Below are 288,358 nucleotides of genomic sequence, written 5' to 3'. Positions count from 1 at the left end.
CATTACCCCCACCACCTCATCCCCTTCCCATGGCACCTTCCCATGCAATCGCAGGAGGTGTAATACCTGCCCATTTACCTCCTCTCTCCTCACTATCCCAGGCCCTAAACACTCCTTTCAGGTGAAGCAGCGATTTAGTTGTACTTCTTTCAATTTAGTATACTGTATTCGCTGCTCACAATGTGGTCTCCTCTACACTGCGGGGACCAAACGCAGACTGGGTGACAGCTTTGCAGAACACCTCCGCTCAGTCCAAAAGCATGACTCCGAGCTTCCGGTTGCTGGCCATTTCAACACCGCCACCCACCCACCACCCCCCCACCCCGCTCTTATGCCCACATCTCTGTCCTGGGATTGCTGCAGGATTCCAGTGAACATCAACGCAAGCTCGAGGAACAGCATCTCATTTACCGATTAGGCAAGCTACAGCCTGCCAGACTGAACATTGAGTTCAATAATTTCAGAGCATGATGGGCCCCTTTATAATTTTACATTATTTTCTCTTTTTTCTTTTTTCTTTGTTTATTTTATTTTAGTTTGTTTAGTTTGTTTCTACTGTGCCTACCCACTATTTTTTCATGTTTGTGCTTTGGGCCAGGGCTGGTCATTGTTCTGTCAATTAACACCCTCTCTGTACTAACGCTTTGACTTTCAGCACACCATTAACATACCATTTGCCTTTGCTCCATGACCTTCTTGTCAGTTATTCACTGTGACCTTGTCCTATCAACACTTTCTCTTTTGTTATCTCTTGCCCCACCTCTGCATTATTTGCTTAAAACCTATTACATTTCTAATATTTGCCAGTTCTGATGAAGGGTCGCTGACCTGAAACGTTAACTCTGCTTTTCCCTCCACAGATGCTGCCAGACCTGCTGAGTATTTCCAGCATTTTTTGTTTTTATTTCAGATTTCCAGCATCTGCAGTATTTTGTTCAATGTCTCTGCCATTTCCCCACGATAATTTCTCCTGTCTCTGCTTCTAAGAGACCAATGTTTACTTTAGCTATTTTCTTTTTTATATATTTGTAAAAGCTCTTACTATCTGTTTTAATATTCCTGGCTAGTTTAGTCTTATATTCTATTTTTTCACTTTTCATCAACTTTTGTATGGCCATTTGTTGGTTTCTAAAACATTCCCAATCCTCAGACTTACTACTATTGTTTGCAATATTATAAGCCTCTTATTTTAATCTAATACTATCATTAACCTCCTTATTAAACCGTGGCTGGATTTTTCTCACTGAGTTTTTGTTTTTCAATGGAGTGTATTTTTGTTGAACATTTTGAATTGTTTCCCACCTTTTATTTACCACCGTACCTTTTAGTCTATTTACCCAATCGACTTTAGCCAGCTCTCCCCCCCATACTCACATAATTGGCTTTGTTTAAGTTTAAGATTCTTGTTTGTAATTGGGGTATGTCATTTTCAAATTTAGTGTGGAATTCAATTGTATTATGATCACTATTTGCCAGTGGACCTTTTACTATGACATTACTAATTAATCCTGTCTCATTGCACAATACCAGATCTAAAATAGCTTTATCCCTAGTTGCTTCCACAACATATTGTTCCAGAAAACTGGCACAAATGCATTATAAAAACAGACACCACCGGCAGGACTGACCCACCAGAGGTGGTGGCACAGTGGTGTACTGTAGGGAGGGAGTTGCCCTGGGAGTCCTCAACATCGACTCCGGACCCCATGAAGTCTCATGGCATTAGGTCAAACATGGGCAAATTAACCTCCTACTGATTACCACCTACCGCCCTCCCTCAGCTGATGACTCAGTACTCCACCATGTTGAACATCACTTGGAGGAAGCACTGAGGGTGGCAAGGGCACAAAATGTACTCTGGGTGGGGGACTTCAATGTCCATCACCAAGAGTGGCTCGGTAGCACCACTACTGACTGAGCTGGCCGAGTCCTAAAGGACATGGCTGCTAGACTGGGTCTGCGGCAGGTGGTGGGGGAACCATCACGAGGGAAAAACACACTTGACCTCGTCATCACCAATCTGCCTGCCGCAGATGCTTCTGTCCATGACAGTATTGGTAGGAGTGACCACCGCACAGTCCTTGTGGAGACGAAGTCCTGCCTTCACATTGAGGATACCATCCATTGTGTTCTGTGGCACTATCACCGTGCTGAATGGGATAGATTTCGAACAGATCTAGCAATGCAAAACTGGGCATCCATGAGGCGCTGTGGGCCATCAGCAGCAGCAGAATTGTACTCAACCACAATCTGTAACTTCATGGCCTGACATATCCCCCACTCTACCATTACCATCAAGCCAGAAGACCAACCCTGGTTCAATGAAGAGTGCAGGAGGGCATGCCAGGAGCAGCACCAGGCATACCTCAAAATGAGGTGCCATCCTGGTGAAACTACAACATAGTACTATTTGCGTGCCAAACTGTGTAAGCAGCATGCAATAGACAGAGTTTTTTGAGGAAGTGACGAAGATGATTTATGAGGGAAGGGCGGTGGATGTTGTCTATATGGACTTTAGTAAAGCCTTTGACAAGGTCCCGCATGGCAGACTGGTGCAAAAGGTGAAGTCACACGGGATCAGGGGTGAGCTGGCAAGATGGACACAGAACTGGCTCAGTCACAGAAGACAGAGGGTATTTTTCTGAATGGAGGGATGTGACTAGTGGTGTTCCGCAGAGATCAGTGCTGGGACCTTTGCTGTTTGTAGTATATATAAATGATTTGGAGGAAAATGTCTGATTAGTAAGTTTGCGGACAACACAAAGGTTGGTGGAGTTGCGGATAATGATGAGGATTGTCAGACGATACAGCAGGATAAAGATCGGTTGGAAACTTGGGCGGAGAAATGGCAGATGGAGTTTAATCCGGACAAATGTGAGGTAATGCATTTTGGAAGGTCTAATCCAGGTGGGAGGTATACAGTAAATGGCAGAACCCTTAGGAGTATTGACAGGCAGAGAGATCTGGGTGTACAGGTCCACAGGTCACTGAAAGTGGCAACGCAGGTGGATAAGGTAGTCAAGAAGGCATAGGGCATGCTTGCCTTCATCGGTCAGGGCATAGAGTATAAAAATTGGCAAGTCATGTTGCAGCTGTACAGAACCTTAGTTAGGCCACACTTAGAATATTGCGTGCAATTCTGGTCGCCACACTACCAGAAAGACGTGGAGGCTTTGGAGCGGGTACAGAGGAGGTTTACCAGGATGTTGCCTGGTCTGAAGGGCATTAGCTATGAGGAGAGGTTGGAAAAACTCGGATTGTTTTCTGGAATGACGGAGGTGGAGGGGCAACATGATAGAGGTTTACAAAGTTATGAGCGGCATGGACAGAGTGGATAATCAGAAGCATTTTCCCAGGGTGGAAGAGTCAGTTACTAGGGGACATAGGTTTAAGGTGCGAGAGGAAAAGTTTAGAGGGGATGTGCGAGGCAAGTTTTTTACACAGAGGATGGTGAGTGCCTGGAACTTGCTGCCAGGGGAGGTGGTGGAAGCAGATACGATAGCGATGTTTAAGAGACATCTTGACAAATATATGAATAGGAAGGGAATAGAGGGATATGGGCCCCGGAAGTGCAGAAGGTGTTAGTTTAGGCAGGCATCAAGATCGGCGCAGGCTTGGAGGGCCGAATGGCTTGTTCCTGTGCTGTACTGTTCTTTGTTCTTTGTTCAAAGCGATCCCATAACCAACGGATCAGATCTAAGCTCTGCAGTCCTGCCACATCCAGCTGTGAATGGTGGTGGACAATTAAACAACTAACTGGAGGAGGTGGCTCCACAAATATCCCCATCCTCAATGATGGTGGAGCCCAGCACATCAGTGCGAAAGATAATGCTGAAGCATTTGCAACAATCTTCAGCCAGAAGTTGATGATCCATCTCGGCCTCCTCCTGAAGTCCCCAGCATCACAGATGCCAAACTTCAGCCAATTCGATTCACTCCACGTGATATCAAGAAATGACTGAAGGCACTGGATACTGCAAAAGCTATGGGCCCTGGCAATATTCCGGCAACAGTACTGAAGACCTGTGATCCAGAACTTGCCGCGCCCCTAGCCAAGCTGTTCCAGTACAGCTACAACACTGGCATCTACCCTGCAATGTGGAAAATTGCCCAGGTATGACCTGTACACAAAAAGCAGGACAAATCCAGTCTGGCCAACTACCGCCCCATTAGCCTACTCTCGATCATCAGTAAAGTGATGGAAGGTGTCATCAACAGTGCCATCAAGCGGCACTTGCTTCTGAGCAACAACCTGCTCAGTGATGCTCAGTTTGGGTTCCGCCAGGGCCACTCAGCTCCTGACCTCATTTGAGCCTTGGTTCAAACATGGACAAAAGAGCTGAACTCAAGAGGTGAGGTGAGAGTGACTGCCCTTGACATCAAGGCAGCATTTGACCGAGTATGGCATCAAGGAGCCCTAGCAAAACTGAGGTCAATGTGAATCAGGGGGAAAACCCTCCGCTGGCTGGAGTCATACCTAGCGCAAAGGAAGATGGTTGTGGTTGTTGGAGGTCAATCATCTGAGCTCCAGGACATCACTGCAGGAGTACCTCAGGGTAGTGTCCTCGGCCCAACCATCTTCAGCTGCTTCATCAATGACCTTCCTTCAATCATAAGGTCAGAAGTGGGGATGTTCGCTGATGATTGCACAATGTTCAGCACCATTCGCAACTCCTCAGATACTGAAGCAGTCTGTGTAGAAATGCAGCAAGACCTGATAAAATAAAGCCCATTGTGTGGTGAATTTAAAAACAGCTGTCGGTGGAAAGGGTTCACTTCTTTGTATCTTTGTAAGATTTTGTCAGACACTATTGTGTAATTTTTTTGTAAATTTAAAATAACTTTCCCAATCAATAAAGAACCAAATGCTATTTTTACTTCTCTTCCAAGTCTTGGTACCTTTTTAAACTTGCACAATTTTTTTTATCCTGAAGAATTGAAAATCCGTTAAAACAGCAGAAATCAGTCGTAACATCATTATTAACTATAAAAAAAAGTTCCCATCACGAAAGACAGCATTTTGTTTTTAATCTTTTAGCATTTTTTTAAAGGAGGCTTACAACCCTAGATTTTCTAGTGCAACCAAAATAATGAAACATGCTGAATCACTTCAAATGTCCCAAAATCCCAATTCAAACCATTTAAAAATTCAAAACTGCCGATTTTAACAGATGAAATGTATCAAAATAGCAAGTACTTACAAAAAGATCTGTAAATTATGTCATTTTATTGTTTTCTTCAAGTGACCTTCCAAGTGACTGTAAAAATACTAAATATAACTGAAGGAAAAAATTGGATTTCACATTGAAACAAAACCTTCAACATTCTTACATAAAGGGAAAGAAAGGTAAAGCTTCCCACAGCTTGTCGGCTCCGAAACAGTCATACAGGCATTTTAAGAAGACATAAGTTGATAACAGAAGAGCTCCTGCAACCTGTGACGGAATCTTTCCCTTTTCTCCTTCTTTATTTGATTATACATTAATTTAGTGCCTTTTCTCTCAAATCAATTGAGAGAATTTATAATTTCTGATTATTTCTTGGTTGCTAAAACCTTAGGGGGTGAGAGAGGAGTCAATCTCATTAGCAGGTCTCAGATTTGCATTCAAATTGATTTTTTAAAAAACATGCATTTTTAATTTAAGCTGCAAAAGCAACAGCAATTTTTAGTTGTAATCCAATTAAAACAAAGTGCTTTGAAAAGTTCAAGTTGCTCTGACACACTGTTTTTCACAGTTGCACAAGTAAGCTTTAGTCGAAATAAATCCACAGCAGTTTCTCTAACTTAAAATGAAATTCAAAATTTTTCCCAATCCTGGGTGTACAATCTTAAATTGTAATTCTTAACAACCATATTTGCATTTTCATGCAACTTAGAAATATTGAGGGAAAAATTCACTAAGGCCCATTATTGGGCACGTCATGCTGCCTGCTCATTTCCATGATTGTGGCATGAAGCCCAGCGCTAAAGGCACTGCTGATTGGCTGTGTGCTCAGCAAGGGGCCCAACTTGGCTAGCACCAATTAAATCTAGCCTGCATTTCTTAAAGGAGAGGTGCATTCTGGCTGCAGCAAGTGTTGGAAGTGGCTCGGAAAGACATTCTGAGAATAAACCAGAGTAATGGAACAGTAGGCTAAAGAGAGAGCTTCTACATTCTCAGATGCAGCGCTGGAGGTCTTAGTGCAGGAGCTGGAAAGGAGAGAGGTCATCTTTCTTCAGGGGCCCAGGGGACCCTCCAGACAGACACTGCAAAGACAGTGGGAGTGGATAGCCACAGAGGTCAATGACTGGAGTCTGGCCCAAGGACCTGGATACAGTGCCAGAAAAAGTTCAATGACCTCACATGAGTGGTCAAGGTCAGTGACTATATCTCCAAATGCCATCTCCTACAAATTGCACCACCAACCTCACACACTGGTCAATGCACCACACCCCCATCACTCACCCATCAGCAAATCTCGAGCAATCAAGACTCATGCCGAACATTCATATGTTCTATCTCACCATCACACACTTACCACTTCTGCAAGCCTTATACCCACATCTCACAGCTTTCAAATACTTCCAGCTATTCAGCTTTAACAAGCACATCAACCAAACAGTTTGCAGCATTCTCAATGACACTCTTCCCTCTCAGTTACACAGCAAGGTGGCGCAAAACAGGAGGAAGCAGCAATGAACCGAAGGAGAACAGGTACTGCTCTATGTCCTCACCCCCTTGGAAGAGATAGTACTCAGCATTATTGCCACAGGCATCACTGACGTAATCCAGGATGAAGGAATATTCCAGCCTTATGCACCTTCTCAAATTCCACTTCACTTGCATCCCGCAATCTGGCATGATGTACAAGCTGCAAATACTTCTTGCTTTCCACCCACCATCGCCCCCTCTTCCCTCAGCCCAACCCTTCCCTTGTGCATTTATGCTTTCAGATGTCCTAGAACTGCCGCCTGGCCAGCCTGAGGTTGAAGGTCCAGAGGAATAGCAGACGCCTGAGGAAGAAGCACCATCATTTGATCTGACACTCAGAGCCACCAGCTCAGATACTGGCACTGTGCATACATTAGAGGGTAGTATAGGAGCATAGAAACATAGGAGCAGGAGAAGGCCATTCAGCCCATCAAGCCTGCCCCGCCATTCAATACGATCATGGTTGATCTTCCACTTCAATGCTTTTTTCCCACACTATCCTCATATCCCCTTATGTCATTTGCATTTAGAAATCTGTCAATCTCTGTTTTGAACTTACTCAATGACTCCACCGCGCTCTGGGGTAGAGAATTCCAAAGATTCACAACCCTCTAAGTAAAGAAATTTCTCCTCATCTCTCTCCTAAGTAGCTTCCCCCTTATTTTGAAATTGTGACCCTAGTTCTAGACTCCCCAACCAGGGCAAACATCACAAGAACACAAGAAGTAGGAGCAGGAGTAGGCCATTCAGCCCCTCGAGCCTACCCTGCCATTCAATAAGATCATGGCTGATCTGTCCCAGGCCTCAACTCCTCTTTTGGGCCTGCTCCACATAACCCTCGACTCCCCGAGATTTCAAAAATCTATCTACCTCCTCCTTAAATACAATTAGTGACCTAGCCTCCACAACTCTGAGGTAGAGAATTCCAGAGATTCACCACCCTCAGAGAAGAAATTCCTTCACACCTCAGTTTTAAATGTGTGCCCCTTTATTCTGAAACTTTGTCCCCTAGTTTGAGATTCCCCCACCAGTGGAAACATATTCTCAACATCTACCCTGTCAAGCCCACTTGGAATCTTATATGTTTCAGTAAGATCACCTCTTATTCTTCTAAACACCAATGAATAGAGGTCTAACCTGTTTATCCGTTCTTGATAAGACAACCCTTTCATCACAGGAATCAGCCGAATAAACCTTTTCTGAACTGCCTCCAATGCTAGTATATCCTTCCTTAAAGATGGGGACAAAAACTGTACGCAGTACTCCAGGTGTGATTTAACCAAGGTTCTATACAATTGAAGCAAGACTTCACTACCCCTGTACTCAAATCCTCTTGCAATAAAGGTTAACATACCATTAGCCTTCTTAATTGCTTGCTGCATCTGCATGTTAGCTTTCAGTGTCTTATTGACAAGGACAGCCAGATCCCTTTGTACATCGACACTTTCTAATCTTTTACCATTTAAGAAATATTCTGCACATCAATTCCTCCTACCAAAGTGGATAACCTCATATTTTTCCACATTATATTCCATCTGCCACATTCTTGCCCACTCACTAAGTCTGTCCAAATCCCCTTGAAGCCAGTTTGCATCTTCTTCACAACACACATTCCCACCTAGTTTTGTGTCATCCGCAAACTTGGAAATACTGCAATTGGTCCCCATGTCCAAATCATTGATTTATAATGTGAACAGCTGGGGCCCAAGCACTGATCCCTGTGGTACCCCACTAGTCACAGCCTGCCATGAGAATGACCCATTTATTCCTACTCTCTGCTTTCTGCCTGTTAACTAATCTTTAACCCATGCCAGTATATTACCTCCTATCCCATGTCCTTTAATTTTGCTAACCAACCTCCCGTGGGGGACTTTATCAAAAGCTTTCTCAAAATCCAAGTATACCATGTCTAACGACTCCCCTTAATCAATTTTCTTAGTAACATCCTCAAAAACTCCAACAGGTTCATCAAACATGATTTCCCATTCATAGATCCATGTGACTATGCCCAATCAGATCATTATTATCCAAATGTCCATTTATCACATCCTTTAGAATAGATTCTAGCATTTTCTCAATGACTGATGTAAGGCTAACAGGTCTGTAATTCCTTATTTTCTCCCTCCTTCCCTTCTTAAATAGTGTGGTGGCATTTGCAACCTTCCAATCTGCAGAAACCGCTCTAGAATCTGTAGAATTTTGGAAGATGATCACCAATGCATCCACTATCTCTGTTGCTACCTCTTTCAACACTCTGGGATGTAGAATATCAGGTCCTGGGAACTTATCAACCTTCAGCCCCATTAGTTTCTCCAATACAACCTTCTTACTAATACTAATTTCCTTCAATTCCTCATTCCCCCTAATCCCTCGGATCTCTAATTCTGGGAGATTTCTTATATCTTCCTCAGTGAAGACAGACACAAAGTAATCATTTAGTTTCTCTGCCATTTCTCTATCCCCCATAATAAATTCTCCTGACTCTGCCTGTAATGGACCCATATTTGTCTTAGCCAAACATTTCCTTTTTATGTACCTATAGAAGTTTTTACAGTCCATTTTTTAATATTTTTTGCTAGTTTACATTTGTATTCTATTCTCCCTTTCTTTATCAGTTTCTTCATCCTCCTTTGCTGTATTCTAAAATTCTTCCAATCCTCAGTTTTACTACTATTTCTGGCAACTTTAAAGGCCTTTTCTTTTAATCTTATACAATCCTTAACTTACTTTGTTATCCATGGTTGACTGCTTTTACTTTTGGGGCTTTTGTGCCTTGAAGGAATATATAGTTGCTACAAACTATGTAATAATTATTTGAAGACTATCCATTACCTATGTACTGTCATACCTTGAAATGTATTTTCCCAATCCACCTCAGCCAATTTGCCCCTCATACCTTCATAATTTCCTTTGTTCAAATTTAACACCCTGGCTTCAGATTGAACTACCTCACTTTCAAACATAATGTAAAATTCTATCATATTATGATCACTCATCCCGAAAGGTTCTTTTACAACAAAATTTTTAATTAGCCCTTTCTCATTAAATAATAATAGATCTAAAATAGCCTCACATCAGTTTCTCAACATACTGCTCTAGAAAACCATCCCTAACACACTCCAGAAACTCACCCTCCACAGCATTAGTGCTCATTAGATTCACCCAGTCTATATGCAGATTGAAGTCACCCATGATTACTGTATTACCCACGCTACATGCTTCTCTAATCTCCTGATTAATACCCATGCCTCACACTACCACTACTGTTTGGTGGCCTGTAAACAACTCCTACCAATGTTTGCTGCCCCTTGCTGTTTCTTAGCTCCACTCAAACAGTTTCCACATTTTGTTCTTCCCATCTGAGATCCCCCCTTACTCATGTATTGATCCTATCCCTTATTATCAGCGCAACACCACTTCCTTTTTCTTTTTACCTGTCCTTCCTAAATGTCGAATATCCTTGAATATTCAATTCCCAGTCTTGGTCACCCTGTAGCCACACTTGCGTTATGGTTATTAGATGATACCCATTTACCTCTATTTGGGCCTTTAAATCATCTACCTTGTTGTGAATGCTGCGTGCATTCAGGTGGAATGCCCTTAACCTTATCTTCTTCACATTCTGCATTCTAAGCCTAGTTGATACGTGCTTTTGTTTCGCCTGCCTTCTAACGTCACTTGCTACTATTCTACCTCCTGTTAACCAGCTTTATTTCCTTCCAATTTCAGCTACCCCTCAGGTCCCCATCCCCCTGACAAGATAGTTTAAACCTTCCCCAACAGCACTAGCAAATCTCCCTGCGAGGATGTTAGTTCTGGTCCTGTTAAGGTGTAGCCCGTCCATCTTGTACAGGTCCCACCTGCCCCAGAACAGGTCCCAATGCCTCAGAAATCTGATGCCCTCCCTCCTGCACCAATTCTCCAGCCACGTGTTCAATCAATCCTCCTATTCCTATGCTCACTAGCACGTGGCACTGGGAGTAATCCTGCGATTACTGCTTTGGAGGTCCTGCTTTTTAATTTCCTTCATAACTGCCTAAAATCTGCTTTCAGGACCTCATCCCTCTTCCTACCTATGTCATTGGCACCAATGTGGACCACGACCTCTGGCTGTTCACCCTCCCCCAGAAGGATGTCCTGCAGCTGTTCTGTGACATCCTTGACCCTGGCACCAGGGAGGCATCATCCTGGAGTCAAGCTTACTGCTGCAGAAACGCCTGTCTGATCCCCAGACTATCAAATCCCCTATCACATAGAAGCAGGATCTGCAAGTGGGGAGTCATCGGGCACGAGTGGGTTGCAGCCAGGCCAGGATAGCGCAGTTACCAGCTCACTGGAGAGTGAGGTCACAGATGAGTTTTGCTGCAGGGGACATAGATGAGAACTTCGATGGGGCAACGTACAGAAAAATGACTGATGGACACACGTACAGAAATGCTTGGTGCCATGGCTGGCCTGCCAGAGAGCCTGGTGTCTCTATCAAGGAGTATGGAGGAGTCCAGCTCCAACTTGGCACAGGGCTTTGTGCAGAGCTTGCAGACAAACCTTTCCAGTGAGGAAATGGTGGCCAAGTCCAAGAGGATATTTGCAGACCCAGCTGTGATTCAGCGTCTCATGGCCAATGTCTCAACTTCCAATACATCACAGGAAAAGCCACACAACGGCTGAGTGCTACAGTGAAAGGTCAGAGGTCACACGATCTCTGCTTGTTGCCATGCACACTCAGACTGCTGCCACCTTGGGTGTGGATCCCAGTGCTCAAAGGGGCTTGCAGGATCTCACAGCCGTCCAGCAATCTGTGCTGTAGCAGGTAACTAGGATTGTGAGGTGCCAGCCCAGTTAGATGGCAGTGGCTCCATGGTGCATGAACCTGCTGTCCTCTCTCAGCATGACAGGATTTATGCTCCCACCAGTGTGGTGAACGATGCCCTTTGGTCTGCCCGAAACTTGCTGGTCTTCCAGCGCAAAGAGTTGTCCACCAGCGAATGTTGCAGACTGGCACATTCCAAGGTCCAGGACTAGGTGCTGAGGGATGCACTAAAGCTTGGGGCAGCCGCAGCAGAGGCTCAATGGGGAAAGACCACAGTGTAAGGTCCCCCCACCAAGCTGAATGGAGGGGCTGGACCCATGGGAAACCCCTCGAACTGTATCGTGAAAATTCTGTGTGCTGTAAAATGTAAAAATGAATATGGCATGTCAAATGTGAAATGGAACGGTTGTGAGGCAACTCATGAATGTATTGAAGGAAACTGATCTCCCTTGCAATGTTTGAATTTTTTGGTGCTGTTTGGAACTGTTTTGGAATGTATTTTTTTACAGTTTTTTATGAATAAAGTATATTTTGGAAAAGAAAACCAGTGTACTCTGCCATTGCCCCTGTTGTTGCCTGTCAGTCAGCCAGTCCAGACTGCTGCCACCCATGATGAGATGGTGCAGTCTGAAACCTGGTCCTAAAGCCAAGAGATGCTCAAGGTCATCCTGCAAGACCATGTGCAGTCTCCCCCATTGAAAGTCAGCAGCCTTCCACCTGCCATGCTGCAGCCACTGGGGTCGCACTGCATAGGAGCACTAGGACAGGCAAAGACACATGCAAGACAGGCACTAAGGGAATGCACAAGGTTGAATAGTTGATTATTATATGGAGTATTGGATGTGTTTTTGGGTAAAGTTGTGATGAAATAGTTGGTTTGTGGTGTCTTTTATTTCAGGGTTGCGTCCAAGAGGATGCAGTGATGGTCTGTTACAGAGGGATGGTTCAGTAAGTTTTGGGCAACAGGGATCTGGGGATTCATCCAGAGGAACCAGAGTCTGATAAAATGCTCACGGACAGCCCATCAGGACTGCAAATGTGCTGGATGCCTCCTCCCTTCCTCCTCCTCCTCTTCCTCCTCCTTCTCCTCCTAAGGTGGTCGCTGAAGCCCTGGTGGTAAGGGCAGTGCCCTCATGATGGCCAGATTTTGGAGGAAGCATCAGACCACCAGGAATTGGGAGACAGCTCAGGTGAGTATGGGAGGGTTCCACCCAATCATTAAGGCTGTGGATCAGTTGCTTCAGGATGCTGATGGTCCGCTGCATGACATTCCTAGTTTCAGCATGCTTCTCATTGTAGGAGCGCTGGCCACAGGTGGTCGTATAGTGGAGGTGAGTTGGAGGTGAGTCATTAGCCACAGATATAGCGGGTAGGACTTGTTGCCAAGCAGCCACCCTCTGGTTCAACCTGGTGGCTGAAAGGTGGCTGGAACTTCAGACTGGCACAGAATGAAAACATCATGGCTACTGCCAGGATAGCGGGCATTCACCAACATCATGTTCTGACTCTGGTCATACACTATCTGCAGAATGAGTGAGTGGTACCCCTTGCAGTTATGGTACATCTCCCCAGTTAAATGCAGCATCTGCACGGGTACATGGGTGAGATCAATGACTTGCTGCACCGCTTTCCTTGCAAGGCCACATGCCCACTTCTGCTTCTCTCTTGGCCTCTGTGACCTCCCGGATGCAACGATAGATGGAGAACTGCAATATGTTGGCAATGTCTCCTACTCCAGCCTGAAAGGATCTGCTGGCGTAGAAATTGAGGCCCACAGTCACCTTGATGGCCAGTGGCCGCTGTCCTCACCCTACTCTGAAGTTGCAGGTCTGGCTCGAGAGGGTGACACAGTTCTGTGACCATTTCCTTGGTGAAATTCAAGCAGCGCAGACCACTGCTGCTGGCTGAGATGCAGGTAGAAGAACTGCTCTCTGAACACCCCTAGGTGGGTGCTGCCGTTTGCGGAGACCCCTCCTCCACCCACTACGAGATCTTGTTTTCTCTGCCTCTGATCCATTTCCCCATGATGCTGCAGCCCAAGGGGAACGCAACTATAGCCCCCATGACTGGGAGAAAGTGTTCCATTCAGACACCTTTCTTGTGTTCTTGTGTTGTGTTCTTTCAAAGCACGCAACTCTTTCCAGAGGTCCAGCACCACTCCCTCCTAACTTACAGAACTTCAGTCAACTCTTCCAACAGCACCGTACTTCCACCAACTCTGCAACAGCAAGTAGATAGCCAAAAGCACCTCAGCTGAAAATTGAATGGTGGTACCTTTAAACAATACTGGTTGGGGTCCCTTGTGCAGCTGAATGCATGTTGAGCTCTGTGTGTTAAATGTGCAGGCAATAACAGGAGTGGCAAGGTCCAAAATGGCGGATTGGGCGCTAAATCAGTGTTGGACACTGACTGATGCCACAATTTGGCCACTCTGCATATTTCCAGCACACACATGGAATGCCCATGCTCTCACTCTCCACAGCATGGTGATCAGAGTGGGCTGAACCAGACGCTTTTGGGGTGGACCTCCTGCCATTTTTTTCTTCTCCTGGCTCCTGTAGTGCCAAAACTAATGGCGCTACAGAACCAAATTGTGCAGCCACTGATCCTCGTAATGGATTATGACATCAAAGTGCCAAATTTTTAAGTGATATTCCCAGGTTACAAGCCCAAGAAATAGTCACACAGTTCAAAGCATTTCAAAAGCAAAACATGACACAAATATCTCTAAAAAAAAAGTCCACATGTGTATACATACCTAGAGGAAACAGTTAACACACTTAAAACAGCACAGATTTGCAGAAAAGACATTGATTAATGTGCTTAATACATCCAACATCAAACACAAGACGACAGAGTGTTCAACAACTTATTGTTCTGTGAACAAAACAGAGGGTTGCACTGACAATAAAAACAATCACACAGGCACTTCTTTTAAAGACGGACTTTCAAACAAAAGGAATGCTTTAATCTCTTAAACATTCAGAGTTAGGAAACTACCCCACATTCACAAATACTTTCACACAAATGGAAATTCCTGCTGCCCTTAAATTTCCTTTCACTCAGAAATTCATCCACTCATCCATTTTTCAATTCATTTTCCTCAGCAGAGAAGCAGGCGGTATATGCCTTCAGCTTGAATGTCAATTCCAACTTTAGTTCCTTTTCTGTCACTTTTTGATATGAGTCCCTTTCTGGACTGCTCAAAAACGACACTTTAAAAAGTCCGTCACACAAAACTTCTCAAATTTCTTATCTCGGGCCTGCTCAACATTGCTTGCACTGCTTACCATTATTGAATTGCCACAATATTGTTGGTAGGTCACAGTCCTACACATCTCACAGGCCACTGATGACGATTTGCCAGGGCTGGGCAGTTCATTCAATTCCAGACAGGCACGACCTCGCAGGCACAAAGAGCAGTGGGTTTCGCCTCCATCGCTCAATTGCCCCAGGAGCAGGGCATCATCAAGTTTCACCCGTGTGACCATCATGGCACCCAGTGACCACCCAATCAGATTCCTCAATAGGAAGGGCTTCCCTCCCTCAACGTTCAGCTGGTCTGTGACCACAACAAGAGCTTCCTCCATGTGTGCGCTCACATTCCTGGCAGCTGCCATGACTCTTTCATCCTCTGTCAGTCCAGGCTGCCTCAGATCTTCACTCCATCCCCCAAACTCTGTGGATGGATTCTAGGGGATAAAGGATATCCATCAAAGAGATGGCTACTTATCCCTTTGCAAGAACCCGAGATGGAGCCACAGAGGTGCTACAACTGAAGCCATCTGCTCAGCAGGGCCACCATTGAGCAGGCCATTGCGCTTCTAAAGATGCAATTCCATTGTCTTGACAAGTCAGGTGGTGCCCTCCAGTACACTCCAGAAAGGGTCTATCGCATTGTGATGGTCTGCTGCGTTCTACATAACATGGCCCTCCAGAGAGGTGTGGATCTGGACAAGTGTGGGGCCCTGGAACAGCACAGCTCATCAGAGGAAGATGAGGAGCAGAAAGTGGAAGAGGAAGAGGTGAAGGAAGATGTAGAGCACAGAGGTGCCCTGGCTGCACAGGGAGGTGGATGTGTCCCACCCAGGACTCGAGGCTCAGGATGCCCTCAAGGACTGGGATTATCTGATCTAGGCATGTTTCAGCGGAGCCCTTCTAACCCAGGAGGATGGCACAGTCTGGAACTCACTTTGAGCTGCCTGTGAGAGCCTGGAATCAATCCACTCTTACCGACAATGAACGATGCACATCTGTCCAGAGGTTTCACCATCCCCCCCCACTTCACCACCTTTTCCCCCTTTTCCAGTGTCACTATTAAAGAATGGAAGCACACAAGCCTGTTGTCATGTGTAAATATTTACATTGTGTTGAATAAGAGAAAAAGTGCACATTTACAGGTGAGGCAAACTCCAATGAACCGCTTAGTGCTCTACACGACGCAGTGGCCTCCACACTCGGCCACTTCTACACAGTGCTGCACTAATGAGATGGGGACAACCTGCTCGCTTGTCTCTGCCTGTGGCTCAGAGGCACATGGCGGCCATCCTCATTGTGGAGGTGCCAGTAAAGGCACCTCCAGAAACTGCTGCACCAGCTCAATGCAGGGCAGCCTCCATCACTGAGCCCTGCTGCATAGATGGTCCCTCAGTCAGAGGGGCAAGGAGGCTGATGATGATGACACCCCATGAGGGGTGGCACCTTCATCCTCCTCAGTGACATCCTCAGCCATTGGATGGTGCTTTAGATGGTTGGAGGGGAGCACCAGCTGGGGTAAAACTGCCATCCACTCCAAACATCTCTGCGCCACCAGCATTACTGACCAGGTCAATGCTACAGAGTGTGGCATGTCAGTGTGCTGCTCCTGCATCCATTCCGATTGCTGCCACATATGGCTCTCCACGAGGTTGGCCACTTGCTCAATGGAGGAGCTCATGCATTCAAAGCCATGAGCCAAGGTGGTGCACATGAGCTGTATGGACTCCTCCATTCTTAGCCCATGACCCTGCCCTGACTCTGACCTACGGGAATACATCTGTTGCTGCTGGTCTAAGTAGAACCTCCTTTCTTGTGACTCCCAAGGCCCTGCATCTGTGCCCAGCTGAGTACGGCTGTGTCTGTCCTCCATCCTCTGAGGGGGATTGCCCACAACTGCCTCTGCCTCTCTTACCTCCTCCTCCTTACTCATGACATGCTCTTCCTATCTAATCATGGATGGGGTCCCACCGAATTGAGTGTATCTGAGCTTCCGGAGGATGCGCTTGTAAGGTGTGACAGTGCTTGCTCTGTTGTCTCTGATGCCCCAGTTGCTCCAGTGCCATCACAGGACTGAGTCATTCCCCCACCATGTCAGAACCTGTGGGAGACACAAGAAGAGATCATAAGAACTAGCTTTTGAGAGCAGAAGTCTCTTCAGTGTAGACTTTCCAAGGCAGCTGAGCCTTTGGCATGCTGTTAGATGGTGAGGAGTGCACTCCATCCCCTTCATCTACAGATGGTAATATCTGTTCACCCTCTGCACCAGGAATGTCCATCTCTCCTTCCCTGACTTGCTCCTTGGGGGCCACCATGCAATCTCCATGGCTCCCTCCTTCATGGCAGTCACACGTAGAAACTGACAGTCCTCCTTCTGTCAGCGCCCTTTCCCTGGCATTGTGCACCCTTTACTCCTGCAAGGACAAAAATGTGAGAGATAAGGCACCTCTGGCCTCTGTGACAATGCCAGTGGCTCATTGAGATAGGAAGCTGCATGTATCAGTGCTAGCAAGTCCTCAACAGTGCTAGGGCTCTGAGTCTTGCTGAGAGATCAGTAAGTACCCTAGCAACAGATTGCTCCCATATTCAGAAGCAGCATGCACCCTCAGGCTCCTCTGCTGGAGTGTCTGCTGGAGGTTGAATACTCAGAGGCCTGTCATGATGGTCTGGCTTTACACTCACCTTGCCAGAGTGAAGAAGGCCATTGAACCTTTTCCGGCACTGGACCCAGTTCCTCCTGACCACACTTCTGATACTGACGGTCTCAGCAACCTGCAGCCTTGACTGTTTTGTTTGGGAGGGTGGTCTTATCCTGCTAGCCTCCGGAAAGTGAACCTCCTACCACTACTTCACTGCCTCCAAAAGGACTTCCAGCTTGGCATCAGAGAAGCTAGGGGTGGCCCTGCCCTGGGTGTCAGCCCTCTGCCTTTCTTCTTCCATCATTGGTGCATCCGTTCTTGCAGTCAAACAGCAGCCACAGTAATGGCTGCCATGTTGTGTTTAAATGGGGTCTGCACTTGCACAGTCCCACCTCCATTCCTGCCCCCAAGACTGCTAATTGGCTGCCCAAACCATCCTCCAGCCAATTAGCAGCCCGCCTCCATGAAAATTAGGGACTGTGACTACTACCAGCTCTCTCCCTCACCCGGAGCTGGGTTGGGACCTGAAAACGGCCCCAACGTCAGCTTCTCGACCCTGCAAGGAAAATCAAGCCCCATATTGGAAATAGTTATGATTTTTATTTAACCCTAAGTGAACCTTAATATATTACCGTATTCGAGCAGCAGTTTACAAAGAACAACCAAGAATTATATTACCCGTTATTGTCTTTTGGGTAGAAGGTGTGCCCATTCCTCATACCTTCTACTCACTTACACATTTGCACCTGTCTGGTGTCCTTCATGAACCCGCTACCCTGAGAATGACCCAAACCCACTAAGGTACACGCCAAAAACCAGAACTGCAGAGAAATGCATCCAATCATCGGCACAGCAAGTTCTGTGGTCAGGCACAGGCCTTGGGCCTCACATATCTCCTTTTTAGCTTTAACACAAGCTTTCTTCTTTTTATTGGTTCATGGGACGTGGGCATCTCTGGCAAGGCCAGCATTTATTGCCCATCCCTGGAGAAGGTAGCGGTGAGCTGATTTGCTCGTTTCCTGTTTCCATGATTGATGATGCAACCCAGAACCTTGAGGACAAGAGTCCTAATTATAAATAAAATCTAGATTTTAACATATTTTTCCCTATTTCTAAGAAATGAGAAATAAATCTGAAGCAAAAAAAACTTTTAAATTAGCAATCTTAACATTAAACTCCAATCTAGCCAAACTTAATGCTGAAAAATGGTTTTTGTTTGATTATATTTCAACAACTTACAAAAGTTTACGCATTCCCATATAGAAAGAAATAAAAGCTAAGGCTGCTGACAGCTCTCAGTCTCACTGTTCTTTTCCTCTCTTTTCCCACAATCATAATTAGTTTTTGCAATAACAAGGCAACTTGTGATACTGCACCTGCCAGAAGTCAGCGGACAGTCCAAAGCAGTTTATTTCTGCAGAACAGTAGCTTTAGAAAAAAGCTAAGTGTCATTTAATTCTTGCAATGCCTAATCCCTCAAAATACCCTCATGTGACTGGAAAGCTGTTTCCAGTGGAGTTCCGCCAGGCTGAGTATTATGCCCCTTGCTTTTCATGGTATATATCAATGATTTAGAATTAAATGTAGAGGGCATGACTAAGACGTTTTCAGATGATACAAAAACTAGCTGTGTGGTTAATAGTGAGGAAGAAAGCTGTAGACTGCAGGAAGATGTCAATGGACTGGTCAGGTGGGCAGAAAAGTGGCAAAAGGAATTCAATCTGGAGAGGTGTGAGGCAATGCATTTGAGGAGGACCAACAAGGTAAGGGAATACACAATAAATGGTAGGATACTGAAAAGTGTAGGAGAACAGAGGGATCTTGGTGTTCATGTCCACAGATCTCAGAAAGTGGCAGGACTCTTTATTCTCTCAGTAACTTAGGATGCAGCCCATCTGGACCTGGTGACTTTTCATCCCAATATCACTACTGCCTCCTTTACAGCTATATTGACAGCATTCTATTCCCTAGTGAAGACAGATGCAAAGTACTCATTCACTACCTCAGCCATGCCCTCTGCCTTCACAAATAGATTTTTTGGGTCCTTAATCAACCCCACCCTTTCTTTGACTACCCTTTTACTCTTCATGTATTTATAAAAGACTTTTGGGTTCCCTTTAATCTCAGCCATCAATCTATTCTCACACTCTCTCTTTATCCCACTTATTCTTTTTTTGAAATCCCCTCTGTACTTTCTATACTCAGCTTGGTATTATGAATCTTATATTTGTCACAAGCCTCAATCTTCTCTCTCATTTTAACCTTTATATCTTTAGTCGTCCAGGGAGCTTTAGCTTTGGATGCCCTTCCTTTCCCCCTCATGGGACCGTATCTATTCTGTACCTGAACCATCTCCTCTTTGAATGCCCCCCATTGTTCAATTACTGTTTTGCCTACCAATTTTTGATTCCAATCCATCCAGGCCAGATCCCTTTTCAGCTCAGTGAAGTTAGACATTGTCCAGTTAAGGATTTTCGTGCTTGTCCTTTTCTGTAACTAGTCTAAACCTACTGATATTATGATCACACTGTTCCCTAAATGCTCCCCACTAAAACAACCTCGACTTGCCACCCCTTTCTCAGAACTAAATCCAGCACTGGTTCCTTTCTTATTGGGCTGGATTTCATGCTTTCATTGCCTCTTCCAACGTACTCTTAGCTGGTCTCCCATATTCTAGGAACATAGGAACATAAGAGCAGGAGTAGGCCATTTTGCCCATCGAGCCTGCCCCACCATTCAGTATAATCATGGCTGATCATCCACTTCAATGCCTGTGGATTCTACTGTCTTTAAACTTAAGGTCATCCAAAACTCTGCTGCCCATGTCTAAATTTGCACCAAGTCCCGTTCCCCTATCACCCCTGTGCTCGCTGACCTAAATTGGCTCCCAGTCAAGCAACATCTTGATTTTCAAATTCTCATCCTTGTTTTCCAGTCCCTCCATGGCCTCACCCCTCCCTATCTGGGGAATCTCCTCCAGCCCCACAACCCTCCAAGATATCTGCATTCCTCTAATTCTGGCCTCTTATGCATCCCTGATTTTAATCGCTCCACTATTGGTGGCTACACCTACAGTCGCCTAGGCCCTAAGCTGTGGAATTCCCTCCAGCTCTCTGTCCCTATACCTCGTTTTCCTCCTTTAAGACATTCCTTTAAACCTACCTCTTTGACCAAGCTTTTGGTCATCTGACCTAATATCTCCTTACGTGGCTCAGTGTCACACTTTGTTTTATAATGCTTCTGTGAAGCACCTTGGGCCTACATTTACTACATTAAAGGTGCTATATTAATATAGGTTGTTGTCATTATTGTTGTTGGAAACATGATGATCAGAAAAGTTCTCTTGTACATATTCTTCACTTGCTTTGCCCTTTACACTGTTACTATCTCAATCTATATTAGGATAATTGAACCCCTCCCCCCACCCCCATTATTACTACCCCGTAGTTCTTACATCCTCCTGTAATTTGCCTGTAAATGTGCTGTTCTCTCTCCTTCCCACTATTTGGTGGCCTATAGTAAACACCCAGTTGCATAATAGCTCCTCTATTGTTCCTCAATTCTGAACAATTAGACTTTGTCTTTGGCCCCTCACGTACATCATCCCTCTCCAGTGTTATAATAATTTATTTGATCAATACTGCCACCACACCCCTTTCTTTCCTTACCTATCTTACATGAATAACTTATAGCCAGGAATATTAAGTTTCTAGTCCTCCTCCTCTTTGAGCCAGGTTTCTGTTATTGCCACTATATTATGGTCCCATGTGATGACTTGTGCCTGCAGCTTGCAAACCTTATTTAATACACTTTGTGCATTTACGCACATGGACTCCAAACCCATCTTAGACTGCTTCACATTTGCCACTGTCTGATCCCTCCTAATCACTAATCTGCTATTTATGAATCTGTTGTGAGCTACAAAACCTGAGGCTATATTATCAATTAGAATAAAATAGTTCACTCAATGTGTGATATTTTCTAACAATAATTAGATATACAGTAGGCATGATTTAAAATAACAATTTTAATGTAATTTGAAATTTATCATTATACGAAATGCCACAAGTTCATTTGCTCCAACAAGTCACAATCTGCATCAATACATTGAGACATTCAGTAACCAGTGGATAAAAGAACAGGACATTTCCCGGAATAATTCAGGAACCGAAATATTTTTTAAATTACGCTGAAGTGGTTAACCAGTTAGCACAATAAGGAAAAATAGACACAATGGTGACAAAAATGTTTTATGTAACAAATCATGAAAAAATAGCATACCAATATTTTTACACAGAAAAATAATTAACTGGTAGCTAATGTCACCACTATTTATATTTGAAAATACTGCAACTCTGTATTAGAAATAATGATGTTATCTGTTCTCTCTGTCTTTAAACAGTGTTACAACCAAGGTAGGAGGAGTGCACTGTTCATTCTAGTCCCACATCTCCACAGGTCACAAACATATATTTAAATTTTCCCACTTATCAATACAGTCAATCATATACTCTATTTTTCCTAGAATAAAACACATTAACCAGGTTTCTTTAATAAACAATAAAATTATCAGTTTATTATAAAACAAGCCTTAACCAATAGTGAAGTAAAGCATAAACACACAGATTAAAATATTGAAGCTCCCTTTTTACCTTAGCCCCTCACAATCACACTCACACACATATGCCAGTTAACTGGAAAAATAAAGGGATTTTTGTTTTTAGAGCTCTATTACAGACAAAAAAACACTTGGGCTGATAATTGCTCATTCTTAAAGAAACAGCAGCTGAGGTATGTTGTGTTCCAAAGCTGGCATACAGTCTGGCCTCTGAGTACACGTAGATGGGTCACTGGGATCTTTTAGAACAATTCTTTTCAGACGGCGTTGAGAATTAATTTACCAGGCTTTTCTTCAAGGACAGGAGATGAGATTAATTGATACAGTGGACTTCTCAAGGTCTTTTAGAGAGGTGCTGGAAAGCTGAGCTGGATTGTCATTTTCTCTCCTTCCTTGGGAATTCTCTTCTCTCCTTGGAAGTTCTCTTTCCTTTTATACAGTTCAAACCTAACTCAAAACAATTCAAAAGTGAAACCGACAACAGGAGGTCAACCTTTTGATGTCCATCAATCTTGACCTGTCACTTTTCTGTAAACAACTTCTCCAGATGTCCAAAGTTCTCTGTTGTTTATTGAGCTGGAAGTCAGGTGGTTTCCTGGAAAGACTTGTTGTTGTTGTTGCTGGAAGTCAAGTGGTTTCCTGGAAAGGCTTGTTTTCCTCAAGACCTTTCAGTGCCTCTTTTAAAAACATTTCCAGGGGCTGTTTTTTCAAAGTCAAGTGCCATTTACATGACCCCTTTTGAAAACCCCAAAGTTTAACATTTCTTCAATCTTTCAAAAATGAATCCTCAAAAAAATATATTTAACAAAATACAGAGGCACTTTCATAACAATAGGCAAATGATAGCTATTAATCATTAAATAAAAGGCTTGAACCTAGTTGCAGTTCAGTCAGAAAATAACTGGCTGACTGGTTCTACATCCATATAAAGCAAGGTAATCCGATTCAAAAGGGAGGTTGTAGAAATGATGGTGTCAGTGATGAGCTATCATCTAGGATAACAGATCTCAGATGGGAAAGGATCACACCTCAGGCACAATATGATAAATAGAATCGATTTTGTTTTACTGTTATAAAGTAAGTCAAATGAAAGGTTTCAAATGTTAAAAAAAATCTACTCCAGACTTCTTATAAACCCAGCTATAATCTTACTTCCAAATACTCTGTGCTTCCTCAGCAAAGGATTCCCTTTCATCTCTTGAACAATGATCTCTGTAACTGATATAGAAATGTGTGAATGATAGGAAATCTCAGGGAGAAACCTAGGTTTGCACCTGGGGGCTTGAAATGAAGGAGCCTTGCTACACTTAAAAGCAACCAGATTCTATTGAATATTCATAGACCAGTGAGCTACAATTGAGCAGCCAAAGCTAAGAGGCTGTTGGCATTTTGATTCCTTTCCATAGTTAGACATGTACGTGGTTCAAAAAAAGTGAACTTAAACCAAATGAGCAATAAACTAATGGGTAAAGAGGTGGAGAGAATAAAGGATGTACAAGATTGTACAAAGCTGTGTTATATTTTCTGCTATTGATGCCGAATTTTGCCGACCTTAGGTTATCATTGACAGCTTTCACATTTTAAGGTAGTATATACCCTTATTACTGCCAAAGCTTGTCACACATAGAATTACATAGCACAGAAACAGGCTATTTGGCCCAACATTTATGGGAACAGTAGCATAGTGGTTATGTTACTGGGCTAGTAATCCAGGGGCCTGGACTAATAATTGGGAGACATAGTTCAAATCCCACCACGTGCAACAAGGAAATTTAAATGCAGTTAATTAAATAAATCTGGAATAAAAAGCTAGGGCTGGATTTTATTTAGAGATACAGCACTGAGACAGGCCCTTCGGCCCACCGAGTCTGGGCCGACCATCAACCACCCATTTATACTAATGCTACATTAATCCCATATTCCTACCACATCCCCACAATTCCCCTACCTATACTAGGGGCAATTTATAATGGCCAATTTACCTATCCACCTGCAAGTCTTTGGCTGTGGGAGGAAACTGGAGCAGCACAGTGGCGCAGTGGTTAGCACCGCAGCCTCACAGCTCCAGTGACCCGGGTTTAATTCTGGGTACTGCCTGTGCGGAGTTTGCAAGTTCTCCCCGTGACTGCGTGGTTTTTCGCCGGGTGCTCCGGTTTCCTCCCACAGCCAAAGACCTATCAGGTTGATAGGTAAATTGGCCATTATAAATTGCCCCTAGTATAGGTAGGTGGTAGGGGAATTGTGGGGATGTGATAGGAATATGGGGTTAATGTAAGATTAGTATAAATGGGTGGTTGTTGGTCGGCACAGACTCGGTTGGCTGAAGGGCCTGTTTCAGTGCTGTATCTCTAAATATAAAATATAAATATAAAATATAAAACCCACGCGGTCACAGGGAGAACTTGCAAACTCCGCACAAGCAGTACCCAGAATTGAACCCGGCTCGCTGAAGCTGTGAGGCTGTGCTGCATGCCACTGTACTGGTTGGGAGCCAAATGCCTGGATCGTTACTGGCTCTTGACCCAGCGTCACTGATACGATGCTATTTTGATATGCAAAGGTTCTAATTGGGCCGGAAGTGACTCCGATGCCCAATTAGCGGTGCCGGGCGCTACCTGGAGACAGAAACTGCCTATGGAGGGCAATTGTCAAAGGCAGATGGCGGCAATGACTGGGCAATGGAATGGAGCAGGCAGGAGAGCAGAGGATCATCAGCTTCACGGTGCAAACAAGTGCCCAAAACGCTCACTCATTAGGTAATTAATCTGCTCTTCTCAAGCAATGGCAACTTTGTGCTGCTGCATTAGCACCTCAGTTTGACTTTCCCTTTTGTTTCAAGACTTTATATCAGCAGCAACAATAAATAATGACCCTCTGTTGTGCTCCCGGCAACTGTGCACTAACATGCCACCAACCGTTCTCTTTTCCCATTCTTATCTTTGAAAATTTCATTTTGTCCCCCTTCAGTTGTTAACAAGCTCTTCAACGCGTTTAACAGCCAGTTAATTGGAGGCATGAGGGCTGCCGGCTCCCGGCCACCCCACCCTCCCTTTGAAAATTGCAGCGTGTCCTGGAGGCATCGGAAGACCGACACGCCATCCGAGAGCGTTATTTTCAAAGCATGCCCACACCTGACCTCAGCTCTACAGGCAATTGAAAATCCAGCCTCTAGTCTCAGTAATGGTGACCATGAAACTACCAGATTGCCATAAAAACCCATCTAGTTCACTAACGTCCTTTAGGGAAGGAAATCTGCCAACCTTACTCGGTCTAGCCTACATGTGACTCCAGACCCCCAGCAATGTCGTTGACTCTTAACTGCCTTCTTAAATAGCCCAGTAAGCTACTCACATGTGTTACTCCATGACTGAATAGTATAATAAGAATAAAACTGGACAGACCACCCAGCATCGACCTACACATTGGCCATGACAAAAGCACGCTAAGCAAGTCAACCCTGATCACTAGCTGGAACTTGTGCCAAAATTCGTAAAGCTGTCACACAGACTAGTCAAACAATAGCTTGGCACAGTCATACTCACCAAATTAAACCTTATAGCCAATGTCCCAGACTCTTCTATCACCATCCCTGGGTATGTGTTTTCCCACCAGTAGGACAGACTCACCAGAGGTGGTGGCACAGTTGTATTTAGTCAGGAGGAAGTAGCCCTGGGTGTCCTCAATGTTAGCTTCAGACTCCCTGCAGTCTCGTGGCATCAGGTCAAGCATGGGCATGGAAATCTCCTGTTGATTACCACTTATCGCCCTCCACCAGCTGATGAATCAGTACGCCTCTATGTTGAACATCACTTAAAAGAAGCACTGATGGTAGCAAGGGCACAGAATGCACTCTGGGTGGAGGAACTTTAATGTCCATCACTAAGAGTGGCTCAGTAGTGCCACTACTGGCCGAGTCCTGAAGGGCATATCTCCCAGGCTGGGCCTGCAGCTGGTGGTGAGAGAACTAACAAGAGGGGAAAACCTATTTGATCACATCCTCACCAATCTACATATGACACATACATTTGTCCATGACAGTATTGGTAGTCGTGACCACCTCACAGTCCTTGTGCAGATGAAGTTCATCTTCACATTAAGGACACCCTCCATCGTGTTGTGTGGCACTACCACTGTGCTAAATGGGATAGATTCAGAACACATCCAGCAACTCAAAAGTGAGCATTCATGAGGCGCTGTGGGCCATCAGCAGCAGCAGAATTATATTCACCACAATCTGGAACCTCATGGCCCGGCATATCCCTCAATCTACTATTACCATCAAGGTACAACTCTGATTCAATGAAGAGTGCAGAAGAGCATGCCAGGAGCAGCAACAACTAACAAGAGGAGGAGGCTTCATGAACATGCCCATCCTCAATGGGGGTGCCCAGCTTGTGAGTGCAAAAGACAAGGCTGAAGCGTTTGCAAACATCTTCAGCCAGAAGTGCCAAGTGGATGATCCATCTTGGACTCTTCCTGAGGTCCCCATCATCATTGATGCCAATCTTCAATCAATTCGATTCTCTCCACGTAATATCAAAAAAATGGCTGAGTGCACTGGATACAGCAAAGGGCATGGGGCCTGACAACATTACATCTGTAGTGCTCTAGAACTAGTCGCACCTCTAACCAAGCTGTTTCAGTACAGCTACAACACTGACATCTACCCGACCAACTGGAAAATTACTCCAGTATGTCCCGTCCCCAAAAAGCAGGACAAATCCAATTTGGCTAATTACTGCACCATCAGTCTGCTCTCAATCATCAGCAAAATGATAGAAGCTGTCATCAACAGTACTATCAAGCAGCAGTTACTCAGCAATAACCTGCTCACCGATGCTCAGTTTGGGTTCCACCAGAGCCACTTGGCTCCAGACCTCATTACAGCCTTGGTCCAAAAATGGAATAAAAGAGCTGAACTCCAAAGGTGAGGTGAGAGTGACTGCCCTTGATATCAAGGCAGCAATTGAACGAGTATGGCATCAAGGAGCCCTAGCAACACTGGAGTCAATCTGAATAAGGGGAAAAACACTCCGCTGGTTGGAGTCATATCCAGCACAAAGAAAGATGGTTGTGATTGTTGGAGGCCAATTATCTCAGCTCCAGGACATCACTGCAGGAGATCCTCAGGTAAGACATTAGAACATAGAACGTAGAACAGTACAGCACAGTACAGGCCCTTCGGCCCACGATGTTGTGCCGACCCTTTAACCCACTCTAAGATCAAACTACCTACATACCCTTCATTCTACTATCATCCATGTACTTATCCAAGAGTCGCTTAAATGTCCCTAATGTATCTGCTTCTACTACCACTGCTGGCAGCGCATTCCACGCACCCACCACTCTCTGTGTAAAGAACCTACCTCTGACATCTCCCCTAAACCTTCCTCCAATCACCTTAAAATTATGCCCCCTGGTGATAGCCCTTTCCGCCCTGGGAAAAAGTCTCTGGCTATCCACTCTATCTATGCCTCTCATCATCTTGTACCCCTCTATCAAGTCACCTCTCATCCTTCTTCGCTCCAATGAGAAAAGCCCTAGCTCCCTCAAGCTTTCTTCATAAGACATGCCCTCCAGTCCAGGCAGCATCCTAGTAAATCTCCTCTGCACCCTTTCTAAAGCTTCCACATCCTTCCTATAATGAGGCGACCAGAACTGAACACAATATTCCAAGTGTGGTCTAACCAGGGCTTTATAGAGCTGCAGCATAACCTCACGGCTCTTAAACTCAATCCCCCTGTTAATGAAAGCCAACACCCCATACGCCTTCTTAACAACCCTATCAACTTGGGTGGCAACTTTGAGGGATCTATGGACGTGGACCCCAAGATCCCTCTGTTCCTCCACACTGCCAAGAATCCTGTCTTTAAGCCTGTATTCTGCATTCAAATTCGACCTTCCAAAATGAATCACTTCACACTTTTCCAGGTTGAACTCCATCTGCCACTTCTCAGCCCAGCTCTGCATCCTGTCAATGTCCCGTTGCAACCTACAACAGCCCTCCACACTATCCACAACTCCAGCAACCTTTGTGACATCGGCAAACTTACTAACCCAACCTTCCACTTCCTCATCCAAGTCATTTATAAAAATCACAAAGAGCAGAGGTCCCAGAACAGATCCCTGCGGAACACCACTGGTCACCGAGCTCCAGGCTGAATACTTTCCATCTACTACCACCCTCTGTCTTCTATGGGCCAGCCAATTCTGTATCCAGACAGCCAAATTTCCCTGTATCCCATGCCTCCTTACTTTCTGAATGAGCCTACCATGGGGAACCTTATCAAACGCCTTGCTAAAATCCATATACACCACATCCACTGCTCTTCCTTCATCAATGTGTTTTGTCACATCCTCAAAGAATTCAATAAGGCTTGTGAGGCATGACCTGCCCCTCACAAAGCCATGCTGACTATCTCTAATCAAACTATGCTTTTCCAAATAATCATAAATCCTGTCTCTCAGAATCCTTTCCAATAATTTGCCCACCACCGACGTAAGACTGACTGGTCTGTAATTCCCAGGGTTATCCCTATTCCCTTTCTTGAACAAGGGAATAACATTTGCCACCCTCCAATCATCTGGTACTACTCCAGTGGACAGTGAGGACGCAAAGATCATCGCCAAAGGCGCGGCAATCTCTTCCCTCGCTTCCCGTAATATCCTTGGGTATATCCCGTCTGGCCCCGGGGACTTATCTATCCTCATGTCTTTCAAAATTTCTAGCACATCCTCCTTCTTAACATCAACCTGTTCGAGCATATCAGCCTGTTTCACTCTGTCCTCACAAACGACAAGGTCCCTCTCACTAGTGAATACTGAAGCAAAGTATTCATTAAGGACCTCCCCTACCTCCTCCGACTCCAGGCACAAGTTCCTTCCACTATCCCTGATCGGCCCTACCCTCACTCTGGCCATCCTCTTGTTCCTCACATAAGTGTAGAACGCCTTGGGATTTTCCTTAATCCTACCCGCCAAGACTTTTTCATGTCCCCTTCTAGCTCTCCTCAGTCCATTCTTCAGTTCCTTACTGGCTACCTTGTAACCCTCTAGAGCCCTTTCTGATCCTTGCTTCCTTAACCTTAAGTAAGCTTCCTTCTTCCTCTTGACTAGCTGTTCCACATCTCTTGTCATCCAAGGTTCCTTCACCCTACCATCCCTTCCTTGCCTCATCGGGACAAACCTATCCAGCAGTCGCAGCAAGTGCTCCCTAAAACAACCTCCACATTTCTGTCGTGCATTTCCCTGAGAACATCTGTTCCCAATTTAAGCTCCCCGGTTCCTGCCTCATAGCATTGTAATTCCCCCTCCCCCAATTAAATATTTTCCCATCCCGTCTGCTCCTATCCCTCTCCATGACTATAGTAAAGGTCAGGGAGTTGTGATCACTATCACCGAAATGATCTCCCACCGAGAGATCTGCCACCTGGCCTGGTTCGTTGCCAAGCATCAAATCCAACATAGCCTCCCCTCTAGTCGGCCTATCTACATATTGAGTCAGGAAACCTTCCTGGACACACCTGACAAAATCTGTTCAATCCGAACTATTTGCACTAAGGAGGTTCCAATCAATATTAGGGAAGTTGAAGTCACCCATGACAACAACCCTGTTACTTCTGCACCTTTCCAAAATCTGCCTCCCAATCTGTTCCTCCGTGTCTCTGTTGCTACTGGGGGGTCTATAGAAAACTCCCAATAAAGTGACTGCTCCTTTCCTGTTTCTGACTTCCACCCATACTGACTCAGTAGACAAACCCTCCTCGAAGACCTCCCTTTCTGCAGCTGTGATACTATCCCTGATTAGCAATGCCACTCCTCCACCTCTTTTACCTCCCTCCCTATTCCTTTTGAAACAGTTAAACCCCGGAACATCCAACATCCATTCCTGCCCCTGTGATATCCAAGTCTCCGTAATGGCCACAACATCGTAGCTCCAAGTACTGATCCATGCTCTAAGTTCATCACCCTTATTCCTAACACTTCTTGCGTTAAAATAGACACACTTCAACCCATCATACTGGCTGCAACTTTGCCCTGTCAACTGTCTAACCTTCCTCACAGACTCTCTGCACTCTGTATCTGCCTGTTCAACAGCTACCCCATCCAACGATCCGTAGCTCCGGTTCCCATCCCCCTGCCAAACTAGTTTAAACCCTCCCAAAGAGCTCTAGCAAACCTCCCGCCCAGGATATTGGTGCCCCTCCAGTTCAGATGCAACCCGTCCTTGTACAGGTCCCACCTTCCCCAGAAGGTATCCCAATGATCCACATATCTGAAGCCCTCCCTCCTACACCAGCTCTGTAGCCACGTGTTCAGCTGCACTCGCTCTCTGTTTCTAGCCTCACTAGCACCTGGCACCGGTATCAATCCTGAGATTACTACTCTGCTCGTCCTGCCTTTTAGCTTCCAATCTAACTCCCTATATTCGCTTTTCAGGTCCTCATCCCTTTTCCTAGCTATGTCATTGGTACCGATGTGTACCACGACTTCTGGCTGCTCCCCCTCCCCCTTAAGAATCCTGTAGACTCGATTCGAGACATCCCTGACCCTGGCACCCGGGAGGCAACATACCATCCGGGAGTCTCGTTCGCGACCACAGAATCTCCTGTCTGTTCCTCTAACCATTGAATCTCCTATCACTATCGCTTTCCTATTCTCCCCCCTTCCCTTCTGAGCCACTGAGTCAGGCTCAATGCCAGAGACCTGGCCGCTGTGGCTTTCTTCTGGTAGGTCGTCCCCCGCAACCGTATCCAAAACGGTATACGTATTATTGAGGGGAACGGCCACAGGGGATCCCTGCACTGTGCACCTATTCCCTTTCCCTCCCCTGACGGTCACCCAGCTACCTTTATCCTGTAACTTAGGTGTCACTACTTCCCTATAACTGCTCTCTATCACCCCCTCAGCCTCCTGAATGATCCGAAGTTCATCCAGCTCCAGCTCCAGTTCCCTAACGCGGTCTGTGAGGAGCTGGAGTTGGGTGCACTTCTCACAGGTGAAGTCAGCAGGGACACAAGTGATGACCCTTACCTCCCACATCCTGCAAGAGGAGCATGCAACTGCCCTAGCTTCCATCCCCTCTGCTCTAAATTGACAAAAGAGATTTTTTTAAAAAATTAATAAAATAAAGGAAAACCTTACCTTACCAAACCCTCCACTCAAGAGTCCTTTTTTTTGGTTAGAGGAGGAGGATGGGTGGGAGACACTACACGTGTAGTGTTTCGGGTTTAGCCACTGCCCGAATATACAAGTTCACTTACCCAGCAGTCCCCGTGTCCGCGTCCGCCAAATCACGAGGTAAGTACTTTATAGTTCAACTTACCTTCCTGGCTGCCTCCTGGCTCGCGCTCTCACCGCTCCCGCTGCTCAAATGGAAGAAAGAAATACCCACCAATCACTTACCAGCTCTCCTGTGACGTCACCCTTCAATTTTTGCTGGTCAAGCAGGTCCACAGAACAGAACAGAACAGAGCGCTCTCACTGCTGCTTCTGGTCTCTGGCTTCGGCTCCTTTTATCTCCCAGCTCCTCTCGCCTGTTCCCACTCTCGCTGCTGCTATTGTTTTGTGTTGTTTTAAAATGGCCGTTGGAGAATGCTGCTCAGGTGCTCCAAGCACATTATGGGACATAGTTTAATTTGCCTTTAATTTGGGCCTACAATGAGCCTAGCACATGATTCTGAGGTCCACAAGGTGCCTTTTGGTGGTATTTTGACCTCAAAGCCTCAATGCCCCTTAATAGTGTGCCAGTGTAGGATTGCCAACCCTCCAGCATTGTCCTGGGGTCTCCAGGAAATAAAGGCACAGCCGTGAGCCACCCAGGAGAAAAATCCTAATGGCATTAAAAAGGATTGTAAGCTTTTTTTAATCTTCTTTGAACACATTTCTTTATGAGTGACAAAAAATAGTGGAGATGGGCAAAAAGGAAGACTGTCTGAGTTGGCAGGGTGGTTGGAAGTGGGAGTTGGTGATGATTTTTTTTTATTCGTTCATGGGCTGTGGGCATTGCTGGCTAGGCTAGCATTTATTTTCCATCCCTAATTGCCCACTGAAGGCATTTAAGAGTCAACCACAAGGCTGTGGGTCTGGAGTCACATGTAGGCCAGACCAGGTAAGGACAGCAGATTTCCTTCCCTAAAGGAACCAGATGGGTTTTACCACAATTGACAATGGTTTCATGGTGACCATTAGACATTCATCCAATCAGAGCTGCTATGCCAGTGCCCGATATGCAATTGCAGTGAAAATCACATTATCAGCTTCATGGTACTTTTTAAATTAGGCCACATTGGGGTGTGTTTCCATGGCACAGATGGTTCTCCAGCACCTTGTCCTGCTGGTCCTTTTTCATGTTTGAGTTTGGGCAATGTGTGTTGGACAGCTGGTTGACCACAAAACCTGACACTGCCCTCACCTAACATTCACATACACATACATTTTTAAGCAAGGGCCAATGGAAAGCAACCGAGAGTGAGACCTCTGCCCAGTGTCCTCTTCCCAGCACTGAGGCAAATCCTAGAACCCTAAATGCTGCTTGGCTGACGTCAGCACTGACTGGTGAAAGATCCTGGTATGTACTTAGTCTGTAAGGTTCAGTACTTTGAATCATTTATACTTGACCTTGTTTTTGCTGGTTCTATACAATAAAAATCTCATTACTTACACGTGGTTTCCCTGGAATATTTCACTCAGTGATTTTCCACTAATAAACTGGAAGGGAGGAGCAGAGGCAAAAAGTAAATGCTGGCCTGTCTGTGAATGGTCAATCTTCTTGTCAATCAAAAACATTTTGAGATGGTGTATGTACAAGTGCAAGCTGGGAATTGTAGCTTGAGGCTTTTCATCGAGCAGTTGTGGGTCTGGGAATCTGCATTTGTTCACGACTGAGGCTTCCCACATAAGCACAGGCCCTTAGCAGAAACATTGGGCTGGATTTTATTCCGGTGACAGGGGTCTCGCCTCAGCCTCCATTGGATCGCTGTTTCAATCTCCCAGTGGGAAGCCAATTAACTGCCAGCTGTTGGGGGATGCCATCTCTTTCAGGGATGAGCTCCTGCCTCCAGAGCTGCCAATCAGAGGGCCAGCAGCACCATTGGGAGCGGTGGCCACTGCCGGAACTGCAGGGGGTCCTGCACTCCCGAAGAGAGAAGACCCCAGGAGAGGTAAATGGGGTTGGGGTCGCTGGGGCCACTGAGACAGGCCCCGGTGATGGGCTGGGAGGTAGTTAGTGAGAGTGTGGGAGTCTTCCTGGGGGGGCAGCCATCACCATTGGGGGGCCCTCCAGCGGCTCATGGATTGCCCCCAGAGGAGGGATCCCCGAACCCACTAGGAGGCTGCCAGGCTTTACCTGGCGGGGTCTACCCATGGCGGCGGGCCTCTCTGCCTTCAATAAAATTGAGGTAGAGGCAGGAAGAGGCCATTAATTGGCCACATAAGGGCCTCTATTGGCCTGGGGCAGGAAGGCAATCCTCAGCCTTCCCCATCCAGACAAAATAGCAGGGGGCCCGGGTGACGTCAGGAACAGCGCTCCCTGCAATTTTGTTTCCCCCCTCATGTCCACCTCCAAGGGCAGAACAAAATCCTTCCCATTACTAGAGGCATTTCAAACTTAGAAAGTGCTCTCATATCTCTTTCTTGTAAATTCTCTTGGCTTTTTTGTCTTTATTGTGTTACAAATCATATTTCCAGTGGTAAGCCTTCAGCATAGTGCAGAAACTGAGATAGTGGCCAAAGAAAGGAGTTTTCAAAAAATATTTGGCAACATGTTATTAGCATTCCTTCTCTTTTTTTTTATTGGTACTGTTGCTGACTGTCCATTAACGTTCGCTCTAATTTTTTTTGTTATGTGCAGTCTGTTTGTTGCACTGTGTAGCACGTCCTGGATTGTCATATAATACATGTATCTGTCCAGTTTAGGGGGAATATTGCTGCCTATATTTGATTTTGTAGTTTGTTTGCACTTTTTGATTGGTGCTTTTCATTGCTAATTAGTACTCTGCTGCCTGTATCCTAACTTGCACTAATTCCCGTTCACCCATTACATCTGTGCACGCTGACCTACATTGGCTTCCAGTTAAGCAGCTCCTCAGTTTTTAAATTTTCATCTGTGTTTTCAAATCCATCCTTGGTCTAGCCCCTCCCTATCCCTGTAACCTCCTCCAGCCCTACAACCCTCTGAGACATTTGTACTTCAATTCTAGCCTCTTGAGCCTTCCCAATTTTAATCATTCCAACATCGACCACCATGCCTGTTGTATTATCGCTTTCTAGATTAATACAAACAAAGCTGAAGGGCAGGCATAAAGGTTGAACATAGAGCTTTAATGGGTGTTGTATGATCTCTTTAAGAGTGAGGTTCCTTTAAGAACTCAGTATGCTAATGAGCTAAGTACCAGGATGTAGTCATGTGATGAGAAGCTATGTTCTCACTACACTGTAACACTCTGGACAAAGGTTCTGGATATAGTTTGCTCTGTATTGTGTATGGTAGTTTAGCTGTGATCTTCAAGGAACTGTAATCCACATACCTCATTGCGTTGCTTAAGATAACACAAAGAATCTCATGATATAGAGTCATAGAGTTATACAGCGCAGAAACAAGCCCTTCGGCCCATCGTGTACGTACCGACCATCAAGCAGCTATCTATTCTAATCCCATTTTCCAGAACTTGACCTGTAGCCTTGTATGTTATGGCATTTCAAGTGCTAATCTGAATACTTGTTAAATGTTGTGAGGGTTTCTCCCTCTACCACCCCTTCAGGCAGTGTGTTCCAGATTCCAACCACCCTCTGGGTGAAAAGTCTTTTCCTCAAATCCCCTCTAAACCTCTTTCCCCTTACCTTAAATCTATGCCCCCTGGTTATTGACACCTCTGCTAAGGGAAAAAGTTTCTTCCTATCTACCCTATCTCTGCCCCTCATAATTTTGTATACCTCAATCATGTCCCTCCTCAGCCTTCTCTGTTCGAAGGAAAACAGTCCTAGCCTATCCAGTCTCTCTCCATAGCTGAAATACTCAGCCCAGGCAACATCCTGGTGAATCTCCTCTGCACCCTCTCCAGTGCAATCACATCCTTCCTACAGTGTGGCGACCAGAACTGCATACAGTACTCCAGCTGTGGCCTAACTAGTGTTTTATACAGCTCCATCACAACCTCACTGCTCTTATATTCTATGCCTCAGTGAATAAAGGCAAGAATCCCATATGCCTCCCTAACCACCTTATCTACCTGTGCTGCTGCCTTCAGTGATCTATGGACAAGTGCACCAAGGTCCCTCTTGACCCTCTGTACTTCCTAGGGTCCTACCATCCATTGTATATTCCCTTGCCTTGTTAGTCCTCCCAAAATGCATCACCTCACACATCTCAGAATTAAATTCCATTTGCCACTGCTCTGCCCATCTTACCAGCCCATCTATAATGTCCTGTAATCTAAGGCTTTCCTCCTCAGTATTTACGACGCCACCAATTTTCATGTCATCTGCGAACTTACTGATTATACCTCCTATAATCACGTCTAAATCATTAATGTACACTACAAACAACAAGGGTCCCAGCACCGATCCCTGTGCTACACCACTCATCACAGGCTTCCAATCGCAAAAACAACCCTAGACCATCACCCTCTGCCTCCTGCCACTAAACCAATTTTGGATCCAATTTGCCAAATTGCCCTTGATCCCATGGGCTCTTATCTTCTTAACCAATCTCCCATGTGGGACCTTATCAAAAGCCTTACTGATGTCCATGTAGACTACATCAACTGCTTTACCCTCATCTACACATCTAGTCACCTCTTCAAAAAATTCAATCAAGTTTGTTAGACATGATCTTCCCCTGACAAATCCATGCTGACTATCCTTGATTAATCCCTGCCTCTCCAAGTGGAGATTAATCCTGTCCCTCAGAATTTTTTCTGATAGTTTCCCTACCACTGATGTTAGACTCACCGGCCTGTAATTACCTGGTTTATCCCTGCTACCCTTTTTAAATAATGGTATCACATTTGCTTCTCTCCAGTCCTCTGGTACCTCTCCTGTGGCCAGAGAGGATTTGAAAATTTGTGCCAGAGCCCCTGCTATCTCCCCACTTGCCTCATATAACAGCCTGGTATACATCTCATTTGGCCCTGGGGATTTATCCACTTTTAAGCCCATTAAAACCGCAAATACCTCCTCCCTTTCAATGCTAATTTGTTCAAGGATATCACAATCCCCTTCCTTGATCTCTACACCTGCATCGCCCTTCTCCATAGTGAACACAGATGAAAATTAATCATTTAAAACCTCACCTACATCCTCCGGCTCCACACACAGATTGCCACTTTGGTCCCTCATGGGCCCTACTCTTTCCCTGGTTATCCTCTTGCCCTTAATATACTTATAAAATGCTATATTCCTCTACGGCATCCACTGTTTTCAGCACTCTGAATCTGCTACTGCCATAAGCCTCCTTTTTTTTCCTTATCCAATCCCCTATATCCCTTGACATCCAGGGTTCCTTGAACTTAATGGTCCTACCCTTCACCTTTACAGGAACATGTTGGCCCTGAACTCTCACAATTTCCTTTTTGAATGACTCCCACTGGTCTGAAGTAGACTTTCCTACAAGCTGCTCCCAGTCCACTTTGGTCAGATCCTGTTTTATCATATTGAAATCGGCCTTCCCACAATTCAGTACCTTTATTTCCAGTCCATCTTTGTCCTTTTGCATAACTACGTTAAATCTTACAGAGTTATGGTCACGATGCCAAAATGCTCCCCCGCTGACACTTCTATCACTTGTCTGGCTTCATTCCCTAGGATTAGGTCCAGTACTGCCCCTTCTCTTATGGGACTTTCTACGTGCTCTCTCAAAAAGCTCTCCTGCATGCACTTTAGGAATTCCGCCACCTTTAAGCACTAAGACTATCCCAGTTAATATTGGGGATGTTGAAATCCCCGACTATTATTACCCTATTATTTTTACACCTCTCTGAGATTTGCCTGCATAACTGCTCCTCTATCTCTCCCTGAATATTTGGAGGCCTGGAGGACACTTCCAGCCAAGTAATTGCCCCTTTTTGTTTTTAAGTTCTACCCATATGGCCTCATTTGAGGAACCTCCTAAGATATCATCCCTCCTTACTGCAGTAATTGACTCCTTGATCAATAATGCAATGCCACCTCCTCTTTTACACCCCCCCCCCCCCCCAAGTATGCCTGAAGATTCTATACCCTGGAATATTGAGCTGCCAGTCCTGCCCTTCCCTCAACCATGTCTCTGTGATAGCAATAATATCATATTCCCATGTGTTAATCAACGCCCTCAATTCGCCTTACTTGTAAGACTCCTTGCGTTAAAATAGATGCAATCCAGCCTTACATTATTCGCTTGTGCCTTAACAGGTCTATATTGGCTCTGCCTTCCTGACTGACTTAATTTCTCTTCTATATTTGGCTGTGCATCACCCCCTACTGTACCTCCACTCTGTATCCCATCCCCCTGCCAAATTAGTTTAAACCCCACACCACCACCACCCCCCAACAGCACTAGCAAACGTCCCAGCAAGGATGTTGGTCCCATTCCGGTTCAGATGCAATCCGTCAAACTTGTACAGCTCCCACCTTCGCCAGAAACAGACCCAGTGATCCAGGAAACTAAAGCCCTCCCTCCTGCACCATGTCTTCAGCCACGCATTTATCTGCTCTATCCTCCTATTCCTATACTCACTAGCACATGGCACCGGGAGTAATCCAGAGATTACAATCTTTGAGGTCCTGCTTTTTAATCTGCTACCGAGCTCCTTAAATTCTTGTTGCAGGACCTCATCCCTCTTTCTACCTATGTTGTTGATACAAATGTGAACCACGACCTCTGACTGTTCACCCTCCCCTTTCAGAATGTCCTGCAGCCGCTCCGTGACATCCTTGACCTGAGCACCAGGGAGGCAAAATACCATCCTGGAGTCACATTTGCGGCCACAGATATGGTGGCAGCAGTGGTGAAAAGGCAAGATATAAGCACGGCTAAAACAGCAAACAGGGTTGAAAAGCAATACAGAAAACAGAAGAGAAAATTTGAAGCAGCAAGTGAAGAAACTTTGAAACAATTACCTGAAAAGAGTGAAAGAAAGCTACCTACCTGAGAAGGATGAGAAAGCTCCATAGAACTTGCTGAAAGCATGTGACCGGGTGAGTCATTGTCCGAGCATCTGTTACACTCCATCAAAGCATCTAGCCTGAAAAAAAGAATTTCTTAAAGGGGGAACAGTACAGAGTTAGTAGAACAAGTTTGAAGCCACAAATGAAAAAGTCATAATAAGTACAGAGGTGAAGGTACACACAGAGCTGAACAAAGTTAAATATAGAGCAGAAAGCAAAAGAACAGCAGCAGGATAGATATCAAATTTCCCAGCATGAACTGGAAGGCCATTGATATTCTATCCGAGTTCAAACTTGTTAAACAAAGAATGCAGTTATGCTTCACAGACCAAGCTATTCCAGAACCAGAGAAGCAGGCTGTTAAAATACTGATATCAATTGGAAATGAGGGGTTATACAGAATCAATACCTCTGGTTTATCTGAAGAGGACCAGAAAAATCCCGCAAATTGGCTCGGTAGCACCAGTACTGACCAAGCTGGCCGAGTCCGTAAGGACGTAGCTGCTAGACTGGATATGCGGCAGGTGGTGGGGGAACCAACAAGAGGGAAAAACATACTTGACCTCATCCTCACCAATCTGCCTGCCACAGATGCATCTGTCCATGACAGTATTGGTAGGCGTAACCACCTCACAGTCCTTGAGGAGACGAAGTCCGGCCTTCAAATTGAGGATACTCTCGATCATGTTGTGTGGCACTAACACCGTGCTAAATGGGATAGATTTCAAACAGATCTAGCAATGCAAAACTGGGCATCCATGAGGGACTGTGGGCCATCAGCAGCAACAGAATTGTACTCAACCACAATCTGTAACTTCATGGCTCGGCATATCCCCCACTCTACAATTACCATCAAGCCAGGAGACCAACCCTGGTTCAATGAAGAGTGCCAGAGGGCATGCCAGGAGCAGCACCAGACATACCTCAAAATGAGGTGTCAGCCTGGTGAAGCTACAACATAGGACTATCTGCGTGCCAAACTGTGTAAGCAGCATGTGATAGACAGAGCTAAGTGATCCCATAACCAACGGATCAGATCTAAGCTCTGCAGTCCTGCCACATCCAGCCGTGAATGGTGGTGGACAATTAAATAACTAACTGGAGGAGGTGGCTCCAAAAATATCCCCATCCTCAATGATGGGGGAGGCCAGCATATCAGTGCGAAAGATAAGGCTGAAGCATTTGCAACAATCTTCAGCCAGAAGTTCCCAGTTGATGATCTATCTCAGCCTCCTCCTGAAGTCCCCAGCATCACAGATGTCAGACTTCAGCCAATTCAATTCACTCCACGTGATGTCAAGAAACAACTGAAGGCACTGGATACTGCAAAAGCTATGGGTTCTGACAATATTCCGACAATAGTACTGAAGACCTGTGCTCCAGAACTTTCCGCGCCCCTAGTCAAGCTGTTCCAGTACAGCTACAACATTGGCATCTACCCTGCAATGTGGAAAATTGCCCAGGTATGTCCTGTACACAAAAAGCAGGACAAGTCCAACCTGGCCAATTACCGCGCCATCAGCCTACTCTCAATCATCAGTAAAGTGATGGAAGGTGTCAGCAACAGTGCAATCAAATGGCACTTGCTTAGTAATAACCTGCTCAGTGACGCTCAGTTTGGGTTCTGCCAGGGCCACTCAGCTCCCGACCTCATTACAGCCTTGGTTCAAACATGGATAAAAGAGCTGAACTCAAGAGGTGAGGTGAGAGTGACTGCCGTTGACATCAAGGCAGCAATTGACCGAGTATGGCATCAAGGAGCCCTAGCAAAACTGAGGTCAATGTGAATCAGGGGGAAAATTCTCCACTGGTTGGAGTCATACCTAGCAAAAAGGAAGATGGTTGTGGTTGTTGGAGGTCAATCATCTGAGCTCCAGGACATCACTGCAGGAGTTCCTCAGGGTAGTGTCCTAGGCCCAACCATCTTCAGCTGCTTCATCAATGACCTTCCTTCAATCATAAGGTCAGAAGTGGGAATGTTCACTGATGATTGCAAAATGTTCAGCATCATTCGCGACTCCTCAGATGCTGAAGCAGTCCGTGTAGAAATGCAGCAAGACCTGGACAATATCCAGGCTTGGGCTGATAAGTGGCAAGTAACATTCACGCCACACAAGTGCCAGGCAATGACCATCTCCAACAAGAGAGAATCTAACCATCTCCCCTCGACATTCAATGGCATTACCATCACTGAATCCCCCACTATCAACATCCTAGGGGCTACCATTGACCAGAAACTGAACTGGAGTAGTGATATAAATACCATGGCTATAAGAGCAGGTCAGAGGCTAGGAATCCTGCGGCATGTATGGCATCAAGGAACCCTTACCTCCTGACTCCCTAAAGCCTGTCCATCATCTACAAGGCACAAGTCGGGAGTGTGATGGAATACTTTCCACTTGCCTGGATGGGTGCAGCTCCAACAACACTCAAAAAGCTCGACACCATCTAGGACAAAGCAGCCAGCTTGATTGGCACCCCATCCACAAACATTCACTCCCTCCATCACCGACGCACAGTGGCAGCAGTGTGTACCATCTACAAGATGTACTGCAGCAATGCACCAAGGCTCCTTAGACAGCACCTTCCAAACCCATGACCTCCTGCCAACTAGAAGGACAAGGGCAGCAAATGCATGGGAAGATCACCACCTGCAAGTTCCCTTCCAAGTCACACACCATCCTGACTTGGAACTTTATCGCCGTTCCTTCACTGTCACTGGGTCAAAATCCTGGAACTCCCTTCCTAACAGCACTGTGGGTGTACCTACCCCAAATGGACTGCAGCGGTTCAAGAAGGCAGCTCACCACCACCTTCTCAAGGGCAATTAGGGATGGGCAATAAATGCTGACCATAGCCAGCGACACCCACATCCCATGAATGAATTTTTAAAAATGGAAAGTGCTAGAAGATCAGCTTCTTATAAGAGTGAATTATGGAATTCATCACCTGGAATTGATGTCCTACAGGCAACAACTATGAGAATCAATTGAGCAATTCGTCAGTAGATGCCGTAGTAAGGACAACGAATGCAATTTTTCAGTAACTGAGCTGTCGTAGCGAATAATGGAACTGGTGATTGTCTCAACACCTATTGAATCATTTCAAAAAAACCTCTTGGGGAAAAAGAAAGGTCACGTCATTGATGTGCTGCTAGAAGATGGCAAAAATTTGAAGCCATTGTAGCCGGACAACAGCATCTGCAAGCATTAGGTGCAGCCAACAGTATCGGCACAGTAGCCAGGTCACAAAAAGCAAGCAAGCTGTGTGGTTTGTCCCACTCACCGCTAAGTTATCCCGCATTTCATGATCTGTGCAAGGTATGCAGTACAAAAGGACACTGGGCCCGCCTATGCAAAAAATCTGGCTCCAAAGACGCAGCCAGAAGTCACAATAGGACACAAAAAAGCAGAAGACAGGCACAGCAACATGGCAAGAGCAGCAAGGAGAGTGCCAGAGACCTGCATAAATGCAAGCTGATACACAAAGTCCACAGCGAAATAGACCTGAGACAAGACTCAGAGTGGAGCGATTCTCAGCCAGAATATGAGCAGGCATTTCACATTGTGAACCTGACACATTAGGCTAAATTTTGATAGCTTGCCGCCGATCTCTCTGGATCAGCGCAGCGCACGCGCGAGACATGAGCCACGGAGTCGCCGCAATATTTAGTGCGGTGGCTTATTAACATAGAGGGGGGCGGAACGCCCACCTCCTCTACGTCATCGGGGGTGGGCGCTTCGTCCCCAGCAACAGCATCTGGTGCCACCGCACAGGCGCAGGCGCCATTTTTAAAGGGCTTCATGCCCTGACAGGTCATTGTAATTTTTAAAGGGACAGGTATTGCAAAATATTAAAACAAAATAATACTCACATTTCAAAACCCCTCTCCCACCCCTCCCAATGAATAAACTATTTATTATTTGTACTATCACCCCCCAAAAAATAAGGTTTCACTCACAACCTTTCCTCTCTGAACTTTATTCCCTTTGACCCTCAACCCGTTCCCACCATCCCCGCAACCAATTGCATTGTTTTCTACATCTTACACCACCCCCCCCCCACCTCCCACCATGAAAGATTCACTCCTTCTGCTTCCCACCAGTGTCACGCCTCGGATCTCCGACTGGAGATCCGAAGGCGCGGGAGTTGCGGCAACTGGCTGGAATATCAGTGTGGGACAGTCGTCGCTACAAGGTATTCCATTAGTCTTTCATTTACATTGAATGAAGGTATTTAAGGAATTGAGGCATTTACTGGCCCCCCCACCACCTCCCCCCACCCCCCCAACCCCCTGCCACGACCTCTGATGTTAGGACTTTGTAAAATTCAGCCCAGTGTGTTGATGAAGTAAAACAACTGGAAGCTTTTGCTACTATTAATATCATGTGCCCAAAGAAAGGACTAAGATTGACAAAGGAGCTAGTGCAAATATCCTACCAGTCCTAATCCTGAAGGATCTGTACCGGGGTCATTGGAAATTAATGATACAACCGACAACTGCAAAGATAACTGCATACACTGGGTCATCCATCCCTTGCAGTGACACACGAACAATGCAATGAAGCTATGGTAAGTCGGCATGGAAACCATAAATATTTTACCTAGTATGCACGAGCAGACCAGCAGTGGCAGGACTACCAGTGTGTAAGGACCTCAACATCATGACTATCCAAGAGATCACCAAGGTACTCATTACAGCAGAAGAGACCAAGGGTACCCACATTGAGTCAGCCCATGACTTACAACAAATGTACCCAGACAGGTCCGACGCCATAGGAGATTTCAAAGGCAATGCCGTACTGCACCTCAGAGAGGATGCAATTCCGTCAATAGGCCCTCCCAAAAAGTGCAGTGTGCACGTACAAGAAAAGCTTAAAGGTGAGTTGGATGACATGGAACACAATGGCATCATCCGTCGTGTGCATCAGCACACAGACTGGTGCAGCTCAATTACATGTGCATTAAAGAAGAATGGAGCAATCAGGGTATGTCTAGATCTGAGGCGTCTAAATCTCTCCCTAAAGAGAAGCCCCCACAACATTACAACACTACAGGAATTGAATCCCAAGTTCACAAGAGCCAAATTCTTCTCCAAGTTGGATGCTAAACATGGATATTGGTCAGTACGCCTAGCTAAGGAATCTCAGGAAGTCACTATCTTCAGGACACCATTTGGAAGATATTGCTTCCAGAGACTACTCTTTGGCTTATCTGTCAGTCAAGATCTGTTTCATCAGCATATGGACAGAATTATAGAAAACGTGCCTGGCTGTATACATTAGCGATGATATTGCGGTAATGGGCAAAACCAAAGAAGAGCATGATCGAAAACTTCACTCACTGATGGCAGTAGCTCGTTGCGAAGGGCTCATTTTTAACAGAAAGATGTGCCAGGTGAATGTCAGTCAGATCAATTTCTTTGGCTCCATCTATTCAGGTTGCTGAATCCGTCCTTACCCAGGCAAAGACATATGCCTACCCCACAAGGCAAAGAAGATCTACAGAGATGTCTTGGATTTTTCAACCTCTTGGCACCATACATTCCAAATTTTTCTGACAAAGCATCATCACTGAGAGGCCTCTTAAAAAAAGACGTACCATTTGTATGGCAGGAGGACCATCAGCATATGTTTCAGTCTCTCAAACAAGCATTGTCAGCAGAAACCTGTACCCTGCAGTGCTATGATCCAAGGAAGAAGACAATCCTGGAAGTCGACGCCTCACAGAGAGGGATAGGAGCATGCATCCTGCAGGATGGCAAACCATAGAGCATGAAACACTTGCTCTGGTGTTTGGGATCACAAGGTTCCACACCTACCAGTTCAGTAAGCAGTTCACTGTGGAAACTGACTACTGGAGATGATCTGGCGCAAACCATTGACAAGCACACCACCCCGACTACAGTGACTCTTAGTGAAAGTACAGGGGTATGACTTTGACGTCTGCTACAAACCTGGTACCAAAATGGTCACCTCAGATGCGCTGAGCAGATTACCAAATCTGAACAAGAATGAAGAAGTTCCACTGGATCTACAAGTAAACAGCATGGACATCGAGGTGGAAGATGTGCTCAAAATCGATTTATTGGATTTTGGTCAGCACAAATGTGACCAACTACAATCAGAAACAGCCAATGACCCATAACTGAAGGCGCTGTTGAGAGTCATCATGGAAGGATGGCCTGACATGGTAAAAGAGGGGCCAGAAACCCTCACATGCTTTTGGCCTTATAGAGATGAACTCAGTATCTCGAGAGGCATCACCTTCAAAGCAAAGCAAGTGATCATGCCCAAAGCTATCCGACAGGACATCTTGTCACAACTTCACCAAGGCCATAAGGATATAGAGCGAACGAGACGACTGGCATGAGACACTGTTTATTGGCCAGGGATCAATGGTGACTTTGAAAGGTTAGTGAGGATGTGCGAGGCATGCCAGAGCCACCAGCCACAACAATGTAAGGAACCTCTACACCCTTACGAGATTCCATCAGTCCCTTGGTCCAAAATCACCACTGATCTATTTTCCATTAATGGAGACGACTTTATCTTAGTCACCGATTATTTCTCCAAATTTCCAGTTGTCAGACAGGTAAAAGACACTTCAAGCGCAGTTGTCACAGACACATATGCAGTGTGTCTCTTGCACCTTCACAATTATTTTGAGATACAGCACTGAAACAGGCCCTTCGGCCCACCGAGTCTGTGCCGACCATCAACCACCCATTTATACTAATCCTAACCACATCCCCTCAATTCCCCTACCTACACTAGGGGCAATTTACAATGGCCAATTTACTTATCAACCTGCAAGTTTTTGGCTGTGGGAGGAAACCAGAGCACCCGGCGGAAACCCACGTGGTCACAGGGAGAACTTGCAAACTCCGCACAGGCAGTACCCAGAATCGAACTCGGGTCGCTAGAGCTGTGAGGCTGCGGTGCTAACCATTGCGCCACTATGCCACCTGAAGAAATGATTTCTCACAATGGGCCATAGTATACGGGAAGACCTTTCAGGGATATGTGTGTAAACCATATGACATCCTCACCACGCTACCCTAGATCTAACGGTCTTGCTGAGCAAATGGTTCACACAGTCAAATCACTTATCTTGAAGTGTGGGACAACGAAACAAGATTTTCGTGTTGCCATGTTAGACCTCAGGGCTACACCTATGGATATGGGATTACCGTCACCGGCAGAGATCATGTTTTGCAGACAGGTCTGAACGATTCTGCCAAGCATCATCTGTCCAAATTCTCTGAGATGCAGGAGACACTGCTCGAAAAACAAGGGAGAATGAAGATGGCGCATGACCGACACGCAGGAGCAGAACTACCTCAGCTACATGTAGGACAAAAGGTCAGAGTCATACACCCCACAATGAGACCATGGTTACCCGCAGAGGTATCCAAAGTATGCAGTGAGCCAGGTCTTACGAGGTCACAACAGCTAATGCAGCAGTGTTAAGGAGGAACCAAAGCCAATTAAGAGAAGTGTGCCATACTCTAATTGTGCACAGCAGACTCAAAAGAACACACTCCAATGATGAGAGTGTGACAGAACAACAGGACAACAGCTAACACATTGACAACACGTCTGCAAGCCAAAAACAGCCAAGAGTGAAATCCACATCCCCAGAAGGTTATACCGTACCAAGATCTGGAAGAGTTGTCAAACCACCGAAACGATATTCCGCACTCATAAATTTCACAATTCATATCTTTATATTTGTAAATTTTATAATCTCTATCCCATATAACTAATTTTGATATTATCCCATTTTGTGTGTTTTTACTTGTAGCGTATGAGACTTATCTTTGCTTGTTGTATGATCACTTTAAGAGTGAGGTCCCTTTAAGAACTCAGTATGCTAATGAGCTAAGTACCAGGACGTAGTCATGTGACTAGAAGCCCTGTTCACTCTGCACTGTAACACTCTAGACAAAGGTTCTGTATATAGTTTGCAATGTGATGTGTAGGCTAGTTTAGCTGTTAATAAACTCTCCAGAGATCTTCAAGGAACTGCAATCCACGTATCTCATTGTGTTGCTTCAGATAACACAAAGAATCTCATGATAATGGGGACTTGTTGCTTCAGCTTACACATGCTAACTGACTGTGCAAGAGAACTAAATCATGCGATATTACATCACTTCCTGTGATGACATACATATTAGCATAAATTTGTTTAAATGATTATATTTAACATACTAACAAATACACTATCACAACATCCCCTTCCCTTGAATGACAGCCCCATGTAGTATAACATTAATATGTAATATGTATATGAATAAGCAACCCTTATGAGATATAAGAAATTTAACAACTATAATACTATTTACATAAAATATTCAACTGTAACAAGAACATTTGGAACACTCCTCTTCAAGGTGTTGTCTACATTTGGAACCGTACTTACCTTCCGGGAGCCGAGCAGAGTGGAACGGACCTGCAGGGAGAATCACGGACCGAGGAGAGGATAAACACAGACACAGTCCAGGCACGCCGGAGTGTTTGAAAAAAATAATCAACAGTGACATCACAGGAAAGCTGCAAGGTGATTGGTTGGTGAGTAACTGCTGATAGGGAATAGCTCTAAATAGCTGGCTTAGTAACTAAGGTAAGAAAGGTCTACAGTTTATTTTCATATATAGTAAGTAGTGTTTTTAGGGAGTTCTGTAGTAACAAGGACCAGGAAAGAAGGGCCCTAGAGTAATTGATATTATTTGATGTTAAGCATCTTCCAAAAGGTTTAATTTAAAGGGTTAAGTCATGGCAGGAGAGCTCAAAGCGATGGTGTGCTCCTCGTGCTCCATGTGGGAAGCCGGGAACAATTCCAGTTCCCAGGACCAGCATATGTGCAGGAAGATCTCCAGCTGCAGCTCTTGGAAGCCCGGGTTTCAGAACTGGAGTGGCAGCTGGGGACACTGTGGAGCATCCGCGACGTGGAGAATATCGTGGATAGCACATATAGAGAGGTGGTCACACTGCAGGCTCAGACTCCACAGGCAGGAAGGGAATGGATGACCACCAGGGAGAGCAAGAGGACGAGGCAGGCAGTTCAGGAAGCTCCTGTGGCTATTCCCCTGCAAAACAGATATACTGCTTTGATACTGTTGCGGGGAATGGTCTCTCAGGGGAAAGCAGCAACAGCCCAATTTGTTGCACCACATTTGGCTCTGCTGCACAGGGGAGGAGTAAAAAGTGTGGAAATGCAATAGTTATAGGGGATTCAATTGTAAGGGGAATAGATAGGAGTTTCTGTGGTGCAAAAGAGACTCCAGGATGGTATGTTGCCTCCCTGGTGCTAGGGTCAAGGATGTCTCAGAGTGGTTACAGGGCATTCTGAAGGGGGAGGGTGAACATCCAGTGGTTGTGGTACACATTGGTACAAATGACGTAGGTAAAGAAAAGGATGAGATCCTAAAAGCAGAATATAAGGAGTTAAGAAGTAAGTTGAAAAGTAGGACCTCAAAGGTCGTGATCTCAGGATTACTACCAGTGCCACGTGCTAGTCAGAGTAGAAATAGCAGGATATATTGGATGAATGCGTGGCTGAAGAGACGGTGTGAGGGGGAGGGTTTTAGATTCCTGGGACATTGGGACCGGTTCTGGGGGAGGTGGGACCAGTACAAACTGGACGGGTTACACCTGGGCAGGACTGGGACTGATGTCCTAGGGGGAGTATTTGCTCGAGTGGTTGGGGAGGGTTTAAACTAAAATGGCAGGGGGATGGGAACCTTTGCAAGGAGTCAGAGGAGGAGGGATCAAAGACAAGAACAAAAGACAGAAGGGGAATAAGAAAGGTGATGGGCAGAGAAATCAAGGGCCAGAATCAAACAGGACCACAGCGAAAAATAGTGGGAAGGGGACAAGTAATGTTAAAAAGACAAGCCTTAAGGCTTTGTGCCTTATTGCACGGAGCATTCACAATAAAGTGGATGAATTAATCACGCAAATAGATGTAAACGGATATGATATAGTCGGGATTACGGAGACATGGCTGCAAGGTGACCAGGGATGGGAAATGAACATCCAGGGGTATTCAGTATTCAGGAAGGACTGACAAAAAGTAAAAGGCGGTGGAGTTGCATTGCTAGTTAAAGAGGAAATTACGCAATAGTGAGAAAGGATATTAGCTCTGACAATGTGGAATCTGTATGGGTAGAGCTGAGAAACACTAAGGGGCAAAAAACGTTAGTGGGGGTTGTATATAGACCCCAAACTGTAGTAGTGACGTTGGGAATGGCATTAAACAGGAAATTAGAGATGCATGCGATAAAGGAATAGCTGTAATTATGGGTGGCTTTAATCTGCATATAGATAGGGCAAATCAAATTAGTCACAATACTGTAGAGGAGGGATTCATGGAGTGTATACGGGATGATTTTCTGGACCAATGCATTGAGGAACCAACTAGAGAAAAGGCTATCCTAGACTGGGTATTGTATAATGAGAGACAAATAATTGACAATCTAGTTGTGCGAGACCCCTTGGGTCATAATATGATAGAATTCTTCATCAAGACGGAGAGTGACGTAGCTGATTCTGAGACTAGGGTCCTGAATCTTAATAAAGGAAACTACGAAGGTATGAGGCGCGAGTTGGCTATGATGGATTGGGAAACGTTATTTAAAGGGATGATGGTGGATGGGCAATGGCAAACATTTAAAGAGCGCATGGATGAACTGCAACAATTGTTTATTCCTGTCTGGCGCATAAGTTAAACAGGAAAGGTAGCCAAACCATGGCTTACGAGGGAAATTAGAGATAGCATTAGATCCAAGGAAGAGGCATACAAATTCGCCAGAAAAACAACAGACCTGAGGATTGGGAGCAGTTTAGAATTCAGCAAAGGAGCACCAAGGGATTGATTAAGAAGGGGAAAATAGAGTACGAGAGTAAGCTTGCGGGGAACATAAAAACTGACTGTAAAAGTTTCTATAGGTATGTGAAGAGAAAAAGATTGGTGAAGACAAATGTAGGTCCCTTACAGTCAGAAACAGGGGAATTTGTTATGGGGAACAAAGAAATGGCTGACCAACTAAATGCATACTTTGGTTCTGTCTTCACAAAGGAGGACACAAATATCATACCAGAAATGTTGGGGAACACAGGGCTTAGTGAGCAAGAGGAACTGAAGGAAATCAGTAGTAGTAGAGAAATGGTGTTGGGGAAATTGATGGGATTGAAGGCCGAAAGATCCCCAAGGCCTGATGGGCTGCATCCCAGAGTACTTAAGGAAGTGGCCCTAGAAATAGTGGATGCATTGGTGGTCATCTTCCAAGATTCTATAGACTCTGGAACAGTTCCTACAGATTGGAGGGTAGCTAATGTAACCCCACTATTTAAAAAGGGATGTAGAGAGAAAGCAGGGAATTATAGACCAGACAGCCTGACGTCGGTAGTGGGGAAAATTCTAGAGTCCATTATCAAAGATTTTATAGCAGAGCACTTGGAGAACAGTGGTAAAATCGGACAGAGTCAGCATGTATTTACAACAGGGAAATCATGCTTGACAAATCTACTAGAATTCTGCGAGGATGTAACTAGTAGAATTGATGAGGGGGAGCCAGTGGATGTGGTTTATTTGGACTTTCAGAAGGCTTTCGACAAAGTCCCACATAAGAGATTAGGGTGTAAAATTAAAGTGCATGGGATTGGGGGTTGTATATTACGATGGATAGAAAATTGGTTGACAGACAGGAAACAAAGAGTAGGAATAAACGGGTCTTTTTCCGAATGGCAGGCAGTGACTAGTGGGGTACCGCAGGGATCGGTGCTAGGACCCCAGCTATTCACAATATATATTAATGATTTAGATGAGGGAACTAAATGGATTATCTCCAAATTTGCAGATGACACAAAACTGGGTGGGAGGGTGAGTTGTGAGAAGGATGCAGAGAGGCTTCAGGCTGATTTGGGCAAGTTGAGTGAGTGGGCAAATGCATGGCAGATGCAGTATAATGTGGATAAATGTGCGGTTATCCACTTTGGTAGCAAAAACAGGAAGGCAGATTAATATCTGAACGGCTATAAACTGAGAGAGGGGAATATGCAACGAGACCTGGGTGTTCTCGTACTCCAGTTGCTGAAGGTAAGCATAGAGGTGCAACAGGCGGTAAAAAAGGGAAATGGCATGTTGGCCTTCATAGCAAGAGGATTCGAGTACAGGAGCAGGGCTGTCTTGCTGCAATTATACAGGGCCTTGGTGAGGCCACACCTGGAATATTGTGTGCAGTTTTGGTCTCTTTATCTGAGGTAAGCTGTTCTTGCTATAGAGGGAGTGCAGCAAAGGTTTACCAGACAGATTCGTGGGATGGCGGGACTGACGTATGAGGAGAGATTGAGTTGGTTAGGATTATATTCGCTGGCTTTCGAGTGAGGGGGCTCTCATAGAAACCAATAAAATTCTAACAGGACTTGACAGGGTAGATACAGGAAGGATGTTCCCGATGGTGGGGGAGTCCAGAACCAGGGGTCAAAGTCTAAGGATACAGGGTAAATCTTTCAGGATTGAGATGAGGAGAAATTTCTTCACCCAAAGAGTGGTGAGCCTGTGGAATTCGCAACCACAGAAAGCAGTTGAGGGCAAAACATTAATGTTTTCAAGAAGGAGTTAGATATAGCTCTTGGAGCGAAAGGGATCAAAGCATATGGGGGGAAAGCGGGAACAGGTTACTGAGTTGGATGATCAGCCATGTTCATAATGAATGGTGGAGCAGGCTCGAAGGGCCTACTCTTGCTCCTAATTTCTATGTTTCTATGTTTCTGTGGTCATCGGCTAACTAAACCAGACCTTGTGACAATGACATGTGGGTGTGTTCTCCAACTGTCCATCCTCTCCTCCTGAAGATTGTGTTTGGGAAGATTGTCCTCAGTTGTTGGTGTGTTGCTTGTTTCCTCTTCTTCGGCAAAATATATACGGGTATGTGTAGGTGATGCTGGTTGATCGCCTTGTGCATAGCTACCAGAGAGTCCCCTGAGGTGAGATTGATTCCTTTGCAGTACTGCACCATTTGGTGTTGTCACCTCATATGAATGTGGTTCTTTGCCCACCTTAGACACCTCTGCTGGGATCCATGTCTGTTTTGCAGGTGTAGGACCCTCACCTTCTCGCCAATGTACAGTGGCGGTAATTCTGCACACGTTATGTGCATCTTTCATCTTGTTTCTGACGTAACCAGTTCAAGGATGACTTGGTGAGATAGTAACTTGGTAATGTGGTTCTCACCAGTCGACCAAACATAATCTCAGCAGGTGATGGCAATCCGGAGTCTAATACATTGCACAAAGATGCAATAATGCAACTTGGATATCTTGCCCAGTTTCCAAACACTTTTTGATTGGCCATTTGACTGTCCTGACCATACATTCAGCCATCCCATTCGAATGCGGATATCTGGGTGATGATATGACACGGTTGATGGACCATCGTTCACACATATCCTGGAACGGTTTTCCAGTGTATTGTAGGCCGTTGTCAGACACCACTTCAACCAGGGCACCAAAAAGACTAAAGATTTCACTAACAATGTTGGCCACTGCTGTACTCGATGTGTCTAGAAGCTTCTGCACAATAGGAAATTTGGAGTGATAAACAGTCACTAGCAGATAGTCTTCTCTGCCCACAGAGCATTGATCTGTTGCTATCTTTATTCATGGTGATGACGGTATGTCATGTGGTTGGAGAGACTGTTTTTGTTGACTAGCCTGGTATTCCTGACACGTATCACAAGATCTCCCAAATGGTCAATGTCCTTACTGATGCTGGGCCAGAACACTGACTCACAGGCGAGTCATCTCATTCTTTCTATTCCCATGTGTTCTTTGTGGAGCTGTCCAAGTATCTCAGACAGACATGTCGCTGGTATGAGTACTTGGCATCCTTTGAATAATACTCCATTGCATAGACTGATTTTGTCTCTGTATGGCCAATATGTTCTCAAATCAATAGGGATCCCCTGAATGGTCTCAGGTCAATCCTCTACAATGATCTGTCACAGAACTCGGAGTTTGTGATCTTGAGAAGTCTTCGCCTGGAGCTCCTCCTCTCTTGTTTTGACTGAAGCACATGAGATCTACATTGTAAACATCCTCCAAGCTTGCACAGACTTCGTCCACCTGGAAGTCAAGTGGTATGTCTCACACCTTCCCAGGGTTGCGCAGTCTACTTAGAGTGTCTGATCGAACCATCTGACTACCAGGTTTATATTTGACATCACAGTTGTAGCCCTGAATCTTGATGAGTTACCTCTGGAGTCAAGGAGGTGAACTCATGACTGGTTTTCTTCAGATCATCTTCAGCGGCTTATGATCTGTCTCGACCGTGAACTCTTTCCCAAATAATAATTTGTGGAACCTGGTGATTCGAAAGACAAGAGCGAGAGTTTATTGTTTGATATTGGAGTAATTTGCTTGTGGTGGTGGCAAACTTTTTGCACCAAATGCGACAGGCTTGCCTTTTTGAAGAAGACATGCATCGAAACTTTTCTGCAATGCGTCCACTTCTAATGTTGTTCCCTTCCGAGGGCCATAGTATTGAAGACATGACTTGGCTGACAGTGCTTGTTTCAGTGCATTGAATGCATGTTGGTGATCGTCCTGCCATAGGAATGGCGTATCTTTCTTCAGCAATTCTCTTAGTGACGATGCTTTCTCTGAGAAGCTCGTTATGTATTCAGCAAGAAAGCTGAATAGACCTAGACACCGTTGGAGGTCGTCCTTGTCCTGTGGTGTCAGCATTGATTGGATGTCTTCAATCATCCCAGGATCCAGGCGGATACCTGAACTTGAGTAAATGGCACAAAAAATTTTATGTGATCTGTCTTAATGGAGCATTCCTTGCTGTTGAAAACCAAACCTTCACATCTGGCGGTCTCCATTAATAAGTGTAGGTTTCTGTCATGCTCTTCTTCTGTGCATCCTACTGTGGCGATGTCATCCGCAATACATACACAACCCGGGACTCGGTCCTTTATACGGTCCATACGCTGTTGAAATATATCCTGACTGACGGACAGCCCAAATGATAAATAGAGGAAACAGTACCTGCCAAAAGGAGTTCTGAGCATTGTTAGTTCTTGCGACTTTCTCCATAAGTGTACGGACCAATATCTGTTTTTTGCATTTAATTTAGAAAAGTGTTTCGCTCCAGCAAACGTTGGGTTGAACTCTTATAGTGTTGGTATCTTATGAGGACATCCCTTTCAGGCTTTGTAAACATAGTCGAATTGAACCATCCTTCTTGATTGCGGTAGTGATGGAACTGCACCAGTCCGTGTGATGTTGCACTCGTCGAATGATTCCATCCAGTTCCACCTTCAACTTTTCTCGAATGTGCACACTGCATTTTCGCGGGGGGGTCAATTGACGGTGTTGCACCTTCTTTAAGGTGTAGGACTGCGTCCTCATGGAAATTCCCAACCTTGTCCAAATTGTCTGGGAGGTCTTTTATGATCCAATGGGTGTGCACCTGTTTTTACTGCTGTGGCCTTCTGACTGGATCAGCTCATAGATGGTGACCATGCTAAGTTTGTTGCACTGTGGTAACCCTGCTATTGCTGGTCCTGACACATTCACTATGTAGAATATCTATGTAGACCATGTTAGCTCTTTGTACCTGCACTCCAGGTCTAGGGATCCTAGATACATTATTGTCGAGCCATTGTATGCTATAAGCTTCATGCTTGTGGGTTGGAACACAGACTTCCATGCCTCATGGTACACGTCCTTGAGAATACGGAAAGGTAGAGTGTTGGTATTTGCACCTGTGTCAATCTTTATTCTCAGTCAATGCCATCCAGCCTTAGTGGGGCTGGTGATCTGGAGTGTTACAAAAGCTGCCGTTTTGTTAATGGAATGGACCTGTTCCACTAAAGTGATTGTGTGAAATAGCTGTTCACCTGTAATGTATCTACCTCGACTCGCCTCATCTATTTTGGTTAGACGTTTCCCCATTTTGTTGATGGGCGGTGCTTTTGGCGATGCCTGGAAATGTCTCACCTCCCTTCACCTCTGGGTGATGTACTTCTGCAGTTTGAATGCTGCCCTCTCTGGCTTCTCCCCGCGTTCCTGCTGCTGGACCTTCTGCAAAGTTTGGCCCAGTGCCCTCGAAACCCACATGCCTGGCACATGTCTGCCTATGCCAGGCAATTACACAGTTGGTGGGAAAGCCTGCAGTTACTGCCTTTTATAGTCCTGCCGCCAGGAGCGGCGGCGGGCGCAGAACATGGTGGCCATCCCCCATGGGACCCACGCCGCCTTGCCACCACGATTACGCGGCGGCCGGCCACTTGGCTTATACACTGCCCCTTGTTCTACCTGGGTGCCTTGGATATTGTACCAACAGGCGTTTCGGATCCTAAGGCTTGCAAACACTGTCTCCCTGCAATAATTGCCTCATATCTGCATCCGTCCTGTAGCATACTCTCCACGCCGTGTCCCGTTAGCTTTTCCAGGAGGTCTTTCTGGAACTCCTCAATAGGAATGGAAGTGGTAACCAACTCCATAATTAATTCCGAGAGTTCCGCATCAGAGCAGTCGCATTCTTTTGCTTCCTCTCTGCATCAGTTAACAAAGTTGTGCAAGGTCTTGTTGGTTTTCTGTCTATACTGCATGAGTTACTCTGAAACTGACTTTAAGCTTAAGCTGATTTTCTAAAGTTGCCCATAGCTTTGATGGATTCTTCTGGTCAGCATCAAATAAACCAGAGGTATTGATTTTGCACAGACCTTTGTTTCTTTTGGTGATCCTAATTTTTATCGCCTGCTTCTCTGCATCCACAACTTCATGGTCGAGGAAGCACAGCTCAATCCTCTGCTTAAACATTTTGAACATGTCTGGGACATCAGATGCTTTCCACTCCAGCTCTGGAAATCTGGCTGCCATTTGTCACGTTCATACAATATGAACTTATGAACTATAAATATTAACTTATGAAGTATAAACCCAAAATGGACACTTCCCTGTAAAACAAAATGGAGTTGAGAGGTCAGGTGACCTTATCTTTTCTGCAAATAAACATGGAACTGCAAGAACCCTGAGCTAATTTTCATATCTGGATGAGTCTTGGTGAAGTCATTAAAATGCAAACAACCTTTCCTGTGGTAATGGCTGCATTTCTCCAACTATTAAAATAAAATTGGGTTCACAATACTGCTGCAGACTCGTCGAATCCAAACTTGAAATCCAGAAAATGGGTGTTAAATGTTCTATTTTTATCAAGATGGTATGTAAATGAGTGATACCTGAACTCCATTGTTTGACAATGCTAACCATCATAAACTATTTATGAGGACAATGGAAAGAGATGCTCTGGTCACATGACAGAAACTAGGTTTCTGATAAGGCCTTTAATAAGGCCTATTCTGGGCAGACCCTGCTTAAAACCACCAGCTTTAAGCCACATGTAGGCAGAGACTCAAGCTGGCCCTGAACTCTCCACCTGAGGAGCCCTACCAGGGCTTAGCCATTGAACCTTGACTGGAGTATAACAAGAGAAATCTGCTCCAGTGAACATAAAACAACAATGAATCAGTCCTCCTAAACCTCCAGAGCTTTTCTTCAGTGGACAAAAAAGCATTTACATGCATTCATCATTTCAAGTCTTCACCTCAGGGAAAAGCAAGTGTAACAGGGAACCCTTGAAATTATAAGACCTAAGTGCAGGCTATCTTTATGAATTGCAATCTTTTTCTGAGTGTGTGTGTATCTGTATGAATGTGAGAGTGGGTTCAGTTGCTGTTAAGGCCATGTGATGAGCGGGTTGAGTGGTTCCCACTGTTCAACTCCTACCTGACTGCAGCAAAAGTTTTTGTTATTAGGAATTAACCCCTTTGTGTTTCATTTGTCAAATAAACAGACTGCAACAGGTTTTCTTGTAGGTTTAAAATGGATAATCAACTATTTATTGATCAATGCGCCTTAACCCGAAATTGTCACAACTGCATCCATGCAAGCATTCACTCACTCACGCGGCACACACATACATACACACACAAGAAGAGACAGATAGAGAGGAAAAGGGGTAAGTGGTTGTAAGTGGAGATAGGTTTTGGGAGTTATGGTAAACCTGTTGAATTCTCTCAGAAGTCAAGTTCTCATTGGTTGCAGGCCTGAGGTGTTTGTAGGCTTCTCTCTTGGTTGAAAGTTCAGTTGAAGATACTGGATCACTTCTAATTCACTGCTGCATAAGTAAAGATGTATAATTCTACAGCAGGGTGCTTTCCTACTTGCTTGCTTGATTTCTCCCAGCCCTTTAGCGGGAAGAAAACTTCCTGGATGCTTCTTTCTGAGTGTGTGTCTCTCTCTCTTTCTCTAGGGCTGCCTTTTTAAGGTACATCGCACCTCTGCTGGGAAACAAGGAGTTTCTTCCCTGTAGTGACTGACAATGGCCCAGGATAAGGCTACTTCACACCTTCTTTGCATCAGAGAACCCATTCAATTCAGGAATGTTTCAGGATAGGTTTAGGATGGGTGCAATTGACACCTCTTAGCTTTGAAGGTATTCTTTGCTCTAAACAGACAGTGTGGTGATATTCAAATACACATGCAGCCATCTTTTGCAGCACTGTCTATTTTTAAAAGAATGTAAAGTCAGATTTTATAAATCTTCAGTTTTAGTCCATCATTTTTCATCATTGCACTTCTCGTAAATGCGACATTGCATATATTTGGGTATTGAACAATAAACATTTATCTTTTTTCTTTAAACTTGGCATTTGACTGTTTCTAACAATTTAAGCACTCAGGAGTTAAAACACATTTTTTTAAATACACTGTCTTCGGTCAGTTAAGAGGTGAATAAGAGGCGTCATCCCCATCATCACTCTCCTGTCCGTAACACATTGCCTAAGCCTTCTACTCTTTTCTCCCCCCGAGGAGCAAATCTTGCTTCAAAAGTTTCATCAAACTGCAATGTCTGCAGAGCTGAGCAGGAGCTACACCCTGAGCTGTGCTGCTGCAGCGTGGGCTTGTGAGCTTCTAGGCGGGAGGGGCCCTGGCGTTGGGATCGGCTAATGGTGCGCGAGTGTGGTGACAGCAGGAAGGAATCCGCACCAAAACACAATTCTGCACTGATCTCTGTGGCTGAAATTACTGTTATTTTTTTGTCTTGCTGGCTCAGGGCAATACTGGGAGTGCACCCAAATCGCCTTCAATCTCTACTCACACCATTGCTCTCCCAATGTGAGAGCTGTGATCCAGTTGTCGTGCTTCAGGTAGGGCTTCTGACTTGAATTGTCATTTTCAGTTGCTGATCAATGCTTGCGACTCACTATTGCTGCCACCATATTATATTATCTCTTTCTAGATTAATACAAACAAAGCTGAAGGACAGGCATTAAAGTTGAACTCAGAGCTTTAATGGAGACTTGTTGCTTCAGTTTACATGTGTTAACTGTCTGTGCAAGAGAACTGAATCACGTGATATTACATCACTTCCTGTGATGACATACATATTAGCATAAATATATATATAAATGTTTATATTTAACATATTAACAAATGCACTATCACAACAGCGCCTTCAACTGCCGAGGCTCTAAACTCTGTAATTTCCTGTCTTATTCTCTCCACTTCTCTACCTCTCTCCTCTTTTAAGATGCTCCTTAAAACCTATTTCTTCAAACAAGCTTTTGGTCACCTGTCCTTATGGGGCTCAGTGTCAAATTTTGTTTGATAATATTCCTATGAAGTGTCTTGGACGTTGATGTTATAGGCACCATATAAATTCAAGTTGTTGTTTTTGCTGACTGGCATGTTCCCGATCTGTTGCCTTGTAATTTCTTACTGTTTTAAGATGTGGAATTTGACACGGTCCCATGGACGTGTGAGATGGAACTTTGCAAACAGATGGGCATACCCTCCCAAGTATGACAGTACAAGCATTTTATTATCTTTGTAGATTAGGCAGACTAGGTTCCATTTCTCTTGCCCTGAAGAGTCATGTGTCGGGAATTTACGTGGAAAAAGCGGATGGTGATGAAGACGGTGGGGGTGGTGGGGGGAGGCGCGGTTACAGGAATACAGTTTAGCATTGGCTTCGTGAATGTCCAGTCAGGGCCTCTGATCCTTAGTGATGTGTCTTTACTAATGTGGTGTCTCTTTCCAGCATTATTTTTGTTTAATTATTTGCCTATGACCCCTTAATTCATTAGCAAGCTTATAGTTCAATGAGAGTTGTATTTGCCAACCTCAGTAATTCGTTCCTTGAACTCTTTAAATAGCTGTGCAGACTTGAAATGATTTTTCTCTCCGATTCTTCTATTACTTCCCGCAGCTTCAACCCATTAATATTTGATATTCGCCAGCTGTCTTATTTCCGCGGGTGACTTTACACAAATTTACACAGAGATGATCAGCTAATCCAACTCTGCCTAAGTAAATTGAGAAGCAATGATGTTAAGGATTCACCATGTGTGCCAGGCACAGTTAATTTGCGCTGTAGATTTGGACTAGATTACAAATGTGTTCTGTTAAAATGCAGTCACCTGACATCGTGGCGTTCCTGACAAAGTCCACAAATGCGCTACAAAAAGTTGTAGCCATCAGAGACTTACATAAACTGGAACACAGACTACTGTCTTGAGATACCACAATGCTTAACAGTTATTTGGTTGTTATAAACAGAATCATAAAGGACAAGAGAGAAGATGTATCAATAAATCTATATGAAACACTAGTTAGGCCACTGTTAGAATTCTGTGTGCAGCTTTGGGACCCTCCCAGCACAGAAAAAATATTGAAACAATAGAGAATATTTAGCATAGTTTCATCAGAGTTATTCCAGAGATGGGAGACAATAGTTATAAACAGAGAGTCCCCTTAGAAAAGGCTTTGGGAAGATTTAATAGGTGTTTCTAAAATTCTGAAGGGTTTTGATGGAGCGAATAGGGAAATACTATTTCCTTTGGTTGGTGAGTCAATGATGAGAGGTCATCAATTTAAAATTATTACTAAGAAAGTAAAGGGAGAAATTTCTTCATGTGGAGCATGGAATACTTTGCCACAGGAAAGGGTTGAGCAGAAACCATTGCATCTTTTAAAGGAATACTGAATACATATTTGAAGCAATTGAAGATAAAAGGCAGTGGAGAGAAAGCAGAGAAGTTGAATTAATTCTAGATTGCTCCTGCAAGGAGCAGCCAGAGACACAATGAACTGAACGGCTTCATCAATTACTATGCTTCTGCTCATACCTACTTGGAGCAAAGGGGAATGATAATGTTCCATGAGGTGAATGATGACATCCATTTAACTGTTGTACCAGTTATGAGCAGAAAGTATCAAAATCCATAATTACGGGAAACACAAATATTCCTTTCCTCTATGTAATTTCCCTACTTCTTAATTAATGCACATTATATAGAAGCAACTAAATTTGCAATGTGAAAGGTTTGTATAATGTTATTTCCTTTCTTCACTAAGCACCATTCATCAGCTAGTAACCTACTGCCAGGCCTCCGTAAATGGTGATCTGTAACTGGCCTGCCCTGTTCCGTGGCCTTTGTGAAGGTTTAAGTGTCACTGGTAAATTGGCTAAGAGCAAACAAAAAGTCTGACCTATTTTTGCATAATGTTAAGGCCTAATAACAACTTACATGACTAACAGAAAGGAAGAACTGTGCATTGTAGAACATTCAGTATGAGGCCATGTGAACACTATCAATAATAATGGCAAAACTAGATTGACAAATAATAACTACAAAAGGGTTAAATTTGGATAACCTCTGGAAAACGGGCAGAGAGATCATACTGCATGATTAACTTGCGCTCATTGATTGCAATGCAGGCAGGATGCCAACTTCGTGCTGCCTGCTTATTTCCATGATTGCTGTTCATTGGCTGCATGCATCAGCAGGGAGCCCAATATTGCGAGGGTCTAGCACTAAAAGCTAGCCTGTACCTCTTAAAGGGGAGGTGCATTGTGGCTGCTGGTGGCACTGAAATCATTTTGTATATTGTATTGTGGAAGAATCAACAATGGCTGACCCTGGGCGAGAGCATGGTTTTCGAATGCTGCACAGGAGGTCTTGGTGGAAGAGATGGAAAGAAGAAGAGACATCCTGTATTCTCAGGGGCGGCCAGAGGCCCTCCTGATACATGTTCAGAAGGCAGTGGGAAGACATAGCAGTGGAGATCAAATCCAGGAGTGTAGCCCCAAGGAGCTGGCCATTATTGTGGCTGCTGTTTTCGTGCCGTAACTTCAGCTTGGAAGAAATTATATTGTGAGGAAATTGAAATGTTTCAAGACAGCCAGAGGCCTGGAACCCAGGGCAGGGCAACCCTTTGATTCACTGATGCAGACCTGGAGTTCCTCCTGGAGGTTGTAAGGGAGAGGAGGAAGGTCCTCTTCCCGGAGGGTGACAGGAGGAGTCTATTCACCCAGACTAGTCAGGCTCAGAGAGACATAGCTGACACAGTCAGCAGAAGGATCTAGTGCATTCCACTCTTTCTGTCAACATACTTAACACTGAGTTGCATTGGGAAGCCTCAGCACTGCAGAGGTTTCTGCTTTCCAAAGTTAGTTCTCTTGACTGCTTCTTGTGTCTCCCACGGGTGCAGGTGTCGAGCCAAGGAGACAAACTCCCTCACCACTCAACTGGTCCAGGCACCAGAACTGCAACTTCAGAAGCCTAATGGCCTGCTCGATGGTTGTCCTAGTGAGCAGATGGCCCCAGTTGTATCGCCTCTGTCTCAGGTTCTCGTAGAGGGGTCAGTAGCCATCTCTTCAAGGGATATCCCTTGTCCCCTAGAATCCATCCGCAGAGTTTGGGGGATAGAAAGAAGAGCTGCAGCACCCTGGACTGCTGCAGGATGAAGGAATCATGGCAGCTGCCAAGACAGCGAGCGCACACATGGAGGAAGCTCTTGTTGTGGTCGCGGGCCAAGTGAACATTGCGGGGGTAGAAGCCCTTCCAGTTGTTGAATTTCACTGGCCTGTCACTGTGCCTTGATGTCCGCTGGAAATTCAGCGATGCTGACAAAGTCCATTGCCCTTTGTACCTGGGAGGCCGCACCTGTCTGGAATTGAATGTACTGTCCAGTTCTGGCAAAAAGGACAGCAGTGACCTGAGAGATGCAGTAGAGTGCAGCCTCAATGCCATTAGGGTCCACAGCTGTTCCTTGGAAGGAGCCAGAAGCGAAGAAGTTCATGGTCACAGTGGCTTTGACAGCTACTGGCAGAGCATGATGACCAGTGCTGTGAAGTGTGAGATCTTCGGCGACAAGAGCACAGGTGTCTGTAATCATCTGCCTGGTTTAGTCACAGCCTCCTGTGAGACTGGTTCTCATTCATGTCAAAGTAGCTCTATCTCTATCGGTAGATCCTGTGCTGAGGGAATGGCCTCCGTGTCCTTCCTGCCTCTCAACCCTCTCCTGTGCCCTCCTGTTACCCAGGGCTGTGCCCTTCCTGCGCAGGGTGTTGCTTCTCATCACCACTTAGACCCAAAATCTGAGAGTCATGCCCCTTTTACCAGCTGTTGCCTTCCTTGTGCTCAGGTGGCCCCCCCAATTGTGTTTGTCAGCCTTGCCCCCTCCTTTTAGGTCCCCCTGATGGCAAGGGGGTGACAACCTCCTGCATTACCTGAGCACTTACTGCCCACTCTCGCTGCCACCTGCACCGAGCTGATGGCACCTGATTCCGATAGTTGAGTCCCACTTTGTGCTGTTTACCCTTTCATGGGGCCCAGCTAATTCCCTGGCTCTCCATTGTGTGTCCACCTCCATTCAGCTGGTCTGCCTCACACAGCGCATGCAACCCGTGCGCCCCCATGTTAATTGGCCTTCATAGTAATTGGATGGAATCTCAAGGCAGCCCTGCATCCATCCTGGTCAAACTCTCCAGCACTGGGAATGGCAGTGGGATACTAGCACTCTGGCTAGTGCGTTATTTTTGACCCCCTCCCAGCTCCGTGCTCGCCCCTGGTGGGACCCGAAAATTCAATCCTGAGTCTCAGACAGCATGTTTTGTGGCAGATGTTTCTTTATTCTCTTTATTATAGAATCAGTTTAGGAATAGCTTAACCTCTGAGGTTAGTGATAACCTCCACCTTCACAGATTCACAGAATCACAGAATTGTTACAGCCCAGAAGGAGGCCATTCGGCCCATCGTCTCTGCACCGGTTCTCCGAATGAGCAATTTACTAATGCCATTCCCCCACCTTCTCCTCGTAACCCTGCATATTAGAAACCTCTTTTTCGTGTTCCTTTCTTCAAATTCTATAGGATTGGAAAATACCATTGTGGTCCATTAAACTGTCCCCAAAATCCAGCAACTGGCTTTCCCACTTTCTGTTGGTAGATTGGAAGCTATATGTGTGTGTTTTGTGTTGTTTTCTTAGTTTTATATATTATTCTTTTGTTGGCAGATTTAATCAGTGATGCAGTGATCTATTCAGTTATATCATTGTGCTCTACACAGTTTCCTGATTTACAGATAAATTACCAGATTAAAGGAGCATTGTTGCTATTGTAAATTCACCAGCATTGGCTTCTAATGGTGATCATTAACAAAATATATATCTTGATGAGACACTGAGCGAGAAATTGGGATCATTAGCACTTGTTTTTTGGGTGCCACGAGTGCCCATCGAGCTCCAAAATGGCATCCGTGGCATGCGTGCACAATTATGGGATGAACCACATCAGACGCCATATTGGTGAGGGTGTTGGCACGTGAGCAGTGAATATCTGTGTAATACTGATTTGATGCTAGTGATGCCAGTTTGGAGCTCGATGCTCCAGCTCACACCTCTTAACCTCACACGGATGAACGTGTATTTAGCAGCTGGAAGGACCCCCCGCACCCCCCCACCCCCTCATCTTCGTCCCCACCAGCATTATTTAAAGGGATCATCGACTACTTATAGGTTAGTTGCTGGTTGATTTCTTCTGGCTGTTGCTTTGATTCTATTGTTTGGTGCTTTCTAAGGTTGTTTAAAATTGCAAATGTGTACATGGAGTGGTGTGGCAGGTACTGAAAAAGTATTTGCTGGCATGGGTACAATGGCAGGGTGCTGCACAGGAAAATCATTCCCATATATTGGGTCCTTTCTCTTAAAGGAGATGATCTTGTTGACGGTAGCTGCTATCATTGCACCTGTTTCAATGCTTCTTTTCTGTTTGGCTTTTTACTTGATGACCTGTTTCCCTGCCTCACAAAGGAACTTATTGAGAGCTTCGCATGAGAAATTCCTGCACTCAAAGGGTTGTGAATTTTTGGAATTCTCTACCCCAGAGCGTTGTAGGTGCTCAGTCATTGAGTCTATTCAAGACAGTGGTCGATAGATTTTTGGGTACAAAGGGAATGAAGGAATATGAGGATAGTGTGAGAAGGTGGAGTTGAAGTGGAAGATCAGCCATGACCTTGTTGAATAGCAGAGCAGGCTGATTGGGCCAAATGGCCTACTGCTACTCCTATTTATGTTCACTAACTGCCCAGATTTCAGGGGGATATTTCAATGTTCTTTCTATATATGGTATGGCCATCCTTTATATTTGCAGTTGTTGTGGAGGAGGATCAGAGGAAACATGCTCAGGGAATCACTTAAAACCCACCCTTACAGCACTACCTGTGGTTATAGGCCAGACAAGCAAACTTGGACACATCCAAAGAAACCTGGATGCAGAGACTACAGCTGACCAAGGAGCCTATCACAGAGTCCTGTACAGACCTGAATCCAAGCCTAGAAATAATTTCCATGGCAGGGTTGGATCTGCCATTGTTGTCAAGGGAACTGCTTGCTTGAGCCCTTCCAAACAACAGCAAGAGATCACATACCTAGAATCTCTAGTGCCCTCTTGTAAGAAATCAATGGGCTTTGATGAAGTGAACCTCTTTAGTCTGCAGGTGCTGTTGCCTGTGATATGCAGCCTTCATCTGTAAGCAGATTTTAAAAGAGACATCTGTGTTGGAATGAAGATAATGTGGGCCATGTTTCACCCAATTGGAAAGGGCAGCAGCCCCCTTAAGCAAGTCAGTGAACATGCAGAATGGAGGTAGCTGTATTGGCAGCATATTGGTTTGTTACTTTCTTCATGTAAATGTAACACAGCAAAGACTTTGTAAAGCCAACAAGGTACAGTGCCCTTTTAAAACCTGGGCATTCCAGAGCATGTGGGTCATGCTTGAACACTTGTTAGAATGATGAATATTTGTCTCTGATTCTGCACCAAGTTGGCAGTAAAATGCCATCAAGATGTATTGGAAAGCAACATTGTACGATTATGCAGAATGTGAGCATTACTTACCTTTCAGATGAGATGTTAAACTGAGGCCCTGTCTGCCCTCCCAGGAGGACATAAAAGATCCCTTGGCACTATATTAAAGAACAGAAGGAGAGCTCTCCCCAATATCCTGGCCAACATTTATCCTTCAACTAACACCACTAAAACTGATTACTTGATCATTATCAGGTATCTGTTGTGGGAGCTTTCTGTGCTCAAATTGGCTGCAGCATTTCTTACATTACAACAGCGACTACAGTTCAAAAGTGCATCATTATCTGGAAAGCGCTTTGGGACATCCTGAGGTCATAAAAGGCACTGAATAAATGCAAGTCTTTTATCTGGGATTTCCTGGGGGCAGCACATTTCTCACCTGGTCCCAGATTTGGTGTACAGGTGAAACAGCATTGAGTCTATCCCCCACTTCCATCCCCAGGGTACTCTAATGTTGCTCTCCATTGAACAATAGCACCTCAGCTTCAAGGGCTTCCCTCAGCAGCAACTCCAAAACCGCACCATTTTAAAGGAACAGTTCATGTTCTGCAAATTACTGTGCACATTTCCTCCCCAGGACAGCTTTAAGGGCAAGTAGCAGATCTCTTTGAAATCTCTGAACAACCCCTTCCCAACCTAGAGTGCTCCCAATGCATTGATATAAATGCAATTATAGAAATGAGCTAATTTCACATTATAGTACGAGGTGAGTTCAGTGCTTGGAATTTACACATGATGCCTAAAGAGCAGCAGGCCCATACAACAGATGCCATTGAAACACATTATCAGTCTATAAAACTGGTGTCTATTAGAAAGAAGTGAAAAGAGAAGGAAATTCAGAGGAAGGAGGGAAGGCAGGAATACATCTTTTATTAAAGTAAGCTTTGCAGCGGCATGAATAGACTGCCTCTGGAAGGTGCTCTCATTTGCACCAATATCAACATTACATTGCACATTCTCGCCGATATGGCAGCACTGAAAGGGTAGCATAACAGACTGGCAAGTATAAAGTAGCACGTTCAGTAAGCAAAACCAAAGGAACAAAAGACAGAAACATGACAGACTCTCATACAGTCTAAATCTTTACCACAAAGGAGAACATCCAAAAATAGTTACGTAACTGAATTTATTCTAAAAATGTAACAAATATCTTACGTATACAGAGTAAATGCCACATAAATACAAAAAATGCAATTAACAAGAGAATATTAACTAAAATTAATTATAATACAGCTTGCTACTCAATAATACAACAGTGTCATTGTCTTCCCATATAACACCAACACCTAGTTCCTTTATCAGTACTTTACACACTTCCAAAAAATTTGGTTTTGATTTATAATTTGTTCTGAGGTTTATTATTAATAGCAACTTATTACAAAGCAAATATATTTAACTGGAAAATATTTATTGTCACCCAAGTGTATCTGGGCATCATATAGGGTCTTTGTATATAGTCTAAAAATCCATTTATTTATATACAAAATGCTGGATTCTTAATACAAAATGCTTAACTTGACAGCACTGTATTTCATCATGTCAGGTTTTTACACTAGCCATTAGAATTTCTATTGTTTTGTTGATCTCTGAATCTTCCTGAGTGAATTTAAGGACACACACATAAAAGACATCATCATAGACACAGATTATTATAGTGTTCACATTTAACAACTGATAGATCTCATTCCCTCTCCATGATCCATGGATTCCCTCCCCTGTCTAAGAGGACATGTGAACCTCAGCAATGATTCTGGCCCAGGTCTAGAGTCACCCTCAGTGCTCATACTTCCTTCAATTACCCTGTCAGGACCAGACACTAGACATAAGTTGCACCTTGTCTTGAGTGGTCAGATTCAAAGTTGCCTTCCCATTAAAACTACACATATAGAAATGTAGCCATTTGAAATGTGTTTCCATTTTTCTTATGATGTGTGCAGTGTTCAGAAGATGGATAAATTCCCTCTCTATATTATCTGACTTGGGATCAATTAATTCCCACTGCAATGAACAATATAATTGATTCTTTTTATTTTAATTGTTCAAATTGATTGTCAATTTTTCTTCTGCCTTTCCCTTGGAGTTGGTGACATTATCATGAAGAATGAGCAAGATCCTGCTGACAGTATTTCCTGCTTTGGGACCAACCAGTCCCAGCTGTGCAGATTAAGAAGCCTTTTGATTCCTTTATCATGCCAGTGCAAATGATTTTCATTTTCATTGGCAGCTCTCTCCACATTAGCATTATAAAAAATACAGTAATAAAAGAGTACAGGATATCATCAGGTCTGAGTCGCATAGCAGGAACTTCCAGCCCACACATTAGCTTTAAATACTGGCATGGAGATGTAAAGGGCAATTCCACAATCTCACACTGCCAGCTGGGGGACTGCACTTGCAAGCAAAGCAACTGAGTGAACCCGGGCTAGGATGCTGGTGGCCCTGATGCACTCCCAGTGAATACAGCTTCCTAAAGAGACAGTGGGATCATAATATCACCCCTGTAGTTTCACCCATTGCATATAATCAAAAAACAAAAATTTGAAGGTAAATTATCCAGCTGTGTGGTTTGAATAAATTGCCCTCTCCTCTGGTAATGAGCTCTAAGCAGTGGTTATACTTTTTTTTCCCATTTTCATGCATTTAATACTTTTCAAAATGCATCCTGTCCTGAGCAGTGGGCATTTTCTGCTGCGCAGGCCATATTAGCTGGTTTCTTGCTGGTGCCAAGCTGCTTTGCTGCTGATTGATGTAATACAACTAAAATGGTTTAATGATTGGGAGAGTTTGTTGTTAGTCTTTACTTGTGTTTAAACCTAGATGAGTGTGTTTCAACATCCATTTGGTTAAAGGAAGGGCAGGGGGTGAGGTGAGAGGAACTTAAAGCCTATTGAATTTCTAGATTCCTGTGCAGTGTTGAACAGCAATTTGTGTAATGGATTTCACGAGGTTGTTTGTTTAAAAAACTCTCCACTGTAATCAGCTTGCAGTAAGAGGGAAACGTCTGCTTTGTAACTCATTTTATTGTTATATGAACCAAGAAAACAGAATTACAATAGGGCTCCAGCTCTTGATCAGTCTTTTACCAAAATATCCCTGTGCACCTTCAACACCTGTCAATGTACTGTCAGAAACATTGTAAATCTGGTACCATTTTGCTAATAAATAAATACTGTCTGTTTGTAACTTATTGTTCATAAGATATACTGAAAACCACCAGCCACATGGACTGTGTGAAGCCCATTTCTCACATATTGCAGTGTCTGCTGGAGCAAAGACCTGGAGGAACGCAGGATTGAGCTGTCACTGCACAGAGCACACAGGAATTCTGATAGTATCTGGGAACTCTGAATTGGGAGCTAGATTGGAGGAACGTTCTGTGCATTAAACAGAAGTCATTAGGAATGTGAACTGTACCTTTAATAACACCCACCTTTCACCCCAGCTGTGGGAACTGATCAAAATGTTTTAATGTTTCGTTTAGGACAGGGTCCTGACAGATGCTGTCTCCAATGCTCTACAGTCTCTGTTTTGCATGTGCATTCTAAATGCATGTGAAAACAGTCCCGTTTTAATGAAAACTCCCACTTCACTCTTCCACTGTAGGGTGCATGAAAACTTTCATTAATATTGTCAAAAGCAGAACTTGCAATGATACTCGTTACTCCATGATAAACCCAGAAGGGTCTGTTAATCTGCATAGGACATTATCTTCCACCACCCCACACCAACATCCAATAAAAAGAAGCAGCCATTAGCTGCCATCATAAATTCTGCTGTTCCCATTTGTTTTACATTATTCTGGTGTCTTACTAATGGTGTTAGGCCAGTTCAGTGCCCTGGATTTCATTTATCTTTTTACTATATGTGATCACATCACTTCCATGACATATTTTTCACATTGAATGTAAATGATACAGCAATTAAGAATGAAAAGCATTGTGGGAAGATAATATTTGCAGTGACATCTCCAGAACCACTCCACTTATTGATATAATTCATATTTAAGATTAATATTTAAATAGCTAATATCTATTATTTAAACCATCAACCTAACATGTGGTATTAACAGAAAATGTGATGAGGAGCTGTGGGATACCAATTATATAAATCCCACTTGTACACTCAGCAAGATCTCACTATAAAAGCTCTCGATATCTCACTTGCAAGGTCAGGTCAGACTGGTTATGAAATATGAATCATAGCACACAATTGCTCATCATGTATGTTCCATGTCTAATATTGCCTTGATCTTTGTTTTCCCGTTCTGTCAATATTCTTGCCTCCTTAGCCCCTCTCCAAAAGGTATTAACTCCTTGCCATGTTACAGTTCCACTGGTGCTCTCTAGTGCTTTGCTCCAGTAGTATTTATATATGTGAACACAGACAGTGAATGTTGACAAGCCTCCTCAGCACAAGGGGCATCATAGCCAAGCTTGTTCTTCCCTGATATCAACTAGGTTACCAACTAGGAGTAGAACTCCTGGCTGAATTATCATCTCTAACAGAAGTCAATTATATTGTCACTACTATTGCAAAAGTTGAGGTTGGCTAACTCATTACAGAATCTGGGCTGCCGGAGATGGGGGGGAAGGGGAGTGGGGGTGGGGGGGTGGTGGGGGGGGGGGGGGGGGGGTAGGGTCAAGCCTGACCAGAAGTGGGCCAGAGCATGGTTTGGGCCTGACCAACATCATGAGCTCTGACCCCACTGTAATTTCCATTACCAGCATCACAGACAATCTCCTGGCATCAGAAAGGGTGTTCACCCATTGGGCAGTAGTAAGCTGCTGCAGGATTCAAAGGCCTGTAACAGCTTCAATTGATGGGCACCCTAATTGTTTTCATTGTAGCAAAGATCAGAGAAATAAAATGTCTGGCCAGTCTGCAGGAGGGCTGAGATTCCCAGATTCCCAGATACAGCACTGGAACTATTGTTGGAGCAAGTGAGGCAGAGGAGAGAAACCATTATTGGTGCAGAGCGACTGTAGGGCTCCACAGTAGACTGTGCACAGCCAATGGAAGGAGATGATTAGGGCACTGAGTACCAAAGCAGCCCATGGTCAGTGTGCAACAACAAAAACAACAACAACTTATATTTACACGTATGCAGGAGGAAGTTTAAAGAGTTACCAGGTCAGGCAAAAGAGCCACAGATAGTTTCCGAGCACGCACTGCACCAAGCATGTCAGTCACTTACAATAACTTCCTGTTTTAATTGCTTACCACCAGTGCCCATGAAACAGCATGGTGCATTTAACACCCATGGCCTTCACTGAGGAGTGTTCCTTCAGTCGCATCCTTACATGCATTTCCTCTTTCATAAAATATAGCAACTCATTGAGTATATCTGTGATTTCCCAGTATGGGCTGCGTGCTGACAATTGGATTTTACTGCATGTCATGTTAACGAAAGGTCATTCTCACTTTTGACATTCTTTTCCAAGAACAAACAGCCCACAACACAGGAGAGATTTGCAAATCTCGAGTTGTCACCCTTCAAGCTCTACTAATCCCCTTTCTCCTTATCTCACTGCTGTGGTCTTCTCCCTTTCTCATTCCCTCCACCCACCTTCCTCCCATCCCTTCACTCTGGCTCTCCCTCACTTCCTTTTTCCCCTTTGTCATTCACCCTCTCCTACTCCCCTTTCACTCAGTCTCTGTTAATTTGTATCATAATCATCAATGGTACAAAAACCAGTAAATTCACAAACTAGGATTAGGTGCTGCTTTCACTTCACTGACACTTCATCGATGCTCAGGATTGTAATATTTTTGTCAGGTGGGGTAGAGGAATAAAATAAAATTATTTTTAAGGCAGTTCATCAAGAAAATTGGTAAACGATCCGAACTACTAAACCAAACGCTTATCCTCCCTGCTGAATAATCTTGGGCCTATTATTCATCTAGATGGAGGTTAAAATCTGTCATGACTCTATTGTTAAGATTTCAATCCAATTTGCTTTCGAATACTTCCATGAGACATTTTAATATTAATGTCCACAGTGCTGTGCTCTGTAGGGATTCCCAAAGCAGCAGATCACAACAGTATGATTAAAGCAATCTTTTCAGTTTGCAGCACGTTTCAAAATGTATACAAGATTGTTAGTTTACTCTGCAGTAACAAAACAGAATCATTCCCAATATTTAATTATGCAACTGAATTTCAAATATATTTAAATTCAGGACAAACTAAACCTGAAGCTATGGCATAAAGGCTGGAGCGAATCTTTTTGAATTCATTGTTTACCTGCCCCACCTGGGCATGCGGCCCTTTTAAGTCTGATCGTTCCCTTTGGTGATCGGGACCTGTCTCACATCAGGCCTGATTTTCTAGGTTAAAGCATTCAAAGAGCTGCATTTCAGTTTCAGAAGCATCAAGCGTGGCTTGAAGATACCAGTTTCCCCCTTGGTTAATGCAAAGTGCCAGACTCAAAAATTAAATTAACTACGTTCAGGTGCTGAGGTCAAAGTTTGAAACTTGACTAAACCAGGAATTTTTCAAAATAAATTCAATCAATAAGAGAATGAAAAAAAGCTTCAAGACAGATGGACTAAGTCACTGAATGACTAGAGTGCGTGTTGCAAGAAAGACCAGTGCAGGATGTTTCAAAACTTAATTCTGTAAAACATACATGAAGGGTCAAAAATTTAAATTTCCATGACGTGGAATAGCCCAAATTGCTGTAGAAAATAAATCTCAAGCTTTTAATGCTTGTGCTGTCTTTCAAAATTGTCTAAATTAACCACTACTGACCACTGTAACAACTACTTTGCATAGAATTACATCGAATGTACAGAACAGAAACAGGCCATTCAGCCCAACTGGTGCATGCTAGAGTTTATACTTCACACAAACCTCCTCCCACCCCTCTTCATTTACCCCTATCAGCACAACTTTCTATTGCTTTCTCCCTCATGTGTATATCTAGCTTCTCCTTAACTGTAACAAACTTGCATTTGTATAGCATTTTCAATGCAATAAAACGTCCTACGACACTTCACAGGGGCATCAGACCAAAAACTGACAACGAGCCAAAGAGGGAGACATTATGACATGTTAACAAAATCATGATCCAACAGATACATTTTAAGGAGTGTCTTATAGAATAAGCTAGAGGTGGAGAGGCTAATGGAGGAAATTCCAGACATTAGGGCCAAGATGATAGAATAGAAGAGCTACCAATATCTTAAGCAACTGAACCAATGTATTGTTATCTTCCCTTGGTTGATGTTCTGTTTCTCCAGAATATCCATCATGCCCCACTTCTGGGCAATAGAGTGCACCTGCGAGCTGTTATAGACTTCCACCTGCACCCATGCTGATGCCCTTCCTTAAGCCACTTCTCATCTAAAGCAAATTACCCGCCTTTCGATTCGACAGGGACACAAAAGTGCTGCACAATCTTTTTGTCCAGTTACGTGCTTAGCCAAAAAATAAGCATTCTCACTAATTGTTTTCAAATCTTCATCTTAATCCATTTTTGGAAGGGAAAGAATGGTCAGAGCAAAGCGAAACAGGGTCGAACAATCCATTAATGCTTTCTACCACATCCCAACGCTTTTTAACTTACATTTACTTTTTGCTAAAATTGCAATCAGGAATATTAGCCCCAGAAGTTTAAACTGCTGCTGCTAGCTATCTTGGATTCCAGCCAAATAAATCGAATTATAAAAAGAAGCAGCATATTGATCGCTGGAGATCTCATGCAGTGGGGATTAGATGAATGTATTAAATGGTTACTCGTTTATGGACACTCAAAGCAGCAGCATCCATAATGTTAAAAAGGATCTTAAAGCTATTTCGCAAGATAATTTTTCCTTCATTCTTTAAATCTATCTTTTATATTTAAATAATTCACCCAATCCCATCTCCTTGCTGGATAGCTGCAGAGATGAAGGTAATTGAGAGCCTATTGTGACTGTCTCGCTGTAGGTATTTGCAGATATTTAGGGTTGCTAGTCGGCTGGCAGCCTGTGAGTTACAGAAGTGCTGCTCAGTTGGTTATTAGTTGATAAATATTACCTGTTTCATCATATTTGTAAGTGGCAGGTTGTTGGTGACATTAGCGATTCTGATTTGAAAGGTGCTATATAAATGCAAGTCTTTTTCTTAATTAGGTGCACATAGAGTTTTTTTTTCCATTTTGTTGAGGCAGCCAGGATAAGGGCTACCTGACACATGCAGTCAGCTTATGTTACTAGAACAGGTAGCTCGACTCGTTTTATTTTATGAATGGTTCCACACACAGTCAGAGGTCCTCATTTAGTTAAAAACTCTTGTCTTCTAGTACATGTATTGGCATGAGTGACATTACAACAGTGACTACACTTCAAAAGTGCATTGGCTGTAAAGTACTTTGGGACATCCGATGGTCATGAACGCCGCTATATAAATGCAAGTCTTTCTTTTGTTATATTCATACCTGGTTGCATTTTGCTGCTCTGCCAGGATGTTCCTACCTAACAGCACCACATGAACTGCAGCCCACCACCAGCTTCTCAAGGGCAACAAGGGATAGGCAATAAATGCCAGCCTTGCCAGCAATGCTCACAATCTGCAAATGAATTTAAAAGAACATTCTACTTGACACAATGGACAAGGAAATGATCCCTCTGTCACCCCTCTGTTCCTGTCTCAGCATTTGCTGTGAGTCCTATCAAAGAGAAATAGCATTACTCTTACATAACACAAGAACGTGAAAGGATCAGACTGAGTTAATTTCCAGCTAGTTTGCTTGTTTCAAAAATATCATAAATAAGAAAGATAACAGTATGAAGATATCATTAAATAAAGTGGGTATGTTTTGAGAAAATTCAGACATGCCCACAGATGCCAGAAGTCACGTTCCCTTGGTAGTTGCAGGTTACCATATATTGCTCAGGCTGTTATAGCTCAAATGCCAGCAGTCCAGGGTGTACTTCTTTCAATCATGTGACCTCTGCTATTGTTACAGGGCCAGAAAGGTGAGGGGAGCCCCACCTCGGCTGTTCTGGGGGACTTCTGGCTGCTTAGGCAGTTAATTGCCTGACGCCAGGGTCCCAGTCCCTTTAAGAATGAGGGTCCCACCTCCAAGACTTGCCTGCCAATCAGAGGGCCAGTAGCTCAGCAGTCCGAGCAGCTACACTGGGAGCGAAGGCCACTGCTGGTACTACGGGAGGCCCAGGACCAGGAGTAGTCATGGCGCCTCGTCGAGGAGGTAAGTGGAGCTGGGCTCGCTGGGACTAGTCAGGCAGGACCTGATGAGGGGTGGGTGGGGGTAGGTTGTTGAGGGAAGGTGGGTGGATGTTGGCGCAGGGGCAGCCTTTGCCACCGAGGGCCCTCAGTGGGCCACAGATTGCCCAAGTAGGAGGCACCCCTGTCACCCCCAGCCCCCAGGGAGACTGTCTGGTTACTGAGCAGCCTCCCCACATGGCAGGGATCCAACCAGCTGCTGGTAAAATACCAGTGGCAGTGGAAAGAGACCCTTACGTAGCCACTTAAGGTCCTCAATTTGTCTCTGGGTGGGAAGACCATCCTTGACATTCCCTGCCCCTGACAAAATTGAATGGTGTTGGGAAGGTGATGGGCACTCCAACCACCTCCACCCGCACCCACCCCCCAGATTCCCTTGCTATATTATGGGCCCCCCCCCACCCGACCTCCCTGCCCATCCCTAGAGGACTGAAGAGGACTGATAAAATTCAGCCCCAGATGTGCAATGAGTTAAGAGACCAAGAAAGAGTCACTGCAATCATTTGTGAGTTTGTGCCTTGACCAAATGACTTTTATAGTTGGCCCCCAATTAAGATAAGTTGATGGCTTGATAGGGCTTCAGTTTGATGTTCTCTGTTGCTCAAATGCATTCAGTCAGTCCTGTACTGAAATGTCAGCCTAGATTATGTTCTCATGTCCTGAAACAGGGTTTGAACCCATAATTTTGGGTGACAGCACAGCCAACTGATCCATGATAACATAAGCTGGCATGCATGTGAGTGAAATGCCAGTTTTTAATCAGTGGGCATTATCTATTTCCAAACTACTGCAAGTGCTTTTGGTTTAATTAAATTCCTGTGCTACATAAAATTTTATTGGAAGGCACATATTCACAATAGCCACATTCTTCCAGGTTTGCCACACTGTTACTATTTTTGTATATTTTCATAGCATTATGCTGTATTTTGGTTTCATGCCGATCTTTGCTTTTCTTTCTCCCCACCTCCCCATGAGGTGCTGAAACTTGCTAACATGCTGTTCCACAGACACCAACAGTCCTCCAGTTCCTCCACTGACTGGCTGCTACTAATCACGTGAGAATCTCACAAATTATTCAACCTTGGGGAGCATCATAGCCAAGGAAAATCCTGTCCTTACCAAATGTTCAACACACATGCACATTCCAACAGGAGTAACTGAACATCAATCAGTAATGGGAATCCTGGTTAGTATTTCTTCCCCAGCCTAGAAGCATTGGGGTAACCCAACTACCTTTATCTGAGAGAAGTTAATTTACCCCAGAACAGGAGTTGAAACTGGGACCTCCTGGTCTGTATATCACAGTTTACCCACTAAGCCAAAAGGGCAGCTACTTTCATTTTTATGTATTGAATCAACTAAAGGTTCAAGCTGTGTGACATTCTTTGAATGAAAAGTACATTAAATTAATGTAATTTGAACACAATATAAAAACAACCATCCTTAACCGACAGAGAGAGGCAACATTCAAAGACAATCAAACAACAGCCAAACTTTGTGCCTGTATCAATCATATTCTTGTCTCTTCGGTGAAGGGATCAATGTTGGGGGCTGACTCGGACATCATGATAGGGTGAGTTTGCTACATGTTGACCACCAGCACAGCGATCGACAGGACAGGAGTGGTGAGTCTGCACCACAGCGAGCCAGCGGAACCTTTCAGGCTCTCTTTGCTCGATTCGCTTCTATCCGAGTTTTCCATGGTGCCAGATGGCCTGACCCTCGAACTGCACAGCTCGTGCAAGTTGCCTTGGAACTGTAACTTTTTAGACTCCTTCCTCAGCGACTCCCAGATGGAGGCAGCGTCTGCAGGGCAACCTTCCAGAACTGAGTCTGCACAGGCGTGAAAGTCATCCCAGGACCTGGGGACAAATACACAGGACAGAATAACTTGATCTGTGCAGAAGGTATAACAGGTACACGCTTAAGAAAAAACGCTCTATAGAAGCTAATTCCTCAAGTGTTTGAAAAGGTTAATAATAAATAGGCCTGTTACGACATTGCCATTGGGTACCATTGTGATTTGTTAACTGGTCCGAATGGTCCGCTATTTACTGGTGCTCCAAGCAAAGTCTCGTTGGCACCAATCTTCACTACGCAACCAGACCCAATGATGAGTACATTGCAAGTTGGAAGAGCGCAGCATAGAGTAGGAATGCAGTGCACCACCATAGGCCAAGTAACGTAAACACACCATGGCCCTTTCAGAAATCTCTCATACTTGATATCCCGTGGGGCTCAGGAAAGATTTTGCACAGTTGTATCTACACAGCTTTACCTGTGGGTGATTGTTTACTCCAGATGACTATGTTGGGTGGAATTCACCGCAGAAAAGAGGGTGGTTTGATGAGAGCAATGGCATTTCTTGTCTGTTTTTTAATGTTATTTTTCCTCCCTAATTTCAAGGTGGACAATCCTGAGATATGTTTAAACACTGTGATCATTTTATGTCAATGTTTATGTGCTTTTCCATGCTCACTGGGAAATGTCATTCTTGGGCTCTCCAAGTGCCTCAATGCAGACATGCTCTACATGTCCTTTTCCAAACCAGTATTCTATGTGAATGCTGCAGTCCACAACTGAAAGGAGATCAAGATAGTAACATACAAAAAAAAAGACAGGAAAAGACCTACTGGCCCATCCAACCTGCCCCATACAGTTGCGATGTCTTCTGCATCACAACACACAAATTCCCCACCTGGAGCTATGTAATCTCTTGGGAGAGGCAAGAAACCAGATAAGAACCCAGGCCATTTAGTGGGGAAGAAAATCTGGAAAATTCTTCTCTGATCTCCTCAGGCAAACAAAGCTAGTCAATGAGATCAATCTGGCCCAGATCAACGTTACCAGGTACCTACCTTAGAGTCCACGAAGTTCTGCATTGGTGAAACCTGTGAAGATTATTGACTTCATCCTAAAACTAATGTGAAACACTATTAAATGAATTGATACATTTCACAGGCTTCCCTTAACTTCAAGGATGCCAGGTCAGTTGTGCAGCCTAGGAACAACATTCAGCCCAGTCTATAGAGAATACTTAATTACCCAACAACAACAACTTGCATTTATATAGAATTTCTAATATAGTAAAACAATCCAAGGTGCTTCACAGGAGTGTTACCAGGCAAAATGTGACATTGAGTCACACAGGAAGACATTAGGATAGGTGGTCAAAGAGATAGATTTTAAGGAGTGTCTGAAAGGAGGGGAGAGAGATAGAGAGGCGTAAATGTTTAGGGAGAGAATTCCAGAGCTTAGGGCCTTGGCAGCTGAACGCACAGCAGCCAATGGTGGAGTGAAAATAATCGGGGATGTGCAAATGGCCAGAATTGAAGGAGCGCAGAGATCTCGGATGGTTGTAGGGCTACAGCAACATTTAAAACACATTGGAAATCTTGAATGTGGCATAGAAATACCAGTGCAGCACCCCCTCACGTCCCAAAGAGTAAAGCTGCATCCTCACTGTTGAAATTCAGACTCAGCACATTGTCATAGAGTCATACAGCCCAAAAACAGGCCCTTCAGCCCATCGTGTCTGTGCCGGCCATCAAGACCTAACTATTCTAGTCCCATTTTCCAGCACTTGGCCCGTAGCCTTGTATGCTATGGCATTTCAAGTGCTCATCTAAATACTTCTTAAATGTTGTGAGGGTTCCTGCCTCTACCACCTCTTCAGGCAGTGTGTTCCAGATTCCAACCACCCTCTGGGTGAAAATGTTTTTCCTCAAATCTCCTCTAAACCTCCTGCCCCTTACCTTAAATCTATGCCCCCTGGTTATTGACCCCTCCGCTAAGGGTAAAAGTCTCTTCCTATCTAACCTATCTATGCCCCTCATAATTTTGTATACCTCAATCATGTCCCCCCTCATCCTTCTCTGTTCTAAGGAAAACAACCCTAGCCTTTTCAGTCTCTCTTCATAGCTGAAATGCTCCAGCCCAGGCAACATCCTGGTGAATCTCCTTTGCACCCTCTCCAGTGTAATCACATCCTTCCTATAATGTGGTGCCCAGAACTGTACACAGTACTCCAGCTGTGGCCTAACTAGCGTCTTATACAGCTCCCTCATAACCTCCCTGCTCTTACATTCTATGCCTCGGCAAATGAAGGCAAGTATCCCATAAGCCTTCCTAACCACCTTATCAACCTGCGCTGATGCCTTCAGTGATCTATGTACAAGTACACCATGGTCCCTCTCTCCTGTACTTCCTAGGGTTCTACCATCCATTGTATATTTCCTTGCCCTGTTAGTCTTTCCAAATTGCATCATCTCACACTTCTCAGGATTAAATTCCATTTGCCACAGCTCCGCCCATCTTACCAGCCCATCTATATCATCCTGTAATCTAAGGCTTTCCTCCTCACTATTTTTGACACCACCAATTTTCGTGTCATCTGCGAACTTACTTATCATACCTCCTATAATCATGTCTAAATAATTGATGTACACTACAAACAGCAAGGGTCCCAGCATTGATCCCTGTGGTACACCACTGGTCACAGGCTTCCACTCGCAAAAACAACCCTCGATCATCACCCTCTGCCTCCTGCCACCAAGCCAATTTTGGATCCAATTTGCCAAATTGCCCTGGATCCAATGGGCTCTTACCTTCTTAACCTATCTCCCATGTGGGACCTTATCAAAAGTCTTACTGAAGTCCATGTAGACTACATCAACTCCTCTACCCTCATCTACACACCTAGTCAGCTCCTCGAAAAATTCAATCAAGTTAGTTAGACACGATCTCCTCCTGACAAAGCCGTGCTGACTATCCCTGATTATTCCCTGCCTTTCCAAGTGGAGATTAATCCTGTCCCTCAGAACTTTTTCCAATAGTTTCCCAACCACTGATGTTAGACTCACCGGCCTGTAATTACGTGGTCTATCCCTGCTACCCTTCTTGAATAATGGTACCACATTTGCTGTCCTCCTGGCACCTCTCCTGTGGCCAGAGTGGATCTGAAAATTTGTGTCTTCTACTCAAACTCATTCTTGCCCAGGGCCTGCTAACTGTGGAACTCTTCAACTCTTCCAGTACTCTCTGCCTCAAAGTAGAAACACAGGAGGTAGATTTGCAGCTTACTATTTGGGCTCTAAAACTGGTGTTGTGAGTCTGGTGACTCTTCTATAACAGGTGCCCAATTCACAAGGCCAGCTTTTTGCCCGGCTGGCAAGTTGAAAATCTGTCCCATAACTAGTTGTTAAAAGACTACAGGCAGGGTTCCCTGGATTTCTGGTGTCACACAGGGGCAGAACATTGAGCTGTGAGTCATACCATCATGATTCACTTCAGCATCTAGCAAAGAGTGTCATCACTTCCTCTGGGCACCAACAGTGCCTGCTTAAATATGGACGTGAGTATTCATCTGAGACAGTAGGGGTGACATATTTTCCATGGTCACCACTTTAGCAATGCTGAATGCTACTTGTGCCAGCATTTCATTGGTGTTCAGCAATGCCAGGGTGGAGGGAGTTTCAAATTTACATCAACTGGCTCTCCCTCAGTTTCTGCAGGGGAGTGAAGGCTTTCCTAACTTCTGCCAGTCCAGTAGGCCCTCTGAAGCACTGATTGCACTAGGATACGTCAGCACTGATGATTCTCTACTGCACCCTCATGTGACAGGCTCCCCTCACCATCCAAATCCCCGGGGAGAGCACTGGCAAAATAATTTGCAAAACAGGAAATTCACTGGGAGTCAACAACTGGACAGACAGGTGGAAGGAAAGCCCATCCTACCAACACTACGGGAACTATCCCAGCAACAAGGAAAAGCCTGACTCACGAGTCCTTCTAGTCTAGCTTCCTGTTGCCCAGACAGTGGTATAGTCTTCACTGTTTTTAACAGGTCTTGCTGTTAACACTAGATGCAGGACAGTAACATGAGTAGCAACAAGGCAGGAGGCAAGAGTCCAATTTTGTGGGACTGTGACACAGGCTTTTAATTCAACTAGACGGGAGAGTATCGAAGTGACATGGCAAGAAAGGACAAAAGAAACAGAAGAAACACAAGCTCAAGATGCTGCCAGAGGACGAGAAATGGATGGGGGGGGGGGTAAAACCTATGATTATTGAAACAGGAAAATCGGTTAAAAGACGGATTCCATCACAAGTCTGCCTGAAGTAACCGACACGTTTAATAAGTTCTAAACAAAGCCTTTGTAATTGATTCCATTTGCCTGATATAGGTACTGCTTGTGATAAGAGTGGATGGTGTAAGAGGTAGGTACTGACCTTGATAATGAGCTTCCCTTTGAGATATTTGTCCAATCTTCCCTTAAAACTACTTGTCCCTTCAGAATTATTAAATGAATCTAGAGTAGGTTAACGTTTCGCAAGTAATCAACTTAATTTTTAAATGCTGATGGTTAGCTAATTATCGAAAACAGCCAGAAAACGTAATTATTAAATCTATTGAAATATTAATTATGAAATCAGTCTGGTAATTACTTCAATGAGCTTTTTATTACTAAATGCTCAGAGTAAACTTTGTGAATTACAAGACTTGGGCAGTAATTTAGCGAGTAACTAAATTATAAAACTGAGTTTTGGATTAGAAGATGGGGAAAAAAAGTGGTGTGTGAAAACTGAACGTATTTTGGAAGTAACTTTAATCAGAAGATTAAATAAGTAACTTATTGGGTTAGCAAGTTAATTATAAAATGAAGGGCAAAAGTTCATTGGGCATCACTGGTTGCAGACTGTGAGAGATGTCTTGTAATTTAAGAACCTAGAATGATGAATTGCTGATTCATAGCTAAGAGTAGAAATAATCTGGAGTGCGGCAGGAGACAGGCTGCAGTGGACAGCACGCTCCTGCAGAATGAACTATCCAGGGCTAAAAATTTGATGGGGCCGCTTCACAGGCAAGGCGATCACAATGTACGATTACCCCACACCCGATCGAGGTGATGCAGGCAACATGCAAACGTCATGCTACCTGCTGATCTCAATGATTGCGGCGTGCAGCACAGTGCTAAATGTTCTGCTGACTGGCTGCACACTCAGCAGGGAGTGCAGGTGTGTGTAAGGCTAGCACGAGTTAAAGCCAGCCTGCACCTGTTAAAAGGGGGGTGCATTCTAGCAGCAGCAGGTGTTGGAACTCACTGAGAAAGTGTTTTTCAAAGAGTACCACTAGGGCAGCACGCCCGTGAGAGAGCTCCCAGGTTCTCTGATGCAGCATTGGAAGCCTTAGTGCAGGAGTTGGAAAGGAGGAGAGATGTCATGTTTCTGCAGGAGGCCAAGAGGATCTCCAGGCATACACTGCAACGCGAATGGGAGCAGGTAGCCATGGAGGTCAATGCAAGGATCTTAGCCCCCAGGTCCTGGCTACAGTGTCCCGCAAAAAGTTCAATGACCTCACACAAGTGGTCAAGGTCAGTAAATGCAATTTCATATGTCATTTCCAACCCTTCGCACCACCAATCTCATACACTGCAGGAGGCCAAGAGGATTTCCAGGCATACACTGCGACGCGAATGGGCGGCACAGTGATGCAGTGGTTAGCACCGCAGCCTCACAGCTCCAGGGACCCAGGTTCGATTCTGGGTACTGCCTGTACGGAGTTTGCAAGTTCTCCCTGTGACCACGTGGGTTTTCCCCGGATGCTCCGGTTTCCTCCCACAGCCAAAGACTTGCAGGTGATAGGTAAATTGGCCGTTGTAAATTGCCCCTAGTGTAGGGAGGTGATAGGGAATATGGGATTCCTGTAGGATTAGTATAAATGGGTGGTTGTTGGTCGGCACAGACTCGGTGGGCCGAAGGGCCTGTTTCAGTGCTGTATCTCTAAAATAAAAATTAAAAAACTGCTCAATGCACCACACCCCTATCATTCACCCATCAGCAATCTCTAGCAATCAGGAATCATTCCTAACATTCATATGCTCCACCTCACTCTCACACTCTTACCACTATTAAAACCCTCGCACCCACATCTCACAGTTTCCATAGACTTCCAGCTATTCAATATGACAGGTACATCGCCCAAACACGTTGCAAACACTCACACCCTTCCCTCTCTCTTGCAGGACAAGGTGGCACATGACAGGAGGAAGCAGCAGAGAATCAGTGGGGTTCAGGCACAGCTGCATGTCTTCATCCCTTTGCAGGCAACAGTGACTGAGGCCATGGCAAGCAGTGTTGCTGAAACCATCCAGGATGGCACTATGTTCCTGCTTTATGCACCTTCTCAAATCCCACTTCACCCCCACCCTGCAATCTGGTATGAAGTACAAGCTGCGGATGGTGTGACCGTGCATCTCTTGGTTTCCACCCAAACCCCTTCCATCACCACAACCTTCTACTTCTACATTTATAGAATAGAATCATAGAATTGTTACAGTACAGAAAGAGACCATTCGGACCTACATGTCTGTAACGGCTCTCTGCAAGAGCAATTTAGCTATTCCCACTCCCCTGCCCTATCCCCATAGTGCTGAAAAGGTTTTCTCTTCAGATAATTGTCCATAATAAAACAGAGGAGCTGGAGGCAATCATGTGTTGGGAGGAACCAGATATCGCAGGGATTACTGAGATAAAAGCAAAATACTGTGGATGCTAGAAATCTGAAATAAAAACAAGAAATGTTGGAAATACTCAGCTGGTCTGGCAGCATCTGTGGAGAGAGAAGCAGAGTTAATGTCTTCAGAACCAGTTCTGATGAATGGTCACTGACCTGAAACGTTAACGCTGCTTCTCTCTCCACAGATGCTGCCAGACCAGCTGAGTATTTCCAACATTTCTTGTTTTTATTTTATATTAGGGATTACTGAGACATGGCTACAGAAAAATCAGGACTGGGAATTAAACACTGCAGAGTATAAGATATTTAGAGAAGACACAGAGGGGAAAAGGGAAGGTGGAGTAGCTGTACTTATTAGGGATAACATAATGGTAGTAGAAAAATGGGACACAGCTATTAGCAAGACAAAAATAGAATCCATATGGATAGAAATAAAAGATAATTATGAATCAATCACACTAATAAGTGTAGTCTACAGACCACCTAATAGTGGAAGGGAGGTGGATGAAGAAAAATGCAGACAAATTAGGGAGTTGAGTAAAAAACAGAATAATAATTAATCATGGGGTATTTCAACTACCCTGATAATAACTGGACAGAAGATATAGGTAAAGGGGATAAGGGAATGGAATTCCTACAATGTGTACAGGACTCCCTTCTAACCCAATATGTAAAAAGCTCAACGAGGGAAGATTTGCTATTTGATCTAGTAATGGGGAATGAACCAGAGCAGATAAGAGAGTAAAAGTAGGGGAATATCTAGGCAATAGTGACTATAATACAATACGCTTCAAGATGATGATAGAGAAGGACATAAATATGATGAAAACCAGATTAATAGATTGGGGCTGAGGGGCTGAGAATAGAACTTGGAAAAATGAAATGGGCAACAATATTGGCAAACAACCATGTAGAACAATACTGGGAAACATTTAAAATGGAAAAATATATTCCATGCAAAGGGAACAACTAAACACTAATGAGACTTCGTGGATGAATAAAGACATAAGGGAACAATAGAGGGTTAGGAAAGTAGCCAGGGTTTGAGACATCTGCTCTGGGTTGGAGGGGAAGGATCCAGTGGTCGTAGTCCACGTAGGTACCAACGATATACGTAGAACTAGGAAAGAGGTTCTGCTGAGGGCATATGAGCAGCTAGGGTCTAAATTAATAAGCAGAACCTCAAAGGTAATAATCTCTGGATTATTACCTGAGCCACGAGCAAATTGGCATAGTGTAAATAAGATTAGAGAGTTAAACGCGCGGCTTAATGATTGGTGTGGAAGAAATGGGTTTCGATTCGTGGGGCACTGGCACCAGTACTGGGGAAAGTGGGAGCTGTACCGTTGGGACTGTCTTCACCTGAACCGTGCTGGGACCAGTGTTCTGTCAGGTTGTATAAGTAGGGTGGTAGAGAGGACTTTAAACTAAATAGTGGGGGTGGGGGATCAGGATTGAGCAGATGTGATAAATTAAGTAGCGAAGACAAGGCAAGAAAGCAAGGTAGAAATAAGAGAAATGATGGTCAGAGTGCGGCAGGAAGGGATAGAGTGTATAAACCCAAGAGTGCACCAGCAAATAAGACTAGAGGTTACAAAAATAATTTAAAAATGCAAAACTAAAGGCTCTGCATCTGATTGCACGTAGCATTCGTAACAAAGCACCCCCACTATTTAGTTTAAAGCGGCACAGTGGTTAGCACGGCAACCTCACAGCTTTAACGACCCGGGTTCAATTCTGGGTACTGCCTGTGCGGAGTTTGCAAGTTCTCCCTGTGACCGCGTGGGTTTTTGCCGGGTGCTCTGGTTTCCTCCCACAGCCAAAGACTTGCAGGTTGATAGGTAAATTGGCCATTATAAATCGCCCCTAGTATAGGTAGGTGGTCGGGGAATTGAGGAAAGGTGGGGATGAGATAGGAATATGGGATTAATGTAGGATTAGTATAAATGGGCGGTTGATGATCGGCACAGACTCGGTGGGCCGAAGGGCCTGTTTCAGTGCTGTATCTCTAAATAAATAAATAATAATCATGGGTGATTTTAATCCATATAGATTGGATGAATCAGATTGGCAAAAGTAGGCTGGATAATGAGTTCATAGAGTGTTTTTGGAACAGTTTCTTGGAGCAGTACATTCTAGAGCCAACCAGAGAGCAGACTATACTAGATCTGGTACTGTGCAATGAGGCAGGATTAATTAATGACCTCATAGTGAAGGCACCCCTAGGTAGCAGTGATCATAATATGATCAAATTTCACATTCAGTTTGAGGGAGAGAAGGGCGAATCTAAGACTAGTGTCTTAAACTTAAATAAGGGCAATTATTAGGGCATGAAGGCAGAGCTGGCTAAAGTAAACTGGAAAATTAGGTTAAGGGATAGGCCAGTAGAGATGCAGTGGCAGACATTTAAAGAGATATTTCAGAATATTCAGAAAAGATACATTCCAGGGAGAAAGAAAGACTCTAGGGGATGGACACTCCATCTGTAGTTAACTAAATCAAATTGAAAGAAAAAGCATATAATTCCACAAAGATGAGTGGCTGGTCAGAAGATTGAACAGAATATAAAGAACAGCAAAGAATGACTAAAAGGTTAATAAGGAGGGAGAAATTAGAGTAAGTGAAAGCCAGCTAGAAATACAAAAAATAGATAAGAATTTCTACAGGTATTTTTTTAAAAAAGGAAAAGAGTAAGTAAGGTGAGTGTTGGTCCTCTAGAGAATGTGTCTGCGGAATTAATAATGGAAAATAAGGATATGGTGTGTTATAGAACTTCCATACATGATTGTAAAGAAGACACTGAGGTGGAGACTGTTTATTGCTTGCCATAGAACTTACTTCTCCATCCTAACAACCCACAGCCAGTGCTGGTTGGCTCTTCTTTATATATATATATACATATTTGAATGCAATTAACTAATTAACACCCACCACCTGTTCACCCTATTATCTTGAACTACCAGGTATTTATCATCCATCAACAGAACTTCAGACCCTAACATGGCAGATGAATTGAACAGATATTTTGCATCTGTCTTCACTGTAGAGGATACAAATAACATCCCAGAAATAATTGTGAATCAGGAGGTGAAAGGGAGGGAGGAACTTAAAACAATTACAATCACCAGGGAAAGGGTACTGAAAGAAATATTAGAACTAAAAGCTGACAAGTCCCCAGGTCCTCATGGGCTTCAGCCTAGCATCTTAAACGAAGTGGCTGCTGAGATGGTAGATGCACTGGTTTTATTTTTCCAAAATTCCCTATATTCTGGAAAGGTCCCAGCAAATTGAAAAATAGTATATATCACTCCCCTATGCAAGGAGGGAGACAGAAAGCAGGAAACTACAGGCCAGTTAGCTTAACATCTGTCATAGGGAAATTTCTGGAATCTATTATTAAGGAGGTTATAGCCGGGCACTGAGAAAATCTCAATGTAATCAGGCAGAGTCAATATAGTTTATGAAAGGGAAATCATGTTTGACTAATTTGTTGGAGTTCTTTGAGGAAGTAACAAACAATGTAATTAAAGGGGAACCTATGAATTTGCTATACTTAGATTTCCAGAAGGCATTTGATAAGGTGCCACATCAAAGCTTACTGAGCAAAATAAGAGCTCATGGCTTTGGGGGTAACATATTAGCATGGATAGAGGATTGGTTAGCTAACAGGAAACAGAGAGTAGGCATAAATGGGGAGTGTAAGGAATGGTAATGCAGTAAATGTAATTTATCTGGATTTTCAAAAGGCCTTCAGTAAAGTGCTCCATAATAGATGAATAAATAAGGTCAGAGAATGTGGAGTCAGGGGACAAGTGGCAGAATGGATTCAAGACAGAAAGCAGAGAGTGGGAGTAGCGAAGGTGGGAAGTGGTGTTCCACAAGGATCAGTGCTGTGACCACTGCTGTTCACAGTTTACGCTAACGATTTGGACTTTGGAATCAAAAACACAATTTCTAAATTTGCAGATGATACCAAATTGGGAGGGAATAATCAATACTGAGGAGGACTGCAACAAATTACAGGAGGACAGTAAAAAATTTGCAGAATGGACAAATAATTCGCAAGTGAGGTTCAACACAGATAAATGTGAAATAGTACATTTTGGTAGGATGAATAAGGAGGTCACATTACTTGGAAGGTGCGAATCTATGTGGGGTAGAGGAACAAAGGGATCTCTGAGTACAAATGCACCAATCACTAAAAGTTGCGCCACAGGTCAGCAAGGCCATAAAAAGCAAACCAAGCACTAGGGTTTATTTCCAGAAGGATAGGATTGAAAAGTAAGAAGGTTATGCCAAACCTGTATAAAATCTTAGTTAGACCACACTGCATGCAGTCTGGTTGCCGTATCATAGAAAGGAAATAGAGGCAGTGGAGAGGCTGCAGAGAAGATTTACAAGGATGAAACCAGAAATGCATGGGTATATCAGGAAAGGATTGACAGGCTGTGTCTTTTTTCTCTTGAAAACAAAACGCTGAGGGGAGACCAAATGAAGGTCTTTAAAATTATGAAAGGCTTTGATAGGGTGGATACAGAGATAATGCGGGCATTTTATGTGGGCAACGGGGTCTCGGCCACCGGCTGAAGCGTCAGTGATATCTCCATGTTGTCTCCAATTAGGCACTTAAATAGACAGCGGCGGGCCTTCCCCAAGATTAAGAATGCCAGCGACAGAAGGACTGCCTGCTAAGAGCTGCTGGCCAGTAAGAGACCAGCAGTTCTTTTACTGAGCAGTGCCACTGCTAGTGGTAATGGACCCCGTAATAGCGAGGGACCCAGGCCACAAGTGAGTCAGGGTGGGAGGGGTTTCGCAGGGTGTGGGTCGCAAGGTGGGGGTAGTGGGGGAGGGGGTTGTATGAGGCTCAGTAGCAAGGGCACGGGGTGGCTCTCAGCGGGCCCCACCTTCCCGATGCTGGGACCCTCGATCAAGCAACCTGCATGAGTGTGCCTGCTGTGCTCCTTGTGTGGCGACAGTCCCACTGGCCGCTGGGCTAATACCAGCAGTGCCAGGATGAGGCCCTTAATTGGGCATTATTGCCCACTTAGAGCCTCAATTGGCAGTGGGGTGGGAAGGCCCGTGGACGGGCCTTCCCACCACGGACTTATTTGGGCTGGAGGCAGGAAGGTGGAGGGTTTCCCACCCACCTGATTAAATGCTCTCTCCACCTCCAAACTCGCCATGGGAGAGAGCATAAAATTCCCCCCAGTGTTCCCACTTGTTAGGAAAAGCATAACTTGAGGCCATCAATATAAGATTATCACCAAGAAATCCAATAGGGAATTCAAAAGAAACTTCCTTTTCTTTACTCAAAGAGTAGTGAGAATGTGGAACTCTCTACCACAGGGAGTGGTCAAAGCGAATAGTCTACATGCATTTAAGGGAAAGCTAGAGAAGCACATGAGGGAAAAGGGAATAGAGGGTTACGATGATAGATTTTGGTGAGGAAAGATGGGAGAGGACATAAATGGACTGGTGGGGCCGAATAGTCTGTTTCTGTGCCATATATCCTATATATTTAATCCTATGTATGTATGATTCTGCCTCCACCACACTCTCAGGCAGTGCATTCCAGATCCGAACCAGTCACTACATAAAAAAGCTTTTCATCATGTTGCCTTTGTTCTTTTGCCTTGCACTTCAAAGCAGTGTCCTCTGGTTCTCAACCCTTCCGCCAGTGGGAACAGTTTCTCCCTATTTACTCTGTCCAGACCCCTCATGATTTTCACTGAACCAGTGTTTTATAAAGGTTCATCATAACTTCCTCGCTTTTGTACTCTATGTCTATTTATAAAGAGCATATAGATCAAGAAAAGCAGTGGTCCTGACACCATCCCTGGGGAACACCACTGTATACTTTCCTCCAATCTGAAAAACCGTTCGCCACTAGACAAGCAACAGCCTGACATAGTCATACTCACGAATCATACCTTTCAGACAATGTCCCAGACACTGCCATCACCATCCCCGGTATGTTTGTCCCACCGGCAAGACAGACCCAGCAGAGATGGCGGGACAGTGGTATACAGTCAGGAGGGAGTTGCCCTGGGAGTCCTCAACATCGACTCCGGACTCCATGAAGTCTCACGGCATCAGGTCAAACATGGGCAAGGAAACCTCCTGCAGATTATCACCTACCGCCCTCCCTCAACTGATGAGTCAGTACTCCTCCATGCTAAACAGCACTTGGAAGAAGCAATGAGGGTAGCAAGGGCGCAGAATGTACTCTGGGTAGGCGACTTCAATGTCCATCACCAAGAGTGGCTCGGTAGCACCACACTGACCAAGCTGGCCGAGTCCTAAACGACATATGTGCTCGACTGGGTCTGCGGCAGGTTCTGAGGGAACCAATAAGAGGGAAAAATATACTTGACCTCATCCTCACCAATCTGCCTGCTGCAGATTCATCTGGCCATGACAGTACTGGCAGGAGTGACCACCGCACAGTCCTTGTGGAGACAAAGTCCCATCTTCACATTGAGGATACACACCATCGTGTTGTGTGGCACTACCGCCGTGTAAATGGGATAGATTTCCAACAGATCTAGCAACTCAAAACTGGGCATCCATGAGATGCTGTGGGCCATCATCAGCAGCAGAATTGTACTCAACCACAATCTGTAACCTCATGGCCTGGAATTTCCCCCACTCTGCCATTACCATCAAGACAGGAGACCAACCCTGGTTCAATGAAGAGTGCAGGAGAGCATGCCAGGAGCAGCACCAGGCATACCTCAAAATGAGGTGTCAACCTGGTGAAGCTACAACACAGGACTGCTTACATGCCAAACAGCATAAGCAGCATGCGATAGACAGAGCTAAGCGATTCCATAATAAAGGGATCAGATCTAAGCTCTGGAGTCCTGCCACATCCAGCCGTGAATGGCGGTGGACAATTAAAAAACTAACTGGAGGAGATGGCTCCACAAATATCCCTATCCTCAATGATGGTGGAGCCCAGCACACCAGTGCAAAAGACAAGGCTGAAGCACTGTCAATTTCATATCCATGCCGCCACTGTCCCAATGCAATACGCAGTACTTCCACTAACTATGCAACTGTCAAAAGAAAGTCCCATGTTAATTCTTTTAACTAGCACTAGTGGGGGGGAGTGATGGGGGGAGGGGGTCTCTCACACAGCTGAACACATGTTCAGCTGTACATGTTTAAGAAAGAGCATTAACGGAACCTGCAAGTCCCAAAAGGCAGGGTGAGTGCCAAATCAGCCTTTGATGCTGACTGACATCACTATCTGCCCACTCTGTATGCTCCTGACATGCGCACGGGACACCCGCGTTATTGCCCTTCCTAAGATGGTGATTGGGGGCACGTTCTGTACTGGACGTAGACGCAAGTGGATCCACCGTCATTTTTATAGCGCTGAAACCAGTGGCACTATGGAGCCTAATTTTGTGGCCTCAGAGTTTGCTGGACAACTGAAATGAGTTGCAAGATATCAATCCAAGTGCAATTTCTTATATTGCCATCAGGAGTTTGCAAGCTGCAAATCTCAACAATTTACTTATTTTTATGAGAACACATTAAAATAGATGAAAGGACAGGAGCTGTTACCAGCTTCCCATTGACTGACCTATCCCAGTAATTTGGTTTTGAAATATTATAAGGTTATTGACGTGACATATATATATAGCAAGAACACTGGAGTTGGAGGGTGGGGGTAGAGGAAGGGAGGAATTGCTTTGTCTTTCTGTTTACTGGCAGATGGAATGCGTAGCTGTCAATTTGGAGCCAGCCATAGCCTCAGGGGTGGGGGCAAAAGATCTGTGAGAACATTAATAATAATGAAAGCTAACTGGGGAAGCACATGGACGATCTCCGCTGAGTCACAGTGGTTGGTGCAGGAACAGCAGCTGTGAACTATCACTATGGGATCTCCTTGCTCTTTAGCCCTAGGGGCTGAGGCACTGAGGTAAAATGATGAAATAAAACAGCAACATTCACCTACGCAAAAGAACGACTTGCATTTTGTCGCACCTTTCACAGCCCCACGACGTCCTATAGCAGCTTACCGCTAATGAAGTACTTTCAGACTGATTCACTGTTGTAATGTCAGAAACGCGGCAAACAATTTGTGCATAGCATGGACCTACAAACGGCAATGAAATAAATGACCAGTTAATCTCTTCTAGTGATGTTGGCTGGGGCATAAATATTGGCAAAGACACTGGGGAAAACTCCCCTTCTCCGAAATAGTGTCATGAGATCTTTACAACAACAGCTTGCAGTTATATAGCACCTTTAATGTAGTAAAATGTTGCAAGGTGCTTCACAGCGGTGTTGAATTTGACACTGAGCCATGTAGAATCATAGAAAGTTTAAGGCACAGAAAGAGGCCACTTGGCCCATTGTGTCTGTGCCAGCCAAAAAATGATCCACCGATTCTAATCCCACCTTCCAGCATTTGGTCTGTAGCCCTGCAGCTTACGGCACTTGAGGTGCATTTCCAGACTCCTTTTGAATGAGTTGAGGGTCTCTGCCTCAACTAACCTTTCAGGCAGTGAGTTCCAGACTCCCACCACCCTCTGAGTGAAAAAGTCTTTCCTCCTCTCCCCTCTAATTTTTCTACAAATCACTTTAAATCTATGCCCCCTTGTCCCTGACCTCTCTGCTGAGGTGAATAGACCCTTCACCTCTACTCTATCCAGGCCCCGCAAAATGTTGCACATTTAAATCAGATCTCCCCTCAGCCTTCTCTGTTCCAAGGAGAACAACCCCAGTGTTTCCAATCTTTCGTCATAGCTGCATTTTTCCAGTCCTGGCAACATCCTCGTAAACCTTCCCTGTACCCTCTCTAGTGCAATTACATCCTCTCTGTAATGAGGTGACCAGAACTGCACACAGTACTCAAGTTGTGGCCTAACCAATGAGTTATACAGTTCCAGCATAACCTCCCTGCTCTTATATTCTATACCTCGGCTAATGAAGGAAAGGATTCCATATGCCTTCTTAACCATCTTATCAGTCTGTCCTGCTACCATTAGGGATCTGTGGACGTTCACTCCAGGGTCCCTCACTTCCTCTACACCTCTCAATATTTTCCCATTAACACACTAAAATAGATGAAAGGACAGGAGCTGTTGCCAGCTCCCCGTTGACTGACCTGCAGCCGAGACAATCATTTTAATATCAAGGAGATATTAAGACTGATGACCAAAATGTTGGTCAAAGAGATAGGTTTTAAGGAACATCTTAAAGGAGGAGAGGTAGAGAGGCCGAGAAGTTTAGGAATTCCAGAGATTGGGGCCGAGGCATCTGAAGGCACAACCACCAATGGTGGAGTGATTTAAATCAGGGAGATGCAAGAGGTCAGAATTAGAGGAACACAGAGATCTCAGAGAGCTGTAGGAGGTTATAGAGGTAGGAAGGGGAGAGGCCATGGAGCAATTTGAAAACTAAGGCATTGTTAGATTGTGCACCAATATAGGCCAGCAAGCACAGGGGTGATAGGTGAACAGGACTTGGTCTGAGTTTGTCTCCCAGTACTGCATTAGAGAGCCAACATAGATTTTGTACTCAAGTCTTCAGCATGGGCCTTGAACCCACAACCTTCTAGCTTAAAGGCAAGAAATACTGGTATTGAACCACAGCTGACAGCTAAGCTCGGTTATGGTAGTTGCTGAATGGTACCAGCCCTTTCCTCCTGCAGTCTTTGAGTTGTCACATTTCCTGAAGCCCCTGTGGTTGTCAACATTTAGGAGTAAACGGTATTGTGAAAGAATAGAGAAGTGGGGCTAATTAATAGCCCCGTTGGGCAGGAAACCCATGGGATTGGGTAGAAGGTCAGTTTTACACCAGGCCCAACATTAATCTCCATTGACATCAATCAGGTGGGGTGTAAAATCAGCATTACACCCGCCTCTCTGGGACCATTTCTATGATTCATGGCAGTTGAGAAATGGATGCTCAAGAGCATCCGGTGAGGGAGGGCATTAATGGGGGTGGCACGGGGGTGGGGGTGGAGGTGGTGCGGGTTCAGTCACTAGTTGCAGAGGTTGGTGGGGGGGGGGGGGGGGTGGGCGTGTGTGGAAGGGTCCAGTCATTGGTGAGTGAAAGGCACTGGACATGGGTGGGGCAGAGGGGTGGGGGGGGGGCACAGTGAGGGGGTTCTTCAGTTACTAGTGAGGGAGGCACTGGGGGAGGAGAGTTCCAGTCACTAGTGAGAAATACTCCAGGGCGGAGGTTGGAGGAGAGGTAAGGGGGAGGGGAATCCAGTCATATTGGGGGTGAGTGGCATTTCACTCACTAGTGAGGGAGGCAGGGGAGAGTTCAGTCACTAGTGAGGGAGGCGTGGGTGAAGAAGGTGGGTTTGTCTGTGATATTCCTGCATGGTAAATTATAGTGAGGAAATATTGTTCCATTGCTTGTTCAAACAGGCCAGCATTTGTATTCCATTTCGTGTTTAAGATTAGTTCACTTTTATTGATTGTCTCGTCTGCAGCTGACAACTTGCAAGCTGAATGTCTGCACTTTTAGATGTTTGAAAGACAGCTCAGTCACAGCAAAGCTTAGTTTAGGATCCCAGTTTTTGCCCATGATGGTATATGAGGAGCAATTTGCACTTGCATCTGTGTGTGTCAGATAGTCAATGCCACACTGTTGTAGCTCTAACTCTTCCTATTCTTCCTGCAGGTGTGACTCCTCTGGGAGCAATTGTGGGGGCACAGGCGCAAAATCACCCTCAAAAGCAGGCTCCAAATTCTAAATAATTCTTTGTACACTGAAGTCTGGTCACCATGAAGGTCAGTTTGCTGTGTGTGAAATGGGGGCTGTGCCAGTTAAGGATGATTGTTTACACTGTTGTCAAATTACAGTGATTTAACATGCATTTCAATCACAGATATGCTCAAATATTTAATTGATTGCATGCATAAATTTTTTTTGTAAAACACCTGACTTTTTTAATGGGTAATGGTACTAGCTAAGGTTTTCCAATTGGGCAAAGGATTGGCCATGCGAAAAGCACCCACCCAACATTTACTGTGTTGCCAAGTCGTGTACCTCTGGGTCATTCTCCATAATGTTGTGGGGTCTCCCAATGTAGAGAACACCTGTGATTGGTGGACAGTAAATCCGGTGATGCGGCAGCATTTCAAGGGCTGCAGCAGATTAATGGGGGAGTCTCAATGGCTCTACACATTGCAAGATGGCAACCTAATTAGGGCAACAATGTCAATACAGCATGCAGGAGGGCAGAGCTCGGCACACCTCTCTGATGGGGCCATTCAAATTCTCTTTCAGGAAGTCAAGCAGAGCCAATAAGTGCCATAGAGCCCTAAAAGAGTAAGCCGGGGGATATGAGAGGAGGGTAATGACCAGTGTTAATTCTACCTCCTCCACTCTACTGACATGGAAACAGTAACACAAGACATTTAATGATCTCACCAGATCAGCTAAGGTAGGAGAACATATCATTATCCTCCATTGAAGCAGTATCTGAAATAGAAATGGCACTCACAGTTCAGTACCCCCCTCTAACTGTGTTAAAGTACTTCCAGTATTTACCATCATGGCCATTCTACAGAATGCTGTACTTGAATCCCCACCTTGGCATGGAAGTGTTGGGTGAATTTTAACTTTTGCAGCTGATGGAAAATAGAATCCATGAAACAAATAAAAATAAAAATCGGGTGGGGGCTGTAAATCAGTCAGTGAGAAAATCGGGTGGTGTGTAAATCGGGCAGTGTGTAAATCGGGCAGTGTGTAAATTAGGCAGTGTATAAATCAGGCAGTGTATAGATCAGGCAGTGTGTAAATCAGGCAGTGTGTAAAAACAGGCAGTGTGTAAAAACAGGCAGTGTGTAAATCGGGCAGTGTGTAAATCAGGCAGTGTGTAAATCAGTCAGTGAGAAAATCGGGCGGTGTGTAAAAACAGGCAGTGTGTAAATCGGGCAGTGTGTAAATCAGGCAGTGTGTAAATCAGCAGTGTGTAAATCAGGCAGTGTGTAAATCGGGCAGTGTGTAAATCAGTCAGTGAGAAAATCGGGTGGTGTGTAAATCGGGCAGTGTGTAAATCAGTCTGTGAGAAAATCGGGTGGTGTGTAAAAACAGTAGGGTGTAAATCGGGCAGTGTGTAAATCGGGCAGTGTGTAAATCAGGCAGTGTGTAAATCGGGCAGTTTGTAAATCAGGCAGTGAGAAAATCATGTGGTATTTAAAAACAGGCAGTGTGTAAATCGGGCAGTGTGTAAATCAGGCAGTGTGTAAATTAGGCAGTGTATAAATCAGGCAGCGTATAAATCGGGCAGTGTGTAAATCGGGCAGTGTGTAAATCAGTCAGTGAGAAAATCGGGTGGTGTGTAAAAACAGGCAGTGTGTAAATCAGGCAGTGTGTAAATCGGGCAGTGTGTAAATCAGTCAGTGAGAAAATCGGGTGGTGTGTAAAAACAGGCAGTGTGTAAATTGGCAGTGTGTAAATCAGGCAGTGTGTAAATTAGGCAGTGTATAAATCGGGCAGTGTGTAAATCGGGCAGTGTGTAAATCAGGCAGTGTGTAAATCGGGCAGTGTGTAAATTGGGCAGTGAGAAAATCAGTCAGTGAGAAAATCGGGTGGTGTGTAAATCAGGCAGTGTGTAAATCGGGCAGTGTGTAGATCAGGCAGTGTGTAAATCGGGCAGTGTGTAAATCAGTCAGTGAGAAAATCGGGTGGTGTGTAAAAACAGGCAGTGTGTAAATCGGGTGGTGTGTAAAAACAGGCAGTGTGTAAATCAGGCAGTGTGTAAATCGGGCAGTGTGTAAATCAGTCAGTGAGAAAATCGGGTGGTGTGTAAAAACAGGCAGTGTGTAAATCAGGCAGTGTGTAAATCAGTCAGTGAGAAAATTGGGCGGTGTGTAAATCAGGCAGTGTGTAAATTAGGCAGTGTATAAATCAGGCAGTGTGTAAATCGGGTAGTGTGTAAATCAGGCAGTGTGTAAATCGGGCAGTGCGTAAATCGGGCAGTGTGTAAATCAGTCAGTGAGAAAATCGGGCGGTGTGTAAATCAGGCAGTGTGTAAATCGGGCAGTGTGTAAATCAGGCAGTGTGTAAATCGGGCAGTGTGTAAATCAGTCAGTGAGAAAATCGGGTGTTGTGTAAAAACAGGCAGTGTGTAAATCGGGCAGTGTGTAAATCAGGCAGTGTGTAAATCGGGCAGTGTGTAAATCGGGCAGTGAGAAAATCGGGTGGTGTGTAAAAACAGGCCATGTGTAAATCGGGCAGTGTGTAAATCAGGCAGTGTGTAAATCGGGCAGTGTGTAAATCAGGCAGTGTGTAAATCGGGCAGTGTGTAAATCGGGCAGTGAGAAAATCGGGTGGTGTGTAAAAACAGGCCATGTGTAAATCGGGCAGTGTGTAAATCAGGCAGTGTGTAAATCGGGCAGTGTGTAAATCTGGCAGTGTGTAAATCGGGTAGTGTGTAAATCAGGCAGTGTGTAAATCGGGCAGTGCGTAAATCGGGCAGTGTGTAAATCAGTCAGTGAGAAAATCGGGCGGTGTGTAAATCAGGCAGTGTGTAAATCGGGCAGTGTGTAAATCAGGCAGTGTGTAAATCGGGCAGTGTGTAAATCAGTCAGTGAGAAAATCGGGTGTTGTGTAAAAACAGGCAGTGTGTAAATCGGGCAGTGTGTAAATCAGGCAGTGTGTAAATCGGGCAGTGTGTAAATCGGGCAGTGAGAAAATCGGGTGGTGTGTAAAAACAGGCCATGTGTAAATCGGGCAGTGTGTAAATCAGGCAGTGTGTAAATCGGGCAGTGTGTAAATCTGGCAGTGAGAAAATCGGGTGGTGTGTATAAACAGGCAGTGTGTAAATCGGGCAGTGTGTAAATCAGGCAGTGTGTAAATCGGGCAGTGTGTAAATCAGTCAGTGAGAAAATCGGGTGGTGTGTAAATCAGGCAGTGTGTAAATCAGTCAGTGTGTAAATCAGTCAGTGAGAAAATCGGGTGGTGTGTAAATCAGGCAGTGTGTAAATCAGGCAGTGTGTAAATCAGTCAGTGAGAAAATCGGGTGGTGTGTAAAAACAGGCAGTGTGTAAATCAGGCAGTGTGTAAATCAGGCAGTGTGTAAATCAGCCAGTGTATAAATCAGTCAGTGAGAAAATCGGGTAGTGTGTAAAAACAGGCAGTGTGTAAATCAGGCAGTGTGTAAATCGGGCAGTGTGTAAATCAGTCAGTGAGAAAATCGGGTGGTGTGTAAAACAGGCAGTGTGTAAATCGGGCAGTGTGTAAATCGGGCAGTGTGTAAATCAGTCAGTGAGAAAATCGGGTGGTGTGTAAAAACAGGCAGTGTGTAAATCAGGCAGTGTGTAAATCGGGCAGTGTGTAAATCAGTCAGTGAGAAAATCGGGTGGTGTGTAAAAACAGGCAGTGTGAAAATCAGGCAGTGTGTAAATCAGTCAGTGAGAAAATCGGGTGGTGTGTGAAAACAGGCAGTGTGTAAATCGGGCAGTGTGTAAATCAGGCAGTGTGTAAATCAGTCAGCATGCAAATTGGGCGGTGTGTAAATTGGGCAGAGTAAGATTCAGTCAGTGTGTAAATAAGTCGGTGTGTAACTTGAGTGGTGTGTAAATCAGTCAGACTGTAAATCGGGTGGGATGTAGATCAGGTTTTGTGTAAATTTGACAGTGTGTAAATCAGGCAGTGTGTAAATTGGTTGGGGGTATTTTATGTTCTCCCCCCTTTGTCGGGTTTGGAGGCGGGAAGAGCATATAATCGGGGGGGATGGTGGTGGGGGTGAGGTGGACCTTGCCACCTTCTGGCCTCCACCCAAATTAAATCGAGCAAGAAGGCCCGTGAACGGTCTTCCCGCCCCGCCGCCAATTAGAGCCCTTAAGTGGGCAATTAATGTCCAATTAAGGGCCTTATCCTGCCACTGCCAGAATTAACCCAGCGGCGGGTGGGCCTGTTGCCGCACGGGGAGCACACCGAACAAACCCGTGCAGATTGCTTATCGGCTCAAGGGGGTGGGTGTGGGACATCCCTCCTTTAAAGGCACTTAGTGCCTAAACGAGCGACCCGGCTTTGGGAAGGGGGGGGCCCTCTGAGAGTCACCCCACTGGTGACCCCTTACAATCTCCTTCCCACGACCCCCACCCTGTGAAAACCCTCCCGCCATGATTCACCTGTGGCCTGGTTACCTCAACAATCCTTGGCCTCGAGTAGTAGCATTACCACCAGCAGTTAACGACTCCACAGTGGCGCTGCTGAGTAACAGAGCTGCTGGTCTCTGATTGGTCAGCAGCTCTCAGCAGGTGGAATTCCCTCACTGGGGTCCTTAATCCTGGGAAAGGTCTGCCGCTGTCCAATTAAGTGCTTAATTGGCACGTAATGCGGCGGGCCTTCCCCAAAGGAGGTGACACAGGGCTCTCACCGGCTCTGCAGCTGGTGGCCGAGATCCCCGTCACCTACAGAAAATCCCTCCTCCCATGGTGTGTAAATGAGTCAGTGCACAAATCAGGAAATGTGTAAATCAGTCGGTGTGTAAGTTGGGAAGTGTGTAAATCGTTCAGTGTGTAAATCGGTCAGCATGTAAATTAGGCAATGTGTAAATCCGTCAGTGTGTAAATCAGGCATTGTGTAAGCTGGGGTGTGTAAATCAGTCGGCGTGTAAATCAGACGGTGTGTAAATCAGTCTGCGTGCAAATCAGGCGGTGTGTAAATCAGTCGGTGTGTAAATCAGTCGGCATGTAATTTGGGCAATGTGTAAGTCAGTGTGTAAATCAGACAGTGTGTAAGTTGGGCAGTGTGTAAATTGTGGCAGTGTGAATCATTCGGTGTGTAAATTGGGCTGTGTGTAAATCATTGGTGTGTAAATTGGGCAATGTAAATCAGTCCGTGTGTAAATTATTTGGTCTGTAAATTGGGTGGGATGTAGATCAGTCAGTGTCTAAATCAGTCAGCTTGCTAATTGAGTGGTGTGTAAATTGATCAGTGTGCAAATCGTTCAGTGTGTAAATCGGTCAGCATGTAAATCAGTCAGTGTGTAAATCAGTCGGCGTACAAATCAGTCGGCATGTAATTCGGACAATGTGTAAACCAGTCAGTGTGTAAATCAGACAGTGTGTAAATTGGGCAGTGTGTAAGTCAGATGGTGTGTAAATCGGTCAGCATGTAAATCAGTCGGTGTGTAAATCAGTCGGCGTACAAATCAGTCGGCATGTAATTCGGACAATGTGTAAACCAGTCAGTGTGTAAATCAGACAGTGTGTAAATTGGGCAGTGTGTAAGTCAGATGGTGTGTAAATCGGGCAGTGTGTAAATTGTGCAGTGTGAATCATTCGGTGTGTAAATTGGGCAGTGTGTAAATCATTGGTGCGTAAATTGGGTGGGATGTAGATCGGACAGTGTGTAAATCAGTCAGCTTGCAAATTGGGTGGTGTGTAAATTGATCAGTGCGCAAATCAGTCAGTGTGTAAATTGGGTGGTGTGTAAATCAGTCAGTGTGTAAATCGAGCAGTCTGTAAATCGGGAAGTGTGTAAATCAGTCAGTGTGTTAATCAGTCAGTGTGAGAGGAGACATTTACCTGAGTGAGACATTGCCAGAGTGAAGCTGGAAATTTGGTGTACGTGATAATTCGGTGCAGAGGGGGAAAGAGGGGCTCCTTTCCCCATCTTTTTAAGCAGCTGGTGAATCTTCCCTTGACTCCAAGGTAGGTGATTGGTTGGTGCAGTTTTTATCGTTTATCTTTCAAAACACGGGTAATTTTACAAATTGTAAGGTTTTATTTACTAATACTATTTAAGCTTAGTAGATTGGGAAACAGTGAGAGAGTTAATTAATAAAGTAATTAAAGTAAATTAACTAATAGCATAAGTAACAATGGCAGGTTAGGTGTTATGTTGCAGCTGTGGTATTTGGGAGTTTTTGGATGCCAAGACAATCCAGGGCTGCAGAAAGTGTAAGCAACTAGAGGAATTCTGGATCTGAATTATTGATCTGGAAGCCAAACTGCAGACACTGCACAACATAAGGGAGGGGTGAAATACCTGGACACTTTGTTCTGGAAGACGGTCACATCTCTTAGAACAGGGTCATCTGTTTTGGTCAGCAGTAAGGGACAGGAGGATGAGACCATGAATGAGGCAGGTAAAGAGACTGAACAGACAGTAGTGGAGGAGCCTCAGACTTTGCAATTGTCAGGGTTCGGGACATCTGCTGGACAGGAACTTGGAGTGGGAGGGGGAGGATCCAGTGGTCGTGGTCTGTGTAGGTACCAATGACATAGGCAGGACTAGGAAAGAGGTTCTGCTTAGACAGTATGAGAAGCTAGGTACCAAATTAAAGTGCAGAACCTCAAGGGTAATAATCTCTGGATTATTACCTGAGCCACGAGCCAATTGGCAGAGGGCACATAAGATTAGTCAAGTGAATACATGGCTCAAAGACTGGTGTGGAAGAAATGGGTTCTGGTTCATGGGGCACTGGTACCAGTACTGGGGAAAGTGGGGATTGTACCGTTGGGACGGTCTGCACCTGTACCTTGCTGGGACCAGTGTTCTAGCAAACTGTATAACTAGGGAAGTAGAGAGGGCTTTAAACTAAACATGTGGGGATCAAGCTTGGGTAGATGTAGGAAATCAAGGGGTAGAGTCAAGTCAGGAGAGCAGACTTGTAATATGGTAAATGAAGGTCAGAGAATGACAGGAAGGGACCGAGAGAAAAAAACCTAAGAACACACCAACGGTCAAGACTAGATGTTACAAAGATAACAAAAAGACAAAACTAAAGGCTCTGTATCTGAATACATGTAGCATTCATAACAACGTAGATGAACTGATAGCACACATTGAAGTAAATAAATATGATTTGATAGCCATTATGGAGATGTGGCTGCAGGATGACAAGAATTGGGTCCTGAATATTGAGGGATATATGATATTCAAGAAGAATAGGAAGCTAGGTAAAGGTGGAGGGGTAGCACTCTTAATCAAGATGGCATTGGTGCAATAGTTAGAGATGACCTTGGTTCAGGAGATCAGGATGTAGAATCAGTTTGGGTGGAGATAAGGAATACTAGGGGAAAGAAATCACTAGTGGGAGTGGTTTACAGGCCTCCTAACAGTAACTACAATGTAGGACGAAGTATACAAGGAGGAATATTGGGTGCTTGTGATAAAGGGATGGCAATAATCATGGGTGATTTTAATCTACATATAAACTGGAAAAATCAGATTGGCAATGGTAGCCTGGATGAGAAGTTCATAGAATGCTTTTGAGATAGTTTCTTAGAGCAGCATGTTCTGGAACCAACCGGAGAGCAGGTTATATGAGACTTGGTATTGTGTAATGTGACAGGATTAATTAATGACCTCAGAGTAAAGGCACCTCTAGGTAGCAGCAACCACAATATGAATGAATTTTACATCCAGTTTGAAAGAGAGAAGAGTGGGTCTAAGGCTAGTATTTTAAACTTAAATAAGGACAACTATGTGGGCATTAAAGCTGAGTTAACTAAAGTGAACTGGGCTACTAGGCTAGGAGACAGATCAATAGAGAAGCAGTGGCAGACATTCAGAATACTCAGAATAAGTATATTCCTATCACAAAGAAAAATTCTAAGTGGAGGACCCACCATCCGTGGTTAACTAAAGAAGTTAAGGAAAGGATCGCAGTTAAGGAAAAAGCATATCATTGCGCAAAGATGAGAGGCAGGTCAGATGATTGTTCAGAATATAAAGAACGGCAGAGAATGACTAAAAGGTAAATCAGGAGAAAGAAATTAGAGTATGTGAGGAAAGCTAGCCAGAAATGTAAAAACGGATAGCAAGAGTTTCTACAGGTATTTATAAAGGAAAGAGTAAGTAAAGGGAGTGTTGGTCCTCTAGATAGTGAGAATGGGGAGTTAATAGTAATAATAAGGAAATGGTGGATGAAATGAACAAATATTTTTCTTCTGTCTTCACTATAGAGGATACAAAAATCATTCTGGCAATAGCTATAAATCAGGAGGTGGAAGGAAGAGAGGAACTTGGTGAAATTACAATCACCAGGAAAGCGATACTGGGCAAACTGATGGAGCTGTGGGCTAACAAGTCCCTGGATCATGATGGGCTTCATCCTAGGGTCTTAAAAGAGGTGGCTAATGAGGTAGTAGATGCGTTGGTTAATTTTTCAAAATTCACTAGATTCTGGAAAGATTCCATCAAAGTGGAAAGTAGCAAATATAACCCGTCTATTTAAGAAGCGGGGGAGGCAGAAAACAGGTAACTATAGGCCAGTTAGCTTGATGCCTGTCATGGGGAAGGTGTTAGAATCAATCATTAAGGAGGCTGTAGCTGGGCACTTCGAAAAACTCAAGGTAATTGGGAATAGTCAGAATGGTTTTGTGAAAGGGAAATCATGTTTAACCAAATTATTGGAGTTCTTTGAAGGAGTAACATGTGGATAAAGGGGAGCCCATTGACATACTATACTTGACTTCCAGAAGGCATTTGACAAGGTGCCACATAAAAGATTATTGCGCAAAGTAGGAGCTCATGGTGTAGGGGATAACATATTAGCATGAATAGAAGATTGGCTGGCTGGTATAAAACAGAGAGTATGCATAAATGGGTCCTTTTCTGATCGGCAGGATCTGACGAGTGGAGTCCCGCAGGGGTCTGTGGTCGGGCCTCAACTTTTTACAATGTATATCAATGATTTAGATGAAGGGAGCGATGGCATGGTAGCTAAGTTTGCAGATGACACAAAGATAGGTAGCAAAGTATGTTGTGAAGAGGATATAAGGAGGTTGCAAACCGATATGGATAGGTTGTGAGTGTGCAAAAATCTGGCAGATGGAGTCTAATGTGGGAAATTGTGAAGTTGTTCACTTTGGCAGGAAGAATAAAAAAGCATTCTATTACTTAAATGGAGAATGACTGCAGAATTCCGAGGTGCAGAGGGATCTAGGTGTTCTAGTGCATGAGTCACAAAAAGTTAGTATGCAGGTACAGCAAGCAATAAGGAAGGCTAATGGAATGCTATCCTTTATTATGAGAGGAATTGAAAATAAAAGTAAGGATGTTATGCTTCATTTATACAGGGAATTGGTGATGCCACATCTCGGATACTGTGTGCAGTTTTGGTCTCCTTATTTAAGGAAGGATGTAAATGCGTTGGAGGCGGTTCAGAGGAAGTTTACTAGTTTGATACCTGGAATGAGCAGGCTGTCTTATGAGGAAAGGTTGAACAAACTGGGTTTGTTTTCACTGGAGTTTAGAAGAGTGAGGGGAGATTCGATTGAAGTTTATAAGATCCTGAATGGTCTTGGCAAGGTGGATGTGGAAAGGATGTTTCCTCTTGTGAGTGAGTTCAGAACTAGGGGGCACTGTTTTAAAATTAGTGGTTGCCCTTTTAGGACAGAGATGTGGAGAATTTTTTTCTCTCAGAGGGTTGTGCAACTTTGGAACTCTCTGCCTCAGAAGATGGTGGAGGCGGGGTCATTGAATATTTTTAAGGCAGAAGTAGATATATTCTTGTTAAGCAAGTGAATCAACGGTTATTAGGGCTAGATGGGAGTGTGGAATTCGAGACACAAACAGATCAGCCATAATCTTACATGTGCTGTGGATAACATAGGGTAGAGGGGCCAAATAGCCTACTTCTGCTCCTAATTCATTTGTTTGTGTAAATCAGTCAGTGTGTAAATTGGGTGGTGTGTAAATTGGGCTGTGTGTAAATCTGGCAATGTGAAATCAGGCAGTGTATAAATCAGGCGATGTGTAAATCAGGTGCTGTGTAAATCAGGCAGTGTGTAAATCAGGTGGTGTGTAAATCGGGCAGTGTGTAAATCAGGTGGTGTGTAAATCGGGCAGTTTGTAAATTGGGAAGCATGTAAATCAGGGAGTGTATAAATTGGATGGTGTGTAAATCGGGCGGTGTGTAAATCAGTCAGTTTGTGAATCCAGCAGTGTGTAAATCAGGCAGTGTGTAAATCAGTCAGTTTGTGAATCAGGCAGTGTGTAAATTAGGCACTGTATAAATCAGGTTTTGTGAAAATTGGATGATGTGTAAATCAGGCAGCGTGTACATTGGTCGGTGTGTAAATTAGTCAGTGTGTAAATCAGCCAGTGTGTAAAGTTCTGTCGTCGATCCACTCCTATCTGGCATTAAAAGTGAAAATTCACATCGTTTATTCAATAACATCCTTGGAGTTAATGTGGCTGTGTGCTGCATGACAGCTATGCTGGCCTACATCCTGACAATGGGTATTGCAAGATGTCAAAGTGACAATAGGAAACTCCCACTTACTGTACTCTGGTTGCAGAAGATAGCCCATTAAAAAAGTGAAAAAGCAAGAACAATATTTAGCCTTATTGGGCACAGCAGTGCAAGAGCTAACCCTGGAATCAGATTGACAATGGCTGCTGCTACTTACAAATGACTTCAGTCACAAAAGCGTTTCAATCAACGTATGCAGCGGACCTGTCCTATAGCACTAACTTGTCTCGCTGTCAAGTTTTTGGTGTCTTTCTCAATCTTTTTATCTGGGATCGTTTTGATCCTCATGTTTTGAACCACTCTCACTGACAGGTCCCACCTCCACAAGCCTTTGAGAGTGTTTGTCTTTGCCTGGATCACCAGGAATGATTTAGGTAGCATGCCTGAGTTAGACTACAGCAAACCCTGTTTGGTTGTGTCACAATAAGATTCTTATTCATTGTTCAAAAGCAGATGAAGACTCACAATCGGCCTTACTGAAAGAATAAAATGTGAAGCAAATTTTAAAAAGAACAAACAGGTGAATAATCTAACAGTGATACATTAACCTACATCTAAGCTCCTCAGAATGCAAAACAGTAAATGGACCACTATTTTAAGAACTCTAATCCCCTGTACTTAAGATCTATACCAGTTTCCTTGTCCACTGCAATTCTTAACTACTGCAAATGCTTTCAGCTGAAATCACTCAAGGTAAGATGCGAAATCTAAGAGAATTGTTTAACTTTCTGGACCCCAAAGTTGGGAATGGAGGTGGGGAGTACCTGAAAATACCAACGCCAGCCAGTGTGTCAGTCTTGGGACGCCATTCCCAGCGCCAGCCATTTTGGGAGAGAGACTCGAGGCCTGGGAAGGCCGCCCGGGCCCATGAGGCAGGCAAGCAATTAAGCTTGTTAAGTACCATGTTAAAGGTACGTTTAGGAGGCCGACTAGGAGTTTCCAGTCAGCCTCCAGTTTCCCGATGTGACAGGGAGCAGATCAACAGACTGAAGGTTCCTGGCAGGCCTACAGGTGGGGGTGCAGTCAAAGACCACCCTGTAGAAGGATTCCCCATCCCCACCACCCACACAGTGATGGCTTGGCTGCTTTTTCTGTTATTTTTTGATAAAATTTTTTAAAAGTGGCTGAGAGGGCACCTTCTTGTTGAGGAGTCCTCCCAGTTACTTACCTTGAACTGCAGCAGGGTGCTTCTCTGAAGCTGAAAGGCCCCCACCATCCTTTATTGGACAGGAAACCCAACTCCATGCCAATTAAGGACTCACCCATTGAAAATCTTAATTCTAATCAGTTTCCCCCCCGAAGGCGGGTTTCTGACCGAAAACAAACCCAGCCCGTTTCCCACCTCCATGGTGAAATTTCAGCCCTAACATTACCCTCCAGTGTGGCAGATCGATATAATGCTATGGAGATGTGTCCCTTAGTTTGGTATTTTCACACATACCATTGACTGTGGGACATGCACAGTAGAAAACATAACCCCAGAAACTCAACTGAACGCACATCACTAAAGTGTGATGTATATTGCTACTTTAAAGTTGATGCAGTGGTTTGTGTATAATGTAAATCCAGGCTAAAAAGAAGTCTGTTGATATATCTGCAATCTGAAAATGATGCATTAGTTAAAATCAAATAGAAAGTTTAACTCAGTAATAAAATTACACAGCAATTATTATTTATTGTGTATACAATTTGCTGCCATGCAGAACTATTATCTCTTACCCTCACAATTACCATCCCTGTTATCCATTTGCTCATCTCAAATATGACATGTGGTATATGAGTCACTGATTATAAACAGCCTCTCTGTAACACAGTGCACAGTACGTCTTTGGACGGTATTTAATGGAGGTGACCAGGGTCTCGCCCGCTGGTTGAAGAGCCGATGAGAGCCCCGCGCCATCTCTTTATGGGAAGGCCCATCACACTAAGTGCCAATCAGAGGCCAGCAGCACTTTTATTCAACAGTGCCGCTGGGAAGGTGGTGGCTCGTAATGTACCCACCTAAGGCCCAGGATCATTGATGGACCCAGGCCATCAATGGGTCAGGTGAGGTGATGCCAGGAGGAGTTTTGCTGGTGGGGTTCATGGGGGAGGTGGGTGTAGAGGGGTTGGCAGCAAGGGCTGGGGTCCCCCCTATCTGAATGCCAGGTCCCTCCATCAGGCACTGAGTGCCTTTGAACGAGGGACCCCACACTCACCGCAACCCCCCCTCGCCCCGAAGCCGGCAAGCAACCTCCCCCCCACCCGCCTACACTCGCCACCATTCCACCCGATTAAATGCTCTCCCTGCCTCCAAACTCACCATGGGGGAGAGCATAAAATCCAGCCCATGTATGTGATTCCCAAATTCACGAGTTTAACTGTGAGTCCTTAGGACAAATACAATTAAAGTGGCATTTCATCATTTACTGTGTCATCAAATGTAAAACCATCATCTTAAAAAGTTAAATTTAAATGTTATCAAATCAAAATATCAGATTTACTTAATATAAATCTGCATTAATATGCTGCCTACATGTGATTGCCAGTAAAGGCCTGCTCGGGTCTGCAAAATAAAACCCGACCTGACCCCGACAGGACCACATCCGACCCTGAGCCCGAACTGGCCCGAGTCCTTCCATTTCTTCCCGCGCCTGACCCGACTCAACCCGACCATCAGTTAATTTACTTTCCTTTTTCACTTTGTTGGTGATCTGCACAAGCTTAAAATCTTTTTTTTTTTTTTTAAAAAGATTTTAAGCTTGTGCAGATCACCAACAAAGTGAAAAAGGAAAGTAAATTAACTGATGGTCGGGTTGAGTCGGGTCAGGCGCGGGAAGAAATGGAAGCTTAAAATAACTGCAACAAAACCACCTTTCTAGTCCAAGAATTGAATTAACATTGGAGCCACTTACCTGTGATAGAGCGTGTCCGACCCGGCCCCGACACATGTCGTCAGGTCCTGTCGGGTTCGGATCAGGTAGCAGGCCTTTAATTGCCATCGTGAGGCCACTTTGAGAACCAGGCCTTATCCACATGCAATTGGTGAGCTGGATGAACCAAACCAGCGCTTTGAGGCCTCTTAGCCATTGGGGTTGATGGAGCTGGATGACAATCAGAGCCTGTCTTGGGGGGTACTGATCTGGATCCTGCAGTCCTGCTCCAACTGCCCCCACTAATATACAAGTTTAAATATTTGAACCATATTGATAGAGACCTCCAGTGGTCAGGCCACTCAACATTGTTACAAACGGGCGAAGCTTCGGTGGGGCACTTTTTAAAAAATTTGTTCATGGGATGTAGGCATCGCTGGCCAGGGCAGCATTTATTACCCATCCCTAAATACCCTCAAGAAGGTAGAGGTGAGCTGCCTTCTTGAGCCGCTGCAGTCCATGTGGGGTAGGTACACCCAAAGTGCTGTTAGGAAGGGAGTTCCAGGATTTTGATCCAGCGACAGTGAAGGAACGGCGTAAAGTTCCAAGTCAGGATGGGATGTGACTTGGAGGGAAACTTGCAGGTGGTGGTGTTCCCATGTATTTGCTGCCCATGTCCTTCTAGTTGGAAGAGGTCATGGGTTTGGAAGGTGCTATCGAAGGAGCCTTGGTGCGTTGCTGCAGTGCATCTTGTAGATGGTACACACTGCTGCCACTGTGCGTCGGTGGTGGAGGGAGTGAATGTTTGTGAATGGGGTGCCAATCAAGTGGGCTGCTTTGTCCTGGATGGTGTCAAGCTTCTTGAGTGTTGTTGAAGCTGCACCCAGCCAGGCAAGTGGAGAGTATTCCATCACACTCCTAACTTGTGCCTTGTAGATGGTGGACAGGCTTTGGGGAGTCTGGAGGTGAGTTATTCACCACAGGATTCCTAGCCTCTGACCTGCTCTTAGAGTCATAGAGAGATACAGCACTGAAACAGGCCCTTTTGGCCCAATGAGTCTGTGCCAACCAACAACCACCCATTTATACTAACCATACATTAATCCCATATTCCCTACCACATCCCCACCATTCTCCTACTACCTACCTACACTACAGGCAATTTACAATGGCCAATTTACCTAGCAACCTGCAAGTCTTTGGCTGTGGGAGGAAACCAGAGCACCCGGCGGAAACCCACACGGTCACAGGGAGAACTTGCAAACTCCACACAGGCAGTACCCAGAACTGAACCTGGGTCACGAGAGCTGTGAGGCTGCAGTGCTAACCACTGCGCCACTGTGTCACTCTTGTAGCCATGGTATTTATATGGCTACTCCAGTTCAGTTTCTGGTCAATGGTAGCCCCTAGGATGTCGATAGTGGGGGATTCAGTGATGGCAATGCCATTGAATGTCAAGGGGAGATGGTTAGATTCTCTCTTGTTGGAGATGGTCATTGCCTGGCACTTGTGTGGTGCAAATGTTACTTGCCACTTATTAGCCCAAGCCTGGATATTGTCCAGGTCTTGCTGCATTTCTACACAGACTGCTTCAGTATCTGAGGGGTTGCGAATGGTGCTGAACATTGTGCAATCATTAACGAAGATCCCCACTTCTGACTTTATGATTGAAGGAAGGTCATTGATGAAGCAGCTGAAAATGGTTGTGCCTAGGACACTACCCTGAGGAACTCCTGCAGCGATGTCCTGGAGCTCAGATGATTGACCTCCAACAAGCACAACCATCTTCCTTTGCACTAGGTATGACTCCAACCAGCGGAGAGTATTCCCCCTGATTCCCATTGACTTCAGTTTTGCTACGGCTCCTTGATGCCATACTCGGTCAAATGCTGCCTTGATGTCAAGGGCAGTCACTCTCGCCTCACCTCTTGAGTTCAGCTCTTTTGTCCATGTTTGAACCAAGGCTATAATGAGGTCAGGAGCTGAGTGGCCCTGGTAGAACCCAAATTGAGCATCACTGAGCAGGTTATTGCTAAGCAAGTGCCACTTGGTGGCACTGTTGATGACACCTTCCATCACTTTACTGATGATCGAGAGTAGGCTGATGGGGCGGTAATTGACCGGGTTGGACTTGTCCTGCTTTTTGTGTACAGGACATACCTGGGCAATTTTCCACATTGCCGGGTAGATGCCAGTGTTGTAGCTGTACGGGAACAGCTTTGCTAGGGGCGCAGCAAGTTCTGGAGCACAGGCCTTCAGTACTATTGCCGGAATGTTGTCAGGACCCATAGCCTTTGCAGTATCCAGTGCCTTCAGTCGTTTCTTGATATCACGCGGAGTGAATCGAATTGGCTGAAGTCTGGCATCTGTGATGCTGGGGACTTCAGTAGGAGGTCAAGTTGGATCATCAACTCGGCACTGCTGGCTGATGATTGTTGCAAATGCTTCAGCCATTTGTACCTCAGAATTGGAATTGGGGTCCCATGTACTTCAGGTGACCTCCTACCTGAAAATGGCAGCAACTCCAGCTACACTTCTGAAGACTCTATCCAATGTGACAACAGCGGAGCACCACAGCAAACAGGGAAGTAAGTGACCTGACCCCATTTTCAGGCCATTATTTACACCAGATAGAGATACCCAAAGTCGACCCTGTGGTGTCTGGGACCTGCCCACACTGTATCAAAGTGTTTACAACCACAGTAGATGCCTGTACAAAAGAAATTCCGTCCATATTGACAAGGCACTGACAAATTTTGTCAAAATGGAGGCGCACAGGATGAATTTTCCTGGCCCACTGGTACAGGCTTAGAGGCGGTGGACCGGGGAAAATAGGGGCTCCCCAACACATTCCCGCCATGGGGGAAGTTACCCGGAGGGCAGCCTGGGAAGTGGATCACCTGCCCGCTGCACAGAGACAGGCAGGCAATTTACATATTTAAGGATCCTATGAGGGGGGATCTTATGGCAAGCTCATGGAGACAGCCTCCCTACAACAGGCCGGGGGGGACCAATTGGAGCCAGAGACTCCATCCCACAAAGTGGGGGCCACCGTCATGAAAGGCCACACCCACGGTCCAAACGTTGCCGCTGGAGGGGCTTCACCTCTACTTCAAGGGGCCTAATGGCTTGGCTCTTCTGAAATCTTCATTTAGGTTTACGCCACCAAGGGTGCCTCCATGTTGACATGCCCTCGTGTTGTCCAACCTGCCTCAGCAGTGCCCACCTCTCCTGGTGGGGTTGCCAAGACCCGAGAGCTGCTGGCCCTCTGATTGGGCCAGCAGCTTCAGGACCCTGTTCACCATTCTTAAAAGGATGGCGAGCATGGAGGCGGCTAATTAGGAGGCCGTCTCTGGGAAGATTGCTCGGCCAGTCTCCCACCAGACAAATGCAGGCTCAGGACCCCCATTTGGTCGTGACATCGGGGTCCCAAAGCCTGCAGGAAAATGCTGCCCACAGTGTTTGTTTACAGCAGCTTGAGTTATATTGCATAGAGATTAAAGGTTGAAGGGTGATCTCACTGAAGTGTTTGAAGGGGACTGACCACACTGACTGACCTAATAGATAGGGAACACCTCTTGCTCTAATAGGAGGCTCTGGAACAAGAGGACATCTGGCTGGATTTTACAGCCCCCCCACCCCGATGTCAGGGATCGTGGTGGTAGTGGGGGGGGAGGCCGGAAAGTGCCTCTGGGAGAGGCCTGCCATAGGCCTCAACACCGGGAAGGCCCAGTCCGATATTGCCAACGGTGGCGAGGCCTCGTGGCGGCCTTCCCCGCCGCTCGGCAGCGAGAGCCTAATCTAAATATGTTAATTTATTAAAATAAATGAATTAAATACTTACCCACTCCCGCTGTCCATTCCGCAGTAATATTGCTGCCAGTGGCCGGCACTCCCGCGCCTTCGGATACCCGTTTAGAGATCCAACGCGGGACACTGGTGGGAAGGGGGGAGCAGGTTCAGTATTTCAGAGCGGGGTCAAACTAATATGACTGGTGTAGGGGATGATGGGAAGGGGTGAAGTTAAAAGTTTATGAACTTTGTGGGGGAAGGTCAGGTACCCAAGGTAAGTATTTTGGGGGGCGGGGAGAGGGCAAGGAATGAATTGTATGGTTATTGGGAGGGTGTGGTTGGGAGAGGGGCTAGAAACATTTATTTAATTTTTTAAAATAAATTTTAATTCAATATCACTTTAAAAATTTAAATTGTAATGTAGGGCTCGAAGCAATTTAAAGATGGCGTCAACGCCTGTGCAGTGGCACTTGACGCCGTTGCCAGGGATGGACCGCCCGTCCCTTCCACGTCATTGGGGGGGGGGTCCACCTCAGCCACTTAAATGAGCCGCCGTGCTGAATATCGCGGCACACGGGTTGACCTCCATTTTTGAAGCTCGCTGCATAAAATCCAGCCCGTCATCTCAACATTAGAACCAAGTCAGCTAAAAGTGAACCCAGGAAAGATTTCTTCACATAAAGCCTTGTGAAAATGTAGAATATCATTGCCCAAGGACAAGATCAGATTAAGGTGATTAAAAGAGAGATAGATACTTGCTTTAGAATTAAAGGTATTAAGGGATATGGAGACAGGCCAGGGGTTGGAAATTTAAAAGGTTAAATGCCTTTATGATTAACCAAATGGCACAGCTTGCTCAAAGGTCTGAATGGCCTCATCCTGTTCCTATGTTCCTAGAATCCATGAGAGAGGCACCAAGTAGAAATCAGATGCTGCTCCATAGGGAGAGAGGGAAAAGTATGTCAACAGTTATACAGATTTTACACATCTGGAGATGTGACACAGTACAGAGTGTATGTTATATTACAGGTTCCACAGTACTCTCAGGGATGTGTGATTAAGGCACTAACACAGTTCTGCACATCTGGGTGGTATTACCAACTGACAGAACTGAGGCCAATCCTTTGCAGGGATTAACTGCCACTATATCCCTGCTCATTGGACCTTTCTTCCAAAACCACTTCTCTTTCTTCTCTCAAAACTTCCTGAAAACCTACAGTAAATGTTTTGCTTGCCATCTGGATGTAAAGCTAATGTTGCCAGTCCGCTGTCCGTTATCATTCCCACTGATTTCAAAGGAAATGTAAATCAGGCACTTGCTAAAGTGGGCAGTTGATCTGCATGCCAGTTTTACATCTGGGCAGCAAGATAAAATTTACCACCCCACCCCCCCCAACCCCAGCAGCTGACAATCTCTTCCTCCTGTTTCCCCCTCCTGTGTGTCAGCCATGGCTCAGTTGGTAACACTTGCTTCTGAGTCAGAAGGTTGTGTTGCAGTCCCATTCCAGAGACTGGAGCATAAAAATCTAGGCTGACACACCAGTGCAGTGCTGAGGGAGTGTTGCACTGTCAGAGGTGCCATCTTTCAAGTTAGACACTAAACCAAAGCCCTGTCTGCCCTCTCAAGTGGATGTCAAACATCCCATGGAACTATTTCAAAGAAGAGCAGAGGAATTATTCCTGGTGTCCTGGCCAATATTTATCCCTCAATCAACATCACAAAAAAACAGATTATCTGGTCATGATTGCATTGCTGTTTATGGGAGCTTGCTGTGCACAGATTAGCTACACATTCCCTATATTACAACGGTGACTACACATCAAAAGTACTTCATTGGCTGTAAAGCACTTCGGGACATCCTGTGGTCTTGAAAGGCACTATACAAATGCAAGTCTTTCTTTTCTTTTTCTTGGAATGCTCTCATAGCATTTTTGAAATAAGTATTTGTGTATAAATAGGTTGTTGTTGTTGCTGGTGGGCCAGGGAGCAGCCTGAGATGGTTCACTCCCACGTTTCCCCAAACCCCTATGAAAAGTGATCCCTACCCCTAAACAAGGACAAAGCATCTCCTCATAGTAAATAACTACAAGCTCACCGGCACACCGTGTCCAGTTCCTTCACTTCTTCCGTTTCCCCTTCAATATTTTTGGCCAGACTGTCTCCCAGTTTCAGCAAACATTCAGCAAATCCTTTGTATATGTGATTACATTTCATGCCAGTAGCCCCAGTTTCACTGAAGAGAAGAACTGGAAAGTAAAGTGAAGATCATTACACATATACCAGAGTTTGAATGAGCCTTCAATAAAAACAGTACCTGAAGTACTCACAGTTCTTGTTCGCATCTTCCACCATTAGTTTTAAGTAATTTTAAATTATTTTCCTCAGTTTTTTTAAATCTTTTCTCCCCCATTCACCTCACACTCAGTTAGTTCCTACCCAGGTGAGTAACTCTCCTCACCTGGGGGTGTAGTGACAAGGATTGAGAAGTTATAAAAAGATCTAGCCTGTGAATATTTCTCTAGGTGCCACTGATGTCCTTCCCTACAACACATACCTTTAGCAGTATTGTTGGAGTATTGTTTTATACATTTATAAATTTTCTTCCAACTTAAATTTGTATTGGCTCCAAAAGGCAATTCTTTATGGTGAGATTGTACAAGCAGGATGATTGCAATGGTCACTATTATACCACTAGCCAACTTTGCAGCCATTTATTTAATGTTATCACATGCACAGAGGCAATGTAAACATATAATTTTAATCCAAGGGTGGAAAAGCAGTGAGAACAGGTGGCAGTGAAAAATGGACAGGGGGGAAGAATTGACCCATATTGGGACATTAGGGGCTCCAAGGATGCTGGCCATTTATATTAACATGGGTCTACTTGCATTTGAATGGTAATACAAAAGCTAACTGAGCTAGGAGAGTACTGTGTGCAGTTCTGGACACCACATCTTAGGGAGGATATACTGGCCTCGGAGGGAGTGCATTGTAGATTTCTCTGGACTCCGAGGGTAAAATTACAAGGAGGACTAGGGTTGTATTCCCTAGAAATTAGGTTAAGGGGGTGATTTGATCAAAGCTTTGAAGATACTAAGGGGAACAGATTGGGTAAATAGAGAGAAACTATTTCCACTGGTTGGGAAGTCTAGGACTAGGGGGCATAGAACATATATATACGAACACAGGAGCAGAAGTAGGCCATTCGGCCCCTCGAGCCTGCTCCACCATTCAATAAGATCAAGGTTGATCTGTTTGTGTTTTGAATTCCACACTCCCATCTACCCCCGATAACCTTTGATTCCCTTGCTTAACAAGAATCTATCTACCTCCGCCTTAAAAATATTCAATGACCCCGCCTCCACCACCTTCTGAGGCAGAGACTTACAAAGTCACACAACCATCAGAGAAAAAATTTCTCCTCATCTCTGTCTTAAAAGGGCGCCCCCTGATTTAAAACAGTGCCCCCTAATTCTGGACTCACCCACAAGAGAAAACATCCTTTTCACATCCACCTTGTCAAGACCGTTCAGGATTTTATAAACTTCAATCAAGTCTCCCCTCACACTTCTAAACTCCAGTGAAAATAAGCGCAGTAAAAATTAGAGCAAGATCTTTGAGAAGTGAAATTAGGAAATACTTATACACACAAGGGTGGTAGCAGTTTGGAAATCTCTTCCGCCAATGGCAATTGATGGTAGGTCAATTGTTAATTTTAAATCTGAGATTGATAGTTTTTTGCTAGCAAAAGGTATTAAGGGATATGAGGCAAAAGCTGGTATATGGAGTTAGCTCACAGATTAGCCATGATCTCATTGAGGGGCTAAATGGCCTACTCCTGTTCCTACCTTCTTAATCCTGAGGCAGCTCTGGTCTACATTGGTGACAGCTCAGGATAAACATTTCTGCGAGATTAGCAGCAGCAAATTGCTGTCATTTCTTTTTTGATCTTGCCACAATCATTCCAGCAAAGACTACTTTGGAGCCAAGTAGTTGCCTTCAGAATGGCTGAATATTTATTTTCTGAACTTAAACTGTTGAGCACGTCTTGGTTACCAAAGCCAAAGGGAAAACTACAATATGAGGACGGGATGAATATGGAAGTACATTTTACCAAATAGCGTTTGATTGTGATTATTGAGCAGATGAGGCATATAACTCAGCTGGGAACAGAAGCAAAAGTTTTCAGATGACACCATAGTGAGAGGCAGTCAAATAATAAAAGAAGAAAGATATACTTTTATATAGAGCCTTTCACAACCTCAAGTTGTCCCAAGGTGATTTACAGCCAATAAAGTACTTTGGAAGTGTAGTTACAGTTGTAATGTAGGAGGCATGGCAGCCAATTTGTGCATAGCAAGCTCCCACAAACAGCAATGAGATAATAACCAGATAATCCGTTTTGTAGTGATATTTGATAAGGGATAAATATTGACCAAGACAAAGAGGAGAAATTACTTGTTCCTCTTTGAATATTACCATGGGAGCTTTTACACCCACCTGGGCAGAACAAACACAAGAAGTTTGGCTGATGAATGGCCAATGGAATTTAAAATGGACAAATTAAAGATATAGCAACTAGGGAAACAAAATAAACAGTAGAAATATAAACTAAATGTCTCTGGCAACAGAGCAGAGAGATCTGGGGCAATAGATGAATAGCTTACTAAAAACAGTGCAGTGTGTGGCAGCAGTAGGGAACGTTAATTGGTTCATGAAATATATTACATTACATATAGCTAGATGGATAAAGCACAAATCCCAGGAGGTGCTATTAAGCCTGTACAAGGCACAGATATGGCCGCCCTGCAATACTGTGCACAGTTCTGCTCACCATTCTACAGCAAGGATATCCAGATATTGGAAGCAATGCAGAATAGGAAACCTGAGATATCTGAGCCATAAGGCAAGATTGAGGAGAAGACAAGGCTCATGGGAGATATTATTCAAGTTTCTTTAAGACAACAGACAAATTAAACCACTGTATATATTAGGGAATGCCACAAGCTCTAGACCTAGTGGCACAGTTCAGGCTTTGAAGAGGGAAAATGCACAGACAGTTTAGAAACTTTATGCAGTGAGTAATAAGCATGTGGAATGGACTGACAAGAAAGGTTGAAAGAAATGCAAGAAAATTGGATAGGCATTTGAGTGGGTGGATGAATTAATTATGTATTAATTTTTGGGGTGGGCAGATAAACTGCTGGAGTCTTTTCCATTCCTGTACTTGCCTATATTCCTTTATTCATTATTTCTATTTATGTTTTCAGTCATTAATACTACTTTAGGAACAAAAAAAACGTAGTATATTCTGTGTTCTATACATTAAACTGAAATAAGCTTTGTCTTGCCGATAGCAATCCTGCCTCTGAATCAGTAGATTATGGGTTCATGCCCCATTCCAGATAGTCCCAATAAGTGGAGATATGAGTCCTGGTTTTCAAATGCTGGGTTCACAGCCAGTAGAATACTCATGTCTGTTGATCGTCCTCTTGTCTAAACTAATTCTGGTACACACTTTTATCAACTTACTCCCGGCTGTTTCAATTGATGCTTTTGTTTGAGAGGTCACTTTGTAAAAGAACACAGATAACATTGAAGCTCATACTCTGCTATCTGATTTCATACTAAATGTAATTTAGCTAATCATACTACTCAAAATTAATGGTAGCAATACACAAGTCGCACTGTAAAGTTTCAGTTTTGTTCTGTTAATCCATGCACATTAAGAAAATGTTGTGTTTTATATAAACCACTTAAGAACATTAGAAAGTGAAGAAGCAGAGTATATGCTGAGATGAGGCCAATAATTGACTATCTTTTTTATTATTGTAAACAGTCCAAAATTAAAAATCATCTATTATTATCAAATAGTGCACAACAGTAAAAGTTTCTTAACAGGGAACTGCTGCAGTAAAATGAGTTCCACTTGAAATCTTGTATTTTATTCACAAGATATAGTAATCAAAACATGGCATGTCACAAACAAAAACTGCATTAACACATGTTTTAAACCAATATTCAACAAGACAATGATTGAAAATATTCCTTCAGTATTAAGGGTACTATTTATAACAGAATGAGCAGGCAATGCCTGATGAGTTAAGAGAGAGCAGTGAACCTGTTTGGAACATAGGCACAACCACTGGGTGACAGGGTGGTCATGAAGGGGACACCTGCCCTCCCTCCAAATGTTTTGGTGTGGTTTATGCTCCCCTGTTTACCACCTCCCAACACCTGCTCCAAATTCCAGAATTCCTCTTGGTGTTCCCCCAAACCCCAACCCCAAATCTTTATATATGGTTGCACGTCTGATCCAGTAAAAGTGGTTTTAGCATAGACATTACCTATACATTCAACTTTTCTCTCGGTTTAAGCATCTAATCTCATTGCAGACTCCACCAACAGGTTTTAGAGGACGGATCCTATTTTACCTTCATTATTTAACATAATTCTCATTTCTTTCAGCAAGTTATTCAAAGCTCCTTGTGGTTCAGGATTCCTCGTCACTGGAACAAGAGTCGCCATGGTCAAGGGAGGTTTAATAATAGAGGGTGCCAAAGACATGGGGTCTCCAAGGCGCATGGGCTGAGAGAAATCCATGGATGCACAGTTAGAAATTCCATCATCTACTCCTTGCCAGAATCCCTTTACTGAAGAACAATCCCACGAAAGCTGCAGTGTGATGACATCACTGACACGTATGATCTGGAATATGTCTGCACAGGTAATGAGCACTGGAGTTGAATGTGTTCCACTTACTATGCTCAAATAAATAAGTTGAACATTCAAGATTTAAGACATAGATTTCCATATTGGGATCTGTGAACCATAAAGGTTCCATGAGGGAATCCTGCGGGTCTCCAAAGTAATCAGATTTCTGACTGTCTGGGTCAGGCAGACCATGCACCACAATAGACTTTTTTCAGAATTCTATATTCAATACTTTTTCTGTATTTCCTTACTTTATTCTCAGCACATTATTTCTGTTCCTCTATTCTAATTTTAAAAAATCTTTCTGCAATGGTAATACTGTTTACCTTTGGGTAACTGACACTGCCTTTTGGAAGTGAGGATGGAGGGGACCCTGGTATTTTGCCGACATGCTCAGGGGCCCACGCACAGAAAAGTTTGAATGCTGTTACCTTTAATAGTAGATGCCAATTATTTATTTGGGGTGGGGTGGGAGAGAGGGGATTAAAATTAGTCCTGAAGAGTTGAGCATCAATTTTGTAATGCAACTTCTGACGCAAGTGACAAAATGACATTCTTAGTGTCAATGATGTCAGCGTTTACTACAATGTTTCAGGGACAATAATGTACCTTTAACCTCCCACTCAGTCTCCCAAAGCTCCTCAACCCCCAGGTTAATCAACAAAATAATCAGTTTTGAAGAAAATCTACATAGGCTCACCAAGGATATCTGAGTAACATTTTTAACACGAACCCATGCTAAAGTGTGATTCCACAGCCACTGGCAGTCCTGTGGCACCTTGCCCAACTGTTCATTTCTCATGTGAATGGCAACACTTAGTGCCAGGAGGCTATTTAACTTTGGGGATCATCAGAGCCCACTGAGCCTCCACACACTTGCACTTTCCAATATGGGTCACTGAATAATAACCTTGCATGAATGTGTCTCCACCCACCACCCACCCCCCACCCCTGCCCCCAATAGCCATGGGAGACTGAGGTAAATGGCAGCACCCCAATGCTGTCTGGCTGAGCTCAGCGAACTGAGCACGGACCAAGGGTCACATCTGAGAATCTCCTGATCTGTATGTCTGAGCACTACTCCAGGTGGAGTCAATACCCTTTGGGCTCTCTGGGAAGTTCTTTTTCCCCCTTTTAAGCCATTTTAGATCCATCATAATAAGCTCAAGCCCCCTGCCAGGAGGTTGGGCTGATTATCAATAAGGTTCTCAGCTCTCTGTAGGTGCTGCGCTTGTGTCACCCACTAGGAGGTGCATGTGACCAGGCCAGGGTTAACGTCATCATCTTTCCCTCTCCTTTTCTGAAGGAAGCACCTTTCATTAACAGCACAGCTCAGGTAGGGTGATATTGTCGCAAACCTGGTGCATCCAACTGTGCTAAGGTACAGCACATTCGAGCACCAGTACCAGTGCTACTGAACACTGTAAATCCAGAAATCTCAGCTTTTGTCAAACTCTTGGATTCCACTTTGTAACATATACCTGTTGGGCATTTCCAATAATCTGCTTTTGCAGACATTTTTCATGAAAGAGGATACTATACATTTTAAAACACTCAAAAGGACTAAACAATACAATGGTAAGTTGGTTAGTTTAGATTTCCCAGTTGCATGCTGTGTTATTGAGGGAGCAGCAGGACTAAACATTGCGTGCAACTACTGCTGTTTACTTCAATTCCCTAATTACTCAAATGAGTCCCTAGTGAACATAGGCAATTAAGAAAGTGCTTTTCACCACAAACTCAATCCTACACTTGATAATCCGTTATGTGTATGAGGGAAAGATTTCTTGGAAATACATGTATGTTGGCCATGTTACTGCTGATTATGACGATTGTGAAATCAGTATATTAACTTAGCTCCATTTTGAGTTGATAATAGAGACGTAATTGTATTAATTCTGACTGCTGCAAGTGAAGGCTTCTAGTGAACCTGGACAACTGACATGTTTATTTATAGCACACACTCTGTCTTAAGATGCCTATTTTCAAATTTCAGGAAAGATGAACTACGATCTTGTACAATAATAAGTTACTGAGTGTTTGATGTGGCAACGCACAATTAACATCTTAGGGTGCATTTGTGGCACAAGTAGATATTTATACAGGGCAAAAAGTCACAATAACAGTATTTGCAATAAATGCTACCAGACAGTTTTGTGCCATTTTGCAAACCTTTGCTTCATAGAAACTCTTTCCGTTGACAATGAACTAATAATGATACCCCATGCAGACAGGGAACCGTCGCAGGATCTAAATTATTCATTAAACCTAGAAAATTTCCAAGATATCCATACTTTTATCTTGGATCTGTTGCCAAAGTAATCAGTACCCTTACCAGCTGATAAAGGAAGAAGACAAGTTTACTTCGATGTCAAAAAGGGATCTAGGTTGGGATCCATCCATGAAATCAGGTGGCTATATAGCATTTACAAATAAGTAGTTTCATTTGCTATTCTGAAAGCAAGTAACACATTGAATTATAAGCTACTGCTTTACATATCTGTGGTCACCTATCCTCCAGGAACATTTTGCTGTTCTTCTTCCCATTTTCTCTCAATCACTGATATTTTTCAGGTTGTATGGAACTGAGCCAAAACCAACCAGGAAGGTCCCTGGTTTGATCGCTGGTCACTGCTGAGGTAGCTACTCTCAGCGAGGGCAGTGACATGGTCACCAAAATGGTCTGGGCTAGGAATGGCAAGAAAATCAGGCAGAGATCCTGGTCCTTACCACTATCAAGTTAAGCTGGTCAAATGGTCTATCAATATTCACTGTCTAACCTCACAAGCAACTCAATTGCTAATCATGCTTATAAGGGATAACTCTGCTCTCAATGTGGGATTTGGAGAGAATTGGGGCTATTATATTGTAGCCTTATTTCCAACCCTCACTCTCTGAGAGTGAGATTGTGGAGTTACCTTCCTATTTCTGGTTTGTCCTCTCTGAATTTTCTGGCTGGAGATCTGGAACAGGCTATTGCTCCTTGTACAGATAATTCCTAAATCTGAATACCTCTTCCCTTAGTATCTGCAGCTTCAGATAACTGCACATTAATGGTTACATTGATTTAACTTTATGTCAGGTTGTATGGCATGCACTCAAATAGACCATGGGAAGTAACACAGCTGAACCTGATTTCATCCTTACTCAACAACCACATAATTGCACCTTCCTGTAGGAACCACTGGATAGTGGTAAGGACTAGGATCACTGCCAAGTTTTCTTGCCATTCCTAGCCCAGACATTTTGGTGCCTATGTCACTGCTCAGATGAGGAATTTTGGCAATAGTCCATTCTAGCCTGGAGGCTGACTGATCGAATCATCTTTCTCCCCGGGATCCTGGAGGACTACGTTTCGGCTGAAGTTGACCAGAACTCCCAGGTACAAGTATGAATCAACAATTGGGACAGACGCCCCTTGTATTTCCTAAGCAATTCCTTTCCAATCCCTTCTTGTCACTCGGGATTACCCATTGGCATATCCTACTATTTAGCTGATATTACCTCTTATGTCTCTGTGCTTTTCAGATGAGCACCAATAGAATCTCGAAAAATGCCCTTGAGCATTTTGTCCACTGCCAATAATAAACTAAATGGTCTGTAATTACCTGATTCACACCCCATTTCTTATTTGAATATCAGGATAACATTCTTCAATTCTTAGACACTGTTTTTTGTATTTATGAAGCTTCTAAAATATTTATTAGGACCTGCACATTTCCTATCTCATTTCTTCCAGCAATTAAGATGTTTCTGATGTGATCCAGGTGTCCTGTAAATACTTAAATAAGGATAAATTCACCAATCCCATATTCCCAGTGGTAAACTGTGCTCACTGAGCATGCCATTGGAGATTCAGGACTAAGTGTGTACAGTATAGATTCGAAAAACAGTTTGACTGTATATAGAAATTGCTCATAATTTCCATTTGTGAAGTTATTTTTGGTCAGCCAGCTACCAGACTTATACCTCAGTAAATTTCTCCAGGCTAATAAACTCAATTTTCTTAATGACTAGTTATAAAATCTTTTGAAGAGCTTTTGAAGTGTTGTAGGGAAACACACAAGCCAATTTGCAAATAGCAAGGTCCCACAAACAGCCCTAGAGAATCAGTTTGAATGGCGTTTGCGGGATGACTATTGGTCAGAACTTCCCTGCTTTTCTTCAAGGAGTGCCATGAAATATTTTACATTTCATAAGAAGACAAATGGGATCTCAGATTAACATCTGATCTGAAAGCCAGGATCCCCAACAGTGCAGCACTCCCTCAATACTGTACTGAAATGTCAGTCTAGATTATGTGGGGTTGAGCTCACAACCTTCTAATTCACAGGTGAGAGTGCTACCACTGAGTCAAAGCTGACACTTCATCATAAATGGGAGCAACTGTACTATCTTTTATGGTTTCACAATAATTTACATTTTCTTCTACATTGTTTGTTAGTCCCACGTCCATTTAATTTTTGCTGGAAATTCTTGCAGAGTGTGTTCTTTTATAGACTGGTAATCAATATTTTTATTTTTAGCCTTTAACAGATACATTAAATTTGACAAAATAAAGATCACAAGAATGCAAATATTCACTCTCCAGGTTATTAATCAATTCTGACAAATACTACACTGATAAATACGAGATTAAATGCAGCATCTGTCTTGCCTGACATATTACATTCAAAAGCAGGCATTGATTACCCATGTGAAATTGCATGCACTTTTACTGCTGTCCTTTGATTGTTCCCGGTGAGTCCAAGTTACCTCTGCAAGACTGATATTGGCTAATGACTGATGAGTCTGGTGGCAGAGATGCATCTGGCATTCGGGCCAAGGTGATAGCTGGCTGCCAGATGCCTCTGTGCATAAGCCAGGAGCTTCCTAGGCTTATCTTCATGCTTATAATACTTTGGATTAGGAAATCGCATCATTTATTCAGTGTTATTTCGGTCAAGAGCATGTCCAATTTTCTTTTTTTTTTAGTGAGTTTGGCAGTGACCAAGAGAGGCCACAACAATTTATATTTATGTTTCAAATCAGAAACGCATTTTGTACACAAAGGAAGAAAAAGGAAAAGAAATTGCAAAATCCCAAAGTGCTCTGCAGTCAAGTAAGTACTTCTGAATTGTAGTCACTCTTGCAATGTAAGGTAATGCAGCCGTTAATTTGCAGACAGCAAGGTCACACAAACAGCAATGAGATAAATGACCAGATCAGTTGTTTTAGTGATTTTGAATGAGGGATGAATTTTGGCCATGAAACTGGAGAAAACACCCCTGCTCTTCCTCAAATAGTGCCATGGGAGCTTTTACATCTACCAGAAAAGGTAAGGGGAAACCATGGTGTAGCATCTCATCTAAAACATCACACTTCCAACACTGCAGCACCCTCTCAGTATGGTACAGGTCTCTGAACTAGGACTTGAACCTAGAACCTTCTAACACAGAGGTGAGAGTGCTATCACTGAGCCAAGGCTGACATTTAATAATGTATAAACATGTTTTCTTTTTTAGCCAAATGATATGCATTAATATCATCTTTAAGTGGCTTGTCATGTTTCAATAGCAAAACAGGGTATGTTGGAGACCATGGAAGCTGCCCACCTGGCCCTGAATATCCACCTAGAAAACAGCTCTGGACCCTGAGTGTTAATGAGTTTGATCATTTGCAGCAGCAAGGAGAGGAGTGTGATGGATGGATGTTTTGTACATTATGTACTACAACAAGTTACAGTGAAGGATATCAGCAACAAACATACAGAGTCATTTATTTACGGCACAGAAGGAGGCCATTCGGCCCCATTGAGTCCAGTCAGTCCCATTCCCCCACTCGATCCCCGTAGCCCTGCAAGTTTATTTCCTTCAAGTGCCCATCCAATTTTCTTTTGAAGTCATTGATTGTCTCCACTTCCACCACCCTTGTCAGCAGTGAGTTCCAGGTCATTACCACCAACTGCGTAAAAAAAAGTTCTTCCTCATGTTCCCCCTGCATCTTTTGCCCAAAACCTTCAATCTGTGTCCCCTAGTCCTTGTACCATTAGTTAATGGGAACAGTTTTTCCTTGTCTAACTTATCTAGGCCTGTCATTATCGTACACCTCTAGTAAATATCCCCTCAATTTCCTTTGTTTTAAGGAGAACAACCCCAGCTTTTCCAACCTAACCGTGTAACTAAAATCCCCCATCCCAGGAACCATTCTGGTAAATCTCCTCTGCACCCTCTTAAGAACCAGAACTGGACGCAATATTCCATTTGGGCCCTAACCAGAGCTTTATAAAGGTTCAGCATAACCTCCCTTCTTTTGCACTCAATGCCTCTATTTATGAAGTTCAAGATCCCACATGCTTTACAAACCACTCTCTCAATATGTTCTGCCACCTTCAAAGTTAGATGCACATGCACCCCTAGGTTCCTCTGTTCCTGCACACTCTTTAGTACTGTGCCATTAAGTATACATTGCCTCTTCCTATTCCTTCTGCCAAAATACATCACCTCACACATTTCAGTTTTAAATTCCATCTGCCACCTGTCTGCCCATTCTGCTAGTCTGTCTATGTCCTGTTGCAGGCCATTTGTATCATCCTTATTATTTGCCCCACCTCCAAGTTTGGTGTCATTGGCAAATTTTGAAATTCTACTCTGTATTCCAAGATCCAAGTCACTTATATATAGAAAAATAAGCAGTGGTCCCAGCACTGACCCTTGAGGAACACCACTGTCTATCATCCTCCAGAGTGAAAAACAACCATTTACTATAACTCCGAAGAAGGGTCACTGACCCGAAACGTTAACTCTGCTTCTCTTTCCACAGATGCTGCCGGACCTGCTGAGTGAATCCAGCATTTCTTGTTTTTGTTTCAGATTTCCAGCATCTGCAGTATTTTGCTTTTAATTTACTATAACTCATTGTTTTAAGCCAATGTTTTATCGAATTGGACACTGATCCTCCTAATCCTTGAGCTTCAATTTTGTTAACCAGCCTTTTATGTGGTATCTTATCAAATGCTTTCTTAAAATCCATATAAACGACATCCACCACATTCCCTTCATCAGCCTTCTTTGTTATTTCATCAAAAAATTCAATTAGATTAGTCAAGCATGATCTGCCTTTTACAAATCCATGCTGGCTATCCTTAATTAACTCAAACCTCTCCACATGTCTGTTGATTTTTTTCCCCTGATTATTGTTTCTAAAACCTTACCCACCACTGATGTGAAACTAACTGGCCTTTAGTTGCTAGGACTGTCCTTGCACCCTTTCTTGAATAAGGGTGTCACATTTTCCACTCTCCAATCCTCTGGCACCTCCCCCCACCCCCCTACCCCACCCCAGTATCTAGGGAAGATTATGGCAAGCTCTTCCGCTATCTCCACTCCACTTCCTTTAGCAACCTGGAATGCAAGCTAAACGGACCAGATGACTTATCTACCCTAAGCACAGCCAGCCTTTTTAATATCCCCCCCTCTCAATTTTAATCCTAGTCATTGCCTCTACTCTCTCCAATTCTGCTGATATTTTGTCAGATTTCTCTTCCTTAGTGAACACTGATACAAAGTACTCGTTAAGTATATTAGCCTTGCCCTGTGCCTCTAAGCATATATTACCCTCTTTGTCCCTAATAGGCCCCAACCTCACCTCTTACTACCCACATACTACTTACAAGCCGATAGAAGATTTTTGGGTTCCCTTTTATGTTGACTGCCATTCTATCCTCTTTTTTCTTTTATTTTCCTCTTCACCTCCCCTCTCAACATAATGTATATGGCTTGGTTCTCACTTGAGAAGTTCACCTGACATGCATCATACACCCTCTTTCTTTGTTTCATCATAATCTCTATCTCCCTCGTCATCCAAGGAGCCCTGTTTTTGGTTCCCTTACCTTTTGCCCTTGTTGGAATGTAGTCTGTACCTGAAGTATCTCTTTATTAAAGTTAACCTATTTATTCCGATATAGCTCTTCCGGTCAGTCTTTGGTCCATTGTACCCTGGCTAGGTCCCTTCTCATTACATTGAAATTAGCCCTCTTCCAATCTAGATGTTCTACCTTATTTTGTTAATGTAGGAAAACATCTCAAGGTGCTTCACAGAGATATAAGAAGAAACAGAGGCTGAGTCAAAGGAAGAGGTATTAAGTATCGTAACCAAAACCCCCAAAGAGGAGGATTTTAAGGTGAATCTTAAAGGAAGTGTGAGAGGAGGAGAGGCAGAGGCCCTTATGGAGAGATTCCAGACAAAATGAGGCTTTGGTGGCTGAAGCCATGGTCACCAATCCTGGGGCGAAGAGGCCAGTCAGAGGAACCAAGAGTTTGGGCTGGGGGTTGTAGGGCTGCAGGTTGGAGGTTGAAAACAGTCCAGTTCAGCCTGAGAAGGTATCTGTGGAGATAGATGATGTCAGTGATGAGGGTATAAAGATCCTAGTGGGGAATGAAAACAATGACCAGTCCTCCTAATGTTTACCCTGGAGTAATTTATGGCTCTAGATGTTGCTAGGCATTGGATAAGCAGCCTGACAACAGAGGCATAGAGGTGTTGAGAGAGGTGGAGGAGCAGTAGAGCAAATATGTGGAAGTTGATCACATGTCTGCATATGATATCACAAAGGGGCAGTTTCCAGATAAGAGAGAGGGTCAAGGATGTTGCAATAATCACTTTGCAGAGGATTATGTGTTTTGCAAGAAAACATCCACCAGTCCATTGATGAAGTTGAGAAATAGGTTGGGACCAAGAACAGAGTCCTGAGGGAATCCTGTGTGTGTTACACAATAAGCAGACATACTGCAATGTTTGTCTAATATGAGGAAGCTCTGAATACACTTGAACTACAGAACAAATCAAACTAATAGGAGATTGGTATGAGAGGGTAACAGAACCAATTTTACAAAATGATGAGTTATGAAATGGAGGCAAATGTTTGATCAATAGGCAGTTTTGAGAAGAATGTGAAATCCTATGCCTGAGAATTAATTGATCTCCATACAGCCACCAAATCCAGTTCCCTGAAATTCTATTGTAGCTCTGAACACCATTCTTGGAAACAGTGCTGTGGAGTCTGGCATTGTATTGATTCTCAGGTTTAATGCAGAGATGAAGTCTTTTCTTATAATTGTTCTAGGCCCTAAGGATGGAAAAAGGATGAATCACGTTTTTACAATGAATTCAGGAGAGTCAATATTCTTTTATGTTCACTATGATGATGTACTCAAATGTATATTAAATGAGAACAGCCTTTCAAACATGCCTAGTGGCACCTGTCATTGAAGCATGTTAAAATGAGAATCTTCTTTCTATTTGAAGATTGAGCTGCCAGCTATTCTATCCTTCAATGTCCTCTAAAACGTTATTCTTTCATAAAACTCTTTCTGTGGTCATCTTCTTTTTCTCAACCTCTTCTACTCTAGTGATGAGAGAAATCAGAGAGCAGCTTGTATTTTAGATGATTTTTCACAATGAAACTCTTATGACAACTTTCCTCTCAAGCAGATCCTCGAGGACTCCTCAACACAGCACACAGTTCACTGGAAAAATATCTTTGCAAATTTGAACTGTTACCTTCATTTCCCCATCAATAATTTTAAATGCCCCTAAATGCTGTCAGTCTTCATGCAAACATTTTCCTGCAGGATAATTATTCTGCCCTCTGTGGTGGTGATCTATACCCAGAGCATAGTCAGAGATGGTTGTGATTGGTGGGAGTGGTGGGGGAGGAGGGTGGTGGAATAAAATCCAGTTGGTACAGTAACAGGAAAAAGAACATTATCAAGTAAACTTTCCAGACATTAGCCACAATCAGTTAATGATTATAAATGTGTTTAATATGCAAGATGACAATGGTGTTGAGACTTGAGAATGTTGCTCCATACAGCCACCTAGTGACCAAAACCTGCAGTACATCATGATGGTTGACAGAGCAAAATTAAGTGAGAAATAGCAGAATAAAACATTGACAGAAAAGTGTTATCAATATCATAACAGGAAACAAAGTTTGCAACAGGAAGTTCACTATGCTTTTTAAAAAAAATAACATATAGATAACTCGGAATTTTAACTAGAATTTCATATGTTTCTGTCAAATTAAGTTATTTTAATGAGAATGATAATACATTAACACTCCAAGAAGGGGATCCATAGTGGCCAGACAGTAGGACACAGTGATTGTCTCGGTTATTGCTATCTTCAAATGCCAGTTTTACCATTGAAAGTTCTCACCTGTGGTATTGGGGCCAATGGGTAAAAGAGGAAGGCAACTGCAGCCCAGCAATTAGGTGCAACTTTATTGTGGTCAAAGGTTCCTTGTTGTGGAAAGGTCTGGGAACACTCCCACCAAATACACCACCAGGGAAATCTCTGAGAATTGCAAATTCTGGAGCTGTTGAACAAGATTTGACTGCTGAAACCACATGGGGCAATGGAATTGGAGTCTATTAAATTCAGGTAATTGCAAAGTATTATATACTGAGTCCTAAGTAAATGGAATAAAAACAAGAACAGTTCTGAAGAAGGGTCACTGACCTGAAATGTTAACTCTGCTTCTCTCTCCACAGATGCTGCCTGACCTGCTGAGTATTTCCAGCATTTCTTGTTTTTTATTTCAGATTTCCAGCATCCGCAGCATTGCTTTTATTACCTAAATAAATGGAGCTATCTTGCTACTGGTGTCACTACAAATCCCCTCTTTAGCGTTTAGTCAGGTCAAAGTTTCAATACATGGGAGTTCAGCACCATGGAGAGATCCCTAGCTTTGCCCATTGAACAAGTGATTTGAGTTGGCAGGACAGTAACACCTTATTTGCAAATACGGGATACGCACAGCAAATGGAGCAGCCTGTGATCTGGCGCTTGCAGCTCACTTGCATGTAGGTTTACAATCTCTGTGCCTTTATGTTATAGTTTAGCTGGAAAAGAACAGCTAATGCGAAGCATCAGGTTAAAGTTTCAAATTTCAGCATACCCTCTATGTAAAGAGTAATAAGTAAAAGCTTTTGTTTCATTTTCTGTGGTCGTGGCCGGGAAAGAGAATAAATCGTTATTTTGTGTGACAAATACGTTTCAGAGCTCTCAGTTTTTTTATGATGAAGTTAGTCTGTCGCTCCGTGGGGGTTTGCTACCACGAGGGCTTAAACCTTTACAAATGCTTCAAAGAGCTTTGCTAAACCATTGATGAATTTGTATAAAGGACGCTTCTGCCGCAGAGCAAACCTTTACAGGCATCTATCCTGATTAGACAAGCAGAGCAATGAACCCTGATACCATCTGAGGAAGTGGCTGCCGAGTGCCCGTTAGTTTCTCAGATGGCAACGAACACCGGTAGAACGACAAGCAAATCTGGTCATTGACATCTCTGACCTGATCTATTGCATGTAGCAGGTTTCAGCCGTTAACCTACATTAACTTACCTTTCTATCCTTTAACAATACTCTTCAACAAAAAGTCGGTTCATTTCAATTCTTAATACTTTTCCCACCGGTGACCTGAAAAGTTCCAGTGAGGATTTGGTAACTTATTTCACATAATTACACCATCAACGTGAACTGCGTCCGTCTCCTTGACTTACCCAGCTGAAGAACTACTGACAGCAAAAAATACACCGATCCAAGGCGGGAACGCATTGTAGGAGCAGCAGCCGATTTATCTTTTTGGAGCTAACTTGCTGGAAGCCAAATGCCACGTTAAATAAAAAAAAAGCCACTGAAAGCTGCGAGGAGCTGGGAATGGAAGGAGGGATCAGCCTAGAACCACGCCTCCCAACAGCAGGCTCGGACTGAGCTCTCCAGGGAAGGGACCTTTCACGTAATATCACTCTGGCTGGCGGATTAAAATTTCATTTCCGAATGATTTCAGGCTAACATTGTGAAATCTGCCCTGTTGAGGGATTTAATGCGACTCGCCTGGGTCACGGTTTAGCTCAGGAGTGAATTTACAATTTTGTGGCAATGCTTTGGCCGAGGATGTTTGCCGAGTTGGCGGAGGGACTTCCTGGGTGAGCACAGACAGAGCGGCTCTGAACCCGGCTGGTTGTGCTGTTTGTTTCCCATTAACAGTTATCGTCAATCCACGGCGGCAATGCCTGGCAGCAGCATTCTTACATTTCTTTAATGTCGATAATTAATCTATTGTTTTATTATTTTAAAACATTGCTTTGTACTTCGTTTCACCAATAAACACCTGGATCTAAACTTGGGCGATGCATGAGCTGGTCTAAGAGTACGAGGGGGCGATCATTCCAGTTTTAGCGTCACAGAGATCGGCCGGAACCACCATGGCGATGGCCAAGCAGCTGATCCTCCTGGAGAAGGTAGAGTGAGGACTGGGAGCTCAGCTGGTGCTGTCCTGCCCACCACTTGCCGACAGACTCCCAAGCCAAGGTGAAATTCAAGCACTCATTTGATCAAGAATTCGCTCTCAAAAGCCGTTTACATGTGGTTGATTTTACATTTTATTTATACATTTCAAGGTTTACAACTGCTTCTGTTGTTCGGAAGCCATTCACCGAGTCTGTGCAGTGAGCCAGGGTAAACATTTAACTCTGTTGCAGTAAAATCCTGAAGCACTTGATCAGTTAATTTTTTTTGATACCATGTTTCCTTATTGCTTGCTCACATGATGGGTCACCTTTGACATTAAAGCAGAAGTAGTATTTTGCAAAACTTTCAACACCAAAAAAGCAATGTTGAATACCACTGTACCAAGAAAGTCTTGCATTTATATAGCACCTTTCACGACCACCAGACGTCCCAAAGCGTTTACAGCCAATGAAGCACCTTTGAAGTGTAGTCACTGTTGTAGGAAATACAGTAGCCAACGTGCGCACAGCAAGCTCCCACAAACAGCAATGCGATGACCAAATAACTTGTTTCATTTTTGTAACGTTAATACTGTCCAGGACATGGGGATAACCCCCCCTGCTCTTTTTTTTTAAAGAGATACAGCACTGAAACAGGCCCTTCGGCCCACCGAGTCTGTGCCGACCATTAACCACCCATTTTATACTAATCCTACACTAATTCCATATTCCTACCACATCCCCACCTGTCCCTATATTTCCCTACCACCTACCTATACTAGGGGCAATTTATAACAGCCAATTTACCCATCAACCTGCAAGTCTTTGGCATGTGGGAGGAAACCGGAGCACCCGGAGAAAACCCACGCAGACACAGGGAGAACTTGCAAACTCCACACAGGCAGTACCCAGAATTGAACCCGGGTCGCTGGAGCTGTGAGGCTGCAGTGCTAACCACTGTGCCAATAAGATCTTTTACGTCTACCTGAGAGGAGGAGTGGACTAGGTTTTAAAGTCTCATCCGAAAGAAAGCATCGCCAACAGTGCAGCACTCCCTCAAGCCGGAGCATCAGCTTTGCTTTTTGTGCTCAAGTCCTGGAGTGGGACTTGAACCTAGAATCTTGTGACTTAGAGGCCAGTGTCCATAGATCACTGAAGGCAGCAGCACAGGTAGATAAGGTGGTTAGAAAGGCATATGGGATACTTGCCTTTATTAACCGAGGCACAGAATATAAGGGCAGGGAGGTTATGATGGAGCTATATAAAAAGCTGGTGTACTATGTACAGTTCTGATCACACTATAGGAAGGATGTGATTGCACTGGAGAGGGTGCAGAGGAGATTCAGCAGGATGTTGGCTGGGCTGGAGCATTTCAGCTATGACGGGAGACTGAAAAGGCTAGGATTGTTTTCCTTGGAGCAGAGAAGGCTGAGGGGGGATATGATTGAGGTGTACAAGATTATGAGGGGCATTGATAGGTTAGATAGGAAGAAACTTTTTCCCTTAGCGGAGGGGTCAAGAACCAGGGGGCATAGATTTAGGGTAAGGGGCAGGGGATTTGAGGAAAACATTTTTCACCCAGAGGGTGCTTGGAATCAGGAACGCACTACCTGAAGAGGTGGTGGAGCAGGAACCCTCAACATTTAAGAAGGATTTAGATGAGCACTTGAAATGCCGTAGCATACACGGCTACGGGCCAAGTGCAGGAATATGGTATTACAATAGTTGGGTGCTGGATGGCTGGCACAGACACGATGGGCCGAAGGGCCTGTTTCTGTGCTGTATAACTCTGACCACCGCTGAGACATGGCTGACACAAGGGTAAGAATACAAGTAAATATAGGGATAAGGGAAGATCCTTCCCGTCTGCACTTTTCTCTCACTTTATTGACTGCGTGCCTGCCACATATATTCAGTGCCCCTCTGTCAACCTCACCTATCTGAGAACAGAGATCAAAATCCACTAGCAACCAAGCAAATCCTACTCACTATTTACACAGCTTTCTGTCTTGGGCAATATGTTGTTAGAACAAGAGGATTTTATTTACTCGGCGATGAAAAAATACTGTTTCCTGGGGAGGTTGGGGGGGGGGGGGGGGGAGAAGGGGGCACTTGGGACATAAATCTGTGTTTGGGGACAGGGGGTGGGGTGGGGAAAAAAATCAGCCAAAAAAAAGTTTGGGAACTTAGCATTAGGACAAAAATCTTTGGTACTACACAGTAGGTTTGTCAGTATATGAAAAAAATTGAGTCTAGAACTCAGCTCCAATGACAGGTCTACTTGTCTTTTCTGTACAGGTGTAACCAATCTGCAGAATGTTCAATATTGTGTTAATTCCACACCAGAAGAAATTTGGTGAGTGGTGGCTGGATTTTTACTATGGGCGTTTGAAACATTTCTGTTCCAATTAATTAAGTAACCGGAGGGGGTTGATGTTCTGTACATGGACTTCCAAAAACTGTTTGACAAAGTACCACACAATAGACTTGCAAGCAAAATGGGATTAAAAGGGACAGTGGCATTGTGGAGTCAAAACTGGCCAAAGGACAGAAAGCAGGGAGTAGCGGTAAATGGTTGTCTTTCAGACGGGAGGGAGGTATACCATAGTGTTCCCTAGTAATCTGTATTAGGATGAGTGCTCTTTTCAATATATAGAGCTAGAGTTGGGTATACAGTGCATAATTTCAAAGTTTGCAGAAGACACAAAACTCAAATGTAAACAATGAGGAGGATAGTAACAGATTTCAGGAGGACAAACCGATGAAATGGGAAGACATGGCAGATGAAATTTGATGTAGAGAAGTGTTAAGTGATACATTGGTAGGAAGGATGGAGAAAGGCAATATGAATTAAATGGTATAATTTTAAAGTAGGTGCAGGAACAGAGACACCAGTGGATGTAAGTACACAACTCTTTGAAGGTGGCAGGACAAGTTAAGAAAGCATATGGGATCCTTAGCTTTATTGAGAGGCATAAAGTATAAATGCAAGGAAGTTATGCAAAACCTTTATAAAACACTGGTTAGACCTGAGTAGTGTGTTCAGTTCTGGGCACTGCATGTTAGGAAGGATGTCAAGGCCATAGAGAGGGTGCAGAAGAGATGTACTAGATGAAGGACTTCGGTTAGATGGAGATCAGAAATGCTGGGATTGTTCTCCTTAGAGAAGTGCATGTTAACAGGAGATTTGATAGAGATGTTCAAAATCATGAACGTTTTTGATAGAGTAAATAAGGAGAAACTGTTTTTAGTGGCATAAGGGTTGGTAACCAGAGGACACAGACTTAAGGTGATTGGCAAAAGAACCAGAGCATACATGTGGAAAAAATGTTTTACACAGTGAGTTGTGATCTGGAAGGCACAGCCTGAAAAGGTGATGGAAGCAGATTCAATAGTCATTTTCAAATCGAAATTGGATAAATACATATATGGAAAAGAGTTACAGAGCTATGGGGAAAGACTGGGGGTGGGGGGGGGGGGGGGGGGGGGGTGAAGAGACTAATTTCTTTCAAAGAGCCAGCATAAGCTGGATGGCCGCCTTGTGCACTGTATCATTCTATGATTCTAATTGCTATGCAACAATAAGTAACTAAGTGTTGTGCAATCTTCATTAAAGAATAATTCAGGTAATACTTCCTTTAAACAAATGAGTTGTGTCGTTATAAACAAAATTCACTTAATTTATCATGGGAAGCACAGCATCTTGACTGTCACTTTAATGAAGGCAGCCACCTCAGATAAACTAACTGCTACAAACCATTAGACATCATATATCCACTAATTATGAACAATACTGGAGAGTAATCCAATTAACAACTTCAGATGAAAATAAACCACTCAAGCTTCTGTTCCATTAGTTTACCACGTCACCCGAACCATTCAACTGGATTTTACTGCTTTGTAATTCAACAAAAGCCACCCACAACCATCCATTCATCATAGAAATTGTAGCACATGAGGCCATTCAGCTCCTCGTGCCTATGCTGGCTTCACACTGGAGCTATCTACCCCAATCTCATTCCTTATACTCTAATATATTTTTCAAGTAATTCCCTCAAAGACAATTATTGACTTGGCTTCCACCTCTGCTAATGCATTTCGTATTCTAACAACCCTTGCCATGAAAAACAACTTCTAACCATCTCTATGTGTCCAGTACAAATCCTAAATGTATGCCTCCTTGTTATTGACTCACCAGTCAGTGGAAATATTCCTTCACTATTTGCATGATCAACCCATTTACTTCTGCCTTTGGTTCTATACAAGTCTATTTCACTTTACCCACTATAGAGCTAGTACCTGAACGCAGATGTTGCTATAATTCTGGCAGCATGATTAAAACAGTCTCTTACCCCATTCATAAACATAAATCAATATGAGGCCGTCATTGTAAATACTAAATACCTGGAAACACTTAGAATGGGTTTGGGTGGAGAGGAGTTTCATTCCATTTTCACATACATGAAAAGACAACACTGCATATTGCTGCACTTTTTTTGTTGCTAAATGTTTCTTAGCACCCAAACCAGTTTCAAACACACTATGGTGCAGAATAAAAGATGGGTAATCCCTTCTGATTGAATTTCACTCGGTTTGCAAAATAGACAGAAATACTGCTGTGATTCATTAGCTAAGACTCAATAGGACTTTGAAGCACATGCACCAATAGTCATTTAAAGAGGTCCCATTGAGAAAATATGGTCAGATGAACTATAAAAACTTAACTGCATGCCAGATGCTTGATGCCACTGTCACACTGCAGCATTTAATTACTTATTCTACTCCCATTTTATGTGCAGATTTGCTCAAAATAACCTGGGCCTTAAAGCACTTGTAAGCACAAACTCAATTTCTATTGTAAATTGTGGCAGTCCTTTTAACATATTCCATTAGATACACAAAAGCAGAAAAACTCAGATACTCCCCAAATGTATGAGCATTGAGTTCATACAGGATCACCAGTCAGACATAAAAACTAATATCGGGGTGAAGTGTGTTTGGAGCAAGCAGCTGTACTCCAGCATTCCTTGTACAGGCCAATCTGCTACAGAACACCATCTGGCATTTGTTCCCAAATGGCATCCACGCTATCATTTCTTTTGATCACACCAGCAACATATGTAAATGAGAGATATGAAATGCTGGAGAAAATCTCCCCGGACAGCTCTTGGCCTCTTTTTGATCATTTCTGCATTATCTTCCTAGAAGTAACTAAATCACATTGTATTGTTGTTTAGCAAAGACTCACCATATCTTATCCTTCTACAGTCTGCAGGCTTTTAAATCCCAAGCTTTGAATTACATATCCACTATTTCACCACATCTTTCCTACTCTTTTCAACTTTGGTAGTGTCTTATACTGAGCTAAATCCCTCATCTAGGTTTTGTAAAAATTAAAAGTCTTTACCTTTAGCGTCATTTAGATACAAAACGAATGCTGAAGTTCAGTTGGAGCCCACTGTATTATTTGTATCACCCTCTGTGATGCTGGTGTTGGGCTTGATGCCAGTTTATGTTTATATTATTGAATAATTTTTGTTTGTAGCTCAGTTTGTTACGACCAGGTGAGGAAGGGGTTTCAGGCTTCCCTTTCACCCTTTCTCTGGTTTGACTGCAACAGGGTTTGTCCTTTTTCAACACAGTGGTTGAACTTACCACCTCCATGAGTGCTTGCTCCTGTTCCTCTAATGTATTTGCAAAAGAACCAGACAGTTTTTCTGGAGTTTAAAGAAGAAAGATGCAAGTTTATTACTCTTAACACACTATCCCAGTTAAAATTACTAAAAATACGCTACACATTCACACACACGTTCACACAAGAGTCACGCACACATACAAACACATTACAGAGGGAAAAGAGATTTGGTGGTTGGAGTAAAGTTCGGAATAAATGGAATTTAAATACAGTTTTAAGTCTCAAGTCCTCAGCTTAAGTTATATTCCTGAGGTCCTTGCTGGGCCACGTGCACAGTTGTGGGTTTGCCTCTCTCAGGGCTGCTGAAGGCAGAAAAGGAGAGCACCCCATTGTTCTGGTTAGGTTGACTGAGACTAGTCATCTCCAGTGTGATCTTTTGGTGTTTCAAATGTAAATTGTAGTGACCATCTTGGCTGTCAGTTTACTTTTAAAATAGTTACTTGTAAGAAGTGCCAGCAAAAGTCTAATGCAAGGTTCCAACTGATGAAATTAATATTTCCTATTTGGTATATAGGGGTTTCCTGCTGTAATGGTTTTTATCTCCTGAAATTTCACAAAGATATGGAACTGACATATCCAATTTGGGACAGAAAATGTCTATATCCTGAATATAGGGTTCAGTGGGCTTCCTTTTAGACTAACTCCCTAATCTCAGCAAATTACAATAATTCTGCAATTTAGCTACAACACACAAGTTATGGAGAGAGTGGGGGAATTAATACCAGATTATTTGGCAATAATCAATCCAATGAAACTTGCAGCAGGTTAACCATCTTCACAGCTGTGTAAGTTTAACTGCCAGAAAGTATTATCGATTTAACTCATACTGCAGCAACCGAAGGCAGAAAAATAATACTTTATTCGGCAGCTGTGACTTCAGAGTGTATTATCCATCGATCTGAAAGGTTCAGGTTAGAAATTGAAAATTGCATTATAGTTAGGTTATTTATACTCTTGAGAGCTGAAAATGTACAATTGACTATTACAGGACATATAAAGGGTTTGAAGGTAATACAACACTGTGCAAATGGCCAAACCAACCTAAGCAATATCTTTGAACTGACAGCTTCAATAACCATTATGCCCATTTTCACACCACCCTTGTACAATTTCTACCATATTTTATATCCACAAGTTTTGTTTGAAATATTGCATTTATTTTAAACATTACAATTCTAAAATTGTGACTACAGAACAGTTTTCCCAAAGTTTTGAACCATCATAAAAACACAAAAGTAGTTACAAAAGTATCATATACAAGACAGTAGTTTACCCTGACAATTGGATTGGTAAAAAAACAAATCTGAAAACAATGTTAAAAATAAGTGTAAATCAGTGCTAATGATTTAAGGATAAACCAATCCAGATAATTTCCAAAGTCTTTATTGAACATTTTTGAAACATTATCCAAAACAGGGAGTTTCCATATTAAAGATAAAAAGGAAGCAAAATGTAAAATTACAACAAAATCGTAAATGCTGAAAAACATTATGCAATAAACAAACTTTCCGGCTTTGATTTCTTTTCTTTTTTTCAAACTAACATGATGGAAACGAACTATGCTCTGGTGAAATTTCCAGAAGTAACAGTCCAGCACTAATATGAAATATTCTGAAAATGAATTTTTGGATGCTCATTCAATTTCCAACAGTTGTACTCAGCTCTATAGCTCTGAGGTCAGAACTTCCAAGTGAGAAGCTATTTAGTACCTCAAGGAATTCAGTAGAGACAGGGAGAACATGAGCCCGTTCTTCAATTGAGTCTACGTATGTTTGATTCATTTATGCTAGCATGCAGATCTCAATTTGTTACATTCTGTGTTGGTTATTTAACCTCAGCTACTCCACAAACATAGCCATGGGGGGCGGCGGTGGAAAGAGATAATTTTTTTTTTTATATCCATGGGTTACTTTTAACCTGAGCAACATACAAGTAAGTACTCATACAAAATGGGCTAACCAGATTAGAAATTGAAAAAGAACATATGTGAAGCAGCTTATATATCAGGTTACTGCTCAAACATGTGGCTCCAAATGTAATTTTTTTTTTTTTACCACAGATGAGGGACACTCAAGCCCTAAAGATTGATTTAAAAAAAATTAAGTAGTAACACAGCTATGTGAATTTTATAATTATAACACAATCCTTATAGATCATGGAAGTACCATGGGCCATAGAGTACGGTTTAACTCAGTGGATTCACCACCAGTCCTTGAAGCATCATCATAAGTCTCCGCGCTCTTTTGCTCACATTACTGAGGGGTTCTGCTTGGTTGAACTGGTACAGTTTCTGTTTGACTTGATTCAATACAGAGCCCATGTGATCCCTAGCAACTGGGTCTGTGTGATCTAGATTCATGACTGCATCCTCCAGGTAACTGAAATGAAGGTAGAGGTTGGTTACTGTACAGTTAACACAACACAGAAACACGATTATATATTTTCATAATATTCATCAACAGGAAATGCTGGAAAAACTGCACAACAATCAGCAATTGAGAGAAAGATAGAAAGAACTTGTATTTATCTATTGCCTTTCACATCTTCAAAAAGTGCTACACAGCCAATGAATCTACTGTTTTAAGTGGAGTTACTTGTGTAGGAAAACATGGCAAAGTTCCATAAACAGTGAATGAATGGATAACTAGATAATCTGTTTTTAGTGTTGAGTGAAGGAAGATGCTGGGCAGGACTAGAGCTCTTTGCTCTTCTTCAAGTAGTGCCCTAGGAATTTTTAAGTCCACCTGAACAGAGGGACATGCCTTAGTTGAATGTCTTATCCGAAAGATGGCACCTTTGACATTGCAGCACTTCATTTGAGTGTCAGTGTAGATTGTGTACTCAAGCCCTGAAGTGGGGTACCACAATAGACTGTGCCTTTGATTGACGCACACAGCTCTGATGAAGGATTCCACTTTTTTTTATTTGTTCACAGGATGCAGTCATTGCCCGTAAGGCCAGCATTTATTATCCATCCCTGATTGTCCTTGATATGGTGGTGAACTGCCTTCTTGAATACAACTGAAAAATGGCTTGCTCGCTCATTTCAGAGGGCAGTTCAAAGTCAATCACATTGCTGTGCATCTAGTCACATATGGCAGAGCGGGTGAGGAAAGCAGATTTCCTCCCTTAAAGGACCTTAGTGAACCAGATGGGTTTTTACGCCAATCCAGTAGTTTCATGGTCACAATTACTGATACTAACTTTTTATTCCAGATTTTATTTATTTAATTGAATTTAAATTCCACAGTTGCTATGGTGGCATTTGAATGTCTCTGGATCATTAGAGAAGGCCTCTGGATCCTTAGTCCTTATGGGGGAGGCGGTGGCATAGTGGTATTATCACTGGACTAGTAACCAGAGACCCAGGGTATTGATTTGGAGACATGGGTTCAAATCCCACCACAGCAGAAGGTGGAATTTGATACTACTTAATAAAAAAATCTGGAATTAAAAGCTAGTCTAATGATGGCCATGAAACCATTGTCGATTGTTGTAAAAACCCATCTGATTGATTAATGTCCTTTAGAAAAGGAAATCTGCTGTCCTTACCTGGTCTGGCCTACATGTGACTCCAGGCCCACAGCAATGTGGTTAACTCTTACCTGCCCTCTGAAATGGCCTAGCAAGCCACTCAGTTGTACCTAACCGATACGAAGCCAATAAAAAGGAATGAAACCGGACGGACCACCCGGCATCGACCTCGGCACCGGAAACGACAACGGCAAACCCAGCCCTTTCGACCCTGCAAAGTCCTCCTTACTAACATCTGGGGGCTTGTGCCAAAGTTGGGAGAGCTGTCCCACAGACTAGTCAAGCAACAGCCTGACACAGTCATACTCACGGAATCATACCTTAATGACAATGTCCCAAACACTGCAATCACTATCCCTGGGTATGTTCTGTCCCACCGGCAGGACAGACCCAGAAGAGGTGGAGAGACAGTGGTCGTCAGTAGGGAGGGAGTTGCCCTGGGAGTCCTCAACATCGACTCCAGACCCCATGAAGTCTCATGGCATCAGGTCAAACATGGGCAAGGTAACCTCCTACTGATTACCACCTACCGCCCTCCCTCAGCTGATGAATCAGCACTCCTCCATGTTGAACAGCACTTGGAGGAAGCACTGAGGGTGGCAAGGGCACAAAATGTACTCTGGGTGGGGGACTACATTGTCCATCACCAAGAGTGGCTTGGTAGCACCACTACTGACCGAACTGGCCGAGTACTAAAGGACATGGCTGCTAGACTGGGTCTGAGGAAGGTAGTGGGGGAACCAACACGAGGGAAAAACATACTTGACCTCGTTCTGACCAATCTGCCTGCCGCAGATGCTTCTGTCCATGACAGTATTGGTAGGAGTGACCACCGCACAGTCTTAGTGGAGACGAAGTCCCGCCTTCACATTGAGGATACCATCCATCGTGTTGTCTGGCACTATCACCGTGCTAAATGGGATAGATTTCGAACAGATCTAGCAATGCAAAACTGGGCATCCATGAAGCACTGTGGGCCATCAGCAGCAGCAGAATTGTACTCAACCACAATCTGTAACCGCATGGCAAATCCCCCACTCTACCATTACCATCAAGCCAGGAGACCAACCCTGGTTCAATGAAGAGTGCCAGAGGACATGCCAGGAGCAGCACCAGACATACCTCAAAATGAGGTGTCAACCTGGTGAAGCTACAACACAGGACTACTTGCATGCCAAACTGCATAAGCAGCATGCAATAGACAGAGCTAAGTGATCCCATAACCAACAGATCAGATCTAAGCTCTGTAGTCCTGCCACATCCAGTCGTGAATGGTGGTGGATAATTAAACTAACTGGAGGAGGTGGTTCCACAAATATCCCCATCCTCAATGATGGGGGAGCCCAGCATATCAGTGCGAAAGATAAGGCTGAAGCATTTGCAACAATCTTCAGCCAGAAGTGCCGAGTTGATGAACCATCTCAGCCCCCTCCTGAAGTCCCCAGCATTACAAATGCCGGACTTCAGCCGATTCAATTCACACCGCGTGATATCAAGAAACGAATGGAGGCACTGGATACTGCAAAGGCTATGGGTCCTGACAATATTCCGGCAATAGCACAGAAGACCTGTGCTCCAGAACCTGCCGCACCCCTAGACAAGCTGTTCCAGTATAGCTACAATGTGGAAAATTGCCCAGGTATGTCCTGTACACAAAAAGCAGGACAAGTCCAACCCGGCCAATTACCGCCCCATCAGTCTACTCTCAATCATCGGTAAAGTGATGGAAGGCGTCATCAACAGTGCCATCAAGCAGCAGTTGCTTAGCAATAACCTGCTCAGTGATGCTCAGTTTGGGTTCTGCCAGGGCCACTCAGCTCCTGACCTCATTACAGCCTTGGTTCAAACATGGACAAAAGAGCTGAACTCCAGAGGTGAGGTGAGAGTGACTGCCCTTGACATCAAGGCAGCATTTGACCGAGTAGGGCATCAAGGAGCCCTAGCAAAACTGGAGTCAATGGTGATCAGAGGGAAAACTCTCTGCTGGTTGGAGTCATACCTAGCGCAAAGGAAGATGGCTGTGGTTGTTGGAGGTCAATCATCTGAGCTCCATGACATTACTGCAGGAGTTCTTCAGGGTAGTGTCCTAGGCCCAACCATCTTCAGCTGCTTCATCAATGACCTTCCTTCAATCATAAGGTCAGAAGTGGGGATGTTCGCTAATGATTGCACAATGTTCAGCACCATTCGCGACTCCTCAAATACTGAAGCAGTCCGTGTAGAAATGCAGCAAGACCTGGGCAATATCCAGGCTTGGGGCCATAAGTGGCAAGTAACATTCGCACCACACAAATGCCAGGCAATGACCATCTCCAACAAGAGAGAATCTAACCATCTCCCCTTGACATTCAACAGCATTACCATCGCTGATTCCCCCACTATCAACATCTTAGGGGCTACCATTGACCAGAAACTGAACTGGAGTAGCCATATAAATACCGCGGCTACAAGAGCAGGTCACAGGCTAGGAATCCTGCGGCGAGTAACTCACCTCCTGACTTCCAAAAGCCTGTCCACCATCTACAAGGCACAAGTCAGGAGTGTGGTGGAATACTCTGCACTTGCCTGGATGGGTGCAGCTCCAACAACACTCAAGAAGCTCGACACCATCCAGGACAAAGCAGCCCGCTTGATTGGCACACCATCTACAAACATTCACTCACTCCAGCACCGACGCACAGTGGCAGCAGTGTGTACCATCTACAAGATGCACTGCAGCAACGCACCAAGGCTCCTTAGACAGCACCTTCCAAACCCGCGACCTCTACCACCTTGAAGGACAAGAGCAGCAGATGCATGGGAACATCACCACCTGCAAGTTCCTTTCCAAGTCACACACCATCCTGACTTGGAACTATATCGCCATTCCTTCACTGTCGCTTGGTCAAAATCCTGGAACTCCCTTCCTAACAGCACTGTGGGTGTACCTACCTCACATGAACTGCAGCGGTTCAAGAAGGCAGCTCACCACCACCTTCTCAAGGGCAATTAGGGATGGGTAATAAATGCTGGCATAGCCAGTGACACCCACATGCCACAAATGAATAAAAAAAAAGTCCAATAACAATCACTATGCTACCGTACCTGTATATGAAATATTAACTTTTCTTTCTTTTCCAGGTGATCAACAGGCTGTGAATTCCCTATTGCTTTTGAGTATTTCAGATTTCCAGCATGTATGGTTCTTCTTTCCATTTCTACTAATTGTCTTTTTGTTGCATCTTACCTGAGTTTTAGTTCTGTGCGCGAATTGAGATCAGTGGAGAGCTGTTGAATAAGTGAAAGCAAAACTGGCTGGCTTAGGGGACAAGGATGCTGACCGAAGACCAGCTGAGAATCCACAGTTTCACAGACGTAAAGTACCAGGTTGAGGTCTGCTGCAGTCAAAGCCTGATGGATACAAAAGAATTAATGAAGCCAGCTAATAGTTGAATTTATTGCTAAAGTGCATTAGCAAAGTTTTGTTGCTCAAACCAATTCTTTGTTACAATTTATGGCAGTTATTCAATAATCAGTGCACAAAATAACTGGACAATTTTGCTTTATTTCTGCAAACCAAATGACCTGTGATTCTGTAAAACATTTAAAATACACTTCATAATAGGGAGCTTTTAGAGTCGTGTTCAGCTATGATGCTCCACACAGTCATAAAGCCTGTCAACTCGCACTATCTCAACACAAACATGAGAATGTCCATTTACCATGGCACTGGATGGCAGCCCAGTCAAGAAAAGGAGGAAATGCAAGGGACCATGAAAAAAATGAACTGTGTTTTTCGTAGATGTTCAAAAACACATCCATATTTCGAAAGGTGCAAAGGAAACTGATTTATGCAAAGGGTTAAATGTCAATGAGGTCCAATTCCTCATACCAGAACAGTATCAATATCACTGCAAATCATCTGAAGACAACAGGTGGGATACTTTTTGGGAAAAAAGTTAGTATTCCAAGAACCTGGGTCCTTTTTGTCTCTCAAACCTATTTTACAAAATCCAACAGCTATTTTCAGTAAATATTTTTAAGAAGGGATACATCAAAAATAATTTGACATTTCAAAGTTGAAAGAAAAATTCAGTTCTACAGGGATTGATAAATGTATTAAATTGTGTTCTGTGGTTGCTACTTTCACAGAATGTATTGAGAACATTAGGAGAGTCCATAAAGCAATTAACCCTTTCCCTGAACTGGTGTGGTGGAATATATTCCTCGCCCTTTTTGGGGCCATTCGGATCGGGCGCACTTCTCAGATGATCACTCTCAACTTAAGGTTGAGAAAGACAGATTCTAAAGACACTTGAATGGGGTTGAAGAACTGATCTAACTCTCCCTCTTGGAAAGGAACCAGCTGAGAATATTACCGTCCTCTAGATAGCCGTAACAAGTTTCAGTCAGATTATAATAACCCAGGTTTTATGAGGGTCTGGGAATCTCTCCTCAGTAATATACCTCCCTACCATGAGTGTACGGAGACGGGTGCACAAGGTAGTGATACAGAAGACTATGAGAGTCAATATAATTTCAACATTATATAAAAGTTTTTTAAAGAACCGAACATGCAATTCACAGGTGCTGACAGTCAATTGAAATGATAATAGTCTAGGAAAAGAAAGAAAATACAATTTTATTTCTAGTAGAGAATACAGTTTTTATGTCCAAATATTGTTAGAGTAAAATATGTAAGTAGGATATATAATTATTAAAGTAACATTTATCTTCAATCCCCAAGTAGAAGACTACAGAGTTAGCGAGATACCTCTGTCCCAGCTGAAGGGAGAATTGTCATCATCTCACTCTAATTGTCGTACATTTACCATGATAGACGTTGGAGCAAGTTCAACAAATCTAAAAATCCAATGTGTGCTTCCCATGTTTATACTGTTTTTCAAGTTGCACAACTAATTTCTTTAGTATGGGGGTGTTACCTCAACTGCAAGTAAGGTCATCCCCCCCTTTATTTCCCAAATAAGGTTGTATAACTATTCATTTCTAGGCAAAGTCCGAACCGCTTTGATTTCTTCGAAAGCCAAGCTGCGAGCTTCGTAATGGTCAATTTTTTCATTAGTCTTCTCACTGCGTTTCAAGATTATAATTCAGTTTTTGAGTTTGGTTAGCTTTGTCAAAAATTCAGCTGACTGTCGTTTAGGGCAATCAGCATAAAACTTTTACACTGTGGTAGCTTTTGTGACAGTTTGTACAATTCTGTTATCAATGTTTTACTATGTGGTGAGTTTGGAGTGAGTCCCTCTCATCAGAAGCTGCCTTTATGATTGTAAGATGAGGCAAGCTTTTTAATACAGAGGCATGTCTATTTTGTCTTATAGAAATGAACTTTAAAAAAAAAAATCTTTTAGGAAGATGAGCCCTTTTAAAAAAAAATTCATCCCTCATGCAAAGGAAAATAAATCAACCGTGTAACCCCTCACTATGGCCGGATTCCTTCACACTGGAATTTTATACATTTCACATTTGTCAGTGTTCCTGCCCTAATTATATGGCCAATTGTGCTTGCATAAGGTAGAGCACACTTTCACAGAATACTGTACCTTGAGTGAAATTGTGACAATTTTGACACACGGAACAGGCCAAATCAGAAGTGATTCTACACACAAGAATCATAGATGGCAATATGCGTTTTGTATGGAGAACTGAAGATAGGTAGATCAATGGAATACAGAATATCTTAGCTCCCAAATCAATCTGGCTGTTCTCAATTTTGCACTTTCCACAAATCAGCATCCCAATGTTGCTCTACTAATTTAATAAAAATGACTTCCAATTATTTACTCAAGAAAGTAAGGGTTGTTTATAACACCGTGCTAATTTTCCACTCTACACCATCTTAACTACATGCAGCTTTAATGTCTCGATCAGTAAAATGCAACACATTAGGATAATGTTAGAGTAAGGGAAATGAGGGTGAAGAATTTCTGAAATGTGTTCTGGAGAACATCCTTGACCAGTATGTTCAGTTCAACCAGGAAAGAGGCATTGCTGGATCTGGTGCTGGGGAATAAGATGAGCCAAGTGGACCAAGTGTCTGTGGAGAGAACACTTGGTTAAGAGTGATCATCATATCATAAGGTTTAGATTAGTAATGGAGAAGAGCAAGGAACAATTTAAAATAGAACTAATTTTTTTTATTCTTTCAGGGGATGAGGGCTTCACTGGAAAGGCTAGCATTTTTTGCCCATCCCTAACTGTCCCGAGTGGCTCGCTAGGTCATTTCAGAGGGCAGTCAAAAATCAACCACATTGTTGTGGGTCTGGAATCACATGATTGGGCGTGTGATAGCGGAAGGGCTGGTCATAATTAATGATACTTTCATGGCACCATTACAGAGACTAGCTTTCAATTCCAAATTTTTATTTGAATTAATGAATTTATTAATTAACTAAATTTGGATTCCACCAGTTGCCATGGTGGGATTTGAACCTGTCTTTCCAGGCCATTACCCTGGGCCTGTGAATTACTAGTCCAGTGACCTAACCACCGCGCCAACATCTCCCAGCATATTTGGAAGAGAGTCAACTTCAATCGCTTGAGAAGGGATCTAGCCAGAGTACAATGGAACTAAAGTTCGATGGGAAAAACTGTAACAGAACAATGGGTGATCTTTAAGGAACAGATGTTTCAGGTACAGGTTAGGTACATTTCAACAAGGGCAAAAGGCAGGGGAGCCACAGCCAGGGCTCCTTGGATGACAAGGGAGATAGAGAATATGATTAAACAAAAAAGGGGGTGTATAATACATGTCGGGTGAATGCTTCAAGTGAGAACCAGATCAAATACAATAAGTTGAGAAGGGAATGAGAATAGAATGGCAGTTAACATAAAAGGGAACCCAAAAATGGGCGGCACAGTGGCGAGCACTGCAGCCTCACAGCTCCAGCAACCCGCGTTTAATTCTGGGTACTGCCTGTGCGGAGTTTGCAAGTTCTCCCTGTGACCGCGTGGGTTTTCGCCGGATGCTCCGGTTTCCTCCCACAGCCAAAGACTTGCAGGTTGATAGGTAAATTGGCCATTATAAATTGCCCCTAGTATAGGTAGCTGGTAGGGGAATATAGGGAAGGTGGGGATGTGGTAGGAATATGGGATTAGGGTAGGATTAGTATAAATGGGTGGTTGATGGTCGGCAATGACTCGGTGGGCCGAAGGGCCTGTTTCAGTGCTGTATCTCTCTAAATAAAAAAATAAAAAATAAATAAATGAAAAAATGTTCAACCGACGTGTAAATAATAAGCGGATAGTAAGAGGCGGGGTGGGACCTATTAGGAACAGAGGTGGTTATATATGCTTTGAGGTGCAAGGCAATGCTAGAATATTTAATAAGCACTTGTATCAGTATTTAGTAACGAAGAGAATGCTGACAAAATATCGGTGGAAGTGGAGACAGTAGTAGTAATAGATGGAGTGAAAATTGATGGGCAAGATGTACTGGAAAGGCTGGCTATGCTTAAGAGTGGATAAGTGGTCTGGTTGGGATGCCAAGGGAAGTGGGCGTGTAGATAGCAGAAGGGCTTGTCATAATCTTCCAATCTTCCCTATGATATGGGGGCGGTGCCAGAAGATTGTAAAGTGGCAAATGTGACACCCTTGTTCAAGAAAGGGTGCAAGGACATTCCGAGCAACAACAGGCTGGTCATCAGTGGTGGGTAAAGTTTTAGAAACAATAATCAAAGAAAAAAAAAATCAACAAGCACTTGGAGAGATTTGAGATAATTATGAATAGCCAGCATGGATTTTTAAAGGACATATCCTGTTTGACTAATCTAATTGAATATTTTGATGAAGTAACAGAGAAGGTTGACGAAGGGAATTCAGAAGATGCCGTCCATACAGATTTTAATAAAGCATTTGACAAAGTACGACATAAAAAGCTGGATGAGTGTCAGCTTGGATGAAAAAATGCCCAGGAAACAGCGTGTCATGGTAAATAGTTGTTTTTCAAACAGGAGAATGGTAGACAGTGGTGATCTCCAAGGGTCAGTGTTAGGACCGCTGCCTTTTCTGAATATGAATGTCTTGAATATTAAAATACAGAGTAAAATTTCAAAATTTGCTGATATCAAACTTGGAGGTATGGCAGTGAGGACTGCAACAGACACAGATAGGATCACACAAGGGGTAGACGGAATTTAATAGAGAAGTGTGAGGTGATGCATTTTAGCAGAAGGGAGAGGGAGACGCAATATATACTTAACTGCACAGTTCTAAAAAGTGCACAGGGACAGAGAACCTGGGGGTTTATGTGCAGAGATCTTTGAAGGTGGAAAATATATTGAGAGAGTAATCAGCAAAGCATATGGGATCTTGGGCTTCATAAATAGAGGTAATGAGTATAAAAGCAGGGAAGTTATACTGAACCTTCATAAAGCTCTGGTTAGGCCACAACTACAGTACTGCATCCAGTCTGGTCACCACACTTTAGTAAGGATGTGAAGATCCTTGAGAGGGGACAAAGTAGATTTACCAGAATAGTTCCAGGGATGAGAGAATTTAGCTACAAGGTTAGGTATGAGAAGTTGGGGTTGTTCTCCTTGGCACAAATGAGGCCAAGGCAAGATAGAGGCATACAAGATTAGATAAGGTAGACAAAGAAAAACTGCTCCGATCAGCCGAGGGTACAAGGGCGAGGGGACACAGATTTAAAGTTTTGGGCAAGAGATAAAGGGAGGGGATGTGAGGAAGAGTTTTTTTTTAAACGCAGCAAGTGGTAATGACCTGGAACTCGCTGCCTATGAAGATGGTGGAAGCAGAAATGATCTGTGATTTTATAAGAAAATTGGATAGGCACTTGAGGGAAATAAAAATGCAGGGCTACAGGGATAGAGCAGAGGAATGGGACTCGCTGGATTACTCTACAGAGAACTGGCATGGACTTGATGGGCCGAATGAAATGTTCTGTGCTGTAACGACTTCATGACATCAAGTTGGTAATAATACTAAACTGCTTCAAAAGGGCAGTATTTAAATCCTAAGTGAATGCTCACTTCATATAAAATATCTTGTTTACTAACTGAAAAGGATTGCCAGTTACTGTTGAACAATATTTGTAATATGCACTCAATTTACAGGCACTGTAATTTAGCCTTCATGAACCTTCCACCAGAAGGCAGCTGCACAGTAATAAAATTCTTTTTAACAGTTTTGCAGGAAAGCAGTTTAAGTGGAATTTACCATATGGACTTTCTATTACTTTTGGGCAATTAGTAACCATGTGAATTTGCATCACAACTCCAAATGAGCTACTTGGCAGCAAAATATTTGGTAGGAGAAAAATATCCAAAACATCTCAATTCTGTAATGTTTGTAGGAGGAAGTAAGTTTCCAAGATGTTTCCGCTTGTGGGTGAGAAAAGAGCTGGACAGTCACTTAAAAATCCAACAGGGAATTCAGGAGAAACTTCTTCACTCAGAGAGTGGTTAGAATGTAGTACGTGCAAACACAAGTAGTTGAGATAAATAGCATAGATGTATTTATAGGGAAGTTGGATAAGCACATCGTCATGCTAGGCTCCCACCTGCCAAGAATGAGGCACAATAATTTTGTCATGAACACTGATTTTAAACTGTTACTGGAGCGAAGAAAGGACATGTTAAACAGATCAACCATGGCTGGAAAAGGTATTTGCATATTAACAGACAGTGATTGGAAGGACAAAGGACCATTCCCTGACAGATTTAACCCACAATGGACCTTGATCACCAGGTATTGTGTGTAAGAGGAGCATTCCAGAGACTGCTAAGGTGATACAATCCAAGACGTGGTCAGACGAGTTAGACACATGACTAACCTGCTTGGTAACCTGGAGTTTTCTGAATTGTACAAACAGTTTGAACTCAAAGACATTTTGCTCCTGGACTGAGAAGATCTCTCCTGTCTGCTCCCATCTCTTTCTCACAAGCCTCTGAATCCACTAAAGATACATGAACCCCAAGAGAGAAAAGTCTCCTATAGCAAACAAGGTTTAAGAAGAATACTGGGCCCCCAACGAAAAGCAACATCTACCTACAATCAAGGACTCTACAGTGAGCTCGAAGAACCGTAACAAAAACTCTTCAGATATTGCCTCAAACTTTTCCACTTTATTTTTCTTCTGCTCTTTTCTGTCTCTACTTGCATGCATGTATCGCTTATGCATGCTAGCATGGGCACATCATGTCTCCGTAGGCATCAACCAAATTAGAGTTTAAGGTCAAGTTTAATAAATTTCAACTTTTCTTCTTTAAACCCAAGAAAGCCTGTTTGTGCTGGTTTCTTTGCCTTATAATTAGAAAGCAGTGAACAAGGATTCACCAAGGGGGAGCTAAAAACACTTTAAAATTAAACCCTGTTACGGTAAGACCAGATGAAGGCTAAGAGGGACTTCTAGACACCTTTCTCACCAGGTCGTAACATGAAGGAGAAAGGATATATTGGTGGCTAGATGAAGAGGCTTATGTGGACCATAAACACCAGCATGGACCTGTTAGGCTGAATAGCCTGTTTCCATGCTGTAAATACTTTGTAAATGCCAGCTTTAAGTCATGGAAACATGGGCCTTCATAGTACCAGTACAACAAATCCAACTGCAAGACCTAACACAATCAATAACTTGTACTTATCTAGCGCCTTTAATGTAATAAATTGTCCGAGCGTCACAGGAGCATTAACAAAATTTGGAGATATGTGGTGACCAAAAACTTGATAGGTTTTCAGGAGTGTCTGAAGAGGAGAGAGGTGGGGAGGCGGAGAGGTTTAGGGAGAGAATTCCAGAGCTATGAACCTTGGCAGCTAAAGGCACAGCTGCCAATGGTGCAATAATTAAAATTAGGAATGCTTAAGAAGCTAGAATAGGAGTAGCGCAGATATCTCAGAGGGGTGTAGAGATAGGGATGGGGTGAGGCCATGAAGGGATCTGAAAACATGGATGGAAATTTTGCGTAACTGGGAGCCAATGTAGGCCAGCAAACACAGGGGTGATGGGTGAACAGGACTTGGTACAAGGTAGGACACAGGCAGCAGAGTTTTGGATAACCACAAATTCATGGAGGTCAATATTCCTCCTCCAGTTTTGTGTGGAACTAAATAAACTACTGTTCATACGCTCACATTTAAAATGAAGTACTGGAGCAGTAACATTACAGGATCACTGTAGAGAGGAGTAAGACAACAAGCTCCACATGTTCTGATAATTGGCAAATGACTGTTCATTTCAGAAAGTTGTAGTTCAGTTCAGTCTTTAAATTCAGCTCAAGCAAATACAGGAAGTCACTAGATACAATCCTTTTTAAGATGTCTTTTCTAAGCCACTTAAAAAAGCAGAGGGGAACGTTCTGTATCTGGAAAATCAACTACACTCATCCACAAAAATATCAACGTACGCACGACATCAAAGTTGGGTTAACTCAATTTTGATGTAGAAATATCAATAGGTTTGTTGTAAACTGTTAGATCAGATGGTAATGCTCTGTGAAAACCTGCAAGTTAACTTATGTAGCAAATGGTAAAAAAAAAATTGCATTCAATCTTTCTGACCTGAAACTTCTAACAGGAAATGGAAATGAAGGACTGCATTGGATTATTCATTTCTGGAACTCCAGTAAATTAGTCTGGACTCAGTCCTTTACTGAGCCTGCAGGTTTCACACCTCGATACTGCATAACTTCAGGAGACAGACATGTAAGGCATCATAAACTGCAGTCACTGGGAAGGATACATGACAATTGATGTAAATCCTCAAATTGTGCAGCATCCATCAGAACCAAAGATGATTCCAGAAACACAGCCCATCAATATCAAAGAGGAGAAAATTCAGCTCAATCAAAATTATGGTACTTGACCATCAATACTTTTTAACAAATGTGAAACTTTACAAAACATTTATAGAACTTCTGCAACAATAAACATTACAAAAATTACTCTGACGTCTTATTAAACCAACGAAATGGTTCAGAGAAATGCATTCAGTACACAATCAAGACTGCTGCTGATAGAAAGAAGTGTAACTCAAAATGAGATCATATAGAATAAGCAAGGGCACCTGACCATGTGGCATGAAAATCTACAGTGTGCTAGAGGTGTCAGTGTGTAGAGATTAAACCAGTGATAAATTTAGCTATTAGCATTTATGAGCAATGAATGTAAAATATTTCATGAAACAAGCATGAGCTATTCAGTACCTCAATTACTTCTCTTGAAATCTCATATTATTGGCCTTTATTTAACCTTGTATACATGCATACCTGTTGAAAGGCTTGGTTAAGTTGTCCCTGTTGCAACAGCTGCAAGATGTGGGCCTGCTGCGACTGGAAATCCATGTGAGTTGTTGGAATTGGGGTCCCAGCAGCTGATCGCATGGCCTGCATAATACTGGAAGCAACAGCAGCGTGTTGTTCCTTCATTGCTAGGCCAACTTCTCCTTTCACGATTCTCTGCACTTGAGTCAGAATTGATTCCTGCAAACTATCGGATATCACTCATTAATTTGACTAACAATTATCCATTAATCCTTACAATTATAAGCAGCTCTTCAATCACAAAATGCTATGCATAACACTTATTTGAAAAGCACATTGTCCCTATACAGTACTTTATTTTGCACTTGGCATGCTACACAATGTATTTCATTAGTGGCCAATCAGATCATAAACTTTCAATCTGCAGTTAAGGTAACCCATACAGAGTCCTCAGTTTTCATCTGGTCTTTCAATTGGTCTTAAAATGATATATTGGAAAAATATTTTAAAACTTGGTACATTACAAATATCCTGTTTTTAAATCCTCCACCTCAGTCTTATCCCATGGGGTCTTTATCCCGGAAACCTCTTCCGGCAGAACGCTGCAGCAGCTAACTCAGCAAAGAAATAGGCTGCATAACAGGCACAAAAAAAGCAGGCTGGCCACCTGAGGGCATCTAGATTAGGAGACTGGGAATTAATCATGATCCAAGGAAATATGGCACATGCTGTTTAGGTTCAGAACATGTGGGCTGGATAGGCATTTTAGTTAGTTATGAACTGTTATGAGGGTTTTTTAATTCTTTTACCATGCTCTGATCCATATAGGTTTTGCACTGTAATACCTGAAGTTACGCAGATCCAATGTGCTACCAAAATGGTTGTGGAATACTTTCACAGTGCAAAACCTCTCTAAGGAATACTGCTTTCAAAATCCTTGCACTCTTGAAAAGTATGTGATGTGCAAATGGTCAGGGTTGAACGTAGTCTGGAATTTTAGAATGATATGGAATTTTTCCTCAACTTACAATAAGGGGGGGGGGAAAAAATCACAAGATTGTTGTCTTTGCCAAACGTCATCTGTAGCAACTCAGCTCCCTCAGGAGATGAAATAAATCAGCCCACAATAGTGTGAAGCTGTAGCTGGTGTGTTAGGAGAGGGTCCAATGGGCCAAATAGATTTTTGTTCCATACTTACTTTCTTCATATAAAACCTAAATCACCGACAGCATTATTTGTAAACCAGGATTATAGATGAATATAAACGTAACTTGGCCGAATATAATGATCATGGTGAGGTCACAATTCCCATACTGCACATTACTAACATGAATTAATGCTTTCAAAAAAATTGTATCTCGCAGGAGAATTGGTATCTTCAAATAAAGAAAATTAGTTGCAAAGCTGCAAATAAGGCATCAGTCAAATCAAAGTATACAGGCACCATAAGTCAGTACTTCCAATGGTAATAACTGCTTTCACTCAATTTTCTAACTGGTAACTTTGGAAAACAGGCTCCACTACAAAAATAGAAATGCAAAGGCTGAAAATTTGAAACAGAAACAGAAAATGCTTAAAATCCACAGGACAATCAGAATCTATAATATAGTGTCAGCTGTGGCTGTCGGTAGCACTCTCACCCGAGTCGAATGGTTGTGGGTTTGAATGCCACTCCAGGGACTTGAGCACAAAAATCTAGGCTGACGTTCCAATACAGTACTGAGGGAATGCTGCAATGTTGCTGGTGTCGTCTTTAAAACGAGGCCCTATCTGCCCTCTTAGGTGGATGTAAAAAAAAATCCCATTTTGAAGAAGAGCAGGAGAGTTATCCCCAGTGCCCTGGACAATATTTTTCCCTCAATCAACATTACTAAAACAGATTATCTTGTCATCATCACCTAGCTATTTGTGGGAGCTTGCTGTGTGCAAATTAGCTGCATTTCCTACAGTACAACAGTGACTACACTTCAGGTAGTACTTCTTTGACTGTAAAGTATTGTGGAACAGCCCGAGGTAATGAAAGGTGCTTCATAAATGCAAGTCTTTCTTTCTTATAAAGAGAAACAAAAGCGGAAGATTCCCAGTAAAATCCTTTGTGAGGCTGTGTATTTCTAGCATTTTTTGTTTCTGTTCCATTATAAATGCACTCCTTTCAAATTCTGTTATTTAAAAGAGACAAAGGACTCGACTTTATGGGCCACCCTGAGACGGACTTGGAGGCGGGTGGGGAGGGTGCCCACAGAATTGCGACTGATGGCAGGGAGGCACTGGGCCCGTTGCCAAGCGATTTTGCTAGAGGCGAGATAGGCCGACTATGGCCTTCTCGCCTAGTGGCGAACTGAGGCCCTTAAGTGGCTTATTAACAGCCACTTAAGGGCTTCTTCCCAATGTCTCCACTACATGGGGCAGACGCCTTGTAAGGCGAGGTGCACTCCCGCGGGGTTTGGTTAGTATTCCCTCCTTTGTGGGCCATGGAGGACCCACTAGAATCTATTCTAAAGGATGTGACAAATGGACACTTGGATAATAATGATCTGATTGGGCATAGTCAACATGGATTTATGAATGGGAAATCATGTTTGACGAACCTGTTAGAGTTTTTTGAGAATGTTACTAACAAAATTGATTAAGGGGAGTCAGTGGACATGGTATACTTGGATTTTCAGAAGGCTTTTGATAAAGTCCCCCACAGGAGGTTGGTTAGCAAAATTAAAGCACGTGGGATCGGAGGTAATATACTAGCATGAATTAAGGATTGGTTAACAGGCAGAAAGCAGAGAGTAGGAATAAACGGGTCATTCTCGCATTGGCAGGGTGAGACTAATGGGGTACTGCAAGGATCAGTGTTTGGGCCCCAGCTGTTCACAATATACATCAATGATTTGGAGGTGGGGACCAAATGGAGTATTTCCAATTTTGTGGATGACACAAAACTAGGTGGGAATGTGTGTTGTGAGGAAGATGCAAAGCGGCTTCAAGGGGATTTGGACAGACTTAGTGAGTAGGCAAGAACGTGGCAAATGGAATAAAATGTGGAAAAATGTGAGGTTACCCACTTTGGTAGGAGGAACAGATGTGCAGAGTATTTCTTAAATGGTAAGAGATTAGAAAGTGTACATGTACAAAGACACCTGGGTGTCCTTGTAAATAAGTCACTGGGACCACTGTTGTTTGTGATATACATAAATGATTTGGAGGAAAGTATAGGTGGTCTGATTAGCAAGTTTGCAGACGAAACTAAGATTGGTGGAGTAGCAGATAGTGAAGGGGACTGTCAGAGAATACAGCAGAATATAGATAGATTGGAGAGTTGGGCAGAGAAATGGCAGATGGAGTTCAATCCGGGCAAATGCGAAGTGATGCATTTTGGAAGATCCAATTCAAGATCCAATCCAATACAATAAATGGAAAAGTCCTGGGGAAAATTGATGTACAGAGAGATTTGGGTGTTCAGGTCCATTGTTCCCTGAAGGTGGCAACACAGGTCAATAGAGAGGTCAAGAAGGCATACGGCATGCTTTCCTTCATCGGACGGGGTATTGAGTACAAGAGATGGCAGGTCATGTTACAGTTGTATAAGACTTTGGTTCGGCCACATTTGGAATACTGCGTGCAGTTCTGGCCACATTACCAAAAGGATGTAGATGCTTTGGAGAGGGTGCAGAGGAGGTTCACCAGGATGTTGCCTGGCATGGAGGGCGCTAGCTATGAAGAGAGGTTGAGTAGATTAGGATTATTTTCATTAGAAAGACGGAGGTTGAGGGGGGGACCTGATTGAGGTGTACAAAATCATGAGAGGTATAGACGGGTGGATAGCAAGAAGCTTTCTCCCCCAGAGTGGGGGATTCAATTACTAGGGGTCACGAGTTCAAAGTGAGAGGGGAAAAGTTTAGGGGGAATATGCGTGGAAAGTTCTTTACGCAGAGGGTGGTGGGTGCCTGGAACGCGTTGCCAGCGGAGGTGGTAGACGCGGGCACGATAGCGTCTTTTAAGATGTATCTAGATACATGAATGGGCAGGAAGCAAAGAGATACAGACCCTTAGAAAATAGGCGACATGTTTAGCTAGAGGATCTGGATCGGCGCAGGCTTGGAGGGCCGAAGGGCCTGTTCCTGTGCTGTAATTTTCTTTGTTCTTTGACCCCCGCAGGCAACACCTCTACCTCCATGGACCCCCTCCCCCTGGACTTCACACCCACCCCTCGCTTGGGCCTCCCGGATTGGCCCCAGTGACCTCGCCTCACTTACCCGAGGTCTGGGGTTCCAGCACTGGGCCTGGGTCCAAGGCCTCTGCAGCACTGGCAAGTGGCCATTCTCCCAGTGCCAATACTGCTCTGATTGGCTGGCAGCTCTTGGAAGCGGGATCCCCGTCTTCAAAGGGACAGAGATCCCAGAGTCAGAAACTTCACCTCTGGAACAATGGAGGATCGCGTCCCCGCCGCCTCCACAAGATCCTGACCAAAGAAAATCTCCAAATCTGCCTCAATGTCAGAAAAGTACCTCCTATTGCCACTCGTGATAGTTCCACACAAATCGCCATGTGACTCATCTTGGGCAAAGCTATCAATTCGTAACCAATTGAAGGCAGTACATTTCTACCCACCAGCATCTGGATGGAAATGTGTATTACGCAGGTTGTGTAACAATATGCCACTTGCTTCCACAAAGCAGGAAAACAGCTAGTACAGTTTCTGTTAGATGAATATTTCTCATCCTTCTGCTTTCTAAATTGTCTTTATTTCTCCCATCTGCAGGTCACTCATGCTATGCCTCAATGGTGTCCAGTTTTTAACCCTACACAGAAACACATGACATTGTTCTACACCTCCCAATAAAAGGAAAGACTTAAGAGTGAACCCACCTCCTTTGATTATGCAGAACGGCATAATGGGATACAAGTGCAACGCACCAAGACAAGCATGAACAAACAGAATGAAAATCATATTTCCTTTACTATAACGCATTTAAAGTTTTTTTTGTGAGTTATTTCAGTCATCAAGATAGAAGAATTTACACTGGGAAATGAAAAACTTCCCCATTTCAGATGCCTAGCTATAGATCTGCCACTAGGACGGAAAACTGGTGCTGTGGATTGGCTGCCTATTGAAGTTGCCCAATTTTAATTTCCATTGAAATTATGGAGCAAAAAAAAAAAACCTATACAGTGCCTTTAATGTAATAAAACTTTCCAAGGCACTTTACAGGAGCATTATGAAACAAAATATGACACCAAGCCACATAAGGAGATATTAAGTGAGATGTCCAAAAGCTTGGTCACCTTTGCTTTAAGGGGTGTCTTAAAAGAAAAGCGAGGCAGAGAGGTGAAGGGAGGGAATTCCAGAGCTTAGGGCCTAGGCAACTGAACGCATGGCCCCAATGGTGGAGTGAAGGAATGCTCAAGAGGCCGGAATTAGATGAGTGCAGATATCTTGGAGGGTTGTGGGACTGGAAAAGGTTACAGAGATCAGGAGCAGTGGAATCATGGGAGGGATTTGAAAACAAGATTGAGAATTTTAAAATTATGATGGGAGCCAGTGCAAGTCAGTGAGCACATGGGTGACAAGTGAACAGGACTTGGTGTGAGTTAAGACACGGGCAGCAGAGCTTTAGATCACCTCAGGTTTACGGAAGGTAGAATATGAGACACCAGTCGGGAGTGCATTGGAATAGTCAAGTGTAGAGGTAACAAAGGCATGAATGAGGGGTGCAGCAGCAGACGAGCTGAAACTGAGTGAATTCAGGCAATGTTATGGAGATTTGAAGTAGGCCATCTTCGTGATGGTGCAAATGTGTGCTCGGAAGCTCATCTCGAAATCAAACATGGCAGATTATTGCCAGAGAGAGGGATGGAATCGGTAGCTAGGGAACGGAGTTTGGAGTGGGGACCAAAAACAATGGTTTCAGTCTCCCAATATTTAATTGGAGGAAATTAATGTCCATCCAGTACTGAATGTCAGATAAGCAGTCTGATAATTTAGCTAGTGGAGGAGTCGAGAGAGGTGCTAGTGAGGTAGAGCTGTGTGTCATCAGTGATAGCATTTACATGAGAAATAGGAGAGGGCCAAGGATAGATCCTTGGGGGACATCTGAAGCAACGATGCACCAGTGGGAAGAGAAGCCAATGCAAGTGACACTCTGGCTATGATTAGATAGATAAGAATGGAGTGAACTGAATGCATTCCTACCCAGCTGAACGACAGTGGAGAGGCGTTGGAGGAGGATGGTGTGGTCAACTGTGTCAAAGGTTGAGACAGGTCAAAAAGGATGAGGAGGGATAGTTTACCTTTGTCACAGTCACATAGAATGTCATTTATGATTTTCATAAGAGTCACTTCAGTACTGTGGCAGAAGCGAAAACCTGATTGGAGAGATTCAAACATGGAGTTCCAGGAAAGATGGCCACGGATTTGAGAGGTGACAACATTTTCAAGAATTGAGAGGAAAGAGAGGTTGGAGATGGAGCTGTAGCTTGCAAGGACAGTGGGTCAAGGGTTGATTCTTTTGAGGAAAGGGGTGATGATGGCAGATTTGAAGGAGCGTCAACACCTGAAGAGAGAGAACCATTAATATCAGCTAACATGGGGACTAGGAGGGGAAGTTGGGTGGTCAGCAGTTTAGTGGGAATAGGGTCAAGGGAGCAGGAGGTAGGTCTCATGGACAAGATGAGCTTGGATAGAGCATGAGGAGATTGGAGAGAGCACGAGGAGATAGGAGAGAAACTAGAGAAAGATGCAACTTCAGACTAGGCTGGTGGGGAACTTGAAGTTTGAAGCAGTGGGCTAGTGGGAGAGACATGGCAGAGGTAGCTGATTAGATGGTCTCAATCTTAGTGACTCAGAAATCCATGAGTTCCTTGCACTTACTGTTGGAGGTGAAGTTGGGGGAGACGGGAAGGCGGCAGTTTGCAGTGGAGAAAAGCCACTGGGAGTAATCTTTGCATTCCTGGATGATCCTGGAATATTGAGCAGCTTTAGTAGACAAGATTGAGACCCGATACTGCTTTATGCGGTCCAGACAGATCTGGCGGTGGATGGCTAAACCAGTTGTCTTCCATATCCTTTCAAGTCTGTATCCCTTTGCACTTAAGGGAACTGAGATGAGGGCTGAACTGGGAGGACAGCCAGAGCGAGGAAGAGTAATGATTTTATTGGGGAGAAAGGCATCAAAGGTAGGGGTGAGGGCGCAGTTGAACAAATTAGTAGCAGTAGAAATGTTGTGGCAAAAGGAAGGCCAAAGGCTAAACAGTTGGGATTTTGAAAGTGCAGTTGTATGGTAATTGGGGTATAGTCTTTTCCAGGGGTAGATACAGAAGGAAGTTGGGTTGGGAGGGGAAGGATATGTGAGTGGAGAGTGATACAGGGAAGTCATTAGAGATGGCCTTATCTGTGATTGATACAGTGGGACTAGCAAGACCAAGTGAGATGGCAAGGTCAAGGGGGTGTCCGTGAAAATGGGCTGGGAAGTTTACATGGAGGAAGAGATTTAGGGAAATAAACAGACAGTGAACTCAGAGGAGAGAAAGTATGATGAGATGGAGGCTGAAAATCACCAAGGATGAAAAGTTGTTTGGTGCAGAGGCGAAGGAAGGAAAGCACCAGCGCTAACTAGATGAGAAATTTTTTTGCTTTAATCATACTTGGGACAGCGGTAGAGAATGATGATTTTGAATGAGAGTTGAGGGTGTGGAACAAGGCAAGATCCTCAAAGAAGGAGAAAGTGCAAGAGGAGTAGGATGGCAGGCCAAGGTGAGATTTGGCGACAAGCGCCATGCCGCCACCACAATGCTCATGATAGTGCAAGTGGTGGAAAATATATCCAGCAGGGAGGCTTTATTAAGGGCAAAGGTGTTATCACCCCTCAGCGAGGTTTCTGTTCAGGCCATCATGTCGATGTAATCATCCACAATAAGTTCATGGATGGCAAGGGCCTTGTTCACAAGTGAACAGATATTCTGGAAGATGTATAGAATGGTGCTGAAAGCATTCAAAGAGTCAACAGTAGGAGGGGTGAGTTGGACAGGAAGGAGATTGGCGAGATTAGCCCCCAGCAGGCGCACTGGGCGGGAAGGTCAACAAGAGAGTGGGAGGGGGTAATTGGAGTTGCTGCTCGTAATGGGGGAGATGGTGGCATAGTGGTAATGTCACTGGTCTGGTAACCCAGAGGCCCAGGCTAATGCCCTAGGGACATGGATTCAAATCCCACCACAGTAGCTGGTGGAATTTAAATTCAGTTAATAAATAAGAATCTGGAACTGAAAGCTAGTCTCAGTAATAGTGCCATGAAACTATCATCGATTGTCGTAAGAATCCATATGAATCACTAACGCACTTCAAAGGAGGAAATCTGCCGTCCTTACCTGGTCTGGCCTACTTGTGACTCCAGACCTACAACAATGTGGCTGATTCTTAACTGCCTTCTGAAATGGCCTAGCAAGCCACTCAGTTGTCAAGAGCAAATAGGGATCAGCAACAAATGCTGGCCTTGCCAGCGTCGCCCATATCCCATGAAATAAAAAAAAAAATGAGCCAGCGCTAAGTGCCTTGATGAGCCCTTTGGAAGATGACCAGAAAGACAGAGGGAAGCTGTAGGATTATTTAAGAGGGAGTCAGGCCTGGAATGACAGTAGGAGAGCAGGAAGACCAAGGAGTACTAAAGGGTTGGGACGGCACAGAGTCTGAGAATGGAGAAGTGACAGGAGGCATGACGATAGAAGACAGGGGTCTTGGAGGGATAAAGAAAAGTATAAACAAAGAGCAAAAATGATGGGCTCGGTTCCAAGGCAGCAGCCAGAATGTGCACCCAAATGGACTCAGGGAAAGCTCTGGTTTTTCCAACTGCAGACAATCCATAACACCAGTTTTGTGCCAGATAGTCAGGTTTAAAATCTATCCTTTGGTGTCTACATCGAGCACTTTCTGTCTCGTCAGGTTTTGCAGAGCCAATTGCAATGTAAAACTTCCCTCTGCTCTGCACTGAAATGCCATATCCCCAACCTACTGCAGCAACATAAAATTATTTTCTACACTAGCCATTATTACCAGCAACTTGGTTGGCACTACTCAACCTGATTTCACAAAAAGCCTTTGCAACCAAAGATCACCTATATCCCATCTTTCTTCACCTAATTCAAGCCTCGGTCCCTAAGCGTAAGGATAGTATGCTGCCCAGAGGACACAGATTTCAACTGATTGGCAAAAGAACCAAAGGTGACATGAAAAAACTTTTTTATTTACCATACCAGCCTGTCGAGCCCGCTCCTCCATTTAATCAGATCATAGCTGATCTGTTTGTCTTGAATTCCACACTCCCATCTACCTCCGATACTCTTTGATTCCCTTGCCTAACAAGAATCTATCTACCTCCGCCGTAATAATATTATATGACCATGTGGGTGGCACAGTGGCGCAGTGATTAGCACCGCAGCCTCACAGCTCCAATGAACTCAGTTCTGGGTACTGCCTGTGCGGAGTTTGCAAGTTCTCCCTGTGACTGCGTGGGTTTCCGCCGGGTGCTCCGATTTCCTCCCACAGCCAAAGCCTTGCAGGTTGATAGGTAAATTGGCCATTGCAAATTGCCCCTAGTGTAGGTAGATGGTAGGAGAATGGTTGGGATGTGGTAGGGAATATGGAATTAATGTAGGATTAGTATAAATGGGTGGTTGATGGTCGGCACAGACTCGGTGGGCCAAAGGGCCTCCTTCTTGCTGTAAACATTCTATGATTTTAGGTATCCAAGTTAATATTGCTAACATTACAGCACAGCATTAAGAAACAAGCACCATACCAGTCAGCGTTTTGCTACTCACTTGCTGACAATGATGTGAAGCTGATGTTGCACCTCTGAACGCATGTCATTTGTGATAGTGGCAGCAAGGTGATCTGTGGCATTCTGGAAGCGGTCAATCATTTGCTGAAGCTGACTAATCAGAGGATCTCGGATTTCTTGCTCTTGGGCCTTCTTGGACTGAAGGTGGATCTCAAGTTGTTGGATATCTGTGGGTGAAATGCAAAGCCTCAAAAGATTTATATAAAATCTAAACTAAGATGGAAGTCAATGTAACAGAGTTGGATAATAACTTGAAATGTACATATTTTCATAATAGTTACAAGTACACTGAACACGAGAGTCAATACATACTAATTCTGCTGAAAGGTAAAATTGAGAACATGGAATACATATTGTAACTTTTAGTGCTGTTATGTACAATTTCCACTGTAATATTTCCTACAGAACTGCATAATTCATATTTACTCAGTAAGGAAAGTACAAGGACAAAACTACAAGTGCCGGTCCTTTAGTAAAGCATGTACTAAAACCTCAACCAATGCATTCAAGCAGAAAAAGGTAACAAATGGAGAAATCACAAAACACACTTTGTAAACCATCTGTGGGCTTTTAAGAAGACGCAAATATCCTTGATCAGCGAGTGGGCTGAAATTTACAACTTGTCATCCAAAAGTAGTGCAAAAAGTTTATATTTTTTCTTTGTCTTTTATGATTTCTTCCCCTTAAGATAAACCAACACAAGTGTTAATCTTCATGGACAGGTTGAGACAGTGGTTGGCAACAGGGTACAGGACTGTGTATGGTGGGGGACGGGGAGGACATCACAACCAAGCCTATACACAAAGATGGTTCACTGGAGAGCATTCAGGATCAGGAACTGACTCATCATCTTTCCCCTCCCGTCCCCTCTTCTCCCTAGCTCAGAGGTGAAGCCAACTACAGGATCCCCATCCCTCCCCCAGCCACCACCTTGGCAAAAATCAGCTAATTTAGCCAACATCCCAATTTGAACCTGGGAATTTCCTGGTCTATATGGCTCCAAAACACCACCACCCAGTATATTTATTCATTGAAGTACAAAAAAAAACTAGCTTCATCATCACTTAAAAATATCAAGCTTTTTAAAAAACAGAAAAGCTATGGTTCACTGTGAATGTAATGAATCAAAACAACACTTACATTCTTGTGTTCCAAGCTTGAAGCTGTCATTAATTTGCTGGAACATTGACTGGCATGCTTTTTCAAATACAGGTACAACTATACTCTGGAATGACTCTCTGTAACTTGATTGTATCGGTCCTTGCAAAGCATCTGCTGCAGCTCTTCCAATACTCTCTGCAGTGTTCTGCAACCACAATGCCAAAAAGGTATGTTAATCCAACAGGTCTGTTGCTCTCAAATGGCAAAAACAAGTATTCACGTAAGATTTTAAATAAGCAAAAAGTTTTCATGTACTTAATACTACTAGCTTTCTCGGGTAGTGTGGTGGAACTCCAACATGCTGTTTCAGCAAATCAAGATGTGGCTGTCAATACATTCCATGCAAAGCAAATTTACAGTGCAAGCACTTCCTTCACCTCTCTCCTCCACACCGCCTCCCACCAAAAAAAAAACACAAATACACTTCTCCTCCCTTCCTCCACACCCAAGAGAGGAAATTAACTTCGGTCAGTCATTCTTGGCACCCACAAAGAAAAGTTGGAAACACCAGAAACAGCCAGAGAGCTGGGCCTCACTCAGGGAATGGTACAAAATATTGGGAACTTGAAAGAAATAGGAATAGATGCAACATGAGCTCCATAAGGAATATTGATTGAAACTGAACATTATTACATACAAACATACGAATTAGGAGCAAGAGTAGATCACTCCCTTTGAGCCTGATCCGCTATTCAACAAGCTCATGGTTGATCTGACTGGAACCTCAACTCCACATTCCTGCCTACCCCCGATAGCCTTTCAGCTCTTGTTCATCAAGAATCTATCCACCCCTGCCTTAAAAATGTCTTTTGAGGAAGAGAGTTCCAAAGACTCACAACCCTCAGAGAAAATTTTTTTCCTCAAGTCTGTCTTAAATGGGAGACCCCTTACTTTTAAACAGTGACCCCCTAGTTCTAGATTCTCCCACAAGAGGAAACATCCTTTCCACATCCACCTTAAGACCCCGCAGGATTTTATATGTTTCAATCAAATCGTCTCTTACTCTCCTAAACTCCAGCAGATACAAATCTAGCCTGTCCAAACTTCCCTCATATGACAACCCGTCCATTCCAGGTATTAGCCTAGTAAACCTTCTCTGAACTGCTTCCAATGCATTTACATCCTTCCTTAAATAAGGAGACCAATACTGTACACAGTACTCCAGATGTTGTCTCACCAATGCCCTGTATAGCTGAAGCATAACCTCCCTACTTTTGTATGCAATAAACGATAGCTTTCTATTAGCTTTCCTAATTACTTGCTGTACCTTCATGCAAATCTTTTGTGATTCATGCACTAGGACACCTAGGTCCCTCTGCATCTCAGAGCTCTGCAATCTCCCACTATTTAGAAAATATGCTTCTTTTTTATTCTTCCTGCCAAAATGGATAACTTCACATTCCCCCACATTATACTCCATTTGCCAGATCTTTGCCCACTCACTTAACCTATCTACATCCCTCTGTAGCCTCATGTCCTCTTCATAACTTACTTTCCGACCCATCTGTGTCATCAGTAAATTTAGCAACCATACCTTTGGTGCCTTCATCTAAGTCATTTATATAAATAGTAAAAGGTTGAGGCCCCGGCACTGATCCCTGTGGCACATCACTCGTTACATCTAGCCAATCAGAAAACGACCTATTTATGCGTTCTATTTCCTGTAAGCAAGTCAATCTTCTATCCATGCCAACATGTTACCCTCCTATACTATGAGCTTTTATTTTCTGCAATAACCTTTGATGTGGCACCTTATCAAATGCCTTCTGGAAATCGAAGTACAGTACATCCACTGGTTGCCCTTTATCCACAGCACATGTAACTCCCTCAAGGAACTCCAATTAATTGGTTAAACATGATTTCCCTTTCACAAAACCATGTTGACTCTGCCTGATTCCTTGAATTTTTCCTAAGTGCCCTGCTATAACGCCTTGAATAATAGCTTCTAACATTTTCCCCAAGACAGGTGTTAAGCTAACTGGCCTGTAGTTTCCTGCTGTCTCCTCCTTTTTTGAATAAAAGGAGTTACATTCGCTATTTTCCAAACTAAATGGAACCTTCCCCAAATCTAGGGAATTTTGGAAAACTAAAACCAACGCATCAACTACCTTACTAGCCACTTCTTTTAAGACCCTAGGATGAAGTCTATAAGGACCCGGGGACTTGTCAGCCCGCAGCTCCAACAATTTGCTCAGTACCACTTCCCTGGTGATTGTAATTTTGAGTTCCTTCCTCCCTTCCATTTCCAGATTTACAGCTATTTCTGGGATGTTACTTGTATCCTCTATAGTGAAGACCAATGCAAAATATCTGTTCAATTCATCTGCGATCTCCTTATTTTCCATTAATTCCCCAGACTCACTTTCTATAGGACCAACACTCACTTTGTTAACTTTTCTTTTTTGAATATCTATAGAAACTCTTACTATCTGTTTTTATATTTCTAGCTAGCTTTCTCTCAATCTAATTTTTCCCTCCTTACTAATCTTTTAGTCATTCTTTGCTTTTTTTTTTTTAATATTCTGACCTCTCATCCAACTACTTCGACCAAGTTTTTGCATTGGTGATAAGCATTACTTTCAACAGGAATATTTATAACTTTAAGCCAGTGATACTTAAATTTAAAAAAATACCGAAGTTTAGATAATAAATGGGAGAACAGTCACTTGAAAGAGTGACAGGCTTGCACTTATATAGCATCTCATCAATTTCTTAGAAATGTCTCAATTTACAATAAAATTGTCAGTATCCATAAATTAGAAATAGAAAACTCAAAGCGATTATTCAGTTTTAAAAGAACAATTTTAAAAAAAAGACATCAATTTATTGTGCTATCTTGATCTAAAATGGCTTTGCAACTAGTACAGCTGGACAACATAAAACCAAAAATACTGTTCATGATAAACGTGGATTCAAACATCATGTACAATATGAACTCAGCACGAACTAAGCAGGGGAAATCTAGCAGCTCTTGTGGGGAAACACAGGGCTGTAGCATCTGAAGGATGACCATTCAAATCCTATGCCCGTGAGCTTTGAACTTACCTGTTTTCATTGAAGAGCTTTGACCACTCTGAGGCAGGCGAGCTGCTCCAGTTGGGAGACTTGCTGTAGTGAAGATGAATCACTGCACAGCAAGTGCTTTCCAGGAGGAAAAAGAAATACAATTGGTGCCTGCATTACAACAGATCTCTAGTTCTGGGTGGCACTGACAACAGCCATGGAGAAGTCGATGACCTAAACAGCTTATATTGAGAAGGCAATTGGCAGTAGGAACGGAGACCCCAGAGAAAAATGAGGGAAGAAAACGTAATTGGATCGAACAGGAAACATGATCAGGAGGTGAAATATGTAAACTTGTGGAAATAGGTTATCTGAATACTCAAAAACACAAAAATTCACAATTTAATTTTTTAACCCAAGCCATATTATATGCTAGAAATTACATGCTATATATGTTAGAAATTGAGAATATTTTGAAGCTTAAATTTTCAAAAATCTTACCTTCGATTTTACCATTTTTGTTACGCTCTCTTTTAATATTCCTTCAATTGCTGCAAGCTTGGTTGCAATGTGGTTATTCAGTTGACCCGACACTGGTTCCAAACTTTTGGAAATACCTTTCGGAAAAAGTTGATGAAATTTTTGTTAATGATTCTTCAACTTGCATTCGAAAACCCCTTCTATACAGAAATGTGGATTTCTGCCAACACCAGTTCATGATTAATCAGGACACAAGTGTTATGGTCCACAGTTCAACGCTCCCATTACAGTAAACACTCATTTAAATTTGAGTTGTCTTGTACGCAAGAATGTGTAATTCTTCAATGCTCAAGGCTGTTAATGTGTCTTGAAATGAGTACCATGCTTCTCAAGTATGAATTGCAAAACATAAAAGGTAGCTCTAATATACCCAAAGAGGCCCACATCGACAGGTGAGTTTCTGAGAAAACTTCACAGGCAAAGCACTACAAGAACCAAACATGAGGCACTGGTAACACCGGGGCCATCATTTCTTCTGGCTGAGCTCTCATGCATACGCTTTTTCACACTGCCAACCCATCCAGACCTCGTTCACCTCTCCCCCACCCTCACCCAGCACTGGGTTGCAGCCAGCGACATACAACATGCATCGCTATGGCCAATGCTCCAACTCCATCCTGTAACATTAAACAGCAAAGTTTAACACAAGGAGCATTTGCATTGTGAAGATGTTCCTGCAACATATAACGAATCATGAGTGTTTTGTAACTGGACGTGTCAGTTTCCAGCAAACTGAGAAATACACCACCCTTGCTCGATTAACAATGGACAGTTATCAGTCAAAACATTCCACAATTAGTGGCTAATTTCATTTGACCAGGAAGTCTTCCCATTTCAGTAAGCCAAGTGAATTGGGACCACTGGCATTTTGTCACAATATAGAGTTTCAGATCCAACTGGAATTAGAACATAATGTGCTTAGTTTTCTGATCACAAATGTACATATCTGTAACCAGTAGGATGCCCATCTCCCCTCCCCCCCCTCTCAAAAGAGCTGCTTTTCCAATGTACTTTTCCTGGATTGGAAATGTAACAACTGCATGTGGCTTCCCAAAATCCTGCAGACATCTGGCTCAGTACCTCGGTCCTTAAGGAACCTTTTGCCACTTACACAAGTTAGTTTTTTTTTTATAACATGAAAATAAACTTGTATTTATGTCAAAAAGCTGGGTTTACACAGCATCAGTAAAAAGGTAACAAATTAGCCTCAAGTTGTTTCCCAATTGCATATCTTTACACAATTATACTTTCTCCATATTTTCAAATATTCTGAATAGGTGTGCACTAATATTTGGCAGGAACAAACTCCCACTAAAATGTATTTCACAAATTGCTGACTGAGCATGATTAACCTTAGCTGAAAATAGAGGGACAGCTCAAAAAAATTAATTGCTGAAACCCGTTTGCTCATCTGATTCTGAAACTACCTTTGATGTGCACCAAGTGTTAAACAATGTTGCCATTCAATTCTGCAAATTACTCCATAAACGATGAATGCCAAAAAAATTTCGGTGAAAGGTGTCAAAAAGCTATCACTATCCACTGTCAATTCTGTCCAAGATTTCAAAAACTGGTGCCATAACACTGGAAACTCGCCTATCACAAATGTTCTTATTGAAATTGTTGCAAAGTCTGATGGATATTTGGTCAAGAGTGTCAGCACACTTCTGCAAACCAGGCATTTCTGTGGAAAATTTCTGACCAGAGCAGATTGGCAGCACATAAGCTCAAATTGTTTACTGACGTAATTGAACAGCCAAATTAAATTAATTGTCAATAGGGACTCAAAATGTGTACTCACTTTGTTACCTCCAGATAAGATCAACTGAGAAACCTGCAGTCCCAACGTCAGACTTATTACTCAATAAGACTGCATACACACAAAGGGATTTCTATACCAATGAAAAAATGACTGCATGAACTACACCACATGTAGGTTACATCTACAGTGAGCACCATTATGCTCACCATGCTTGAAATAGTCATATTCAAAATAAGCATCAGATGAAGTGGTAATAACTTGCAATAATTTCCTTGTCAACTGCAGAAATGGCAGCACAGTACACACCATCATCTAATGGGTACTTGAAGTACAATATTTCAGCGGGGAGGAGATATACTCAACAATCAATAAAGTATCTGCTTAGATGGTCATTTGTTGGAGACAAATAAATGGGAGCTTAACGTAAAAATAAAGAGACTCCATGTTCTTGCTAGTTTGGTCACCATTCCTGTGGTGTTTAGTTTATGAACATCCAACCAGAAGTTGATATACGTCCTGAATTTTTCTGGACATTTAACAGCTCACACCAATAAATTGCAGAATTGTAAGACATTGAAATTAGGCCAAAATTCTTTTCTGGTGAATTTTATTTGCTTCAGCATTTAGCAAAGCTGTTCTCAGTATGTACTCACATTGTGGTAAAGTTTTCTTCATCTCATCCCTCACAGTCTTTTCAAAACGATTGCTGACTGAATTTGCCAAATTCTGAGAAAGCTGATGAGAGAGCTGTTCCTGAAACTGCCCACTTCGTTCATGTCCTTCTGCCAAGATCCTATCTATGCGCCTCTCTAAAGGGTTAAGTTAAGGCAAACCATTTCAAATTACACAGATTATCTTGAAGAGAACCAGTGATGGACAATCTTTGTATCAACACACCAGCTCAACGGCCAGACAGGTAACTGGCATTCAGTGAGATTTGTTTAAAATAAAATGAAGGAAAAGGGAAACAAATTTGCAGTACTTGAAGGCTCAAAACCCATAGTACAGGACCCGACCAAGGTTCATAACAGCAGAAAACAAGAAAATGTAAAGCAAAAAACAGTATCTATGTGGCACATCAGGTTTTAGAAGCTGCAAACTAAGGAGAGGAAGGTAGGCTGGCTGATGTATTCGTAAAGTATTTGAGAAAAGGAAAATAATATAGGTTTCAAAACATGAGAGAAATAATTAACTCAAAAGATCAAAGACACAAAACATTGCTGTGGTCATAGGGTTCATGAAAAGACTATATCAAGAGAAGGAATCAAAAGCAGCACCCAGCTGTTCTGCTTGAAAAACAGATATTAAAACAATTCACATTATGATGAAGGCAGGCCCCACTGGAATACCAGGAAAGGGTTTTTATACTAGTCTCCTGAGAAGCAGTGCAATTCCAGTGTCACAGGATTATTCTGAGCCATCACAATTTACATCAAGCACATCAATGATGAAATCTGCAAATAAGCTTAAATGTGTGAACAGATTAGCAACATTAAATGGAACAAAAAATGTCACTTTTGGTTCTTTTGCCAATCACCTCAAATCTGTCTCCTCTGGTTATTGACCCTTCTGCCACTGGAAACCATTTCTCATTCATTCTATCAAAACCACTCATGATTTTGAACACTTCTATCAAATCTCCTCTTAACCATCTCTGCTCCAAGAACAACCCCAGCTTCTCCAGTCTCTCCACATAACTGCATTCCCTCATCCCATTCTAATAAATCTCTTCTGCACTCTCTTAAGGCCTTAGCATCCTTCCTAAAGTATGATGTCCAGAATTGAACACAATATTCCAACTGAGGCCTAACCAGTGTTTTGTAAAGGCTTAGAATAACTTCCTTCCTTTTGTACTCTATTCCTCTATTTATAAAGCCAAGGATCCCATATACATTTTTTTTTTAAGAACAGCCTGACACCTTCAAAGAGTTATGTACATACAACCCAGATCTCTCTACTCCTGCAACCTTTAAAATTGCCCCATTTAGTTTATATTGCCGCTCCTCATTCTTCCTATTAAAATGTACTTCACACAACTCTGTGCTGAAATTTCATGTCATGTGTCTGCTCAATTCACCAGTCTGCCCGCATCCTCCTGAAGTGTTATTATGCTCCTCACTATTTACTACATTTGAGTTGCACATCACCTACTTTGAAGTTATGCCCTGTATACGCAAGTCCAGGTCATTAAAATATATTTAAAAGAATACTGATCCTAATGCGGATCCCTTGGGAAACACCACTGCATTATTCACTCCAGTCTGAAAAGTAACTTTCCACCACAGCTTTCTGTCCCTTGGCTAATTTCATATCCACATTGCCACTGTCTCATTAACCCCAAGGGCTTTAATCTTGCTAACAAGTCTTTGCCAAATGGCTTTTGAAAGTCCATAAACACATCAACCACAACACCGTCAATAACCGTTCTCCATTACTTCAAACTCAGGTTAGTCAAACACAATTTGTCTTCAGCAAGTTCACGTTGACATTCATTTAGTAGCCCATACTTGACCAAGTGACAATTTTGTATCAGATTATTGTTCCTAAAAGCCTCTCCAGCACTGGCTTTAAGCTGACTTATTTATAATTGCTAGGTTTAATCCCCCTACCATTTTTTAAACCGGGATGTAACATTTTCAATCCTCCAGTCCTCTAACCCACCCTTACTACTCTCAGTAACGTAGGATGCATCCCAGCTGGAACAGGTGACTTTTCTGCTTTGGGTTCTGCCAAACTTAAAGTATGCTTTATTTTTATCCTATCCAATATCACTACTTCCTCCTCCTTTACAGCTACACTGACAGCATCCTCTTCTCTGAAGAGAGATGCCAAGTACTCATTTACTACCTCAGCCCTGCCCTCTACATCCACAAGAATATCTGCTTTTTGGTCTCTAATTGGCTAGATCCCTCCTTTGACTACCCTTTTATTATTTATATGTTTATAGAAGACTCCTGTTTTTTTTTAATGTTAGCCACGAATCTATTCTTATACTCTCTCATTACTCATTCCTTTTTTAAATCTCCTCTGTACTTTCTGTATTTAACTTGGCACTCTGCTGTGTTACAGACCTTACATTTCTCATAAGATTCCCTTTTCTGTTTCATTTTAATCTCTATATTAGTCATCCAGGGAACTCTAGCTTTGAATGCCTTTCCTTTCCCCCTAATGGGAATGAGTCTATTCTGCTGGAGGTTTTGGGCAGATGATGAAGGGGGAATATGAGGATGCATTTTTTTTAACGCAGCGAGTGGTAATGGCTTGGAACTCACTGTCCACAAGGGTGGTGGAAGTGGAGACAATGACTTTAAAAGGATGGCCACTTGGGGGAAATAGACAAGGGCTACGTGGATCGAGCGGGGGAGTGGGACTGACAGGATTATAGAGAGACATGCCATAGAGAGCTGGCATGGACTCGATGGGCCAAATGGTCGTCTCCTGTGCCAATAATGTCTCTGACTTTATGAACCATCTCCTCTTTGAAGATTCCCCCATTCGTCAATTACTGCCCAATTATTGACCAATTTCTCAATATCATTCCACCTGGGTCAGATCTATTTTCAACTCACTGAACTAAGCCCCCCTCCAGCAAAATATTTTCATGCTCAGTTGATTCTTGTCCTTTTCCATAACTATTCTAAACCTGATATTATGATCACAGTTTCACAAATGCTGTCCCACTGAAGCATACTCCACTTGGCACATTATTGACCATTTGCCGAGCCCTTTTTCAGAGCTACTCAAATCCAGAAAAAAAAGGCCACCGGGCTGCAAACACATCCAGGAAGTAGGTTTCTAGGCCATACAGTCTCAAATTGGGCCCTAGACTCGTGTGAAATGACTCGTGTCAGGGTGCTTTAGTCTCATTTATTACTTGGAAAATGTTGTTCTTTCATCTCAAACAGCTCATGAATTGCAAAAGAGCATTGCTGACTTGAACACACAAGTGAAATATTCGTGATATATCCAACAAAAAAAAGTTTGTCACTAGAAGAGGAATCAAAGTCATTCCACCTGAATTTCCAGACAAGGCAGATACTGAAAATAACACGTGACCCTATGGCAATTACATAAAAATGTTTTCTGAATCAAGTCATTAATATGAAAATGATTATTGGAAAATACTGGTAATAGGTGAAACAAATACACCACAGTGGTCTGAGGTTGTCAAGTCCGAGGCCCATTTGGGTTACTTAGATGACGTCACATAGGCAAGCATTGTGAGGAATATGAAGCTAACAACAGTGATAACTTTCACTCATGCATAATACTAGCATGCAAATTAATATGTAAACATCCTATTTTCATTACTGAATCTTTCCATGAGATTATAGAATTTAAAAAAAAATTCATTCACAGGATGTGGGTGTTGCTGGCAAGGACAGAATTTATTATCTATCTCTAATTACTCTCCAGAAAGTGGTGGTGATCCGCCTTCTTGAACCACTTCAGCCTGTGTGGTGAAGGTACTCCCACAAAGCTGTTAGGTGAGGAATTCCAGGATTTTGACTCTGCGATAATGAAGGTACAGAGACACATTTCCAGGTCAAGATGATATGCAACTTGGAGGTGGTGTGCCCATGTGCCTACTGCCTTTGTTCTTATAGGTGGTAGAGGTTGAGAGTTTTGAAGTTACTGTTGAAGAAACCTTGGGGAATTGCTGCCCTGGATCTTGCAGATGGTACACATGCAGCCACGGTACCCCAGTGGTGGTGGAAGCAAATGTTTAAGGTGGCGGATGGGGTATTTTATCATGAATGGCGTCGAGCTTGTTGACAGTTGCTGGAGCTGCACTCATCCAGGCAAGTGGAGAATATGCCGTCTCACTCCTGACTTGTGTCTTGTAGGTAGTGGATAGGCTTTTGGAAGTCAGGTAGTGAGTCACTCGCTGCAGAATATCTAACCCTGCTATTGTAGCCACAGTATTTATGTGGCTGGTCATTAAGTTTCTGGTTAATGGTGACTCCCAGGATGTTGATGACAGGGGATTCAACAAGGGTACTTCCACTGAATGTCAAGGGTGATGGCTAGACTCCCTCTTGTTGGAGATGGCCATTGCCTGGTAATTGTTTGGCATAAACGTTACTTGCCACTGAGCAGCCCAAACCTGGATAATGTCTAGGTCCTGCTGCATGTGGGCACAGAATGCTTCATTATCTAGGGAATTACAAATGGAATAAAACACTGTGCAATCATCAGCAAACATCCCATTTTGTCGTTATGATTGGCGGGGGGGGTGGGGGGAGTGTGATTGATGTAGCAACTCAAGATGGTTGGGCCTAGAACACTGCCCTTAGGAACTTCTGCAGCAATGTCCTGGGACTGAGATGACTGGCCTCCAACAACCACCCTTTGTTACAACTGGATAAGACTCCAGCCAGTGAAGAGTTTCCCCCCGATCCCCACTGGCTTCAATTTTACTGGGACTCCTTGCGCTACAGTTCAATGCTGCCTTGGTGTCAAGAGTAAAATCACTCTCAACTCAACTCTTTTGCCCATGTTCGGATCAGGGCTCTAATGAGATCTAAAGCTGAGAGATCCTGGCAGAGGATCAAGCTTACAAAGATACTACTAGGGAACATTACTCTGAAACACAACTGATGTGACATAATCAAGGGAGTTTTGAGATTATAAATCTTGAGAACCACCTTTTAATAGTTTATACAGTTATCGGAACCTCAAACTGTATGACTTGTTAACTCTAAGCCAGTTCTTGGATTTTATAATGTAATCAGTTTTGTTGTGAGGATCAATCTACTACTATTGCTAATATGCTCTCAGTGGATAGAATCATTTCATTGGAGAAGACTGGTTTTTTGCAGTGAGTTAAGATGTTCATCATGTCACATACATGAATTCCTGGGACATCATCAGATGTGTTTACTTTCATAAGTTCACTATTTCTAACAGGATGAATATGACTTCTCTATTAAGTTAGTTAGCTTAGTGCGCTTTTACCACTATGTGGAATAAAAGGATACGTTCTTGTTCTTGCTGTGTGACCATAATCCGTTCTACATGACCCATAATGGAGCCCTGCACTGCATCCATATGATCGGTGAGCCTCTGTATGAGCTCCAACTGGCTCTGTCTCAATTCACAGAGCTCCCTCTGTTGGCTTCGTAACAGAGACAGCAACTCTTCCTGTTTGTCTGTGTTGAACTGTTGCTGGAGAAATAAAATTAATCTTAAGAGGACTTTTTTTTAAAATACAGATTAAATTGACAGATGAAATTACATACCATCAAGTAAGTCTGAGGTGCTTTTCTCCTGACACAAATGTAATTATTTTATATGTAGGGTAAAAACATTTTTACTGGGCAGGGTTTGGTAGGAGTACATAAAGTACAATGATTAAGCTCCCTCAATGGCTTTAGTGAGTAGCCATGCAGACCAGTAAGTGAGTAATCAGCTGGTCTCAGCCAGGGAAGCAGAATGGGCGCTACAGATGGTCCCAAAACCCTTAGAGTAAGGAAGGGAAAAATGAGTCAGATCCCTGTTCCTCAGGTATTATTAGAGTTTTAAAAAATGAACAGATCAAGAATGACCGAGACTACGTACAATTTACGTAAAATTAGCAGCGTTTAACTTATTTAAAATGTGAAACGAGGTGAAGTAAGGCACTTGATTACACTTTGTGTTGTTCCATGGTGCCAAAACTTTGGTTTGCTTTTCATAAGAAAGGCTGAGGGCATTTCACCCCTCCCTTCACCAATCTTTATAATTTTGGAAAGTTTGCACTGGAGTGCTGACTTGGGTTGCATTAGAGTGCTACAGTGGAAGTTTGGTAACTGAGGAAGTTCGGTAAGGAGGGAGTGAGGAGCTCCTTTCATTTCCTACCTGTCCTCAGTGAGGGGAGCCGAAAGCTTCCAAAGAGCACAGCTGACTGGGAGAAGACTCGGAGGGCGGATTTCCGGACCGGTAAGTATAAAAAAAAAACTTACCTCTGGTTAAAAAAAAAAACCTGAAAGTGACGTCACAGGAAAGCTGTGACCTGATTGGCTGGTAGGGATTTTTTGTTACTGAATTTGAAAATAAAACATTGATAAAAATCCTAATTAACTAATTAATAAGTAGAGTAACGAAACCAGAGGGAGGAGATTACTGTATTTAGTTAGCATTTAATATTTATAGTAGAAATCTAGCACCAGGGACCATATAGTTATTATAACAATTTAGTAAGGATTTAATAAGTATTTATTTATCTTAAATTAATTTATTAATTAGTGCTAGAAATGTCAGTTAGAGGGGTGAAGTGCTTCACCTGTGAGATGTGGGAGGTCCGTGACGCTTCCAGCGTTCCGGACGACTACATCTGCAAGAAGTGTACCCAGTTGCAGCTCCTCACAGACCGCATGGATCGGTTGGAGCGGCAACTGGATGCACTTAGGAGCATGCAGGTGGCAGAAAGCGTCATAGACAGGAGTTTTAGAGAAGTGGTTACACCCAAGGTGCAGGCAGATAGATGGGTGACCGCTAGAAGGGGCAGGCAGTCAGTGCAGGAATCCCCTGTGGCTATCCCCCTCTCTAACAAGTATACCGTTTTGGATACTGTTGGGGGGGATGGCCTATCGGGGAAAACAGCAGCAGCCAGAGCAGTGGCACCACGGCTGGCACTGTTGTTCAGCAGGGAGGGACAAAGCGTAGAAGAGCAATAGTTATAGGGGACTCTATAGTCAGGGGCAGAGATAGGCGCTTCTGTGGACGTGAAAGAGACTCCAGGATGGTATGTTGCCTCTCTGGTGCCAGGGTCAAGAATGTCTCTGAACGGACAGGGGCATTCTGAAGGGGGAGGGTGAACAGCCAGAGGTTGTGGTACACATTGGTACCAATGACATAGGCAAGAAGAGTGACGAGGTCCTGCAGGGGGAGTTTAAGGAGTTAGGTAGAAAGTTAAAAGACAGGACCTCGAGGGTTGTAATCTCAGGATTACTCCCTGTGCCACGTGCCAGTGAGGCTAGAAATAGGAATATAGTGCAGCTAAACACGTGGCTGAACAGCTGGTGTAGAAGGGAGGGTTTCAGATATCTGGACCATTAGGATCTCTTCAGGGACAGATGGGACCTGTACAAGAAGGACGGGTTGCATCTAAACTGGAGGGGCAAAAATATCCTGGCTGCGAGGTTTGCTAGCGTCACTCGGGAGGGTTTAAACTAGTGAGGCAGGGGGGTGGGAACCAGAGCAGTAGGACAGCAAGTGAAATAAATGAGGGGGAACTAGTAAATAAAAAGAGGAAGAGCAGGCAGGGAGATGTTGCGGAGCACAGCGGGACTGGTGGTCTGAAGTGCATTTGTTTCAATGCGAGACGTATAACAGGTAAGGCAGATGAACTTAGAGCTTGGATTAGTACTTGGAACTATGATGTTGTTGCTATTACAGAGACTTGGTTGAGGGAAGGACAAGATTGGCAGCTAAATGTTCCAGGATTTAGAAGCTTCAGGCGGGATAGAGGGGGATGTAAAAGGGGTGGGGGAGTTGCATTACTTGTTAAGGAGAATATCACAGCTGTACTGCGGGAGGACACCTCGGAGGGGTTGTGCAGCGAGGCAATATGGGTAGAGCTCAGGAATAGGAAGGGTGCAGTCACGATGTTGGGGGTTTTCTACAGGCCTCCCAACAGCCAGTGGGAGGTAGAGGAGCAGGTATGTAGACAGATTTTGGAAAGATGTAAAGGTAACAGGGTTGTAGTGGTGGGTGATTTTAACTTCCCCTATATTGACCGGGACTCACTTAGTGCTAGGGGCTTGGATGGGGCAGAATTTGTAAGGAGCATCTAGGAGGGCTTCTTGAAACAATATGTAGATAGTCCAACCAGGGATGGGGCCGTACTGGACCTGGTATTGAGGAATGAGCCCGGCCAGGTGGTCAAAGTTTCAGTAGGGGAGCATTTCGGGAACAGTGACCATAATTCCATAAGTTTTAAGGTACTTGTGGATAAGGATAAGAGTAGTCCTCGGGTGAAGGTGCTAAATTGGGGGAAGGCTAATTATAACAATATTAGGCAGGAACTGAAGAATTTAGATTGGGGGCGGCTGTTTGAGGGTAAATCAACATCTGACATGTGGGAGTCTTTCAAATGTCAGTTGATTAGAATCCAGGACCAGCATGTTCCGGTGAGGAAGAAGGATAAGTTTGGCAAGTTTCGGGAACCTTGGATAACGCGGGATATTGTGAGCCTAGTCAAAAAGAAAAAGGAAGCATTCGTAAGGGCTGGAAGGCTAGGAACAGACGAATCCCTTGAGGAATATAAAGACAGTAGGAAGGAACTTAAGCAAGGAGTCAGGAGGGCTAAAAGGGGTCATGAAAAGTCATTGGCAAATAGGATTAAGGAAAATCCCAAGGCTTTTTATACGTATATAAAGAGCAAGAGGGTAACTAGGGAAAGGGTTGGCCCACTCAAGGACAGAGAAGGGAATCTAAGTGTGGAGCCAGTGGAAATGGGCGAGGTACTAAATGAGTACTTTGCATCAGTATTCATCAAAGAGAAGGACTTGGTGGATGATGAGCCTCGGGAAGGGAGTGTAGATAGTCTCAGTCATCTCATTATCGAAAAGGTGGTGGTGTTGGGTGTCTTGCAAAGCATTAAGGTAGATAAGTCCCCAGGGCCTGATGGGATCTACCCCAGAATACTGAGGGAGGCAAGGGAAGAAATTTTTGGGGCCTTGACAGAAATCTTTGCATCTTCATTGGCTGCAGGTGAGGTCCAGAGGACTGGAGAATAGCCAATGTTGTTCCTTTGTTTAAGAAGGGTAGCAAGGATAATCCAGGAAATTATAGGCCGGTGAGCCTTATGTCAGTGGTAGGGAAATTATTGGAGAGGATTCTTTGGGACAGGATTTACTCCCATTTGGAAACAAACGAACTTATTAGCGAGAGGCAGCATGGTTTTGTGAAGGGGAGGTCGTGTCTCCCTAATTTGATTGAGTTTTTTGAGGAAGTGACAAAGATGATTGATGAAGGAAGGGCAGTGGATGTTATCTATATGGACTTTAGTAAAGCCTTTGACAAGGTACCTCACGGCAGACTGGTACAAAAGGTGAAGTCACACGGGATCAGAGGTGAGCTGGCAAGATGGATACAGAACTGGCTCAGTCATAGAAGACAGAGGGTATCAGTGGAAGGGTGCTTTTCTGAATGGAGGGATGTGACTAGTGGTGTTCCGCAGGGATCAGTGCTGGGACCTTTGCTCTGTAGTATATATAAATGATTTGGAGGAAAATGTAGCTGGTCTGACTAGTAAGTTTGCGGACGACACAAAGGTTGGTGGAGTTGCGGATAGTGATGAGGATTGTCAGAGGATACAGCAGGATATAGATCAGTTAGAGACTTGGGCGGAGAAATGGCAGATGGAGTTTAATCCGGACAAATGTGAGGTAATGCATTTTGGAAGATGTAATGCAGGTGGGAAGTATACAGTAAATGGCAGAAACCTTAGGAGTATTGACAGGCAGAGAGATCTGGACGTACAGGTCCACAGATCACTGAAAGTGGCAACACAGGTGGATAAGGTAGTCAAGAAGGCATACGGCATGCTTGCCTTCATCAGTCGGGGCATACAGTATCAAAATTGGCAAGTCATGCCGCAGCTGTACAGAACTTTAGTTAGGCCACACTTAGAATATTGCGTGCAATCCTGGTCACCACACTACCAGAAGGACGTGGAGGCTTTGGAGAGGGTACAGAAGAGGTTTACCAGGATGTTGCCTGGTCTGGAGGGCATTAGCTATGAGGAGAGGTTGGATAAACTCGGATTGTTTTCACTGGAACGACGGAGGTGGAGGGGCGACATGATAGAGGTTTACAAAGTTATGAGCGGCATGGACAGAGTGGATAGTCAGATGCTTTTTCCCAGGGTGGAAGAGTCAGTTACTAGGGGACGTAGGTTTAAGGTGAGAGGGGCAATGTTTAGAGGGGATGTGCGAGGCAAGTTCTTTACACAGAGGGTGGTGAGTGCCTGGAACTTGCTGCCGGGGGAGGTGGTGGAAGCAGGTACGATAGCGACGTTTAAGAGGAATCTTGACAAATGCATGAATAGGATAGGAATAGAGGGATACGGTCCCCGGAAGTGCAGAAGGTTTTAGTTTAGGCAGACATCAAGATCGGCGCAGGCTTGGAGGGCCGAATGGCCTGTTCCTGTGCTGTAATGTTCTTTGTTCATCACTACGGAAGGTTGACACCTCAATTAATAGACAGTAGATCTCTGACAAAATGTATATAACCTTACTGGCCAATATGTAAAATTAGTTATCCCCAATTTTAAACAGAGGAAGCAAAATGCCTACCCATTTTAAGATCCACATTTTATAATCTAGCACCAATTTGATGCAGATGCAACAAAATTATATATTGCTGCTTCTTCAAATTCCTGTCACAAAGTATTTAGAAATGATTCTTAACTTCACTCTGGTGCTAGTTGCACACTTAGCAGCCCCCTGTAAGACTGTAATTCAGTCACCATTGTAATAAGCAGAGTTTAAGAGCATAATTTATAAATGGGGTGAAAACCATATTGAACAGACAGCAGCAGTGTCAATGACCACGTCAACACAAGTCATTGCTTCAAAAGATCTCAATTTCAATAATTTACCCCATTGCGCTAACTTTGCAGATGTCCACTCACACTGGAATCAGATAAAATGTTCTAAAACACCTCAGCATAAATGAAAAAACTAAAAGATAAATGAAACATATAAATTCTTAACACTTTCAGATTTTAACTACAGATCGTTAAGGCATCAGGTGTGAATGCTCCATTCTAAATACAAGGCCAAACAGCATAAACTGAATTAAGCCAAGTGAACTTCTAAAACCTCAGCTACTCCTACAAAGATATGCTCGACAAAAAACAGACTGAATAATTCCTTGAATTTTACCAAATACAGACTACTCTTAATTCAAAGTTGCTTAACTCAAATTATTTGAATTCCAATTTTTCAGCACTAAATTCCAACTTTGTGCTACTTACATTGCTTAATTCAATTTATTGAATAATTCATTTTCTTTTTCGTGCAAAAAGATGAGAAGACTAAACATGGTGGAAATATTTTGCATGTACCAACCTGCTGCTCTGACCTTGGGGACTGCGTGGTCTCCCTGAACAAAAAAAAAGAAAATTACATTTAAAATTGCTTTGAAAAACAAAACTCATTAGTATAAGTCGTTACATGTGGCAACGAACTGACAAGCTGCCAACATAAATTAGCAGTTAACTTCAGTTGGACAAGAAATTCATGTGCTGACTCTTAAAAGTCAGCGACAAGTCGCCAACCTGATCCTATTGTCAAACAATATCCACACGCATGTATTTTCCAATAGGATTCTGTGGATAGTGATCAGGAAAGGGAAGTACTGAGGCCAATTTAGTACTTTGCCTGCACCCAGCTGAGGTTAGCTCTCTGAATATAGAAAGTATCTGGTGTGTGTGGCTCAGCTAACCTGTTGGCTTGACCAATTGAGTCACCAAAGGAAACAAATTTTCTCTTTTTAGCAAAAAAGGCACTTTCAACAAATTAGGTCATTTTTTTACATTTTGCTACTTTAACGCTAACTTTAAAATGCTAGTCTAATGAAGCAAAATGTCGAAGTGAGCGTCATATTGGACAAGAATGAGTTTTTTTTTTAATTATTTAGATTACCAACAGTACAATCTGTACAACAACTTAGATTTATATAGCGCCCTTAATGTAATAAAACATGGTAAGGTATCACAGCAGCATTCCAAAGCAAAATTTGACATCGAGCCACACAAGGAGATATTAGGGAAGACAGCCAAAAGCAGGTCAAAGAGGTAGGTTTTAAGGAGCATCATAAAGGAAGCAGAGGTAGAGAGGCAGAGGAGTTTAGGGAGGGAATTCCAGAACTTAGGGCCTAGGCAGCTGAAGCCACCAATGGCGGAACAATCAAAACTGGGGATAGAAATATACATAGAAAAATAGGAACAGGAGTAGGTCATTCGGCCTTTCGGGCCGACTCCGCCATTCAAAAAAGATCATGGCTAATCATCTAATTCAGTACCCTGTTGCCGCTTTCTCCCTATATCCCTTGATCCCTTTGGCATTAATATATCTATCTCCTTCTTGAATATATTTAATGACTTGGCCTCCACTGCCTTCTGTGGTAGAAAATTCCACAGGTTCACCACCCTCTGAGTGAAGAAATTTCTCCTCATCTCGGTTCTAAATGGCATACCCCATATCCTGAGACTGTGACCCCTGGTTCTGGACGACCCAGCCATCGGGATCATTCTCCCTGCAACTAGACTGTCCAATCCTGTTAGAATTTTATAGATTTCTATGAGATCCCCTCTCAATTCTTCTGAACTCTAGTGAATATAGGCCTAGTCGACTCAATCTCTCCTCATACGTCAATCCTGCCATCCCAGGGATCAGCCTAGCAAATCTTCTTTGCACACCCTCCATGGCAAGAAAATACTTCAGATGTGGCCTCATCAAGGCCCTATATAACTGCAGTATGACATCCTTGCTCCTGTACTCAAATCCTCTTGCAATGAAAGCCAACATACCATTCGCCTTCTTAACTGCTTCCTGCACCTGAATGCTTGCTTTCAGCGACTGGTGTACAAGGATACCCCCTTTCCCAATCTATCACCATTCAGATAATAATCTGCCTTTCTGTTTTTACAACCAAATTGGATAACCTCACATTTATCCACATTATACTGCATCTGCCATGCATTTGCCCACTCACCCAACTTGTCCAAATCATACTGGCGCCTCTTTGCATCCTCCTCACAGCTCACATTCCCCCCCAGCTTTGCGTCATCTGCAAACTTGGAAATGTTACATTTAGTCCCCTCACCCAAGTCATTAATATATATTGTGAATAGCTGGGGCTGAAGCACTGATCACTGCGGTACCCCACTAGTCACTGCCTGCCACCTGGAAAAAGACCCGTTTATTCCTACTCTGTTTCCTGTCTGTCAACCAATTCTCAATCCATGCCAGTATATTCCAAGAGAACGCTCAAGAGGACAGAGTTAGATGAGTGCAGATATCTTGGAGGGTTCTGGGTCTCGAGAAAATTACAAAGATAGGAAGCAGCAAGTCCATGGAGGATTTTAAAACAAGGATGAGAATTTTAAAATCAAGGTGTTGCTTGATTGGGAGTCAATGTTTGTCAGAAAGCACAGGTGTGAAATGGGAATGGGACTTGGTTAGAGTTAAGACATGGGCAGCAGAGTTTTGGATGACCTCAAGGTTACGGAGGATAGAACGTGAGGAGCCAGCCAGGAGTATGCTGGAATATTCGTCTAGAGATAACAAAGACATGAATGAGGGTTTCAGCAGCAGATGAGCTGAGACAGGGGCGAAGTCAGGCAATGTAATGCAGATGGAAATAGACTGTCTTAGTGATGGCGTGAATATGTGATCAGAAACTCATTTCGGGGTCAAATATGACACCAAACATTCTGGTTTAGTCTCAGACAGTTACCAGGGAGAGGGATGGAGTTGGCAATGAGGGAATGGAATTTGGAGCTGGGCCCGAAAACAATGGCTTCAATCTTCCCAATATATAGCTGGAGGAAATTTCTGGTCATCCAGTGCCGAATGTCAGATAGGCAGTCTGATAATTTAGCAACAGTGGAGGAGTTGCGAGAGGTGGTGGTGAGGTAGAGCTGGTCAGCAAACATGAAAAACTAATGCTGTGTTTTCACATGATGTTGCCAAGGGGCAGCATGTAGATGCGAAATGGGAGGTGCCCCAAGGATAGATCCTTGCATGCCAGCAGAAGTACTGGTGCAGGAGTGGGAAGGGAAGCTATTGCAACTGATATTTTAGGTATGATTAAATAGATATGAGTTCAAACAGGTGAATGCAGTACTATCCAGCTGGACGATAGCGGAGAGGTGTTGGAGGAGGATGGTGTGGTCAACCATGTCGAAGGCTATAGGCAGGTCAAGAAGGGACAGCTTACCTTTGTCAGTCACATAGGATGTCATTTCTGATTTTGATAAAAGTCATTCTGATACTGTGGCAGGGGCAGAAAACTTATTGGATGGATTCAAACATGGAGTTCCAGGAAAGATGGGCACGGATTTCAGAAGCAGTAACATATTAAAGGATTTGAAAGGAAAGCACGGTAGTTTCCAATGACAGCGGGAATAAGTGTTGGTATTTTTGAGAAGGATGATGAAGGCAGGTGCAAAGGAGAGGGGGACAACACCTGAACAAAGAGAACAGTTTACAATATCAGCTAACATGGGGACCAGGAGGGGAAGCTGGGTGATCAGCAGTTTAGTAGGAATAGGATTGAGGGAGCAGGAGGTGGGGGTCGTAGACAAGAGGAGTCTAGAGAGGGCATAAAGGGAGGTAGAGAAATTAGGGTGAGATGTGAGTTCAGGGCTAAGGCAGGTGGACATTTAGAGAAAGTCTGACCCAGTGGGCTAGTGGAAGTGATTAAAGCAGCAGACGCAGCTGATCAGATGGTCTCGATCTTAGTGAGAAAGAAGTCCATGTGTTTCTTGCACTTATTGTTAGAGGTTAGGGTGGAGGAGATAGGGAAGAGGGATTTAAGATGGTTTGCAGCAGAGAAAAGAAGCTGGTGGTTATCTTTGCATTTCAGGATGATAGAGTTTTATATTGTCCAGCCAGATCTGGCGGTGAATGGCTAAACCAATTGTCTGCCACATCTTTTCAGTTCCACATCCCTTGGACTTAAGGGAGCGGAGATGAGGGCCATACTGGGGGAAATGGCCAGGGTGAGAAAGAATAATGGGTTTATTGGGGACTAGGAAATCAGAGATGAAGCGGAGGGTGTGGTTCAGTAAATCAGTAGCTGCAGAAATGTTGTGGCGAACGGAGGACAAAAAACAAGACAGTTGGGATTTTGAAAGTGCAATTGTAAGCGAATTGGGGAATAGTTTTTTTTCCAGGGACAGACACAGAGGGAGGCAGGGTTGGGGTGTGGAAGGGAGATGTAGGTGGACAGTGATACAAGAAGTGATCAGAGATGACCTTATCTGTGGTTGATACAATAGAGTTGTGAGATCATGTTATATGGCAACATTAAGGGGGCTAACCATAAATATGGATTGGGGAGTTTACAAGCAGGGAGAGATTTAGGAAGGACCAGAGGGCAGTGAACTTAGAGAAGAGAGCGCATGATGAGTTGGGGTGGAGGTCAAAATCACTGAGGATAAGTAGTTGTTAGGTGCAAAGGCTGAGGGATGAAAGCAAGAAAAATATCAAGCAATTTTTTTAATGTACTTCAAAATTACACACTTAAATCTGTACAAATGATTTATATAAATTTATATCATGCCTTTAACGTACCAAGGCGCTTCACAGAAACATTACCAGGCAAAATTTGACATCAAGCCAGAGGAAGAGATCTGACAGGTGACCAAAAGCTTGGTCAAAGAGGTAGGTTTCAGACAGCGACTTAAGCAAAGAGAAAGGCACAGAGATTTAGGGAGGGTCTAGCTAGATGAAGGCACAGTTGCAAATGAAGAAGTGAAAGAAATCAGGCATATGCAAGAAGTCAGAGTTGGATGAATACAGAGATCCCAAGGGCATGTAGAACAGGCGAAGGTTGGAGATGGGAGGGGGCGAGGGAATTAAACACAAGGATGAGAATTTTAATATCCAGGCATTGGTAGACTGGGAGCCAATACAGGTTAGCAAGCACAGGGTGATGGGTGAGTGAACTTGGTGTCAGTTAGGGTACAAGAAGCCGTGTTTTGGATGAGTTTAAGTTAACAGTAGGTGGGAGGCTGGGCAGCACAGCATTGGAATAACCAAGTCGGAAGGTAACGAACACATTAATGAGATTCATGTACAGACAGGCTGAGGCAAGGACAGAGACAGTCGATCATAGAGGTGGAAATAGGTTGATGGGGTCAGCTTTGAGTCAAATAGGACACCAAGGTTACGAATAGTCTGGTTCCGTCGCAGATAGTGGCTAGGGAGGAGGACGGAGTCAATAGCTAGGGAACAGAGTATGCGGCAGGCAAAGACCTGATATTTAATTTAACTAGGTGTTGTTTCCATTGTATTTTATACAGATAAATATTTTACTTCCATTAGTGGCATTTACCAATCTAAACAAATGTTTCATTTACAACATGCAAGGTAAAAGCTTGGACACATCCAAACTCAATGGAACAATTTTTCACAAAACATAAAAGCACCCAAAATAGCAGACTTCCATCTACAGATGTGGTCATACATCCATCCTGTACAGAGGGAAGTTAATGTCATATGAGCAGCTCTACTAGTGGCAGTATATTGAACAGTGAAGGAGGCACTAATGACTACTGGTAGCACTCTTGTTTCTGAATCAGTGGGTCACGAGTTTAAGCACCTCCCATGCACATAATTTAGGATCACATTTTAGTGTAGTACTGAGGGAATGCCACATTGTCAGAGATTCCATCTTTCAGATGAGGCATTAAACAGAGACTGGGTTTTTCCTCTCAGATGGACGTAAAAGATCCCATGATGCCATTCAAAAAGAACAAAGGAGTACTTCCTGTGTCTTGACTAATATTTATCTCTCAACCAATGCTACTGAAACGAATTATGATTCTTTAACTTATTCCTGTTTGTGAGACCTTGAGGTGCCCAAAATTGACTGTTGTATTTGCCTACATTGCAACAGCAACGAAGCTTCCAAGTACTTAATTGGCCGCGAACAGGATTGAGTTTACTCTGACAATTCAAAGTCATTTTTTCACTAAAAAATTGAATTATCCAATAGTTGAATTATGTAAATAGAACAGCAAACCAGAAAGTTAATGCTTAAAAAAGCTTGATCAGGTAATTTGAATTACGCAACTTTGAATTAAGGAGTACTATACATACAGATGTTTACCAACTACCCTATAATATGCTCAGCCAAAATGTCGTCTTTTATTCGTTAGTGGGATGTGAGCGTCGCTGACTCGACCAGCATTTATTGCCCATCCCTAACTGTTCTTAAACTGAGTGGCTTACTAGGCCATTTCAGAGGCCATTTAAGAGTCAACCACATTGCTGTGGGTCTGGAATCACATGTAGGCCAGACCAAGTAAGGACAGCAGATTTCCTTCCCTAAAGGACATTAGTGAACCAGACTGGTTTTTACAACAACTGACAATGGTTTCATGGTCACCATTAAACCAGCTTCTTAAAGAGCATTCATTCATATGTAACAAAACACAGCCAATGACTTACTTCCTAACCTCCAATACCAAAAACTAAAAATCACAATCTACAGTTTAGCAAGGAACATTAAGTGGGCATAATAGGGCTTGCAAACAGAAGAGAGATCCCAGTCATTGATAGACACAGATATTGGCAATGCAAAAATAAATGGGCACTACAACAATGTGCATATAATTTTAACCGTAAAACAAATGTTGATTAACATTTCATATAGTGAGCCTTTGAATAAACTTTCACCACTTCAGGCAACAGCACCTTTAATTCCTACAAACAAAAGGTCATCTTCCTTAATAGAAAAAAAATAAAAGTTATGGAAGCTAGAAACTTTGAGATGCTTAAAATATCCGTCTAAATCCAAACTGTTCATCTGACTTTAAATGTAAAAGAGAAAGGCTTGCCAATACATTTAATCCATCTTATAAACTCGTCAAAAAGGACATCCTATCGTAGTAACACTACATAGTCTTGCTAACATTTTAATAGTTATTACAATGTGAGAACAGTCACTATCTGCTGGTCTGTCAGCTTACATTTAGACGTAGAGATATTTACTGCAGGCATTCTTCATGTTTAATAGCATGGAGGTGGGGAGCTGGTATGGAAGGTGGGGAGGGCATGGGCAGGGGGAGACAGCAGGGCGGGGGGACACGTGAACAGCAGGGAAGGTGAAGGGGAGAGTGGCTGGCAATGGAGGTTGGGGGGATGGAGGGGGGAGGGGAAACAGCCAGAAGTGGAGATAAGGGTGAAAGGAGATGGCATGGAAGGTGAGGGACAACTTCAGGGGAGGGACAGGCTGGGATAGGAAGGAGTGGGATGGGGATGATATGAGAGGCATACAAGGAATGAGATGGGTATGGCATGACAGGGATGGTATGGCATGGGTTAGGGATTTAAAGAAGTACTGTTGCAATAAAGATACTAGTCTCAGCGCAAATGTTTTGCAGGTCTTTGCTAGTTACATAGAATTTTACAGCACAGAAACAGGCCTTTTATCCCAACAGATCTATGTCAGTGTTTATGCTTTACACAATCCTACTCCTATCAGTAATTAAATTGCATTTAATTTTTCAGGAAGCAGAGTTTCAAATGCTTGAAGCATACCTAAACTTTAATGATATATTTTCAGATTCTAACTTGTAGTTAAATAATCACACATGATCAGTGCAGTTAAAATACATAACTAATTTCTGACTGTATTAAATTTTGCTCTTCGATTTTGAAATCAATAACATGCATTATGAAAACAAGAACAAACAGGCAAAGTTAACCTATTTTAAAATAGGTTAATAGCTCGTTCGACATTGCAAGCCTATTCACTAACGTGCCGCTCAAGAAAGCCATGACATTTGCGCCGCGTCACTATATCATGGCAATCTAGACATGCCATTTTCTGAATCTGTATTCATTGACCTTCTGAACTGAGCAACTCACACAGTTGAGTTCAGCTTTAATGACACTATGTATGCCCGAATAGATGGTGTTGCCATAGCACCCCCTCTAGGCCCAGATCTTGCTAACATCTGCATCAGTTTCCACATGAAAAACATTTCCTATGGAATGACCCCTAACCTCCCACCCCTTGCAATATTTTCAATATGTAGATGATACGTTTGCTAAATTTGAATTTGCAGATTTTCTTTTTTATTCATTTATGGGATACGGGCATTGCTGGCTATGCTAGCATTTATTGCCCATCGCTAATTGCCCTTGAAAAGGTGGTAGTGAGCTGCATGTAAAAATTTCCTTAATGCGCTCCATTCCACGCTCAAATTCACCTTTGAAATGGAGCAATCAAATGAGCTCCATTTCCTCGACATACTAGTTGAGAAATCCGCTAATGGGTTCTCTACTCCTGTCTACCGCAAACCTACCTTCACTGGTCAATATACACGTTGGGATTCCTGAAACTCCACGCGCGATAAGAATGGCCTTATCGGCAATCTTGTAAATAGGGCCCGAGCCATTTGCTCACCATGCAACCTTGACGCCAAAATAGGGAGCATCAAAGCTATCCTGTGGGATACTGGCTATCCCAATCAGATCATTGCTCATTGTGTATCGCGCATACTCACTGATGGCCTGAAAAGTGCCCAGTATACCTCAAATTGCCCTGGAAGAATAAGGTAGCTCAAAAATTTAAACAACAGGTGAAGCTAGTTGTTTCAAACTACTACTATGCAGTCGCAACACAGGTGGTATTTTCCACTAACAGGATGCTGCTGGCAAGCCATAAAGATGTTCTGCCTACCACAGAAATTAGTAATGGGGGCGATGCCAGGTACGTAGGCTGTACGTCCGAAGGACTGGTGGATCGTATCAAACAGCACATCCCTTTGGCTGACTAACATTAGATGTGATTCTGCAATTGGACAGCACTTACTGAACAATCTCGAGTGTGCTAAGAATTACACTAACAACCAATTTAAGATCATCAGTCCGGCTCGCAATGTGGCTCACTTGCACTTGCAAGAAGCTACATATATTCATACGCAGGCACCTGTCCTCCGCAGGCAAAAGGAACATGTTGCGCCTTTTTTGAATCAAACAAAAGCGTAGGGGACAATAGTTCCCTGGTGCATTCTCTGTGGCAATACCTCAGAGTCGACTTGCAAACCAATCAGCACCCTTTTCTCATGCAGTGTAAACTGTTGCTCCCTTTCAAATTTGGCATTTTTGCATCTGTCCTCATGAGCGCAATATGAAAAGCTTCGACAGCATGTCTCTTTTTTTCAGCAACATTTTAAAATAAGACAAAATATTAAATGCACCAACTAGTTGCATCCTATGTTGCTTGTTGTGGCATTTTAAATGGGTTAATAGAAAAATTCTTACCCATCTTCCTTCCTGCTCTTTCTCTTCAATTTGGGAGAGGATCGAGGAGATGTTTTTGATTTCCAGTCTTTAACCGGAAGTCTTTGAGAGGCATTCTTTGAGCTAAAGCTACATGACGTGGAAGCAAGACTCGCTACTTCATCATCATGATCACTGCATTAATAAAATTGGAATATCAATTTCAAGGACATGCACCATGTTTTATTAACACCTCCTTTTGTCACCATCATAATCTTTATTAACCAGAAGTACAGTCACTCTATTTTAATAGCTTCCCCATTTCTGCTAATGGCAGTCTGTAATGAGAGATGGTTTGAGGCAAGATGGGACCCATCATCTCCATGAGGCACCACTGAATGAATGAAACTTCTATGAGCTTCTTTCCTCAGTCAGACCACTAAAAACTAGAATGCAAGGCACTTCACTACCACACTCCATACACTTATCTATTTGCTTTCCTGGTCAAGCATCAACTAGTGTGCCTTCATCCAAACCCACCCCACACCCCCACTGCCCCTACTACATATTAAAATTGACAGGTTTGACTAACGAGCAGGGCTGGGACTTAAGAACATAAGTAATAGGAGTAGACTAAATACCCCCTCAAGCTCCGCCATTCAATACGATCATGGCTGATGCTCAGCCTCAATTTTACTTTCCCACCCACTCCCCACATCCCATGATTCTGAGTGACCAAAAATTCTGTCCATCTCAGTCTTAAATATATTCAACGATGGAGCATCCACAACCCTCTGGGGTAGAGAATTCCAAAGATTCACAACCCGTTGAGAAAATAATTTTCTCCTCATCTCAGTCCAAATGATCGGCCTCTTATCCTGGAGACTGTGCCTAGATTCCCTCGTCAGGGGAAGCAACCTCTCAGTGTCTACCCTGTCAAGCCCCTTTAGAATCTTGTATATTTCAATGAGATCACCTCTCATTCTTCTAAACTCCAGAGAATATAGAACCAATTTACCCAGCCACTCAACATATCTCTCATCCCAAGAAGCAATCTAGTGAATCTACATTGTACTGCCTTTAAGGCAAGTACATCTTTTCTTAGATATGGAGACCAAAAATGCACACAGTACGCCAGGTGCGGTCTCACCAAAACTCTATGCAAATGTAGCAAGAATTCCTTATTCTTGTACTCCAATCCCCTTGCAATAAAGGCCAACATGCCATTTGCCTTCCAAATTGCTTGCTGTTAACTGCATGCTAACTTTCTGTGCTCCTTGCACGAGTACATCCCAAATCTCTCTGAACATTTATGCCTTTTTTTTAAAAATTCTGCTTTGTCATTCTTACCATCAAAGTGAATAACCTCACACTTCCCCACATTATACTCCATTGCCATCTTGTTGTCCATAACTTTTTGCAGCCTCTTTGTGTCCTGCTCACAGCTTACATTTCCACCTAGCTTTGTATCGTCAGCAAACTTAAATACGTTACTCTCAGTCTCTTCGTCCAAGTCATTAATATAGATATAGATTTAAACCAATTTCTTACAGATTACAAAGTACAGAATTTACTCACTAAGCTAATGGGCCACATAATATTTGCACCGATTCGCAACATAGCTCTGCATTACCTCTGTTCAGCACTGGCATCTTGACTATCATGCTGGTGCAACTGGTACGGATGCCTGTGGAAAGTGGAGTTCTTGTGCTTTTCCTGCATGTCCTCTCTGGAACTTAAAAACAAAGCAACAGTTACTTGATAATTTTGGAAGGAGATATTTTAGCAATTAAAAATCAAGTGTTCCATTAGTTCGGATCCAAAAAAATTATGGAAATGAGCACAACCAAAATCTTAAACATCATGTAATAAAGTTTGAATGTGCTCGTTTCATTTGCTTAAAAATCAGCATGTATCCTTTAATCACAAGATCTAATAGGTTTATTTTCTTAGCTGAAAAGGCAACAGTATCTTTTTTAATGCGCATGGTTTGTTTCATGCTATTGTACAGAATTTGTTCATCTCAGTCATATAACTGGAGTTCAAAACTGGACTGCACTTCTGCTGAATGAATAGATAAAAGTTGCTTTTTCACTTATTTGAGAAACATAATCATATAGAAAGACAAAAACACTGAATTTACTGAGGCAGAAGCTAAACCTTTGTACAGAATCTAAAGACTTTCACAAACAATCCAGTCACTGTCAATTATAATCAACACTGCTTTTCGCATTACACTGTAATTTAGTACAGCCAGATTTTTGTACATTGCGCCTTTCATCTAGAAAACATCCTAACACACTTTAGAAAATAAAATAAATGCCAAGCCATAGATTAGGAGGGCTGACCAAAAATTTGAAGAGGGAAGTACAGTTTAGGGAAATCTACAGTGTGACATAGAAGGTCTAAAGCATGGCCCCCAATGGTAGGGAGCAGAGAGGGAGACACTGTCAAGAGGAATGGACAATACAGGGGGAGGGAGGGAATTGTTCCATTGGACAGGTTATAGCCCAGAAAGCCAGCTTTTACAAGCATTTATTTACAGTCATAGATTACAAGCAAGCACCTCCAGAGTTTAAGTCAGTATCTAGCAGCACAACTGAATCTCCAGCTAATGCCCACCACCTGCCCACAATTAACATTCAATTAGCTGGAGGAAGTTACAGAACTAGGCCATGGAGGGGTTAAGATAGGATAGGATAGGAAAGGGATAAGAATTTAAAATTTGAGGTGTTGAGAAACTGGAACACAATGCAGATCAGCAAGAACAGGTGGAATGGATGAGCAGGACTTGGTTCACAACAGAACCTGTGCAGCAGAGTTGTCAATGAGCTGAAATGCATGAAGCATGGGAAAACATTGTAGTGTCAGAGAGAGAGACAGAGAGAGAGACAGAGAGAGAGACAGAGAGAGAGACAGAGAGAGAGAGACAGAGAGAGAGAGACAGAGAGAGAGAGACAGAGAGAGAGAGAGACAGAGAGAGAGAGAGACAGAGAGAGAGAGAGACAGAGAGAGAGAGAGACAGAGAGAGAGAGAGACAGAGAGAGAGAGACAGAGAGAGAGAGACAGAGAGGAGAGAGCAAATCTGCAGGGAAACCACAGAGGCGTGCAAGAACCAGAGAGTGGTGATAGTGGGGGACTTTAATTATCCCAATATCGATAGGGATTATGTTAGAGTGAGGGTAAGAGGAGGGGGAATTTCAGGAGAACGTCCTTGATCAGTACGTTCTCAGCTCAACTAGAAAGGAGACATTGCTGGATCTTGTGCTGGGGAATGAGATGGACCAAGTGTCTGTGGAGAAACACTTGGGTAAGAGTGAGCATCGTATCATAAGGTTTAGATTAGTAATGCAGAAAAGCAAGGAACGAAATAAAGTAGAATGTCCAGATTGGAAGAGGGTCAACTTCAGTGGGATGAGAAGGGATCTAGCCAGGGTAAAACTGAACCAAAGACTGACAGGAAAAGATGCATCGGGACAATGGGTTATCTTTAAGGAAGAGATGCTTCAGGTACAGACGAGATACATTCCAACAAGGGCAAAAAGTAGGGAAACCAAAAACAGGTGATACATTTTGGCAGAAGGAATAGGGAGAGGCAATATATACTTAAAGGCACAGTTCTAAAGAGTGTGCGGGAACAGAGGGACCTTGAGGTGCATGTGCATCAATCTTTGAAGGTGGCAGAACATATTGAGAGAATGGTTAGTAAAGCATTTGGGATGTTGGGCTTCACAGAGAGCAGCGAGTACAAAAGCAGGGAAGTTATGCTGAACCTTTATAAAGCTCTGGTTAGGCTCCAACTGGAGTATTGTGTCCAGTTCTGCTTGCCACACTTTAGGAAGGATGTGAGCGTCTGGAGAGGGTGCAGAGTAGTTCCAAGGATGGGGGATTTTAGTTACAGGTTTGGAAATCTGGGGTTGTTCTCCTTAGAGCAGAGGAGATTGAGGGGAGATTTGATAGAGGTGTACAAGATTATGACAGGCATGGATAAGATAGACAAGGGATAACTGTTTCCATTAACTAAAGGTACAAGGACTAGGGGACACAGATTGAAGGTTTTGGACAAGGGATGCAGGGGAAATAAGAGGAAGAACTTTTTTTGTTTAAATGCAGCGGGTGGTAATGATCTGGAACTCGCTGCCCACAAGTGTGGTGGAAGCAGTGACAATGATTTCAAAAGGAAATTGGATGGCCACTTGAAGGGCTATGGGGATCGAGCGGGTTAGTGGGACTAATTGGATTGCTCGTGGAAAGCCGGCATGGACTCGATGGGCCAAATGACCTCCTCCCGTGCCGTATATATGACTATCAATCAGGGCAGCACTTAAGTAATCAAATCTGAAGTGACAAAAGCACCAAAGAGGGTTTCAGTGACAGAGACCAAGTTGGGGATGGGAGCAGATGATGGTATGAAGGTGGAAGAAGACAGTCTTTGTGATGGAAATCATACGAATTTGGAAGTTAGCTAAAGGAAATTAAGGATCATCCAAAGAACGTAGGACAAGGACTGATAGCACAGAGTGAACAGGACAAATGTGGTGGAGGAAAGGCTGAGCTGGAGATCTTCAGTAGTCATGCTGAAACTGGCCACATGTCTGCAGATATGATAGCGACAACTGGATATCTAAGAGCATAACCAAGGGCAATCTAAGCTGTTGGAGGAAGGAGTGATCAACTGCTTCAAAGGCTGCAGATACGTCAAGGAAGATCAGGAGCTTAATGCATCACAGTCACAAAGAATGTCATTTGTGACTTTGGTTATGGCTTTCTCAGTGCTTTGGGAGGGGCAGAAACCTGATGGGAGACATTCAGACATGAAATTGAGAGAAAAATTGGCATTGTTTGACAGGTGACATGTTCAAGCATCTTGGAAAACAAATAGTTACTAACAAAAGGGGTCAAGGTGGGTTTTGAGAGGGTGCACGTGCTTTCAGGACTAGAGTGGGATGGAACTGGGAGCCACTTTGGCTTCGAGGTGCAGCTGAACAGATGGCCCCAACCTTGAAGATGAAGAAAACCACCAGCTCCTCACATTTGCTGTTAAAGATGAAGGAGAAAGGCATAAAGAAAGGTTTAAGGAGAGGTGTTACTAGAAAAATCGTGCCAGTGGTAATCTTCCCCCTCCAAGTAGAACAAAGCTTCATATACCAATTTTAAAAGGCCAAACACTTGAACAGTCATTTCTGTTCACAGTTCCATGGCTTGTGTGGGCATCTTACAAGATGGGGATACGTTTATACCAAAATACCCAAAGTGGAAATATCTCAACTAGTCCACCAGTATATGGAAAGAAAAAGATACAAATTAACAGTCGGAGTTGAGATTATTTCTCACCCAGCTGAACTTGCTGTGTTTTTCCAGCGTGTTTTATTACCGCAAGTGCCACTCAGTTCCTGACTTCATTGTAGACTTGGTCCAAATACGGACAAAAGAGGTGAACTCAAGAGATGAGCTGACAGTGACTGCCCTTGATATCAAGGCAGCATGTTTTATTACCATTTCAAACTTCCAATATGCTGTTTCTCTTTATATCGCAAACAGTTCAAGCTTGGGGTTTCTTGGCACATAGGGCTGCACCCCACTGTTGAAATGACAAGTTACTTCAGTCCTCTCTCTCTCACACCCCCCTCTCTGCACCAACTTGCTGCTTCCTAACAGTCAGTTTGCCGACTATGAACCAAGGACAAAGTATTCAGTGGCCCAGACCACTTATCTGAAGAAAACCGTACCTACAGCAAATGTAAAGTATCCATGGGAAGATAAGCAGCCACCACCACATTAAGCACAAGTTACATCTTCATCTCCTTTCGGAATTTTTATCGTGACGAGCATACCTAATAACTTTTCCTCTGCAGTGCTGAGGGCGGGGGTACGGGAAGGAAAAGCAGTATTTGTGCCTTATATCTCGGATAACTCTCTCCCAATCCAGGCAAGGTTGCAAGAAATATAAATCCAGGTGAAAGCAGCAGCTCATCCCTTAAAGAAAAACTTTTGTTTTGCATGGTCTAATAGTTTTTACAGAGCTGGACTAGCAGAGACCTGAGCGTAAATTGCTTTCCCAGTCCCATCCAAGGAATGTTACACTGCACAGACAAAAGAACCAGCAAGATAACATAGGAAAGGGAAGGAGCAGATTCAAAAATTTGAATGCAAAATAGATTGTATGCTTTCTTTTAAATAAATAATCAATGCATTAATTGACCCACTGGTCGCAATATAAAATATTAGATTGTACCTCTCATTGATGCTGTTACGAGTTTCTCGAGTAATGTCAGGTGCAGCTGGCCAAGGTTGGCTGGCGACATTGTCCCCTGATGTATTCTCCTGAGACAAGACAGTTTCTAATAGTGATGGAGTATTCAGCCGCTCTACCTCCACCTGAGGCATATCCAGAGAGTGATGGCTATGTTCTGAGTTAGGCCTACTCCTTGGAGATAATAGATGCAGAGCTGAGGCAGCAGAGGCCATGCTATCCATATGATGGGTAGGTTCCAGGACCTCAGTGGGTAACAAAGGGCCTGAAAATGCACGCTGAAGGGTCTCTGAGGCAATTTCAGGAATGTCCTGTGACAACGCTGTGGAGGCTGAGGAGATTACATCAGGGGAACGTTCCCGTGTTGGTGAAGTTTGAGGCACACAGAGGGGGTCCACAGACTGAAGCTCCAAAGGAAGCGATGAATTAGCACCAGTAACCTGAAGGAGGGGAAAAAAGGCTCAGATATATTCCAATTAAATATCAACTCAAATGCAAATCTTAATTCAATGCTATTCAACTTCTGATTAAACAGACTGACTTCCATTGTGAAACCCTGCTTGAACCCAAGCTGCGGGTTTAAGCCCCATAACAAAACTTCAATGCATAACCTAAGCTGATATTCCTGCGTAGTTGCAAGGGAGTGCTGCATTGTCAGAGGTGCCATCCTTCAGGTAATATATTAAACTGAGGTACCATCTGCCAACTCAAATGAACAATCACACGACATTATTCAATGATCAAGGACTTTTTTTGTTTCAGTATCCTGGCCAACATTTCTAAATCCATTACAAATGTGTTGGAAGCACTTCAGAGAAGGTTTACTGGACTGATACCTGAATGAGCGGGTTGCCTTATGAGGAAAAGATGCACAGGCTAGGCTTGTATTCACTGGAGTTTAGGAGAGCAAGAGATGACAAAAGCAAAAGCAGACAGCAAGCCAAGAGAAGACTTTTAGGAGACGCGAGAAGCTGTGTCAAATGTAACACAACTATTCAAGGGCGGGGTTGGGGCAGGTGGGTTGCCAAAAAGCAGGAACTACAGGCCAGTTAGCCTAACATCGGTCATTGGAAAAATGCTAGAATCCATTATTAAGAAAGTAGCAGCAGGACATTTAGAAAATCATAACGCAATTAGGCAGAGTCAAAAGGAATGAAAACGGACGGACCACCCGGCATCGACCTAGGCACCGGAAACGACTACGGCAAACCCAGCCCTGTCGACCCTGCAAAGTCCTCCTTACTAACATCTGGGGGCTTGTGCCAAAGTTGGGAGAGCTGTCCCACAGACTAGTCAAGCAACAGCCTGACATAGTCATACTCACGGAATCATACCTTACAATGTCCCAGACGCTGCCATCACCATCCCTGGGTACGTCCTGTCCCACCGGCAGGACAGACCCAGCAGAGGTGGTGGCACAGTGGTATACAGTAGGGAGGGAGTTGCCCTGGGAGTCCTCAACATCGACTCCGGACCTCATGAAGTCTCATGGCATCAGGTCATATATGGGCAAGGTAACCTCCTACTGATTACCACCTACCACCTCCCTCAGCTGATGACTCAGTACTCCTCCATGTTGAACAGCACTTGGAGGAAGCACTGAGGGTGGCAAGGGCACAAAATGTACTCTGGGTGGGGGACTTCAATGTCCATCACCATAAGTGGCTCGGTAGCACCACTACTGACCGAGCTGGCCGAGTCCTAAAGGACATGGCTGCCAGACTGGGTCTGCGGCAGGTGGTGGGGGAACCAACACGAGGGAAAAACATACTCGACCTCGTCCTCACCAATCTGCCTGCCGCAGATGCATCTGTCCATGACAGTATTGGTAGGAGTGACCACCGCACAGTCCTTGTGGAGACAAAGTCCCGCCTTCACATTGAGGATACCGTCCATCGTGTTATGTGGCACTATCACCGTGCTGAATGGGATAGATTTCGGACGGATCTTGCAATGCAAAACTGGGCATCCATGAGGCGCTGTGGGCCATCAGCATCAGCTGAATTGTACTCAGTCACAATCTGTAACATCATGGCCTGGCATATCCCCCACTCTACCATTACCATCAAGCCAGGAGACCAACCCTGGTTCAATGAAGAGTGCAGGAGGGCATGCCAGGAACAGCACCAGGCATACCTCAAAATGAGGTGTCAACCTGGTGAAGCTACAACACAGGACGACTTGCATGCCAAACTGCGTAAGCAGCATGCGATAGACAGAGCAAAGCGATCCCATAACCAACGGATCAGATCGAAGCTCTGCAGTCCTGCCACATCCAGCCGTGAATGGTGGTGGACAATTAAACAACTAACTGGAGGAGGTGGCTCCACAAATATCCCCATCCTCAATGATGGAGGAGCCCAGCACATCAGTGCGAAAGATAAGGCTGAAGCATTTGCAACAATCTTCAGCCAGAAGTGCCGAGTTGATGATCCATCTCGGCCTCCTCCTGATGTCCCCAGCATCACAGATGCCAAACTTCAGCCAATTCGATTCACTCCACATGATATCAAGAAACGACTGAAGGCACTGGATACTGCAAAAGCTATGGGGCCTGACAACATTCCGGCAATAGTACTGAAGATCTGTGCTCCAGAACTTGCCGCGCCCCTAGCCAAGCGGTTCCAGTACAACTACAACACTGGCATCTACCCTGCAATGTGGAAAATTGCCCAGTACATATCCTGTACACAAAAAGCAGGACAAATCCAACCCAGCCAACTACCGCCCCATTAGCCTACTCTCAATCATCAATAAAGTGATGGAAGGTGTCATCAGCAGTGCCATCAAGCGGCACTTGCTTAGCAACAACCTGCTCAGTGATGCTCAGTTTGGGTTCTGCCAGGGCCACTCAGCTCCTGACCTCATTACAGCCTTGGTTCAAACATGGACAAAAGAGCTGAACTCAAGAGGTGAGGTGAGAGTGACTGCCGTTGACATCAAGGCAGCATTTGACCGAGTATGGCATCAAGGAGCCCTAGCAAAACTGAGGTCAATGGGAATCAGGGGAAAAACCCTCGGCTGGCTGGAGTCATACCTAGCGCAAAGGAAGATGGTTGTGGTTGTTGGAGGTCAATCATCTGAGCTCCAGGACATCGCTGCAGGAGTACCTCAGGGTAGTGTCCTGGGCCCAACCATCTTCAGCTGCTTCATCAATGACCTTCCTTCAATCATAAGGTCAGAAGTCGGGATGTTCGCTGATGATTGCACAATGTTCAGCACCATTCGCGACTCCTCAGATACTGAAGCAGTCTGTGTAGAAATGCAGCAAGACCTGAACAATATCCAGGCTTGGGCTGATAAGTGGCAAGTAACATTCGCGCCACACAAGTGCCAGGCAATGACCATCTCCAACAAGAGAGAATCTAACCATCTCCCCTTGACAATCAATGGCATTACCATCGCTGAATCCCCCACTATCAACATCCTAGGGGCTACCATTGACCAGAAACTGAACTGGAGTAGCCATATAAATACCGTGGCTACAAGAGCAGGTCAGAGGCTAGGAATCCTGAGGCGAGTAACTCACCTCCTGACTCCCCAAAGCCTGTCCACAATCTACAAGGCACAAGTCAGCAGTGTGATGGAATACTCTCCACTTGCCTGGATGGGTGCAGCTCCAACAACACTCAAGAAGCTCGACACCATCCAGGACAAAGCAGCCCGCTTGATTGGCACCCCATCTACAAACATTCACTCTCCACCACCGACGCACAGTGGCAGCATGTACCATCTACAAGATGCACTGCAGCAATGCACCAAGGCTCCTTAGACAGCACCTTCCAAACCCGCGACCTCTACCACCTAGAAGGACAAGGGCAGCAAATACATGGGAACACCACCATCTGCAAGTTCCCCTCCAAGTCACACACCATCCTGACTTGGAACTATATCGCCGTTCCTTCACTGTCGCTGGGTCAAAATCCTGGAACTCCCTTCCTAACAGCACTGTGGGTGTACCTACCCCACATGGACTGCAGCGGTTCAAGAAGGCAGCTCACCACCACCTTCTCAAGGGCAATTAGGGATGGGCAATAAATGCTGGCCTGGCCAGCGACGCCCACATCCCGTGAATGAATTTTTAAAAATGTTTTATAAAAGGGAAATTGTGTTAGACAAATTTATCAGAGTTCTTTGAGGGTGGATAAAGGGGAACCAGTAGATGTAGGGTATTTGGATTTCTAAAAAGCATTCGATAAGGTACCACATGAAAGAGCTCATGGTATTGGGGGTAAATATATTAGCATGGCCAGAGGATTGGCTAACAGGAAACAGAGAATCGCATTTTCACATTAGCAAACTGTAACTAGTGGGGTGCCACAGGGATCAGTGCTGGAGCCTCAACTATTTATGATCTATATTAATGACTTGATGAATGGACAGAGAATATTGTTGCCAAACTTTGGGATGATACAAAGATAGGTGGGAAACCAAATTGTGAGGACCAAGTGTATGCAAAGAGATAAAAGTAGGGAAGTCTTACTACAGCTGTGCAGGGCACTGTTGAGACCGCACCTGCAGTACTGCAGACAGTTTCGGTCTCCTTATTTAAGGAGGGATATACTTGCATTAGCAGTTCAGAGAAGGTTCTCTAGGCGGTTTCCTGGAATGAAGGGGTGTCTTATGAGGAAAGGTCGAGTAGGTTGGGCCTATACTCATTGGAGTTTAGATGAATGAGGGGTAATCTTATTGAAACAAAAAAAGATTCTGAGGAAACTTGACAGGGTAGATGCTGAGAGGATGCTTCCCCTTATGGGAGAATCTAGAACTAGGAGGCACAATTCAAAATAAAAGGGCTCCCTTTTTAAGTTGGAGATGAGGAGGAATTTCTTCTCTCAGAATTGTTAATCTTTAGAATTCTCTATCCGACAGAGAGAGGCTGGGTTATTGAATATATTCAAGGTTGAGTGAGACTGATTTTTGATCTACGAGGGAGTCAACAGTTAAGGGGGGGCAGGCAGGAAAGTGGAGTTGAGGCCACAGTCAGATCAGCCATGATCTAATTAAATGGCGGAGAAACTGAATGGCCGACTCCTAGCCCTATTTCTTATGTTATGTTCAAAGCAAGAGGAGCAGAGATTTAGAAAGATAGTTACAGTGCAGAGAGGCTAGATGGCTGAAGGTATAGCTACCAGTAGTGGGGAGAGGGGAGCAGGTGGGCCAGAATTAAAGGAAAGCAGGATTTGGGGTGGTTACAGAAATAGGGATAAGCGAAGGCATAGAAGGGATTTCAATACGAGGACGAGATTTTAAATTGAATGCGTTGTGAAACTGGAAGTCAATGTAGGTCAGCAAGCACAGGGGTGATGGGTGAGGACCCAGGGTTAAGATATGGGCAGCAGAGTTTTAAGGTAAGCATGCAGGTGCAACAGGCGGTAAAAAAGGCAAATGGTATGTTGGCCTTCACAGCAAGAGGATTAGAGTACAGGAGCAGGGATGTCTTGCTGCAATTAACAGGGCCTTGGTGAGGCCACACCTGGAATATTGTGTGCAGTTTTGGTCTCCTTATCTGAGGAAGGATGTTCTTGCTATAGAGAGAGTGCAGTGAAGGTTTATCAGACTGATTCCTGGGATGGCGGGACTGATGTATGAGGAGAGATTGAGTCGGTTAGGATTATATTCACTGGAGTTCAGAAGCGTGAGGGGGGATCTCATAGAAACCTATAAAATTCTAACAGGAATTGACAGGTTAGATGCAAGAAGGATGTTTCCAATGGTGGGGGAGTCCAGAACCAGGGGTCATAGTCTAAGGATACAGGGTAAACCTTTCAGGACTGAGATGAGGAGAAATTTCTGCACCCAGAGAGGGGTGAGCCTGTCGAATTCGCTACCACAGAAAGCAGCTGAGGCCAAAACATTGTATGTTTTCAAGGAGTTAGATATAGCTCTTGGGTCTAGAGGGATCAAAGGGTATGGGGCGAAAGCGGGAACAGGCTACTGAGTTGATCAGCCATGATCATAATGAATGGCGGAGCAGGCTCGCAGGGCCGAATGGTCTACTCCTGCTCCTATTTTCTATGCTTCTCTGTTAAGCTGGAGTTTATGGAGGGCAGCAGATGGGAGGCCAGCAAGATAATCACTGAACTAGTCAAGTCTGGAGGCTTGGATGATGGCTTCAGTTGCAAATGGGTGATGCAGGGGCAGATGTTATATGGAAAATACACACATTTAATAAAACTGTAGATTTTTAACAAAAACAGAAATATTCAAACAGACTTTTCAGTCATGAACAAAAATATTATTACATTCCTCAAAGAACACTAATTTTTTTGCAGTCTGGAGTTATACACATCCAGAATAGCACAGATGAAAATAGATTCTGTGTAAAATATAAAACAAAACAGTTGGCATTTTCTTGTTGATTAACCATCTAAAAATACTGAAACATATTGAAATATTGAAACATATCTTCGGATTTTAGCAGTAAATTACAAGATGACAAGTTAATTTTTGTCCATCCAGTGCTCTTTGAGCTTGATAGCAGCCAAACAGATTTCACTGCATTAAGTAGGAATGCTTAACATTTGCTTCTATAAGCATAACATGTGGACACCAAGCTAATTGCTGTCACCCTTGGATGATTATTATTTTTAACATGCATGAAAAAATATAGAAAGGTATTAAGTTGATACTTTTCGTATTTATGTTGCAAAGCGCTCCATGTCTATACTTTTTTTCCCCTTTTAACCTTTATTCTAGTATCAGTATCTTATATCTTATATCTTATTTTTGGCCCAAGATGTGCTTCACAAACATCCTCCCCATCATCCGACAGTACGTGTCACTTCTATGAAAATCAATACAACGAAACCACCCCCCTCCCCTTTTAAAAAAAAGATGCCTTCTTTTGTAATGGGCATACCTGAAGAGGCTTTGTAGGCAGCTGGTCAGAGAGCCCTTGGATAAGCTGTACAGAATTGTTTCTGGGACTAGCTTGGACAGTGTTGCTCGTGTTGCTATGGAGAGTGACTCTTTCCAATGTCATCTTTGGACTCAGACACAGGTCTTCAGCAGGTCTTTTTAAAAAAAAAGAAAATACACAAGGAGATAAAGCATTACTGCAGATTCCGGTGAATGATAATTTAACTGAGAGGCCAAATTCTATAAATCTTGTCACAAAATTCTAATTTATAAACTTGGACAAGTACAAAAATTCTCCTGTGATATCAAGCATGGCACTGAACTGGAAAGTAGACATTATTTCACCTGATTTCTCAAATTTCATACTCAAACCATCAACAAACGCCAACTAAAGTAAGGTGCGTTTGAATTAAACTTGAAGAAACTACCATTTGAGGAACTATGTAGGACATACAAAAAGATCAAGAAGTATGAGCAGTCGGCAAAATCTACCCATTAAAAGTGGAAGAGAAAGAAATAAATCACTAAATATATTTCTGAAAATCCTTTGTCACTATCTTGGTCTCCCTTCTAAGTTGTGCACATTGCTAGAGATAAAATTTTTAATAAGACATAAAAAAGACATTTACAAGAAAATTAAACTTGCCTATACAATAACATTTTCTGTGAGAAATACCAAGGCTTTGCATCAGAGGCTTGTGCCGATCCAAGTAACTGGAGTCTATAGCTCATACAAGCTTCCAAACTATCAGCATCAGCTAAAGAGACAACAGGTGCAGATCTCAGCATTAACCAATGCCTTCCAACTTTTTGTCAACCCAGTTCCAACAAAAAATTGCTGAGAATTAAAAGATCCAGTGAAACAGAAGGTAATTAGTTTCTTCTTTAAATCTAAATCAAATAAGGTAAAAGAATGAAATTTCAATTCCCCTCCCCCGACATAACTCGAGGGCCCGGATTTAGCCAACAGCAGAAAAGTTACAGTGCTCACTGTTGACCTGGAAGAAAGCTGCCCACAAGTAACTGGACACCTCAGTGGCATGGATTTCACCATTCTCTACATTAATTTCATTCCACGTCAGCAATAGGGGATCTCTGGCATCCAGCAATAGTGATGTTATCAAGGAGAAAACCAGGAAGTAGCAAGCACCAATATCCTTCATTCTTTCATTTTCCAGAGAACAAAATAAAGATTGAGACATGCACATTGTATCAAGATAGAAACAAATATCAAACTTAAAGTTTAAAAATCTGTGGAATTTTTATGATGGTGAAATTTGACATTCTGCAAACATATAAAATTAGCTTTTCAGGACCAGACAGATTGTTCAGCAGTTATTATTACTCAGTATGCTTAGTGTTGGAAACCCAGTTACATATCATTCAACAAGATATAGCATATGAGAGAGAGAGAGAGAGAGAATAGCATAAATAGCAGCAGTTCACGTTAAATCAAGTGATTTCTAAGATTTCCATCTGCAAGGACTTCAAAAGCACACCATGTGAAGGAACAGGAAAAATAACTGACAACAACTTCTAAATTTCCATGTTTAACTGCGCATGTGTGGCACCAAATGTTGCTGTCAGTTTCACTGAGTAATGACGGTGAAGGCTGACAGTCTCAACATCATTATAACCGCAAAGTTCAGACTACAGCAAATTTATGTATCCTATATGCTACCTGATTGTCTACATCATAAAAGGCAAACAGCAGGACAACTGAGCAGAGATAGAGTTAAAAAGAAAAGCAGCGAGTGAGAAAAGAGCAAGTGAAAGTGCTTTTTATATTTTGTAATGTATTCAAAATGATCACACTAGCTGCACTTTGCTTATATTCAGTTCACAAAACACTGTTGATATAAACTAACAACTTTTTGAAAGATTGAACCATGATTCAAGTTTGGCTGGCGGGTCCAAACAATGTTTCCTCTAAATTGCATGGGAGCACGGCAAACAATGTTTCCTCTAAATTGCATGGGAGCACGGCAAACAATGTTTCCTCTAAATTGCATGGGAGCACGGCAAACAATGTTTCCTCTAAATTGCATGGGAGCACGGCAAACAATGTTTCCTCTAAATTGCATGGGAGCACGGCAAACAATGTTTCCTCTAAATTGCATGGGAGCACGGCAAACAATGTTTCCTCTAAATTGCATTGGAGCACGGCAAACAATGTTTCCTCTAAATTGCATGGGAGCACGGCAAACAATGTTTCCTCTAAATTGCATGGGAGCACGGCAAACAATGTTTCCTCTAAATTGCATGGGAGCACGGCAAACAATGTTTCCTCTAAATTGCATGGGAGCACGGCAAACAATGTTTCCTCTAAATTGCATGGGAGCACGGCAAACAATGTTTCCTCTAAATTGCATGGGAGCACGGCAAACAATGTTTCCTCTAAATTGCATGGGAGCACGGCAAACAATGTTTCCTCTAAATTGCATGGGAGCACGGCAAACAATGTTTCCTCTAAATTGCATGGGAGCACGGCAAACAATGTTTCCTCTAAATTGCATGGGAGCACGGCAAACAATGTTTCCTCTAAATTGCATGGGAGCACGGCAAACAATGTTTCCTCTAAATTGCATGGGAGCACGGCAAACAATGTTTCCTCTAAATTGCATGGGAGCACGGCAAACAATGTTTCCTCTAAATTGCATGGGAGCACGGCAAACAATGTTTCCTCTAAATTGCATGGGAGCACGGCAAACAATGTTTCCTCTAAATTGCATGGGAGCACGGCAAACAATGTTTCCTCTAAATTGCATGGGAGCACGGCAAACAATGTTTCCTCTAAATTGCATGGGAGCACGGCAAACAATGTTTCCTCTAAATTGCATGGGAGTACGGCAAACAATGTTTCCTCTAAATTGCATGGGAGCACGGCAAACAATGTTTCCTCTAAATTGCATGGGAGCACGGCAAACAATGTTTCCTCTAAATTGCATGGGAGCACGGCAAACAATGTTTCCTCTAAATTGCATGGGAGCACGGCAAACAATGTTTCCTCTAAATTGCATGGGAGCACGGCAAACAATGTTTCCTCTAAATTGCATGGGAGCACGGCAAACAATGTTTCCTCTAAATTGCATGGGAGCACGGCAATGTTTCCTCTAAATTGCATTGGAGCACGGCAAACAATGTTTCCTCTAAATTGCATGGGAGCATGGCAAACAATGTTTCCTCTAAATTGCATGGGAGCATGGCAAACAATGTTTCCTCTAAATTGCATGGGAGCACGGGAAACAATGTTTCCTCTAAATTGCATGGGAGCATGGCAAACAATGTTTCCTCTAAATTGCATGGGAGCACGGGAAACAATGTTTCCTCTAAATTGCATGGGAGCACGGGAAACAATGTTTCCTCTAAATTGCATGGGAGCACGGCAAACAATGTTTCCTCTAAATTGCATGGGAGCACGGCAAACAATGTTTCCTCTAAATTGCATGGGAGCATGGGAAACAATGTTTCCTCTAAATTGCATGGGAGCACGGGAAACAATGTTTCCTCTAAATTGCATGGGAGCATGGGAAACAATGTTTCCTCTAAATTGCATGGGAGCACGGGAAACAATGTTTCCTCTAAATTGCATGGGAGCATGGCAAACAATGTATCCTCTAAATTGCATGGGAGCATGGCCGCACAGCAATCCAGAACATACCATACATTGCAATAAGCAGGCTGTGCACAACCAACATCCCCTTTAAGATGTGTGCATGCGCCGTCGTGCAGCAATTTTAAAAGGGAACATGCATTGCAAACAGGGCACACAAAAAAATTTTTATATGTTATGCGTTGTTGTAGGGATATTTGGTTTAAAAAGGAAAGATGCAAATTTAATCATTTCTGACGTTTTATATATTTAAGTATAAAAAGTTGTACTTTAAACAGATGGAAAAGTATGATAAAGAACTGCTTCAAGATATTGACCGATATTACAAAGAAATTTATCTATGCAAGTCGAGCAAGGGTACAAATTCATTTCTACAAACTGTTGTCAAGACACTTTCTCCAGGCAGCAATCGATAAACACTTTCATCACTACTGTCACTGGGGAGATCTCTTACAAACTTCGTCCTTCTTTCTGTGAAGATTTGCACCCTCCCTTCTAGTCAATTCTCTTTGCAACATTATAATCCTTGACTACTGAGAGTCACTGGAAATCTAAAAGTACTGTTAACATCTGACAGCTCTAAATAAACAGCAAACTTCAAGAATTGTGGCTTGCATATTCCAGCATTCATAGATGTAATTATTAGGATTAGATGTAATATGATAGAATTTTCAAAAGGCCTTCGAAAAGGATACCACATAGTCGACTCGCAACTAAGATCAGAGCGTGTGAAGTTGGGGCAAGTAGCATAACTGTTGGCAAACTAGTAATGATAGTAGTGGTTAAGGGTAGGTACCCAGACTGGTAAAGTGGTATTCCACAAGGATCAGCGCTGGGACTATTGTTGTTCACAATTTACTTACAAATGATTGGGACTCACAAATTGGAAGTACAATTTCAAAATCTGCAGACACCAAACTGAGGTATTGTAAATACTGAGGAAGACAAACAAAATGCGGGAAGATTTAATAAGCTTGCAGATTGGGTGTATAATTGGCAAATTAATTTCAATATAGATAAGTGTGAAGTATTACATTTTGGTAGGAAGAGTAAGGAGGCCACATACCGCTTGGACAATACAAGTCTAAATGGGATAGAGGAGCAAAGGAATCTAGCGGTACTGATACACAAATCACTAAAAGTAGTGCGAGAGATTAATTAGGCCATAAAATCAAACAAAGCATTAGGATTCCCTTCTAGGGAGATAGAACTGAAAAGCACAGAAATAATGTTATGAAGGGTGCTCTTGCTATAGAGGGAGTGCAGCGAAGGTTTACCAGACCGATTCCTGGGATGGTGGGACTGACGTATGAGGAGAGATTGAGTTGGTTAGGATTATATTCGCTGGAGTTCAGAAGAGTGAGGGGGGAATCTCATAGAAACCTATAAAATTCTAACAGGACTTGACAGGGTAGATGCAAGAAGCATGGTCCCAATGGTGGGGGAGTCCAGAACCAGGGGTCATAGTCTAAGGATACGGGGTAAACCTTTCAGGACTGAGATGAGGAGAAATTTCTTCACCCAGAGAATGGTGAGCCTGTGGAATTTGCTACCACAGAAAGCAGTTGAGGCCAAAACTTTGTATGTTTTCAAGAATGAGTTAGATATAGCTCTTGGGTCTAAAGGGATCAAAGGGTATGGGGTGAAAGCGGGAACAGGCTACTGAATTGGATGATCAGCCATGATCATAATGAATGGCGGAGCAGGCTCGAAGGGCTGAATGGCCTACTCCTGCTCCAATTTTCTATGTTCCTATGTAATGTAGCAAGGTTCGATACAAAGTTATGTTTCAAGTACTGTTCACAGTTCTGGTCTTATTATGAAATGTATATAGAGGAACTGGAAAAGGTGCAAACAAGATTCTAGGATGATACCAGAACTGAAAGGATATACATATCAGGAAGGCTGAACAGCCAGGAGCTCTTTTCTTGAGAAGAGAGAAGGCTGAGGGGTAACCTAGAGATCTTTAAGGTTATGAAATGCAATAGTTTAGTTATTCAGATTTTCACAAATACACGTGCAGCACAGCAAGTAGCAAAATGGATTAAGCAACCTCGTTTCTATGAACAATTTCAGTAACTGTGTTCTTCAAAGGATTCTGCCATCTACTGGTCAGCAAGCAATAAGTCAAGCTTAATGTGCAGTATGCACCTTGCAAGCATGTATACAAACTTTATTATTCGTTCTTGAGATGCGAGTGTCACTGGCAAGCCAGCATTTATTGCCCATCTCTAAATGCCCTCGAAAAGGAGGTGATGAGCTGCCTTCTTGAATCGCAGCAGTCCATCTAGTGTTGGTACACCAACAGTGCTGTTAGAGAGGCAGATCTAGGAATTTACCCAGTGACGGTGAAAGGACTGCAATATAGCTCCAGGTCAGGATGGTGTGCGGCTTGGAGGGGAACTTGCAGGTGGTGGTGCTCCCACACATGTGCTGCCCTTGTTTTTCTAGGTGGTAGAGGTAATATGGTTTGGAAGGCACCAAAGGAGCTTTGGTGAGTTGCTGCAGTGCATCTTGTAGATGGCACACACTGCTGCCACTGTGCGCCGGTGGTGGAGGGAGTGAATGTTTAAGGTGATGAATGGGGTGCCGACAGGGATAGACACCTACATGTTGCATCACAGACCTTTGACAAAATTACTGACTCAGGCACAGACATGGGGGCAATTAATCTGAATATAAAGTGTATAGCTAATTTAATGCAATCAAAACAGTCCAAGTTAAAATATATTTCTCCCTATAAAGTAGCAAAGCATACAAACATCAATGGAGAGCAGCACTATATTAGCTAGCAAGCAAGCAAAATAGTATGCAATGCCAATGCGAATTACTTTTGTTGACATTCCAGAGAGATGTCCAACTGTCAGGAGTGATCTTGATTACTCGCTCTCTCTCCCCCACCACACCGCTCTCTCTCTACTGCCCTCCTCCCTACCCCACACACTCTCTCTGTTTCCCGCCCCCACTCTCTCTCCCTCTTCCCCTCTTGCTTTCTCTCTGACATTTGCTCAAGGCAGAAACAGTGCTTCCGAACTTTGGACAGATTTGTGGTTTTCCGGTGGACTTAGAAAAGAAAAACAGTATCTGCCAGAATACCCCGAATCTGTCCTAAGGTCAGAAAGCACCTGTCAGCTGTGAAACTGACATTTGAATTTTTTTTTAAAAAGCCTGTTCAGAGAAGCCAACAGGAAATTTCTCATTCCTGAATTTACCAGTCACAGACCCCAAAATTGTTCATCACAGACACTGCAGTCCATGTACGGACACATTGCCAACCTTTGTGTGCCGATCAAGAGGGCTGTTTTGTTCAGGGTGTTGAATTTCTTGAGTGTTGTTGGAATTACATGCATCCAGGCTCATGCAGAGTATTTATTTATTTATTTAGAGATACAGCACTGAAACAGGCCCTTCGGACAACCAAGCCTGTGCCGACCATCAAAAACCCATTTATACTAATCCTACATTAATCCCATATTCCTACCACATCCCCACAATTCCCCTACCACCTACCAACACTAGGGGCAATTTACAATGGCCAATTTACCTATCAACATGCAAGTCTTTGGCTGTGGGAGGAAAACGGAGCACCCGGCGAAAACCCACGCAGTCACAGGGAGAACTTGCAAACTCCGCACAGGCAGTACCCAGAATTGAACCTGGGTCGCTGGAGCTGTGAGGCTGTGGTGCTAACCACTGCGCCACTGTGCTGCCCCTTTTAAATAGAAATAGAACTTCTATCGCACTCCTGACTTATACCATTATAAATGGTCGAAAGGCTTTGGCGAGTCAGGTGGTGAGTTACTCACTGCAGAATTCCAAGCCTCTGACCTGCCCTTGTAGCCACAGCATTTATATGGCTGGTCCAGTTAAGTTTCTGGTCAATGGTGACTTCCAGTGTGATGAGTGGGTGGCGATGCCACTGAATGCCAAGGACTGATGGTTATATTCTCTCTCGTTCGAGATAGTCATTGCCTGGCACCTATGTGCTGCGAATGAATCGTGCCACTTATCAGCTCGAGTCTGAATGTTGTCCAGGTCTTGCTGCACACAGGCACAGACTGCTTCAATATCTGATGGAAGACACAGACCTGAAACGTCAATTCGGTTACCCTCTCCACAGATGCTGCCGGACCTGCTGTGTATTTCGAGCACATTGTTTTTATTTCAGATTTCCAGAAAAGGCAGTATTTTTCTTTTATTTCAGTATCTGAGGAGTTGTGAATGGCACTGAATGCTGCTCAATCATCAGCGAACATTTCCACTTCTGATTTGCTATTGGAGGGAAGGTCACTGATGAAGCAACTAAAGATGGTTGGCCCTGAGGAACTCCTGTAGTGACGGCCTGGGACTGAGATGATTAACCTCCAACAAACACCTTACTTTATGCTAGGTATAATTCCAACCAGTGGAGAGTCTTCTCTCTGATTCTCACCGACTTCAATTTTGCTAGGGCTCCTTGATGCCCCACTCGAAATGCTGCCTTGATGTCAAGGACAGTCACTCTCAGCTCACTTCTGGAATTCAGCCCTTTTGTCCATGTTTGGACCAAGGCTGTAATGAGGTCTGGAGCCAAGTGGCACTAGGGGAACCCAAACTGAGCATCGATGAGCAGGTTGTTCCTGACTAAGTATCACTTAATAACATGATCAACAACACCATGTCAAATACTTGATGATTAAATATCCATTGGACCAGCCTTATATACCAATTTATGAAAAACTTAGTCACTGAGGAACAGAAGAAAATTTACTAACAGGAAAGAAAAGCACTTGGACCATTATTTCTACTCTTTTTTGTTAATCACAAACCCAAATTACTGCCTTCTCATTAAACCTGAAATCCCCTCCTGATACAGAAACATGTACAACTGTCTCTTGGACAGGTGTTAGTTGCTTCAACTGTAACTAAATGTCTACTATCACATTTAAAACCTTCCCTTACTCTTAATTTTTAAAAATTACGCCTCTAGCTTTTGAACCCATCAATATGAAATTATCAGGATCAATTTCATCAATCCCATTCATAATTTTTGAAAACTCCCATTAAGTCACCTCAAAGTCCCTTCTTTCCCAAGCCTAATAAGCCATCCAGTTGTAATCACCACAAAGTACAGCAATAAGGAAACTGGATGGACTTATTGACAACAAGGCATCATAAAAGGATTAGACTAAGGCAATCTCAGCCTAGGTTACCTTGCAAACTCCGCCTACCAACATTTGAAGGTGGGTACCCAAGTTGAGTGTGCTGTTCCAGACTAGTTATGCAACAGCCTGCTATTGTTGTACTTTCAGAATCAATCATAAACTAACGCTCTAGACCCCCATCATCACTATCCTTGGGTATGTCCTACCCCACTGGCAGGACACACCCATCAAATGCGTGTTTGGTTGGGAGTGGCCCTGGGAATGCTCAATATCGACTCAGGGTTGTGAATCTTTCGAATTCGCTACCCCAGAGGGTTGTGGATGCTCCATCATGAATATATCTAAGGCTGAGATGGACAAGTTTTTGGTCTTCAGGGAATCAAGGGATATGGGGAGCAGATGGTAAAGTGGAGTTGAGGCGCAGGATCAGCCATAATCATACTGAATGGCAGAGCAGGCGAAGGGCCGTATGGTCTACACCTGCTCCTATTTCTTATGTTCTTCTGTTCTCTCAGTGAAGAGGCAAATACAGAAGCAGCCTGTCATTCATTTGTCTTTGCAAGGGAACTAAATACATTTTATATACAGAAGTTGGGATGTGTGGTGGTTATGGTATTTATTTCAGAATCCAGAGATCATGAGTTCAGATCCCACCAGAGCAAGTTGTAAAAATAAATTTCATAAAATATTGCAATATGTGGTGAGCAGAAGAATAAAAGCTACCATTCTGCTGTAAGAACCCAAATAACTAATGCTGGAATCACAGGGCCAGGCTAGGTAAGCTGCCACCTGACCCAGTCTGGCTCCATGATTCCAGTCATACAATACTTGGTTGACTCCTGAAGTCCTCTGCAGTGGCCCAGCAAGTGACTCAGTTGCATAATTAATACAATACAAGATCCATCACCACCTCCAGACAATTAAAGATGGACAATAAATATGATCATGCCAGGGCCGAAACAACAAATTGCTGGACTGCAGTAGAGCATCGCTAATAATAAGAAAGCTAATAGAACGTTAGCGCTTATCACGAGGGAAATTGAATACAAAAGTAGGGAGGTTATGCTTCAGCTATACAGAACATTGGCGAGACCACATCTGGAGTACTATGTACAGTTCTGGTGTCCTTATTTAAGGAAGGATGTAAATGCGTTGGAGGCAGTACAGAGAAGGTTTACTAAACTAATACCTGGAATGGGCGGGCTGTCTTACGAGGAAAGACTGGACAGGCTAGGCTTTTATCCACTGGAATTTAGAAGAGTAAGAGGCGACTTGATTGAAACATAAGATCCTGAGGGGTCTTGACAGGGTGGATGTGGAAAGGATGTTTCCCCTTGTGGGAGAATCTAGAACTAGGGGTCACTGTTTAAAAATAAGGGGTCGCCCATTTAAGACAGAGATGAGGAGAAATATTTTCTCTGAGGGTCGTGAGCCTTTTGAATTCTCTTCTGCAGAAGGCGGTGGAAGCAGAGTCTTTGAATATTTTTAAGGCAGAGGTAGACAGATTCTTGATAAGCAAGGGGGTGAAAGGTCATCAGGGGTAGGTGGAAATGTGCAGTAATCAGTTCAGCCATGAACTCACTGAATGGAAGAGCAAGCTTGAAGGGCCGAGTGGCCTATTCCTGCTCTTAATTTGTATGTTCATAATAACAATCTATATTGCATTGAAAAACGTTTCACTTAAAGGCCTCTACCTAAGGGCATATAACTATGACATAGCAATGGGTTATCTTCCAAATAATTTACAATATTGGTCAATTGCACCTGAACTGTAAACCAATGTTAGGTACCAACTGTACTTCCCAGCTAGGTGTTGTGTTACTACACGCAACTTGAAACGACATTGTCCCTTATGATGGTAACGTTCAGTTTCCTCCCGCAATTGGTTTTTACTCAATAAGCCTCATCCAAACTTCACCCCCACCAACAAAAATATTTTTGTTATTTTTTTCCCCCATACCTTAAGTGAAACACATTGAAACTTCGGAATGAAACATTTATCCATTTTTGGCATGATGCAGAGCAAAGCTTTTTTTTTGTCCAATGTGATTTCAAGGAGAGAACAAGAAACAGGGTAAAAGGGAAGGAATGTGTAGACCAGGATGGGACGAAGAGAAATGAGAAGGACAGAAATGAGTCCTCCTCAGCACTCAACATTAAAATGAAATTATCCAGAATGAAAATTATTGAAATTAAGCAGAACTACTGATACTCAATTAATCTTTGAAATGGGCACTGATACTTTTGCATAAGTAATGCTAGTTGCCTACCTTGATGCTGCAGACTCATTAGCAGAGCTGTTACTCAAACCAGTCACTGCAGTCAAAGTGCTTACACTGCTCCCTGGTGACACAGAGATCTGTCCACAATAAAACATTTAGTTACACCAGCACAACACATGCAGTGGACAAGTACAGTCGGCTAAATCCCAATAAATGCAGTAAGTTAAAACTTTTGTAATTGACTGGTACACTTCTCTGCCACTTTGGTAATTACTTTACATTCAGCACTTTGGAACATAAGCCATTTAGCAAGCTGCAGGAGGACAACAATCTGACAGGCTGCAAATAGAATGCTAGAAGGCCTGAAGGGCAGTATTTTAAATGCAAAATGTTTCAGCACAAAGGAGTCCTAAATTAAAGACTTTACCAGCAGTAGCTAACTCAGCAATAGGGAGTCTGGGCTGGCAACCATTTTTCCCACTCTGGGACTCAGTCAGAAGCCAGCCCAGACAATGAAAATCTTCTTCCTGGTCACAGTAAAGATCTAACAAGAAATTAGTTTGGTAACCTCAATCCACATTCTCATAAATGCAGGCCCACAGCATAGAATTGTTAATAATTTCCAAATTGAGTCGCACTCAGTAAAACCATTTAGATGACTGGTGCAGGAATTGATAAATTCATACTAGGGTAATAGTGTATATACACTTCTGGAGTTGGGGGTCAAGGTGCAATGGGTTATCTCCTAAAGTGGGGTTCTAAAATAGTGGTTTCAGAGTTTCACCTTGCATCTGGCCATGCCTGACAGAGGTAAGAGTGCCACATTCCTCAGAATATTCTTTAGTGACAAAAAGCAAAAGTTCACTGGAAAATACAAATTTTAGAATCTATCTTCAGATAAAAACATTAACACTTACCTGTGGAAGTGAAGTGCTAGGAGCCATGAAAGCATCAGGAGTCATTAACTTTGGTTTCACATCATTGGAGACAGAAAGAAAGTCTGTAGGAGCTGGAAGATCCACTATACGGCACAGATCATGCTGAGAACCCCGGCCAGAGCCCTTATCAGATGTTGGCCCTTCAATGCTCACATCTGTTCGGTGATCTGCAAATGCTTCAAAAGCAAAAATAGGTGTGAAGCATTAATTGCTCCATTGGGTTTTGAAACAAGGATTCAGTGCTAGAGCATGGATCCACAACTTTTGACCCTTCTCAATTGATGACCTCAACCACAGGATCATATTCTGTCAATGATAGTGACAGTGAAGATTTAGATACAAAAGTCTTTCCAGATAAAATGCACAACTCCCATACACCAGGCCTGAGCATTATTATGACCACTTATTTTTAAACCATATACTAAAAATATCAGACTATGCAGCAGAAAACTGCAGATTATGTAAGGTTACACAAACAAATAGGTATTTTAAGGCACAACACATGGTTAACATGAAAACTGACAATTTTAGTTCGATAGTAAGTCAGCCTGAAAATCTACAAAATGTAAATATTGCATCACAAGAGGTATATGTACCTTCCAAATTCATTAGAATTCAACTTGATCACTCACTAAATATCAATTCAATAGATAATAGACTGCTCATTTTATTGCACATCGAACAATAACTTGCACTTATTTGGCACCTTTAACATAGTAAAAACACTCAGCGCTTCACAGAAGCCAAGACAAAATTGAGAGAGATATTAGGACAGGTGACCAAAAGTTCAGTCAAAGTAGTGTGTTTTAAGGAGCAACTTAAAGGTGCACGTTACTTTTAATTATATATCAAACAGATATGCTAGATTTCCAACTACTCAAAAAATTGCATTGGAAAAATAGGTATGTCTGATATTGAGTGCAGAATTATGTAGATTTTTAATTCAACTGTTTTAAACAAAATACTGTCACAGTCATTTTGACCTGTTAGACAATATCTGCAGTTCACTAATATTTGAAGTTCTCCTTAAGCTGAACTGAGTTATTTGAACATCCATTTGATTTTGCAGCAACAAATACCAGATTTATTTGAAAGATTATGGTGAGATATTCCATGTTATAACAAAGAAAATTCTTGAAAACTAAATCCAGTAAATGTAAAAGGACAAAATATTCTCAAACTAAAAACAATTGGATAAAATAGCTTTGTATAGTGCCCTGATGTAATGTTAAGTGACAGGTCAAAGTTTACAACTTACTGAAATCTTCATGGGAGACTGTAGACGGCATTAAAACAGGTTCTTCTGCATTCTGATGTGGCTGGAAATAAATCTGCACATCTTGAAGTGTTCTGAAACAAGAAAAATGTTAAGAACATTTTGTGAAGGTAACAGAAGCAATTTGTAACCCACAACCTATGCCTAACGCCGCCTAAGGATTCTGACAACAAAGAAAATCCAATGTTTCAAGTGGCCCTCTGGTCACACTTCATAGTTCGTACAACAGCAGAAGGACAATTGTCCATTCCATTTCATCCAAATGAAACAAAATAAACAATTAGAATGTAGCACATTGCTACAGAAGGTCAGACTCCTTGAGAGAAGGAATAAAGGAAAGACAATTTTCCAACATAAAGTAGCCTGAATGGTGAATGCTCAAGCTGTTAACATGGCTCTTACAAAACAATAAAAAACCAGTTTTATGCAATGCAAATTTCTGAACAGATCCAGGTGTCAAAAAATGGTACTTGACAGGATGCATAATAATCCTGTTTTATACAGTATGGAAATGTATCATGGTCCAGGGATGATGGAGGGAAGCAACCGCATTTCCTCAAGAATACCTATCCAAGCCTACCCCATTATGTCAATTGATCCCATCAAATGTTCCCACTGGTTTTGAATAAAATGTTTGAGTGGAATAGTTCTAGCAGCTCAAGATTCTTGAGGACAAAATACATTTTCTTGGAACCTACGTTTGACATTTTACAAGTAACCCGAATGAAGGTCTATCTTGCTATTTATGTGCATGTAAAGCAGGATGAACATACATCCTTCATTTTGAAGGAGATGAGCTCTTATCCCCAACAACTTGAGCTTCTTAACTCTGTGTGGATTATTTCATTCAATGTAATTCATATCAGAAATAAAATCTAAGAAATATGTTCAATACTGACTTTTAAAGTAGAAGAAAACCTTAAATTTAGAAACTTTTAAAGACAAGTGGGACCTTAAGAAAATATTAGAAAAGCTCGTCTGAACAAGTTACTAGTATTCAAGAGACTGCATGTCCTCTCTGTTGAACTGCATTGCAACATGATAAATATAATTAATCATACCTGAGTCTGACTCATCTATTGCTTTCGGTTAAAACTATCAGTAGTACCACAGGTATCAGCCATTATTTATAATTAGACTCCTACTAAAATAGATTAATTTAAAATGGAATCAGTATGAAAAATCTACAAACTGGTATTTGAACATTGCATCATATTCAAAACATGTTTTGATCCCAGAAAATAAATTCCGTATTCAACTAAATCTAGATAAGGGGATAAAATTGTAACTCTGAAATAGCACCTAGCCAACAAGATGCTCATCCATGTTCTACTATGAAAGGACTATGCATCTGAACTATACCCTGTGCAGAACATTGTCCTTTAAACAATGACTCACTCAAGGATAACTCATCTATTACTTAAAAAACAGAAAAATCAGATTTTATTTTGATCGGGTGCTTGAAATTATGAGACTAGAGTAGATAGAACCAAACTGTTTCCAGTGACTGAGGCCTCTAAAATGCACAGATACAAGACTAAAATGCAAGGGATTTAGGACAGAAAGGAGAAACTTTTTTTTTTTAAAACATAGAAAATAGGAGCAGAAATAGTCCATTTGGCCCTTTGGGCCTGCTCCACCATTCAAAAAAGATCATGGCTGATCGTCTAATTCAGTACCCTGCTCCCGCTTTCTCCCCATATCCTTTGATCCCTTTGGCATTAATATATCTATATCCTTCTTGAATATATTTAATGACTTCGCCTCCACTGCCTTCTGCGGTAGAGAATTCCACAGGTTCACCCACCCTCGGAGTGAAGAAATTTCTCATCTCGGTTCTAAATGGCATACCCCGTATCCTGAGACTGACCCCTGGTTCTGAACTCCCCCAGCCATCGGGAACACCCTCCCTGCATCTAGCCTGTCTGGTCCCGTTAAAAATTTACAGGTTTCTATGAGATCCCCTCTCATTCTTCTAAACTCGTGAATATAGGCCTAGTCATCCCAATCTCTCCTCATACGTCAATCCTGCCATCCCAGGATGGCACAAAGCTGTGGAATGGGTTACCATAGTCAGTGACTGAAACAGAGACAATGTCAACATTTAACAACTGGTTACAGACACAGTTCAAGAAAAGAGGAATAAAGATATATAGGAACAGAACAGAAATATGGGGTTAGGACTCATGTCCACATGGAGAACAAACACCAACACAGACCGCCTGGGCTGAATGGTATGTTCCCATTCTGTAATTTCTGTCTAAGTGTGTAGCTGAAGCCAGACCTGGAAAGTCTGAGGTTTAATCGTCAGGCTGTGCTGTTAGTTGATGTATGTTAGAATAGCAGTGGGGAAGAAAGGTTCTCGTGCTAGACTGCTACCCAGAAATCTCAGCTGGAAACGAATGCCTGTGGAGAGCATCAGATTCACCTCTGATATCCCTGCAGTCAAATAACTTACTGACGAACACTGCCTAAGGTCACAAGAATGGCCACTTGGTTGAGGTACCACAGGGCATCAAACACCTATGGAAATGTATCCCACCATGGAGGCAATCCCTCAGGAGGAGGGGGCAAATTTAGCAGAGAATAAAATGTTTTAAACAAAATCAACATCCTAGGGCTCTTTCTTTTTGAGGACTCCTCTAAATGTTGAAACAATTAGATGCAATATTTTTCCCAGCCCACACCATCAAGCTCAGTATCAAGTCAGTTTCTCGCAATCCTATGTATGAAAGCTCTACCAAAAGTTCAATTGGTTCAGATACTAAAATTAAAATCTCAAGTTCAACCCCAATCGGTGTTGAATTAAGTGACTTCAATAGCTTGGCACTTGGGTGGTGCAAGTTATTTCAGTGCCCTCAGCTAGATCAGAAATATCTGTCAAGGTTCACACACCTGATCATGATTCTGTAACTTCTGCCATAAAGTGTAATTGTACAGGCATTAAGCAAGAACAGGATTGGCTGCAAATAACCTCCCCACCTGAACGACGAGAAGCCTGTCAACACAGAGTTGTCTTTCATGCGAGCCCAGGCAGCTAACAGCGAGAAAGGCATTTGGTCCATCGAAGCACATCCTTTGTGTGCTTTAAACTTTCTCGTGATACATCTAACTGCATTTCCAACAACCCTAATTTTTTTTTCTCCCACAGAACTCCCTGGCAGATCATTCCACACATTTATCACTCTGAGTAAAGAAGTGTTTTGAAGTTTACTACTATATTTTAATTCAGATCATCAAGCTTGGCTATTTGAGTGAGGTGCTTGAGAGCCATGTTGCAGCATAAGTTAGTGCATTTAGGATAAAGTTGGAGAATACAAAGCCTAGAAAAGAGCCTGCAAAAGACACTAAAATTATTTTGATGTGGGTGTCAAGTTAAGTTTCTAAAGTGGTAAAACTGTTGAATTTATCCTTCCTTAAAAATAGAGGGGACAAAACTATATTTCTAGGCCTGGTCTGTCCAGACAGTGAGAGTCTGTGATTATTGTTTTTATTTCAACAATTACATATTCAAAAATACTTCTAATAATCAGACATTAGAAAATCAAAAACATTCATTTTGCAGCATTGCAATCAAATTTTTCAAAAAATATTCTCTTCCTGCTTTGAGCCAGACCTTGAATCAGAAACAACACAGGACTGAGGAGCCCTGGCGAACCCAAGGTGAGGAGGACCAGTTATATTTATTAAAGTATTTCCATGAAGTTGGTTCAAAAAATCTGCTATTTAATAGGAATAGTGGTCTACCACATGTAAAATTCCAAACAAAAAACTATCCAAGACTACAGCTCCAGCAGATGAAACATGAAGTAATATACACATCCAAACCCCTTCAAGTACAGAAGTCTTTTTACACAATATTTTAAAGGGCTCTTTTTTAGCTTTGTCAGGCTTTAAGATTAATCAGTACCCTCCATAATCTATTCTTAGACACAAATGTAAATATCGCCTAAGATACAAGAGAACACATATATGTAAAAAAATAACTAACTGGGTGTCCATTTGCAACACAAAGTCAGCAATAAATTTAGAGAAATCTCAACTGTTACACTTACTTGGTGTGTACACAGTATAATTTTATCTGTACTACTGAAGATTCAACAGGGCCAGTAGTTCCTTCTGCCAAGAAAAAATTAAATATAAATCAGAAATTGTGCATAAGAACATCTTTACAACACTGAACAGAGGACAAAGAGGCAAAGATATTAGAAGTAAAGAGTATTACAGCACAAAAACAATCCATTTAGCTCATCAAGTCTGTGCCAGTGTTTTCCACCACATGAACCAGCTAGACTAATCTTACCCTCCCTCTATTTGCCCCCACATACCCTTTGTTATTCTAGTTCTACCTAGTAAGTCACCAAATGTAATTTATTAAGGATGCGGTCCTGCTAATTTTCTGAAAGTAGTCCAGCCTCCAAAACAAGTAACCGAGTATCATTTGAATGAAGCAGATCCGTACAACTCGACCCTTTATTAATTTTCCTTCATGTTAGAACTGCAAGCTATGTGAATTCTATTTCGTAGAGTCATTACAGCACAGGAGGCCGCCATTTGGCCAATCAAGTCCAAGCCAGCTCTCTGCGAGCAATCCAGTCAGGCCCATTCCCCTGCTAAAACAGCTTCAGTTTTAAAACCAGGTTTTAAAGTATTTTCAGATTTACACAAGCTATGAATTTCCATTTGCATTTGTACCATTTATATTATTTAGACAACTGCCAAGAAACAGTAGGTTGTGAAAGCAAATGCAGTGCAAGACACAACTCAACTGCTGCTAAAGAAGCTGGATCAGTTGTGTGAAGAGATCTGTAATTTATCAGGGATAAAAGAACTTAACCATATTGAGATACAAACAGTGACATTTCAGATTACAAATTCATTTTTAAAAAATCAGTAATTACAGGTTAACAGCAGTAAGGACAGATAACATTGTTCTGAGAACATATACACATTCAGAACTGGCAGAAGGATGAGATTTTATCAAAAATATGTTATGAATCACATATCTGTTCAGTATGAATAAGTTTAATTCTCGTACCATAGATTTTAGTGACTTCACAACTTCAGTGAAAACTGTCGTAATAACAAAGGAGTGTTTGTGAATTCTTGCAGGTTTACACTGCTTTTCTCACATGATGAAAACCCTAAACACAACCACCCATCTAGATGACGAATTTTCCCCAAAGGAGGGCAACATAAACACTAAGAAATGCACCACAATCAAGAGCAGCACTGATAGCATCCTGGGACCAGACTACCTGCCTGCCTTTTCAGTCCGAGAATTGTACACAATGAAAAGGACAAAGTCTAGACAGATCACAAACTCTATGCTGAAACATGTGCCCAAATGTCAGCATGTATGTAGTCACTTGCTTTTTTCCTGTGTTTGTAAGATAGCACTGAGTTGCGATATATGCAATTATTCTTTAAAAACAGTACATGCACAGCATCCTCAAGTGTACCATCAATTGTTTGGCTGACCTGCATTTAAAGTGTCACTCTCTTCCTCAGCTGGTAGAACCTCTGTGTGTCTTGGGCGACATCTGCTGACATCCTGGATGCCAAAGCTGAGCACTGGGTGAGTAAGCAAAAACTCAGATATGGAGACAAAATGGGCCTTGCCTTCATCCTGGTTCTGATGTAGCTCCATCACATACAACACCTGCAACAGTTAAGTTGCTATTTAAGTGCATAGGTCCATTTCAATTTGAACAATTTGGCATGTGAACACTATATTAAAAAAAATACAAAAAGAGAACCTACATTTATAAAGCATCTTTAACAACCCAAGCAGTTTCAGAGGCAAAATAAAATCAAGTCAAATAATAGAAGAGCAAGGGATGACAACAAATGCCATGGTTGGAGAGAGAGATTTTAAGGTGCCAAGCAGCAAGATTGAAGAGTTTATGAAATGCCAGAATGAGACTATGAAAACAGGGGTGGAAAGGATTTCAGGGCTGGAAGAATGAAGGGCTCATGCGGATATGCAGGACTAAAAAGGTTGTAGATGCAGAGAAGGCCAAAGCAATGAAGGGACTTATAAACAATGATGAGGATTTTGATAGTGTTGGGAAGACAAAAGAGGCAATGAAGATCAAGAAGGCCAAAGGCAATAGGGGAGCAGGATTTAGTGCAAGACAATGGTGGAATACTCGACAAGTTGGAGATAAGTAGGGTGCAGCTTAGGAGGCACTGGGAAGTTTGAGTCTAGAGTTGAGACTGAATGTTTCGCCAGCAGTGGGTAAGAGGCGAGGTAAATGCAGGTGAAATTAGAGAGAGAAATAGATGTTTTGGTGACACAAAGGTTATGAAGTTTGTAGCTCAGCTCAGGGTCGAGTAAAATATTTGGAATGTACACCACAAGATTAAATCTGGGTGAGCAGCTGAGGAAGAGAATGGAATAAAGGGCCAGGGTGTGGTGTTCTTGGTCAGGGTCAAACCCGATAGCTTCAATCTTGCCAACATTATACTTTGTTGGACACCTTGGTGGCCAGGAGTCTCTAATCCCAGGTCTATATTGATCTTGATGTGAGCAGTCTACACATTAAGTCATCAGCCAGCAACCCAAATCCAAGCAGAACAACCAAACTGGTTTACAGAAGTAGCTAGCTCCACAGCCCAAGAACTGAGACCATGTTTAGAGAGAAAGCTAGCAGCATCTTTACTATTTTATACATCAAGGAAGGTAGAGGAATACTGCACTATTCATTCACTTCTCATGTAAATAAGAATATTTGTTGGTTCAGAGGCTGAGTCCTCAGCATATGAGTGCACAGTTAGCCTAATGACAGACAGGAATCACACGATGGCAAAATACATTCCAGAAGCTGGTGTACAAAATAAGGGTTCTTAGTTAAAATTCCTGGGTCTTTCAATAATTTACCTAGCTTTCTGGTAGGAAAAGGTATGCTCTGGATTGTAGGGGACACAAGGTCTGGTTACTGCAGTGGCCAGTTACACCAAGCAGAAGAAAAACATTTAGTGTAAAAAAAAACCTGAAAATGTTACATGGTGATGGCAGATGAAAAAGCCAGAGGAACAGATTCTGTCAAAGACTACATCAGTGAGTACTGAGGTAAGAGTTAGTTGTATAGTCAGCAGGGGATTGAGTAAACAGGAGGTGGAACTCAGAAGACAAATGGGGTCTGGACAGAGGAAGAAAAGATGGGTTCAATTGGTCAAAACTAGATGGGTGGCAGCGATGGAGGATGTAGCTGAGGCAAATGAGCACAGGGTCTCAATCTTGGGGGTAAAAACATCCACAAGTTCGTCACATCCAACTTTTACACTCATTAATAGCATAAGAAAGAGAGACATACTGCTCGACAGAGACAAAAATCTCAAAACTACATTGCATTAAAATAATTTTAAGTCCAACTTGTGAAAAAAGTTGAAGAATGACTTCTCAAAGCAGCACCTTGGATGAAATTACAAACCATGCAAATGAAGCCCAAATAACTTATCATTTGAAATCCAAAATGACTAACATGTTCACTGTGTGTGAACCACTGTAATTAAAATTCATAGTACTGGGAATGAAAGCAATTGCAAAGATGCACTGCAAGAGATTTGAAGAAGCTTACTTTTCTCTGTACGTCACTGAGGATTAGGTATTCTGCAGATAGATCCAAACTAGCTTTCAGACTTGGGTATACATTGGTATTAAAAGAGTCGGGCATAAACCTAAAGTATTAAAAGAAAATACATAACTATGGTACAATAAAGGTAACCCCATTCACCTCCAAGCATCACCAAACTGGAGCTGATGACCACAAATTACCAAGGAAAATACTGGCAGTGCACACAACTCAGGAGGAGAAAAATTGAAGGAAAGGTATTTTAGCCTAAAATTTAAACTAGATAGATATGGCAAAACTCACATTATGGCCTGTAACAGCCAATGGGAAAAAGATAAAGCTGAGATTAAGGAGTACAATATTTAATTAGCAACCAGTGCCAAAGTAAGTTTTTCCAGTAATCTGCTTGGAGCTACTCCCAGAAAAGGGGGAGAAAGCTTGGCTTGTTCATAGTTATGAACAATTGCTTTGATTTATTCAAGAACATTCAAAACAAACAAGGTACACACATCTAGACTATACTTGTCTTATAAGCATGCAACAAAACAGTGTTACACTAAGCCACTTTTAGTTAACCAATCCTGCCCCCAGATTGGCCCACGGCTTACCATTTGATATCAGTATACACAAGATTTAAAACTAGGAACAACATTCCTAGCAGCAGGAACAGAAGGTGCAATGAGATAATAATCCTGAATACACAGTCTGTCTACCAAGATTTTAATAACTCAGGCAGCAAAATCCAATATTCAAGTATTTTAACAGTGATGTGATACCACAAACTAGAACTAATCACCATTCGGGTGGATGGCAGCTACAACGGGTTAAACCAGTTATAGGGAAAGAAAATTAAAGAAATCAACACCCTAAGGTCTTTAAGTCATGTTGTATTACAAACTGACCAGCTTAGCAAATGAGTGAAGTTAACATTAACACAGCTTAAAAACAGGCCACAGTTTAAGTTTAAAGCCAGTATACACTGTATTTCAGCTGTTCTATTTTAATTTTGTATTTTGCACCTGATAGTCTGTAAACAAGTCCATGACACAGTACACCACATCTTCAGCTCCCTGTTCTGATCTGCTCCAGTGATCAAGAAACGCCAGAATGGGACACTACAGAACAGAGAAACAGTAGAGTTAGCAGAGGATAAAACTAGAGCTAGCAAGTGTCAATATCAATAAAATGAACCTGCATTTATATAGCACCATTCATGACCTCAGGACAGCCCAAAACACTTAGTCAATGTAGTACTTTTTGAAACAAGACTGTTTATTAGTGATGACTTTATCTTTAAAAAAGTTTTACTCGAGGCTGTTACTGTTTTTTTTATTGTTCTCATCAATCAGCTTTATTTAAAAGCTAACTGCTTCATACAGCACAACTTCTTTACCTTAGCAGAATAGTAGAATCACCAGAAGCCATAATGTCTGCAGCCCACTATTTGTGGCTTAATCACCTTGGGATTTTAAGTTCATTTAAAAAATCCTTAGAATTTTTTCCCCTAGATTTTGTCTCCATAACAAGTTTGGTTTGCTTGGAGGAAAAAAGCAACAAAAATCTTAAAATTCAGGGAAGGGGAACAAAAAATTTGCAAAAACTTGTCAGGACACCACTTCAACAAAACACTTTTCTCATGGCTGCAGGTACTCTTTTCACTGATGCCCCACAGGAATTTCACTTTTGCACCATCACTGTCTGCCATGGTAGTTCCGTGTTCTCTAACCTGGCAGTCATTCTGTACATTTTAGATTGCTCTGCAGCAGTTCTGACATCACAGCAACACAAAATGGGAATTGCCCTTTCATCAGCAGTAAGGTACCAACATATTAAACAAACAAGAACACTGTTGATAGGACAACATTTAACCACAACTTTTTAAGGGTTTAATTGACCTTTTGATCACACAAAGCATTTAAGGCCAGAAGGCCTATTTAGAGGTACACCAATATGAAAATAATGATGCTTTTTGCCCATAAAGCCTTCTATACAACCACATACTCTGAGCAGCAGATTTCATGAAAAGGCAGAACTGACGGTGTAGCATGATTTAAAACAGCAACCTAAGCTAAATATCACAATTTAGTAGTCAGTAACAGGTCTTGTAACTTTAGTGGTCTCAGTTATTTTGTTTATATTATATAGCAAGTTTTCACTTCTGAAAACTGAGATACAACTAATTTTAATCCATCTTGGCCATATGCCATAGGCAAAAATCCAAGTAGCTTGGACATTAACCTAGTTGGACATGAGCACTAGTCCTTTCAATATAATCTCAAGTAAATACTCAAACTTTTTTCAAGGAAAATTTGGACTAGTTTTGAAAGAACATTGAAAATACTCAGATTTTTCCTTCATTTACAATGGCTGTAAATAATCTTGCAAATATTTAGTGGAGTGTTAAAATGTTGAACTTTTAATAGTCCACTTCCATTGCTTTTTTGGTGAAATCAATAAATCTTCTTTTTAAAAAAAAAAGCTGGTTCAATATTAGTTTCAATAAACTGACAAGCAAGGCAGCTCAACAGAGCTCCAACACAATGAAAGAATGCTAAGCTCCCCATCTCAGCCACGCTGTCATAGGAGGGAGCTGAACAAAAGACACACACTTCTCCAGTGGAGGGTTGCAGGGAAGCAAGGAAAGAGGAGAAAAATCACTCCAACCTGCTTTTGGACACTTCGTGTTGGACAGTTTCAAAGTGGCACGTGGTCCAGACCTAGAAGGGGGAAATGGGAAGAGAGAAAACAAATCCCAAAATAATTTTGCAGTACTGCTTCTAAGTTCTTCCACAGTCACTTAGCCCACTATTACAAAGTCACAAAAATAAAGCTCCATTACTAGCCTGCAAACAGAAGGCGTTTTTGATAAAATAAAAAAGTCAAGGTCAGGACAGTTTCAAACCCCTCCCCCCCATTTCAGTGACAGGTGAGAGCACAAGCAAAACAAGAACTGCTTTAAAATTCAGCATATTTCACCTCAGAAACAAAATGGGTTTAAAATACTGCTCTTTCCTATAGCTACCTATCTTACAGACTAAGTTTCAATAGGAAATCGTAGATTCATGCAGCACATTTCTATACACTTGCACGCAATATAGAAATGTTGCTGCAACTGTCAAATGGAATATAAATATTTATACAAAGTTGCAGCACTAACTTACTCTGGATCCTGCTTTTTGTGATTGTCACAAAAAAGTAGACATGACAATGGTCTACCATCATGGGGCTTCCACTCATGAAGACACCTGGCAAAAAGTCCAAGTTAACAAATGAATAGAAAACAAATGAAACAGGAGGTACATTTAAAAAAATATTTCAATAAATATTGCATCAATTTAGCAACTGGATTATTCTGAGGGCTAAGAGTGATTAAAGGATTATGCTTATTTATCTATCAGCTTTCCATTTCAAATACGTACTAGAATTGCATGTAATAACCCAAATCAACTGTAAGAGGAAATGAATCTGGGTGTCCTTGTGCATGAATCGCAGAAAACTAGTATGCAGGTGCAGCAGGTAATAAGGAAGGCAAATGGAATTTTGGCATTTATTGCTAAAGGAATAGAGTATAAAAGTAGGGAAGTGTTGCTGCAACTGTACAAGGCATTAGTGAGACTGCACCTGGAGTACTGCGTACAGTTTTGGTCCCCTTACTTGAGAAAGGATGTAGTTGCATTGGAGGCAGTTCAGAGGAGGTTCACTAGATTGATTCCAGAGATGAGAGGTTTGTCTTATGAAGAGAGATTGAGCAGTTTAAGCCTTTACTCTCTAGAGTTTAGAAGAATGAGAGGAGATCTAATTGAGGTATATACGATGATTAAGGAGACTGACAAAGCAGACGTAGAGAGGATGCTTCCTCTGGTGGGAGCAATCTAGAACGAGAGGTCATAGTTTTAGGATAAGGGGTAGCAGATTTAAAACAGAGATGAGGCAAAATTACTTCTCTCAAAGGGTCATGAGTCTGTGGAATTCACCACCTCAGACTGCAGTGGATGCCGGGACATTGAGTAAGTTTAAGGAGGAGATACAGATTTTTAATTAGTAATGGGTTAAAGGGTTATGGAGAACGGGCAGGAAATTGGAGTTGAGGCCAAGATGAGATCAGCCATCAGCCATGATCGGATTGAATGGCGGAGCAGGCTCCAGGGGCTGAATTGCCTACTCCTGCTCCTAGTTCTTATGTTCTCATGAATCCTAATCCCTGATCAGCATTTAGGAATGAAGATTACATGATGTCGATGACTTCTGGCTAATGAGCTCACCGAAGAAAGCAGATGTGGCTTCAACTTAACAAATTCATGCTTGTAAAATGCTGTCCACTACAAATAGGGTTTCAGTGAGAGGAGAGAAACAAGTGCTTCCATTTAGGGAATTTCCTCAATACACTTATTCCTTCAATTAAATATTTACAGCAGATGTAAAACCGAAACAAAACCCACATCATTATGTTGTATTCTTGTGTAGAGATGAAGCAGACATGTTTGCACTAACTAGCCAGTTCCCATATTAACTGCATAAGTGATTCGAGCTAAAAGAAATTACTTCACACATTTTACAAACAGAAGTCTGGGAACCAGGTTAGCAGGGAATCAAAGTGCAATAAGGCCTAAACTAAAGAAATGAAATGTGCAAAGAAAGGACAAGGAGGGTGCATTGCACATAGATTACAGACCAAAGAAAACAAAAGTTTAGCTGGTCAAAAATTATCCTACCGATTATTAAAGAATGAAAAAGTTAAAATCAGGCTACATTGAGAATTCTGAAGTTGCAAAATTCAATTTGATTCAATATTTATACAACAGTTGTTGAAAGCCCGGAATTTGCCATCACCAGAGTTCAGCAGCCTTACCAACAGTTGCAATAAGCAAGCACCAATCTCATTGTAGAGAAAAAAAGTGATGCTTATACCTCAGCTTCATCTGGAAAGCTGGGTGAATTAGAGATCAACTTTAAACTATGCACAAAAATAAGGTAGAATGATCACTGGTAAAAGCTTAATAAAACTTTATCTAAGCTCCAATCTCAAACTGACAGTACATCACGTCTAGAAACACAGGACCACACTATATTATTGACCCCAACAGCTTAGCTACATGTCCATCTAAGTCCCACAGAAAAAAAAATTAACAGGTAAAAGGCTGCAGGTGTTACTATATGCACTAAATTGCACTAACAGAATACACTGTGGACTGATTGAGCTGTGAGATTTTATTTTGTATAAATAGTTGGAACAGTAGCAGCTGGAACCGCTAGGTTTGTTATTCAGAAACCATTGTTCTTAACATGTATCCACTGTGTGCTCACATTCAAACTAAGATTACTAAAATTAAATTTTATTAAGATACAACAGACATTCTAGCAAATTAAAAGAAGGCTGAGCATTGCTCAAAAATTAACATAACCTGATGTTTAATATCAGATGGCCCTGAACATAGCTCTGCCCATGATGTTCCTCAGTAGCTGAGGCATCACTTCAGGCAACGTGATCATTGTCAATGTTTATTTATTCATTTCATAACTATGCTGACATTTGTGCTAAGTTAGACTGGCATTTCACACTCCAACAGGCATAAAAAGAAAAATATTAAAAACAAGTCAAAGAAATCAAGTAAATATCCACAACATGCATTCAAACTGCAGATTTTTCTTTTCATATAATATGGTCTTTATTTACTTCTTTACAACTCTGTTGGCCTGGATGTTTTTGTAAAACAAATTCACACTCGCTGAATTTGTTAAATCAAACAAACAATCTGATCATTTAGATTTAGCCAAAATTATACAGCAGTACCTCGGTTGATCTTGCCCCTCTATGTAGATCTGCCAGAATTTTACATATCCATCGTGGCTCGCGGTTGCAAGGACTGTTCCATCTGGAGATAACGCACCTTCACTGATTCGCTGAAAAGAAAAATTATTTAGAAATGTTGCAGCAAATACAGGTTACGGATCACTTCAATGTGTATGTACAACACCAAAGCTTTGACAACTTTTGAACTATTAACGCTACAGACAACACCACTGATGACATAAATAAGCAGCATTATCAGCTGTGTAGATGAAAGCATAAAATTATAAATACATTGATAGATTAAATGAGCAAAACTGTGGCAAATGAATTTCCATTTAGACAAACATCAGGTCATAACTTTGAACCTAAAAAAAGATAGAACAGGGTACTTTATAAATGATGAAAAGCTATAAACAGTGGCGGTCTAAAGAGATTTGAAGGTTCAGGTACAAAGATTACTAAAATATCATGAACAGGTACAGAAAAGAATCAAAAAGCCAAATGAAATGCAGGCCATTATGCCCAGAGGACTAAAATACAAGGGGGTAGAAGTCATGCTTCAACTGTACATAGCCCGGGTTTGACCACATCCGGAGTACTGAAAGTTGTTCTGGGCACTATACCTTAGGGAGGACATAATAGCCTTGGAGGGACTACAGCGTAGATTTACCAGAATGCTATCTGGACTCCAAAGGCTAAATTACCAGAAGAGATTGCACAAATTAAGGTTGTATTTTAAAAGGCTGTGGGGTGATTTCATTGAAGTTTAAGTTATTAAGGGGAATGGATAGATCAAACAGAGAATTATGTCCACTGTTCAGGGAATCTGGAAATTGGGGGAGCATAATCTAAAAAATTACAGCCAGACCTTTCAGGGGTGAATTAGAAAACACTTCTACATGCAAGTGGTGGTAGAACTCTTCCACAAATGGAAATGGATACTCGATCAACTGTTAGATTTGAAATCTGAAATTGATAGATTGTTAACCAAAGATATTAAGAGATACAGGGCAATGGCAGGTATATTGAGTTAGGATGCAGATCAGCGATGATCTCACTGAATGCTGGAATAGGCTCAAGGGGCTAAATGACGTACTCTTATTCCTATGTTCCTATAACACTACGACAAGACAATCAAACACTTTATTGATTCTGTTAGCACCAAGCAATCATTCTATAAGATCTCAGAGTGCCTGCAAACAATTCTGCTTCAGAAATGTCTAAAACAAAAAAAAACACAGCAGCCCCAGCAAAAATGCAGAGCACACCAACAGTCATAGCAAGGTAGTAGGAAAGGGTACAGGTAGGATTTTCATCAGGGAACTACAAGCTACAAAACTGGGTTTACACTACCAGTAATTCTTCTTGTACTTTTTGTTCCTCAAGAAAGACACGTATGACTTCTACTACATTAATCAAAGCGAAAACACTTCCAATAGCACAATCCATCATTAATGTACACACCTCAGTACCATGTTATTTTTGAAATCTAATTCCCCAAAACGCAACTGAACTCAGTTTAAAGCTAACTAGAACCTATCAGCACAACTGTGTAAAAAAAAAACAAAGTGTTGGGAAGCATATAGCAAGAAGAACACATAAAATCCAGAAGAATCATGTTTAAACTCTATTTTGTCTTGGTGAGACCACATCTGGACTACTGCATGCTGTGTCATTCTTCCCATTTCAAAAACTATGTTCAATTATTGGAGAGTACAGAGCAGGACTGAAAGTTTGATTCCAGAACTTAAAGGAATGACGTATGAGGAAAAAGCACTTTACAGTCATCGTACTACTTTTGAAGTGTAGTCACTGCTGTAAAGCAGAAAAAGTGGCAGCCAATTCACACACAGAAGCTCCCAAAAAGAGTTATGTAACAATGACCAGTTTTTTTCATACAGATAAACGTGTTGGTTGAGGAATAAATATTGGCCAGAACACCGGGGAAAACTTCGCTGCTCTTCTTCAAAACAGTGCCATGGGATCTTTTGCATCCACCTGAGGGCAGATGGGGCCTCGGTTTAACATCTCACCAAAAGATAGCACCTCTGACAGTGCAGCTTTCCCTCAATACTGCACTGTGGTGACTGCCCAGATTATGTGCTCTGGAGTGGAACTGAACCCACAACTTTCAGGCGACAGTGCTATCAACTGAGCTAAGGAACTAGACAAGTTCTGGACAACACAATGGGATTCAGTATCAGAAATGCACCAAAGGAATACAGCTGATGGGCTAAATGGGACAACGATCTTCTCCTGCTTGAAATCGTTAATGTTCCCTCCCCATATCTACCTCACTCCCCTCCTTTAGGTCGTCTCGTAAAACCTACCTCTTCAGCCAAGCTTTTGGTCACCTATCTTCATACCTCCTTACATTTGGTAACTCTCCTGTGCGCCTTAGGACATTTTACTACATTAAAGCTGCTATATAAATGCAAGTAGTCACTATGTTACTTACTCAAAACACCTGGAAAGTAGTCACAAGTGCAAGGAGTCAAGAGCTCTGTTTCATTGGAACTTTCAACTTTTCAACTGGTTCAATAACACCCAGGAAATGCCTCTTATGAAACATTGCAAAACAACGTTTGTCATCTTTCAAAAATAAAATTAATCGCAATATATAAAAATAACTAATTAGAAGCACTCCATTCAAGCGTACCAACTTTTTGTTGCTTTTCTAAGTAGACTTGCTGCTAAGCATGTCACAAACATGATTAGTCAGTAAGTTAGCAGAAATGCTAAACCATTCATTCATTTTTGACACAAAACTTTTAATATGCAACAGATAAATAACAGATTCAGTTGCAGATTTTTTTTTTCATTTAAGACTATACTTACTGCAGTGTGCCCTTTCACAATGATAAAGCCTTCTTTTATATCTGTTGCTTCAATGGGCCAGACACTATTGCTGTTTCTTAGAATATCCAGATCCCAAACTTCAGCCTGTGTAAAGTGACAAGTATAAAACATTTAAAACCGCAAAGAAATGAAAATTCACCCATCCATTAAATCAAACAGTATTAATTTGATTCCCCCAATGTCATTGGATAAATGCACCACATGGTGAAATGCTGAGCCATGAAAATCAGGACCCCATCCAAAGTCTTAGATCTCATCAATTCAAACTGCAATAAAACCATGCTTCCTTATTAAACAGGTAACAGATAACTAATGTTGTTAAAATTACCACAAACCTGGGACTCCTTTCCTTTTTGGCGTCCTTGTCTCGAGAGACAATGGGTAAGTGCCTAGAGGTGGTCAGTGGTTTGTGAAGCAACGCCTGGAGTGGCTATGAAGGCCAATTCTAGAGTGACTGACTCTTCCACAGGCGCTGCAGGTAAAGTTGGTAAAGGGCTGTTATACAGTTGGCTCTCTCCTTACACTGCTGTCTCTTTTCCTGCCAACTGCTGAGTCTCTTTAACTCGCCTTTCTTCAGCCCCACCTTTATAGCTGTCCGCTAGCTCTGGCAATTGCTGGCAACTGGCTCCCACGACTTGTGGTCAATGTCGCAGGATGTCATGTCACGTTTGCAAACGTCTTTAAAGCAGAAACATGGACGGCAAGTGGGTCTGATACCAGTGACGAGCTCACTGTACAACACGTCCTTGGGGATCCTACCATCTTCCATGCGGCTCACGTGGCCAAGCCATCTCGAGCGCCGCTGGCTCAGTCAGGCGTACATGCTGGGGATGTTGGCTGCCTCGAGAACTGCATTGGAGATACGGTCCTGCCATCTGATGCCAAGGATTCTCCGGAGACAGCGAAGATGGAATGCGTTGAGACATCACTCTTGGCTGACATACGTTGTCCAGGCCTCGCTGCCATAAAGCAAGGTATTGAGGACACAGGCTTGAAACACTCGGACTTTTGTGTTCCATGTCAGTGCGCCACATTCCCACACCCTCTTGGCCAGTCTGGGACAAACCTGGGACTGGGTAGCAGCTAGTAAAGAACAATTTTTTTTCCCTCATCTTGATGAGTAAAAAGTTTGTGCCTGTGAGCAACAGCAGCGAGAGTACAGTAACATTTAAAAAACAAGCTACAAGTCCTAATGTTACTGGTGTCCAAATATTCCCATTCATCTTACCCGATCTTCATGTAAAACAGCAAGTGTTTGATTTCCTTCATCGTTTTCATCATTTTCCTCTGGAATAAAGGGGCACCAGATGACCCTCCTGTTTGTATTTAAAGGTGTTCCCTCGGGTCTCTTGATGTGCACAACGATTTTTTCCCTGAGCATTAAGTATAGGAACTGCTATATTTACAAAAGTATTTAGCAAGTTGACAATTTTTTGGCTAATAACCTCTTAACTTGCTTAAGTTCATATGTCAGACAGAGGAACCAGGAGTCTGAATTTCACAAAAGGCGGGCCTTTCACTATAAACTCAATCACACAACACAGAGTGGAGCCATTCAGCCCATTGTGCCTGCTTTTTAGTATTCAATAAATCCCACTCCCCTGCAAATTTTTCCTTCTCAAGTCTATATCCAATTCTCTTTTGAATGTTACTGAATCTGCTTCCACCGTCCTTTCAAGCAGTGCACTCCAGATCACAACAACCCACTGCATAATAAAATGCTTCCTCATGTGGCCTGGCTCTTTTGCCAAACACCTGTGCCCTCTTGTCGCTAATCCTTCTGCCACTGGAAACAGTTTCTCCTTACTTACACAATCAAAACCCTTCATGATTTTGAGCTTCTCCATCAAATCTCCTATTAACCTTCTCTCTAAGGAGAACAACTCCAGCTTCTCCACGTAACTGAATTCCCTCTCCCAGGCACCATTCTAGCACTCTCCTTAAGGCTTTGACCTACTTCCTAAAATGTGATTCCCAGAATTTAACACAAGACTTGATCTGAGACCTAATCAGCATTTTGCAAAAGTTTATTATAACTTCCTTGTTTTTACCTCCTTCTGAGATTTGTGTACATACACGCCCGGATGTGTCTCAATTCCTGCACCCACTTTAAAATTGCACCATTTAGTTCATATTGCCGCTCCATTTTTCATACCAAAATATATTACTTCACACTTCTCTGCGTTAAATTTCATCTGGCATGTCTCTGTCCATTTCACCAGTCTATGTTCTCCTAAATTCTCTTACTACCCTCCTTATTGTTTACTAGAAATGGCATTCTATTTGATGGTGACCATAGCAAACTATGCTTCCTTGTCCTTCTCAGCCTGTCTGCAGCCTTTGACCAGGTTCACCACACTATCTTTCTCCAACACCTCTTTCCATCATCCAGCTGGATGCGACTGCAGTCACCTGACTCCATTCTTATCTATACAGTCGTAGCCAGGGAATCACTGCAATGGTTTCTTTTCTCTCTCCCTCACCTCTGGTGTCCCCCAAGAATCTATCCCTGGCACCATCCTATTTGTTACTTACATGCTGCTCCTCAGCAACATGGCGCAGTGGTTAGCACCGTAGCCTCACAGCTCCAGCGACCTGGGTTCAATTCTGGGTACTGCCTGCGCGGAGTTTGCAAGTTCTCCCTGTGTCTGCGTGGGTTTCCTTCAGGTGCTCCGGTTTCCTCCCACAAGCCAAAGCCTTGCAGGTTGATAGGTAAATTGGCCATTAGCAATTGCTCCCAGTATAGGTAGGTGGTAGGGAAATATAGGGAAGGTGGGGATGTGGTAGGAATATGGAATTAGTGTAGGATTAGTATAAATGGGTGGTTGATGGTCGACATAGACTCGGTGGGCCGAAGGGCCTGTTTCAGTGCTGTATCTCAAACTAAAACATGTCAGGTTCCAAGTATCCACTGAGAACACCTACTTCTACCTCACCACCACTTCTTGAACCCTCCACCATCTCCAAATTGTCATGCTATTTCTCCAACATTCGGTACTAGGTGAGTAGAAATTTCTTCCAACTAAAATACGCAGCAGGCCAAAGTCATTGTAATAATAGTAACACCAACTCCTAGGGACACAACTGTATACCTCCCTCCAATCTGAAAAATAAGCATTCACCATTACTCTCTGCTTTCTGTCCCCTGGTTAATTTTGTAACCATGCTGCACTGCCCCTTTAATCCCATGCTCTTGAATTCCACAAACTAATCAATTATGTAGTATTTTGTCAAATGTCTTTTGAAAGTCGACATACACACATCAACCCTTTCCGTTACTTCGAAGAACTTAATCAGGTGAGTCAAACATGATTGGCCTTCAGCAAATCGGTTCAGACTTTCATTTATTAACCCATACTTTTCCAAATGTCAAATTTGTCCCATATCCTCTCCAAGAGTTTCCCCGCCACCAACAGTAGGCTGACTGGCCTGTAATTGTAGGGTTAATCCCTCGCCTCTTTTTCTTTTTAAAAATAGGGCTGTAAGTTTGCAATCCTGGCGCACCCTCATACCCATGGAGGACTGGATGATTATGGTCAGAACCTCTGCAATTTCCACCCTTACTTCCTTCAGTAACCAAAGATGCATCCCACCCAGACCAGACAACTTTTCGACATTACAGGATCAACTTTTAAGCACCTCTGCTGTATCAATTTTTATCCTATCCAATGTCGCTTCTGCCTCTTCCTTTACTGCTACATGAGTAACATCCTCTTCTCTAATGAAGCAAAATGTAAAGTGTCCATTTAGTACTTCAATCATGCCCTCTGTCTCAACAAGAACCTTTTTGGTCCCTAATTGGCCCACCCTTCCTTTGACGACCCTTTTATTTACTGTGTTTATAAAAGAAGTTTGGGTTAATTTTTTGTTAGCCGGTATTCTATTCTCAAACTCCTTTTGCCCCTTTTTAGATTGCCTCTGTACTTTCTATATTCAGCTTGGCTCTCTACTATTTAAGAACTTTATATTTGTCAAAGAAATTAATGGCACTGAGATGGCCATTCAGCCCATCACTCCACCAGCCAATTAGGAACTATCCAGCCTAATCACATTTTCCAACTCTTAGACCATAGCCTTCTACGTTACAGCACTTCAAATGCAATGAAGGTGCTGCTTCTACCACCTTTTCAGGCAGGAAGTTGCAGACATCACCGCACCCACCCTCCTCCCCCCCCCGCCCCAAAACCTTCTGAGTGAAAAAAATTCTTAACTCCCCTCTAATCCTTCTACTAATTACCTTAAATCTATACACCTGGTTATTGACCTCTCTACTAAGGGAAATAAATTTGTCCTATCCACTCTGGCTAGGCCCCTCATAATTTCTTGCATCTCAATTAAATCTTGACTTAGCCTCCTCTGATCCAAAGGAATCAACCACAGCCTATCCAACTTTTCCTCACAGTTAACATTTTCCAGTCGTGGCAACATCCTTGTAAATCTCTTCTGTACCCTCTCTAGGGTGAACACACCCTTCCTGTACATAGTACACTATCTGTGGCCTAACTAGCGTTTTATACAGTTCTAGTACAACCACTCTGCTCTTATAGGGTAGGGTGTTATCACTGGACTAGTAATCCAGAGACACAGGGTATTCCTCTGGGGACATGGGTTCGAATCCCACCACAGCAGAAGGTGGAATTTGAATTTAATTAATAAATCTGGAATTAAAACTAGTCTAATGATGGTCATGAAACCATTGTCGATTGTTGTAAAAACCCATCTGGTTCACTAATGTCCTTTAGGGAAGGAAATCTGCTGTCCTTACCTGGTCTGCCTACATGTGACTCCAGACCCACAGCAATGTGGTTAACTCTTACATGCCCTCTGAAATGGCCTAGCAAGCCACTCAGTTGTACCTAACCGCTACAAAGTCTATAAAAAGGAATGAAGGCAGACGGACCACCTGGCATCGACCTAGGCAATGGAAACGACAATAGCAAACCCAGCCCTGTCGACCCTGCAAAGTCCTCCTTACTAACATCTGGGGGCTTGCGCCAAAGTTGGGAGAGCTGTCCCACAGACTAGTCAAGCAACAGCCTGACATAGTCATACTCACGGAATCATACCTGACAGACAATGTCCCAGACACTGCCATCACCATACCCGGGTACGTCCTGTCCCACCGGCAGGACAGACCCAGCAGAGGTGGTGGCACAGTGGTATACAGTAGGGAGGGAGTTGCCCTGGGAGTCCTCAACATCGACTCTGGACCCCATGAAGTCTCATGGCATCAGGTCAAACATGGGCAAGGTAACCTCCTACTGATTACCACCTACCGCCTTCCCTCAGCTGATGAATCAGTACTCCTCCATGTTGAACACCACTTGGAGGAAGCACTGAGGGTGGCAAGGGCACAAAATGTACTCTGGGTGGGGGACTTCAATGTCCATCACCAAGAGTGGCTCAGTAGCACCACCACTGACCGAGCTGGTCGAGTCCTAAAGGACATGGCTGCTAGACTAGGTCAGCAGCAGGTGGTGGGGGAACCAACACAAGGGAAGAACATACTCGACCTCGTCCTCACCAATCTGCCTGCCGCAGATGCATCTGTCCATGACAGTATTGGTAGGAGTGACCACCGCACAGTCCTTGTGGAGACAAAGTCCCGCCTTCACATTGAGGATACCGTCCATCGTGTTGTGTGGCACTATCACCGTGCTAAATGGGATAGATTTCGAACAGATCTAACAATGCAAAACTGGGCATCCATGAGGCGCTGTGGGCCATCAGCAGCAGCAGAATTGCACTCAACCACAATCTGTAACCTCATGGCCGAGCATATCCCCCACTCTACCATTACCATCAAGCCAGAAGACCAACCCTGGTTCAATGAAGAGTGCAGGAGGGCATGCCAGGAACAGCACCAGGCATACCTCAAAATGAGGTGTCAACCTGATGAAGCTACAACCCAGGAGTACTTGCGTGCCAAACAGCATAAGCAGTAAGCGAGAGAGAGCTAAGCGATCCATTAACCAACAGATCAGATCAAAGCTCTGCAGTTCTGCCACATCCAGTCGTGAATGGTGGTCGACAATTAAATAACTAACTGGAGGAGGTGGCTCCACAAATATCCCCACCCTCAATGATGGGGGAGCCCAGCACACCAGCGCAAAAGATAAGGCTGAAGCACTTACAACAATCTTCAGCCAGAAGTGCTGAGTGGATGATCCATCTCAGCCTCCTCCCGAAGTCCCCAACATCACAGATGCCAGTCTTCAGACAATTCGATTCACTCTGCACGATATCAAGAAATGACTGAAGGCACTGGATACTGCAAAGGCTATCGGCCCTGACAACATTCCGGTAATAGTCCTGAAGACTTGTGCTCCAGAATGTGCCGCACCCTAGCCAAGCTGTTCCAGTACAGCTACAACACTGGCACCTACCCAGCAATGTGGAAAATTGTCCAGGTATGTCCTGTACACAAAAAGCAGGACAAGTCCAATCTGGCCAATTACCACCCCATCAGTCTACTCTCAATCATCAGTAAAGTGATGGAAGGTGCCGTCGACAGTGCTATCAAGCGGCACTTGCTTAGTAATAACCAGCTCACTGACGCGCAGTTTGGGTTCTGACATGGCTGCTCAGTTCCTAACCTCACTACAGCCTTGGGTCAAACATGGACAAGAGAGCTGAACTCAAGAGGTAAGGGAAGAGCGACTGCGCTCGACATCAAGGCAGCATTTGGCTGACTATGGCATCAAGGAGCATTCGCAAAATGTCAATGGGTATGGGGGAAAAACTCTCCACTGGTTGGGGTCATGCCTAGCACAAAGGAAGATGGTTATCGTTGTTGGAGGTCAATCTCAGTCCCAGGACATCACTGTAGGGGTTTCTCAGGATAGTGTCCTAGGCCCAACCATCTTCAGCTGCTTCATCAATGACCTTCCTTCAATCATAAGGTCAGAAGTGGGGATGTTCACTGATGATTGCACCATGTTCAACACCATTCACGACTCCTCAGATAATGAAGCAGTCCGTACAGAAATGCAGCAAGACCTGGACAATATCCAGGCTTGGGCTGATAAGTGGCAAGTAACATTCGCGCCACACAAGTGCCAGGCAATGACCATCTCCAACAAGAGAGAATCTAACCATCTCCCCTTGACATTCAACAGCATTACCATCGCTGAATCCCCCACTATCAACATCCTAGGGGCTACCATTGACCAAAAACTGAACTGGAGTAGCCATATAAATACCGTGGCTACAAGCGCAGGTCAGAGGCCAGGAATCCTGCGGCGAGTATCTAACCTCCTGACTCCCCAAAGCCTGTCCACCATCTAGAAGGCACAAGTCAGGAGTATGATGGAATACTCTCCACTTACTTGGATGGGTGCAGCTCCAACAACACTCAAGCTCGACACCATCCAGGACAAAGCAGCCCACTTGATTGTTTGTGGATCAGGTGCCATTCACTCCCTCCACCACCAATGCACAGTGGCAACAGTGTGTACCATCTACAAGATACACTGCAGCAACTTACCAAGGCTCCTTAGACAGCACCTTCCAAACCCACGACCAAATGCTTGGGAACACCACCACCTGCAAGTTCCCGTCCAAGCCACACACCATCCTGACTTGGAACTATACTGCCGTTCCTTCACTGTCGCTGGATCAAAATCCTGGAACCTCCTTCCTAACAGCACTATGGGTGTCCCTACCCCACATGGATTGCAGCAGTTCAAGAAGGCAGCTCACCACCACCTTCTCAAGGACAATTAGGGATGGGCAATAAATAGTAGCCTAGCCAGCGACGCCCACATCCCATGAATGAATAAATAAAAATGTGCTCGTCTATCGCCTTCCCACTATTAAGGTGACATATAGTGTACATCCAGTATAGTAATAGCTCCTCAACTATAAGCAAATAAATTTTGACCTCTCAACTACATCAACCCTCTCCAGTACTATAATAGTTTGTTTCACAGTGCCACCCCCAATCCTTTTTTCCTTCCTTATTTTTCCTGAATGTACAGACTTTGAAGGTATGCATTTTCGCATTTAAAAATGGTCTGTTCATCACCCTGATCATTCAGTAGGTGAATGCACCACCTGGTGTGATACCAGGAAAGAAACAGGCTTAATTACCATTCTGTTCAAAATTAGTTGCTCCCAGTTAAGGTAGCAACAATGGCACTAGCATCAGTTTCAGCATCCAGAGGCTGGGCAACATAGGAACTTGGAACAGGAATAGGCCATTGGTCACCTCGAGCCTGCTCCGCCATTCAACTAGATCATGGCTGATCTATCTCAACGCCACTTTCCCACACTATCCCCATATCCCTTGATATCTTTAATATCTAGAAATCTATCAATCTCTGTCTTGAATATACAAAATGACTGAGCCTCCAAGCCATCTGGGGTAGAGAATTCCAAAGATTCATCATCCTCTGAGTGAAGAAATTCCTCCTCATCTCAGTCCTCATGACCTACCTCTTATTCTGAGACTGTGTCCCCTGGTTCTAGAACCCCAAGCCAGGAGAAACATCCTTCCTGCATCAACCAGATCGAGCCCTGTAAGAATTTTGTATGTTTCAATGAGATCACCTCTCATCCTTCTAAATTCTAGAGAATATTGGTCTCCTCAATTTCTCCTCATAGGACAATCACGCCATCCCAGGAATCAGTCTGGTGAACCTTTGGTACACTCCCAAGGTATGCATGTACTTCCTTAGGTAAGGAGACCAAAACTGTACACAATATTCCAGATGTGATCTCACCAAGGCTTATAATTGCAGCAAGACTTGTTTACTCCTGTACTCAAATCCCCTTGCAATGGAGGCCAACATACCATTTGCCTTCCTACTTGCTTGCTGCACCTGCAGATTAGCTTTCAGTGACTTATGAACAAAGAGACCCAAGTACTTTTGGACATCAACACTTACCAATCACTCATCATTTAAGAAATACTCTGCATTTCTGTTTTTCCTACCAAAGTGGATAACTTCACATTTTTCCACAGTGCACTCCATCTACCATGTTCTTGCTCACTCACTTAGCTTGCCTAAATCCCATTGAAGCCTCTTTCCATCCTCCTCACAACTCACATTCTCACCTAGTTCTGTCATCAGCAAACATGGAAATACTACATTTGGTCCCCATATCCAAATCATTGATATAGATTGTGAATAGATGAGGCCCAAGCACTGATCCTTGTAGTACCCCACTAGTCACAGCCTGCCAACCTGAAAATGACCCATTTATTCCTACTGTTTTGTCTGTTAACCAATTCTCAATCCATGCCAGTATATTACCCCCAGTCCCATGTCCTCTAATTTTGCTTACTAACCTCTTGTGTGGAATCTTATCAAAAGCCTTCTGAAAATCCAAATATACCACACCCACTGGTTCCCTCTTATCTATTCTGCTAGTTACATCCTCAAAAACTCCAAGAGGTTTGTCAAACATGACTTCCCTTTCATAAATCCATGTTGACTCTGCCCAATCATACCATTATTTTTTTAAGTGTCCAATTATCACATCCTTTATAATAGATTCCAGCATTTCCCCTACTACAGATTTCAGGCCAACAGGTCTGTAGTTCCCCGTTTACTCTCTCCCTCCTTTCTTAACTAGTAGGGCTACATTTGCTACCTTCCAATCTGCAGGAACCATTCCAGAATCTATAGAATTTTGCAAGATGATCACCAATGCATCCGCTATCTCTACAGCCACATCTTTCAACAATCTGAGATGTAGATCTTCAGGTCCAGGGGATTTCTCCAGTACTACTTTTTACTATTACTAATTTCTTTCAGTTCCTCATTCTCACTAGCCCCTTGGTTCTCTAGTATTTTAGTTTTGCTGCCATTTCCCTATTCCCCCATTATAAATTCCCCTGTCTCTACCTGTAATGGGCCCACATTTGTCTTTGCTAATCTTTTCCTTTTTACATACCTATAGAAGCTTTTAGTCTTTCATGTTTCTCGCTAGTTTACTTTCATATTCTATTTTCTCTATCAGTTTCTTGGTCCTCCTTTGGTGAATTCTAAAATGCTTCTAATCCTCAAGCTTACTACTTTTTTGACAACTTTATAAGCCTCTTCCTTTGATCTAATACAATCTTTAACTTCTTTTGTTAGTCATGGTTGGAACACCTTTCATGCTCGGTTTTTGTCTCAAAAGAATGTAAATTTGTTGTAGACCATGTATTAATTCTTTAAATGCTAGCCACTACCTGTCTACTGTCATACCTTCTAATGTAGTTTCTCAATCTACCACAGCCAACTTGCCCCTCATACCTTTGTAGCTTCCTTTGTTTAGATTTAAGACCCGAGTTTCAGATTGAACTACATCACTTTTAAACTCAATGTAAAATTCTATCATATTATGGCCACTTTTCCCTAAAGGCTCCTTTACAATGAGATTAATTAGCTCTTTCTCACTGCACAATGCCAGAGCTAAAATAGCCCATTCTCTAGTTGGTTCCTCAACATACTGTTCTAGAAAACCATTTGCATACATTCCAGAAATTCGTCCTCCACGGCATTAATGCTAATTAGGTTTACCCAGTCTGACAGATCGAAGTCCCCATGATTACTCGATGACCCTTGTTACATACATCCCTAATTTCATTATTTATACAGTGCCCTACATGATCACTACTGTTTGGTGGCTTATAAAAACAAGTCCTACGAATGTTTGCTGCTCCTTGCTGTTTCTTGGCTCTACCCAAACTGATTTTACATCTCGATCCTTCAATCTAAGATCCTCTCTCACTAATGTACTGATCTCATCCTTTATTAACAACACTACCCCACCTCCTTTTCCTTTTTGCCTATCCTTCATAAATGTTGAATACCTTTGAACATTCAGTTCCCAGCCTTGATCACCCTGCAGCCACATCTCCATAATGGCAAGTAGATCATACCCATTTACTTCTATTTGTGCTGACAACTCAATCTACGTTGTTGCGAATGCTGTGTGCATTCAGATAAAGTGCCTTTAATTCTGTCTTTATTATTTTTGCAGCCTCTCGCCTTATCAGCTGGTGCGCTCTTAAGTTTGTACACTCCGTCCCTTCCCACAACACTCTGATTATTACCCTTATCGATATCTTGTCCTCTTGCCTTCTCCTCTCTCTTTAAATTATCATATCTTCTCTCACTTGATCCCTCGCCCCCACTATTTAGTTTAAAGGAAAGAATAATAGCTTCTCATTTCTATCAGCATTCAGCAAACAGTGCGACATGAGAATATGCGGATATCAGGTGAGAATTGGATTCGGCCCACCCAGGATGCCCTTCCGGGTCCTATAACAAGTCAAGGGTGTAACATGGTAAATTAAGCAAGCTTTTGGAGAGTTGCCAGCACCTGTGGAAACACACACAAACTTCAGTTACCATCTTGGTTGTAGAGTGAAAAAACAGAATAGGAAGTTGAAATCCAAAGCATAAGATAACAAAATCTGGAAACAAAAAAATAAAAATCCCTGAAAGCAATCTTCTAAAAAAAAAAACCCAGTAAACAGCAAAATACTGCAGATGTTGGAAATAAAGAAAACCAGAAAAGGCTGGACTTACACAGATTAATCAGCAACTAGCTTCAGTTCTGAAGAAAAGTACGCCTGAAACATCTGTTCTCTTCACAGATGCTGGTTGACCTGCTCTATGTTCCCAACTTCTTTTCATTTGAAAACTAATATTTCTCACTCAAATGTAAATTACATTTGTTTCCAAAACAATCTCAGGTCTCTATTCTCAAATGGTACCTACCAGTTTACTTATATCACAACAAATTAGATCAAAGGCTTATTACTTCTCCCACATTCAGTACTCAACAACTGAGTTTCCTAGCTGTCATAAAATGTCTCTGGAAACTCATCTACTTACAGCATTAATTCTTCAGTAACTTTGCAAATAGCAATCAACTTTATAAAAATGTACGGCAGATTAAAATTGTAACCAAGGAATTCATTGTCCAGACAAGGATACTGTATTTTCCCATTTTCTTCATTCAGTTGCCAGATGAACAGGTTGCCTGCCTCATCAACACAAGCTAGCTGATTAGAGTTGAGGTGTGCAAAGCCCAAATCAGCAACTCCCCCAGCAAATCCTTTCAGTAAAGTCCTTTCAGCCATGCCAACACTCAATACACGTACCATGCCAATGCCATTAGCCCCTGTGCAGAGGAAATAAAAACATTTAGATTCCATGTAAATGTATAAATCAAAGCTGTTTACCATATAACATCTATGAATTAACACTGAATGTCTTTAAAAGTTGTACTTTGATGTAAATACTTTGCCTAAAAGTCATTGAATTTCAAAAAGCAATTCAGTACAGAAAACAAATTGCTCTAAATGCGCCTGTATGCATGGATTCCAACACAGTAGACAGGCAATCTCTCTGACATTCTGAACAAATCCTAATGTTATTCTAATTCTCAAATCGTCAACAATTATCAAAATGTGTCAAATTCAAATATAGTTGCATGGGGTTATCAGTGCTATTCTCTTTGCTCCAACAGCAAAGTGATTTCAGTTTTTGCAATCCTAAATGTTCCCACTAAAATAGCGTGTGATCTGCAGTTCATTGAATCATGCAAAGTTCTTTTATAACAGCCTTGTTTATCTGTTAGATATGAATCATTCTCACCTCTGATGGCATATGCCAGATACTGATTAGACACTGCTATGAGGTTGCCATAGTAGTATTTCTGCTCCCATTCATATTTTGCCACAGGTTGTATTTTTACCTGAAACATAATATACCAGTTAGTTGAGATCATACATTAAGATAAATATTTTAAAGTTTGACTTCAATTTGTTTTTGTCAACGCATATTGTTACTGTTTAGCTATCAGGTTGTGTAGAGTAATAAAAAGGCTGTATTACAGCTTGAGTGCAATGTATTGATGCAAACATCCTAATAAATATTAATTTTACATTGAAGATGCACATTATACAAGACCACTATGACTGTTTGAGACCAGTATTGATTAGCAACCAACATTAACTGTGAAAAGGACACTTTATTTCATTATTCTGCCCTCAAAGATTAATGCATAATATTTCAGTAGAAATTTTAAGTACAATAAATTTGATAACAAAGGCTGCATTTAACATGCTCGACATTTAGTGCCTTTTAGCTAGTCTGCCTTACCTTGTTGCTACCCCTAGCCTTATTACTGATGCTAGAATCATTGCTTGCTACAATTTCCACTTCTTTGGCAGATATAACACAATCTGAACTGTCATCACCCAAGAGGTATCTAGAGAAAGACAATCAAATTATCAGTGCAGGCCTGTATCCTTAAAACAAAATGAGTACGCTGCCCAGTGGTGCAGTACACAGAGATACATCAAGAAAATTCCCCACCGAATGACAGAATTTTTATTTGTGCTTGTGATTCCTCATTTCACATGCATGATCACAAGTCAGATCTCAGCAGGGACAATATATTTCCTGGGTAGGAAGTAGCAAAAAACTGGAATCCAAACCCATACAAAATGCTTTTGCACATGAGAATTCACCAGCAAGCGCCAAAAATAGGTCTTTTGTGCATCCCCTCCGTTGGACATTTAATACAGTATATCATTTTTTCTGGGGGTTGGCAGGAAATTTAAGTATACATAATTTTTTAAAAAGATACTTTTCCAAACAGAAAATTTTACATTTGGTATCAAAAGATATTTAAGTAACACAGCATCATACATCTCCTGATTTTCCTGTAGGTTCAGCTTGTCCACATTTGCATGGTTTGACTCGCTGAGCATGGCCCCATCTCCAGCTGCAATGGGATCTGGCACCAGCAATCCATTTAGTTCGCCATTGTAAGTTGCAGATTTCTTCTGGCTGTCAATTGTTGACTCTAAGAGAAGGAATTACATTTTATGATCAGAATTCAGGGTGCATCTCAAAATTTTGTTCAGTAAACCTCAATGCATGAAAAGCTGCAATGTTTTTATAAAATGGCATTTTGCCTTGAATCAAGATGGTTATGGTTACAATATGAAACTGAATATGGGTGTAATAACAGTTCTGAAAATTCACTATTACTGCAAATTGTAATAGTGTAGCCATGACAACATAATATATATTTTGTCAAATAAACCTTGGCATTTTAAGAGCAAGGGAGTGGAAAATTAGCCACGGTTTCCACAATGGAATGGGTAGCTAGGATATTAATTTTTTTATTTTATTTAGAGATACAGCACTGAAACAGGCCCTTCGGCCCACCGAGTCTGTGCTGACCATCAACCACCCATTTATACTACACTAATTCCATATTCCTACCACATCCCCACCTTTCCCTACCACCTACCTATACTAGGGGCAATTTATAATGGCCAATTCACCTATTAACCTGCAAGTCTTTGGCATGTGGGAGGAAACCGGAGCACCCAGAGGAAACCCACGCAGACACAGGGAGAACTTGCAAACTCCACACAGGCAGTACCCAGAATTGAACCCGGGTCGTTGGAGCTGTGAGGCTGCAGTGCTAACCACTGCACCACTGTGCAGATGGAGTTCGGGTGGGATCAAAGACAATGGCATCTGTGTTACCAATATTTAGCTAGACAAAATTGCTGCTCATTTGAGCTTAACTAGATGTTGAACAAACCATCCAAAGAGACAAAATTTCAGAGGGGGCAAGATGGGTGGAGAAGAGGTACAGCTGGGTGTCATCAGCATATATATAGAAATTGACAATGTCAAAGTGAAGCACGAAGATTAAGGAGAGGGCAAGGATGGTTCCGTGGGAAACTCCAGAGGTTAACGGTGCGGGGCGGAAAGAGAAGTCATTGCTGCAGTTACTCTGTCGATGATCAAATAGGTAAAAGTCAAACCAAGCAAGGATAATCCCACTGAGCAGTAAAACAGAGAAGTGTTGGAAGAGGGTGGTGTAGTTTGCCAAGTGAAAGGAGCTGACAAGTCAAACACAAGGAGGGATAATTCATCAATCACAGAGGACGTAATTTGTAATCTTGGCTAGGGCTGCTTCAATGCAGCGATAGAGAGCGGAAAACTGAATTGAAATGTTCAAACAAGGAGTTGCAGAAAAAGTGGGCACGTATTTGGGAGACATGTTCAAGACTTTGGAGAGGAAAGGGATATTAGAGACAGAGCATTAGTTTGCAAAGAGTTAAAGGTTTTAAAAGGGACCGGAGGAAAAAGAACCATTTGATAATGTCAGCTAGCATAGGGACAGGAAGGCAAGTTAGTGAGTCAGCAGTTGATTGGGAATAACGGAGTAGGGAATCAAGGGAGCAGGTGCTGAGAACTGAAGGGAAAATGGAGAATAGGGAAAATGGAGAATAGGGAAAATGGAGAATAGGGAAAATGGAGAATAGGGAAAATGGAGAATAGGGAAAATGGAGAATAGGGAAAATGGAGAAGAATTTGACAAATGATTATAGAGTTAGAACTAGTATCGGAGAGATCCGGAAGGGAGGAGGCAGAAAAGACTATGATAGTCACGCAGACGGTCTGAATCTTAAAAGGCAAAGAATTCCATAAGCTCCTTGAACTGGCACAAAAGGGAATGATGAGCATGGGTACAGACCTAAGGGAACAGCTTGTTTTTGAGATGGAGAGCCTGACATTATCCTCGAGTTAGATCCTGGAGTAGAAGGATTTGGGTATGATAATTCTTTACATCTTACTTAAGTGACTCCACCTGGCTATATGCACCATTCATCATTGGCAAGTCCATATGCACCCGTGTCCGGTAGCTTCCTTATTTGAGCACATCAGCTTACTTCCACTCCTTCCCACCTCTCCTTCAAAGTCCTTGTTGCTAACATCCTCAAAACATGATACTGATTTCTTCAGATGGTCTAAACAGTTCTGGCATTTGGCAACAAGGCCACATATAGGCCAGATATGTTAAAGTCGGCAGCCTTTAAAGTTGAAGGTGCAGATGTGGGAGCTAAAACCAGTGATCAGTGTTAGAGAAGATCTTAAAGTTCCTGGAATTTGAGGGTGTCAGGCAGAGCTAAGAGAACTGTTGAGAAGGTCAGAAATATACTGATGATGGAGGCGAGAGCCGGGAGGAAGTCCTTTCCAGGGGCTGAGAGTAGTGGGAAAATTGGACAGAAAAGAAAAACAAAGTAGTGACCAGAAATGCCTTCATCAAGAATTAATACCCAGAACTGATGAAGTCTCATACAACAGAAAGATTAACATGCATAATAATGTTACCTGAGCTCCAAGGATTAGACTATGAGGTGAGATTACATAAACTAGGCTTGTATTCCTCGAAAAGTAGAAGATTAAGAGGTCATTTGATTGAAGGTTTTAGAATTTTGACAGTAATTGAGATGGGGGAGAGAACCCTTTTCCACTGGTGAGGGTGTCTAGGACAATGGGACATAACCTTAAAAATCAGACGCAGGCCATTCAGAAGAGGTTAGAAAACACTTGCCACACAAAGAGTGGTAGAAATATAGGAGACTCTCCCACAAAAAGCAGCAGGTGCTAGACCAATTAATTTTAAATCAAAGATGGACAGACTTTTGCTTACCAAGGGTATTAAAGGATACGCTACCAAGGCAGGCTGATGGACTTAGGATACAGATTAGCCATGACTTCAATGAATGGCAGAACAGGCGAAGGGTTGAATTGCCTATTCCTGTTAAGTGAGTGAATACAGGAGGGGAGAAAAGTCAGAGTGGGCTAGGCAAGTTGAGATGAAGGTTGAAATCACCAGAATGAGAAGTGACATTGCTGTGGCTAACAGAGCAAATCTCAGCCAGGAAATCAACATTAAGGTTGCCAGGATGGTAGATGATAAGGACTTGAAGGAGAAATGCAAGACAGGATGAAGCTCTCAAATAAGGAGAAAGTGTTGGAACTGCAGATGGAGTGCAGAAGATGGAACTTACCAATGATGGGTGAAGCATGCAGTCAAATGGGTAGTTCCATAAGGAAGGAGTTATCAGTGAGCCAGATTTCCATCAGACTCAGGATGTTAGTGGTCTAATGTATTGGATAGGGCAGACTTCATTTGCAGCATTCTGGATGGTAATACTGCCACAGTGGGATCCATTGTTTGATCAGGGAATGAAGAGGAGCCTTGGGAGATTTGCCCCATGACAGTGGAATGTTTGCCAGAAAAGGGGCGTTTTGGCTGCCGTTCTGGGAGAGATGGTGGCTTGTGGTATGTTGGGTGGAAGAGCAGAGCTATTGGCACACCCAGGAAGGACTTGAGTCATGAATGCTGGCAGCAAAGGTTTCCAGGCGACTAAGCAGAGACCCCCAAATCAGCAATTTTATTAAAATACAGTCACAGAATATAGCACCAATATCTCCAAGCTGAAGCAGCTGGATGGAAAGAAATCACAGGTTCATTTTTTAAAACTTTGTAATAAGAGTGGATTTGACATTCAATGTCTCCTACACCAGAGACACCATTTTACAGATGAGCAGAATGAGCCACCGGAGCAGAATATTTTCATCATCCAATAGCCATGTTACATTTTGCATTGGTACGAACGATAAGCTCAACAGCTTATCACATCTCTTACTCCATCTTACTGGGAAAAGGCCAAAAACTAGCTGGATTAGGAACTGATGCCCTTATTTTTCTAAAAATGCATCTGAAATTCAACTCATGGGTGCAATTAATATAAAACACATGCATCTACTACAAATAGGAGCTTGAGAAATGGCATTGCATAACTCTGCAGCTTCTCAACAAATCTCAAATGTAGTACTCAGCATAACATATCAGGGTTACAAATATTCATTATATTTGACACACCTGTCAATACCAGACTGACTTGCATACAAGATGCACATTTGTTAAACAAACTGTCAACTGCAGGTTTATCCTCTTCATCCCACCCCGCCCCCCCAGAAAGCAGAGATATAGTATCATGCCTAATGTTCAATAGTGTTGCAACTTAGGTTTCTCGACTACAACATAAAAAATTGTGCCCTACTAGAAAAGGCATCCATCTCATTACCTGCAATGCAAATGGACTGCACTGACCTATAATGGCAGGTTAATTTTGGTATGTAAAATTATATAACATGTAACATTAAAACAAGATTGCAAGCTTGCAAACATTAAGCAAACCATTACTAGCTATAATCATTTTCAGCCAGGCTCAGAATTAAACTTGACCAACCATGAGAATACACAGCAAAAGAAAAAAAAACACAATGGTTTAACATAATTCTGTATTAGTTCTTTAATTGTTAACTTGCTTGCACATTACGTGTGTTGGTAATAATCAACATTTTCTCCCATGATATCATCGTTCAGAAGTTAGAATAGGACGGGGGATTCAGAAATGAGTGATCTATTCCAAGCAGATTAACAAACTGAGCCAATAACTAGTTTGTTAGCTCTTTTTAGAACAAAGTCACCTAGTAACACAAAATCAAAACTGCTAACACGTCGACTGTTAGTGAACCCGCATTTTTAATTTAATACCAAAATCTTCAATTCAATGAAGAGATAATTAAGAAATGTCTGGTCATATCTACTGTTACAAAAGGATGCTAATCAAGGAAACGAAACCGAAAGTAAACTATCCGACGAGATAAATAGATTCAGTCATTGCCCGGCATCAGCAAAGAAACCTCCCCATGGAGTCGGTCTACTTGCACTGCCGCCGCCATATGGACAAGGCGCCGGGAACAGGTTCCTGACACCGGAGAGAGGGAGGCAGCTTGCTGTTCCGGGAGAACCATCCTCTCACACGATAACTAACCCCCTGTAGGGCCAAGCCCATGTGCGGTGGGTTCGGGTAGTGCCGGTAACCCCGGGATAAAGTGATTTCCCACCCCATCCCCCTCCCCTCCCCTCCCATCCCCCTTCGGGGAATCCGGGGTAACCTCCGTTACTCTCTGCTGGGCCGCAGCTGCCTGTCTGTAGGGGGCCTTTAATCTAATCGGCCCGGCTCTATCCTTACCAGAGACCCTGTCCAGCTTCAGCATATCCCGCAGGTGCTGCGTGGCGTTCTCGATATCCATCTTGGAAGCCGGATTCGGCGGCGACGCCATGGCAGCGGCCCGAAAACCAGAATGTGCGCGCGCAGCCACCCCCCTCCAAACTGCCGGCAACGCCACCGGCAATAGTGTCCCTTCCGGTGTAACCACAATTCTCCCTCCTTCCAGCAAACCCCAGCACAACATGACCGCTCCAGAGCAGCACCACGCTGATCATCACTAGGTAATGAACCATTCCAAATCCTGAGATTGGACAAAAGGGAAAAATAAAGGAAGAAATTGCAAACACATTTTCATTTACAGGAATAAAAGCAACATACTACAGATGCTGGATATCTGAAACACAAACAAGAAATGCTGGAAATACTCAGCAAATCAGTGACCTGAAACGTTAATTCTGCTTCTCTCTCCACAGATGCTGCCAGACCTGCTGAGTATTTCCAGCATTTCTTGTTTGTGTTTTCATTTACAGGGAAAGGCTACACTTGTACTTGTTTATAAAGACATACTCGGCTTTTTAAGGGGAAAGAGATTAATGCATTTGTTAATTTTTTGAAAGCTTTCTTTCTGAGTGATAGTGGCCAGGGCAGTCCACAACCTGAGGCTCACATACATACTTGCATAGCCACTTGGGTGATGTGTCAGTAGGTGCTTGTTTAAATTTCACAAAAAAATCTGGGGAAAACTTTTCCAGTAAAGTCATAAAGGATGGCAAAGTATCAGTTTGATGTGATAGGTGTTTATAGAATCACAGAATGATACAGTACAAAAGAAGGTCATTCAACCCGCTGTACCTGTGCTGGCACTTTTTTTTTACGTTTAGTTTAAAGATACAGCACTGAAACAGGCCCTTCGGCCCATCTAGTCTGTGCCGACCATCAACCACCCATTTATACTAATCCTACACTAATTCCATATTTCTACCTCATCCCCACCTGGCCCTATATTTCCCTACCACCTACCTATACTAGGGGCAATTTATAATGGCCAATTTACCTATCAACCTGCAAGTCTTTGGCATGTGGGAGGAAACCGGAGCACCCGGAGGAAACCCACGCAGACACAGGGAGAACTTGCAAACTCCACACAGGCAGTACCCAGAATTGAACCCGGGTCGCTGGAGCTATGAGGCTGCAGTGCTAACCACTGCGCCGCCCTAGTCAAGAAAATCACCTCACATACAGTTTGAGGGAAGATTTGATAGAGATGTACAAGATTATGACAGCTTTCAGAACATAAGAAATAGGAACAGGAATAGGCCACGCGGCCCCTCAAGCCTGCTCCGCCTTTGAATAAGATCATGTCTGATCTGACTGCGGCCTCAGCTCCACTTTCCTGCCTGCCTTCCCACCAACCCCCCCCCCACCGCCCACCGCCATAACCCTTGACTCCCTTGTAGATCAAAAATCTGTCTAACTCAGTCTTTAATATATTCAATGACCCAGCCTCCACTGCTCTCTCAGAGAAGAAATTCCTCCTCATCTCTGTCTTAAATGGGAGACCCTTTATTCTGAAACTGTCCCCCTAGTTCTAGCTTCCCACACAAGGGGAAACATCCTCTCTGTATATACCCTGTCAAGCTCCTCAGAATCTGATATGTTTCAATAAGATCTCCTCTCATTCTTCTAAACTCCAATGAGCATAGGCGCAACCTGCTTAACCTTTCCTCTTAACACATCCCCTTCATCCCAGGAATCTACCTGGTGAACCTTCTCTGAACTGCCTCTAATGTCCCTCCTTAAGTAAGGAGACCAAAACTGTACACAGGTAGCTGTGGTCTCACCAACGCCCTGTACAGGTGTAGCAAGAATTCCCTTCTTTTATACTCCATCCCTCTCGCAATAAAGGTCAACATTTCATTTGCCTTCCTAATTACTTGTTGTACCTGCATGCTAATTTTTTGTTGTTCACGTACAAAGACACCCAGATCCCTCTGTGCCACAGCATTCTGTATTTAAATAATATTTTGCTTTTCCATTCTTCCTACCAAAGTGGACAACCTTACATTTTCCCACATTATACTCCATCTGCCAAATTTTTGCCCACTCACGTAACCTATCTATAAACCTCTGCAGACTCTGTGTTCTCCTCACAGCTTGTTTTCCCACCTATCTTTGTATTGTCAGCAAATTTGGCTATAATACACTTTGTCCCTTCATCCACATCATCAATATAGATTGTAAATATTTGAGGCCCCAACACTGATCCCTGTGGCACCCTACTAGTTACAGTTTGCCTGAATATGACCCATTTATCTCAACTCTATGTTTCCTGTTAGTTAGCCAATCCTGTATCCATGCTAATATATTACCCCAACACCATGAGCTCTTATCTTGTGTAGTAATCTTTGATGTGGCACCTTTTCAAAAGCCTTTTGGAAATTCAAATACACTACATCTACTGGTTCCCCTTTATCCACCCTGCTTGTTACATCCTTAAAAAACTCTAATAAATTTGTCAAACATGATTTCCCTTTCAATAAAACCATGTTGACTCTGCTTGATTACATTATGATTTTCTAAATGTCCTGCTACTACTTCCTTAATGATGAATTCCAGCATTTTCCTGAGATGTAAGGCAAACTGGCTATACTTTCCTGCTTTCTGTCTCCCTCCTTTCTTAAATAGGAGCGTTACATTTGCAGTTTTCCAATCTGCTGGGTCCATTCCAGAATCTAGGGAATTTTGGAAAATTATAACCAAACCAGTATCTCTGCAGCCACTTCTTTTAAGACCCTAGGATGCAGGCCACCAGGTCCAGGGGACTTGTCAGCCTTTAGTCCCATTAGTTTTCCGAGTACATTTTCTCTAGTGATAGTGATTGCTTTAAGATCTTCCCTCCCTTTTGGCCCCTGATTTTCTAGTATCATTGGGATGCTTTTAGTGTCTTCTACCATGATGACAGGTACAAAATTTTTGTTGAAAGTCTCTACCATTTCCTTGTTTCCCATTATTAATTCTCCAATCTCATCCTCTAAGGGAATAATGTTTGCTTTAGCCTTTATTTAAGTTTAAGAAACTAGTTTCAGACGCAAGTTTCTCACCTTCAAACTGAATGTGAAATCCTATCATATTATGATGACTCTTCCCGAGAGGATCCCTCACTATGAAATCATGAATGAATACTGTCTCACTACACATTACCAAATCTAAAATAACCTGTTCCTTGGTATTGTTCTAAGAAACAGTTCTCTGGCTACCTTTGCCAATTTTATGTGTCCAATCTAAATGAAGATAAAAATCACCCACAATTATTGCGTACCTTTCTTACAAGCACCCATTAATCCTTGATTTATACTCTGCCCTACAATGTAGCTATTGTTAAGGGGCCTATAAACTACTACCATCAGTGACTTCGTTCCCTTGCTATTTCTTATGTCCATCCAAACTGATTCTACTTCTTGATCTTCCAAGCCAAGCTCATTTCTCACTACTATATGGATCTCCTCCATTATGAGTAGAGCTACCTTACCTCCTTTTCCTTTCTTCCTATCCTTTTGAAATGTCAAATACCCTTGAATATTCAGTTCCCAGCCTTGGTCACCTTGCAACCAGGTCTCTATAATGGCTATCAGATGATATCCATTTATTTCTATTTGTGCCAGCAATTTATCTATCTTATTAAGAATGCTGTATGCATTCAGATAAAGAGCCTTTAATTCTCTTTTTACCATCTTTCCCTACTCTGACCCTATTTGTTGGTGCCCTCTCATGTTTTTACGCTCTCCCTTCCTGTCACATTCCAGTTATCATTACCCAAATCGCTACCCTGCACGATTGCCTTGTCCTTTCTCTTAAACTTTCGAAATTTCCCCTCACCTAAACCCACTATTTACTTTAAAGCCCTCTCTACAACCCGAATTATTCAATTTGCCAGGACATTGGTCCCAGCTTGGTTCAAGTAAAGCCCAATCCAATGGAACGTCTCCCTCTTTCCCCAGTACTGGTGCCAGTACCCCATGAATTGAAACCCGTTTCTCCCACACCAATCTTTGAGCCACGCATTCAACTCTATTATTTACCCTATGCCAATTTGCTCATGGCTCAGGGAGTAATCCAGAGATTATTACCTTTGTGATTCTGCTTTTTAATTTAGCCCCTAACTGCTCATACTCACTCAGCAGAATCTCTTTCTTAATCCTACCTAAGTCATTGGACCATGGACCACAACAACTGGATACCTTCCCTCCCACTCCAAGTTACTCTCCAGCACCTAGAAGATAGGAACATAGAAGCAGGAGTAGGCCATTCAGCCCATCAAGCCTTCTCTGCCATTCAATACGATCATGGCTGATCATCCACTTCAAAGATTTTTTCCCACACTATCCTCATATCCCTTTATGTCATTGGTATTTAGAAATCTGTCAATCTCTGCTTTAAACATAATCAATGACTGAGCTTCCACAGCCCTTTGGGGTAGAGAATTCCAAAGATTCACAACCCTCTGAGTAAAGATATTTCTCCTCATCTCGGTCGTATGTGACTTCCCCCTTATTTTGAAATTGTGTCCCCTGGTTCTAGATTCCCCAGCCAGGGGAAACATCTTACCTGCATCGATCCTGTCTATTCCTTTAAGTATTTTGTAGGTTTCAATGAGATCACCTCTCATTCTCCGAAACTCTAGAGAATACAGGCCCAATTTCCCTAATTTCTCTTCATAGGAAAATACCGCCAGCCTGGGAACAGATCAGTAATGGTGCTATGAAACTAACGTCAATTGTCATAAAAACCCATCGGGTTCACTAATGCCCATCAGAGGAAATCTGCCAAGCTTACCTGGTCTGGCCTACATGTGACTCCAGACCCACAGCAATGTGATTGATTCTTAGCTGCTCTCTGAAATGGCCTAGCAAGCCACTCAGTTCTTGAGGGCAATTAGGGATGGGCAACAAATGCTGTCCTTACCAGCGACGCCCACATCCCATGAAAGAATTTAAAAAAAGACAGACTCCGTGCGTTAGCAAAAGTCTCCTGTGTTTAAGCTATTTAGATAAGGTAGACAACCAAAAGCTGTCCATACAAGGACTAGGGGAAACAGATTTAAGGTTTTGGGCAAAAGATAAATTGGGGGGGAAACGTGAGGAACCTTTTTATGCAGCAAGTGATAATGACCAGGAACCAGCTGCCTGTGAGGGTGGTGGAACCGGACATGATCAATGATTTCAGAAGGAAATTGGACAGGCACTTGTAGGGCTACAAGGATAAAGCAAGGAATGGGACTGACTGGATTGTTCTACAGAGAGCTGACATGGACTCAATAGGCTGAATGGCCTCCTTCTATGCTGTCATGACTCTATGCACCTGCATTTCACTGTCCCTGCCTGGTTCCTAGTGCAGTGCAGAATGGAAAATTCATCTCCTGTCTCCATTTTAAAACTGGTTAAGGAAAGGCAGCTTCCAGCTTAATTTAACTGTTTCTCCCTATTGTGTCACAATCATGCCTGGTAATCTGATTAATTGTGTATCAATTGTTTGATTATATGCAGGTGGAGGGTGTCAATTGGGGTCTTACTTGAGCACTTATTATTTATTTTTTATTTTTTGTAATTTAGAGATACAGCACTGAAACAGGCCCTTCGGCCCACCGAGTCTGTGCCGACCAACAACCACCCATTTATACTAACCCTACAGTAATCCCATATTCCCTACCACCTACCTACACTAGGGGCAATTTACAACAGCCAATTTACCTATCACCTGCAAGTCTTTTAGATGTGGGAGGAAACCGGAGCACCCGGCAAAAACCCACGCAGACACGGAGAACTTGCAAACTCCACACAGGCAGTACCCAGAATCGAACCCGGGTCCCTGGAGCTGTGAGGCTGCGGTGCTAACCACTGCACCGCCCATAGCAGACACTTACTGAAACTGGTGGAGGGTTTGAATGAGGAGCTACATGTTTGTAGTCCTTTTATTCTGCACAATAAATGTGAAACCGAGTAAAGATGGGCTCCAGCATTATCCTTCCAAAACAAGCTTTCTGGAGTTTTAACATGGTAGCAGAGGATGGTTGCCTAAAGCTGTAGGTTGGAAACTAGGACATCTTTTTTTATGTAAAAAACTAACATCTAATGGGCTATTGTGGAAAATATGGCAGAGAGCAAGTGTAAATTGTCAGGTTATAAGTACCCTCTGATGTTCTGGGTCTGAACCATATGACCAATGGAAGAATGAAGTAGATATGTGGACACAGTTGACATTTCTACCAAAGCAGAAACAAGGTATGGCCTTGGCTTTGTCACTTCCTACCAAAAGTAAAATCAGAAGTAAAGTGTTTTGTGAACTGGATGCTCATCAGTTGGATACTGATGAAGGGTTGGATCTGCTGTCAGAATTCTTGGACAAAATTTACAAAAAAGATGACCCATTGAATGCGTCTGAGGTACGGTCAGATTTTGATAGATTTTGGGAAACAGAGGTTATTCAATGGAGGAATATATCATGGATTTTAACAGACTGTATAGAAGATTGAAGAAATTCAATTTGGAGATCCCTGGTTCAGTGCGAGCAGTTAAATTGTTAAATTGTGCTAGGGTGTCACATGTGGACAGACTCCTGGTTCTAACTGGGGTTCGGTTCTTGGGCAAAGACTTCCTGTTGAATCAAATGTCGGCTGCCTTAAAGAAATTCCTGGGGAAACGGTCATTTCCGGTAGCCCTGGTTAAACAAAAAGGGCATTCTGCGGTGACATAAAGACTGGAGGACTCAATATTTACTAGATTTCAAAATGGTCCAGATACTGGAAGCAAGCATAAGTACAATGGAAGAGTTGAAGACAGGAGGAATGAGGATGAAAGCACCTTTAACAGGTCTGACTATTACAGTGGAAGACAAAATTGGAACAGCAATCATAGGCAAATGAATGTAAAAGGAACAGTTAATAGGTGCTTCAGATGTGAATCAAAATATCATTATGCAATGAACTGCCTAAGCGGAGGGGCAGAATCCTTGAAATAACACATGGCGCAGAGAAGTCTGAGGCAAAAGAGGAAAATACTGATGAATCTGAACAAATTGTACTCGTCACAAGGAGTTTTAGTGCTATGCTGAATTGTTAGTTGTGGATAACTGTCTGTATTGGATACTGCTTGCACATCAACGGTATGTGGAACTGATTACAATGTTATCTGGATTCACTTAGTAGTGAGCATCAATGTAAGGTTAAGGAATGTAAAAGTACGACCAACTTTAGGTTTGGTGACAACACATTGAAGTCACTGAAGAGGGTATTAATTCTTTTTTTTTATTCTTTCATGGGATGTGGGCGTCACTGGCTATGCCAGCATTAATTGCCCATCCCTAATTGCCCTTGAGAAGGTGGTGGTGAGCTGCCTTCTTGAACCGCTGCAGTCCAGGTGAGGTAGGTACACCCGCAGTGCTGTTAGGAAGGGAGTTCCAGGATTTTGACCCAGCGACAGTGAAGGAACAGCGATATAGTTCCAAGTCAGGATGGTGTGTGACTTGGATGGGAACTTGCAGGTGGTGATGTTCCCATGCATCTGCTGCTCTTGTCCTTTGAGGTGGTAGAGGTCACGGGTTTGGAAGGTGCTGTTTAAGGAGCCTTGGTGCGTTGCAGCAGTGCATCTTGTAGATGGTACACACTGCTGCCACACTGCGTCGGTGCTGGAGGGAGTGAATGTTTGTGGATGGTGTGCCAATCAAGCAAACTGCTTTGTCCTGGATGGTGTCGAGCTTCTTGAGTGTTGTTGGAGCTGCACCCATCCAGGCAAGTAGAGAGTATTCCATCACACTCCTGACTTGTGCCTTGTAGATGGTGGACAGGCTTTGGGGAGTCAGGAGGTGAGTTAGTCGCCATCTCCCCTATACGAGGCCACAGCCTCCCCTATTTCATGTAAAACAGCTGGAGTAAACCACTTTATCAGTACTGATGTAGTCTCCAGTGAGATACCTTTACTGTTGATTAAGTGTTCAATGAAAAAGGCACAAATGAAACTTGATATGGAGCATGATCAGGCAATTCTTGTTGGAAAGTCAGTGAATTTGTAGTTTACCCAGTCAGGGCATTATTGCATACCCTTAAAAAAAACTAATGTTTCTAGTCAGAGTGTTCAACAAGTATTCATGGCATCAGGTGTTAAGAATCAGAGATAAACAGCAAATTTTTTTTTTTAGAGATACAGCATTGAAACAGGCCCTTCGGCCCACCGAGTCTGTGCCGACCATCAACCACCCATTTATACTAATCCTACACTAATTCCATATTCCTACCACATCCCCACCTGTCCCTATATTTCCCTACCACCTACCGATACCAGGGGCAATTGCTAATTGCCAATTTACCTATCAACCTACAAGTCTTTGGCATCTGGGAGGAAACCAGAGCACCCGGAGGAAACCCACGCAGACACAGGGAGAACTTGCAAACTCCACACAGGCAGTACCCAGAATTGAACCCGGGTCGCTGGAGCTGTGAGGTGCTAACCACTGCGCCACTGTGCCGCCCCAAATTGTTTTAAGTTACACAGACAATTTGCTCACCCTTCTTGTCAGAAATTAAAAACCCTGCTAAAGGATGTAGATGTGATTGATGAAGAGTATATGAGGATAATAGAAGAGATTAGTGAAGGTGTGAAATCTGTAAAAAGTATCGAAGGACACCAACATATCCTATTGTCAGCCTTCCATTGGCACGTGACTTTAACGAGGTAGTTGCCATGGATTTCAAAGTATGGGACAAAGACAAGAATATTTTTCTACATTTATGGACCTGGCAACCAGATTTAGTCTTTCTACAATGATACATAGCAAGGACAAAAGGGTGATTATAGACACAGTTATGGAGAAATGGATAGGGACTGGACTTCTGGACTTAGGGCATCAGCTAAGTGCCTGACTGATAATGGAGGGGAATTTGCCAATGACGAGTTCAGAGACATGTGTGAAAACATGAACATTATGGTTATGAATACTGCAGCTGAAAGTCCTTTCAGCAATGGGCTTTGTGAAAGGAATCATACAGTAGTTGAAATGCTGCATAAATTCTTAGCTGACCAGCCAAACTGCAAATTGACAACTGCCCTGCCATGGGCAGTTCATGCGAAGAATTTGCTTCCGATGTTAGGAGGATATTCTTTCTTTTTCTTCTTTTGGGCCTCCTTATCTCGAGAGACAATGGATACGCGCCTGGAGGTGGTCAGTGGTTTGTGAAGCAGCGCCTGGAGTGGCTATAAAGGCCAATTCTAGAGTGACAGGCTCTTCCACAGGTGCTGCAGAGAAATTTGTTTGTCAGGGCTGTTGCACAGTTGGCTCTCCCCTTGCGCCTGTCTTTTTTCCTGCCAACTACTACGTCTCTTCAACTCGATATAGTCCCTATCAATTGGTCTATGGGCAGAATCCCAAATTTTCTTCTTTACTGTGTGACAGTCCTCCTGCTCTAGAAGGCACTACAAATAGTTCAATTTTTTCTGCACATTTGAATGCTTTACATGCAGGGAGACAGGCTTTTATCAAGGCTGAGGTCTCTGAGAAAATTCGGAGAACTCTGAGGCATCGTATAAGGCCATCTGAGGTGGAACGTAAGTCAGGAGATTCGGTATATTATAAAAGAGATGGTCATAGGGAATGGAAGGGCACTGGTAAGATAATCAGCTGTGATGGTAAGACAGTAATTATCAAGCATAGAAATCAAACTGTTAATGGTTCATTCCCCATGATTGATCGGGGTTGATTACAAAATCTCAGAATCTGAGCAGTTGATAGAGGGAAACGATGCACTTTGTACCTCAAATACACATGTGTTTTGTGAAGAAGGTCCTGAGGAACAGAATGAGGTAGATCAAGGGTTGGATAGTAATGTGAGGGATCATGATGCTCAAGAAAGAGCTATTGCATCCAAAGGACAATTGCCCCGGGTTGTTACTTGGGTCACATATATTCCAGAAAGGTCTAATTGGTGGAAGGATGCAGCAATTGTTGGACGTGCAGGAAAATCTACAGGCTAGTTTAAATATTGGTTAAAAGTTCAAGATGATAGCCAAGAAGCAAGGTCCATGGACTAGTAGAATGGGGTGAAAGAGCAGAGGGTAAGAAAACGCAGTGCAAGCTCTAATAGTGGGTCTGGAAGTGACTCTTGCACAAAGAAGTGATCACGTACTGAAGAAAGCGCCTCCAATAATGTGCAGGGGAGACCTTCTAGCAGTAGTCCCAAAAGACATCAAAATGCGAATAGAGCCCATAGTTTGAACAGATTGCACAATGAAACTAAGGCCAGAGAGCACTCTCGGAATTGAACTAGAAGCAGAAGTCCGCATGGTAACCAATAAACTTGAGGATAAACTAATAAAAGAAGCAAAACATAAGGAATTAAGAGAGTTGGTGAGAGTTTGGAGTTTATTCTGAGGTACCAGATAGGGGACAGCCAGCCTTGTCACACAGATGGATTTGTACTGAAAAAGTCCTTCTCAATGGGACTTGTAAGGCTAAAGCGAGGTTAGTTGCAAGGGGTTTTGATGAGCAACTGAGAGATACTGATGTTCGAGTGGGCTCTCCTACAACTGGAAAAATAATTTTCAAAATCCTTTTAGCTCTTTTACCCACATATTCATGGGAGTGTAGATCCATTGGCATAAAAGTCACATTTCTGCAGGGTGATACTTTTCAGAGAATTGTTTCTGAAACCACCCAAAGAGGCAGCAGATGCAGAAGGAGAACTATGAAAACTGAACAAATGCATCTCTGGACTTAATGATGCTTCCCGGGTGTGGTATTTCTCAGTGAGATGTGTTTTGTTGAAAATTGGTTGTGTTCAACTAAAAGCAGATCCTGTAATGTTTTATTGGTATCATAAAGGGAAACTTTCAGGCATCTTCATGATGCATGTTGATGATTTCTTATGGGATGGTACTGCAGATTTTGAGAAATATATTCCTCAGATTAGGGCAGAATTTAAAATTGGGAGTCAGGTGAGTGGGGCCTTTAAATATATTGGTTCAGATATTAAGTAGACCAAGTCTGGAATAACTTAATCAACAATCCTATTTAGGATTAATCGGTTAATCGTGTTAGGTCATCACAGAAAGATGATATATCTAAAGCAGAGACTGAGCAATTGCAAGGCTTGATTTATTAATTAAACTGGTTGTGCTCTGAGACTAGGCCTGATGCTAGTTTTGATGTGCTGGAGTTAAGCACGATGAGGAAACATCCAAAAGTTGAGACTGTTTTAAGGTTAAATAAAACATTAAAAAAACTAAAGCTGGAGAAATGTGTGCTGAAGTTCCCATCCTTAGGTGACCCAAAGAACATGAAGCGAGTTATTTTTAGTGATGCTTCACATGCTAATCTTGCTGATGGGTATTCAAGTGCAGCTGGTTTCATAATATTTCTGATGGGTGAAAATGGGAAATGTTATCCTTTAGCTTGGGAAGCGAAGCAAATAAAACGGGTCGTTGAAAGCACTTTAGCTGCAGAAACATTGGGTCTTGTGGAAGCAGTAGATCTTGGATTCTATTTGTCAAATATCTTGGGTGAAATTCTGAATAAGGGACATACTGAAGATAGGATACACATGGAATGTTATGTGGATAATCGTTCTTTGTGGGACAATGCCTTCTTTCTTCTTTGGCCTCCTTGTCTCGAGAGACAATGGGTAAGCGCCTGGAAGTGGTCAGTGGTTTGTGAAGCAGCGCCTGGAGTGGCTATAAAGGCCAATTCTAGAGTGGCAGACTCTTCCACAGGTGCTGCAGATAAAATTGATTGACAGGGCTGTTACGCAGTTGGCGCTCTCCTTGCGCTTCTGACTTTTGTCCTGCCAACTGCTAAGTCTCTTCAACTCGCCACGCTTTAGCCCCGCCTTTATGGTTGCCCGCCAGCTCTGGCGATCGCTGGCAACTGACTCCCACGACTTGTGATCAATGTCACAGGACTTCGTGTCGCATTTGCAGACGTCTTTAAAGCGGAGACGAGGACGGCCGGTGGGTCTGGTACCAGTGATGAGCTCGCTGTACAATGCGTCCTTGGTGATCCTGCCATCTTCCATGCGGCTCACATGGCCAAGCCATCTCAAGTGCCGCTGGCTTAGTAGGGTGTATATGCTGGGGATGTTGGCCGCCTCGAGGACTTCTGTGTTGGAGATACGGTCCTGCCACCTGATGCCAAGGATCCTCCGGAGGCAGCGAATTTGGAATGAATTGAGACATCGCTCTTGGCTGACGTACATTGTCCAGTCCTCGCTGCCGTAGAGCAAGGTACTGAGGACACAGGCTTCATACACTTGGACTTTTGTGTTCTGTGTCAGTGCGCCATTTTCCCACACTCTCTTGGCCAGTCTGGACATAGCAGTGGAAGCCTTTCCCATGCGCTTGTTGATTTCTTCATCGGGACGCAGGTTACTGGTGATAGTTGAGCCTAGGCAGGTGAACTCTTGAACCACTTCCAGAGTGTGGTCGCCGATATTTATGGATGGGGCATTTGTGACGTCCTGTCCCATGATGTTCGTTTTCTTGAGGCTGATGGTTAGGCCAAATTCGGTGCAGGCAGCCACAAACCTGTCGATGAGTCTTTGCAGACACTCTTCTGTGTGAGATGTTAATGCAGCATCGTCAGCAAAGAGGAGTTCCCTGATGAGGACTTTCCGTACTTTGGTCTTCGCTCTTAGACGGGCAAGATTGAACAACCTGCCACCTGATCTTGTGTGGAGGAAAATTCCTTCTTCTGAAGACTTGAACGCATGTGAGAGCAGCAGGGAGAAGAAGATCCCAAACAGTGTAACTGCGAGAACACAGCCCTGTTTCACGCCACTTAGGATAGGAAAGGGGTCTGATGAGGCGCCGCTATGCTGAATTGTGCCTTTCATGTGGTCATGGAATGAGGTGATGATACTTAGTACCTTTGGTGGGCATCCAATCTTTTCTAGTAGTCTGAAAAGACCACGTCTGCTGACAAGGTCAAAGGCTTTGGTGAGATCAATGAAAGCAACGTAGAGGGGCATCTGTTGTTCACGTCATTTCTCCTGTATCTGTCGAAGTGAGAACAACATGTCAATGGTGGATCTCTCTGCTCGAAAGTCACACGGTGCCTCAGGGTAGACACACTCAGCCAGTTTCTGGAGCCTGTTTAAAGCGACTCGAGCGAAGACTTTCCCCACTATGCTGAGCAGGGAGATTCCACGGTAGTTGTTGCAGTCACTGCGGTCACCCTTGTTCTTATGGAGGGTGATGATATTGGCATCGCGCATGTCCTGTGGTACTGCTTCCTCGTCCCAGCACAGGCAAAGCAGTTCGTAGAGTGCTGAAAGTATAGCAGGCTTGGCACTCTTGATGATTTCAGGGGTAATGCCGTCCTTCCCAGGGGCTTTTCCGCTGGCTAGAGAATCAATGGCATCACTGAGTTCCAATTTTGTTGGCTGTACGTCCAGCTCATCCTTGACTGGCAGAGACTGGGCTGCATTGAGGGCAGTCTCAGTGACAACATTTTCCCTGGAGTACAGTTCTAGGTAGTGTTCCACCCAGCAGTCCATTTGCTTGCGTTGGTTAGTGATTGTGTCCCCGATTCAGATTTGAGGGGGGAAATTTTCATGATGGTTGGCCCAAAAGCTCTCTTAATGCCATCATACATTCCTCTGATATTTCCGGTGTCAGAGGCCAGCTGAATATGACTGCATAGGTGTTGCCAGTAGTAATTTGCGCAGCGCCTGGCTGTTCTTTGTGCAGTGCTTCTGGCTGCTTTAAGTGCTACAGATGTTAACTCGCTGGGGGCTTTCTTGTAGTTCAGCAGTGCAAGGTGCTTAGCGGCTATGACAGGTTCCAGCTCTTCAATGTGAGATTGAAACCAGTCTGCATTCCGCTTCACACGTTTGCCATAGGTGGTCATTGCTGAGTCTCTGATATGGGCCCACTTGGTCTCTGCATCCCCTGTCGGAGTGTTTTGAAGGGCTTTTTCGAGTGAATTTAGAAACTTACATAACAGCTGTGGATGAGAAATTCTGCTAGTGTTGATGCGCGGGTGGCCCTTCTGCTTGGAGTGATGCAGCTACTTTGGTCTGAGTCTAACCTTGCTACACACCAGGGAGTGGTCGGTGTCGCAGTCCGCACTGTGGAAGCTGCGTGTGATTTGATCGTTGTTTAGAGAGGCTCGCCTTGTGACGATGAGGTCCAGCTGGTGCCAACGGCGTGATCTTGGGTGCCTCCAAGATACCTGGTGACAGGATTTAGTGTGAAAGAATGAGTTGGTGATGCAGAGGTTATGATAGGTACATAGGCAGTCTCTGACCATTTTCATTCATCCTACCAGTGGCATAGCGCCCAAGGCAGGAGGGCCATGAGTCATGGTCGGCCCAACCCTGGCATTAAAGTCCCCCAGCAGGAACAGATGTTGGGGATGCTACTAATGATCTTATGGAGTTCATCATAGAACTGGTCTTTAGCTTCAGGTGGGGAGAAGAGTGTTGGAGCATAGATGCTGAGTAGGTGTACTAGATCAGAGGCGGTGAACAGTTGGATGGACAGTATGTGTTCCAAGCCATTTGAGGGTGGCTCTATCATGCTGAGCAAAGAGTTTCTAATGGCGACGCCCACTCCATGCTGTTTTGGTTCTTCAGGATCCCTACCCTGCCAGAAGAAGGTGTAGTCTTGCTCTCTTAGAGATCTGCTCGCAGGGAGGTATGTCTCCTGAAGTGCTGCAATATCTACATTGAGTCTACTGAGCTCGTTGTTAATGATGGCGGTCTTCCGAGAATCGTTGATTTGTGTAAGGTCTTCCGACAGGCCAGGACACATAGTTCTGACGTCCCAGCTTGCAAAACGAAGGGCTGGTACCTTCTTTCCTTTATTGGTCGTGCTGTTTGGTGCGGTGTTGCAGTCCACTTGTCGGGCAATGACCCCGAGCTCCAAGCACCCATTGAAGCAGGTGGACTGTGGCGGGACAGAACCTTACTGACTGGAGGCTGCCCGGTTTGAGGTGGGCGGTAGCTGTCCAGTGAGATGCAATGACCTCTCCCACCAACAAAGGCAACCCGTGGCGCCCAATCTCTACGCCAATTGAGCTGGACTTATAACCCGTAACTGCTGCCTTCCGTGTTGTTTTGGTTGCTGTGAGGCAACTATGGAGTGACCTCTCCATGGTGCATGCCTGGGCAGATGTATGGAGGTTGTGAGTTGCCCAAGCGTCCAAAACCCCCTCTCGGCCTTCCTGGTGGGGTCCAAAGGAGTGCAGAGCATGACATTTGGCACTGGTATGGCTGCAGGAACTGCCGGAAACATGCCAAAGATGACACATGACCGCCTTCGGGGTTCCGCTCTGGATTTTCTGTTGGGGTTTACTCCCTTAGCCTTGGTCTCTCCCGAGACGCCCACAAGGCAGTGGGGTTGTTAGGGCCCCTACACAGGGGTAGGTGAATGCCGGTGGGAGGAGGTGGGGGGGAAGGGGATGCGTGGGGGAGGGGGTGCGAGGAGGAGGGGTGCGGTGGGAAGGGGTGGAGGGAAGCGGGTGCGAGGGGAAGCTGGGAAGGGGGCTGCAGGGGGTGCAGGGGAAGGGGGTGCGAGGGGAAGATGGTGAGAGGGGGGAGCTGGGAAGGGGTCTGCAGGGGATAGGGGAGAGGGGTGCAGGGGAAGATGGTGTGAGGGGGAGCTGGGAAGGGGGTGCGAGGTAGGTGGGGGAAGTGGGTGCGAGGTGGGTGAGGGGAGGGGGTGCAGGCAACAAAACACCTCACCAGCTCCCACCATCGTCCCCCCCACAATAATGCACTGCCACTGGGATCGGGACCCGGGAGCCGAGCCGGAGACGCAGGGAAAGCCCGCGTGGAAACAGCGCGGAGCCGCCGAGTGAGCGGGAGCCTCCGCCAGGACCACGCGGCCGCTCCTCCCCCCGATCGCCGCCGCGGACAGGCCCCCCGAACACAGCCACGCTTACTCTTACCAAATCCCTCTTTTAGAAGTCCTCTGTTCCCTTCTCACTCCGTTACTACCTCACTCCACTCCCATCTCACTCAGCCTCCACCTCACTCCATCCCCACCACCTCACTCTGTTCTCACCTCACTCCGTTCTACCTCACTCTGCTCCCGCCTCCTTCCTTTCCCATCTCAATGTACACTCTACAAAAAGTGAGAAAAGAGTACGTATTGACCTTGCCAGATTGAAACAAATGCTGGAGCGAAAGGAGTTCCCCAAACTTAAAAGGGTAGATGCAAGTCATCAGCTATCCAATTGTTTCACAAAAAGAAATGCTCGTACAAAGAAATTGTTAGGAGTGCTGGATGAAGGGCGTCTCACAATGTAATACTTGGTACTCAATACGGAATTTATTTTGAAATGTTCTTTGAGCATGTTAATCAACGTTGTATTATAAAAAAAAGAAGGGACTCTGTGAATCTCTTAATTGTGTATCAATTGTTTGACTATCTGCAGGTGGAGGTGTTATTTGGGGTCTTACTTGAGCACTTATAAGCAGACACTTACTTAGACTCATGAAGGGTTTGAGTGAGGAGCTACATGTTTGTAATCTTTTTACTGTGCACAATAAATATGAAACTGAGTAAAGCTAAGCTCCAGCATAACAAGCTTTCTGGAGTTTTAACAGTGCCTAACTATAAAAATAGTGACAAAATTGATCACATTAACTACCATGCCACAAGATTACTGCCCACATTAGCAAAACTATAGGAACAGTCTTCGGTCCTGAAAGCAGATGTTAGGGAGCTAGGAAGGAGATTAAAAAGCAGGACCTCAAAAGCAGTAATTTCAGGATTACTCCCAGTCCCACGTGCAAGTGAGAAAAGGCTTAGGAGAATTGAGCGATTGAACACGTGACTGGAGAACTGGTGTAGGAGGGAGGGCATCAGATTTCTGAAACATTGGGACCAGTTCTGGGGCAGGAGGGACCTGTACAAGATGGACAGGTTGCATTTTAGCAGGATTGGGACAAATGTCCTTGCAGGGAGATTTGCTAGAGCTGTTGGGGAGGGTTTAAACTAAATTGTCAGGGGGATGGGAACCTGAGAGGGAGCTCAGATTGGAGGGAAGCAAAACTGGTAACTTGTCAGGGGTGTGGGAACAAGGAGCAAGTATCAGAGAGGAATACCAAGGTGTACAGAATACTGGGGGAGATAGATAGCACTAGAGTAGGGAACAGTAAGTTATTAGGTGGAGTCAGAGTAAGGGAGAAAGTAATAAAGTCTGAATCGGGGTTAATGTGCATGAATGTGAATGCACAGAGTGTGGTTAATAAGACTGGTGAGGTACAGGTGCAGATTGCCATGTGAAAATGTGATGTTGTGGCTATAACAGAGACCTGGCTCAAAGAAGGGCAGGACTGAGTGTTAAATATTCCTGGATACAAGGTGTTCAGGAAAGATAGGAAAGGGAAAAAATGGGGAGGGGTGGCGGTATTGATCAAGGAGAGCATTGCAGTGCTGGAGAAAAAGGATGTCCCAGAGGGGTCGAGGACAGAATCAATTTGGCCAGAGCTAAGGAACAAAAAAGGTGCGGTTACATTGCTCAGCGTTGTCTATAGGCCACCAGGTAGTGGGAAGGATGTGGAGGAACAAATTTGCAAGGAAATTACAGAGAGGTGCAAAACTTATAGGGTAGTTATAATGGGGGACTTTAGACTAACATAGACTGGGATAACAGTAGTGTAAAGTGCAGTGAGGGGCAAGAGTTCCTAGAGTGTGTTCAGGAATTTTTTCTACAACAGTATGTTGATGGTCCAACAAGAAAAGAGGCTCTGCTGGACCTGGTTCTTGGGAATGAGGTGGGCCAAGTGGATCAAGTATCAGTAGGAGAGCATTTAGGAGATAGTGATCATTGTATCATAAGGTTTAGGATAACTATGGAAAAGGACAAGGAGAAATCCAGGGTAAGAGTAATTAACTGAGGGAAGACCAACTTCAATGGGGTAAGAATGGAGCTGGGGTGAATAAATTGGAGTCAAATGCTGGCAGGAAAACCGGTAGATGAACAATGGGCTGCCTTCAAAGAAGAAATAGTTCGGGCACAGCTGAGATATGTTCCCTTGAAGGGGAACAGTAGGGCAAATCCAGAGCTCCCTAAATGACAAAAGAGGTAGAGATTAAGATAAAAAAAGAAAAAGTGTGCTTATGATAGATGCCAGGTATATAATACTATTGAGAACCAAGCTGAAAATAGGTCCTAAGAGGGGAAGTGAAAAAGCAATTATGAGAAGCAAAGAGAGAGCATGAAAAGAGACTGGCAGTTAGCATTAAAGGAAATCCCAAAGTTTTCTATAGGCATATAAATAGTAAAAGGGTGGTAAAAGGAGGAGTGGGGCCGATTATGGACCAGAAAGGGGATTTATACATGGAGACAGAGGGCATAGCTGAGGTATTAAATGAATACTTTGCATCTGTCTTCACCAAAGAAGAAGATGCAACCCAGGCAATGTTGAAAGAGGAGGTCAATCGGACACTAGAGGGGTTTAAAACTGATAAAGAGGAAGTATTAGATAGGCTGTCTGTACTTAAAGTGGATAAAGCACCAGGACCAGATGAGATGCAACCAAGAATACTGAGGAAAGTGAAGGTGGAAATTGCAGAGGCACTAGGCATAACTTTTCAGTCCTCCTTAGACTCAGGAGTGGTGCCAGAGGACTAGAGTATTGCAAACGTTACACCCTTGTTCAAAAAAGGGTGTAAAGATAAGCCCAGCAATTACAGGCCAGTCAGTTTAACTTCGGTGGTAGGGAAATTTGTAGAAAAAATAATTCGGGACAAAATCAATAGTCACATGGACAAATGCGAGTTAATTAAGGAAAGACAGCATGGATTTCTTCAGGGAAAATCATGTTTAACTAACTTGCAGGAGTTAACAGAGAGGGTTGATGAGGGCAATGTTGTTGATGTGGTGTACATGGACTTTCAAAAGGCATTTGATACAGTGCCACACAAGAGACTTGTGAGCAAACTTGTAGCTCATAGAATAAAAGGGACGGCAGCAACGTGGATATGAAATTGGCTGAATGACAGGAAACAAAGAGTAGTGGTTAATGGATGTTTTTCAGACTGGAGAAAGGTTTGTGGTGGAGCTCCCCAGGGATCAAAGTTGGGACCCTTGCTTTTCCTGATATATATTAATGGCCTCGACCTTGGTGTACAGGGCACAATAGTTTGCAGATGATACGAAACTTGGAAGCATTGTGAACTGTGAGGAGGATAGAACTTCAGAAGGACATAGACAAGTTGGTGGAATGGGCAGACAGGTGGAAGATGAAGTTCAATGCAGAGAAATGTGAAGTGATTCATTTTGGTAGGAAGAACATGGAGAGACAATATAGAATAAAGGGTACAATTCTAAAGGGGGTGCAGGAGCAGAGGGACCTGGGTATATATGTGCATAAGTCATTGAAGGTGGCAGGACAGGTTGAGAGAGCAGTCAATAAAGCATACAGTGTCCTGGGCTTTATTAATAGGGGCCTAGAGTACAAGAGCAAGGAAGTTATGTTGAACTTGTATAAGACACTAGATCGACCTCAGCTGGAGTATTGTGTCCAGTTCTGGGCGCCGCACTTTAGGAAAGACATGAGGGCATTGGAAAGAGTACAGAAAAGATTCATGAGAATGGTTCCAAGGATGAGAAATGTAAGTTATGAAGGTAGATTGGAGAAGTTAGGACTGTTTTCCTTGGAGAAGAGAAGGCTGAGAGGTGATTTGATAGAGGTATTCAAAATCATGAGGGGTCTGGACAGAGTAGATAGAGAGTAACTGTTCCCACTCATGAAAGGATCGAGAACGAGATGGCACAGATTTAAAGTCTTTGATAAGAGAAGCAAAACTGACATGAGGAAAAACTTTTTCACGCAGCGAGTGGTTAAGGTCTGCAATGCGCTGCCTGAAAACATGGTGGAGACAAGTTTAGTTGAAGCATTCAAAAGGGAATTAGACAGTTATATGAAAAGGAAGAATGTGCAGGGTTATGGGGAGAAGGCAGGGGAATGGAACTGAGGGAGTTGCTCTTTCAGACAGCCAGTGTGGACACGATGGGCTGAATGGCCTCCTTCTGCGATGTAACAATTCTGTGATTCTGTAATGAATGACTACAAGTTTCTCCACGTGCTCAATTTGTCACATAGCCAAAGTAATCACTGTGATTTTGCCGCTGGGATACATGTAATGCTGGAGGAACTCTGAGGCCACATGTCATTACCTCAGTCATTAACAGAAGAGAACGTCTAAAGAATTATCCCTGGATTGTTGAGTGAATCAAATGCTACAGAACACAGACCAATAGAAATCATCCTGGTTTCCCTGCTCTCAATCTGAGTAAAGCATTCAACTCTTTCAACCACTGCTAACCTTCCCAAATGTAGGTACGTTGCTATTGGCTGATTTCATAGAAAATCTACTGGGTAGAAATTAAGAAATTTTATAGTTTATTATCATTGCCAAAGCCACAGTTTACAGGTTACTCCAAGCAGTTATCATTGATTTTCTGCTGTTCCTAACTCTGGTTAACTGTCAACTCAAATTTACAGGAAGCAGTGATGACTGGGGCTGAAAATCCATAGCCCTTTTGGCACATTTATGTCATAACTCTAGTGGGAGTGCATGGATTGGCTGCAAGTTAGGCCGTATCCAAATCCCAGTCTTGCATGGGATATTCCTGATGGCAGATCAGGGCAGTGGAAAGAGACTCTGCCCATCCAAACTGGGCCATCAGCATTAGGACGTAGGGACTTCTAAAGCTGGAAATTCTTACTTGCCCAGCCTCACAGCTAGCTGGTGGATCACACTGAGTGAGACCTGGCAAACCAGCTCATTGAATGGTAAGAGAAAAAGAAAGGCTTGAATTTATACAGTGCTTTCCATGACCACCATATATCTCAAAGCACTTTACAGCCAATTAAATATTTTTCTGAAGTGTAGTCGCTGCTGTAATGTAGAGTGTGGACATAACTGAGGGTTCAAGCCTGGATCAAGGCTCGGATCAGGGAAGAGGATATTCTTTTCTATACAGTTCCCTTGAAAAGGGAGCTGAGGTGACATTGGTGGCTGCTTTCCCTGCCCAGCACAGTCCACTTCAACAAAAGTATGCAGGCCCCTTCAGCAGGCAGGCACCCCAAATATATCCCTACACACCTGCTTGCCAGAGACACATAAGAAAAGATCTCGTCAACGTTGCTGGACTCAGTGCCAGTGGTCTAGAAGAGGCACATCTCTGCACTTACACAAGGATGCAGCTGCAATAGATTTTCAACCCCACTACTGTGTTTATTGATGACTCCCAGATATCCATCCCATAGCAGTAACCAGTCTCTGGAATCCATCCATGCACAACCTGTACCCAGCCACCAGATGCCACCCATTCACCACCAACAGCCAGCCAAACTAAAGCCAGCCAGTGCTCATGATAGAACTGAAAGGTTTGCAATTTGGTGGCGAGGGTGGTAAATCAAGAGAGAAAGAAGCTGCAGGCCTGAGGAAAGAACTTCAGACCAAATCTGTGGAAAAACTAAAGCAGAGAAGGCCAAAAAAAACAGTAATTATTAGTGCTTGCTGAGATGCTGGAAACTGCTTGGTGTATTAGAGGACCACTGCAGAGCACAGAGTGCATGGTTGCACCACCAGTTGAATGTAGCCCATGATACAAGGGGAAAAAACTGCAAAGAGAGGCTCTGGGAACTAGGACAGAGAAAACAAGCCCTCTTTTGCTTCCTGCACCCCACCCCAGCCTATGCTGGAATTGTGTTTCCTACCCGCCATCAATGGTGAAACCCTGCCCATTCTTGCCACCGCTAGCCCCCAGTCCATACTGACACTGTGACCTTTTCCCACCAGTATATAGCCACATTCAATCATTTCTGCTTTGCTAAACAACAGGATTCAATAGAACCAGTAGGACGGCACAGTGGTTAGCACCGCAGGCTCACCGCTCCAGCGACCCAGGTTCGGTTCTGGGTACTACCTGTGCGGAGTTTGCAACTTCTCCCTGTGACGGCATGGGTTTCCACCGGGTGTTCCGGTTTCCTCCCACAGCCAAAGACGTGCAGGTTGATAGGTAAATTGGCCATTGTAAATTGCCCCTAGTGTAGGTAAGTGGTAGGAGAATGGTGGGTATGTGGTCAGGAATATGGGATTAATGTAGGATTAGTATAAATGGGTGGTTATTGGTCGGCACAGACTTGGTGGGCTGAAGGGCCTGTTTCAGTGCCATATGACTCGATGACTCAGGTAGGACTGACTCCAGGGCTAGAAATTGCCTGGCTTCTGGGTGCAGTCATGATTTGTGACCTGCCCATGACAGTTCCCATTAGGGTGGGCAGCATGTAAATTTGATACATCTGCATGATTGTTCTCTCTGCTGGGCAGGGAGCCGTACAGTGTTGTGCAGATACCATGTGCTGCTCTTCTTAAAAGCAGGCTGTCCCTCTTAAAGGGAAGCTGCGCTGAATAACACTGTGGAATGTAAATGATGGAAAATTGAATATCAGGGCAGAGAGGGGGTTCCAGAGTGACAGTTGTGGCACTGGAAATATTAGTGGTGGAGCTGTACAGGTTTGCCATGGTTACATAGAGGGGGGGGGGGGGGGGGGGGGTGCTGGAGATTCTCAAGGACCATCCTTACAAAGAAATGGGAGCAGTGCCAAGGGAGGTCAATTCCTGATGTCTCAACCCAAGGACCTGGCAGCGGTGCTGCAAAAATGCTAATGACCTCACATTGGTGGTCAATGTCAGTGAATGCATCTTCACATGACATCTTGTACCCACTACACCAGACTAAGTTGGGAGTAACCCTAAATCAACAGTCTCACCTAGGGAATGTTAATAGGATCCTGATAAAATGGGCCAGATCCTCACAAAAGGAAGACTCTGCAACCAAGGAACAAGCAGACCAGTTAAGGAGCTTAATCAGGCAATTAAACTGGTTGTGCATGCAAACTAGACCAGATGTTTGCTATGATGTATTAGGATTGAGCACCATGTTGAAACATGCTACTGTTTGGGGAAGTGCTAAAAGCAAATGAGACATTGAAGAAATTGAGTTTTGACAAATGTACACTCAAGTTTCCAGCCTTGGGTGATCCGGAAGAAATGAAATTAGCCATTTTTAGTGATGCTTCACAACTGATCTGCCCGATGGTTTTTCAAGCACAGCAGAGTTCATTATATTTTTGGTGGGAAGAAATGATAAATATTGTCCTTTAGCCTGGGAATCGAAGAAAATAAAGAGGATAGTTAAAAGCACCTTAGCTGCTAAGACATTTGCATGGGTAGAAGCAATAGATAATGGGTATGTATTTGAGTATTTTAAAGGAACTCACATCAGGGGCAATCGGAGAAAAATGTTCCTCTAGAATGCCATAGAGATAATCCATGCTCTCTGGGACAACGTCCATTTGACAAAAAGTGTCACGGAAAAGTGTTCGAGGATTGATCTTGCTAGTATATAAGAAATGTAGGAACAAAACAACATTTCCAAAATAAAATGGGTCAACACGAGTCATCAGTTGTCAGATTGTTTTACAAAAAGAAGTACTTGTTCAAAGAAATTGTTGGATGTCTTCGAAGAGGGCCGTCTTGTGTTATGACGAGTTGATAGATCATGGAAATTTTTATGTTAAGATCGCTGTATAATTCGTTAAACAAGTTTTTTTTGTTAAAAGGGGGGAACATACAGTATGTTAATGGCTGATGCTGTTGAAGGTTGATGGTATAACAATGTAAGATAAAGACAAATGTACCATTTTGTCTCTCTTCTTTTTAGTTTTATAATATATGTATTTAATTTAAAGAGGGGAATCTGTTAGTGTCTAAAGTTCTGTTAATGGATGTTAAATACCTAGTAGATGAAGGCAATAGGGTGAACAGGTGTTGGGTGTTGTTAGGAGTGGAGAAGTAAACTCTGTGGCAAGCAATAAACAGTCTCCACCAAAGCATCCTAGTTTGAGTGTATTCTTCACAAACAGGCTTGGAAGTTCTGACATGTATGATGTCAGGATACCTACATTCACAGCCTTCCCATGCATGCCGACGATACCCCTGTGAGCACCCTCTTCCTGAGAGAATGCAATGCAGGCTGCACAGGAAGCAACCAGTGACCTCTCAGGCCCCAGCAAAGCAACACTGGAAGGCAGTGCTACGGCAATGAATTTTGCACCCAAGGAGTCAATAGGACTCAGGTCGGGAACAAAACTAGGCTGACTTTGGTATCCAGCCGACAAGGAACATGATAAGACAGCAGCCCTGGTGCCAGTTGATGAGCCTATGGCACCAATTCTGGGTTTCCAGAAGTGATCATACACCTGTCAGTAAAACCTTAAAGTAGGCATATGCAATGATCCCTCTAAATCTTCTTTGTTGTGCGGGATACCTTTTAAATTTTTTGTCTGGACATACAGTATCTTGAAGGGGACAGTTTGTGAGCGGTCTGCACAGTACCTTCATGATTGCTGCAGAGCCATGCATGCATGCAGCTTAAAGGGAAAATTGGGCATATATATAATGTGCCTATCACTGAACCTTTGACTGGAAAGGGACAGCAGATATTAGCAACTCAGTTCAATTGAGGCACACCACAGCAGTTGTGAAGTTTTTGATCATACTATGATCTTTGTTAAAGTGGGCTATACAAGAACATGCATTGTACATGAAATGGAAAACAAAGAGAAAATATTTTTTATTTGATCTTCCTTTCTTGTTCATTATGACCGTCATAAAAATCTACAGTCACAAGATTAACAGCTGAAATAAAATCATTAAATGTTCGCATTTACAAAGAGAAATGTTCCCTCGATTTGGGAAGTTACTTTAGATGGAAAATTGTGCATGTCACTCAGCTATTTAAGAAAGGCAATGGGTTGGATATCCCAGACCATTCTCAAATGTCCTCTTCACTCACTTCTCTGAGCACTTTCAACCTGGATCTCCATGAATAAGCTGATCCCTGGTAATCCTGTTGGTCTTTTACTTCTCCGTGAACCTCAACTTTCAAAACTGGTTCAGGTCTTTGCAGCCTTTTGCTGTATCTGTCTTCTCTGACAGCAGGTGTATTCCCTCTCGCTCCCTTGAGGCTGCAACTACTGGTTTCCTTTCTTGCATCCTGTCTTCTTTCAGAAAATCTGTTAAATTTAGCTGGAATCAAAAGTCAATAGCTCATTGTCCTTTTCCAAAATGCAAAGTCCAGAAGTCTGGCTTCAGCAGAGTCAACCGAGCTTTTCATTGTTTCCATGTGTTAGCAGCTGCCATGCATATTTGCATCCTCAGAATTACTGACTTCTTGTTTACGATCCAAAAGTCTGAGAAGGTGAAACCCATTGTCCTTCAGGTGTTATATCCCTGTTGTCCCTGTTTTTCAAAAAAAATCTTTGATCTGTGTTTTCTGTGGTCCTGGTAACCAAGATTTGTGTCTCGTCTTTCAGCAGGGTTGATGTGGGATCACCTGACCTTTCTGACTCCATCTTAAACTTTTAAAAAATCACAGTTTTTAAAACATAATCATGTTACAAAATCTAGTGTTCATAACAGGTCCTCATAAGAGACTGTGTTAGCTAAAACTGAAGTTCATGGAATTGAGGCAAATTAATGAGCCAGTTAGGAAATTGGCTGCTAGCAAGAGACAGAGCATAGTAATAATGGGCAGGTACTCTAATGGGCAGGAATGTGACTCATGGTGTCTCGGTGTTAACTATTCACCGTATTTATTAATGGCTTAGATGATGGGATAGAAAATCACATATGCAAAGTTGATGACACAAAGATAGGCACCTTTGTAAGCATCACCCTCTATAAAAACAAAGGTGACCGCGGTGACCACAACAACTACCGTGGAATCTCCCTGCTCAGCATAGTGGGAAAAGTCTTTGCTTGAGTCGCTCTGAACAGGCTCCAGAAGCTGGCCGAGCACGTCTACCCTGAGGCACAGTGTGGCTTTTGTGCAGAGAGATCGACCGTTGATATGCTGTTCTCCCTTCGTCAGATACAGGAGAAATGCCGTGAACAACAGATGCCCCTCTACGTTGCTTTCATTGATCTCACCAAAGCCTTTGACCTCGTCAGCAGACGTGGTCTCTTCAGACTACTAGAAAAGATCGGATGCCCACCAAAGCTACTAAGTATCATCACCTCATTCCATGACAATATGAAAGGCACAATTCAACATGATGGCTCCTCATCAGAGCCCTTTCCTATCCTGAGTGGTGTGAAACAGGGCTATGTTCTCGCACCCACACTTTTTGGGATTTTCTTCTCCCTGCTGCTTTCACAAGCGTTCAAGTCCTCAGAAGAAGGAATTTTCCTCCACACAAGATCAGGGGGAAGGTTGTTCAACCTTGCCCGTCTAAGAGCCAAGTCCAAAGTACGGAAAGTCCTCATCAGGGAACTCCTCTTTGCTGACGATGCTGCTTTAACATCTCACACTGAAGAGTGCCTGCAGAGTCTCATCGACAGGTTTGCGGCTGCCTGCAATGAATTTGGCCTAACCATCAGCCTCAAGAAAACGAACATCATGGGGCAGGACGTCACAAATGCTCCATCCATCAATATTGGCGACCACGCTCTGGAAGTGGTTCAAGAGTTTACCTACCTAGGCTCAACTATCACCAGTAACCTGTCTCTAGATGCAGAAATCAACAAGCGCATGGGTAAGGCTTCCACTGCTATGTTCAGACTGGCCAAGAGAGTGTGGGAAAATGGCGCACTGACACGGAACACAAAAGTCCGAGTGTATCAGGCCTGTGTCCTCAGCACCTTGCTCTATGGCAGCGAGGCCTGGACAACGTATATCAGCCAAGAGTGACGTCTCAATTCATTCCATCTTCGCTGCCTCCGGAGACTACTTGGCATCAGGTGGCAGGACCGTATCTCCAACAGAGAAGTCCTCGAGGCGGCCAACATCCCCAGCTTGTACACACTACTGAGTCAGCGGCGCTTGAGATGGCTTGGCCATGTGAGCCGCATGGAAGATGGCAGGATCCCCAAAGACACATTGTACAGCGAGTTCGCCACTGGTATCAGACCCACCGGCCGTCCTTTTCTCCGCTTTAAAGACGTCTGCAAACGCGACATGAAATCCTGTGACATTGATCACAAGTCGTGGGAGTCAGTTGCCAGCGTTCGCCAGAGCTGGCGGGCAGCCATAATGACAGGGCTAAAATGTGGCGAGTCGAAGAGACTTGGTAGTTGGCAGGAAAAAAGAGAGGTGCAAGGGGAGAGCCAACTGTGCAACAGCCCCGACAAACAAATTTCTCTGCAGCACCTGTGGAAGAGCCTGTCACTCTAGAATTGGCCTTTATAGCCACTCCAGGCGCTGCTTCACAAACCACTGACCACCTCCAGGCGCGTATCCATTGTCTCTTGAGATAAGGAGGCCCAAAAGATGTAGATAGAAGCATAAAATTGCAAAGTGATAGTGGTAGATATCACTTTAAGTGAATGAGCAAAACTGTGGAAGATGAATTATTTGATTCTGACCATTTCCAGTTACCTTTTTTCTCTTTGAATTAATAGCTACATCTTGGCCACATACAAAAGACTTTACTGTGAATCATTACAGGATACTGTGTCACGGCATTTACTTAACAGGTACAACCAGATCCAAACTGATGTGTTCGCATGAGAATGTTCTAATTAAGGGACTGTGGAAACATTTAATGGGAACAGTCCTGTGATAAGCAGAGTCTGCCTCTTTTGAAGTGTGTAGTGCAGTAACCACCTTCTTCAAACACAAGTTACATGCTATCCAGTCACAGCAGGAAGTGAATTTCACACAGGATGTTGAGTTATAATTTTTCTCTACCTGTCCAGTAGGAAGTGCCTAGTGTCCCTTCATTTCCCCCTCTTGTCTAACTGAGATCAGGAAATTACTATGAGAGGAACTGTGCATGCAAAATTGAGTCCTACTGTTCACCAGTTTTGGCTTCTGTTTCTCTCCATATTGTAATTTGTGCTACTGCCGATTGTATAATACGGGCAATAACAAATCCACTGTCACTTTCCCTACATTGCAAAAGTGACTACACTTCAAAAAGTACTTCGTTGGCTGTGAAGCGCTTTGGGACTGAGGTCATGAAAGGCGCTATATAAATGCAAGTTTTTATTTCTTTTTCTTACTCTCACTTGCTGTGTTACAGTTTTCGGTGATATTCATATAGTAATTTTGTTAGCAATTAGTAGCCTTGATCTACAACTTAATAGTTAGTATTATATTTTGATTCATGATATTAATTTACATAATCTTTTCTCATGCTTTATAAATTACATTTCAGGATTAAATTAGCCTATGATCACAGCAAAAAACAGTGTTGAATGTTAACTATTTACAGTATTCAAATATATTTCCCCACTCCTCCTACCCTGTATAAAGGGGGTCTATATTTCATTATTATTACAATAACCAAGCAGTCAACAAAATGCTTCTGATGAAAGGCCATTGACCTAAAACATTAATTCTGTTTCTCTCTCTAGATGTACACTGACCGGCTGAGTGTTTCTAGCACTTTTCATTTTTTAATCATTGTTTTATTGTCTCAAAATATTGTGCCAAAATACAGTCACCCCGAAAGATATTAAAGGTTACTTTACAAAATGCACAGCATTCAGTGCTAGATATTTTCAGATCTGAGATAAAGATAGCAGAAACCCGACAACATCACAATGAATTGAAGCTAAACATCACATCCTGTTCTGCATAGGAACTCCGGAATTCTCATGTCCAGGGTGGAAGTGTTTTGCACACTGAAAATATTGAACCAATACTTAAGTAGCTTTTGAAATGGAAGCTTATTGTAGAGGCAAAGATCTCAAATCCTTGCATCATATAAAATTCTAGCAGAGCATTGAGTATGTAAGCAGGTAATTTGAGGTATTGTTGTAGAATTTGTGGCAGATGGTCATTCACTGATTTTACAGTGTGATGATGGGCAAATGTAAAGCAATGCAGTAAACCCCAGAGTATGTGGCAGCACCAGCAAGAGCTGCATCAGAGGCCCTGTCATCAGAGGATTAAGAGTCTCTCATCTTTGCCAGTGCATAACCCCTTATAACCCATTCCATCACTATCCTACACCTATGTATGCACCAGCACAGAGGTTCTAAGTTTGCTAATAGCTTCCAGATTTGAAGCAATCACTGCCCAATTAGCGATTCTGGCTACTGATTACCACCAACCGCCCTCCCTCAGCTGATGACTCAGTACTCCACCATGTTGAACAGCACTTGGAGGAAGCACTGAGGGTGGCAAGGGCACAAAATGTACTCTGGGTGGGGGACTTCAATGTCCATCACCAAGAGTGGCTCGGTAGCACAACTACTGACTGAGCTGGCCGAGTCCTAAAGGACATAGCTACTAGACTGGGTCTGCAGCAGGTGGTGAGGGAACCAACACGAGGGAAAAACATACTTGACCTCGTCCTCACCAATCTGCCTGCTGCAGATGCTTCTGTCCATGACTGTATTGGTAGGAGTGACCACCGCACAGTCCTTGTGGAGACGAATTCCCGCCTTCACATTGAGGATACCGTCCCTCATGCTGTGTGGCATTATCATCGTGCTAAATGGGATAGATTTCAAACAGATCTAGCAATGCAAAACTGGGCACCATGAGACGTTGTGGGCCATCAGCAGCAGCAGAATTGTACTCAACCACAATATGGAACCTCATGGCCTGGCATATCCCCCACTCTACCATTACAATCAAGCCAGGAGACCAACCCTGGTTCAATGAAGAGTGCAGGAGGGCATGCCAGGAGCAGCATCAGGCATACCTCAAAATGAGGTGTCAACCTGGTGAAGCTACAACCCAGGAATACTTGCATGCCAAACTGCATAAGCAGCATGCAATAGACAGAGCTAAGCGATCCCATAACCAACGGATCAGATCTAAGCTCTGCAGTCCTGCCACATCCAGCCATGAATGGTGGTGGACAATTAAACAACTAACTGGAGGAGGTGGCTCCACAAATATCCCCATCCTCAATGATGGGGGAGCCCAGCACATCAGTGCGAAAGATAAGGCTGAAGCATTTGCAACAATCTTCAGCCAGAAGTGCCGAGTTGATGATCCATCTCAGCCTCCTCCTGAAGTCCCCAGCAGCACAGATGCCAGACTTCAGCCAATTCGATTCACTCCACGTGATATCAAGAAATGACTGAAGGCACTGGATACTGCAAAAGCTATGGGCCCTGACAATATTCCGGCAATAGTACTGAAGACCTGTGCTCCAGAACTTGCCATGCCCCTAGCCAAGCTGTTCCAGTACAGCTACAACACTGGCATCTACCCTGCAATGTGGAAAATTGCCCAGGTATGTCCTGTACACAAAAAGCAGGAAAGTCCAACCCGGCCAATTACCGCCCCATCAGCCTACTCTCAATCATCAGTAAAGTGATGGAAGGTGTCATCAACAGTGCCATCAAGCGGCACTTGCTTAGCAATAACCTGCTCTGTGACGCTCAGTTTGGGTTCCGCCAGGGCCACTCAGCTCCTGACCTCATTACAGCCTTGGTCCAAACATGGATAAAAGAGCTGAACTCCAGAGGTGAGGCGAGAGTGACTGCCCTTGACATCAAGGCAGCATTTGACCAAGTATGGCATCAAGGAGCCCTAGCAAAACTGAGGTCAATGGGAATCAGGGGGAAAACCCTCCACTGGCTGGAGTCATACCTAGCACAAAGGAAGATGGTTGTGGTTGTTGGAGGTCAATCATCTGAGCTCCAGGACATCACTGCAGCAGTTCCTCAGGGTAGTGCCCTGGGCCCAACCATCTTCAGCTGCTTCATCAATGACCTTCCATCTATCATAAGGTCAAAAGTGGGGATGTTCGCTGATGATTGCACAATGTTCAGCACATTCGTGACTCCTCAGATACTGAAGCAGTCCGTACAGAAATGCAGCAAGACCTGGACAATATCCAGGCTTGGGCTGATAAGTGGCAAGTAACATTCGCACCACACAAGTGCCAGGCAATGACCATCTCCAACAAGAGAGAATCTAACCATCTCCCCTTGACATTCAACAGCATTACCATCGCTGAATCCCCCACTATCAACATCCTAGGGGCTACCATTGACCAAAAACTGAACTGGAGTAGCCATATAAATACCGTGGCTACAAGCGCAGGTCAGAGGCCAGGAATCCTGCGGCGAGTATCTAACCTCCTGACTCCCCAAAGCCTGTCCACCATCTACAAGGCACAAGTCAGGAGTGTGATGGAATACTCTCCACTTGCTTGAATGGGTGCAGCTCCAAAAACACTCAAAAAGCTCGACACCATCCAGGACAAAGCAGCCCGCTTGATTGGCACCCCATCTACAAACATTCACTCCCTCCACCACCGACGCACAGTGGCAGCAGTGTGTACCATCTACAAGATGCACTGCACCAAGGGTCCTTAGACAGCACCTTCCAAACCCGCGACCTCTACCAACTAGAAGGACAAGGGCAGCAAATACATGGGAACACCACCACCTGCAAGTTCCCCTCCAAGTCACACACTATCCTGACTTGGAACTATATCACCGTTCCTTCACTGTCGCTGGGTCAAAATCCTGGAACTCCCTTCCTAATAGCACTGTGGGTATACCTACCCCAAATGGAATGCAGCGGTTCAAGAAGGCAGCTCACCACCACCTTCTGAAGGGCAATTAGGGATGGGCAATAAATTCTGGCCTGGCCAGCGTCGCCCACATCCCATGAATGAATTAAAAAAAAAAGTTTCTCTCAGGGCTTTCAAGATCAGTGGGAAAGCAAATACACATCCAGCACGTAAACACCTGGTAGATGTAAGCATGCAAGATGATGCTGTCTCACAGGAAAGTGAAGCCACTGTGCCTTATACAAGTTTTGCATCATCAATGAGAGCCAAGTTGACTATTTTTTTAATCGTTCACAGGATGTGCGTGTCACTGGCAAGGTCATCATATATTGCCCATCCCTAATTGTCCTCGAGAAGGTGGTTTCTGAGCCATCTTCTTGAACCGCAACAGTCTGTGTGGTGAACATACTCCCAGAGTGCTGTTCGGTGGGGAGTTTCAGGATGGTATGTAACATGGAGGAGAACTTGGTAGTGGTCATGTTCCCATGTACCCACTGCCCTTGTCCTCTTAGGTGGTAAATCTCATGGGTTCGGGAGGTGCTGCTGAAGAAGCCGTGGCGATTTGGTGCAGTGCATCTTGTAGATGGTACACACTGTAGCCACAGTGCGCCAGTGGTGGAGGGAGTGAAGGTTTAAGGTGGTAGATAAGATGCCAATCAAGCAGACTGCTTTGTCCTGGATGGTTTCGAGCTTTTTGAGTGTTTTTGGAGCCACAATCATCCAGGCAATTGGAGAGTATTCCATCACACTCCTGACGTGTCTTGCACATGGCGTACAGGCTTTGGGGAATCAGGAGGTGAGTTACTCACTGCAGAATACCCAGCCTCTGACCTGCTGTTGTAGCCACAGTATTTATGGCTTCAGCAGCACAGATAATGTAGCCAATAGCTCATCCCTGATGGCCCATAAATGGCCTGGTAATGAGGGCCACCCTAGCCCAGGAGGCTTCTACTACAAGGTTTAACCCTCCATTTCTGTTCCAATGGCACAAGAAACAACCTGGAAATAACCTCTGCAAGACATCAAAATGGATTCTATTAATGTCATTGGTTCCAATGTGGATCATGACTTTTGGCTGCTCTTCTTCCCTTTACTGTAGTTTACCCACCAGTCTCCTGCAGAATTCTACTGCTCAGTGCTGCAAATCACCTTCTGCTTTATACTGTCCAAGTGATTCTCAATCAAAAGAAAAATAGAAATGCTGGAATAAAAACTGAAAGTATTGGAAATATACAACAGGTCAGAATCTGAAAACAAAAGTTTCAGGTCTAGATTTAGTTATGATAAAGGGTTGACATCAGGAAGGTTACTTTGTCTTTTCACAGTTGTTGCTGGACCTCTGTGGATTTCCAGTTATTGTGAATTCTCAATTCATGTGAGCAATTCATCATTAACTTCAGGCACTGTCATTAGAAACCCCTGATGTAAAACCCCTGTCAAATGTCACTGAATATCCATGGTTTTTGTATTCAGACAGGTCTCATCCACTAATTTAATAACCTCCTCAAAGAATTTCCGTTAATTTAGGAGTAGGTGATTTGTTGAATCTAAAACCACAGTGATGCTTTTCACTAGCCTGTTTTATCGGTGTTGTGGATCTGCACTCATGCAGAGGGAAAATTTAATCTGAACAGAAAAAAGGTTACCCTCCATTAAGAAATTGATTGTTGTGTACTGGCATATATTTGGATGAGGTTTGTATTACTTTCAAGTGTTGATGAGAGAATTTTCTTATATTCAGTTTCCCAAAGAAGTTTCTTTCTTCACGAGCCTTTCTCACCTTCTCCTCTGCTGAATACTATGAGTTACGCTGAGGTACAGACTCACTGGCGTTGACTGACCTCCAGTATCTCACCCAAATGACTATTTTCCACAAATAATCCTATAATTGACAGGCTCTTCAACTGTATTTGGCTTCCCAATCGAGCCTGATCTGGTTCTTACCCCACATCCACCATCTGCATTTTTCAGAATGAATGGCAGTAAGCCACAGGATCTTAACTGTCTTGTCCACTTCCTAGCTCATGGACATTGCGGCCAATTATAGCATCACTGACCACACCTCTGATGACCACCCAGCTCAGCATGGACCAGGGATGAAACCTGGCACCTTCCTGATCTGAATGGTTCATTGCCACACCACACAACTGATTTATCAACTCTATAGTTTGTTCCAAGATTAATTTAAAATTATACCACTGTAACAGGCACAATGGACCAAATGGCCTCCTTCTGTGTTGTATCATGCTATAGTTCTGTATCATTCTATGAATGGTTAAAATACATTTTAAAAATTAAATATTACAGTAACGTGCAATACATTTCTCTCATAAGAATTTAAATTGCAAGACTGCAGTGTGTGATGTCCTCGGTACTTGAGTGAGGTTTAGCTGAGCTTAGTATAAGATATGAGGCAAAGACAGAGAGACAAAGACTGTAGCAGCTGAACATAAAGGTTTCGCCTTTTATTCTGTCCTAGTTTCACTTTCCCTTTGCTAGCGTGTGTTTTCTTCAGCAGCCTTTAGGATACATAATGTACAATGCAATTGCAGTTTCGAAACACTACAACACTACAGTGTTAAAATTTATGTATTTCATTTTGATAATAAGTAATGGAATTAGATGTAGGCGCATAATGAAAAAGAATTCACAACAACAATTGCTCCCGATTTTCAAATACAATCTCTTTCTTTCTAGAATTTTCAAAGTAACTAGCAAATGTTTGTGGTTGGAGCTGAAAATTGCCACACATGCCAAAGTGGAACACCAAAACAGACCCCATGCTGTAACTGTTTATAAAGTCTTGCAAATATCTGTCATTCCTACAAATATAAATATTTCCTGTAACATTTCCTTGCTATGCCAATTTCCTATTTATACTTTATAATTTTGAGTCCTTCCCACTCCCATATCGATGTGGATGGGGTTCTATTCCACCTGCATGACTCCTATTGAAATTTGGTCTCCCATTTATCCCACTCCCCCATCTTCAGTCCCCCTCCCAACCATGACCCCAACTAAGCCTGAAAGATTTGAGCCCCAAATCCCTACTTTTAATAGGGTTCATCAGCTTAAAGCTAGTTCTTGGTCACAGCATGAACACAGCTTTTCTTAATACGGAGGTGGGATTTCAATGCCACATTGAGAAGCTTTTGTTATTTAAATGCAACTTTTAAATAATTTCCAGCTTACTGTTAGAAAGTTCTTTGCTGTTTTAAAAATCTTTTTCAGGGGCAGGGGTGGGGGAGGGTGGGAAGAGAGAACAATTCTGTTGCACCCATTTTCCCCATGCACACCCCCAAAAGTGACTACTGCCAGACAATCTCTGGTTTGAATTGCCCCCTGCTTTAATTCAGACATTAATTTTTTGACAATTGCCCTCATCCTTTCACATCTAAGTTTGAGTTTAGGGGCGGCACAGTGGCGCAGTGGTTAGCACCGCAGCCTCACAGCTCCAGGGACCCGGGTTCGATTCCGGGTACTGCCTGTGTGGAGTTTGCAAGTTCTCCCTGTGTCTGCGTGGGTTTTCTCCGGGTGCTCCGGTTTCCTCCCACAAGCCAAAAAGACTTGCAGGTTGATAGGTAAATTGGCCATTATAAATTGTCACTAGTATAGGTAGGTGGTAGGGAAATATAGGGACTGGTGGGGATGTTTGGTAGGAATATGGGATTAGTGTAGGATTAGTATAAATGGGTGGTTGATGTTCGGCACAGACTCGGTGGGCCGAAGGGCCTGTTTCAGTGCTGTATCTCTAATCTAATCTAATCTAATCTATTCTCACAGTCCTGAAAGCCATAGGCCAGTTAGATCAAGATTCAGTCTGCACTACTGAAGCAAAATAGCAGCAAATCAGAATTAGAGAGTAATCAAGAGTGAGGAAAGAGGCTGGGAAACTGCCAACGAAAAACCACTAAGTACATAGTTAAACAATCAATCTTGAATGACTTGCCAGGAGAACCTACCAATATCTGTTAATATATAAAAATTTTTTTAGATATGCACATATTTCCCTGTCAACTTTTTCCCATTATAAATTCTTCTGTCCACATTTAGAAAAACAAACTTTCCAGGCAAGCTTGACATGTAATTAAACCCTCCCTCCAGTTGAAGTACTGCAGTGCCACCACAAGCAGGAGGATATAATAGCTGAACACAGATTCTACAGTCTTAGCAAGTGCAGCGTACATAATTTTCCAAGACCCAGCTTAGCATTTAGTAAGGCCAATTGCTCATTTGTTTCTCCCCAGCTTGCAGCACTATTTTCTTGGCAGTTTTAAAAATTTATTTGAAGAGAAGCCAAAGGATGAAGATCAAAATCTTTTGCAGGTCAAGTTTTTATTTTGAAAAGATTTTGTGGGAGAATAACATGGACTAATTTTAAGTATGATAAAACTATTGATAACACATACATTATTTATATATATATATATATATATATATATATATATATATATATATACACACATATAAAGATCCCTAGTTGTGCATACATACACGCGAAGAATTAGGATTTGGTTTAATTTCATATGATTAAGACTTTTGCTTTCTTATTACTTATAAATAGCTTGTGGATTGTAGCTAGAAATAGTGAAATGGTTAAAGTTGTTCATGAGGGTTTAATGTGTCAGGGTAGAATTTAGCTGACTGTTTTGTTTAGCTTCTGCTGAAAGTGCAGCATGTGTGATTTGTGTATGTTGACTACATTTTGTTGCCACATTGGGAAACAAACATCAAGACAGTCTTGGGATAGTAGGCCAGTACAGTAAATATGTTGGCATCTGGCATGTTGTGGGAAGTATCTCATTTGTGGGGGTCTTGTACACAATAACTTGTCGTGCCAAAACAAATCAGCAAGTATAGTGTGTGTGACCAGTGGCCTATAAAGATCTTGAACTTTCCTTAACAATTTGTTGAGAGAATCAGGATCAAAAGGATCAATAAAGGTTATGGCTCTACACGGGGGAACAGTGTGATATTACTTCTTTCTTTCTGTGTCTACTACTTAAAGACATTGCATTGCAAGGAAGTACAGTAGCATAATTGGTATGTTACTGGATTAGTAATCCAGAGGCCTCGATTAATAACCTGGAGATATGTGCTCAAATCCCACCATGGTAGCAGGGGACTTTAAATTCAAGTTAATTAAATAAATTTGGAATTTAAAAGCTACTATTAGTAATGATGAACATGAAACTACCAGATTGTTGTAAAAATCCATCTGGCTCACTGATGTTCTTTAAGACAACATCGAGGGCCGAAGGGCCTGTACTGCGCTGTAATGTTCTAAAGGAAATCTGCTGTCCTTTCCAAATCTAGCCTATATGTGACTCCAAACCCACAGCAATGTGGTTGACTTTCAACTGTCCTTTGAAATAGATTAGTAAGACACTCAGATCTATTCAAGGAAACAGCTTGCCACCACTTTCTCAAGGGCAATTAGGGATAGGCAATAAGTGATGGCCTTGCCAACAACGCCCGCATCCTGTCAATGTATAGAATGCATAAAAACCTATAAAATTCTAACAGGACTCGAAAGGCTAGATGCAGGGAGGATGTTCCCAATGGTTAGGGAGTCCAAAACCAGGGGCCACAGTCTCAGGATACGGGGTATGCCATTTAGAACCGAGATGAGGAGAAATTTCTTCATTCAGAGGATGGTGAACCTGTGGAATTCTCTACCGCAGAAGGCAGTGGAGGCCAAGTCTGAACATATTCAAGGAGATAGATACATTTCTTAATGCCAAAGGGATCAAGGGATATGGGGAGAAAGCGGGATCAGGATACTGAATTAGATGATCAGCCATGATCTTTTCTGAATGGCGGAGCAGGCCTACTCCTGCTCCTATTTTCTATGTATAAAAAAAAGTCAAAGGGTTGGTTGAACACAATAAAAGAACTACACTGCAACCATATTTGGTTGGGCAGATTCAAATTTTTTTTATAATTGGTAACCCAAGCAGAACGTGACGAGTAACACCCCTGCTTGTGTGACACCAAGTTCCTAGGCGACTCAGGACTTATACAAAATTGAATTTTGTTTAGGTAGGAAACCATTTTGTCAGGTGTATGAGGTTATCCGTACATTAGTATGGTGGCTGTCAGAGAAGCTCTTCAAATGAAGCTACTCACATAGCCAATCGTGAGGTGTTGGTCCACACAACGACCAATGCAAATAAGATGACATTAAAAGCAGTTATGCAGATAAATGTAAATAGAGTAAGTGATGGTTTAAAAGAGAGAGCACAGAGTGAAAAGATATATCGACAATGATTGGAGGATGTATTGGTCATGCTGGATCTACCACTGCTACAGCCCAAGGGCTAGGGCAGGGATCTGCAACCTGCGGCTCTTTAACATCTCATTTGTGGCTCCCAACCTTTTCCAATTGGATCGCACGGTCATGAAAAAACCCTAGAAAAATTAAGTCAAGAAACATAAGAACCATATTTTTATTGTAGGGATAAAAGGCTCATCATTGTGCTGCACTTTGCAGTTTCAAATGATTATTTTAACAAAAAACATCATTGTGCTCTAAACAAACCTATTTATGTGGTATGGTTATAGATAATGCCTTTGATTCGATGAATAGGTTTCACGGTTGCAAACATTGTTTCTAATAATGTATTTTGAACATGCTATTAGAAGCTAATTTCCTGATGTGCTAGCTAACAGAAAACAGAGTAGGCATAAATAGGTCATTTTCTGGTTGGCAAAATGTAACAAATGGTGTGCCACAGGGATCAGTGCTGGGGTCTAACTTTTGACTATTCATATAAAAGACTTGGATGAAGAGACTGAAGGTATGGTTGCTAACTTTGCTGATGACACAAAGGTAAGTAGGAAAGTAAGTTGTGAAGAGGACATAAGGAGGCTACAAAGGGATATACATAGGTTAAGTGAGTGGGCAAAGATCTGGCAAATGGAGTATAATGTGGGAAAATGTAAAATTGTCCATTTGGCAAGAAAAATAAAAAAAGAGACATATTATCTAAATGGTGAGAGATTGTAGAGCCTTGAGATGCAGAGGGATCTGGGTATCCTAGTGCATGGATCGCAAAAGGTTAGTATGCAGGTTAAGCAAGCAATTAGTAAAGTTCATAGAATGTTATTGTTTATTGCGAGGGGAATTAAATACAAAAGTAGGGAGGGTATGCTTCAGTTATACAGGGCATTGGTGAGACCACATCTGGAGTACTGTCTACAGTATTGGTCTCCTTATTTAAGGAAGGATGTAAATGCTTTGTAAACAGTTCAGAGAAGGTTAACTAGACTAATACCTGGAATGGGCAGGTTGTCTTATGAGGAAAGGTTGGACAGGCTAGGCTTGTATCTGTTGGGAGTTTAGAAGAGTAAGAGGCGACTAGATTGAAACATATAAAATCCTGAGGGATCTTAACAGGTGGATGTGGAAAGGATGTTTCCTTTTGTGGGAGAATCTAGAACTAGGGGTCACCGTTTAAAAATAAGGGGTCACCCATTTAAGACAGAGATGAGGAGAAATTTTTCCTCTGAGGGTCATGAGTCGTTGGAACTCTCTTCCTCAAAAGGCGTAAAAAGATACAAAGAAAAAAATCATAAAAGTGTCAAAATCGTTATAATTCAGAGTTAGTTCTAATTCAATTTCTTGTATTATGTATGCAAATTATGCATTCTACCAGAGACACTTAGCAATTTGACATGTATTTGGTTTAGAAATGCCGAATTTTTGTCCTGCAGTTCCCAATAGTTTTTATTTTTCGCAAATTTTGTTAGAAAGGCTCATCAGATCAAAA

The 288,358-nt window shown here is 43.1% G+C and overlaps 2 protein-coding genes and 1 long non-coding RNA gene across 3 annotated transcripts; 1 reads left to right on the top strand and 2 right to left on the bottom strand.

The window, feature by feature from the left end:
• Positions 1 to 74,037: 74,037 nt before the first annotated feature.
• On the bottom strand, positions 74,038 to 128,338 carry nrn1la (neuritin 1-like a). The gene is made up of 3 exons (XM_068049543.1): positions 128,231 to 128,338; positions 112,070 to 112,220; positions 74,038 to 75,480 (listed from the first exon to the last, which is right to left on the bottom strand). The coding sequence occupies exons 1-3, from the start codon at positions 128,283 to 128,285 to the stop codon at positions 75,201 to 75,203; spliced, it is 486 nt and encodes a 161-aa protein (XP_067905644.1). The 5' UTR covers positions 128,286 to 128,338; the 3' UTR covers positions 74,038 to 75,200.
• LOC137378980 (uncharacterized) lies at positions 128,241 to 155,256 on the top strand. The gene is made up of 3 exons (XR_010976719.1): positions 128,241 to 129,041; positions 131,258 to 131,315; positions 155,160 to 155,256. It is a non-coding gene; the product is annotated as an uncharacterized lncRNA (long non-coding RNA).
• edc4 (enhancer of mRNA decapping 4) lies at positions 135,812 to 249,221 on the bottom strand. The gene is made up of 29 exons (XM_068049542.1): positions 249,053 to 249,221; positions 243,843 to 243,999; positions 243,291 to 243,399; positions 242,784 to 242,883; positions 242,121 to 242,307; positions 231,413 to 231,557; positions 230,164 to 230,268; positions 227,326 to 227,435; positions 224,696 to 224,779; positions 222,554 to 222,649; positions 221,541 to 221,640; positions 219,439 to 219,619; positions 218,013 to 218,076; positions 213,940 to 214,031; positions 212,661 to 212,857; positions 211,792 to 211,880; positions 200,766 to 200,919; positions 193,886 to 194,343; positions 189,284 to 189,385; positions 187,693 to 187,845; positions 178,756 to 178,789; positions 172,678 to 172,864; positions 167,350 to 167,505; positions 164,896 to 165,011; positions 161,371 to 161,536; positions 160,211 to 160,397; positions 150,413 to 150,632; positions 141,415 to 141,578; positions 135,812 to 137,032 (listed from the first exon to the last, which is right to left on the bottom strand). The coding sequence occupies exons 1-29, from the start codon at positions 249,141 to 249,143 to the stop codon at positions 136,840 to 136,842; spliced, it is 4,197 nt and encodes a 1,398-aa protein (XP_067905643.1). The 5' UTR covers positions 249,144 to 249,221; the 3' UTR covers positions 135,812 to 136,839.
• Positions 249,222 to 288,358: the final 39,137 nt, after the last annotated feature.

Source organism: Heterodontus francisci, chromosome 17, assembly GCF_036365525.1.
Source record: "Heterodontus francisci isolate sHetFra1 chromosome 17, sHetFra1.hap1, whole genome shotgun sequence".
NCBI classification, from domain to species: Eukaryota; Metazoa; Chordata; class Chondrichthyes; order Heterodontiformes; family Heterodontidae; genus Heterodontus; species Heterodontus francisci.
Note: the sequence above shows the minus strand (reverse complement) of the source record. Positions and strands in the feature narration are given on the sequence as shown.

Excerpts from the sequence above, each read along its gene's own strand:
- nrn1la (XM_068049543.1), bottom strand. The coding sequence starts at position 128,285 with ATGCGTTCCCGCCTTGGATCGGTGTATTTTTTGCTGTCAGTAGTTCTT. Across the intron at positions 112,221-128,230 it reads GTCAGTAGTTCTTCAGCTGG|TTCTTCTCTTCAGTGAAACT; the intron begins GTAAGTCAAGGA and ends TTTACTTTCCAG. Across the intron at positions 75,481-112,069 it reads GAACTGGACACGGTGTGCCG|GTCCTGGGATGACTTTCACG; the intron begins GTGAGCTTGTAG and ends ATTTGTCCCCAG.
- edc4 (XM_068049542.1), bottom strand. The coding sequence starts at position 249,143 with ATGGCGTCGCCGCCGAATCCGGCTTCCAAGATGGATATCGAGAACGCC. Across the intron at positions 165,012-167,349 it reads GAAGAAAACTTTACCACAAT|GTATTTCCAAAAGTTTGGAA; the intron begins GTGAGTACATAC and ends TTTTTCCGAAAG. Across the intron at positions 150,633-160,210 it reads CTTCACATCATTGTCAGCAA|TTTGCAGGAATCAATTCTGA; the intron begins GTGAGTAGCAAA and ends GATATCCGATAG.